At 42.7% G+C, this 288,358-nt stretch overlaps 1 protein-coding gene across 3 annotated transcripts; it reads right to left on the minus strand.

Annotated features, from left to right (window-relative positions):
* Nucleotides 1-4,445: 4,445 nt before the first annotated feature.
* On the minus strand, nt 4,446-193,489 carry ELFN1 (extracellular leucine rich repeat and fibronectin type III domain containing 1). 3 transcript variants are annotated; one of them, XM_066576317.1, is made up of 4 exons: nt 193,466-193,489; nt 132,285-132,380; nt 82,321-82,399; nt 4,446-8,445 (listed from the first exon to the last, which is right to left on the minus strand). In XM_066576317.1, the coding sequence occupies exon 4, from the start codon at nt 8,048-8,050 to the stop codon at nt 5,627-5,629; it is 2,424 nt and encodes an 807-aa protein (XP_066432414.1). In that variant the 5' UTR covers nt 8,051-8,445; nt 82,321-82,399; nt 132,285-132,380; nt 193,466-193,489; the 3' UTR covers nt 4,446-5,626. The 3 variants fall into 3 exon arrangements, with proteins under 3 accessions (XP_066432414.1, XP_066432411.1, XP_066432412.1); XM_066576314.1 differs by lacking the exon at nt 193,466-193,489 and adding an exon at nt 152,276-152,611; XM_066576315.1 differs by lacking the exon at nt 193,466-193,489 and adding an exon at nt 152,181-152,223.
* Between the last annotated feature and the right edge of the window lie 94,869 nt (nt 193,490-288,358).

Raw genomic sequence — 288,358 nt, forward strand, 5'->3', positions numbered from 1 at the left:
TGGTACTTTAAGGCATCAGAGAAGAAAAGACAGAGGAGGAGGATTAAGGCTGGGTTCACACAGTGCGGATTTGCCGCGGATTGCCGTTGCATATCCACACTGCGGCAAAACCGCTGCGTTTGCAGTGCAATGCAGCACAAATGAGATCTGCAAAAAAGCTGTTCTCACAGGACGGATTTTTTCTGTACAGCCGCAGTGTGGAAATGCAACTGCGGCGCGGTTTTAAAAGATGCAGCATGTTCATTCTACGGTCTTTTCCGCAGCGCTTTTTTGCCCATAGACCTCTATGGACGCAGCCAAAACTGCACCAAATACGCAGCAAAAAGTTAAAAAGCGCTGCGGAAAAAACTGCTTGCGGATTTTTCCGCACGAAAATCCGCAGAAAAATCTGCAAGCCCAAATTAACATTTGAAGTGGTTTTGTCACAGAAGCAGTTCTTCTGCGGCAAAACCACAACGGAAAAACCGTGGCAAATCCGCCCTGTGTGAACCCAGCCTATGGATGCATATGCTGCTGCCTCAGAAAGAAGAGCAAGTAACAATATAAGGGCTTCTACCCACTAGCGTTTTTTTTAACGCTACGACATCGCTGCGTTTTTTTCAATGGGACTTTCTAATGTTAAAATCGCATCGCACAAAAATCGGAAAAGCACAAACTCGCTATTTTTGTGCAATGCGATTTTAACATTAGAAAGTCCTATTGAAAAAAAAGCAGCGATATCGCAGCGTTAAAAAAAAACGCTAGTGGGTAGGAGCCCTAATAAAGAAATAATGGCTGGCGGCTGTGGAGCCTAATATTTGGTTGTGCAGACAGCAGGAGGTAGTATTACTATGGGGGCATAGAGAGGGCACTATTACTTTGCAGAGGAGCAAAGGGAAATTATTACTTTCTGGGCACAAAGAGGACACTATTACCATATGTGGGATGCTTATTACTATAGGTGGTGCACAAAGTGTGTATTATTACTTTGCACAGATAAGGGTACTTTGACTGTGAGACACAAAGCAAGCATTATTTTGTGGGAGGCTCATAAGAGTAATTTTTCCTGTATAGGATCACAAAGGAGGTAGTTGCCACTATCTGGAGGCAAAATGGGGTATTATTACTGTGTGGGAGCACTATTATTTTATCGTGTACAAAAGGAGGCACTAATGGTGTGTGAAAGGCATATATTTCTATGTAATATGAATGTACTATATAAATAAAGGTGATTATTGTGAAATACAGGAAAAACATACAAACTCCATGCAGATGTTGTCCTTGCTCAGATTTGAAGCTAGGGCCTCAGCCTAGCAAGGCAGCAGTGCTAGCCACTGGACCACCCCCACTAATGTTACACAATAATTTTTAGGGGTATTGGTGAAGTCCTGGTTTGTTTTGAAATAATTTGGACCGAACAGACATTTTTGCTGAAATTTGGCGATCTGGCTGAGAGCAGCACTGAGCATAGCAGCAGGATGAGGAGTTTACATGCCGAGACTGATTGTGGCTGGAATAAATCTTCTTAGCGATCTGGGCTGGTTGGAGAAGAAAAGGTGAAAGCATGTGCCTCCAATCTATAGAGATGTCACTTGAGTCACTGGAGGTAACTGCACTGTAATCACTATTAGTGCTATCTGACTGCATTGGTGACTGCATTATAGAGATGCTCTACCATACATAGAGCTGAGCTACTATAACTTAGCCTGCTATTTGATAAAAGTTGTCTTACAGGTGTGCAGTCTACAATGTATTTGCACCATGGCCCTTTGCTACACCTTTGGAAACCATGGCCCTTTGTATACACCTTTGGAAACAAGGCTTTGCATGTTGCCTTTTTACATGCAAGATCCTTTCCTAACCAAAGTAGGCTTTGGCTATAATTTGGGCCTGAGGGTACTCATGGACTAGACCTATGAAACATAGTATTAGAGTAGGAGTAAGAGATACATTAGCAATTTCTGGCTTGGAGGTTTCTAGGCACTAATAGAGAACAATTGGCATGCCTTCTTACTCCGAGACTGCCCAGGGCATGTGTTTTCTGCATAGCAATGGGATTGTTCATTATTTCTTACATTTTTTATTGAGTCATGGAGTGAAGGACCCTGGGGGCAAAGTAAGTGGCTTTCTGAAGGAGCAGCTCATACTTGATGCTAATATCATTGGTACAATGCAGTGAATGCTAGATGCCTATACATCAATTACATGGTTGGTTTACCATATGCCTAATAGCATTTCCTTCAAGAGAATGATAGATAATGGTGGTAGGTTTACAAGCATGGGCTGAATCTCAATGTCTTGCTGAACCAATGATGCCCTTGTTTGTAGAATGGCCATGAGGTGTAATACCCAGAACTGAACGGGAACAACTGGGTCATTTCTTATGACAGACCCAACCATCATAAATAATGCATTTTTACCTATTATCCATCCTTATAAGCTTCATAAGCCACATTTTTGGACATGCTCCAACTTTACTACATCTAGGTGCCTTCAATGGGAGCTTACTGCCTAAAACACAAGAAATGCCCCTGTGTATAGTGTAGTACATAAAGCAAACACTACTGTATTCTCACATTTATTTTCCGTATTACTGATAAATAAAGTTAATTAGGTACCTTTATGGGTAATACAAGAATATTTTGTGGGAATCAAATGTGATAGACATGCTTTGTCATTTCTTGTTTTCATTAGTTTTGGCTTCTGTACGCTTTAACTAACATTAAAGGAATTGTGCGTCTTTACACCATTGATGACCCATCCTCAGGAGATACACACGGACAGCCACCATGAGAACAACTCATCGGCCGGGGTCCTGAACAGGAGACCCCTACCAATCAGCTATTGATGACCTATTGTGAAGCCTCAATTTAGATTCTTCTATGGTACCCATTCTTAACCTCCTGCACTACCCATCTGAATATCATGTAGATACCCATGAATAGTGTTGAGCAAACTGAACCAGTTGAACCCTGTTTCAGGTCGAACATTGCTAAACCTTGGGTGGTTCATCCTAGACTAACCCACTAAAAGGTGGTGGTGATCCTGTGTCTCAGTGGTTAGCTCTATTGCCTTGCAGTGCTGGGGTCCTAAGCTCAAATCTGAGCAAATACAATATCTGCATAGAGTTTGTGTATTCTCCCTGTGTTTCATAATAACCACCCTTTTTTTTATAGCATACCTATAATATTTACATGGCTTGATATTTTCTGTCTCCACTGGGACTCACAATCTATATTCACTATTAGTATGTTTTCTCAAACACAGCAAGAACATAAAACTCCATGCAGAGTTTGTCCTTGGTCAGATTTGACCCCAGGATCCCAACACTACAAAATATTAGTACAAACCACTGAGCCATCATGCTGCTGCTGCTTCCCCCTCAATAAATGTATACATTGTATAAATAAAGATGATACTTTTTATGAGGAATAAACCCACACAAACGAAGAACATAAAAACTCCATTCAGATGTTGTCCATGGTCAGATTTGAACCTAGGACCCCTGCACTGCCAGACAACAGTGCTAACTATTAAACGACAACACTTCTTCCCTCTTTTCCTCCTTCTTCCTTTAACTCTTCCGGAGGAGGAAGAGAAAGAAGAAGAAGGAGGATAATGGCTCAGTAGTTAGGTTCATTTCTGCCCAAAGGCAACATCTGCATGGAGTTTATATGTCTGTTTGTGTGAGTTTGCGCCCACACTCCAAAAACAAACCAACGGGTGAATAAAAATTGCGAGCACCAATGGGATAGTAAATATCAAGTGATGTAAAGCTCTATGTAATATGAATGTACTATATAAATAAAGGTGATTATTATGAAATACAGGAAAAACATACAAACTCTATGCAGATGTTGTTCTTGCTCAGATTTGAAGCTAGGGCCTCAGCCTAGCAAGGCAGCAGTGCTAGCCACTGGACCACCCCCACTAATGTTACACAATAATTTTTAGGGGTATTGGTGAAGTTCTGGTTTGTTTTGGAATAATTTGGACCAAACATACATTTTTGCTGAAATTTGGCGATCTGGCTGAACCAAAGTTTTCGAAAGTTGGTGCAACACTACCCATGAAGTTGTATGGATTCTTGAAACTCTTTTGTTAGAACCTTTCCAGAGTGGGGAACTGGTTTAGTATAATGGTGGTACATCAGCGAATGGTCACAAATTAGAGATGAGCGAACATACTCGGTAAGGGCGATTTCGCAATTGAGCACCGCGATTTTCGAGTACTTCACTACTCGGGTGCGCCGGGGGTGAGCGGGGGGTTGCAGAGGGGAGTGGGGGGGAGAGGGAGAGAGAGAGGGCTCCCCCCTGTTCCCCGCTGCTACCCCCCGCTCCGCCACGCCTCCCCCTGCCCCCCGGAGCACCCGAGTACTTTTCACCCGAGTAGTGAAGTACTCGAAAATCGCGGTGCTCGATTGCGAAATCGCCCTTACCGAGTATGTTCGCTCATCTCTAGTCACAATGTGATTTCTTATGAAAATAATATATTTATCTAATCATCGTCAATAAACGACACACAAGACTGGAGATTTTTGTAAGAGTGTCATCTTTTCTATTTCTCATTGCAGTTTACCTCTTTCGGAAAAAACAATCATTCAGTGAAGAAAGAAAGAAACCGACCCCCAAAAAAGCAACAAACGTAGAATTCTTTTTTTTTTTAAACAAAATAAAGTGAAATAATAGAAAACGACCTCTTCTAAAACCCATGATTAAAACCTGATACAAACATGGTATTATTTTTTTTAACCCTTTAGCAGGTCCTGGAAAGACGAGCAAGGCCTTGCAATTGTGTGTTGTACCGGCTGCCAAAGGGTTAAGCTCTAGGTGTATATATATATCTATATATAGATTTATTTCTCATATTTAATTTCTCTCTCTCTCTTTACAGCAAACGTTGCAAATATAGAAATTTGTATCTGTACAGTGTAATAGTGATCACAGTTTTGAATGCAGCTGTAGGTGTTTAAATGGGAGCCTTCTTGTAGGCAAAGTCTGCACTGGAAGACTCAGTTGAAATACAAATTAACATTAAGGAAAGGAGTTTTACTGTCTTATTCCAGTTCTTGTTGCTGTTTTTTTTTTTTTTTTTTTCGTTTCATTTTTGTCCTGCAGTGATGAAGGGATAGAACAAAATTTCACACGAGTCAAACCACGCAAGTCAGAATATGAGATAACATGCGATAATGCGTTACAGAGTTCCGACCGCTCCTACTATCTCACACGGCTCTTATTTTTGCTTGATTTTTTTTCTCTTCTTTTGTTATAAAAAGTAATTCCTCTTCACAGTTTTAGCGTATATTTTTTGTTTTTGTTTTCTGATTTGGTGCGTATGCTCATGTTTTTGACTTGATTCGTTATTTAGGTTTTTAAGCCATTGTATTGTTTTTTTTCCGCTAGATTAGATATAATAGTTTTGTTTTTTGTTTTTTTTTTCCATTCGTAAAGACAGTTTTGAATAAAAAGTAGCTGCTGCTAGTTGGAGTTTGGTCCTGTTAACCTCTTTACCGCTAAAGAGACCTACAGAGTCTGTGTACCGTGTACCCACAATGCTCTGCTGGGCACTCTTTCTAGGACAGGGTTAAGGTTTACGAAAGAAAGAGTTAAGTCACGAGTAGCTGGAGGCAAAAGGAAGAGGTGAGGACTCAGGACTTGTGCTGGGCAGAGACGCCCTTCCAGTAGTCTAGGATGTCATGGAGATCCTCATCTTTGGCAAACTGGACCTTTTTGCGCAGGGCATGACCGGCTGCCATATACTCTTCCTCTTTGTGGCGTTTGCGGTGCAGTTTGAAACGTTCCCAGATGCTGTGGGAGGGTTTGCACGTGTACTCGGGACTGGAGGTGTAGCTCAAATTGTGGTAGTGAGGTGAAAGTTGGGAATAAGCCAGTTCCCTTGGACGCGGTCGAGTTAAAGGTTCCAGTATGGAGGTTTTGCGACCTACTATGTTTTCATGCTGAGACATAGGCTGCTGTTGCTGCTGCTGCTGTTGCTCACCTTGATGTGAGCCCGGATAGGAATGCCGGTGCTCCGTATACTGACGGATTTTTTCAGCTTCCGCTCTTAAGATTGCAGCAGCGGGGGTCACAGTGAGGATGGTATCAGCAGTTGGAGAAGTCTTCTCTATATACTTTGCTTCCGATTTATGTGCAGACCCTTCGGAACGAAATGACCTTGGACTGCGGATAGACCCACTGGAAGATGTGCTAGAGCGTTTTGGAGGTGCTTCCATGCTGTGATGCCTCTGTAAGGGATGGGTGTAGCTTTCCTTATATACTGGAGAAAGAAAACCATGTTTGCTGGGAATCTGTTCAGATATCAAGACCAACTGAGGCTCTGCTGTGGAGACAGCTCCCGACTTTACGCCTTGGAATGATGTTGTCTCTGACTTCAAGGCATCTATACAATTATTTATAATCTGGTTGACCTTGTCTACCTCCTTAGCAATGGTGGATATCTCTGCCACTGAACTCTGAGTGTCCGGTGGCATGGACAGTTCACAGTCTCTTCTCTCAGATTGTTCACCAGTTCGCACCTCCATGTAATTCCCCTTCGTGGCTTTAGGGGTTTCACTGGTTTCTATCAGTTTGTACTGTTCCACTTCCCCCACTGACGGCAAATAGGGGATGCGGGACATTGATTCTGGACCCATCATCTGTCCTTGAGACAGCTGACTTATACTAGGTGTCTCCATTTCAGGACCATATTTAAGTTCAATGATTGTTTTCTTCATACTACCACCTGCTTTTTTGTGCTTTTCCTCTTTTTGGCGCTTTTTGCGCAGGCAGTAGTATACAATACCCAATATTATTACCATACCAAACAGGCAGCCAAGAATAGTCATAATATAGTGAGTGGCGGTGGATGGGGTAGGCACATGTTCTTGTTTGGTATGGCTGCGAGTGTAAAAGGCTATGCAGGTGTGGTTGAACCTGAGAGAATTACGAATAGAGGCGACACAGTAAGTGTAATTTGTGTTGGGTTTCAACCCATCCAATTTTATGGATTCTTTCTCTGCCTTCAGGTTTCGAATGTCAGTAAAGAAGCTATTATTGTACTGGACCAAGATGTACATCTTGCTGTAAGGGTATGGTATTTCGGCCACTAGAACTGCATCTGAATGGGTTTCTGTGTTTAGGTTCACACTTAGGCTGACTTTGGAATTGGCAGGAGGGGTATAGACATTAATAAGGGGTGTAGTCCCATCACCGGAGAAACAGTCTTCATCAGAACAAGGGCTTTCAGGTGGGCCAGTGGTGGCTTGGTACCTCGGAGACATCAAATATGGCATCATTGTATAAGACCCATCTGTGCAGAGAGATGACAGCATGCCAAGTGCATTACGATAACTGGATCGACCCTGACCCAGCAAGAAATAACCTGTATAGTCAGGTGGAGAATCGCACTGCATGCGGTCAAAAGTACGAGTCATGTTGGTGAATATATCCAACCACTTTAGGAAGCCCAGAAGCTCACATGAGCAATAGAAAGGATTACTGTACAACTCACAAACAGTCAGTTTACTGAGGCCCACAAAAGTATTACTGTCCAGCCTCTGGATTCGGTTCATAGATAAGTCAATGTTCATAATGTTTGGGCACTCCCAAAAGGCATTAGGAGTCACAGTTTCAATTAGGTTTGCCTGGAGGTAGAGATACTCCAACTTTCCCAGTCCCCTAAGAATTCCCTCAGTCAGATTTCGTAATCTGTTGTAACCAAGCTGGAGCGCTTGCAAATTGAACTGACCAGCAAAAGCTCCATCTTCTATATAGGACACCTCGTTCTTAGTGAGGTTGAGGTACGTTAAGTTGCCGAATCGGCTAAGTGAAGAGTAGTGAATGCTCTTTATTTTATTCTCATTGAGCCTCAGGTCCACTATGGTGCTATTAATCTGCGATGGTATATTCTCATAAGGTGGCTGGTTCTGACTGCAGATAGCAAGCCAAACAAAACCCTTGTCACCTTCGATCAGCCAGCAGTCTGCCTGTACTTTACCGGTGTATAAAAGTGCAAACAGAACAAACATCCATAAACAGAGAGCTGGCATTACAAATCCTCTGTGCCTAGCCATGGTAAATGATGCCCCAGCGTGGAGACTCCTTGGTACACTCTAGTATTTGAGAATACAGTAACTTATAATGTGAAGGACGAGCCTCCTTTTTTCACTTTTCTCCTCATCAGTACAGCATTGAGTGCAGATCCCAAGTCTTTGCCAGAGGAAGACCATCGACGAGTAGTTGCACAGTCTATTCTGCAAGAACGTTGGAAGAAAATTCCTTGTGCATATTGAGTGCTAAATTTGGAGTCCTTGACGATAAAGACACATTCGCTGGTCAAGCTGGTCTCCAAAGATAACACATTTATTGTCTGCAGTTCAATCCCATCCTGATTCTGCATCACATTTCACCAACTTCTTGTCTGGGGTCTTTTGAGGAGTTGATGTTTTTGTAGAATTCATGAGTCTCTCTGTAAACAAAAAAAACACATATTAATACAAAAATATTTTGTCACATTGAGGGTGCGTTCACACGAACGTATATCGGCTCGGTTTTCACGCCGAGCCGATATACGTTGTCCTCGTGTGCAGAGGGGGGAGGCTGGAAGAGCCTCAGAGCAGGACTGAGCTCCCGCCCCCTCTCTGCCTCCTCTCCGCCCCTCTGCACTATTTGCAATGAGAGGAGGCGGAACGGGGGCGGGGCTAAGTTCCGGGAATTAGCCCCGCCCCCGTTCCGCCTCTTCCCATTGCAAATAGTGCAGAGGGGTGGAGAGGAGGCAGAGAGGGGGCGGGAGCTCAGTTTCTGCTCCTGGGCTCTTCCAGCCTCCCCCCTCTGCACACGAGGACAACGTATATCTGCTCGGCGTGAAAACCGAGCCGATATACGTTCGTGGGAACGCACCCTCAGAAAAACATTTTTGTTAGAGGGTTCTCATAGAAGAACCTGATCACAGTGCGTACTCATGCTGGGGCCACCACTGATAAGTTATTCTATTTCCCTGCAGTGCCCGCAGGGGAAATGAAGCATTGCATGGTGCCCACTAAATTCATTTAACAGAAAGGCCCCCATACACACGAGGGAAAAGTTGTCTGAACCTGCTGATGTAACCAGGACTGTCTGACTATCATATGTATGAGGGCCTCCCGAATTTCACACCAAATTCCGCATCAAAAGCCACATCAAAATTCACTCCAAATGTTGTGGAATTTGACATAGATTTTGCACTACGGATCTACTGCAGAACATCCACTGTGGACACTCCATGGCCAATCCACCCTATGTGGACACTCCATGGCCAATCCACCCTATGTGGACATGCCCTAAAAAAGACATACTCTTCTTGTCCAATCCCATGCAACTCCTGTTCTGATGCTGCTGCAGCGATGACATCACTAACACCAGGGACGTGTGACCTCTGCAGCTAATCATCAGCTTACTTTGATCAGAGACTGACTGCAGTGATCACCGTTGTCAGAACATCATCTGTACTATTACATGAAGAAGGAAACCAGGTGCTGGTGGGCACAGGGCTGTGGAGGACCAGGTGAAGGGAATATGTCCTCTTGGCCATTACCTTTGCCCAAAAATGTTATGCCTGAATAAATATTTTAATTGCCCGTAACGACCCCTGACTGATGACATAGCATGTCAGTCGGCTCTCATTTAAAGACCTTTTACACCAGGCAATTGTTAGGTAATGAAAGATGACTCGAATGATCATTCACAACTTATAATTGTTCATGTACCTATTGGTTTCCACTTTGATCAGCTGTTCATTCCTTGCTTACATTAGGGGTTGTGCTAGCAATAAACAAAACTTTTATGTCTACCTAAAATATGTGATTGGTCCACAAACAAATGAACTATTGTTTGTCATTGGACTGCTTCTCCTATTTACACTGGGCAGTTATAGATCATTCAGCTAATAATCACTCCATGCAATAGGCCCGTAAAGGGGTATTCCTATCTTGGCATAGTACAGCTTGCTACACTGTTTCCGTGACTCTCATTCACGTCATTGAGAGCTACAGAAACAGCGCTGGACTGAGGAAAACAAGAAAAGCTCAGATGTGAAGACCCCGTTAACATATAATCTAGTAGATAATCGTGGTGGGCCGTATTAGCTTCACAGGTTTGCACACATATTCCGTCTATGCTTGGATAAACTATGAATGAGGCACTGCATTTGTGATATTTTGTTGTAAAACTACGTTTGAGAATAAATTATGCAATTGTCTAAAAGTAATAAAGCAATGCTATTAATGTGCCAATTAGCTGGGGAAATGACAAATGCAAAAAGAAAATGGAAGGCATACTCTAGCAAATCCAATTCGGTTTCGATGATGGATGGCAGGAACGATACAGGAAATCTGAAATTGTATATTCAGATTTAGGCTGGCTTCACATGACTGTATTTGCGCATGGAAGTCACTGGGGATGCGCAAATGTGCCACAATACGCTAGCAGATGTGAAAAGTACTGTGGAATTGTGCAGGGTAAGGAACACAACTTGAACTCATTAGAGTAATTTTGGCAGTGAGGATTGGTGCACATTTCTGTGCATGTGCAGAAAGTACAGTAAAATACACTGATGTGCGCACAAAAAAAGCAACACTTGTTCCATAAAAACACAGCGCGAAAATGCACATATGCTCCTGTGAATCTGGCCTATGTAGCATAACAAGTTGTCCAGGATTAAAAAAAGAATTTTCATTTTTTTTCCCCCAAAATAGCGCCACTCTTGTTCATTGGTTGTATCTGGTATTGCATACTCATTCAAATACATTGGTCTAAGGCTTTACACACGAGTGTATATCGGCCGCTGTTTTCACAGCCAGCCGATATACTCTACCATCTGATGCATTGGATTCCAATGCATCAGTTCAGATGGGCGTATTCCCGCGGCGTAAAAGCGCCCAGCTGGACAATATAGCATCTGGCGCTTTTATGCTGGGCAGCAAAGATAGTCGTGGAACTATCTTTCTGCCCGGAATACGTCGGCTGCTGCATAGACTCCTATGGGAGCCAATGACAGCGGCCGGAGAAGGGCGGTGGGAGGGAGTTTAGCAGCGTGCCTCCGCCCCTTGTCAGCTGTTTGCAATTGGACGGGCAGAGACGGGGGTGAGGCTAGTTGTTAAGCTAGTGCCGGCAAGGGAGAGGGAAGGGGGAGACAGTATAGTAGAGCTAAACCGTCTCCCCCCGCCCGACAGCATTGCAGATTTGTGCACCTGTTCATTCGTTTTTACGTCACCAGTGGGCGAACATAAAAACGCTGACACCCGTGTGAAAGAGCCCTAAACCAGTGTTCCCCAACTCCAGTCCTCAGGGACCGCCAACAGGTGATGTTTTCAGGATTTCCCCAGTGTTGCACAGGTGATGGAATTATCGTCAGTCCTCAGACATTGCCACAGGTGTTCTTACCATAGGATATCCTGAAAACATGACCTGTTGGTGGTCCCTGAGGACTGGAGTTTGGAAACAGTTGGGAAACAGTCCTGGAAACTCCTCTATGAAATGACTATTTAAGCAACTGTGCAATCTATTCAGAAACATCTCATAGTTTAATTTCATTCACATGGAAAGTATTGCAATTTCATCTACAGTATTAGCGGCTACGGTCTCCTGTGGGAAGTGTAGCACCTGGCACATTAAAATAAAATGACATTATACAGCATGTAGTTAATGAATAGTGAGCTGCGTGACCTTGACTGGGACCTAGGAGTCCCCTAAATGAGTTTAATCCCTAACATTGCAAAATTGAGTTAGGCGGCTCGCCTCTGTCTTCATGCTGTTATATCTGGTTTTCTCCCTCACCCAAAATGACTTTTTCTTGCCATAGAAAGTAGTGTAATAAACACATTTTATCAGGACCAGAGTTTAATTTCAACTCATTAGAGCAAGCAATTTGACGGTTATTTGCACTCCAAAGTGTGAATGAAATGCTGGCATTAAGGAAGAAGAGACATGAGAAAGCTAATCTCACAGTTTACTGCAAGACTGCGACACGTCTGGGGACCGGAGACTTGGTTTTAGATGCAAGCATATTTCTTTCATGTTTCTGTTTTTCTGATACATAAATACTCACAGGAGAGATTCGACTAGTGCGGGAACACAGCCAGCAGCGGACGTACATTACTTCTCATGTCATCGCGGGCCGCTACAATCTAATCTGCTATATTGTATCCAGCTAGGCTAGATTTGTTCGGACTCTGGAGGAAATTGGAGGTACATTATTTCTAGGGTGCCCTATGATGGTTTTGAGCACACATAGTAGTTAATAGAACAGAGTGCAGGAGACCCTTTGGTTCTGAAAGACAAGCACATTTTACAGGTCACATGCCATAACTGAGTATATTACGGCTCCATGAGGATTTTGATACAGAATTACAAATGACTTAATTCTGCAAATCCACTTGCATGTTGCGGTGCATCCTGTGGCCAAATTCCTGCCCATGTGAAAGGTTTCATAGATGTATTGGAACAATAAATGGTTGCAAAAGTCTTCATACCCCTGCACTTATGTCTTGGCGAGGAAGTAATTCCAGGACATAAGCTTACGTCCTATGAATGGCAGGGGCTCAGCTTCTGAGCCTGCGCAATCCGTAGCGCAAGCCAGCTGTGACTGATAGCCGGACTCCCAATGCAACTGTGGGAATCAGTGAGAATTCTGATCCCTGCTGTTAACCCCTTACAAGTCATAACCAATGTTGATCGCAGCATGTAAAGGGTTCACAGAGGGAGGGGACTCCCTCTGTAACATCATTTGCCCCCTGCTATGTAATCACAGAGGGCCAATGGTGTCCAGGTTTGCCATGACCTATAATCGCTATTATAAGAGATATACATTGCAGTACAGAAGTACAGGTCACATGGTATAACTGAGTATATTACGACTCCATGCAATGTACTGAGTCCTGCAATATACCTTTCACTGAGGCAAAAAGAGGTCTATTTCTTAAAGTAAGTGCCCTTCACAGTATAGACGCAATTAAAACTAAATTTTATGAGCACTGTTAAAATTAGGGCTGGAGATAAACCCAGAAACGAAGTTCTTTTTACCTGCAGTTAGGAGAGTACAGAGAGCAGAAACTTATGACTTCAGACATGCAGGCAACACACATACAATAAAACAACTATAACTGATTCTTATTTCGGAGGTCCAATGGTGAGGATTCTTGAGAGCAATTCAGAGCCCGATATTATATAAACCAGTTTCTTTCTAAATGGTGGCGGTGAAGTTGGTCAAAGATTTAGGGTTCTGACTTAAATTAACGAATCAGTATGTGAATATTGTGTAAGGGGATTGCATTATCATAACGACCATAGGTTCAAGTCCCCTACAAGAACATAAAAGATGTAGAAAAGAAAAGAAAAAACACGTAAAAGATAGAAAAAGAAAAAGAAACTTTTTTACACACTTTACCCTCTGCTTAAATTTTATTTTTAAGGAAGCTATATGTTTGGTATTGTTGCATACATAACAAGCCATACAATAAAGAGAAAAAGAGAATAAAGAGAAAAAGGAAAAGAATAGCTGTGCTCAGTGGAAACAATTGGAATGGCTCACAGTAAAAGCAAACATCTCTGTAAAAGATGTTCCCTGGAATATCAGTTTGAAATAGGATATCACTTACTAGTTTGGGGGTATTCCTTCATGAATCCCCCTGCTTGTATAACAGCGGTGAAATAGAGACTTTTCTTCAGACCCGAGAATATTCCAAAAGTTTGGTTTATTTCAATAAGGGTACAGTTTGCAGGTGAAAGCAAAGCAACACATTTCAGCCTAGGATCGACCTTTTTCAAGCCATGCAATAAATTGAAGAAAAAAAGGTGAACCCAGGAAGCTGCAGACCTGTGAGCCTGACTTTTATATTGGGAAAGATCTTTGAACAAATTATCGAACAGCATGTATCCAAGTACTTGGATGAGAATGGAGTAATTAACCAGAGCCAGCAGGGGTTTGTAAAGGCCCATTTACACTGGACGATTATCGCTAAAAAATCGCTAATCAGCGATCGTTTTAGCGATAATCGGTGCATGTAAATGTACGCCCATCGTCTGCTTTTTCGCTGATCATTAAAATCATTTACAACATAAAAATCGTCACTCACTTTTATCAGTAGTTCTCCATGGGGAGTGCTGATAGCATTTTTTCCCTGTGGAGAACAAAGGATCTGAGTGCAGATAATAGCCTTGGGCTATTAGCTGCTTTCAGTGAAGGCTTCATTTGCATACATAATTAGTATTTAAGTAGTTGAGTCATTTTTATGCAAAATGATCGCTCAAAGCTGTCACTTAAACTATCATTTGAGCGATCTTTGAGCGATTATCTGCTTGTGTAAATGGGCTTTAACAAACAAGTTATGCCAGATTAATTTAATTTCCTTCTATGACAGAATCACCGATGACCAAAAAATGGCCAAATATGGGATTGACAAGGCAACTGTTAGGTGGATTCACAACTGGCTGAGTGATCATACTCAAAGAGTGGTCATAAATGATTGGACATCCAAGTGGAAGAATCTATCAAATGGGATACCAAAAGGCTCTGTCCTAGGCCCAGTGTTGGTCAACATTGTTATAAATGATCTAAATGAGGGGAAACTGATCAAGTTTGCAACCGACACAAAGCTAGGAGGGATAGGTAACTCTAGGGAAGAGAGGGAGAGTATTCAAAAAGATCTAGAAAAGCTTGAACAGTGGGCGGCGACTAACAGAATGGTATTTAACAAGGAGAAATGCAAAGTCCTGCATCTAGGCAAGAAAAATGAAAAAAGCACATACAGAATGGGGGGAATTGGGCTAAGATGCAGCACTTGTGAATAAGACTTGGGTATACTAATAGATCATAGACTGAACATGAGTCAACAGTATGATACAGTAGCAAACGAGGGAATTTTGGGATGTCCCTTCCAACTCTACCATTCTATGATTCTCTGAACCTACTTTTTATCCTGAATGGCAAAGAATGTAAAAAAAGCTAAAAAATGGAGCAAAAATATTTTTGTTAATTTCAACTCAAAAAATTCCAGTAAAAGTGATTAAAACAACCATATGTACCCCAAAATGCTACCACTATATACTACAAATTGTCATGCAAAAAACATGCTTTCACAAAGTGGAAAACCCTAAAAAAATATATATAATTTTGGTATTGTTGTATGCTGTAATTTAACGCTGTTAAAAAAAGCTGCACATTTTGTGTGGATTTGATGCGGAATTGAAAATAGCTTAATTTTGCGTTCAATTCTAAATCAGATTCCACACAGGCACATGCAGATTTTGGGGCAGGTTTTCGCAGCAGCAGCTTCAGCTGTGTGTTGCAGTGCGTCTTGCAGTGAAGTTCCAGCCTGTGTGAAAGGTCTATTAGGATGCTATTATACAAGCGCCGCTACGCTCACAGCACCTCTTGTCCTTTAATATATTTATATCTCCCTATTGTGAATCCCCCTGCAGTTAGGACATTTGCTTAAAAAAGGAAGCAATTTCTGATCCCCGAAACGCGTTGCATGTGAAGTATGACTTGTGACGTTTTTACCAGTATCCCTTTTCTTGTCTGTGTATGCCCATTTGTTTTATGGCATAAAAGTCTCCTGAAGTTACTCCAATGTCCAGCTGGCTATACCTTATATAGTGACCCTAGATTTGGACCGGCAGTGTGGAAGTGTGTCGGTTGATTCAGTTCTCCCTTTTTTATAATCCCGCTTTATTTACTATACTTATTCATCTTTGGAGCGTTGTCTTGAACATTTATTGCTGTTAACGCTCCTGTAACAGCGCTAATTAACAGGATGAACTAGCACTGGCAAAATGCGAGCACTAGTGGCAGCCACTACACTCCTGTAATAGTAAAAAAAAATTTTAAAAAAAGAGCACTCGACACTTATAAAAAGTTGTTTTCATTGCCCACGGATACCAGCAAGTAAAGGATTTGGCTTCTTAATTGGCTCCAAATCGAAAATTCATATGCAGCAGGTGGGGAGTTAAAAACAGGTCCTTTCTCCGATCCGTTCATTGTTTTGCCATTTGAAACAAAATGGAAGAGTCACCCAAGCAAAGTAAGAGAGAAATTAAAATGATGAATTACAAATTATAAATGTTTAATCAGGCGTACACAATGAGGGGCGATTTATATATATTTTTTTATCGCTAAAAGGCACCAAATGTTAAACTGAGCGCCGGCGATCCATTTGCCTGCAATAATTCAAGCAGACAGCTCTAAGATGGCACAGAAAACATTTATTAATGATTAAATTTACCCGAAATGGCTCGGTGTACATTCATCAACTGTCATGTACTGAGAGGAGGGCAGGAATCGAGATTCCAAACACGCTATGAATAATATCTTTCTGAATAATGTTACGCTCTAGGGTCTCTTTAAATGGTCACATGGTTCAGAAAAAATTGCACTGGAGAAGAAACTGAGATGGTTCAGGACTAGAGATGAGCGAGCACCAAAATGCTCGGGTCCTCGTTATTTGAGTCGAGCTTTTTGTAAAATTCGAGAGATCTATTTGAGTAACGAGCCCCACTGACTTTAATGGGAGACTCAAACATTTTTGTATGTGACCCGCCGGTTGCCGAGCTTTTTTTTGGGGGGAAGGGGCCAAAACCGGGGCGGGGTCGAACATGGCGTGATGCTCGCTCGAGTAGCAAGCACCATCGAGTATGCTAATACTTGAATGAGCATCAAGCTCGGCAGAGTACGTTCGCTCAACTCTATTCAGGAAGACAATATATGTAGCACCCAGTATAGCCTCATTGAGTGACTCCATCTTACCTATTTGCCCAACTCTATGTTAATCACGGCTAGACAGAGGGATCATGGCACACGGTACTCCTGCAGTCCACGAGTGAAGCGGCTTAGGAACTGCTTTGTGTTACCGGCTAAGTCAGAGAGAAAAAAATGTGGAGTCTACAGCTACATTAAGAAGTAATGCTTTGAGGTTCTCTTCAAACTGATGTTCACAGTTTCTTTGGTTTCCTTCACTCTTAGGCTCTCTTCACATCCTGCTAGAGGATCCATTGGGTCTAAAAAGTCTCCCCTGGCTAGGGTTTTCAGCTTTGTCACCAAAAATACCATCCAAGATAAAAGGGTGTGTGGTTTAGAGGGGGTTGCTAGTGCGCTACTTATTACACATATCACACTGGGTAACACAATTTTCATTGACTTAGATATTACATTTTTTTTCTAACTTTTGGATTCTGAAACCAAAAATGACCGCAGTTTTTCTTTATCACATCAACTTTTTAAGATACAGGATCCCCTCCATGTTTCTCAAAAACCATACAAAATGTACATATAATGGAAAATCAGAAAATTACCTGAATATAATGTTTATTTAAAATTATCTTGTCCATACAAAGGATATATTGTTTTTGTATGTCAAATTGTGTTAATAGTAGCAGTTTAGGTAAAAATTTACGCTTATAGCCTTTCCTGTAGTGTTCAATCTGTGGTCAGTCTTGCCTGATGGTCCAACAAAAGTCGGCCATCATAATCTGCATCCCATCTACCCTGATACCGTCCCTCCATGACCTTCAAATCTTGGTGGAATCGTTCACCTTGCTCATCACTGACCGCACCAAGGTTTTCTGGGAAACAATCAAGATGGCTATCCTACCACCCCAGGCCACTGTGGAGTATGCAGAGCTGTGTGTTTTCAGCAACACATCTGCTCCACACATGAGCGCAGTGGCCCGGCAACCAGCTGATCTGTGAGGTTCTCAGGTAGCAGACCACTGCCGATCAACAATTGATGACCTGTTCTGAGCAAGGGCCATAGAGGCAGACCGTATGGCTGCTATGGGGTTCAAGGAGAGAGGGAGCCCAATGATGTTTGGTTCCACCCACTTTCTCCTTGGTGATTGGAAGCGGTGCAAGACTTAACTCTCCAGAAGAAATTAATTGCTCAAAAACAATGGGGTTGGGAAATGTCTTAAGAGTCATAGAATACCTTAACAAGGGGCCCATTTCTATCTTTGCTATGGGGCACCTTTTCTTATATGTACACCACTGATCCTGAGGATAGGTCATCAATAGATCAAAGGTGAAAAACCTCTTTAAAGTAGTTGTAAAAAGTTATAAAGTTATCCTCTATCCACAACATAAGGGATAACTTTATGATCGGTGGGGGTCACCTTAAAGAGGTTGCGCCAAACACACCATAAAGCGGTTGTGTCAAGTTATAAAGTCATCTCTTATTCACAGGATAGGGATAACTTTATGATAAGTGGGGTCTGACCACTGCAACCCCACCAATCTCGAAAATAGGGGACCTAAAGATTCATGCATGAATGAAGCAGCAGTTGCACCTTTGCGCCACATGTCCACAGCATGCAAAACTGCCACTTAAAGGGGTTGTCCCGCGCCGAAACGGGTTTTTTTTTTTTCAACCCCCCCCCCGTTCGGCGCGAGACAACCCCGATGCAGGGACCTAAAGAAAGCTTACCGGAGCGCTTACCTTAATCCCCGCGCTCCGGTGACTTCTATACTTACCGGTGAAGATGGCCGCCGGAATCCTCTTCCTCCGTGGACCGCAGCTCTTCTGTGCGGTCCATTGCCGATTCCAGCCTCCTGATTGGCTGGAATCGGCACGTGACGGGGCGGAGCTACACGGAGCCGGCATTCTGCACGAGCGGCTCCATTGAAGAGAGCAGAAGACCAGGACTGCGCAAGCGCGGCTAATTTGGCCATCGGAGGGCGAAAATTAGTCGGCTCCATGGGAACGAGGACGCTAGCAACGGAGCAGGTAAGTAAAAAACTTTTTATAACTTCTGTATGGCTCATAATTAATGCACAATGTATATTACAAAGTGCATTATTATGGCCATACAGAAGTGTATAGACCCACTTGCTGCCGCGGGACAACCCCTTTAATTCATGCGGTGACCTTCAAAACTCCATTCTCGAGATCAGTGGGGGTCTGACTGTTAGGAAAGAGGATAACTTTATAACGTAGCAAAACTCCTTTAAGGTTGCTCTACCTGATTCGGAGCATGGGTATCCAAGCCCTAGTGCCTGAATGGTCAGTCTATCCACGACGTGAGTTAAATTCGTCCTCTTTCTGATATTGTTACACTTGTAGCTATAGTTTTAATGAAATAAAACGAAACATTTGTAATCATCGTGCTCAGATCATCTTCATATAATCGTAATGGCGCTATAATGGACAGCTGCGATACATTTATAATAAAGTGATAAAGCAATAGTCATCAGCATGCCGTTATTGTGATAAAGCCATATTAATGATATTAGAACTGTCTCTCACATCTCTAGAAGAACATATTTCTGAAAAGAAAGCTCTAAATATTTTGACAATGCCGACTTCATTTCAGACCTGCCTGCAGAATGTAATGGATTTTTTATGAAGCTTTGGCAGTGCACGGAATAATATTAAATTCTTGGTTGCTTGCTGTATAAAAATTCTATTTTTAATTCATATTTCCTATGTATGTCACTATATTATTACATGCAAATAGTTTTCTCGCAGTCTTCTAGTGATTTCAAAAAGAACATTTTCTTTAAAGTGCAAAAATATGTGGTTTATAAAAATTTATCTTGACGTAAAACTATTTGCCTTCTTAAAAGGCTGCTGTCCAAAATGATGTTCATATAGGGGTTAGAGCTTCATTTTCCTAATGCAAATCTATAAATCCCCTGCCTAGCGTGAAAGGGATATATTTTGCCTTCAGCCACCACTAGAGGGAGTAACAGTGTATACCGTTTATGTTACGATATACTACCCTTGACACGCCAGCCCAGGTGCCCTAGATCTCACTCACAACCCCTGTCCCTGCCTACTTGCCTCCACTCCTGGCTAACCCCAGGCATCACTAGGGACCGAAAAAGAGACGCTGGCGTACCTGGATGGAAAGGGTGGAATGCCGACAGAAAAGGCAGATGTTCGACACATCGCGGATCGGATTGACAGATTACTGGGAGGGGCTGGTGAGGATCCAGCGGTCATGGTGCACATTGGCACCAATGAACGAGTTAGAGGTCATTGGAGGGCCCTCAAAAATGATTTCAGGGACTTAGGGTCCAAGCTCAGAGCGAGGACCTCCAGGGTAGTTTTCTTGGAAATACTACCTGTACCTAAAGCCACACTAGAAAGGCAGCAGGATCTTAGGGAGGTAAACAAGTGGCTCCGGAGTTGGTGTAAGAAGGAGGGATTTGGGTTCCTGGAGAACTGGGCTGACTTTGCTGTCGGCTACAGGCTCTACCGTAGGGACGGGCTGCATCTTAATGGGGAGGGTGCAGCTGTGCTGGGGGATAAGATGGCTAGAAGGCTGGAGGAGTGTTTAAACTAGGGACTGGGGGGGAGGGTAAAATGAGAAATAGTGGGGTAGCCAGTGTAACTAGTGAACCGGGTCCAAGTAAAGGGAATGGGGGTCGAGCAGGGGGTGGGGTTAGTACAGTTAGAACTGATAGAACAGCCATAAGTATGAATAGCAACAAAACTAATTTAAAAAACAAAAAAAATGATATAAATTGTATGACCACGAATGCAAGAAGTCTGATTGGTAAAGTGGGCGAGCTTGAAGCGAGAATGACCGATGAAAACTATGATATAGTCGGAATTACGGAAACATGGCTTGATGATAAGTGCGATTGGGCGGTGAATTTGCAGGGGTACAATCTCTTCAGAAGAGACCGAAGGAACCAGAAAGGGGGAGGGGTATGTCTGTACGTCAAAACGAACTTGAAGCCGAGGCTACGGGAGGATATAGGGGTAGGAGACGAACAGGTGGAATCTCTGTGGGTAGAAATACAGGGAGGAAGAAATAACAAAATCCTGATAGGGGTCTTCTATTGACCACCAAAAGCAACAGAAGAAACTGAAAACCTACTACTTAGGCAGATAGAAGAGGTGTCAAAGTGAAACGAAGTAATTATCATGGGGGACTTTAATTATCATGGGGGACTTTAATTACCCAGATATAACATGGGAGAAGGAAACCTGCAAATCTCACAGGGGTGACAAATTCTTGAGAGTAATTAAAGACAATTACCTGAACCAACTTGTGCAGGAACCAGCAAGAGGGAGGGCCATTCTGGACCTAGTACTAACCAACAAACCGGAACGTATAAAGGGGGTGCAGGTTGAGGGACACTTGGGGAACAGTGACCACAATATAATCAACTTCCAGCTGTCAATCAATAGGAAGCCTTATCAGGGAGTGACAAAGAAACTATACTTTAGTAAAGCAAAATTTGATGAGCTTAGAACTACTATCGGTAACTAATTGGGACAACATCCTCAAAAATATCAGTACGGAGGACAAATGGGAAAAGTTCAAAAGGATCCTATTCACCTCATGTGAGCAGTTCATTCCATTTAAAAATAAAAGAAACTCAGCTAAAAGGAAACCAATGTGGCTCGACAAGACGGTAAGAGGGGCAATAAACGAAAAAAAGAAAGCGTTCAAACTACTAAAGCAACAAGGCAGCGAAAAAGCGCTAAAATCATACAGGGAAAAAAACAAAATATGCAAAGATACGATCAAAACTGCCAAGGAGGAAGCAGAAAGACGGATCGCCAAAGAGAGCAAAAACAACCCGAAGCTATTTTTCAACTACATTAACAGCAAAAGGATTTGCTGGGAGAGCGCTGGCCCTTTAAAAAACAATGCAGGAGAAATCATTGATGATGGCGAAGGGAAAGCAAATCTACTAAACAGTTTTTTCTCAAGTGTATTCACAAAAGAAAAGGAAATGCCACACGAGATGCAGGGGAATAAAAAGAACCCCTCACAAAATATCTCATACCTAACGCAGGAGGAGGTGCGGAAGCGTCTAAAGAAAACTAAAATTGATAAATCGCCGGGCCCAGATGGATTACACCCAAGGATATTAAGGGAACTAAGTGACGAGATAGCTAGGCCGCTATACCTAATATTTCTAGACACTATCAAGACCGGTGTAGTACCATTGGATTGGCGCATTGCTAACGTGGTTCCAATTTACAAAAAAGGGAGCAAAAGTGAGCCTGGTAACTACAGGCCACTAAGTCTCACTTCAGTAACGGGAAAACTTTTCGAGGGGATTCTGAGAGATGCCATCGATGAGTACCTCAAGGAGATTAAGGGAATAACTCCTCACCAGCACGGATTCATGAAGGGTCGCTCATGTCAGACAAATCTGATCAGTTTCTACGATGAAGTAAGCTCTAAGCTGGACCTGGGAGAATCTATTGATCTTGTATATCTGGACTTCTCTAAAGCCTTTGACACCGTGCCACATAATGGGCTAATATACAAAATGAGGCAGCTCGGACTGGGCGAAAACGTGTGTAAGTGGGTAAAAAATTGGCTCAATGATAGAAAGCAGAGGGTGGTAATAAATGGTTCGTACTCTGATTGGACCACAGTCGCTAGCGGGGTGCCACAGGGTTCAGTATTAGGCCCCACTCTGTTCAACATATTTATCAATGACCTGATAGAGGGGCTGCACAGCAAAATATCAATATTTGCAGATGACACAAAATTATACAATATAATTAATGCAACGGAGGACAATGTGCGGCTACAAACGGACCTGGATAAGCTGGGGGCTTGGGCAGGAAAATGGCAAATGAAGTTCAATGTTGAAAAATGTAAGACTATGCACATGGGCAGGAGAAACGGATGTCACCAATATTCAATTAATGGAGTACCACTGGGGAAAAGTGATATGGAAAAGGATCTGGGGGTATTAGTGGATAATAGACTGAACTGGAGTAACCAATGCCAGTCAGCTGCTGCAAAGGCAAATAGAGTCTTGGGGTGCATTAAAAGAGGTATAGGGGCAAAGGACGAGAACATTATCCTTCCATTATATAAGGCACTTGTCAGACCTCACATGGAATACTGCGTACAATTCTGGACACCGGTACTCAGGAAAGATGTTACAGTGCTTGAGGGGGTTCAAAGAAGGGCAACTAAACTAATACATGGAACGACGGGACTGGAATACCCTGAGAGGCTGTCCAAATTGGGACTATTTACTCTAGAAAAAAGAAGGTTAAGAGGCGACCAAATAACTATGTATAAGTACATGAGGGGACAACACATGGATCTCTTCCGCGATCTGTTTACACCCAGGACCACGACGGTAACAAGAGGACATCCGCTACGATTAGAGGATAGTAGGTTTCATCACCAACATAGAAGGGGATTCTTTACTGTAAGAGCGGTTAGACTGTGGAACTCTCTACCGGAGGAAGTGGTGATGGCAAAATCCATAGAGGAGTTTAAAAGGGGACTTGATGTCTTTCTGGAGAAGAAGGATATTACAGGATATAATTATTAGGTCAAGTGTCAATCCTGGTATATAGGCAGGTAGGAACTATTAGGGGTTGATCCAGGGAACAGTCTGATTGCCATTAGGGAGTCGGGAAGGAATTTTTCCCCCAAAAGGGCTAATTGGCTTGTGGCCTTGGGGTTTTTTGCCTTCCTCTGGATCAACACAGTAGGATAGACAGGCTGGACTAGATGGACATTGTCTTCATTCAGCCTTACATACTATGTTACTATGTTAATTAACCAACACGAACAATAATAAGCAGAACTGAGGCAGATGGAAACACCTGGCGGATAATAGCAAAGTATAGCAGACAAGATGACAGAGACCAACCGAGGCAGACTAGCTAGCACACTGAGGGAAACCAATAACTGGCAGTGATTGCCAGTCTCTGCCCGACCTTTAAATAAAAGGCTCCGCCCAGAGGCGGAGAGAGGGAGACAGTGAACTCCCAACAGAACATAATAAAAGGGAGCTCCTGCACAGCAGCTGCACTCACAGGTGCGCGCGCGGCGCCGCGCGCCACCACCAATGTGCCGCCCATGCCAGCCAGGCACCCGCGCCCCCGGCAGCCGGACAGCAAGCCGCGGGACCCCGCACACCACCGCCCCGGAAGGACCAGAAACCGCTGCATGGTAACATTTTGCTTCTAAGCTCCCCCTACTGGTGACAGCCTGAATTTTATAATTTGCCACTATGTCTACAAAGGGGATTTGGTGCATCAGAGAAATGGAGATTTATCCACTACAAAGATATATTTAAAGAAAAAAAACTGCACAGAATGGTTTTCCTAAAAACGACATGGCTTTAAAGGGGTTGTCTGGGCTAGTTTCAACTATAGACCTATCATCTGGATAGGTCATCAGTAGTTGATGGACAGGGATCCATCCATCAGCTGATTGTCTATCACACTGTTCAGTGCAGTGGGTCAGATATTGTCATCAGTGGACAGGGGACAAAGTACAGGTGCCAGCTTCACTCCTATTGAAATCAATGGGGAGCTGTGCTGCTACTGCACTTCCGGCTCCTGTTACGGACATCCTGAGCAGGGAGTGCAGCAGAAACAAGGCTCTCCTATTGATTTCAACGGGAGTGAAACTGGCACCGACACTTCCTCGCCTATCTGCTAATGACAATATCTGTCCCACCACACTGGAGTGTCGACTGGATGATCAGCTGATGGACAGGGATCCCAAGTGGTGGACCCCCGTCCATCAACAACTGATGACCTGTCTGGAGGATGTGATTAGTTAAAATGATCCTACACAGCCCCTTAAAACTGGTGGTGATTATAAGGGTTGTGCCAAGTTTTAAAGTTATTCCCTATCCTGTGGATAGGGGATAATTTATGATCAGTTGGGATCCGATCGCTGGGATTCCGGACAATCTTGAGAACAGAGGTCCCAAAGGTCCCCACATGAATGAAGTGACAATCACATATGCGCACGGCAACTCTACTCATTTTAATTACAGCACCTGAGATAGCCAACTGCTCAGCAATTTCTGGATCTCCCATTGAAATGAATGAGCAGCAGTGCACTTGCATGACCACTGCTTCATTCATGTGGGGACCTTCAGGACCCCCGTTCTCAAGATCGGTGGGGGTTCCAGTGGTCTGACTCCCACTGATCATTGAATTATCCCTTATCATGTGGATAGGGGCTGACTTTATAACTTCGCACAAACCCTTTAATTTTGAGGCTTCTCAACACATTTTCACTATTGGAATCCGCTAAGATGGCTCAAATTTGTTTCCAATGTTTTGCATCTTGCACATAGTTGCAAGCTATAGATAGCATAGGGTGTTTTCATAAAACATGGCCACTTTCCGAAGCCTGGAAGTGGTAGTCAGTGACAAAGTAAAGTAAGATCTTTTTCAAGAATTAATGGGTTTTCCAGGACTAGGATATTGATCTGTTTATAGCTCCTCTGTTCACAATCCTCACCAACACACCTCGAGCGAAAGAGGTAAAGCCGCTTGCAAAGAACTGTTGTTCAAGGTACAAATAAATCATTTGCCAGTCTTTGGTCTGAGTCATTTGCCCAGACGCCCTGGTGCACCACTTATGGCTGAGCCCACTAGAGCCGTCCACTCACCAACCCAGCGCGGCCAAATCTAGGACTTGACCTGTATGTGGCTCCGATACCTATGAGAGGATGGCCCAATGTCCATCAGAGAAGGTAAACCCACTGCCGAGCCTTCCCGACCCAGTGAGCCTGAGATTGCTGTGGTCTGCACTTCCTGATCTCACTTCACTGTAGCAGATTGATCCTACCAAAGATCTTATGGTGGTTTCTTGGTGTTAGGGGTTTTTCAGCATTTGTGGTTTATATCATGACGAACTAGGCCTGCTGTGAGCACTCTGTGACAGAGATTGGGCACATTTCTAAAAGTTGTTTTATTTTATTACATAGTTAATAATTATAGAATTTAATAAAAATCAATTTACATACGTTTTCTTGAGAGACGGTTACATTTATCTATTTTTTTATCTTTCATGTCTAAAATGTTATTTGCTTTCGTAGCAGCTCCTTGACATTGATTACTACCGTCTAGCTTATTTGTAACTATTACCCAAGTCTCTCACCTATTCTTAAGCCTATAAATACATTTATTTGAATGGAACTTGCATACTGAGTCTGATACTAGTCATCCAAATGATTAACTTCACTGAGATTATTAGTCTGTGGTTGTTGGATATTTCCAGTCTAATGTTTGCACTGGAATGACTTTTAAGATTGCATAGGTGAGAGATAAGGTCACATTTATAAAACATCCCATGCTGACTGCTATAAATTCAGCTTCAGTACATAGCCAATGAATCTTAATCCATAGATTAGGAGAAGTAATTAAATTGACAACGGAATGTTTATAATTTAGTTTTAAGGGGTAAAACCACGTTTAAGCCAAGATTCTGAGATGTAATCTCTTTAAATTGAAGTTAAAGATTAATACTTGCATTTTCTGTATAAAATATGCTGAGAAGTGCTTGCAGTTGTGGAAATTTCTTAGGATTTTTGCTAATAGGATGAACGTTTTTGCATTGGGCACAGGAGCTTCAAGCTACGCCTCTGGATAACAACAATGGGAATATAGTATTCACTAAACCGGAGTATCTAGCTTATTGGCTCTGTAAAAGGGAATGTATCATGTATATTTTTTTACTAATCAAGGCCGCCTGCAGGCGGCCGGGTCGGATACCGCTGCGAGAATTCTCACAGCAGGATGCAGACCCGTGCCCCTGCAGAGGCCTGCAGCTTACCCACTCCTAGCATCTCTGAAGCTCTGTGATGTGCCAGCTGCCGTCAAGCCGGCGCATGCGCAAAGTGGAGCTGGCGGGTGTTTACTGACATTTCTGTGCGGGCCTCGCACAGAAATAGAACATGCTGCGATTTGTTTTCCGCGTGTCATTTCACGCGGACAAATCACGGCCGTCTGCATAGGATTGCGTTTTCTAATGCAATCTTATGGCAGCGGCACCGGGCGGAAATTCTGCAAGAAATCCCGCCGCAGAATTTCCGCCCATGTGCAGGGGGCCTAAAACCAGATACTGACGTACATTTTTATTTTCTAATCCGTTTTTATTTTCTGATTGTAGATGTTTTAATCTATTGTCTATACTTGACTATGGAGGTGGCCATCTTGCCTGAGCTGTCATTATTAGCATTTAGAGATGTGCTTTACAGCAGCATCATGAACCATAGGAACCTGTACACTGCAATGACTCATTGACTTCAATGGGAAATTGTTGTGGGTATGGTTTGTGACATGTGCAGGGCAGGGGAGGAGGTAAGATGTGACCATCACCTACTGTGAATGGTGGATCCTGTGTCATCTATAATTAAGTATCACCTTCCATAGTAATCCTGTCTGTGATAATAATGAGATGATTACTGGGAAGTGATCTCTACAGAACAGGAAGTGTCAGCCTATTATTAGGCTTAGTGGTCAGTGTGAAAACTGCAGGATTTCAGTATTTTTTTAACATAGATCGTGACATGGAAAGTAAAAAAAGACACCAATTTAAAAAAAATATATGTTTAAAGCAAAAACATGATTTATACAATAGGTAATTTTTGGATTACACATTCCCTTTTCCAAATGACCTGACAGTTACGTGATTGACATGAGTCTGGCTTCTGGCTTCTGCCTTCTGAAACCCATGGAAACCAGTTCATACTATGGAAGCTATGGTGGGTCATACAATTTATGTGAAATATAATACAACATGGTCCCCATTCAAATGGGTGACCACATTAAACTGTACATAACCAAGCTGAATGCACTATTGGCTCTCCGCACTTGCTAAGAGTGAACATACCGTAGAGGCAGCCCATGTAGCTGCTATTGGACCATTGGAGGTAGGGTGCCCAGCCCATTTTGCCAGAATCGATTCTTTTAATGTGTAGTGAACACCTGTGTATTGATTCCCTCTCTACAGACCCTACAATGCAAAGTTCTCCTATCTTAGGTTGTGATAATGTTAGGCCTCTAACACAGATTTGGTAAAGAAAAGGATCGCATGTTGGAAACCCAATTATAGTCACTGGGTGCACTGGCTGCATTCATACCTGTCATGTTCCATATCTGGCACTTCAGCTCCTATGCTGGAGCAGAGCAACAGAAATATACAGCACATATATAAATAAAGTCTTAACCAGCACCAAAAACGGGGCCTTTATACATATGCACCTGGTCTTGGTAATAGAATAGAGTCCCGAAAGGGTCCCCTTCCCAGTGACGTCCATATACCTTAATAGGACTTGTAATCGGAACTTGTCTGTAGTTAAATCCAAAGTGGCTGCATAAATTATGGGAAGTACAGAACCTTTTGGACATTTATGACACAATAGGAGGGTTGGAGTGGGATGTGGCTGTACATTACCATGGATATTTAAAGGGAACCTGTCATCATCTTTGCGCTTAATAAGCTATGTTATGGGATTGAAAGGTGAGGGAATGGGCAGTCCATGGAGCTGTGTATCATACTCACTGGGCGCCCACGTGAAGTTGCACACAGTGCGACTCTTTTTCGGCCGGCTATGTGCACCCGATCTCCCATAGAGATGAATGGGAGAGCCTGAGTACACAGCCGGCTGAAAAGAGCCAGGCAGTGTGTGCAACTTTGTGTGGACACCGCACAGGAACAAGTAGCTCTCCGGACCCTCTATTCCTTCACCTTTGAGCTCCACAATATAGTTTATGGGCCTCAAAGGAGATGACAGGTCCTTTTAATGTCACTGAATTGGGACGATCTACAATACCAGACTCGGCCCATAAACAAAGGTGGCTCTCTTTTTTTCATCTCACCCACCAAATTATGTAGACAGAACTGGCTAGAATATTATTCAGAATGGGCTGAATATTTTAACAACTTACTTCCACTTTTCTTTACCTTCCACATGATGAATAAGAACTTTTGATGAATGTCCCCATGTGCCTCCTCAATAAAATGGAAGTATTCAAGGTTTGTAAATTAAAGTGCAATAATGTTTCATTCCTCACGTCGAACACCTATAAAGCTCAGGCTTCCTTCTGAGGCGAACATGTGAAATATTCCACTAACATGTTGATATATTTGTAGCAGTGTGTTGCTCATTCCAGTGATAAAATGTTGTTTAATATCTGGATGACATGCCAAGTACATTTTGCTTGCAAGATCTATGGGAAGGAAAAGGCATCCTATGTGCAGATTTATAAAGCCTCGCTATAAGGGTAAGGGAAGAATTGATTTGCTAACTTACTCCTGTACACTCTCTACGAGCGCTGTCTTTAATAATTGCATCTTAGGTTTGCTTGTTGCAGTTGATATATCTTTCCATGCAGGTGTGCATAATCAAAATGCTAATGAACATGCAAATTAAGCAAACTGAAATGCATATATTATAATAATGATATTTGCAACAGACACTATTGAAATGCTGCCGTTAGCAGAATTTTGTAGGGAAAAAAAAACAGATCTAAAAGTTTTTGTGTTTTTTCATTCTGTTTGAAATGCAGATCTTAAAGGAACAGATACGCTGTGCTATGCCAAAGGCAGGCCAGAAGGGGTGGAGTGTAACACAAAAACACCAATTAATTATTTTGTCATGCACAGCCTAGTCAGGCTCTGAACAAGGTAAAATGCATGGTATCAGTTGGAAATGAAGTGTTTATCTAAAAGGCATTTGCTGGAGGCTGCCATTTTTGTGGTTGAAGCCTATATTTTGTAATGAAGGAAGAGTCATCTTGTGTTGTTGGGTCAGTTGTTGGTGTTACAATAAGCAGGAATTTTTTAAGCCCAGCCTCCTTTGGTAAGGAACTCCTCATTGGCTGGCCTCTTTTTAAATATTCTTGGCTTCTACACTATGATGCTGGTTATAGCAGTAACAATGAGTGCTTGTGTGTTTGTCGTGACGACAATACGCCTTTTTGCTGACCTCGCTAATGGGCTTTAAACCGGCGCATACATCTTTTTAAGGCGATGGCTTGGCTGCAGAGGCGTAACTTGAAGCTCCCGGGCCCCGATGCAAAACCTGTAACAGGGCCCCCAACTATAATGCTTTACTTATAGTACTGGGTTCCCTTTATGGAGAAGAGAGGCCTTATGGGGCCCCTAAGGCTACTGGGCTCGGGTGCAACCTCATCCCCTGCATCCTCTATAGTCACGCCCCTGCTTGGCTGACTACTGACAGCCAGGCTCCTGATCTTACTGCCAGGAGTGGAGAAACCTCAAATCCTGCAGTGCAATCGCAAGGTACCAATGGGTTCCCATAGCAAGCCTGACAAAGGCCTATGTGTTTGTCATGTAACTCAGCTTACTAGGCCCCACCTCTGGCAAAGTGTAATACGCTGCTGTCATAGGCTAAGTAGAATGCAATACATAAGTAATGCAGTGTACTATCCTCACAATCAAACAATTACATCTTCAAGTCCCCTTTAGGGACTGAAAAATAGTGTAAAAAAAGTTAAACAAAGTTTAATTTAAAGAACAAGATTTCAGTTTTCAAAAAATTAAAATTTTCCCCTCAAAAACCCTTTTAAATGAACAAAATGCACCAAAAAATGTTTAAAAAAGCAATATATAATAGGTATTACCATGATTATAACAGCCCAGGCAAGGAAAAGATTTTGTTATTTATCATGTATGGTAAACGCTGTAAAAATAATTTTAAAACGTAATGACAAAATTGCTATTTTTCTTCTGTTCGTCTCTCTCTAAAAATCATAAAAAAAGCAATCCAAAGGTCATGCATACCTCAAGATGGTACCAATAGAAAACTACATCTCTGAAGCCCTCAAATAGCTCTGCTGCCAGAAAAATAAAAGTGCTATGAGTCTTAGGCCTCATTCAGATGAACATGTTTATGTACATAGATATGTGCGCACAAAACCGCGCATCTTCGTACGTGCAAAAACATGCATGAATGAAGCTCTGTGCAGCATTGCCTTCGATTTTCGGGGTAGGATTTTAAATATAAGCCCATCCCTGAAAATCATTCTTAGCATGTGTAAAAAAAAAATATATATATATACTCACCTCTCTGCCGCTTCTGGGGCTCAGGCACGTCTAGCTGCTTGATCTCTCTGCACTGCTCTGGAGCTCTTTCAGCAGGCTGGGATTTAAAATCCCAGCCTGCTGAAAGTGCTGTGTCTGATTGGCTAAACCTTCAGCCAATCACAGGCAGTGCTCAGCCATTTATTGAATGACAGCTGAGCACTGCCTGTGATTGGTCACAGTGCTCAGCCAATCACAGGCAGTGCTCGGCCATTCATTGAATTCAATGAATAGCCGAGCGCTGCGTTGGCCCCATTGAAAGCAATGGGAGAACATCATGATCCTCTGCCACAGCTGTGACAGCTGTGGCAGGGGATTCTTTACTCCCTGTAGGGAGTTGCCTTGTCACTGAACACTGTGACAGTGCTGTCACAGTGTTCAGTGACAAGGGGACTCCCCGTGGGGAATATTTACACTCACCACGGACCTATGCAGTGCACGCATGTCCTATGTTTTGTAGGTGCGCGTGTTTGCACCCCTGTAAAACACAGACATGTGAACACATCATAGTAAAACACAGGGTTCCAATAGACGCGCAGTTTTGTGTGCACCTATTCGTCTGAATGAGACCTTAGAATGTGGTTATGCAGATTCAGTTGTTTTTTTTAAAACATGATTTTATTGTGCAAAAGAAGTTAAAAAAAATCTCTATATCGCAGTAATCGTGCTGATCCAGATAAGAAAGTTATGTTGTTTTTACCCAATGGTGAACGCTATGAAAACAAAAGCCCAAAACAATGGTGGAATTTCTGGACATTTTCTTCATCTTCCCACCAAAAAATGATAACAGTTGTACAACACACATTATATTTACCCCGGAATGGTTCCATTACAATATACAACTTGTCCCACAAAAAACAACCCTCATAGAGCAATTGCAATGCGTTGATGAAAATTGCTTGGTCCTTAATGCACAAAATAAGCTGGTCACGGAGGGGCACAGGGGTTTTATCATGATTAAAAACTTAAACACTAAAATGAAAACTTAGATCACATTCCCCTGTCCTCCGACCCCCGAAGTAGAGCTGAGCAGCTTACACTGCTACGGCTTTCATTGGAAGCAAATGATTGCTATGGCCAATCAAAGGCTGCAGCATCACATCTCTAAACTCCTGGCATCATGGCACCCAGGATATGAGTGCTGATGTCAGGAGTGCTGACGGTAACAGAAGTCACAGTGCTCATGTGATTTCGCCCGGCTGTCTACCCAGAAGCCGGCGCCGAGGCAATGTGAACTTCTCAGCTCTGCCTTGGGACTCAGAGGAGAGGTGAGTATGATCTATTTTTCTATTTTATAACAAACCCAACTGCTGGAAAAGTTTTTCAATCATGATAAAACCCTTTAAGTGCCTAGATTGGAACTTAAGGATACAATTTTTTTGGGGGGGGGTTTCAACTTTAGCACAATAAACCCTCTTTTTTGGAAAATCTTTTTTTTTTTACATTGTTGCATTCAAAGACCCAAATCTTTTTTTTTAATATTCCATGGGTAGAGCTGTGTAAAGGCTTGTTTTTTTGCATGACACGCTATAGTTTATATTGTTACTATTTCGGAGTACATATGACTTTTTTTGATTAATTTTATCACTTTTATTTTTTTTCGAGGCAAAATGAAGAAAAAAAGTATTTGAGCTGTTTTTTTTTCTATAGCATTTGCTGTATGGGATAAAAAGTGTGTCCAAGTAATTGTACGTGTCATTACGGATGCCGCAATACAAAATGTGTTTTTTTATCACTTTTTTTTTAAATAGGAAAAAGTGGACAAAAAAGTTTTTTTGTTTTTCTTTCGTATGTGGATTTTATTACCTTTTTCTATGTGCCTTTAGTGGACAAGAACCTGCAGTACTTATGTGCTACAGTGTATTATCTTTATTTATTCACATTAGCCATGGCAGACCTAAAGGCCTTTGACTGGTTGCCATTGCAACCCATTGGTCCTCTGCAATTGGATAGCTTTACAGATGGACCTCCCTTCCTCTGTTAACTCTGTACATACAGTGATCAACATTGATCACAGCGTGTAAAGGATTATTGGTGGGGATTCTCCCTAATTCCCACCATTGCAACTGGACCCTGGGCTGTAAGTCAAAGGCAGCTTCTGTTACAGATAGTGCCATCCATACACTGTACATGTATTGCATTTCAAGGGGACCGCTTAATACCCATGACATACATGGGGCAGAAAGAGGTTAAACTCAGTATTCCTTGTTTAGATCTAGTATGTTATTTTAGTTTAGCTTGTTCTTCTCAGTGTAGTCTTGTTTGTATGGTTATGTGTAATCTAATGTTTACTTCCTAGCCCTGTGTTTTTTTGTCTGCTCCTTCCATGATTGTTTTGCTAGTATTGCCTCATATTCAGCTTTTCTTTCTTTGTCTTTCTTGTCTTGGGCTTCTAGAACCCTCTCATTGTTTGTCAGGGAGAGTGTTTTAGATAAGGTCTGATGGTTAGTTTTGGACAGTGGTGTACGGTGTTAGGGGCAGTGTGAAGGTTAGATTATGGAAAGACTAAGGGAGAGCTAGCATTAACAGCCATTTACATGGGAAGATTATTACACAAAATGCATTCAAATGAATCAAAATGCACGATAATTATTACGTCTATAAAAGCCATCCCTTACTATTCATATGCTATTTAACCAGCATAAAAATTATTGCTGCTTCAATCACTTCTTGCTGCATTTAAACGTTTCCCCACTCAGCTCTTCACATAGAATAAACGGGAAGTCCGCGGTGATCTGCCTGTCTAAACGCTCGGAAGCCCACGGAAATCTTTCTTAGCATTTGCTTGGCTTCAGAGAAGAGGACTCTTCTGTATGATGTTTACGATTGTCCTAATAGGGCATATAGATATGGGTTTGTCCTCATCAGCCCACCCCTCCGAGGAAAAAATTTGGGAATCGCTTTATTAGCTATTGATGAAATTACTTTAAAGTGGTTCTCCAGGATTTGAGTATAATATTAATGGCTTTTCCATTGGCTTGATGTAGGATTGGTTTTGAATAGCAGAGTTCCCGGAGGTCGGACTTCCTGAGAATAGGCCATCGATACTGCAGTCCTGGAAAATACTGCAAAATACTATGAGTGTTGTAATATTATAGAATATTCCTAGCTACGTTTGTGAATGTTATATTGAGCTCTGGGTGTAAGGATAGTGCCAGGATTTAGTCTTTATGCTTGTAAGATGCCTATTTATGGAACATTGGCAGCCGTCTGCCGCGCTTCAACATGTAACTGATTGTTTTTACCTCAGTGAAAAATGTTAGCTTGGAAAAGTTCTCCTTTCCTCTGTGGAAAGGTGAAATGAATGACACAATATGATAGAACTGCATTTTTCAACCAGCATTTAAAGCGCCTTTAAAAAGTAATAGTTTTGTGCATGGTATTGATTCATTTCAGAGGCCCCGATTTATCAAGTTGTGCCAAGCTAAGGGAGCTGACGCTATTTGCATGAATTTGGGAGCACAAGGAGCAATCTGAAAAGTTGTGGCTAAGAAATAAGACATACGATAAAGCACAATAGACAGAAGTTGTTTGCTTTGTATTTTTTCCAGAAGGCCACCTCATTAGAAGACCATTTAATTGAGAAGATCACGTGACCTTGATCAGATTTTTAATTCCCTTGCAATAATCTTATCATACCATGTTCCCACAACATCACTACTTCCCGATACGCTCATCCGACTAGTCTTAGTTATGAGCACTTTATATTGTACCTACCATGTTGCTTAATCCTTTGGCACTGTACCTGTCTGGTTTTGATCAGCTTAGCTGACCGAGAGTGCTGCCATTACTATTAGCAACGACCTACTTCTTAAAGAGAACCTGTAACTTTAGAACAGCACCATAAACTAAGTTACCGTGTTGTTCGGGGAGACGATGGATAGCTGAGGGATGTATGCATTTTTTATATTCACCCCCTCTCCCATTCCTGCGAAGTCTACTGGTGAAGTCCACGCTCGGTCTGAAAATGTGCCTCTTTTCAGGCCGCTGTGTGCATGCTATTCTGTTCCAAGATGACCGATTCTCTTTAGCCAAATATGGCTAAGATGGAAACACCAGCTTGAACACCATGGATAAAGGTGGCCAGATTACAGAAACAACCAAGCTAGTTGTTCCGCGCTGCTTCTGTAACTCCTATTCATTTCTATGGGAATTACAGAAATAACATAGAACAAGTAGTTCAGCTTTTCACATCTTGGCCACTAAGGGGTGAAATGGGTTAGGAACCCCTGTTCTGGCAATAGGTGTGGGTCTCAGAAGTGGTACCCCAATCTATCAGACATTTATGGCATATCCTGAGGATATACTAAAAATATATGAAATAGGGGTAGCCATTTAAGCTCTTCTTATCCAACCTGTGCAGTTGTACATGGCCAAGTAGATAGGAAGGCCACCTTCCTATTCTCTATTATACTGCATGTAATGGCCTAAGCTAACGAATTTCAAAGGTCAAAATTATTGCTGGATTGTCGGAAACATAAGGGGGTGCTCTACTGGAGACCAAGAGATCCGTGTACTGTTCATTTATAGAGGTTTTATGCTATATATGTACACAAAATATAGTACTAGACAACCATCCAGAGCACCATATGCCTAGACCATATCTTCCAACATTTCAATTCCAATTCATGGGACAGTTTTATTCCCTATCCACACTCCACCTAAAGATGCTCACAAACCCTCCCATAAATGTTCACTTTTGGGCATAGTTGCATAAATACCACTTTTTAAGTCTGTTTAATTGGATGGTAGGGATGTATGCCTAAACAAACTGCTGGGAAAAGGTGTGCTATAGATGAAGTTTGAGGTCCGGTTTAGTTTTTTTCTGAATATTAAGGTCCTTTTAGACAGGTTGATTCTCAACCCAATGAACAAGCATAGTTAATCAGGGCATGTTTAGGTTTCTTTTACATGGGCCATGAATCATTGGTATGATTGTTTATTTTTGTAGAGCTGTCATTGGTCGATTTTGCAACAAACAACAATATTGGTAGCACTTCCCGTCAGTTGTAAACATGGAGCTATGTCCATAAGAGTCACAGCGCCGTTGACTAAATAGAGGACAAAAACCCAAAGAACTGGAAAGCAAATATCCGAAGATGAGCTTGTAAAAACATCTTTTATAGGTTTATTCAAGAAGCTTCCAGATGTACTCAACTGCAACATTTCGGGTGTAAGCTTATTCCTATGAAATGCATTTTTGCAAGGTTATCTTCAATGGGTGCTGCTGTCCACTTTTTTTTGTATTGATCAACTTAACATCTCCTTGTTCCCACAGGAAGATATAAAGCCAACCAACGAGCATTTATATGCTTGCCAAAAAGCCACGATTGAGAAGCTTGTTCGTCAGCTGAACGTTGTCCCTTTTACGTGGCCAGATGGTCAGGTGGGCATTCATGTTTGATGATCAGATTGTGTAAAAAGGGCCTTTAGCAAAAGAAAAAAAATAGATAACGCGTCTAACAGAAAATAGAAAAATTATTTAAGATGCTCCATAATTGGGATATTATCAAAGATTGAAGTAAAGAAAACAAAGGAGTTTTGTCCAGATAACTAGGATGTTGTGTTCCAAGACTGATTTACAAAACATATGTGGAATAACTTCGACATATTTTTCCCTGGGAGATTTCTTAAGGGCATATTGAAATAGGAAGAAAAAAAATTTCAACATCTCTCGGGGGGGATCGAGTTTATCGTTAATAATCGACTGCTAAAAGGGTAACATCTGTTTTGGACAAATTGTAATGAGATTTAATCCCCAGGTGGGGAATACCATGTAGTAATGAATGAATCGCTCTGCATCTGAATAGTTTTAATTTTTGTTTTGGCAGAAAGAGCAGCCTTTTTTCACATCAGACATCTTTTAGCCGGCTCACTTTGTTTAATGATTGCTATTAATTTTCAGAGTGGCAGATGGATTTGAGTCTAGTTAAGTTTGGAAAGAAAATGTTAGCCCTAGGAAGTTATGATACTGATGTGTGTATGATCCCCTTTAGACTTTTCTCAGTAGGAACTCATCAAGTCATGAAAACATCTTGCCTTAACCGCTCTTAATCAGCACGATGTATGTACACAACAAGTACTTGGCGGCTTAATTATGGCCTGTTTTATTATAGTATAGGTGAACATAAACTCAGAAATAAATCTAAAGATCAATTAAAGGCTAAGAACTATTTTATGGAGCTTGGATCCATTTCATTTGGTTCCAGCTTATAATAGACAGTGAGGGCCTCCTTAGAACAGATGTCTATCATAGACAATCCCTTTTTGGTTTGAAGGGTCTACCAGTGATGCCCTAATCACAGGTTGCCTTGCTGTAGAAACATTAACCATTTAGTAGTAATGTATAGGACATCCTGGAAGTAAGTGTTTAATATCACTGCACTGCCTCTACAGGGTAAATGAAGTATTACATGGGACCCATCAAACAAATGAGAGAAGCCATTTCTAAAATAGTATGAGGATCCTAAATGGAAGATCCCCCCCTCCTCTATTAGTGTTTATTCCCTAATATAATAGTTAAAATGACTACATGACAGATATAGCATTAATATAAATCCAGTTTTTGACTATATTTTAGCATCTACCAACTGTGCAGTTTGGATGTTTTGTATGGTCACGCTTACATTTTTAAAATTATGGTTAACAAAGCAGTAAAAATATGGAAATATGTAATTTGAAGGGAATTCCTTATTAGGACAACCATTGTCCATAGTAGTGCATATGAACTGCACTTATAAGATTCCATGCTTGGGACCACCTCGATTAGCTAGAGTAGAGAGACACTCCAATAAACAACTCTGGAGGACTGAATGTGACCATGTTGCCCATTCATTTAGTAATGGTTGATCAACAGAGATTTCAACTTCCAAACCCATGATCGATTGCCATCAGGTTCCCATTTTGAAAAGGTGTTGTCCAGATAGGACAAGCCCTTCAAGTCCTCATAAGCCTCACTGATTCTTCTGTGCCAGGAGGTCCGTGGAACTTCGTGAGCTGACCATGTGATACAAAGTGGTTGCTAGTGAGAGGTTGGCTAACAACTGCTGTAAAAGGGTTGATAGGCAGTGTCAGACCAAACCCAAAGATTGATGGACTATGTGAAGAGGAAGAGCAACTTGGGCAATTAATATTAAAGGGGTAATCCCACAAAAGCAAGTTATTACATTTCCATAGGTTAAGTGAAAACCTGCTAATCAGTGGGGATTTGACCACTAGGACCCCCCCACTATCCTGGTAACCGGATGCTACTGTGTCTTGCAGTGAAAGGAGCAGCATTCGCACGTGCGCATTACCGCTCAATAGGACAGCAAAAGATAGCGAGTGCTTGAACTTAACAATCTCTGGTGGTCCCATTGAAATGAATGGACTGCTGTGGTGCACGCTTCAGGAAGTGCGGGAACCCAGTCTTAGGATCAGTGGAGGTACCAGCATTGGAGGATAACTTGTTTTTGTGGGATAAACACTTCAATTAATTTTTTCAGAACTTTTCAAGTTTCATTTCCCCTTAAGCATATTGTAAGGTATAAGCAAAACTGCCTACAGGAGAAATGGCTGCTTACAAGTCAGTCCTATTATACCAGCTAAAACAAGACCCCCTTGAAATACCATTATATCTTAAGTAATATCCATAATCACCTTTAATCTCTTCCTTCATATGGCCAGTGCACCGTAAGGAAAGATTATAATGTCTGGACATATGTTATCACCGACGTATTACAAAAATATATGGCTGCAGGCAAAGACCTGCAGTAAAGAACAGTAGAGAACAAGTAAGATGTCGTCTTTTTGGCTCTAAGAGCCCACACTATGGACATTTTCATTCACGAATCTATAAAAGTAGCATGTAAAATATCTTTTTATTCCCAGTAGAATTGATTTTCATTAGGATTGTATTATTTTATATTAGGAGCTTGGCTATATGAGGGCTCAGCGCGTGCAATCCTAAAGTGCTTAAAGTTGTATTATTATTGGAAAGGGTAATGGCAGCCATTCCTTACAATATCTTTCAGTACTAATTCATCAATAGCAATCTGCAGCAGCACTCAAGCGCCCATACGTCCAATTTATTACAGTGCATTTATTATATACATACATCAATAATACTGCACACTAGCATTGCGGTTTAATAAAGTGCTGACTGTAACACTTTGACTGCACAAATGGAAAATACTCACCTGAAATAATACAGAGAGCATGCAGCTTTTTTATGCCCAACCTCTAAATAACATCTAGGATGCTTCTACTCAAATGATGTCCTCAAATGATACGGCTCTATAACTGTAATTATATTAATAGCTATTAATTGGCACTTGTAGTCATGACTGATTACTGCAGCATTAAATGAATGCACCATGTTATTTTAAGCCTCTCCACTCCACCAGAGTCACTCAATGTTTCAAAGGGCTCACGAACATGGCTAGATCAGAGCCAAGCCATAATAGGGTACCTAAAGTCTTCTATAAGGTCCTACTGTATGCCTGTATACAAAGGCATACATAACTGGTGGGTACTATAGGACCACTGGAGAGAGGGAACCCTGCCCTGGTTAGTCCCATCCCTTTTGCTACTGGGTGGTAAAAACATTCCCTCCCCAGAGGAAATACAGTGTTAACAAATAAGTGGAATTGGCCCAAGGGTCAAGGATAAGTGGCAAAGCCTGGCACCATAATATGGGGTCCATTTTGGCTTTTTTTTAAGTCCCCTTTCCTTTTATGTTTGCGACTGTCTGCATGCCTCTATCGGTCAATTGTTTATCATCCATTTTATACAGGCATAAAATCCTGATTAAAATTGGCACGTGTAAACAGGCAGTTGTTCATCTATGAATGAATTCCTGTTTACCTTGAATGGAGGTGAACGACTAGAAGAGATCTCCAGCATGCTCTGTCTCCAATCAGTGAGCGATTACCGCTCCTATGTGAAAGCACAGAAGCAACAACCGTTAGGATGACTGTCAGACGTTTAATCAACTGACAGTTGTCCAATGTAGAGGTACCCTAAGTCTTAGGCTGCCTGCACACGGTATAGACGGATCCCGCATGCGAAATCTGGACCTGGCAGAACTGGTGTCCACGCGTACCTGTCTTTCTTTCTCTTTATTTGTATCTTTCTTTATCTTTATCTGTTTAGCTAACTTAAATGAATTCTTAAGTCTCAAGGTCCAGATGAATTACATCCTAGGATACTAAAGGAAGCAGCAGAGGTAATTGCTGAACCACTAGCCATAATCTTTGAATATTCCTGGAGAACAGGAAAAGTCCCAGAAAATTGGAAAAAGGCAGATGTTGTCCCTATCTTCAAAAAAGGGAAAAGGTGGATTCAGAAAACTACAGGCCTGTGAGACTAACTTCTACATCGGGTAAGATCTTTGAACAAATTATTAAACAGCATGCATGCAAGTACTTGGATAAAAATGGAGTAATTTACCACAGCCAGCATGGGTTTGTAACAAGCAAGTCATGCCAGACAAATCTAATTTCCTTCTATGACAGAATCACCGACTGGGTGGATCAGGGAAATGCGGTGGATATAGTATATCTTGACCTTAGTAAAGCATTTGACAAATATCTAATACCATACTTATTGAAAAAATGATGAAATATGGGATTGACAAGGCAGCTGTTAGGTGGATTCACAACTGGCTGAGTGATCATACTCAAAGAGTGGTCATAAATGGCTGCACATCCAAGTGGAAGAATGTATCAAGTGGGGTACCACAAGGCTCTGTCCTAGGCCCAGTGTTGGTCAACATTTTTATAAATGATCTGGATGAGGGAATTGATAGCAAACTGATCAAATTTGCCAGCGAGACAAAGCTAGGAGGGATAGCTAACACTAGAGAAGAGAGAGAGTATTCAAAAAGGTCTAGAAAAGCTTGAACAGTGGGCGGCAACTAACAGAATAGTATTTAACAAGGAGGAATGCAAAGTCCTACATCTGGGCGAGAAAGATGAAAAAAGCACATACAGAATGGGAGGAATTGGGCTAAGATGCAGCACTTGTGAATAAGACTTGGGTATACTAATAGATCATAGACTGAACATGACACAACAATGTGATGCAGCAGCCAAAAAGGCAAACACAATTCTGGGATGTATTAAGAGAAGCATAGAGTCTATTTCATGTGAGGTAATTATCCCCCTCTACTCTTACTTAGTCAGACCTCATCTGGAATACTGTTTCCAGTTCTGGGCACCCCACTTTAAAAAAGACATCAACAAACTGGAGCAAATTCAGAGAAGAGTTACCAAGATGGTGAGCAATCCGCAAATCATGTCCTATGAGGAACGGTTAAAGGATCTGGAAATGTTTAGCTTGCAAAAAAGAAGGCTGAGAGGAAACTTAATAGCTGTCTACAAATATCTGAAGGGTTGTCACAGTGCAGAGGGGTCAGCCCTATTCTCATTTGCACAAGGAAAGACTAGAAGCAATGGGATGAAATTGAAAGAGAAGAGACACAAATTGAATACTAGAAAAAAACTTTCTGACAGTGAGGGTGATCAATGAGTGGGACAGGTTGCCACGGGGGGTGGTGAGTTCTCCTTCAATGGAAGTTTTCAAACTAAGGGCGCCCACCCACTGGCGATTTTTTTTTCTTTGCGTTTTGCGTTTTTTCTCAAGAGCAATTAGAATTGAATGTACTCCTGTCCACTGGCGGTTTTTTTTGCGTTGCGTTGCGTTTTTTAACATAGGAACTGTCAGTTGCATATGTGTCCTTATTTTTCTCCTAATGCACCCATGAAAGTCAATGGAAATTAATGGAAAAGCCGCGAAAACGCGGCAAAAAACGCCGCGAAAAACGCGGGAAAAACGCCGCGAAAACGCTGCGTTTTTCACGCACGAAAATCGCAAACGCCAGTGGGTGGGCGCCCTCACTGTTAGAAAGTTTTTTCTAATATCTAATCTGTGTCTCCTCCCTTTCAGTTTCTTCCCATTGCTTCCAGTCTTTCCTTGTGAAAATGAGAATAGGGCTGATCCCTCTGTACTGTGACAGCCCTTCAGATATTTGTAGACAGCTATTAAGTCTCCTCTCAGCCTTCTTTTTGGCAAGGTAAACATTCGCAGATCCTTTAACCGTTTCTCATAGGACATGATTTGCAGACCGCTCACCATCTTGGTAACTCTTCTCTGACGTGCTCCAGTTTGTCTATGTCTTTTTTAAAGTGGGGTGCCAAGAACTGGACACAGTATTCCAGATGAGGTCTGACTAAGGAAGAGTAGAGGGGGATAATTACCTCACATGATCTAGACTCTCTGCTTCTCATAATACATCCCAGAATTGTGTTTGCCTTTTTGGCTGCTGCATCACATTGTTGACTCATGTTCAGTCTGTGAACTATTCGTATGCCCAAGTCTTTTTCACATATGCTGCTGCTTAGCCCAATTCCTCCCATTTTGCATGTGCTTTTTTCATTTTTCTTTCCCTGATGAAGGACTTTGCATTTCTCCTTGTTAAATACCATTCTGTTAGTTGCCGCCCACTGTTCAAGTGCTTCTAGATCTTTTTGAATACTCTCTCTCTCTCTTCCTTAGTGTTAGCTGTCCCTCCTAGTTTTGTGTCGTCGGCAAACTTTTCACGCACGAAAATCGCAAACGCCAGTGGGTGGGCGCCCTAAGGCTGGACAAATATCTGCCTGGAATGATTTAGTGATCCTGCATTGAGCAGGGTGTTGGACCAGATGACCCTGGGGGTCCCTTCCAACTCTACCATTCTATGATTCTGCTGCGCATGGTCCGCACGACTTGCTGTCGGACATACACAGTTGAGATTTTTTTTTTAACTCCTGCTTTTGACCGGGTCATCGCCTAGCATCATTTGCGGAAGGGCCGCGAGTTGGACGGCTTCCATTAACTTCAGTGGAAGCCGTACACAAGGAATTTGCTCAAAAAAGAAATGTTCTGTGATTTTTCCTCCGCATGGACGGTCTTTGCTACGGAACCCGGAAGCGGATGCCTGCCCCAGATTACACAATGTAAATCAGGCCGTGTGTGCAGGTGGCCTTAGTAGGACATCCGTCAGTAAGGCTGGACTGACGGCCTAGTTTTTAGACCTGATCTCTCCTCTCCTACATTTTTTATCAGCTACTTTATGGTAGCTAATAAATGGTAAGCTTCACTCAACAATAGTAAGTTTCACTGTAATAAAGCTTCACTGTGGTAAGCTTCACTAGCTGATAAATGGTAAGCTTCACTAAACAATGGTAAGCTTCACTAAACAATGGTAAGCTTCACTGTGGTCATAAATTAGCTGAAGAGAAGATGCAGGAAAGGAGAAGGCAGAGAGAAACTAAGCGATCAGTTTGGCCTCACTGGCGCATCTCCTATCAAGACTTAGACTGCAGTTTGTATATGCTGTAATATGTAGAAATTGCAGCATACAAAACGGTGCAAACATTTTAATCAAACCCTTTGGCAAAAATGATTGTCAGCCTAAAATTTACATTTAAGTGAAAAAAAACTGCCCTCAAAAGGTGTCCATTACCTTTAGTTATAGCACATGATTTGCACTGCCCTCCACTGTCATCCCATTCACAAGTTTACAATTCTCAATGCAGAGCTAACTGGTCAACTTATCTGTAGTCGAGCCCGGAAATGGTTTGTGAAGGGGTGAGTGGTTTTGCTTGTCGACTGTTTCCAAAAAAAACCAGCTGAATTGTGCATGCAGCTCTGAAGTATTACAGAGGCTATAACTCAGAATCAGTGCAAGAGCCCAAGTGATCACAGAGACGTTTCAGCAGATATTTCTTCCATGGAAGGGAAGTCCCTATTACAGAAGAAGTATGTGATGCTAAACACGCCGGCTACGCTGCATTGATTCCATGCATATTTCTTACTGCAAAGCCTGTACAAAAAATCTGTATGCAAGTATGAAAGCCAGGAAACCTGAGACCAAAACAATGTATGTTATCAGAATGATGAGGTCACCCAGCAGTCTCAGCGTATATGCTCTATATGTTACCTGATATGCCAGGGGCAAGATGTCTATGATGTAATTTGGCTAGTTATATCACCTCTGCGACCGTCCTTATAAACACAAGCTTTCCCTTCTAATAAAGTCTACGGCAGAGAAGCGGGGATGGATTACAGCGCATAAAACACAGAAAGATGGGATGAATTCATTATAATTAAAATGCTCAGACTCTGAGGAAATGAAAGGAGCCTGCCACAGGCCTTTAATAAATCAGCCCGCATAGATTTAATCAAGAATGGAAGAATTCTTTTGCATGCGGGATGAGAAAATTAAATAGTCCCTGATATTTAAATGGATTGTAATTTATGGATATTTCACATTGATGGGATGCAAAAGCTTGTAAGATCATACCAGAAATGGCGCTTCTCGAATGACAACAACATTGATTGTGAGGAGGGACATTAGTCTATATGTAACAGGGAAGCATTATCCATCATATAAACATGGTCGCACATGGAGAGATCATCTTATATTCACAGCACATATGACTTGATTAGATCGATCGATAGATAGATAATTATGAGATAGGTAGATAGATAGGTATGAGATATATAGATAGATAGATAGATAGATAGATAGATATGAGATAGATAGATAGAGATAGATATGGAGATAGATAGATAGATATAGATAGATACATAGCTATGAGATAGATAGATAGATGTGAGATAGATAGATATGAGATAGATACATAGAATAGATAGATATGAGATAGATAGATAGATAATTAGATAGATATGAGATAGATAGATAATTAGATAGATAGATAGAGATAGATAGATGCGGTAGATAGATAGATAGATAGATAGATAGATAGATAGATGCGGTAGATAGACACAAACAATCCCATATTTGTAATGAGTCAGAGAATCTTCTGGACATTTGCTTTGGAGACAAAATTTTTCATCCTCTGTGATCCTTTTGTTTTATCCAGATAACTGGTGATGGACAGACAGGCAAATCAGACGGATAGACCAAAGTTCTTAAGCTGGTCATAGACAATCTCATATTTATAATGAGCGTCAGACAATCCCTTAACATCTACCATGGGGACAAGATTTTAAACTCTCTAATCCTATTGTTTTATCCGGATAAGTGGTGGCAGATGTGTCTGGTGAAAATGTATCCTGTTTTTACCATGGACATGAAATACTTGTTTGGCATGTTCAAAATGTTCATTTAGGATAGACAGACAGATATATAGTGTACAGGACTGTACACTACATAATAAAATGTGGATTCTGATGGAATGAATGTAAATGTCATTTTAAGACTGTTGATTTATTGTTGGTCAAACATACTTTGTCTGAAGAAACTCAACCTAGGATAGAGGTATGAGTCAGGTAGCCAGGCGATAGGTAGCCTGTAATAAGTAAATAGGTCCTCTGCACGGGTTGGTTGGTAGGAGTTAGTATAAAAGAGAGGGGTTTGGTAGTCTAGAGAGTTCTGGTGGTTCTCAGGAGAAAGAAGAGGATGTAGTGCTAGCAAGAAGGAACAGGAGCTGAGAGAAGCAATGGGAAGGAGAAAAAAAGTACTCAAGGTTGTGTAATATCTTCAGAGAAAGTAAAAGGAGCTAAAGTAAAAGAGGAGTTTCAGCAAGCTAGAGAAGAGGGACAGAATCAGAAGAATCAGCAAGGACCTAAAGTAACTGTAATGCACTAGAAGAGAAAGAATAGAAGAAACAGAACAGAGAGAGAAAAGCAGGAGGGCAAAGCATAGAGGACAGAAAGGATTCCCATGCTAATTTACTGTTAAAGAGACCATCAGTGTTCAGATAGGATGTCTGCACTTCATGCCTGCACTTGTTCAAATTGATGTAACTGAATTGCTTAAGTAAAATCCACCTCAAAGTAAACTAATTCTGATTGGATTGAAGAATCTGGAAAGTCATTTTCAGTTTCATATTTTCACCATTTATTATGCCTCATGGAGTCTCTTCCCACCACCAAACATCTGCACTGAAGTACCACACTACACTTCTGGGGAAAGAAACATTTTATTTTATTTTTCCCATTTTTGTATTATTATTTTGTCCAGCACAGGCCTCGGCCTGTATACAGGCTGGCGTCACAAATTTGGCAGGTACAGTGTTTCCCTGAAAATAAGATATACCCCGATAATAAGCCCTACCCTGATTTGGGGGGCCGGGGGAAGGTGTGTGTCTTGAAATACAAGCCACATCCCAAAAATAATCCCTAGCTACACTACATGAAAAAAAGCTATACTTACATAGCAGGCGCCGTTCGGGTCCCTACCACTCGGCAGGCTTCCGTGCAATCCTCAATGCCGACGGAGCATCTCTTGTTGGCGACAGGGCTTGAATACCCCGCCTCTCGCAAGCCATTGCTCTGAATGGTTCAGGAGCGCCGTCTCAGCCAATCAGAGCTGGTTCATTGAGCACCAGCTTTGATTGGGTATAAGACAGGGTCTTAATTTTGGGGAAACATTGTAGCACCAAACAGCCTAAAAGTAAAATTAGTTTGTTTGCCAACTTTGCACCACCTTCTGCTAGTGAGGAAAAGCAACATAGCCACCGTTACCAATATCATTGTTGCCCACCACACCATGGTCTTGCTGGTTGCAGATAGATAGATAGACTGTCTTAAATTAAGCTTGTCATAGACAACCCCATATCTATAAAGATAGTCAAACCGTCCCTTGACATCTGCCATGGCAGTAAGATTTATACCTTTCTGCTCTTATTGATGTATCCAGATAAGTGGAGGCAGATGTGTCTGGCCAACACTTACCTTGCTTTTACCTTTCACATAAAATAATTGTTTGGTTTGTTTAGTATGATTATCTGAGGCAGTTACTGAAATAAAATTAGCTGTTTCTTATCAATTTTTATGTGCGCAACATGAATATGACAGTCAAAATGCAAAATTGGCTCTATTTTTTGTAATCTGCAATAATTGTTTACATCATGAAATGCATGCCTATAGTAATAGGCCTATGGTTAATATCTTCAAAACAAGTGCCAATAAAATGTTTTCATGGTCATATTCGTGTTCAACACACTGAAATACTACAGATTAGGACCTTTTTACACTGACAGAGGATCACTCAAAGTCGCTCAAACGATAGTCTATAGTAGCTAAGTAGCTACTTAAGAGCTATGCAGGCGGAGACGGACATGGCTGCTATTGCTTGGGCAACAATACAGCTGTTTTGCATAAGCAAACAGCTGTATTGTTCTCTGGGATTACAGCTCGCCTCCCGATGTGAACTACCAGCGGGACATGGGCTGTATGAATCTTAGCAGCGCTGCCGACTGTGATAACAGTCTGCACTGTTGATAACAGTTCGTGGTCAATTCAAGAAAACTAAAATTGATCGAGGAACGAATCCTGTACGAAAACTGTACCATGTCTGTGCATTTAGACCCAACGATTCTCACTCAAAAGACGGCTTTGAGCGATTTTTGAGTGAGAATCATTGAGTCTAAATGGACTTTAAGTCAATAACAATTTACTGGTGTTGACCAGTGTAATGAGATATATAGATGGATAGACATGAGCTACAAGTACTGTGCAAAAGTTTTAGGTAGATATGGGAAAAATGTTGCAAAGTAAGAATGCTTTCAAAAATAGAAGTGTTAATAGTTTATTTTTGTCAATGAACAAAAGAGAAATCTGTATTTGGGATGACCGCCCTTTGCCTTCAAAGTAGCTTCAATTCGTCTTGGTATATTTGTTGACAGTCAGGGATTTTATAGGATTATAGTCAAGTGTATTATTAGCCAATTATACCAAACAGGTGATAATGATCATCATTTTCATATATAGGTTGAAATACAGTCATTAACTGAAACAGAAACAGCTGTGTAGGAGGCTTAAAACTGGATAAGGAACAGCAAAACTCTGCTACTAAGGTGAGGTTGTGGAAGACAGTTTCATGTCACAGGTCATACAGCATGGCAAGACTGAGCACACTTACAAGACACAAGCTAGTTATACTGCATCAGCAAGGTCTCTCCCAGGCAAAGATTTCAAAGCAGACTGAGGTTTCAAGATGTGCTTCTCAAGCTCCTTTAAAGAAGCACAAAGAAACAGTGCACATTGAGGACTATAGAGACAGTGGTCCGGTTTAGGAAACAGTGCAGCAAATGAAATTCACATCATGATTAATTCTGTTCAAAATTGGAAGATGTCCAACAGTGCCATCAGCTCAGAACTGAAGGAAAACCAGGTACACACATCTACTGCTTGGAGAAGTCTGGCCAGAATTGGTCTTCATGGAAGAATTGTGGTCAAAAAACCATACCTTCCATATAGAGACAAGGCCAAGTGACTCAACTATACAAAAAAACATAGAAACTGGGGTGCAGAAAAATGGCAGCAAGTGCTCTGGACTGATGTGTCATTAGGAACTATCTTCAGTGTAAAGAAGAACAAGGAGTCCTGGAAGTGATGATATGGCTTCCACAAAGGCCTGATCTCAACATCATCGAGTCAGTCTGGGATTACATAAAACAGAGAAACTTGAGCAAGCTGACATCCACAGGCGATCTGTGCTTAGTTCTCCAAGATGTTTGGAACAAACTCACTGTCGAGGTTTTTCAAAAATTATGTGCAAGTGTACCTAGAAGAATTGATGCTGTTTTGAAGACAAAGGGTGGTCTGGTCACACCAAATATTGGTTTGTTCATTCACTATGCATTTTGGTAATTGACAAAAATAAACTATTAACATTTCTATTTTTGAAAGCATTCTTGCTTTGCAGCATTTTCCCCTCACCTGCCTAAAACTTCGACACAGTATGATAGATAGATAGATAGATAGATAGATAGATAGATAGATAGATAGATAGATATGAGATAGATAGATATGAGATAGATATGAGATAGATATGATATAGATATGAGATAGATATGATATAGATAGATATGAGATAGATACGATATATAGATAGATAGATAGATATGAGATAGATATGAGATAGATAGATAGATAGATATGAGATAGATACGATACATAGATAGATAGATAGATACGATATATAGATAGATACGATAGATAGATATGATATATAGATAGATATCTTGCTATATGTAGAATTCTCTCCAGGTTTTTCACCCTTGACTTATATACAATTTCATGTTATCTGGTATTTTAGAAAGGTCTGCGTCATATAAAGACATGAAACAGTAAGTAATGCTAGTGAATATGGAATATAAAGGTTGTGAGTGTCTCCCGGCCACAGGATAGGCTCCTGCGCTGTATTAAAAATGGATTACCATGCAGTAGATTGTCACACAGGAAACTCATTTAGTAAGATTTACGGTGGACGCGCACTTCATAATTTTACTATCAGATACTACAAGGGTGCCCATTATAGATGGATAAAATAGCATGCTACTTTTTAAAAAGCTCCCCCACATAGACTTGCTGTCTGACTTTCCAATTTGCACCATGAGTAGGTACAGACTGAACATTGTTTTATTTCTTAAAGGGTGTACAAGTTTACAAAAAAGGTCTGTTTTATTTAAGAAAGGAGCGGCACCCTTGTCCATAGTCTGTGTCAGATATTGTACTTGATTCTCATTCAAGTAAATGGTGTTGAACTGTCATACCAGACCCAGTCTGAGGACAAGGAGGGCGCTGTTTCTTAAAACAAAAAAAAACAACTAAAAAACAATACCATTTACTGTATTCTAATCCTAGTGTTTAACTGCACAAGTTTTCTCCCATGGTGTCATTAGCACCATTAGGACAATTAGGCTGTTGCTCTTCTTCCCCTCTGTTGCAACTATCTATCACCGTCCCTTTAAAAGGAAAACTCATGTCTAATTTGATAACAAATAACGTGTATCTATGTTAAAGGGGTTATCCCAAGATTGAAAGTTATCCTCTATCCACAGGATAGGAGATAACTTTCAGATCAGTGGATGTCCAATCACTGTAACTGGCCCTGAGGTCCTCACATAAATGGAACAGTGGTCATGCATGAGTACCACTACTCCATTCATTTCAGTGGGGGTGCTGGACATAGCTGAATTCAAGCAATTGCCAATCTCTGGTGCTTCCATTGAAAGGACTGCAGTGGCAGCATGTAGAAGCAACCACTGCTCTATTCATGCAGCGACCTTCTGGACCCTTATTCTTAGAATCAGTTGGGGTCCTAGTGGTCAGACCTCCACTGATCTGAACATCATCCCCTATCCTGTGGCACAACTCCTTTAGGGCTTCCAAATTTTCTGACCTTCTAGGATACAACAGAGTCATAACTGGTCAGTAATTGTGTAGCAAATCTGTCTATACTAAATTCTAACTATTCTATTCCATTTTATGGTTGTGAGAACTGTGCTTTTGAGAAGGAGAGGGATCCTTGTGATACTAGAGACGGAAATAAGAGGGTGCCATGCTAGAGTGGTGTAGTTGGTTGCTTGATCACTTGCTGAGTGTTTTTTCTTGTGGCCTGTTTCACTTTGTCATGTTGGAGAAGTCATGAATTTGGACCTCTCGTAAGGCCATGTGAATGGCATACTAAGACCTTCCATGGAAAGCAATCAGGTTTCCTCATGCATCCGATACCTGTTCCTGTCTGAAGGCCCTTTTACACGCAAAGATAAATTGCTCAAACTGCCAAAAGATTGAAAGATTTAAGGCTCTTTTACATGCAGCGAATATCGCTTAAAATTTGTTCAAACGGAAAAAAAATGATTGATAACTGTTACATATAAACGCGGGCAGTCGTGCACTATTCGTTCAATTATCGTTAGCCGAGGTTTATAGGTTGGCATAAAATCCATTCTTTGATCGCTGGAAATTCTTTTAGTTTGAATGCAGTTCATTCAATGTTTCCAGCAGCTAAGTAAATCCTTTGCTTTGCATACTAATGAGTGCAATGTTTAATCAGCCACAAGGAGAACAATGGAATGTGCTGGACAGATGTTTGCTCAGATGGGTGAAGTGTTTATGCAATAACAATTGCCTGAACACAGGCCCAGCTGAGCAAACAACTTGTGGAGGAAACCACAGATGATGATTTAGCTAATGGAGTGATAATCTGTGTGTGTAATTTTATGCAAAACCATCGCTAAATCTTTCGGCGGTTTGAGTGATTATCTTTGCATGTAAAAGGGCCTTTGGCTTTGCATAGAATTACAAGCACAGATAATCACTCCATTAGCTAATTAATCATCTGTGTTTTCCTCCAAGAGTTGTTTGCTCAGCTGGGTGTGTGTGTTAAGGCGATTGTTATTGCATAAATGCTTTGCTCAGCTGAGCAAACATCTGGCTGGCACATTCCATTGTTCTCCTCCTGGCTCCTCTGAGTAAACACCGCACTAGCTGAATATTCAAAACAAAACAAAACCCGTGGCTGGCAACTGGAAACTTTAAAGGAACTGTATTTAAACTGAAAGTATTTCCAGCAATCAAATGATGGATTTTATGTCAGCCTAAATATCTTGGCTAACGATAATTGAACGAATAGTGCACGACTGCCCGCGTTTACATGTAACAATTACCAATCATTTTCAGCCGTTTGAACAAATTTTGATTGATAATCATTGTGTGTAAAAGGGCCTTAACATTTATCTAGCTCCTGCAGCAAACAAAGAGACTGAGAAACTAAAGCTTCATATTATTGCTGCTCTGCTGGTTAAAAATAGTTTTATGGCACTCCATCATATGGAACCATCGTGAACTCTTTGCCAATGTGACTAAAGACAACGATGACGTGTGCCCTTGGGTTCTGTCTCAGTCTGCCTGTGGTATCTGGGTTCTCTTGCTCCCGCTCTGGCAACAGAGGTAAAAGCTGAGTCCGATGACTCCCAGTGACTTATTCCCTGAGAGGGAGTCTGCTTTTACATTTGCCCCAGGTTCTGGATGTCGGAGGGGTTGCCACTGGCATTGGATGGAAGAGATGGACTGTGTATAAACTTACAATTCTGGAAGTTACATCAAGGTTTCCATCACTTTTGGCAGCAAGTATAGCGCAGAACTATAAACAGTGTAACTACTCGGAGCCATGTGTTTTTTTACTATTTCGGGTAACTGGCGCTGTCTGCTTATGAGAGGAAAGATTGTCAGTTTAAATAGGAAATAAATTACACTTAATAAGTTACGATCATCATTCACACGTTTATTGCTTATTTAATGTCTTACAAGCAACAAGCTGCTTCAGCTGATGTCTGCAGGAAAGTACCTTCTTACAACTACAGAATCAGCATGATGGGTATTAATTATATTATAACTTGGACGTAATCAATAAGAGGATTGATGAGGATGATATGTATATGGATAAGTAGACAGAATATATATATATATATATATATATATATATATATATATATACACACACACGCACACATACATTATATATATATATATATATATATATATATATATATACAGAACATACAATATATACTTACAAGTAACTTTGCAATCACTAGCTCATCTATGTAAATCAGCATACATGCATTGTGGGTACAATTTAAACAATCCATATCTACCATAGCTATCACATAATGTATCTCTATCAGTGCTATAGAGTTGAATGCAGTGGCAGCACACATGCTTGGCAGTTGTTCCACTCAAGCAGGAGACTCGGGGAACCCCTGTCCTTGTGATCAATGTGGTTTCCAGTGCTCAAACACCCACCAGACATTTTTCACCTATCCTGTGAATTGGTGATAGTTTTCAGTCTTATGCCAACTCTTTTAAAGGGGCAGTTCCACCAAAAGAAGGTATCCCCTATCAATATGATCCTGTTCCCTTCCCTTTTATCAGGTGTGGTCTCCAGACATGTGATGTCCTGTATGTTGTTAGGTGGGTGACATCTGACAGCATATTCCTTTTATGTCGTATCCGTGTCTGACGCTCTTTCCTTTTTTCGGTCTATAGACACTAGAACTAGCTCCTGTTCATCTATGCATGCATGATGTTCTAAGTGGGGTTTCCCTCTGTCTGAGAGGTGAGCAGACTTTAGGTGTCAGCAGTGACTTGTTCAATGTACATCTGAAGGTGTTGTCTACACTAGGTGTGAGCAAGGTCCCTTTCTGTACATGTCTGAAGATGTGAACAAGGTCCTGTTCAGTGTATGTCTGTAGGTGTGAACTACACTAGGTGTGAGCTTGTCTGTTCAGTATGCATTATGTGTTTTTTTCCTTGTTTAGTGCTTCTGCAAATTACCATCTAGGGTGACTTAGTTGACCTTGAGGGACAGCCCTATGCTGGAACCTATTTGGATGATAACCCCGCTTGTAGGTTGGATTCCCTTTCCTTTGTTGTAGTTGTTTTGTTAGTGTAGGGACTCACAAGATATCAATAACCCTTGATGTAGGCTTGTGAGCTTACATGTTTTGGCCAAAATACAAACTAATTCCTTATACATACTTGTTACCAACTTCATCTGCCTATGTGTATTAGTTCATTGGTAAGTATTTGGCCTCTGGTATTGGTGTATGGTCTGATGTCACTGTAGGGGTTTGTATGCACGTCTGGTTTATGTTTGCTTATGTTGGTGTCCAGTCATGAATGCATGTCCCAGCTCCCCTTTCTCTTCCTTCCAGTCCTTATTCAGCCTGTGGGAACAATAACCTACATGGATGTAACACAGTCCTATTGCAGTGAATGGAGCAGCAGCGTGCAGGTCTAACTGCCATTCCACTCACTCAAGTAACTTCAGGACTCCCATTCTCATCATCCATGGGGGTGCAGGCATTGGATCCCAACAAATTAGATAGTGGGACATACCTTTTAATCAAGTAAATTAGCTCTAAGGTGAGGTGGAACCCATTCTGAGGTTCTAGGATTCTTTGCTGCTATTACTTCAATTCTACATTCAGTTTTTAGCGCATTTCATCAGGGGTGTATACAGAAATGATAGGGTCTAGAGATGAGCGAACGTACTTGGTAAGGGCGATTTCGCAATCGAGCACCGCGATTTTCGAGTACTTCACTACTCGGGTGAAAAGTACTCGGGTGCGCTGTGGGGCGGGGGGTTGCAGAGGGGAGTGGGGGGTAGCAGCGGGGAACAGGGGGGAGCCCTCTCTTTCTCCCTCTCCCCCCCACTCCCCGCTCACCCACAGCGCACCCGAGTACTTTTCACCCGAGTAGTGAAGTACTCGAAAATCGCGGTGCTCGATTGCGAAATCGCCCTTACCGAGTACGTTCGCTCATCTCTAATAGGGTCCCAAAAGCCATATTTCTGTGCTGATTACTCTCATGATATTAAAAATAGAAAGCTTGAAGCTCTCTCTTTTTTAACACTTATCTCTAAATTCTCTTTTTACTGTGATTGAGCTAAATGATAAAAAACTGTCTCTCTGCATCCACCACCAGATGGAGATAACTGCAGAGGAATTCATACAGCTGCTGTTGTACTGTATACAGTGAGCTCCATCTAGTGGCAGCTGCAGGTACAGAGAATTTTATCAAAAAGTAAAGTACATAGGCACAGTAGCAGCTTGGTCTTTCTCTTTGGCAGGAATATTACCGCATACAATGGATTTTTACAAGGTAAAGTAGCATTTTTAACACTCACCATTTTTCACCCCAACGTAAAAAGCGCACACATTTATTTTTGTTCGCCGCTTGGTAAGGACTATTGTAAGATTTGCCTCAGTTGTTCCAGCAGCAGATTTCTGACTTGATGCAAATAAAAATAGCTTGTAAGGATTTGATCTGTGATCCGGCCCTCCGGGCATTTCTTTTATTTCCTTTGCATCGTATATAATAACTTTTGTAGTGGGAATAGTGTATAAATCTCTTGCTTCATGTTAGTGATACAATGTATGATGCGTGTAAGCAGAGTAGAAACAGAAGTGGAAATGCTTGGGCTCCAGAGCAAACAAGGCACGCACCTGTCATGTGCCATTTATAAACTTGGTATTTACTTATGTGCCTGAGGGGCCTCTGTGACCCTTCAGGTACTCTTGCCAGATGTGACTGCACCCTTTAGGGCACATTTACATCTAAAGATGATCGCTCAAAAATCGGTCAAACGGCAGTTTGAGTAACAGTTTTGAGCAATCATTTTGCATAAGCTCTTAAGTAGCTAACTAGCTACTGAAGAGTTTATTAGCGTGTAAATGAAGGCGGCCACTGTATGCAGAAGACAGCGGGAGCTTTTATATTTACCTAAATAAGCTATAGACCATAAGTATACAGTCAGGAGGACAAGTCATCATCTCCTCTATTATAACTGTGTGACAGGAGCTGTGTGATCATCAGTAACTGTAACAGGAGAGTCTGTGTTCCTGACTAGGCTGTTTCTGTGGTAGATCCATGTAATAGCATCACACAGACTGAGAAATTGACTAGTTTCAGACAGTATAACCCTAAAAGCATCTGACTATAATGGGTCAGTGTGTTATCCATGTTTATTCAGATGTGAATACGGACAGCTTGCAGACAGAGCAAGATTAGGGACCCGAAAACTTCCCTTTGACACTTAACAAATACATAATACAATATCTATCTTGTACGTCTATATTATACTATAGAGATGAATTCACTCTTCTGCTGGCTGTGATTAGAAACGGCTGGTTGTCTAACAAACCACTAAACAGCTTAGTTGAATTCTGTAATATTCAGTCAGTAAGGAATGCAGGAAAAAAATTGAGCTGTGAAACCTGCAGAATTGTGAGTTCAGCTCATATCCCCAACCATCAACAAATATCAAGATCTAGTTCAGCAACAGGTCGTAAGTGAGTCCAGCCTCATAAGAAAACAGACAAAGTGTACACTGATAGTGATTTAAGGGATTAGCAGGCCTGCTAAGAGTGCAGTGAGACAATGAAGGCTCAAACGACTGGGACAAAGCGTAAACAGGACCTTATTTTTTATTGCGCCTAGGAACTTTGAGATAATCTTATTGGAACTACCACTTATTACGGCGGAAGTCTGCAGGAAACGGATAGTGTATCATCAATAATAGTCATATACGTAATGTTACAACAGACTGTTCTAAAATTCTGTATTGAAGTGTGAATCATTTTATCACAACTGTGCGAACATAACACAATCCACATTCTATATGAAGAATATAATGTTCTCTCTTATGCATAGCATCATTGTGTTTAGTCTTAATTAGATGTACTTAGGATTAATTGTGCTACTCTGATAGTTTTCCTGTGCTCAAACTGTTTTCTAAATTGCATATCCATATTCCTGAATAGTTTATTTGCTAGAATAAAAGTTTCTATTTTTTTAACTCCTTTGCCTGCCTAGTATCCTGTAACCTGTGTCGCTCAGCAACTCCCGCAACAGTAAAAGTCCACAAAAAATCCCTATTGCTGCAGGGTTTGCTGCGGATTACCTGTGGAAAAGCACTTAAATAATAATCTAAAAAGAGAAACCTTTTACTCATTTTCTCCCTGCTCAGTACAGCCTTGCCCGCTTAACTATCAGTTTCTCCTGACCTCCAGCAACGACCTGTTGTATAGACTTGTGACTGCAGCAGCAGTCCCATGGGTTGAGAGGTCATCACTGGAGGCCAGAAAAGATTGGAGAAAAATACTGCAGTTAAGTATCCACATTTCTTTTGGCCCAGGTCGGCAACAGTAATGGGAACATACCCTATAGAGCCCTGTAAAGAAAGTGTTCAGTGCAGAATTCTGCATCTACAAACAATGTATTCCCATTTTAAGAAAGTGAGCTATTGTGGTACTCCAATGGTTAAGTCGACTTATAATCATGCAAATCAGAAATTACATCTGTATGCTCTTATATCAATGCCAAGAACCAGAGATCTTTCTTCCTGGGAGCGTCTGACAGAATTACTCACTTTCTGCCTGAAAAGGTAAATCCGCTGCTCAAAAAAATAAAAAACCTCTGAGTCATCCTGTCAGGTCCTATCTGCGTTACATTCTGTAATTGGCCTTTTGTTCTGTGTACTGCATAAAGCCTCGTGCCCGTACTGGTATGTGTTGTTCGCCACCGACTGAGACAGCTGCGAACTGCAGGGTATACGTTGCGCAGTTCAGAGCCCAAGATGGCTGCTGTAACGTCAGGGAGCGGCTCCCGTGGGAACCATGTGTCAGAAGAAATTTCCAGGTACATAATGTGAAACATGAATAGTTTCAGGGAAAACTGCCTGTCTGCTGATACCAGAACCGTTCTTGTGATTAATCTTCTTGTGCAGTTTTTGTATCGCAGCCAAACAACGCATTCATGGCCGGACGCAATAGATTTCAGAGCTGCATGTAAAAAACATGAAAAATAATCAATGAAAAACTGATCTGACGCTAATTGGCCAAACACTAGAAACAATGGGGGAATGATTAGATGGGAGCACTTACTTTGCTAGGCTATAATATTTGTATGAAAATGCTGTTTTTTCACCTACGTGGAGTTGATTTCTCAAAAATCTTACTGTGGATGTGTCTTTGGGCCACATTGAAAGTAGAAGAGTTGTCTTGGGTCGCACATTAAATACACAAACACTAACAAAAGCTGATAAGCGAAAAAAAAGAAAGAGGTCCAACCATAGCTTTTGTGATATCCATCACAACAGATAAGCCAAGAAGTCCTTACCCACAGTCTTCCAAACAATCTAAACAATCCCTCATCATCCTCCACAGCTCTACAAACAACCCCTATAGTCCTCCATTGTACCCCCAAACAACCCCCATCATCCTCTATTGTGACCCCATACAACCTCCTTCGTCTTTCATTGTGCCCCCAAACAACCCCCATTTCTCCATTGTGCCTCCATACAACCCCCTTCATCCTCCATTGTGCCTCCATACAACCCCCTTTGTCCTCCATTGTGCCCCCAAACAACCCCCTGCATCCTCCATTGTGCCCCCAAACAACCCCCATCGTCCTTCACAGTCCTCCAAACAACCCCCATCATCTTCTAATAACTCCCTTCAGGCCATGTGGACTTCAGACTGGAGTCAGTATCTGCTTCTGCATACAAGCCTGGACACAGAAAACTGTCCAGACTCACATGCAGTTCGTGGCCACGGGCCCGTTTGTAACACCAGGAAGGGACACACAATTTAGGCTAGCTAAGATGAGACCACCGGCTCTTGTCCTCACCTCCATATGGATAGGAGTGCTTATGGTTTGGGAGGACAGGAAGTAGAATTGCCATGGCATGCTGCCACCAGAGTGACTGAGGGAGTCAGCGAGTCACAGAGCTGCAAGTATCGCCAAGAGTGGAAGCTCACAGAACCGCTGCAGCCTCACCTCCTCCAGATAGCCACATTCATAGCCATTCTGTGGGTTGGCTAGACACCCCTGTTTTACAAAAACATAATTTTTTATATCAGGGGCTCCTTTGAACATTTCACAGTACATATATAGAAACTACATACAAAGTTGACCAATTTAGTAAACCTACAGTGGCATAGAAATTTTTTTTAAAAAGCACCACAGACAAAATAAAAAAAAAAAAAAAAAGGTTTAACCTAAAAATTTGATTTAACCCCTTCACCCCTGAGCCATTTTTGTTGCAATAGAAGCAAAGGGTTGGCCATGCTCAAGTAAGGCCGCCAGCAGACGGGCGGCGAGGATCCAGCGGCGAGGATTCTCGCTGCGGGACCCGACCCGAACGCCTGCAGGGACCAGCGCGTACTCACCCCCCCCCCCCCCCCCCCGCTGGCTCCGGCTGTTTGATGTGCTGGCTTGCCTGCTTGCATGCACAGACCGGAGCCGGCGGCGGGTGAGTGACATTTCTGTGCGAGCCCCGCACAGAAATAGAGCATGTTGCGTTTTGTTTGCTGCGTGATATTTCGCGTGGCCAAATCATGGCCGTCTGCATAGGATTGCGTTTCTTAACGCGATCCTATGTAGGCTTCCAGCGGCGGAAATTCCGCGGGAAATCCTGACACGGAATTTCTGCTCGTGTGCAGGTGGCCAAAAGAATGCAAAATCAGAATATTTGTTTTTAATTTGGGTTTTTATTTATTGTTGGGGGGTGGGGGTTGTATTTTTGAAAGGAAACCTGTCATCAACTTTTTTTTTAATTTTTATATGTAAACTGGAAAAGGAAGAGGTTTGAACTTTTTAAATTTTTGGTATCAATCTTATTTTATTAAGTACATCTCAAATTAACAGCGCAGGTTACAAAACTGTAGGTTGAAACAAAATAAAATGGGACACGCAGGTCCCTATCAGAAGTTATAAATTTAATTATTTGTTAATACATTCTAATATTTAAATGTGTTTTATTAAACTTGCCTGTTTACTTCTTTTGTTAATCCCTATAGGGGGCAATATACTGCAATACTTTAACACCTTACATTGTAATTTTACCAGCAGCCATGGGCAGAACTTAATAAACTAAAATACATTATAGACCTTAGAGCCCTCCAAAGCTTTGGGCTGGTCATATGAACCCTTTGCATCGCACGTGGGCCAATGGGGGTGCGTTGGGGGTTCCTGAGACCACTTCATTACAACCCAGTCACAGGTCATTAAGGGGTTAAACCACATGCAGATATGTTCAGATAACAGTATATACCCAATGGTCTGCCATCCTCATCAGACCTAATCCTCTGTCATTGTATTGTGATTGGATTAACACATTTAAATAAACCTGGTAAGAAGATTTTGGAGATGTGAGGGGATTGCCTGGCAGAGCTGAAGCTTTCTAGAGAATGGAACAGTTAACCTCTTTAATACTGGCATGAATTGAGCAAAAATGAGCACCTGGCTATAGAAAATAAAAGCGAATGTCAACTCTGGTCAAGAAGCTATTCAGTGTAGCCGGATACATGAGGAATCTGGCAAATCAGCCATGCTAATAGGGAGAAAGTATTGGCTGTCCCTTATTGAACACATTGGGTTTATTTATCAACAGAGGTAATTTTTCATGCAACTTTTCGGGTGTTTTTTTCCCCCTCTCTTGCAAAAAAAAGGAACCAAATTTATCACATTGCTGCATGATATTGATAAATATGTTGTACCTTTAAAAATGTCTAGAGACGTGCTTACACTTTTTATGCCAACCAGCTACTGGAGTGAGATTGTACAAAAATTTAAAGGGAATCTGTCCGCTTAACCAAGCTGTCCAAACTGCAGACATCAAGTTATAGGACAGGAGGAGCCGAGCGGATTGATATGTCGTTTTATGGGAAATTATTTAGTGTAACTTGTATTTTATTCTGAGTTTAGAGGTCCAGTGGGCGGTCCTATCAGTGATTGACAGCTACCCCAGTATGTGCAGTCATGCACAGATAGCTGTTAATCATGAATAGGACCGCCCATTGGACTCTTAAGCTCAGAATGAGTAGCTATATAAATGAATATAATACCAGTTATACTAAATCTGTCCCCATAAAACTATATCTCAGTCTGCTCAGCTCTTCCTGCTCTATAACATCATGCCTGTGGTTTGAACTGACACATTCCCTTTAAAAAGTCTCAAATGATAAATCTTTCTAAAAACGTCACACCCTTCCAACCCTACCCCTCTTTTAAGCTTAGATCAATAGTGTTACATCTGAATCCTGATTAGAGTGCTGTATTTCTGATGCAGAGCTCTAAATCTACTGCATACTGCAGATATACAGTAGATTTAACCCCTTAGTGACCACTTTATTGCCTTTTTACACCCTGGCTTGCTGGGCTTTAATCCCCAGGGACATAAAAATATGTTTCCTGCGGGGATTAAAATCCTGCAAGCTATGGACGTGACTGCTCCATGCTGCGGGCACCTGGAGGTACCCAACAAACTGAAGCTGTCATACCGGGCCACGGGACACCTCTCCCGGTCACATGATCGCCGGCATTTACCGAATGCCGGTGATTATATGAAACTCCATGAAAAGTAAATACAAGTTAAAGATTCAGTTGCCCTGATGGATCAGATCCATCAGGACAGCTGAAAGTACTCACTTCCTTCCTCTGTGATGTCCCACTGCGTTCTGGCCTCCCGGTCCCGACGGCGGTCATACGTCGGGCGCGTGCACAGAAGGGTGTGCGTGGCCTGGGACAGTTAAAATCTCTCTGGCTCCCAGGTAACGTGTAGCCAGGAGCAGAGAGATGTCACCGGGAGCTGCTGTATGCGGTTCCCGGTTACATGATTGCAGCTATCCAATAGATACCAGCAATCATGTAAAGTAAAAAGGAGTAAAAAAAAGTTAAAAAAAGAAAAAAAGAGTTTAAGTTTCTTCTCCCCTCATGGATCATATCCGTGAAGGCAGATGAAATTACGTATCTAAGGCCCCCGGATTTATCCACAGACCTCACCATGGCTTCTGCGCATGCGGCAAAAGCTGCGGATTGCCAGGGTAATTTAAAATCTCCCTGCTCCTGGCTAGCAAACGTAGCCAAGAGCCTGGAGATTTCATGGGGGCTGCGGTACGTGGTACACAGGCCCAGGTCACGTGATCAACATTCTCCAATAGAAAACGGTGATCACGTAAAAGTAAAAAAACGTTAAAGTTTCACCTCCCATCATAGATTCGATCTGTAAGGGGAGGTGAAATTACTTACCTAAGGCCTCCCGCGATGTCCCTTGATGGGATCTTTATCCGCGGACCTTAGCGCATGCGCCCATTGGCAAAATGGTGGCCACAAGCGCAGAAACTGGGGAGGGTCTCGGGAAATTTAAAATCTCCTTGCTCCTGGCTACTAAAGGTAGCTGAGAGCCTGGAGCAGTGACCGAGGGCAGCGTGTGCGGTCCCCGGTCAAGGGATCGCCGTTATTCAATGGATAATGGTGATCACGTAGAAGTTAAAACACAGTTGAAGTTTAATACTCCTTTTGGTTAGAGCCTCGTTGTGCATAGTATTAGAGCCACATTGGGTATGTTTCTGAACACGGGATAAACAGGGGGATCCATTTTGGGATGAAATTCATATACATTCATATGTGTGCTGTACAAAAAAACCCTGTTTTTAAAATGACACTCAAAAATGAAAATCGTAATCTTTTCCTTCTCCTTTGCTCAGATTCATTCAAAAACTCATCATCAATGATTAATAAATATATGGTCCCCCCAAAATTTCTTAATGGCAGTGGCCTCTTTCAGCAAGATGATGAGCCTTACACACTGCAAAAATTGTTCAAGAATGGTTGGAGGAACATGACAAAGAATTCAGGGTGATGACGTCCTCCAAAATTCAACCCATGGAAGCCACACCTCACAATTTACAAGACCTAAAGGTTCTGCTACTACGTAATGTCTTGGCACCAGATAGCACAGCACACCTTCGAGGTCTTGTGGAGTCCATGTCTGGACGGATTAGAGCTATTTTGGCGGCACAAGGGGGACCTACACAATATTAAGCAGGTAACTTAAATCCCAGAGGTGCACCACTCACCTCTGGGACTAGTACAGTCAGTAAAATAAGGATTTCCTTGTACTAGTTCGCTGATACTATCAAGCCAAAAAAAAACCCCATGTGAATACATCTTTAGCTTGGTTATCTTCAGAACTCCCATAGAATGTATGCACATATGTAAGAGGGTTTTGGACTCTGTAATCTGTGACATGTTCTATATGTTGGTAATAGTTCCTTTAATTTGATATAACTTCAGCTTGCCAAGTGGACTAGGAATGATGCTGAAGGACTGCACATTCTCGCAAGAACAGGCGAGTTTAGAATTTTTACAAAAACTCTACCAAACAGAAAGCGGGATCTGTGATGCTGTGTCTTCTCGGCTGGCCAGAAGGGAGAGGCCACACTCCCAAGGACTGTCGTATGTCACCAGACCCGACTTAGCTTACAGATGTACTACTCAATAAACCCTATGATATAAGGTCAGTGCAATAAAACCAAAACAATGTCCGAGGTGTTAATCTGAGACTGTTTTGCATGAATCAGGCCTAAGGAGGCAATCCATGTACAACTCTGGTGGCATCTAGAATCTCACCTCTATTCGACATGAGAGATATGCTGCATTGGTTTTTCCCATGCATTCTTTACCCTGCTAGTTCCGTTTTTTTCTTTTCAGAATGAAATAACGATTTTGACCATAAGGGTGTATTGTAAGACACGAGGCGTGCTGGTAAGCACAAGAGGTGCTGCAGTGAATAGAGTCCCATCAGAATCGCAGGACAAAGCCGTGCTGCGGGCAACAAATAAAAGAACATGCTACATGTCCCGCCTGGATCTTTTTGATGCGGCTGAGAATAGTTGTAAAACATCGGTTTTGACTGACAAAAAGCCTCTTTTCAGAAGCTTGGAATGATGAACTGCTAGAAAAATGTCACTGCTCCTTTTCTGGAGGGAGGTGATGTGACTCGGAGAACACCATTCTGAAGTCAGGAGACAAACAAAGAAGCTCTTCAAGTTGCCTATTGCTATTGCTCTCAGGAGGTCCAATAAAGTTTTTTTTCTGGTTCTTTGAATGCTGGAGAACAAAGGTCCATGGCCTTAGACTTTACTACAGACAGGTAACATTTACTGAGCTCTCCATGTGCTGCTTTATTGCCCTTTGATATTCTGGCTTGACTCATAATACAAATAAACCTGTATGAGTCATGTAAACAGGGACTGAAGAGGAAACTCCTGGCTTTTCATCCAATACACAGTACATGATATTGCTCATAAAGGGCTTTTAGAAAGTATTTGTTACTGAAGCCGGATTATAGGGTAGACATAAAGGGCAAATGTACCAGGCGCTCCACAACCATGGGATCTAATAGGTCTATCTATCTATCTATGTCATATCTATCTATCTATCTATCTATCTATCTATCTATCTATGTCATATCTATCTATCTATCTATCTATCTATCTATCTATCTATCTATCTATCTATCTATCTATCACATATCTATCATCTATCTATCTCATATCTATCTATCTATCTATCTAATCTATGATATCTATCTATCTATCTATCTCATATCTATCTATCTATCTATCTATCTATCTATCTATCTATCTATCTCATATCTATCTATCTATCTATCTATCTATCTATCTATCTATCTCATATCTATCTATCTATCTATCTATCTATCTATCTAATCTATGATATCTATCTATCTATCTATCTATCTATCTATCTATCTATCTATCTATCTATCTATCTCATATCTATCTATCTATCTATCTATCTCATATCTATCTATCTATCTATCTATCTACTGTATCTATCTATCTATCTATCTCATATCTATCTATCTAAATGTGTGCTGTAAATATTGTCAAAAACATCAAACACCTAGAAGGAGTTGTCGCAATTAAATGAAACTGTCTATGTGTGATTGTAACATTAATAACAAGCGAGTGATTACAATATCAAAGCAAAAAGAGAATTTATTGTGGAAAACTGAACACTTGAAGGGAGGCTCTAGTACCCCGTTGTACCGCCTCTAGCTTGGATGTAAGATGTGATACAGGCGGGCATAGAGGCTCTAGTACCCTGTTGTACCGCCTCTAGCTTGGATGTAAGATGTGATACAGGCGGGCATGGAGGCTCTAGTACCCTGTTGTACCGCCTCTAGCTTGGATGTAAGATGTGATCCGGGCAGGCATGGAGGCTCTAGTACCCTGTTGGGCTGCTTGTAGCTTGGATGCAAGATGGGGTACGGGCGGCCATGGAGGCTCTAGTACCCTCTTGTACCACCTCTAGCTTTGATGTAAGATGTGATCCAGGCAGTAAATGGAGACTCTAGTACCCTGTTGGGCCGCCTCTAGCTTGGATGTAAGATGGGGTACGGGTAGCCATGGAGGCTCTAGTACCCTGTTGTATTGCCTCTAGCTTGGAAACAAGATGTGATACGGGTGGCCATGGAGGCTCTAGTACCCTGCTGGGCCGCCTCTACTTGGATGTAAGATGTACTACGGGCGGCCATGGAGGCTCTAGTACCCTGTTGTACTGCCTCTAGTATGGATACCAGATGTGATACAGGAGGGCATGAAGGCTCTAGTACCCTGTTGGGCTGTCTCTAGCTTGGATGTAAGATGTGATACAGGCAAGCATGGAGGCGCTAGTACTCGGTTGTACCGCCTCTAGCTTAGATATAGGATGTAATATGGGTGGGCATGGAGGCATGCAGGTTCGCTATGGTATTCTACAGCATATTACTCCACATTTGCTGTAACTGAGCCTCTAGATCATGCAAACTCATAGACTGTCAGAGCTGGAGTCTATAATGGTCCCATATATGTACTATCGGAGACCAGGCAGGCCACGGACGTTTGGCAATGTTGTGGAGGCATTCCTGTGACACCCTTGCTTTGTGCAGTTAAGCATTATCCTGCTGGAAAATGTCTCTTGGAAGCCGCCATGAGGGGAACACATGTGGCTGCAAGATGTCCTGAACATATCGCTGAACTGTCATTGTCTGCCATACAACTACTAGGTGTGAACGACTGTTGTATGTGATGGCTCCCTCAGACTATCACACCAATAGTGGAGGTAATGTGCCACTCTACAGCAAAGACAGGATTCAGGTGCACACCCCTAGTTCTTCAGATACGAACACAGCCTTTGTCTGTGCCAAAACTAAATCTGGATTTGCTGCTGAAGACAACGCAGTTCCACTCCATAACAATCCAATTTAATTATTCAAGACACCACTGCAAATGGGGGCAACTGTGGGTGGGAGTCAAAGGCAATACACGTACTGGGCACTGTGAGATCAAATGTCCTAGAGCCAAGTGCCTGGGAATGGTTCCGACAGACACAGAGGCCTATCATGATGGTGCTACCTGCCTCTGGATGGCGGACAACAAAGCAGATGAAGCTGCTTGTGCTTGTTGGACAATCAGATGATCCTCTACTGGTGATCTGGCAGAACGGCCCAGGTGGCCGGCAATTCATTGATATAACTATTCATTGTATAAGCAAGCGGGGTTCACTTGCCAGTGGATTGTCAACTTTCAGACTGGAGTGGGCACCAACCATGTAGAAACACTGTTGAGACGTGGACTTTCTTTTATAATCTGGCGCCTACCAGCATTTATTCACAGCATCAACGTAAACATAGTCCATATGACATCCTTTAGCAAATCATAAAGTCCATATAAGCACCCCACTTGAATGTGAGGTTAGGGTTGTCGTCCCTGTCAACCTCGAGTCCATATAAGCACCCCACCTGGGTGTGAGTCAAGGGTTGTCGTCCCTGTCTGACTCCTGCCTTTACTGCTCTGCACTGTACCTTGGGCTAGCAGCCCTTCTATCTCCATTAAGCTGTCTCTCTGGCTCTCTCAACCAACATCTCCCTGACTTGGGTATGAGTCCAGGGTTGTCGTTCCAGTCAGACTTGTGCCTTTGCTTGACCACCAGCCTGCAGCACCTCAGGCCTGCTGCGCTGTGTCTCTCCCTCATGCTTCAGGCAGGAACTGGCTTATATGCAACCAATTCCTGCTACACCCATCAGGTGTTAACCCTCTCTTTTCCTGGTATCAGACTGCCTATTTAACACCCTCTATAGGCCATTCTGATACTACCCTGCTACAATTTATATAACTGTTTCTTGCATTCTAATATTGCGCCCTCTCTCGAACTCTGTTGACTAGGTGAAATTTCTTTGATTGCGGCATAGAGGTGTCTAGTGGTCAACAAGCTCCACACAAGCAGAAAAAGAGGTCACTACATACAAGGAGCCTCCGAGAGCCTTTTTATAGGCGAACCACTTTTAGGACCTCAGGTAGCAAGACCATTCATCTAATCACGGTACAACTCTAATCATCTGCATAACTGTCTGAGATGTAACCGCATGCCTAGTTTTGCAGCAAAACAACAACTGCTTCTACTTGCTTGATTTTTTTTTGTCAAAAAGTCTATCTATCTATCTATCTCCTATTATCTTGTGATAATGGTGCTTGTCAGCGGTGGGATATATTATGCAGCAAATGAACAATCAGTTAATTGAAATTGATGAGTTAGAAGCAGAAAAATGGGCACTGACAAATGCCAAATTGTGATGAAGGAAGGATAACCAGTGAACTGATGACAGGGTTACAGATGTCCAAAGCTCATCTATGTGTTTGGAGAGTGAAGGCTAGCCTGTCTGGTTTAATCTCACAGAAGAGTTACTGTAGGACAAAATGTAAAAAAGCTATTGTTGACTAATAGAAAGGTTTTTAGAACACACAGTATCCACCACCGTAAGAGCCTAGAATGGGCATCAGAACTGCCCCATGGAGCAATGGATGAAGATGGACTAGTTGGATGAATTTCTTTTTCTCTTACATTACATGGATGACCGGGTGCGTGTGCGCAATGATGGGGAAATGATAGCACCGGGATTATTCAGTATGGGAAAGAGACAATCCTGCAGAGGCGTTGTGATGCTCAATCAATGTTCTGTGGGGAAACCACGGGCCTGCCATTCAGGTAGATGTTACTTGCACTACCTAACAGACATGTACTACCTACCTAAATATTGTACAGACTCAGTACCCCTCTTTATGGCAGCAGTATTCCCTAATGGTGAGCCTTCCACACTGCAAAAAGTGTTCAAGAATGGTTGGAGGAACATCACAAAAAGTTCAGGGTGATGACATGTTCTCCAAATTCCTTCAAAATTCAGTCCATGGCAGCCACACCTCACAACTTACAGGAACTAAAGGATCTGCTACTAATGTCTTGGCACCAGATACCACAGCACACCTTCAAGGTCTTGTTGAGTCCATGTGTCACGTCCAACCTGGACGCGCTGGATCTATCACTCGCAGATGTCTAACAAATACAAAATAAATAAAAACAAAACAAGAAAGGAACCAAAATATGGAAAACATTGTGCGTATACAACCAAGCTCTGGGAAAGGGCCTGCCTGAAAGCAGGTCGATCGCCCGATAAGGACTGCCCTGACCGCGTGCCTTAGTCCTTAGTCAACCCTACTTGGGAAATGGAAACAACACAAGAAAACCAAAACTATAAATGAAAACAAATGCAATGCTTAGCTTGAGATGCAGTAAGTAAGTGAGCAATCCAGGAGATGCCAACCCAGTCAGATAGAGACTGAAATCAACCGCAGTTCAGCCCAGTCTCAGGCCAGGCTAAATAGCCCTTGTAATTACCCACTAAGAACGTCACACCTAATACCATAACCACTGAGCGAGAAGATGTAGAAACATCTCGAAAACCAGTACCAAACTTATCAGCAAGGCAGCAATCCCAGAAGCGCCGCAACAGTACCTCCCCTTTCAGTAGGGGACCCAGGACCCTGAGGACCAGGTCGATTCGGATTTAATCTGCGAAAATTTTTCCCAAGCCAGTCCACATGGACATCTGCCGCTGTTACCCATGTCCTCTCATCCGGACCATAACCATGCCAATGCACTAAATATTGTAGTGTTCTAACCAGACAATAGTCCATTATGTGACTTATCTCAAAATGAATATCCCCATCAACCACATCCACGGCTGTCGGAGATGAATCATTTTCTAAATCAACAAACTTCTTTAACAGAGACTTATGAAACACATTAGTTATTCTCATCAAACTAGGAATCTCCAAACGAAATGACACAGGGTTAATTTTTTCGATGATTATGAAAGGGCCGATAAAATGTGGACCTAACTTAACCCTTTCCAATCCACTGTCTGACGTCTGAAGACATTTTGATTGAAGACCGTACAGCTTCGATGTCGGAAGACGTCCGGCAGGGTAATCTTACTGTATATTACTGGCTGCTCTGTTGTCGGGGGCCTCTCCAGCATGTCCCATACAGCAGTACTAGCTCTAGCCAGCAGATGGCGTCATTGTATAATGGCAGAAAGAGAAAACCCCCTAGGAAACCCTGAATCCAAAATTGGATTGCAAAGGGTTAAGAGACTGTTGTTTGATTTTTATGTTCTTGGTTAACAACCACACCAAGTCCTCCACCAAGAAATTAGTCCCCTCAGAACGTCTATTATCTACCACCCACTTGAAATTTGAAGATTCTTCTGAATATCTCCCCACATCGCCTCGATGGTAGAGGAGAACTTATTCTCCTCTGGTACCTCCAACACCTCCTTACAAAAGGGACCAAAACAAGAATAGAACCCATAATTAGAAGAGAAAGGCGACGTCCCTGGAGATTCCAATGATCTATTGTTAAGTGCGAATTCAGCTAAAGGCAAAAACCTTGACCAATCCTCCTGATGCTCAAAGACATAACACCGCAAGTATTGCTCCAGACTCTGGTTACCCAACCGAGAGTAAACAAAACGCCAGAGTCTGGAAGCAAACTGGGCTGCACGATTGGAGACGATATATGCTGGTAAATCGTGCAATCTCACGATATGAGTAATGAACAATCTGGACAAGGTTTTAGCATTGGGAAGCCCGGGAAGAGGCACAAAATGACACATCTTGCTAAAACAATCAACCACAACCCAGATAACTATATTATCCTCTGAAAGCAGCAAATCCGTATTGAAGTCCATAGACAAATGAGTCCAAGGTTTCACAGGTATTGCCAAAAGCCTCAACCTCCCGGCAGGGGAACTACAAGGTGATTTAGTACTGGCACAAACCTCACAGTACAAGACAAAGCTGAATTAATCGTGTCGCAAAGACAGCCACCAAAAAATTCTTGTGAGTAACTCCAGGCTCCAGGCTACCTAGTTTTACGGCTGAGACCTACGGCGAGGACAATTCTGCACAAAATGTCCTGTCTGCAGAAAAAGCACTGTCCTCTTACCTGACCCCTCTTATCTCTACCAGCTTTGCCAGCCAATTAACCCAGTTGCATGGGTTCCTCCCCCTCAGAAGGTAAAAAAGCAGATGTAGAGGAAAGCTCATTAGGCCTTTCTCTAAACCATCTACCTACTCTGATGGCTAATGACATCAAGACATTGGGGAACCGAATAAAGCACCAACAAATCTTTACTTCTATCAGTGAGACCACAGTAGAACTGGCTTCGCAAAGCAGGGTCATTCCATTGAGTCTCGGTCACCCAACAGCAGAACTCGGCACAGAAATCCTTAATGGAACAGTCTCCCTGATGCAAAGCTCTGAGCTTTCCCTCTGCCAGCGACACCCTATTGGGGTCATCATAGATTAAACCTAGGGCGTTGAAGAAATGATCCCAGAGGACAAAGGTTCTTAGGAGGGAGGCAAGAAAAAAGCCCATGCCTGTAGAGCCCCTTGCAGGCTGGAAATGATGATGCCAACCCTCTATAACTCATCACCAGAGGACACAGGGCGTAACCTGAAATACGGCCTGAAAGATTCTCTAAAGCACACAGATTTCTGTTTGTCTCCAGAAAAACGATCAGGAAGCTTGAGTTTAGGCTTCTTACCTGAAGTCCCCAGGGTTGGTTGCTGCTGTTTTACTTCAGCAACTTCAAGTGCCAGCGCCCTCAGACGGTTTGACAAAACCTCAATGGGATTCATATTAGATAAGTGAAAGTATCCCACTGAGTAAGTATGGCGGTTGATTATGTCACGTCCAACCTGGACTCGCTGGATCTGTCATTCGCAGATCTCCACAAATGCAAAATTAATAAAGACAAAACAAGAAAGGAACCTAATTATGGAAAACACTGTCCCTATACAGCGTGCCTTGGCCCCTAGTTGACTCTAAATAAATGAAAACACACGCAGTATTTAGCTTGAGATGCAGCAAGTAACTGAGCAATCCAGAAGCAGGCTTCTAACTGCCAGTCCAGTCAAATAGAGACTGAAATCAACCACAGTTCCGACCAATCTCAGGCCAGGCTAAATAGCCCTAGTAATTACCCACAAGAAATTCATAAAAAAGTACATACAATTATCCTAATTGCCACGATTTTACTTTCGATTTCAGATGCAGATTCCTGCCTCCAACAGTGGGATTTGGCGCACCCCTTCATTGTGATGGGTGATGAGGTGCACTAAACACGTTAAAATGGAGCAGACAGCACTCGAAAATCGCGGATATCGAGCGCATGTCTGTGAGACCCTATTGAAATTAAAAGGAGTGTTATACCGGGATTACCACTGCGTTTTGAATGCCACAGTAATCACGGTAAAAATGCATGTGTGAGAGTGGCTTAACTGTTCTTTTAATTTGATATATCTTCAGATTGCCAAGTGGACTAGTAGTGGCGGTGAAGGACTGCAAGTTCCCACAAGAACAGGTGGGTTTAAGATTTCTATAAAAGTTTTGCCGAACAGAAAGCGGGATCAGTAATGCTGTGTCTTCTTGGCTGGGCAGGAGAGAGAAGCCACCTTCCAAGGACTGCCGTATGTCACCAAACCAGACTTAGGAGTAACTCTGCAAAGTGCTGGGACACTACCTGCTTAGGTGCTGTCGATATTTGCTTCTGCTGAAACTCCTAAAATCAGGTTCAGACTCTGGACTCTCGAAGTAGAGTACATATAAGCGATTCTGCACTGTTTACCTGGGAAACTTGTTACTGGATGCATCACCGAAAGCTGTAACCAGCTGAAAGTTGTTTCCAAAACTTGTCACTGAGCTTCTAAGTAGCCGAATAAGTTGAATAAAATTGAAATAAACAATGTGGCCTAGACCTGTATCAGTACCTCCATATCAGACTGACATCCTTGAGGGTATAATGGACATTGCTAATGTACAGCTGTGGCATTAGGCCATTTAAAAATTACATACAATGTGCTTAGTTAGTAGCCAGATGGCCAGGAATTGCTTCTGGCATGTGCATGGTGATGCCCGTTACAACAGTGGGAATAATACTGCTGAATTGCTGCGATAAAACACTGGCCAAGTTTTTATATTAAGGCTGTGGCCTGGATTTACTTTCATATGTCTTGCCACCCATCTTGTGGAGGAAAGATGGCGATACCAAGACGTAACTATTTTCCCAGAATTTTACTGTTTTCTATGCAGTTTCTGAATGGTAATCAATCCTACAGATCATGTTATGTGTAAATAATGTTGTGGTTCGAAGTGTCAAACTTCAGCTCAATGCTATTACTTTGCTCTATAGATACACTCCCCTTGACCAACTGGTAAATATCAATATATCAGTAAGTATATGGGCGCTTTTTGTAATTTTTTTTACCCCTTGACCAACTGGATTCATGAAAAATCCATAGAGTTACATAGTCCCTTACAACAAAACAAAACAGATTTGCAATTTTGATTAGCTGTAGAATTTTACTGTTATCTATCCAGTTTCCTAATCTCTGTCCACTTCAGGTACGGTTTTTATAATATGTAAGAATTTGCTCTGAATTGTTGAGTGCTGCAACAAGCTCATCCTCTGCAAACAAAGCTCAATTCTACGATGAGATTGTCATCTGGTTCCCTTTCTCATACTGATATATTATGTTAATGCTGTTCATTAATCGTTTTGTACACTGGACCTGCAGTATGTCACTAAATGTTGCCGGCTTTAAAATAGCAACTGTAAGTACTCGCTGCTGAGGAAAATCAATTTCCAGAGAAATAGTGAAACACATAGTAAATCTGAATTTCAAAAATCCAGGAGAGAATGCCATGTATGTATAGTAGGTGGGTAGATGGGCCAGATGGGAGTTCCTGAGAATCATAGAATGGTAGAGTTGGAAGGGACCCCCAGGGTCATCGGGTCCAACCCCCTGCTCAGTGCAGGGATCACTAAATCATCCCAGGCATATGTTTGTCCAGCCCCTGTTTTGAAGACTTCCATTAAAGAATTCATCACCTCCCGTGGAACCCTGTTCCACTCATTGATCACCCTCACTGTCAGAAAGTTTTTTTCTAATATCTAATCTATGTCTCCTCCCTTTCAGTTTCATCCCACTGCTTCTAGTCTCTACAAATGAGAATAGGGCTGATCCCTCTGCACTGTGACAGCCCTTCAGATATTTGTAGACTGCTATTAAGTCTCCTTTCAGCCTTCTTTCCTGCAAGCTAAACATTCCCAGATCCTTTAACCGTTCTTCATAGGACATGATTTGCAGATCGCTCACCATCTTGGTAACTCTTCTCTGAACTTGCTCCAGTTTGTCTAAATCTTTTTTAAAGTGGGGTCTCCAGAACTGGACACAGTATTCAAGATGAGGTCTGATGAAGGAAGAGTAGAGGGGGATAATTACCTCACGTGATCTAGACTCTGTGCTTCTCTTAATACATCCCAGAATTGTGTTTGCCTTTTAATTTTTATCATTTAGACTTGAAGTCCCTCATAATCCCAGGAAGTACCTTAAACAGGAAAGTGCATTGTGGGAAATAATGGAAGAATTCTCAGTGGTAGGGGTCCTGGTGGTTGAGGTCTTCCCTTGTTAGACTTCATGCTCCAAGCTTCTCTCTCAAACCACCAGTTGGTCAAGGGGATGTATATATCGAGCTTGTACTAACTCAGTACTGAATTTTGACCCTTGTACCACAAGATTGTCTATATACAACATTACTAATGAATTGCTCTATCGATTGATAATAATCCTTGCACATTGGATGACATCAAGACACTAAGGTACATTATATCAGACGAATGTGGATCTACCTTGCCACATACTGGTTTAACTTGGGGAACCCCAGTTTTCAACCTTGACTCCACTAAGCATGATATGGTCTTTGCTGTGCGGTCCCCAAGCTGTTTGCAAAAATAGTCCCAGTAATGTGGCTGCTGATGCAACACTGGGACGAGGCATGGTATCTGATGGTGTGAACAAGTTTGTAACTAAGGAATTGACTATGGTCAAGGCTGGTGGAACAAGTGCAATAACGAGGTCTAGGAAGATGGTCAGGGAAGGCAGCAAGAACTAGTGAAGTCCAGTATACGGAGCTGAGGTCAAGGAGCACAGAAGCCCAAACTTTCAGGAATACAGACAAAGGTTAGGACCAGAATACACGAACAGGGGATTTGTCAGAATGACTATAAGAAGCAGATTACTTAGTCATCCTCCATATGAGGGTTTATAGACATGTTTTTCTAGTCTTATTCAGCCATGATAATCATGGCCGTATAGGGGGACAAAACAATACCACTGATGTCTATGGGAGTTCAGTGGTATCGTTTTCACTGCAGGTATTCCTCAGCTGTGAATACCACAGCTGAGAAAATATAGGACCTACCCTATGTTTCCACCTCTTTTTTCAAACTCCTGCACTCTGGTGTGGAGTTTGAACTGCCAGCAAGGGAGAGAAAATCTCCCTCATTCAGACGTAATTACGCTCCTTACTGCCAAGCGTAGTTGCACATACGGCAGTGTGTTTTCAGCCTGAGGAGGAAGCCTAATATAGCTGGACCTGGATGGGGATTGGTAAGAGACATGTTAGAGGCATGCACACTGGCCCTTTAAGGGAAGTGGCAGGAGCGTGTGCATGCCCTATGAGAAGACTGGAGGGTAGGAAACCTACAGCAACCATAAAAATTAAGCTGCTTTCAGATGCTGCTTGACACCACAACACTCCTAACTAACCATAACAGTAGGTCGTGGTGCCCCCATCCCATTTTTATGACTTGTGTACATGGCTTTGAGTGATACACACATTATAGAATATGTGCTCGGTGACATGATGTGGCCTGATGCCTTCTCAGTAAGTATGAACATTTTTTTCCTGGGAAATCCGAAGCAGGATCTACAAAAAGTGAACATCCAAAGCCACTAGCAGGCCCTCCTCCTGAAGTTGTCTCTCCTTAATGGGCACAACCTCGCACTTGTAATTTTGGAGATAGTACAAAAACCGCACTTATGGCATCACAGTACACAATATGGCTTGCAAAACCGAAATCTTCTCTAACTTCCATTTATTTTGAAGAAATCAACATAAATCCGCTGTTCTGTCCGCCCCTCCTTATAGCTAGCGATATGTATAATACCAGGAACATGAAAAGTACACTGATTAAAACTCAGCATAAATTGACCAGGAAAACAGCTGACAGTCGGATTTATGGTGATTGATGAATATCCTTAAGTATAATGTTCCTGCTTGTGATTTAGCAGTGCTGTTAACAGTAATTTAAGTGTATTACTATTAGACACTTTCAACTGTCTCAGCGTCAAGTCTTGAGATGCCACTGACCCTCGTGTCTTCTGTGAAGATTGACCATACTTTAAGATCATTTAAGGCTCCGAGTCTTTATTTTGAGTGATATAATGGGATACGGTTCTATAATGAAGCCATCAGAGATCTTGCACTAGAATCTTTATTAGTAAACTGTTAATTAGCAAAATCTCCATATTTTATCATTATGATACTTTTAGGTGCAAAATTCAGAAAAATTTCTTAACCCTTTCCATGTCCGACATTGAGATTTTCCTGCATAGCTCCCATGTTGGGCAAAGTCCGACACGTTTCTAAGGCTATGCAGAAGAGAGGTCCGTCATCAGAGTTCTCTTCTGCATATATATTACAGTACTAGCTGGTATAGTCAGCTTCACCCAAGTTAATTTTATACAGGTATTTATGTATTGTTTGGAAAATGTTATGAAGTCGTGGTTACTTTAGAGGAAATGAGGAATAAAATATGTATACACATAGAGGAACGTTAGATTCTTCTCAGGCTGCATGTACAGAACTCTCTCTGCAGAATGTGCCACTCCTTCCACTCTCCTCACTTAGGACCTAAAGAATGCTTGCACGACATTGAGAAGTTACATTACATAGGGATGCACTTACGTTTGCAAGTAGCATTGAATAATCGAGTTGTGACCTGTTACTTTTCATATGTAGGACCTATAGAATGCTCGTGCCAAATTTCACGCTTATATGACACCAGGAAGTTACATGAAATGGGGGGGAGGGGGTGCACTTACTTTTTCAATTAGTATTTAATAATCGAGTTGTGATCCCTTTAGTTTTCCTATTTAGGACTTTACTTATCCTATTTAGGACTTATAGAATGGTCGAGCCAAATTTCACGCTTGTACGACATTGGGAAGTTACTTTACATAGGGGTGCGCTAACTTTTTCAATTAGCATTGAATAAATGAATTGCAACCCTTTTACTTTTCCTGCCAAATTTCATGTTTGTACGACATCGAGAAGTTAGAAAATTAGATTTGGTACATTACACAAGGGCGCCAATATTTTTGCATTTGGTATTGAATAATCGAGTTCTGACCCCTTTACTTTTCCTATTTAGGTCCTAAAGAATGGTCATGCCAAATTTCATGTTTGTATGATACCGGGAAGTTAGAGAATTAGTGGTGAGTCAGTCAGTCAGTGAGGGCTTTCATCTTTATATACAGTATCTAGATACAGGACAGAGGTCCAATGTCGCACCTCTCTCCTGCATACTATTTTAAATATATATATATATATCATGTATATATATGTATGTATGTATGTGCCACCATAACTCATGAACGCCTACAGCAATTTCAACCAAACTTGGTACAAATGTAGCTCATCCCATTCGGACAAATTTTGGGGGGATAAGACAGCCCCAGTACCCCTGGGGGGGAAGAGAGGAAATGCCGGAATGGCACTTGAGCAGATACTTTTTATTGCACAGGCTTAACACAGATGACCTCCTCCTCCTCAAATACTAATATATTACACAGACCTCCTGCTCCTCAGATAATAACTTGTTACGAAGACAACCTCCTCCTCTGCTCCAACTACCATACAGCTTCCCACCAGCACTGAGCCACTATGTACCACACAGAAATGAGCCCAGCACCCACTCTTATGAAAGCTGTCCAAAAGGAAATCTGTGTTGCCCATAGCAACCAATCTCAGCGCAGCTTTCGTTTTACCTCAGCAGTTTAACAAGTGAAAGCTGAGCTGTGATTGGTTGCTGTTGGCAACAAAAATTACAGGTGAAGTTGGTGAGTTTTTGATTTTTAATTACGCCAGTATTACACAGACCTCCTGCTCCTCAGATAATAATATCTTACACAGACAACTTCCTCCTCCTCAAACACTAATATCACACAGATGACCTCTTCCTAATATACCAATATATTACACAGACGACCTCCTCCTCATGCAGTATGATATTACACAGACTCCTCCTCATATACTAATATATTACACAGATGACCTCTTCCTCCACATTAACTACTATATTAAATCAATATATATATATATATATATATATACAGGGCGTAGCTAAAGGCTCATAGTATACATACATATGTAATATACATAATAACTCAAGTTTAATTTTCAAAAAATTGCTAATAAAATAATCAGGCGTTAATCCAACTTAAAATAAATAAAAGCTGGGGAGTGTGTGGGTGGCCGGGAAATTGGATTGGAAGGCGTGAATATACTATACGTTGATAGTGCGTCTTTCTTTATTTTCCGTAAGTTCCATAGCATTACATTGTCAATTAGATCTGCTAACAATGATCTGATGGTATTGTAGTAATATGATGATGATGGAATAATAAAACTAGGAAGGTTCAACAACATATTGTGAGGAAGAGAACAATGTAGTTAAAAGACACAATGAAATGATCAAACGCTTATTTTTTTCATAAGCAGTATACTTTTGAAATGCATATAATAAAAGATGTTTCTGTTCCAGTCCCTGTCACTATTCTAGAGCATTTTGTCACCATGGCGGGGACGAGGAGTAGGCGACTGTCTAGACTGCCATCTCTCCATAGATGAGGGGTGCAATTTTATTGGTAAAATTTTTATTTTCTAGATTAACATTCTGTGTGTTTGCGGTAATAGGCTGAACTAGATTGATATATATCTTTTTTCAGCCTTACATACTATCTTGCTATGTGTCTATGTTTCTAACACTTAACTTTCTATACAATGAGAACGTGTCCTTGGGAGTGGACATCATGTTGTGCATTGCTCACTACTCCTTGCTCCCATCTGGTACTCCTCTGCTTTGGGCACTGGCACTGCAGTTCCAATGCTGACCATGTTAGGACATGTTAGTATTCATTGGCACTAGGATGTGCTGCAGTGCCGCACAGGGTTCAGATCTGGCAGTCTCTTTTAATTATGGGGTCATATCTTGCAGGCAATAAAAAATGTACAACATGACCCCCAGCTAACATATTATTTATAATACTGGTGTCTTCTTTTGTGACAAAGGGTCCTTTGGGCCTCATCAGGCTTCAGGCCCAGGTATGACTGCTACTTCTGCACCCACTATAGCTATGTCCCAGGTCAAAGATGTTTCAGCAGCAAACGATACAGTCTTTGGGAGAAATTGCCACGGTGGTCTGGCGAAATGGAGAAGAAACATAAGTGATTCACCAGATTAAATATTTACTCTGCTGGGATCTGTTACATTTAAAATGTGTTTACATTTCTTTCATTAGATTGTAAGGTGGTTTTTAATTGATTCTAGGTTTTGCGAGGGGAGGTGGGTGCAATTTGTCTAACCTGCCAAGTGCACCTAATCACCCTGTTTGAGCCAAGCATCTCTGCAAACCGATATTCCTTATAGTGACTGGCCAGTGCTTGACCACATATTGTATATGACTGTGGAATAACCATCACCTGTGGTCAGTAGATGTCTATGGGAGTCACCTGACACCTGTCATGTCAGGAAGGGGAGAGGAACAACAGAAAGATTGGAAATGCATGAAATAGTGTTGAGGAATTAGAAATGTAAGTACACTGCAATGTTTGCTACTTTTATATTTTGAAGGGGTTGTTCAGAAATGGTATATAATGGCTGCTGTCAGCGTAGGCAGTGAATACTTGTCGTAGGTCAAGAAAATTCAAGTGCAGACTTGGGTGGCATTGTGGGTGGAGCCTAATACTAGTCTGACAGAAGAATTCATGTGCAGCCTGGGGCAAAGCCTAATGCCACATCGTTCAGAGCTGTGTAGTGTTGAGCTCTGCCCCTTACCCCTCCAGTTTGCACATGAATTCTCCTTATTTTCCACAACCTGCACTGACAGCAGACATTTTACTCTATCGCTAGACAACCCCTTTTAGGTGAGTCTGGAAGGAGGTAGTGTTTCTCTTTGTGGAGAGTACCACAAGGATGTAGGGAGTAATATAAGACATGCAGGGCCCCCTGGGGAAAAAAACTATGCAAATGAGTAATAGAACAATGTCTCTACAGTGCCACCTATTGGAGATACCTATCCTATGTGTCAATATATGACCTTTTAGAAGATTTTGCAACATAATTAGGAATAGTTTTAATTATAACCCTAGTCATATTGCAAGGCATTTTAAAAAGTCAAATATTGACTCAAATGATAGCTACTTTCCAATAGGTGGCACTATGGAGACATTGTTCCATTACTCATTTCCAAAGGTGGCGTTGTGGAGGAATTATTCCATTACTACATTTTAAAAGGGTTGTCTATTTGCTGACGAGTTTTTAATTATATGTGCAAATGTGTAAGATAACAAAAGCCTGGGGTTCTTACCTGTTCACTAACCCAGTGATCCAGCACTGCAGCCCCGTGGTCCTATCGGTCTTTGTCGTAGCTGTTCCACAACAAAGACTGAAAGGACCGCAGGGCTACCATGCTGGATCGCCAGAGGAAAGGACGAGTAAGTACTCCTGCTTTTGTTATTTTAATATATTTGTACTTAAAAAGTCATCTAGCAATCGGACAACCCCTTTGAGGTTAAATGCAAAGATTTTCAAACCTCTTTAATGATATTATTTGATGCATCTGCCATTTTCTTTCAATAGTATTGAAATCCAATTATAATACAGCCTATTACTGCAGTTCATTGAAGAATGATTGACTGGTGAATGGAGGACAGATACAAAAATCTTGTAGGGATATACTGGGTCTTAGTGCTTGAGGAGACACAAAAGGTCCCTGTGCTATATAAATGGCACATGGTAGGTGGGGATCCTGTCACCTATTTTGTATTGGGGCCCAAACTTCAAGTTGCACCTCTGAAAATCCCTGGGTAGTTATTGGAATGCATTCACAACTTAAATGGGGGTGTCTGGTCTCGTTTCAACTGACAACTTATCCTCTGGATAGGTCATTAGTAGTTTATGGATGGGAGTCTGCCACTCAGGTCCCTGTCCATCAGCTGATCGTCTGGCCTGTTGTCCAGTGTAGTCATCAGTAGACAAGGGAAGAGGTGCAGGCACTGGCTTCACTCCCACTGAAATCAAATGGGAGAGTTGCACTGCTACTGCCCTTCCTGCTCCTGTTATTGGCATCCAGTCCTGCGTAGAAAATGCAGCTTTTCCATTGATTTCATTGGGAGTAAATTGAGTTCCCAAACTTCCTCCCGTTGCAGCAGTTCTGGGATCACATCCTTTCTAAATAATCTGATACAGGTTTTGTATGTGTTTCTCTATTTTCTGGCTCTGATGGGAGTGGTATTAGGTGAGACATACTTGGCCTCACCTGTGGGTAATTTGTTGGGACTGTTTAGGCTGGCCTGGTGTTTAGCTTCAGTGCTGTTTAATTTCAGTCTTCCTCTGACTGTGATAGAAGTCAGAGCTTAGAGCTGGATCTCTGGTTTGCCTGGATTATCTCAAAGCTAAGTACTGTGCTTGTTATTATTTTCGTCTTGTTTTCTGTGTTCTTTGCCTATCCCATGTAGGGGAAACCAGTGGCCTAGGTACATGGTCAGGTTCGTCCTTGTCAGGGTGGGTTATCAATGTATAGGCAGGTCTCTTCCCTGGGTAAGATTCTTTAGGGACCGTGTTTTCTTTGTTGTGGTTGTCTTTACTGGTTACCACTGTTTGGTGTGCAGTTGCATGAGGATTTCAGGTTACAGATCCAGCGCATCCTGCTTGGACGTGTCCCCTCCCCTAACCGCTGATGACAAAGTCAGGCCCACTGCATTGGACAGTAGGCCGGACAATCAGTTGATGGACGGGGATCCTGAGCGGTGGACCCCGTCCATCAACTATTGATGACCTATCCATATGATAGGTCATCAGTTGAAATGAGTCTAGGCAACCCCTTTAAGCTTTGCATTTGGAAATAACATACTACAAAACTATTGTAGTTTATGTAATCACTTGGTATACAAGTCTAGTATTTTAGGATAATTAATGCTAGGACTGAACCCACAAATCGAAGACTTAAAATTCATATCTCATTTGGACAAGAGCAACAGTATTAATATTGGCTCAGCCACCTGCCCCTCTGTTCCCCTCGGAGATGTCACCGCTGCTAAATTACTTCCATTTGATGTGTTTGCCGGAGAAATCTCTGTAAACATGGTTAATCCATTTTAAAACAAACTCAGACTGAAAGCTCGTCTTTGGGGCAGATATTTCTTTCTACTTGTGTGTGGAATAGTCTGGATGTAGTTGTGCTGATAAGACCTGATTGATGCTGCTGACCTTTCATTGCTTAACACCGACAGAAAAAAAGTTGGAAATGGCTGAAAATTACAAGTAATGTCTCTATTCATCCTACTAATGATAAACAACTATCAACAGCGTACAGCCGCGGGACTGTAGGAAATGCATGGAAGCAACCAGACTAGACCAGTATATAAAAGTAAATATGTAGTTGGTTTACAGGGAAACTCAGTTTCCTGATGTAACTAGTCAATACCAATAGTCCTCCAGAGAATAATGAGGTCTCTTTGAATATTTTTGCCTAGTAACTGGGTCAATAATAAGCAGTTAAACGGGTATTTTGGTGATGGGTCATTTTTTTCAGTTTCTATCCATCCAGTGGATGGGTGAAAAGATCGGTGGGGGTCTGACCATGGGACCCCCACCCATCCCAACGATTGGGGACTCGTGCTGCTCTATTTCACATTTCAACATCCATTCTATTATTTCTGTAGTGTAGGGGGAAATGGTCACACATGCCCAGCATCTGCTCCATCCCTCGCAATGGGGCAGACAAATAGCCAAACTATTTATGTCAAGCCATTGAAATGAATAGAGCATCGCCGCCCTTGGCCTATTTCCACTTGGAGATAAGAGGCAATTTGTGATGAGGATGGATGTCGAAGGAGGGAACTAAATTGTCCTAAGAAAATTAAATACAGATCAAATAGAAACCAAGATGAAACTTAGAACATGCAAAGTGTCTTGTTTTAAGCAATCATGGCAAAATGGGGCACTATGAATACTTCTGAAAGCGGTTTTCCATGCCAAAATTACCGATGACCGATCCTTAGAATTGGTTATCAATAGTAGATCAGCTTGTGAAAAGCTATTATGGAAACCTGGAATATTCAGAACCAGGGGCGTTACTAAAGGCTTAGGGGCCCTGATGCAAAACGTGAGCTGGGCCCCCCCCTCTATCTGTATCTGTACCCGTACCCATACCCAAACCATGCTGCACAGAGACATAACTTGAAGCTTCTGGGCCCCAATGGAAAACCTGTAACAGAAACCCCAACTACAATACTTTATTCATAGTACTGGGCTCCCTATATGGAGAAGAGAGGCCTTATGGGCCCCCTAAGGCTCCTGGGCCCGGGTGCAACCGCATCCCCTGCACCCTCTATAGTTACGCCCCTGTTCAGAACACATTTCATAGTGCAGTGGCCCCATTAGAGAGCTGCAATACCAACCTGGTCCACTGCGCTCATTAGCTGAGCGAGTCATCATTACTTTTAACCTGGAAAATCCCTTTAAGCCCCCAGTAGCCATACTCCACTGTACAGATATCTTAATGGTTAGTATTACAAAGTGCCACCACCAGCCAAGAATTAAAGTTTTTTGCTTTTTTGTCTTACATGCGGTACTATGATTTCAGTTTCTCATAGAAACAGTACTAGGAACACCTAGGAACTGCATCTTGGACATCTAGGAACAGCGAAAGTGCTTGTATGACCCCATGGTTAATGTACTAGTTTTTAGGTAAGGTAGTTTGAGATGTGGTAGATGTGCAGCCACCTGCAGTACTGCTGCCTCAATATTTGAACCCAGAGTATGCAAGTATTATGCAATATATAATATTGAATACTTACAATTTGAGTACCAGAATCCAATTTCTTAATTCTTTGCAGCAAACTGTTGCTCTGGTTGCAGCGTTCTCCAGCTTCAGAGCTAAGGAAAAAAGTAAGGTTCTGTTATTTAGCGCTTAATCCCAATACGCATATCAGTATGTTTACTGTATTTCTTCTGATTCTGCAAGACAAAATCTGAAATATAAGTACTATTATTTGCATCCCTACAACTCCCTACATACCATGATCAACATTGATTGCAGCATGTAAGGGCTTAACAGTGAGGATTAGTGTTCTTACTAGAGATGAGCGAACGTGCTCGTTTAGAGCAATTACCCGATCGAGCATCGCTTTTTTCGAGTAACTGCCTAATCGGGCAAAAAGATTCGGGGGGTGCCAGGGGTGAGCGAGGGGTTGCGGGGGAAGTGTGGGGGAAAGAGAGAGAGAGAGCTCCCCCTGTTCCCCCCTGTTCCACCCCGCCGGCCCCTGCCCCCTGGCGCCCCCCAAATCTTTTTGCCCGAGTAGGCAGTTACTCGAAAAAAGCGATGCTTGATCGAGTAATTGTCCTAAACGAGCGCGTTCACTCATCTCTAGTTCTCACCTATCCTCGACTTTGCAGCAGGTTGCCAGCTGTCAGTCACAGCCAGCTCCCACTGTGGATGATGCAGGCTCAACTCCTGATCCCACGTCATCTACATGCCGTAAATATATAGTATTTTACCGACTTAATGCAGTTTAAAAAGGTCTTCCTTTTTCTCTACTCCTGTCCAACACTCCATGTTGCAGTGAATGGGCATGAGCTGCAATATCAGACTCAGTCAATGGTCAATAGTGGTCAGATTCTAGAAAAAAAATCATAACCATGTGAGAACTGTATGTTTTAGGACAAATACAGTTTTACAATCCCTTCTGACCCAAGAGTGCATGTGCTCTGGATGGGGAGAGGGAGTAAGCTGCTGCCAATCTCCTGTGGTGGTGGCTTGTCTCTCCCAAAACACATTGATCAGGGATATTGAAATCCAACTGTCCGTTCCTTCTCTTCCCCAACATCTGCCATCAAATGGACTTAACTGAGATTAATATAATGTGTGTGGCCAACTTAAGAAATAGACAGTATCGACTTGCCTTGAGAGTAGTGTTGAGTGAAAGGAAACAGTCAAATCCTGTTTTGCGTTGAACTTGGCTAAAAGTTTGGTTTGGCGAGAACCTGAACCTCGGGCGATTCATCTTGGCTGAACCCCTCCTCCTCCCACCTTCTTCTTTAGAGGTATTGGTGAAGTTCCAGTTCAGTTTAAAATAATTTGAATTGAACCAAACTTTTTGCCAAAACTTTCCACAAACCAGCCGAACTGAATTTTCGAAAAATTCGCTCATCACCAATTGAGAGTAATATTCCCTGCTAGTTTGACTGTCAATTGAAAACAAAAAGGAGATTTTTTGAAAAGGCGGCCATAACTTCCTTGAATAAGTCTACTCATTCCATAATGGTTGAGACTAGACTCCTATAAACCCTTATAATGTGTATAGTTGATCGGTAAGTGCAGTAGCGTGTACCATGGAATCACCACATGGTCTTCCTATTCAACCGTCCTAAAGCTCACTGTACGTAATCACCCATCTTGTTAAATGACATTGCTAGCTTTTCTAACAGATGGAATTGCTTCATTCTGTCTTATTAACTCTGTCTTGTATTTATGTTAATGAAATAAAGGAATATGAGGTTTCCAGACGTTTAAACTTCTTATGAGGCTGATTTGCATAATGGAAGTGCCTTAGCCTTTGAAATAAAATAGCCTGCAATATTGGTTCTTCTTTTCATTCCTGCTTCCCTTTTTCGTAGCCTGATCTGATGGGTGGGGATTTTTTGCTGATCATGTCTTGCAAGGAATTGAATGGGATCAAAGAGGTTTACATAGTGCTAGCTTCTGGGAATACTATGGAGAAGCAGAATCTCATTAATAGTTGTCTCCATTCTTCATCTACATGAGTCTCTGTGTAGAGCTCCATACATACTTTGTACAATATTAAAGGGGTTATTCTGGACTTAAATGCTGATGAACTATCATAGGGATAGGTTATCAATATCAGGTCGGTCCAGTTTGACTTCTGGTACCCACGCCGATCATCTGTTTTAAGTGGCTGCAATGTTCACACGAGCGTTACAGGGTCTTTATTGTACTGTATACTAGGCACAATGCCATACATTCTGTAGTGTTTGTGCCTAGTATTACAGCTCTACCCTATTCACTTGTCAACCATGAAAGGGGTTTTCTTATTGGAGAAAGTGATGGCATATCGCAAGGTCATGTCTTCAGTTTCTGATCATTGGTCACTTTTGGATAAATGGGGCTGCAATACTGTTCCTTGCAATGCTGGTGAAATTAAAAGATGATGCCATTGTCTAAAACTATGCAATTGCTTTCTTTGGTGGAAAAACCTCTTTAAAGGTTCATTCACAACACCATTGGGGTTTCTATTTTCATGCTCCATTATGGAAGCAGGAATATGAATCGCCCTGGCCAAATGGATTTGTCTTAAGACAAAATCAAAAGGTGCCGAATGGACCCCATTGCTTATAATAGTGTCTGGCATAATCCTGGATGAAATAGAACAGCATACTGTCATATTTCATCCTAGATGTTAACCCTTTCCAATCCACTGTCTGACGTCTGAAGACATTTTGATTAAAGGCTGTACAGCTCCGATGTCGGAAGACGTCCATCAGGGTATTCTTATTGTATATTGTCGGTCGCTCTGTTATCGGGCCATCTCTCCAGCATGTCCCATAGCGCAGTACTGGCTCAAGCCAGCAGATGGTGCCATTGTATAATGGCAGAAAGAAAAAGCCGCCTAGGAAACCCTGAATTCAAAATTGGATTGCAAAGCGTTAATGGAATTCCACAACAAAGTCTCCAACAGTGATGTGAACATGTCTTAAGGGATGAACCCAGTCAAGGGTAACAAAGAGATGTCAATGGAAGCCATAACAAGTTCCAAGTCTTTCTTTCCTAATAAGAGAATTTGTATGTATGATTCAGCTTTTGACTTGCGCTATACCTCCCAATATTGAATTCCCAAAAAGCCCTGCCCTATTATGCCCATAGAATGCCTTTTTATGTAACTTTGGACAAGCCTCAAATCATTTCGAGACCCCAAATGACAAGTATGGGAAATGTTCTTCTTCTTTCTACTCCTCAATTTAATGCCTATATCTATATCATCAAAATGAAAGCAGATCAAATTGTGATCATCAGTACATCATATATTTACTGTAGCTTTTCTAATACATTCAGAAGGCTGGTAGCAAAAGTATTTTTTTAGTTCGCTCTATTGTTTCCCAAGCGTTCTTCCCATTGAGATTGTTATGGTGTGAAAACATTAACTGCTGTTTATACAGCATGGGGCTAGTTTGCGAAGAAATTCCCCGTTTTCATTAGTTAGATTGCAGCCCGAAAGGTTAAGCACACAATGAGATCTAAGAGAAGAAAAACACTCGCTTTATCTCAGCATCTCAAGGCATTCAGTACCAGAAATTATGATTTTTAAACGTCCCTTTGTGCATGATTGGCTGGAGATAAATGTATTCTCTAGATGACAGAATGGACGCATTTGACACCAGAGAGACGGCAAATTTGGGTTTTTTTTTTTGCTTAATCTTTAAATCATGTATTTTTTATACAATAGAAATACTTATTTGATAGGAAAACTGTTGCCGTCTCCGCCAAGTACAAAGCTGTTTTTCAGAAACCCCCACAATTCATAAAGTTGGAATTCTCAGTCTGTTGTATTGTAGAATCCAATAAGATGAAAATTTAATAATCAAAATATGCAGACGGATCTCGCCACGGTTTGTTTTTTGAATAATTTACTTCCATTTTAAACAAACATATGAAGATAAGACTCTCGGCATATCCACTGCCTACCAGTTAATACATCTAATACCATGCATTAGTATCATCTACACCTGTATTATGCAAGCTGAGAAACCCAAATAAAATGTATAGGAGCTGTGATACAAGGCATCGTGGTTAAAAACCTTTGCACTAATCTGACTTTGTAAATTATGGAACAGCTTTCGACTACTGAAACTTCATCAGATGGATCTTCTAAAAAGGGATTGCATTTTTTTAAAATTCTGGATCATGCTTTAGGGTGGATGGATTTTTTATTCTCTTAAGAGCTGCTCTTTCTTCTGCTCATTGTGGCAACCTGCTGAGTAATGTGTTTTGCATGACCCGCCCATGAGGAACTGGCTTAACTTTCTAGCTTAGCTAGCTGTGGCTTAACTTTTTCTATGGTGCTATAATGTATTAACCTTTTCCAATCCAATTTGTATTCTGGTTTTCCTAGGGGGCTTACTCTTTTTCTGCTGTAATACAATGGCGCTATATGCTGGCTAAAGCCAGTACTGCATGAAGTGACACGCTGGATAGGCTCCGACAGCAGAGAGGCTGGTAATATACAGTAAGAGAACCCCGACGGACGTCTTTTAACATCGGAGCTATACAGCCTTAAATAATAATGTCTTTAGAGGTCAGACAGTGCTGAAAACTAAATGTGATTCATATTGGTCTATGAAATGGCAGTATAATAAATCTGAACAGTGTCAATAGATATTTCCATACAACGCCATTACCAAAACACTATATAGTGTCAATATGCTAGTCATCCACATTCCTAATAAAGTAGTATCAAACAATGGCCATTAAAGGGGTTGTCCCGCGCCGAAACGGGGTTTTTTTTTTTTTAAACCCCCCCCCCCCGTTCGGCGCGAGACAACCCCGATGCAGGGGTTAAAAAAACCACCCGCACAGCGCTTACCTGAATCCCGGCGGTCCGGCGTCTTCATACTCACCTGCTGAAGATGGCCGCCGGGATCCTCTGTCTTCATGGACCGCAGGGCTTCTGTGCGGTCCATTGCCGATTCCAGCCTCCTGATTGGCTGGAATCGGCACGTGACGGGGCGGAGCTACACGGAGCCACACGGAGCCCCATAGAGAAGAGGAGAAGACCCGGACTGCGCAAGCGTGGCTAATTTGGCCATCGGAGGGCGAAAATTAGTCGGCACCATGGAGACGAGGACGCCAGCAACGGAGCAGGTAAGTATAAAACTTTTTATAACTTCTGTATGGCTCATAATTAATGCACAATGTACATTACAAAGTGCATTATTATGGCCATACAGAAGTGTATAGACCCACTTGCTGCCTTGGGACAACCCCTTTAATATACCAGTACAGCACTGAAATGCGTTGCCTCAATAAAGATCCTTCTGGACACATGGGTCCTTCTCCTGTCCAGTCCTGTTCTATCTATAGTCTATCCATTTACTGATCTACGTACGGAGGCTTTGCCATTCCAGATGGGAAGCTGCTGCTTTACCGGAAGGCTTCTATATGTGGTGTGTTGTTGCACAGCTGTCCCAGGTACCATTTTTCCTATTGGATTAGCATTGTTATCCCTTGATCCTTCCTGTTCTACACTATGGATCGCTTTTTTTTCTATTTGCATCACTTTGATCTTGACCAGGTGTCAACATAGATAGTAGGGGGCTTCTGCAAGAAGCATATGGCCGTTACTTTGCTATCCACATGTTAAGAAAGTGAGTCTAAGCTGTTCATTGTAGAAGACCCCACTTGACTCCATGAAATCCGTCACTGGTGTGCCAGTTTCTCTGGGGGATCACAATTTAGTAATTTTGAATCATGGGAATAATTAGTGCACTCCATTTTAAGGTGGTTATATACGCCATTGCCTATAGTGCCTTAGGGCACACATATGTGACTTCTGAGCAGGGGGGGTAAAATGGACTTAAATCCCACAAGGAAGCAGAAAATCCCCTTTTGGCTCCTTTCCCATACTAGCTGCACACACGTTGACGGTGATAGTTACACCAGTGGTTAAAGCATTGCAAATATAATAGGTAGGCAGAATAAATTGCATAACCTCTCATGGAATCAGACTCCAGTAAGGAAGCATTTCTTTCTATCTCTAAAGTCAATAGCTGAGGTTTATTCATTCTCTGTGTCAGCACGGAGGAATCATCATTGTATTTAGTGTACAATAACATGACATCTAGAAAGCAGCCAATAAAAACTGTATTTTTTTTAACACATTCCACCAGAAAATCAACTTTGTTTCCTGAAAAATAGCCTCATGAATGATATTAATGGCTGTACCTGGGAGATGTAGCTATCAGGGTATATCCGGCTAAATGGGGTCTGATTCTTTAGTCTACAGCAGCAGCCAAGAAGAAGAGATTCAGACAGAAAACAATGCCGCATACAACAGCGCGGGCTGAATTTTAATTTCGCAAATGGTAGAATAAAGTCTGTGATACAGAGCTGAGCGGAGAGATTGTGCGCACATACAATACACAATACTGGCTGACTGTGTGTACCGCACAATCAATATTAAACATATTGAGCAATGACAGTATCACCAGGAATTATTAGAAGATGTTAGTGTGGATAGGAGGAGACGTGATACTTGTTACACTCTTTATTTCTTTTTGTAAATGTAATAGTATAGCGTGAATAGTGAAGGTTTTCCTTGTAACCGGCGCCAAATCCGTGTATTTGTCATAATGGGCAAAGCGATTCATTGAATGACTAACTTGCCAAATTTAATTCATCTCCCTTCTGGGAAATAGCCCCTCTGTAATCATGATGTCTGCTTTCCTCTTCTATTGACAACACGTTTCTGTATTATTTTTTTGAAGAGCTCAGTACAGCTGACCAATTTGAAGCCCTACTGACCGCAAATGTATGATATGGTAGACTATGAAAGATGCAGGTGATGTTATTTTCATCCAGGCAAAGATTCACCTGCCCTACATTTGCAAAAAAGGTCCAAAAGAGTCCTGACCTTAACCCTATGGAGATGACCTGAAGAGACCTTTGAATGAAAGGCACCCCAGAAATATTGATAAACCCAAACACATTTGTAGAGAGGAATGGTCCAATATTCCACCTCAGTGTTATGCAAAATGAATTTGCAGCTACAGGAATCATTTGGTGGAGATCATAAAATGGTAGACTTGGAAGGAACCTCCAGGGTCATCTGGTCCAACCCCCTGCTCAGTGCAGGATTCACTAAATCATCCCAGACAGAGATTTGTCCAGCCTTTGTTTGAACACTTCCATTGAATGAGAACTCACCAACTCCCATGGTAACCTGTTTCATTCGTTGATCACCCTTACTGTTAGAAAGTTTTTTCTAATATCTAATCTGTGTCTCCTCCCTTTCAGTTTCTTCCCATTGCTTCTAGTCTTTCCTTGTGAAAATGAGAATAGGGCTGATCCCTCTGCACTGTGACAGCCCTTCAGATATTTATAGACAGCTATTAAGTCTCCTCTCAGCCTTCTTTTTGGCAAGGTAAACATTCCCAGATGCTTTAATCGTTCCTCATAGGACATGATTTGCAGATAGCTCACCATCTTGGTAACTCTTCTCTGATGTGCTCCAGTTTGTCTGTCTTTTTTAAAGTGGGGTGCCAAGAACTGGACACAGTATTCTAGATGAGGTCTTACTAAGGAAGAGTAGAGGGGGATAATTACCTCACATGATCTAGACTCTCTGCTTCTCTTAATACATCCCAGAATCGTGTTTGCCTTTTTGGCTGCTGCATCAGATTGTTGACTCATGTTCAGTCTGTGAACTATTCGTATGCCCAAGTCTTTTTCACATATGCTGCTGCTTAGCCCAATTCCTCCCATTTTGCATGTGCTTTTTTCATTTTTCTTTCCCTGATGAAGGACTTTGCATTTCTCCTTGTTAAATACCATTCTGTTAGTTGCCGCCCACTGTTCAAGTGCTTCTAGATCTTTTTGAATACTCTCTCTCTCTTCCTTAGTGTTAGCTGTCCTTCCTAGCTTTATGTCGTCGGCAAACTTGATCAGTTTTCCCTCAATTCCCTCCTCCAGATCATTTATAAAAATGTTGAACAACACTGGGCCTAGCACAGAGCCTTGAGGTACCCCATTTGATACATTCTTCCACAGCCATTTATGACCACTCTTTGAGTATAATCACTCAACCAGTTGTGAATCCACCTAACTGTTGCTTTGTCAGTCCCATATTTGGTCATTTTTTCAATAAGTATGGTATATAGATACTTTGTCAAATGCTTTACGAAAGTCAAGATATACTTTAAAAACAGCACTTCCCTGATCAACCCAGTTGGTGATACTGTCATAGAAGGAAACTCGATTTGTCTGGAAATGATTGCTGCTAAAGGAGGATCTACAGGATATTAAAGGGATTTGGTCATCAGAATTTCTAATCATAAGCTGCCACCAAAGGCACATGTAACACACCCTGGATATACATCTGTAAAAAAGAGAAGCATGTTTCTCATAGCAAAACCTTACATTTATATTCTGACACCTTGCATGCTAATTGACTCACTTCGAATCACAGTGGTGAGCTGCTAGAGCCCCAAGTCGCGGCATCCTGTTTTTATTCATGCCTTCTCCACAGATTGTTGCCTCTCCTTGCCGCCAACATTAGAGCAAGTCGCGGTAAAATCCCACGCTTGCACTGTGCAGCTCTCTGCCGGAGGTGAAGACTTCAACTTCAGTGGACATGTCCATGTCTGACTGGAGTAGAGGGCCGCACAGCACAAGCATGGGATTTCACCTCAACTTGCACTGTCAGCAGCATGGGGAGACAGCCAAGCTATGGTTGTGTTAGATTACCAATGCACTATGCCTGCTCTCTGATTGGCCAGAGCTTCTCGCATGATCAACAGGTAGAAAATTACTGCAGCTAACTTGGACGGCCAAAAATAGGGTCCAATATCAGTGGATTGTAGGGACATCAGAGAAGAACAAATGCAGGTAATGCTCCACCTCCTGACCTGGGACAGGTTTGTTGTAGAAGAAACCACACTATACATCGCCCAAATCATCTCCTGCATAACAGCTTTGCAAGAGAGACTTTGGGCACTATAGGGTTTTCTCAGTAACGATACCGCATGATCTGCTGACTACATCTCCCACGGTCAGATATAAACATCTTGTGGGAGACAAGAACGCCAGCAACATTGGAAGCACCCATTAAAACATGGCTCCTGTAGTAGTGCAGCTCCCTTCTGTACCACTACCTGTTCATGCAAATGTAAAGGAGATTGTGAGGCAGTGCATCTGGTGTATTTTCTGTATTGTTGTTTAATGTTCTTTTTTAATTTGTTTGTAAAGTGTAAGATGGACACAAACTGACTCTCAGTGGCCAATAGCTTGAATTGCTTTATTGTTAGAAGGAGGATCACATAGGCCACATGGGCACACTCATATAAGGAAACATGCGCTCAGCATCATTTGTCACCTAAGAGTAGCAAGAGGAGCCTGTAACAGTGCCTGTTATGTAGAGACTTCCGCTACCATTTGGAAAGTGGGAGGCCCTGGGTAATGGACAAAGAGAGGCCCTCACGCCCCATTTACACCCAAAGATGATCGCTCAAAATTCATACAAAAGATAGGATAATTGACAGTTTCAGCTATCATTTTGCATAAGCTGCTAATGGACTCTAATGCCCATTAGCAGCTTTATTAGCTTCATTTGCATCTAAATAAGCCTCCATGCACTGTATGCGGAGAACAGCAGGTGGTCTGTTATCTGCATGCAGCTCTTTTGTTCTGCCGCTTGACTGGAGCTGAATACAATGTTATCAGCGCTCCTGTGGAGAAACACAGCGTGCGGTCTCTGCTATCAGCTCTCCATTCAAACTATGGATTTTAGGCCTTGTTCACAGGGACTACAAAATCTCGCTACAAAATCATTGCTATGTTTTGTAGTCTGAAAGAACCCATTGGAAACCATGGGCTTCACATACGTGCGTTTTGTAGCAATGATTTTGAAGCAAGATTTTGTAGCACGTGTGAACGAGGCCTTAAGCTCAACTAAAAATCATCGTTTGTCTGAAAAGTAAACAAGGATAGCATTTACACGCAACGAATATCACTTAAAAGAACAGTTTGAGCAAATTTTGAGTGATAATTGCTTGCATGTAAATGGGGCTTTAGTCAAGCATGTTCAATGCTGAAAAGACATAATAATCCCATTATTCAGCAATTCATAAAGGCTGCTAGTGTGTCTTGTCTGTTCCTCGTTACCGGTGGTCCTCCTCACATCTGTGTGCGGACCACCACTCTCTTAGTTGTCATCGGGAGACAATCGTAAGTTTTCCAAAGAATTGTACTCTGTTCTTTTTGTTACCGGAGAACTATCATTACCAGTCGGTTAATCAACCGCAGCCTTAGGCAGTTTCAAGAAAATGCACCTCTAATAACGTGGAGGACTGTTACAGATGATTGAGAGGGACTGCCTGTTTGTTCCTGCCCTATTGCTTATATTAATAAACCGTTGCAGCATTATGGCCGATGCAGCCACTGTGGTATCTCACTAGCCTCTGTTCATCTCTAACCAGACCTATTTTTGTAAATATAGATCCGTTGCCGAGACAGATATATTGATCCTAGAGTTGACAGCCCTGCGAGGAGAGGAGTCCTTCTTCACTGTTGGTGATGCCCACCACCATCCAGGAAACACTACAAGTTGAAGGTAAGCCTCTATCCTCGGACCTGCTGGAGGGCTCGGATCACACTCAGGGACCCCTCCTTTCATGAACGTGCCCAATAGATTAATAGAAGGGACAATTACTGTATAGCAAAAAAAAGGGGAGTCACTGGCCTTGATCACCTGGGCACCCAGAGTTTGTACTGCTGATTCCACGTTTGGTGCCCAATTCTATTGAAAGGAAGCAGCACAGTGTGTTACTCCATTATTGAGTTTTATTGATTAGACTGTGTTATTTTTGCAACTCTCTGGTGATGTTATATAAGTGAAGCCAGTGGTTGGTGGTGATGTATGGCAAGGCAGGGACAGACAGAGGCGGAAACTGAAACTTTACGGATGGTTTTCTGCTCCGTAGGAGGGCGTTAATGCTCCGAATCTTGCATAATAAATTTAACCAGAAGCCCTCAATAACATGATGCATCACTCAAAAGTCTCACCAAATATAGCATCTTCGGGATGGCAAGGTACTCGACAGACACTGGCATCAATACATCTCAGTCTTTGGATTTTACACTATCATCATCATATTTCCAAAGGTTTGCAGCATAAGATTATCCTTGCAGCCTCACAAACTATGCGTGCATCTGCCCTTAATACAGATTCTCTCTCTTTCATTGATCTATCCGTCTTCATCCGTAACACTGTTTACTTTATTTCAGGAGGTCCGCAGCACACTCTAACATCACGGCCTCAATGCACAGTCTGCACAAAATGCAAAGCATCTCACTTACATGCAAATTTGGACTCTGCCTACTCAAGAACTTCACGCATCGTAGGTACAAAAGGTACATCAAATACAGCCGCACTGACAGTGGCACATCTCTTCCATATCTAGCATGGCTTCTATATGAAGGGTCCTGTCAGATCGGTACTTACACAACCACAATGTAACTTTCCCTGGTAATTAACCCCTGCATTTAAGGGTGCATTCACACGGACGTATATCGGCTCGGTTTTCACACCGAGCCGATATACGTTGTCCTCATGCTCGGGGGGGGGGGGGGGGGATGGAAGAGCCAGGAGCAGGAACTGAGCTCCCGCCCCCTCTCTGCCTCCTCTCCACCCCTCTGCACTATTTGCAATGGGGAGAGGCGGGATGGGGGCGGGGCTAATTCTCGGACCATAGCCCCGCTCCCGTCCCGCCTCCTCTCATTGCAAATAGTGCAGAGGGGCGGAGAGGAGGCAGAGAGGGGGCGGGAGCTCAGTTCCTGCTTCTGACTCTTCCATCCTCCCCCCCTGCAGAGAGAGACAACGTATATCGGCTCGGCGTAAAAACCGAGCTGATATACGTTCGTGGGAATGCACCCTTAGAGTGCTATGATAATACAGGATATAGACATTAAGTGACCAAGCGGGGTTGTTGATCCGGGTCTTGAAGTTAGGTAGAACTCAAATGTTGATCCAGGGATTATTCTGACTGCCATTATGGAGTCGGAAAGGAATTTTTTTCTCTAAATGAGCTAAATTGGCATCTGCCTCGTTGTGGGTTTTTGCCTTTCTCTGGATCAACAAGTGGGGTGGGGTAGAAACAGGCTGAACTAGATGGACATTGTCTTCATTCAGCCTAACATGCTATGTTACTATGTATTACTATCCCACATATCAACATAATTAACCTCGCATTGCCAGCACACCATATTAACCTACTGCATACACAAAACTAGCAGTCACTTAACCCCACATAAGCAGTACGCATATCACCTAGTCACGTACGTCCATAATAGTCCAATTGTTTGTCAATTTGAGACCGGTCTCATACGTCTGACAGCTTTAGTTGTTTGGGACCAAGTGGCTTTTGCCCCTGGTCATCAGTATTTTTCATCTAGCGTGTGTTGCTCCCCAACAAGAGGACAGCGTTCCGATCACCAGTCTTTCATGGCTGCTGCCACGTACTCTGCCCGTCTGCTGTTGGCCCTCTAGAAGCCCAGGGCCTTCAAGAGTGTGCTGCTCGGTAGAACACACTACTGCTCCCTCCTCTCGGCCTGCAGTGACGCTGGTCTGAGGATTACATACCGCTTATGATGACAACGTTTCGCAGGCTGAAGGCTTCACACCAGTGTATCATCTTTTGTGAGAATGTTCGCACAAGCCAACAAATTTTCTCATGTGGCTTTCCATGGACCCCCTTATATTAGGACCTTACAAAATTGGTATTAGGGCACTGTACCATTATTTGGCAATTTTATACATAAAATGCAAAATCTGTTTGATTGTGATTGATAAAGCTACAGTTCTGGTCCGACTTGAGTGAAGTTTTGCATGAGTGTTCTTTGGCACCAGGTGACGAATACTGGCGTAATTAAAAATCAAAAACTCACCAACTTCCCCTGTAATTTTTGTTGCTCATTGCAACCAATCACAGCTCAGCTTTCATTTCTTATACTGCTGTGGTAAAATGAAAGCTGTGGTGTTATTGGTTGCTACGGGCAACACAGATTTTGTTTCGGACAGCTTTTATGTTGCCAATAGCAACCAATTATAGCTCAGCTTTCATTTCTTATTCAGTTATTATGTAGAAGGAGAAAATAACTTTGAAAGCCCAATTTTCAATAACCAATACTGGGTATACCAGCTAGTTTATGATAAATCATAGGAAGAAAGGGTTCAATGGAAGGTCGTGCACATGGCATCAACCAATCTAATACTGTCCCTATGCAGTATAGGGTCAGAACGGTGATCTAGAGGACCCAACAGATAGTCCTGGAACTATGTTTTGGGCCGGAATATGTCTGCCGCTGCATGGGCTCCTATGAGAGCCCATAGTAGCAGCCGTAGGTGGGAGGGAGTTTGCTCTCCTCCCCCCGTGCAGGCTCACCCCCTATCTCCTCCCTGCTCATTCTGTACAATGAAAGGTGAAGAGGCGGGGGTAAGCGCCGTCCCATCCCACCTCCTCCCATTGATGGCTATGGACAAGGGGGCGTGGGCGGAGCTAAGCTACCGCCCTCTACCTGCCCCTTATCCATAGCCATCAATAAGAGGAGAGGGGCGGGTCACCGCTTAGCTCTGCTCTGCCCCACCCCTTCCATTATACAGAACGAGCGGGGAGGAGACAAGAGGTGAGCCTGCGATGGGGAGGAAGGGGAAATGGGCGACGGCATGGTGAGCTTGGTGCATATGCATCGTGCCCCATGCCGTGTGAATGGCGCACAAACGTTTACGAGCTTCTACGCCCCAGATGGAAGTATATATTGGCTAGCTGGGAAAACTCCGGCCAATATGCGCTCATGTGAAAGAAGCCTTAATTAGGAGAGTGTTGTTGAAAGGAGAGGGAGGGGAGGGGGGTGTTTGGAGGGGGGTGGTTAGGGATTGGAGGATTAGGGATATAGTAATTAGGAGAGAAAAAGGCTATAAAAGAGGGTTTTTTTAGGCAAGAGCGCCATTTTAGGAAAATAGTCCCACCCACCTTCCCTTTTTTGAGGGTTTAGGAGTTTAGCAGTTGGTTGAAAGGTTTTAAGGGAATATATTATAATTAGGGGTTATGATGCAAATGTTTTGGTGTGGCAGCCTGTGGAGGGTGAGGGTGTCCTTGGAGGCGGGGGTTTTGTAGTTGGGGGAGGGAGTTTTGGTGAGTATGGCCTCACCTTAAGACTTCCCCATCCCCCTTTTTATTTCTTGATGGTTGGGTCTGGTGGTGTGAGAAGGCTAGGGAAGGGATCCCGGGTGGCCTGGATCAATTTTGATTTTCTAGCCTTCCATGGGGGAAGGCTAGTGGTGCCTCCGAGCTGCGTTATGGTTGGAGGCAAGGTTCGGTTTTTATGTTGCAAGCACCAAACTTTGTTTTCCATAGCTCCAAGGACCTCCTTTCCCTATATATATATATATATATATATATATATATATATATATATACAGTATCAAACTGTTATTTGTTAATTAATAGAGATGAGCGACTATACTCGCTAAAGGCAATTGCTCGAGCGAGCATTGCCTTTAGCGAGTATCTCCCCGCTCGAGACTGAAGGTTCGTGTGACGGCACGGGGGAGCGGTGAGTAGCGACACTCAGCAGGAGGGAGAGGGGGGGGGGGGGGGGAGAGAGGGAGAGAGAGAGATCTCCCCTCCGTTCTGCCCCGTTCTCCCCCGCAGCTCCCTGCCCGCTGCCCGCTGCCGAAACCTTCAGTCTCGAGCGGGCAGGTACTCGCTAAAGGCAATGCTCACTCGAGCAATTGCCTTTAGCGAGTATACTCACTCATCTCTATTAATTAATGTTTAATAAAATGCCTGCTGTGGTCATAATATCCAAAGATTAAAAGGTCTCCATGTGTTATTGGGAAGGTCTCAATAAGGTTTGGGAGGGGTCACAGCGAATGTGACTCTAGCATACCCGGGTCATGATAGCACTCGTCCTCCCGTTCTGGTCTCCCTTACTGGAGGGGTTGTATATGAGCGTTCTGTTCAGTATTCAGTGTGTATAATACACAAGGTCTTACAAAGCTCCAGCATCTCTCCTTAATAACTAACCCGGCACGATCCAAATCATGGACAATTTGGTTGCTGTGTCATACGGACTATAACAATAGGGATAATAATAGATTGATTAAGAAGCCATCCTCTTTCTCCCCGGGAGAGCGCGGTTTTTCCGCTAGCACCACATCTATCCCTGAGACACATTTTCTCCCAGCTTGCTGACTTGGTCAGATTTTCTCTCATTTTTCCTCTCCAGCTACAGCCTAAGCTTCGTTTTTATTTTTCTCCTCCTTACTGGGGAGCAGAGGTCTCGCCTGCTGTGCGTGTCACGGACGTGAGGATAGACGTTTAGCTTTATTTGTTTTAAGATGTGCGTTCTGCAACTTAATGAGCCACGAGCGGCCGTATGTCGCAGTATGTAGTGGGGCTGCCTCCAATGCAGAACGCTCTATTCTATCACCATAATTATGACAGGCTCCATGATAACAATTCCATGCTATTGAGCCTTGGAGTGTATGCAAACGTTGTTACGCGCTATTCTTCAGGCTCACTGCCTCCTGTCTGACAAATGACAAAGATTTATATTTGCAAATGCAGAACATTCTTTTTCCTTATCAATCCTATTGTGATTATTTTTTTTTGGAAACTTTCAAGGACAAGCGCGGTCACAAACATATCGGAATTCTCAGCGTCTTATACAAATGCTTCTTAATTTAAAGGGATTGTCTCATGAAGACATATGGCCGCTATGTAATAGTATATTTCCAAAGCAACTTTTTGCCCCGGGTATCAAGACCCGAGTGCATGATAAGGCTTATAATGGTCACTGCTGCAATTGGGCCCCTAATTTAGGAGTCTCACCGGTCCCCCTCTCCACATAAAAGCTCACTGCAACATTACATTACTACTGTCTTTCATGACGCAGTGGGTTTATCCTGACTCCTCTTCCCCTGCTCTCTGTGTAAGGAGAAGAGTAGTAAAATGACGTAGCAGTCACAAAATAACAGTGCGGACCCGACAGTCTGTACTAACTGCCTCAGAAATTATTAATCTGGGAGGCACAGAGCGGGCACTATTATTTTGTGGAAGCACAAAGAGGAATTATTATGTTTGGGGCTGAAATGGGGCACTACTGCTTTATTAGGGCGCCAAAGGGACTTATTATTTTGGGCTTATAAAGAGGGATGATTACTACAGGGGTCACAAAGTGGGTACTATTACTGTGCAGATACACAGAGAAGGGAACTACTACTGTGGGGCACAAATGGAGCACTATTCCTTCGTGGGGTGTACAAAGGGGGAAGGAACACAAAAGGGCAAGCTATCATTTTGTGTAGGCACAAAGCAGGTCACTATTAGGCCAGGCTCACATGAGCGGGTCAGAATCTGCATGCAGATATATGCAGCAGAAGACCCGCGAATGATCTCAGAAGCGAATTGTGTTTGGTTGCGTGTGGTTTTCTGTGTGGATGTATGGCGTATAACAGCGTATCGTCTGCATGGAAGAACGAACGCAAGTGGGGAATGACATCAGAAAGTTATCGTACCCCTCAGGCGACATTCTCTTGTGCTGTCATTGTGAGAGCTGTTGTGAGAGCCTTCAGAACGGGATACTGCCCTCTTCTCTCAGCTGGTTTTATACTACTTTTTTTGGAAGTAGTATAAACCATTTAAAAAAACAAGACTCTGTCCTGCATTGTCTGCCCACAAATTCCTGCTTTCTTTATACCATTTGTATCTGGTGTCCTAGTAACTTGCGTACGAATCCGCGCCCATACGCAATGTTAATCTGCACTGAGGATTGAAAGCATCCTTAGAGATCAATGGAGCTCATACTCGTGGAATCCGTGGTAAAATAGAACATGCTGCTATTTTTCTTCTGCTCGTGGAATCCGCAATTCCTACCCGCAAGTGTGACCGAAACGGCGAAAGTCCATGCCTTTCAATGCCTGCATATTACCACGTATCATACACATGGATGGCGATCACGGAATTCGAAATTTAAATCCGCTTCTGTGAGACCAGCCTTACTGTGCAGAGCAAAGGAGAGGACTGTTACTGCGGGGCACAAGGGAGGCATTATTGTTTTGCGGTGGGCATAATGGGAGAATTATTACTGTTTGAGGGCACTATTATCTTGCAAGGCCCTTGTACTGTGTATGGCATTCTCCATTTACTCGCATACGATTAAGTTACAATACCCCTGACAGCTCATGGACGGGGGAGAAACTGTTTCTGGAAGAAAGCAGCCATGAATGTTTAATGTCACCCACACCCTTTCACAAATAAGTGTAATACGTGCGAAGGCTGTGGGCCATGCAAGGATGGAAAATCACTTTGTTGCTATAGACAATGCAATTAAATGCAGTTATCCCAAGAAGAGACTTTAATTACAGTTCATTAAGGCTGTTCCCTCATGGTGCCTGAATTGCGGTTTTACCACCTTTCTATGCGATTTGATGTGCATCTTCATTGCACATCAAAAACACAGTTAAAAACTGCCTGTATTTCGCCATGAAGCGCCACGGATTCGCAATGCAGTTTTCAGCTGATCAGCTTCTACAGGTAAAATGTAGTAAACTGCATGCGGTTTTGTGACAATATCTTTTTATGTGCAATTAACATGCACATCAAACACACTTAGAAAGCGCCAAAGAAATGCAGGCAAACCGTCATTCAGAAGTCAAGTGGCAACATAGTCTAAAAACTGTCACACAAGCGTATGCGTATTTGTGGGCGCATTTGCAAAATTGTGGTTGCGTTTCTGCAGAATTGACCTTGCGTATTTTTGCACATGAGTGTGTATTTTACTGAACTTATGACGCGCACAAAAACAATTGAGGCATGCAAAAAAAAAAAGACGAAACAAGGCCATTGAAATGGCTAATTTGTGTAATGAGTTCAAGACGTGTTCTTTTCTTGTGCAAATATGGAGAAAAATAAAGCATGCTACTGTTTTTTTTTTTTTGCGACGCAATTGTACACGCAAAACACGCGTTTATGCATGAACCCATGGGTTCTATTTTCTGCGTATTGCACGCGCAAAAATGCCCATGTGACACAGGCCTTAGCCCTGTTGTCATACAGATTAAGTCCCAATGTCCACGGGCGGGTCAAATTCTGTATGGGAAATCCAGCCCTGCCTGCGGCCGGTGAGCCCTGCGAACCTGTATTATTCCGGCTGTGGCATCCATGTGGAACTCTCCACTTTGGGTTCGCTGTACTCTGCATGATCCTCACGGCTTACCATCAGACATGCGCAGTACAGGTGTTTTTGTTAAATCTCCCATTTTCCCGCGGGACCCGCGGCCTGTCCATTGACTTCAATAGTTGCTATCTGTGCGGGAACCTCACAAAAAAGGAGCATGATGCGATTTGCTTTCCGGACCAAAAGGTCTGCAAAACAAATCCGCATGCTTTAATCCATTTGCGGACGCCCATGCTTCCCTATGGGTGACTTGATTTGCAGATCTCCTGCGCGGATTCCGCAAATTAAATTCACCCTTGCACATTGGACCTAAGGCAAGTTTATATGGTGATTGTAAGTAAAACCAGTTAAAAAAAAACTAAGTGAGTGTAATTATGCCCATAGAGGCCTACAATCACAAAACAGTTATGCTCTGCCCTTCGTTTAACCCTTGGTATGCCAGCAAACCTATGCAAAGCACCATATGGTGCAACAAGCTAGTTTGAGACGTTAAGGCTCCCAGTCCAATTTCAATCACCAGACTTGGCTACATCTGTCTCTTTGAATTTGGTTCCAAATGGCCAACGCTCTAATCCTAAATCCTTTAATACAAGTACAGCATACGCTGGAATATTTCCTCGCTGGGTGTAAATAACCCTTTCTCTGATGTGGGAATGTTCTTTCAGGCTGCGCACCGGCATAAATCACAAGATAAATTGCTCTGCTATTTCTCTAGTCTTTTTTTAATGTGGTTGTGAGCGATCTCTCTTGGAGAACGTGTGGTGGGTTTACAAGCAGACTATGCTTCTGGAATATGATGCTCTCTCATTGGAAAATGCATTCTCCAATACACTTCTCAGCAGAATGAAGAACTTTGGGGAATCTTTTTTTTTTTTTTGACCAGTAATTCATAAAGTTCGGGGGAGGGAAGTCTCCTCGGAGTTTATCTATAAAAATGTGCCCAGCAGTGCTTAAAACTGAAGGATTCAGCAGAAACAACCCCCGTGGAGCACAAAGCTATTTTTGCTCTTTTTCTTCTTCGCAGCCGGGGTTGGATTGTTTGGGATCATATTACTATGTACTTTCTATCCTTAAAACTCGGTAAGGTAGAAAACAAAATTTCTACTAATCAGACGGAAAACTTGCAAAAGAAGTTGCTTAGAACATCCTCCAAGGTTTGAGCATTTAGGCGATTATGTTGGTCAAACGTCCACCATTGACTATAATCGATTCATTATAGTTGGGCATTGGTATGCAGCCCTGTTAGCAAAGACATTACACTCATTGAAAAAAAAATCACTCAGAGAGAAATTTCCAATTGCAGCAAAACTCAAGATGTGTCAGGCAGATATGTAAATGATTACAGTTGGGGTTTGGTTAGACACTGGGTCTTGGCCGTAAAAATGCTTCCCCTGTTGCCCTATAAAAAGATTCTCAGAGGTTACCTTTGTGTAATGCATCTCTTGTTGAAAGATCGTTGACCACTAGACATGCCTCTACGGCCCACTCAAAGATAGTTTGCCCAGTTAACAGACTTGGAGAGGGGTGCATCACTGGAATTAGAGAAGCAGGATCATTGTTTCAATAAATTGGCAGCCCACTAGGCCAACTGACCAAGCTCTTAGGAGGTGTTGGGATCATTGGTTACGTGAGGGCATACACACAAGGAGACCGGGCCTTGTGGTGAGCGACTCAGTCCTGCCTTTTATGTAGAGTGGCACACTGCCTCCACTGCTGATGTGATGGTCTTGGGGGTCATTGCATACAGCAATCAGTCACCCCTAGTAGTGATCGAGGGACAATGACAGCTCAGCGATATGTGCCGGAAATCCTGCAGTCACATGTGTTGCCTCTTGTGGCGGGGCTTCCAACAGGATAATGCTTGTCCACACACAGCAAGGGTTCCACAGGAATGACTCTGCCAGATTGTCTACTTCCTAAGTAGATTTATTGAGCATTTATGGGACCAGCTGGGATGCCAGTTTCGGCAGCCTAAGCGTGTGCAGTATCTAGAGGCTCAGTTGCAACATCTGTAGACAAATGTGTCGCAGGATAACACACAAAGCCTGTATGCATCCCTGGCCAATCATATTCCATCATGTGTTCAGGTTAGATGTAGCCAAACTGGGTACTAGAGCCTCCGTGGCCCAATGTGGCACTAGAGGGTAATCACTTACATATATCATCATTACAATCACACATATGAAGTTTCATCCAATTCTAACGACTCCTCCCTGGTGCATTTTTTTGTCAATGAGTGTACATTGCAGTTGCAAACAAGGTTGGTCTTAGTGCTATATGAACTATGCGACCACGCAGTCCAGGAAGGTGAGTATACTTACCTTTCCTGCTGTTTCCTCACTGTGACTATAAAAGCCACCGATGAACACACCTGGTGGAGTACTTGGTACACGCATAGAATAAGACGTCTAGTTCTCTCATTCTATACGCATGCTGAGAGAATGGCGAGAAGGTAAGAATAATACCTTCCTGAACTCATCGTGTCAGCGTCTATGCATCCATAAGTTTAACGTATGGGACTCAAAGGAGCTGACAGTGTCCCTTTAACGGATTAAGTGTCATGTTAATGTTTGCTACATCTGTACACTGAGTATTGTTATGCAGAGATAAATCCTCCCATGATACCTTTCTCCTTCTGTGTTTTGCATTGACTACACACAAATAATTCTACTCTTCATGAAAAGTTATTTTGGCCAGTTTTAATTTTTAATGAATGGCTGGAATTCAGTCTGGAGAGTAATTAACTGTACGGCAGGTTACTCACAATGGGCAAGTTTATGAAACCTGGTTCTGTGAAATTATTGTAATAGATCATTTAATTGTGAGTGGACAGGGAACATGCAGAAGAAAACTCCTGTTACATGTGCTATTTTTGAAAACGTTTTAACTGTTTCATTTCTATTCTGTTTACAGAGATGCAATTATAATATTCTACCCCATACCATCAGAAACTACTTGGCATGGTTCTAATGTTGTTTTTTAGGGGTGACTCCTTATGTATATGGCCTTTGGACAACAACATGTCCTTCCTCTATCTCCACCATCAGCTTGATAAGTAGATTGACACCCTGATCCTTTTACACACCAACGAGTCCAATAAACATCACGTGCATAATTGCTTAAATTACTTTATAATTAAATGAACCCTTCATCTGCTCAAACTATACATGAATCTTAAAGGGTTTTTTGGGACTTTAATACTGATGGTTTATCCTTAGAGTTCGATGATTGGTGATGGTCCAATGCCAAACCCAAGCACTGATCAAGTGAATGGAGCTAAGCTACAATACCAGGCATGGCCACTACAAAATGTATGGTGCTGTGCCTGTTAAATATTGAAGAGCCGCAGTGGTTGAACTGTAAGGTAAGACACCATTGACACTCCAACGTTATTTATTTGCATCATATCATTTTGATTATTATGTATGTTTCTGTGCCTGTATCTTTAAAAGGGGACACAAAAATCGCCTACACAAGCCACGTTTTACAACAAGAGAAAAGCATTGCATCCATTTACTGACACAAACTTTGAGTTATTAAAGCAATATAATATGGCATGGGAGTGAATACTATTCAGCCCACGGAGGTACAGAGTTATGAGCTGCAGCCGCAGTTTTGTCCAACAGTATTATCCCGTTCTAGGAGTTGCAGACATCTTCAGCTCTGGCAACAAAGGCGTCCCAAGAGTTGTTGGCAAGCAGCCCTAATTACCCAGTGTGCTACTAATGGCAGATAAGATCTCTGCCAAGGCCCCTCCATGGTCCCTTCCTGATTCCTGGTTACCTCTATAGACCAAGCACCATGGTCCCTTCGATTAGTTGATTATTGGGAGTAGGGAGACTGACCCTCACAAATCTGATATCGCTAGGCTATCTTAAAGGGAACCTGCACTTTCACCTTCGGAGCGCTTTTGCTCCACTAGCCATTTCCGACTCCTTCCAGCAGCTGAAGACGGCCCCATATAGTACTTAAATAGTACTATATGGGGCTGCTTTCAGCTGCCGAAAGAAGCCGAAAATGGCCGACAGAGCCAAAGCACTCTAAAGGTGAAAGTGCAAGTACTTTTTAAGAATAGACCATCACTATTAAAGTCCTTTAAAACCCCTTTAATGTAACCTGAAGTGAAATACCCACAACGGCATTAACCAAAGTACATCAAAGAGTGGCAGCAATAAGTCAGGTGGATCATGGATGCAAGGAAGGAACTCTACCCTCGTTAGGCCAAATTCCCATATATTCATCCCTCCATTTTTTCCATAAAGTCAGAAATTGCTGCCATAAGTGATGCCATAGTTTTCTATGAGACAATTCATGGCATTCAGCATATCCGTTTTGATGCGTGGGACAGAAAATTGTTGCATGCACTGCTTTTCTGTCCGGCTATATCCAGACATTGGACAGATGCAAAATGTGCACCAAAATGTCATCAGTTCTGTCCAGCTCCGACATGAAAACACTGGCTGGACACAACTGATAGATGGGAACCTAGCCTTAGGCTTTATTAGCATTCAGCTCGTGATTCAGAAGGTTCAGAATAGACAGTGTTTTAGGCATCATCCATACAAGAGTATGTTGGAAACGGTGCTACTGTGCCAGAGGGACAAGAACATGACGAAAAAATAGACTCTAAGCTGCAGGTTGAATATTATTTTGCAATGATTCATCTGTCTATCATTGGCGAGTGCCACTGCATCTATCACTGCAGTCTATGGAGGTGCGCTCGTATTCTTCATTTGCAATTTATTTTAAATAAATGTGGCACGGAAAAGGTCAACATGAAATGGAGGTAGAAAGAATCATATTACATTGTCCTAAATGACTGCGGTCTGGAAGGAAATCCCCGCACAAGGATGATCAAGTGAAAGCAGAAAGCTAAAATCTTATAAAAATACAGTCAGTACAATTGAACATTTGGCAAGTAATTCATCCCATTAAATCAGAAATTCGCTGAAACTATTACATGTCCCTTTACAGTACGGAAATCAATAGATGTATGTAAAGTGGATGTCAGCGGAATATCGCATTTTCATAATATTTTCTCAGCATTAATGTACTGAAAATGGTCTGACTGCTTCATTCAGATGCAGGGGCATTCATACAATAGAAGAAGACCATGCTGCTGCTATAGAGCCCTCGGAATGAATGGGTCCAGCCTTGGTTAGGGGTGGCTTGTGCCGAATGGTCATGGAGAAAGCAGGGAGAGGGAAACAAACACCTTTTCCTTCTATCGTGGGGGTAAAACCCAACACCATATAATGAAGTGCCTATTTTGGTTGTTGATATGGGGGCCCTACAACTTCAATGTATGCTCAGAGGCTTAGCTCAAAGGGGTTCAATGGTCGCAGTCGCACCTGGCCATAGAGCCTGAAGAGGTCCAATTATAAGGCAAGACTTTTTGACTATGCAGCATTTCCTTCTGGACCTTCTTGCTCCTCATTCCACTCAACATTCCACTCCAGGACATCTTGTAGCTCTCCTACTAGGTCTTCTGCCATTGCTTCTCATGCACACACTGACTCCTTAAACTTCTAGCACGTGCCAATACACTTTCTGTCTAGCCAATGCCAAATCATAGGCTGCTTAAGGACCCTTCTTCCATCGCCTGAGCAATAAAGATTATCTGGTCCCAGTATTCTGCAAAGGTGTATTGTGTCCTGCTTCATTTGGCATCGACCTGGCCAGTTATTCGACCACCTTTTTTATCTTGTTTATGACAGAATTTCGCGTGACCTGTGTCCATCTGACTTTGTTTTATGCCCACTGTTTTGGTTTTGTGAATTGGTGTCTACAGTCCATCTACCTGTCAACTGTTGCCAGTAGTGACTTTTCCAAGGGTATTGACTTGGTGCATAGCTGTGGGAAAGTCAATAACTCCTTGTGGGGCTTAAAGGAACACTTTCACCATGGGACAGCACCATAAATTAAGTTCTGGTGCTGTTCTTAGTTGCGTTTGGGAGCCTTTCGATGCATTTTTTATACTCACTTGGTTCCTGTTGTTCCCCCATGAAGTCTGCACTAGACTCTTTTCAGGCTGCTCAGGGACTTTAAGGGGAGGACACCATGGGAACGGGGGAGTGAGTATAAAAAACACATCGTCGGCTCCCCATCACCACCGGGAACAGCAGCATAACTCAGTTTATGGTGCTGTTCCATCATGGATGGGGGACCCCGCCCTGGGTAGTTCCCCCTTGTATCTACATAATAGAAAGATGAGTAGTAGGTGTATAGACTGAAAAACAAGTCATTTCCTTTTGATATTAAATGACAGGTTGCGCTTTCCCTTTCAGCCATTTACATATAATTTCTGCGCTTGTAAATCATGCAGGAACCGAACCTAACATATTGAATGATTCTAAAGGAACCGCAGTGCAGATAAATATTTATGAGTGTTTGCAATTGTACTGGAGACTGTGTGCAGTCATTAAGTCATGGATTCCATCTCTTTCAGCATTCAGCTGATGATTGCAATGACTTGGTTTTTCCAATACATATTAAAACTGCAGAAAATCACGACACTGTTTGAGCTATGTAGCTAGCAGAGATTTATATGTTAAAGCAGTGACCTCCAACTTGTGGCTCTCCAGCTGTTGTATAGCTACAACTTCCAGCATGTCATGGGTTAGAGAATATTGGGTAAAAAGGACATGGAACTTAGTAGACAGTATGGAATATTGCCAGGCCACTGCAATCAGGCACAGAGCTGATTTCCGCCAGAAGTAGACAGCTCCATTCTTTTTGCAGTGGCCCAGCTTAGTATTGCAGGTTGAATTCCCATTGAAATGAATGGGCAGAAATCCGCTAAGTGCTCAATTGTAATTGGGTATATCCCCTTTCCAGAGATATGTTATAGTTGTGCAAATGTGTTTTAAGATGGGAAGGGACCCTGAGGTACCGGAAGCGAAAATAGCAGCGATGCCATAGTGATTGGAGCAGTTGGAGGGAGTCTTGGATGACAGCAGCTGTGTTCACTGTGCGCTCCTTGTTGTGTTGTGCCAAAGAAGCCAGAATCGGTCACCTCTCCAGCTGCAAGGTAGCCGTGAAGTATCAGATTGTGGAACTTTACCAGAAAAGTGCATCTGGGCTCATTAGGGCTTCCAGCATCTCCTACACCTTCCGGACCTAACTGGGATACTGAACCTGCTCCTGTATTGGCTAAATAAAGGAGGTTCCATTCAACTGGCTATATGCTCCAGCACGCTTTACTGAACTTTGAAAAAAACATTGATATTTAGCTAGATAAAGCTCATTCTAGTTTAGCACTATGTGAAATAGACAAGAATTTCTTGCCATCTTGGCTTGAGCCAAACACAAAAAGTGTGACCAGGGGTTCTGTGTTTGCCTACCACCAACCAACCGGACCTGGGTCCTCGTAGAGCAGAGATCCTTCTCCCTATGTCTACGACAGAGGTAAGCTCTCAGCCCTAAGACCTCTGAAATATTATCCCCTGGGAAGGAAGGCAGCTTAAACGTGCCAAACCTGTTACTACACAAGTGCAGTGGCCCAGTGAAGAACTATTTGGCAGGGGTCCCGAGAAGAGGACGAGCACCAATCTGCTATTGATGGTCATCAATAGCTTATAACTGGACAACCTCTTTACTGATTAAGGCCAGGCTCACATGAGAGGATTTCAAGTGCAGAATCCACGATCGTCGTCCGCGTTGAGGACTCACGGTAAACCGTGGGCTACGGGACATGAATTGCGTATTCCGCTAGCAGAGAAAAGATCATAGCATGCTCTATTTTGCTGCAAATTCTGCACAGACGGCCTCCTTTGAAGTCAATGAAGGCCATTTGACCCGCAGCCCAAACGCAATTAACATTGTATATGGGCTGCGGGTAACAGTCATCAATAAACGATAGCGCGGGTCACTGGCGTAACTATATGGGATGCAGGGGATGCGGTTGCACCCGGGCCCAGGAGCCTTAGGGGGCCTCTCTTCTCTATATAGGGAGCCCAGTACTATTAATAAAGAATTATAGTGGGAGCCCTGTTACAGGTTTTGCATTGGGGCCCAGGAGCTTCAAGTTACGCCTCTGGCGCGGGTAATACAAGCATTAAAAGAAAAACTGTACTGCACATGACCGACGGCAAGCCGCCACTGTCATCCGCAATACAGCAAAATAAGGTTGCCAACCAGGCTCACAGCTGGAATCCACTGCGGGCCTCCTGCATGCAGAATCCAGTCCGCCTGTGTGAGATAGGCAGTGTGGTGTGTTAGCTTACCATATTATACTCCATTGAATCATACCTCCCAACAGGTCCCATTTTCACAAGACAACTTGCCTATCGGGACCCTTCAGAAGCGGGGCTTATGGTAATTTGCATAGAAAGGGTTGTCTCACTTTTATTTATTGCAGTTTGCCTGTCAAATGCATTTCCAATAGGAATCTAAAAAATGGAGTTCCCCCTCTAAGTATACACTGTAGTTCCTAAGCTGTCATTTTGTGCTTGCAATGAATACTTGGATGTTCAGCGTAGGTATAAAGCTGTTCACTGGGTATTACTAAATAAAATGGATGAAGACCAGATGCTGTTGGGCCCTCTCAGCCCCCAGAGCAGGGCCATTATGAAGCTGAAGAGCTAATTCTCAGTATTAATGCACAGCCAGAAACCACGATGAAGCAATATTTTGACTTGTCACCATAATCTCTTCTACACAGGACGTGTCAAACGGATCAAGTACATTGTAAATATTTCGTTTCATGATTTATTAAACCATTATTTCTTTTATCTAGGGCTTTTTAGGCATGTAGTATTAACATTTAGGCTGGGGGTACAGAGCAACATATGTCATCTGCAGTCCTGGAGTTTGCATGGCTTGTGGTTTCAGGTAAATTTCCTCTTGTTTCTGAAAATGACTTGAGATCGTGCACCCCTTGAACCCCTCAATAAGGTGTTTTCAAAAGAACTAGAACTAAAAATGTTGTTCTCTATATCACAGGTACCAGAATATTAAAAAAATATATATATTTTATTATTGATTATATTTGATTGATTTTAAAAATTTTCTAAAGCACAAGAAACATCATAATTGGCATAATTTTTGGTAACTCTACTGTTTGTCCTCGGAAGAGAAGGTCCGTGCTTGAGTGTTGTGTTCACCTAACAGAATTTCTCCTTGTAAAATTTCTGTCCTTGCTTTTAAATCAAATGGAGACATTCTGGTGGGCAAATTGGTGAACCCAATTTTTACTCCCATTGACTTTGATGGTAGTCAGAATTGGCCGTCCCAGTTCACAATGATTTTTGTGATATTGTTCCGATACCGACACAAACCGAATACTCTACTCATCGCTTATCACCAGTATGCACAGATAGTACTGTTTCCCTGTCTCTTACCGTAAATTGTGTAATTACAAATTGTACTTCCTCCTTGTCTCCTTCTCTGTATATGTATTCACTCATAGGACTGCCTTCATGTAAATGATGTCAGCAGAGATTGTACTATCATCATGTTTCTCAGTGTAAATAATGTAAGTCCAGATAGTATTACCTCCCAGTCTCTCTCTATAAGTGATGTAGGTCCAGATAGTATTACCTTCCTGTCTCTCCTCGTAAGTGATGTAGGTCGAGACAGTATTACCACCCTGTCACTCCTTGTAAGTGATGTAGATCCAGATAGTATTATCTCCCTGTCTCTCCTTGTAAGTGATGTAGGTCCAGATAGTATTACCTCCCTGTCTCTCCTTGTAAACGATGTAGGTCCAGATAGTATTACCTCCCTGTCTCTATTTGTAAGTGATGTAGGTCCAGATAGTACTACCTACCTGTCTCTCCTTGTAAGTGATGTGGATCCAGAAAGTATTACCTCCCTGTCTCTCCTTGTAGGTGATGTGGATCCAGAAAGTATTACCTCTTTGTCTCTCCTTTTAAGTGATGTGGATCCAGATAGTACTACCTCCCTGTATCTCCTTGTAAGTGATGTAGGTCCAGATAGTACTACCTCCCTGTCTCTATTTGTAAGTGATGTAGGTCCAGATAGTACTACCTACCTGTCTCTCCTTGTAAGTGATGTGGATCCAGAAAGTATTACCTCCCTGTCTCTCATTGTAAGTGATGTGGATCCAGAAAGTATTACCTCTTTGTCTCTCCTTGTAAGTGATGTGGATCCAGATAGTACTACCTCCCTGTATCTCCTTGTAAGTGATGTAGGTCCAGATAGTACTACCTCCCTGTCTCTCCTTGTAAGTGATGTAGGTCCAGATAGTACTACCTCCCTGTCTCTCCTTGTAAGTGATGTAGGTCCAGATAGAGACAGAGAAGCAGTACTGTCTGGAAGCAATGTAGATACTGATAGTGCTTGTTCCCCGGTCTTTACTTGAGTGGTGAGTGATATTGCACCTGTCCACTCTTTTGAATAAGATATGATTCGGCCTCATTATTTACAACCTAAAATGTTATATGAGATATATATATATATATATATATATATATATATATATATATATATATATATTACACAGCACAGTATTACATTATTTACAACCTAAAATGTTATATGATATATATATATATATATATTAATTACACAGCACAGTATTACAACACAGTGTTAGAAGATAGTAATTAGTTAGATATCTGAAATGTAATGTATCTGGTTTCTACACCAATAGTTATTTGTATAAACAAATATATTTTATATTTTAATCAATGTTTGACTTTTTACCTTGTCCTTGAAAATCATTCTCTCTCTTAGACACAGGAAAAGCCCAAATCATGCAGTAAGTATAATCAAGCATCCTGTCCTCCCAGTAACTTCTCTTATCTTAGGCTGGTTAGCTTGTTATTAGCTCTTGCTCATCCATTTCTGCTATTAGGATGTCTTATGTAAAAGTCAATCTTGCTCAATTTTAAAATCCGTGTCATCTTTCTGTTCCATTAAATTGTCAGTTTTGCATCCAACATCTTAAATCTCCCACATTTTGGACGTCTCGCTCTGGACAGATATTAAGCTAATCTCCACACTTATAGCTAGAATCTTCACCTTCTATTATATTGCCTAGAAACACTTCCTTAATTTGCCTTTTCTCCGACTGCATTGCAGTTTTAGGCTGTTCCTCCCCATTGGCAATTTTCCTTGTTGGATGGATCCATTTTTATCTACAGCATGTTGTAAATCTCCATATGGGTACATAAGGCCAAGTGTCTAATCTATGCTAATGGAATGAGAAAAACATATAGGAAAGAATGGATCTATCACTGGCAATTAAAGGAATGGTGGAGGGTCCAAGATGCCAAAGTTACAAGGAAGAGCTGCCATGGTTAATCCATATACGATGCGCTCCATTTAACCCTTTACCAACTGTCTACAACCGAGGAACAGTCTCAGTCTTATCGCTATCTGGAATCTCAACCTTTTATGCATTTGGACATGTTTTTTTTTTTACAATTTCTATTATAGTTATCCATAATATAATTTTTTTTCCCAAATAAGTGCCTTGTTTAATCTAAACTCTTTATACTAACAACCCAATGAGAATTGCTTTTTACCAACAATAAGGTGCAGTTACTACTGACCCCCAACTGCTTCACTATGGGCACTATAATTCTGTGTTCTGCTATCGTTGCCTACAGGTATCTGAATGTAAGGGTTCATTTACATGGGCATATTGTCTGTCCGTGTGCTGTTTGGATTTTTTAGTGACTGACTAGGGCTGCTTTCATATCTGCGTCGGGGTACCAATTTCCTGCTCATTCGGGGAGCAGAGAGAAGGGGAATCACCTGGCTGACCGGGTCTGTCTTATGAGAACTCCTTTGCCTATAATGGGATTTGTTCGGTTTTGGCTCAGCTGTCTGGCATTTTACCAGAAGAAGAAGTGCTGCATGTTGTGTCAGGTCTGCGACGGAAACCTCCCAACGGAGGTTCTAGCGCAGATGTGGACACGGGACGTAGGACAACACACAGCCCTATTCAAGTAAATTGGCGTATTCAAACAAGTATTTTATATGCAGATCAATGTTATGCATAACGCGAACAAGAATCGCAACGAAGACCAAAATCGCCCATGAAAGTCTGTTGGAGCCTAATACATCTTACCGGGAGACAGGGAAAGCAAAAAAGTTACATCAATTGGGCCTTCTTGCTTTTGTTTTTTACACGGGCAAAAAACAGGTGACACACAGATGGCATATAGACATAAAAATGCACATATGCAACAAAAACACATGCAAAATGCACATACACATGCAGTGAAATAAGTGGCACACGGCTATGTGAACCAGCCCTTAGGCCACTCACACAGCCATTGCGTTCCGAAAGCGATGCCTGAAATCGCTGCATTTTACCACGATCCCGAGCTGTGTTCTTGTACAACATTTTGTCAGCGCTTTTAAATGCATTCCATCATTGTGATGGGTGATGGGGGGCTTTAAAAATGCAAAAACAATGATAGATTAAACAGACAGCGCTCAAGCGCAGGTCTGAGAAGCCCCACTAAAATCAATGGGAGCGTTGTACAATAGTTAGCGAGGCACTCGGGACGCCCCACCAATCACTGTAAAAAGCAGTGCGTGTGTGCGTGGCCTTAGGCCTCATGTCCACGGGGAAAATAAGGTCCGCGGACATGAGGGTTGAAATTAGAATAAACTCACCTGCTGTGGACCATGCGTGTCTTCCCTTCTTCGCGGCCGGATCTTCTTTCTTGGGCCCGGCGGATGTGCTCGGCACCCCGGCTGTGTGCCGTGCGCATGTGCTGGGCACATCCGCCGGGCCCAAGAAAGAAGATCCGGCCGCGAAGAAGGGAAGACACGCATGGTCCACAGCAGGTGAGTTTATTCTGATTTTAGGTCTCCTGCGGATCCGGACGGCTTCCATAGGCTTCAATAGAAGCCTGCGGGAGCCGTCTGCACGGGAGACACGCACGAAAATGGAGCATGTCCATTTATTTTCCCGCACGTGGATCCGCGCCTGACGGGAAAAATGACATCTGCAGGTATTTAAGTACCTGCTGGTGTCTAATGCATCCCTATGCGGGAAAAACGCTGCGGATTTAAAATAAACATTTCCCAGTGGACATGAGGCCTTAGGCTAACTACACATGGGCGAGGGTGATATCGCCCCCCCTATCCATGGGAAATCCCCGAGGATATGAGGCGTTTTCATGTGAAAACAATGGGTGATGCGAAGGAACGCACAAAATAGGACATACCGCGATTTGATTCCTGTATCACTGTGCCATGTGGGAAAAACAATTGCTCATGTGTATAATATTTGTACATCTCACAATGCATAAATCTTGCGCGGTCTTCTCGCCTGTGTGAAGCCAGCCCTAGGGTTGTATTTTGATCATATTAAGATAATTTGCAATAGGTTTATCAGAAGTATCACTTACCAATTATGAAGGAAGGAGGAAGATCAAGCTGGAGGGTTTAATGATATGAATTGAATTTGTACCAGAATGGTGAATCGTGACAATTACCAATTACGACAAATGCTGTTCATACGCCCCATTCGGGCATTTGGACATCATGCAAAGAAGTGTCCTCTTCAGCCATTTTCGGGGAACTCAGCATGACCCTGTATTACATGGTTGTCCATTCATTTAAATGGGTGCCATAAAATGCTCAATTTCCCCTCCAGTGGCGCAGTATGAGGAATATGCAGCCATGGTAGGATCCTAGCAATCACCGCTGATTGTCAGTTTTAGCTGTTGGACCCATGGCGATCAGCTGATTGCTAGCAGGTCTTCAGTTATGGTGCACTGTTACAGCTTGTTTACAGCACTAAGTCCCGGGCAGCACCTGCACAGGTACCGCCCAGCAATTGTCAGGAAAATTTGAGTGCTAGCTGCTGCCACTAGCACTAATGTAATAGTGCGCTTAGAGAAGCAGTTGTAAAAACAGAATAACTAAAGGCCCATTTATACGCAACGATTATCGCTCAAAATTCGCTCAAACTATGGCTTTTGAGTGATAATTGTTGGGTGTACATGTTACCATTGTTTACTCTTTGGTGAGCATAAAATGCATCATTCGGCTGGAGAGAGATATTAGGGACCACACGCTGTGTTCTCCACAGGAGCACTGATTACATTGTTTTCAGCTGAAAGCCCCATCACAGAACAAAGGGGCTGTATGCAGATAACAGACTACCTGCATGTAAATGAGCCACCAGCTCCTGGAGGCTCATTTACATGCAAATTAAGGTAATAAGTTACTAATGGAAATTAGTGCCAATTAGCAGCTTATGAAAAACCTTCGCTAAAACTCATTCTCCGTATCTTTTGAATGAATTTTGAGCGACCATCTTTGCGTGTTAATGGACCGTTAGGGTTCCTATGTCCTCCATTCTGATCAGTTAATAGACCCCTGTCTAGATATAGGGTTGGGTTCACATACTGTAGACATGGTGAAATTTTTTCATTGTTTTCAGAAACTGCTACAAAATCAAATTGTACAATTTTGGAAAACTGCGACTAAAAAGGCAATTCGTCTGTAATATAATAACCCAGCTTTAGGGCTTTTTCACACGATCGTGAACGTTTTTACGTTCGCACTTCTGTGCCGTAAATTTGCATGAATGGACGATTATCCGCAATCAAGTCCCGGGCTTAATTAGCATTTTCTCATCCATTCACATATTTTTTAGTGCAAAAATACCCACTGTATTGCACCCCGGAAAGCCCTTACTTGGCATAAATCCTCGGAATACCTTCAAATGCCTACATAGAGGCACTTGTAAGCTTTTCGCAGTGTTGGACGGTGCTAAAATGCTTCCCCCTCCCTTTTTCTCTCCAGCTCCCATAGGAGTTTATGGGAGCCGGCGCCGTATATCAGTCAAAAGATAGAACCAGAACTATCTTTTTCCCCACCGTATAATCACCGGCGCGTATTTCGGTCGCGTATGTTCCATTTTTTCCAATGTTTTTACGTGCCGTATATTTGCTGGTGTGAATGAATGCATTGGAAACCAATGCCTCAGATATATAGGTCGGGTGTGAAAACACGGCGTATATACACTTGTGTGAAACAAGCCTTCTACTTTAGATGTTGCATTTTTCCAACCCTAAGTCTATATATTGATAATGTTGGAATTCTTACCATCCAATGAACCATGCAGCGATTCTGCACATCCTTCTAATAATACCCACACAGTCCTGCTAGGAATTAATCATCCCTAACACTGCCTACCTGCTTTAACTGATATCCTACATGCCCTTCATGTGACCAGAAACAAAAGTGTGGTTTCACAGTCTTGTTGCACTAATTAAGTTCTGCAGAGCCTTAAGTCTATGGGACATTTGCACGCACGTTACGAAGCAAAAGGTTGATTTCTATTATTCCATCCAAACTCTGTTTCTGCAGCTTGACGTGAATTTAATGAAGCGTGAGTTTCAGCAGGGATTGAGTTAGTTCAGAGTATTACAAAAAGGACAAACTATATGAGGAAAGCATTCCCATTTACTTCATCAGTAAAATGTCACGCAGGAGGGAGAGACTGCTCGGCAAACCTCACATATGAAGCGACATACCAAGAGACACAGATTTGTGTGGCATTTTTAATTCGCCCTTGTGGGGCCACATATTTGGAAAGAGCACATTTGCATTTTAAGGATTGATATGAAAAATGAATACACATTAATCTTGCTAAGTCCCTGCAGAAAAAAAAGCACTTATCTGTTTTTGCATTGAGTTTTCCTTCTAATGCATTTAAAAAGCCTCATACTTGGTTTGTAGGCTGTCCTGTATTCAAATTTCTGGCTGTAGGGAGGGACATGACTGAGCTGCATATAGGCCATATGATGAAGGAACACAATGTCACTGTCCTGAGAAGAGGCCAGAGTACTCACCTTCAAACAGCTTGGGGAGTGGACCCCACCGATCAAATATTGATGACCTATCCTGAGGACAAATCATAATATTTTAGCCCCAGAAAACTCCTTTAAAAATGCACAACGTCAAGATGAGCTGACAAACTCCTACAATTTCCTACATTTGAGAAACTTAGCTCTGCTACATCTGTACATGTTTCCATCATAGTCATTGACTAGACATTTTCTAAAGTATTTTCCTTGACTCAACAAGCTAGAAACATAAAAGACTAAGCACTAACCATCTAATATGCTTCCAGAGAAATAGCAGGAAGAACAAGCAGATGCCAGAACCAGACAACTGCATCGGAGCCGTAGGACCGTCCCTCTGTCCCCGCCATGCACCCTCACCAAGTGTTCGTTCTTTCCAGCTTTGCATTCTCAGCATCTGTCCCGCTGCATTTAGTCCATAAATTCTCTTTCCTCTTGCACAGTACATAAAAAATCAATCTAATTATACAGGGAACATTAATTACAGCTGAAAGACCATTGAAAAGGATTGATTTTAAGGAAAGGAGTGCTGGTGCCTGGCTCCCGCTACCGAGCAACTGAATCATCAGCTTTAATGGGGCTGGGGTAAGAAGCCAAATTCATCATGGAGATGATACTGTATGCGTTCGATGGCGTTGGGGATAGAGGATGATATTTCCATTTCGTACCTAGTACAAGCAGAGGAATTGCTTCCGGGGTGCAGGGGTAAGCAGTTAAGGTACAGTAGCACCTTATGTCCAAGACCCCTCTGCCACCATCATTAAATGTCACATAGAGTATAGGGGCCTTGTTACAGATTTTGCATTGGGGTCCAGGAGCTTCAAGTAACACCCTTAGGGCTCCTTCACATGGGCGTATCTGCGCATGTAAAATTTACGTGCACAATATGCAGAGAATAGAACCCATTGATGTCAACAGGTTGGTACGTATTTCCTCAAGAAATGCACATGCAAAAAACAGGACCTGCTCTATTTTTGTGTGCAGTTGAGCGCCAAAGATCCCCATAGAAGTCTATGGGAGGCACCCAATGCACGTATAGGTGTACTGCACAATTCCATTAAAAAAATCACATCTGGAATTAATTAGGCTAAATAGCCATATAAGACGACAAAGTGTCAGCTCTACGTACAAAATATGCTTTATTTCCTATATAAACAGGACATCCCACAGCGCAGAAGACGCGTGTCTACCGACAGGCATTGCACAGGTGCAAAGTATTGCAGAGGAACCACTTACACACCTACCATGTATTGGGGGAGTGGCTGCACCTGTGCAATGCTCCTCCATATAGCAATTTGTCTGTCTGTATGCTGGGGGATGTGGTTCTACACCTGTACGTGTATATTGTATCAGTAAATCAGTAAGTACCCTGTTTCCCTGAAAATAAGACATACCCTGCAAATAAGACATAGCAGTATGGCCCAGCTAAGTAAATAAGTACTGAGCTGGGCATACCTAATGGTAAACTGCACTGGCTATATGGCTATCTGCTATATGCCATTGTTGACCAAAAGTTGCATTCATAGCGTTGGTATATCTATTGGGGGCCAGAGATTAAAGGGCTCACTATGGTCCCTGAAAGAGTCCAACAACCCCTCCAACAATAAGGGGGGTTTCCAAAAATAAAAAGATAGAAGCCCCCGGTTGAAAAATAATTCATTTTTAAGGCCTCTATCATTTTTTGCTATTCCAATGTTTGAAGACATGCTATGCCTAATGAAGTCATGTGATCACAGAATGGACAAAATATCACCCATCCCTGATTTGCTGTCATGGTCATGCGATGCAACGTTTATACGGATAACATGCCATTGCAATAATAATGTGTGGTCAAATGGCAATCCTATCATGTCATGAACCTGAGAGTCCTGATAATTCATCTTCTCATTGGCTTTAATACATATATAAAGAAGTGGCATGGTCAAAATGGAGTCCTCTGTGCTGTATTGTTAGAATCCATTTGTCATGCTCCACCCCTGAGGCCCTGCACAGTGCTTAAAGGGGTTGTCCAGTAAGTTTTTTTTTCCTAAACCCTTGCAATATTTTAGAGGGCTTTTCTGGGACTAAATTATTGATCGTATGGGTCCACTGCTTGGGATTCCCATGGATCAGCTCATTGGAGAGGCCTCTTCTCAAGCATGCGATGTCACATAGCCAAAGAGCAGCTCAATGCCATTAAAGTGAATGGGATTGTGCTGCTATACTTGACACAGCTTTTAAACAATGTACCACACTGTACCTGGAATGGATTAAATCACCCGAGTAGCGCTGTCACTTCAATCAGCTGATTGTCGGAGAACCCTGCAGATCTGATATAGATGCCCTATTTTGAGGATAGCTCAATAGTTTAGTCCTGGAAATCCCCTTTAAAGATAAAGTACCCAATGCTCATTCGGTCAAGGTTCCCTGCTGCTCCAGTCCCTATTAGTCTCTGTTCACTTCAATCACTGGCCCCAGCAGTACTAAAGCAGAGGACCGGTGGGGATCGAAGCAGCAGGGGCCTTAATGAGGGTGTTTTCTGTGCATTTACTATTGATGGCCTATCCTCAGGATGGGTCATCAACGGATGACACTTGAGATCCCAGCCAATCAGCTGATTGCCTGGCTGCTGTTAGTCTTCTAGGGCAAGACATCTGCATTGGTTGTTTGGGCTGGAAGTGTAATGAGTGACTTTGCTCCCAATGGAATTAAAGGGAGCAATGCCTTCCATCAACTTTCCGCCTCCTCATTGCGGTCAGAGACGGAAGTATAATACGAAGCATTGCTCTCATTAATTTCAGTGGGAGTGAAGTTGTCCATTACACTTCTGGCCCTGACCACCATTGTGGACATCCGGCCCCCGCTGTACTGACCACAGCCAGAGAGTTAGCTGACTGTCAGGGATCCTGAATAGTGGATCCCCATTGATCAACTATTGATGACCAATCCTGGGGATAGGTGATCAATAGTAAATGCCTGGAATGCCCCTTTAAAAGAGTGAGTAAAGGTTGCTTTATCGTTTTAACACATTGCAAGGGTTTAGAAAAAAATTCACTAGACAGGAGTTTTCCTTTAATGAGTAATTTTTTTCATTATTTGTCTTGTAAGCAAGGGCGGAAAAGAAAATTGGATTTTTCAATACTCTAGAAAAAACATTTGCAGCGGAGAACTTTTATTTAAAGAAACCTTGTTTATTGGTCTTTCGCTATTAAAAAATCTATGGTCTATTGACAAGCAAAACTCTCTCCACCTCTACGCTGGAGTCAGTCCAAGATTTGCTACAAGAATGGGCTTTGTTTGGTAAAATATACATTTTTCTTTTTTTTTGGAACAACATGCTGAAAATAAATGACTTTTGTGCCAAGTGCTGGCCTGCGATTACTTTCATAAACCTATATTACAGTTTAGTGTGGGCTTACGGACCGGCGCTCTGAGCTCACACTTGATGCAATTTACCTGGCACAAAGAGAGTCATTTACTAACAAGTCAAGCAGAAATTCCCTCCTGGTGGGAAAAACTGATATGAAATGCAAATGGTTCACATAATAGATTGACCACCTACATGGAGAGAACAAAATGTCTAATGTGTTTGAAGATGGCAGTGCACAAATAACATACATCATGACTATACCCAATGCTGTAAAACAGTGTTCCCCAACTCCAGTCCTCAGGGACCGCCAACAGGTCATGTTTTCAGGATTTCCTCAGTGTTGCACAGGTGATGTAATTATTGTCGGTGCCTCAGACATTGTCACAGGTGTTCTTACCATAGGATATCCTGAAAACATGACCTGTTGGTGGTCCCTGAGGACTGGAGTTGGGGACCCCTGCTGTAAAACATACTGATGAGCTAAAACAGGCATCATGCACGAGGATCCATTACCAAACTGTCAGTATCTGCTAGGAACTTATGAACATTTTTGTCATGGTTTCTTTAAGAGTCCTCAAGAAAAAGTTGTGCCATGCTCCATCCTATTGGAGGAGTTCTTGTACAGGGTGGGGCACTGAAAAGTAGGCTGGTACCACAGTCTTATGAAAACCGTCTAAAAGAATATATGTCTTTAAAAACTGGCCAAAAAACCAATCACAGCGCAGCTTTCATTTTACCTCAGCAGTATAAGAAATGAAAGGTGCACTGTGATTGGTTGCTATGGCCAACACAGATTTTCTTTTAGACAGCTTTCATAAGACTGTGGTGCTGGTCTACTTTTCCGTAGCCTACTCGGTAAAAGCACCCACAGGATCCTTGAGACATTGTATCCTCTCCGAGAACCAATGCTTTTAGTAGAGAATAAGGTGTCTATGGGACCATAATACAGGCCCGTAGGGATTCCTGTGCCATCACATTCCTCCTTTCAAATCTACACCAATTACAACCAACCATCCTTTTCTCTTTAATGGCATTGTCTTTTGCTTATTTTTGGATTTCTTTTCACCAGCTTTGTCGGCTTGGAGCTTTCTCTCCCAACTCCTGTAATACATGCAAGCTCGGCCCAGTCAAGCATACGCATGCGATGAGAAGAAAAAGCTGTTAACAGACACCTCTGGCAGTGGCAGGGGAGGATGTAGAAGGCCAGACCGTGGAGGGGTAGGTGGCAATAATGGCTGCGGCTCCTTTGCTCCCGCTTACAAACGGCAGCTGCTTACAGTGTAAAAATAAGATCTTAGTTTTGGCAAGCTGGTGGACACCCGTAAGGTCGGGCAGGGTAAGATGGTGGTTTTTCAAGTTCATGACGCCAGTCCGTATACATGCTGAAACCTGTGCCGGACAAAAAGTAAAAGGGAAAAATGAAATAAAAGGGAAATTGTCTTTTCTCCCTGAAGTGTAGTGTGGTACCTCAGTGCAGATGTTTCAATGGTGGGAAGGGACTCCAGGGCAGGTTGAACAGTAAAACAATAGAATGTTTTATTTGCAGAGAGAGATCTTCACTTAGTGCAGCTTGCATTACATTTCCTAGAGGCAGATGATTATAATGAAATACAAAGATCACTTTTTCATACATTTAGGAGATAATGATTGGAATACACCTCTGTCCACATTGATTTATACTGTAGCCTTGCTCTCTGGTTTTGACTATAAAGACTTTCTTCACTCTCTCTCTTTCTGCCTTTCTGTGCTTTCAACATAAACTGGCTTTTGTACTCATACTTTTTCCTCCTTCCCACCACACCGGTCTCTCTGTTCTTGCTTCTTTCTTAGGCTTACTCCTTCTATAGACTCTCACTCTTCTCTCCCCTAAGCTCCACCCCCTCTCCTTTTATCTGTGTACTGTAGACCAACCCATGAAGAAGGCTTATCCTCCAATCACAGGCTCTCTCTCTATTCCTGATACCTGACTAACCACTTCCCCCAAGCCATTGCTAGGTGATAGAAGACCCAATGAGAATAGGGGACCTGTCAGTAAATAGGGCAAATAGGAGAATTGAAAAGCAGAATTTGAGTGCAAAACATAACTTTTAGCACTTAAAGCCATACACACATTTAGCTATGAAGTGACCACATAGGTTCTGTAGTGTACCTAATCCAGGACACTACACGGACTGGCCATTGAATCTACTGGGAAAAATCCTCATGGGCCAGTTGGGTCCTGGGGATGGCTCAGGGACAGAAATTTTTTTTTATTTGGCTGCAGAGGTTAAAAAAAACACACACATAGTCACTTGTGTCTCTCCTTCCGGCTCCCGGCCTCTGTAGTCCATGGATCCCAAACTGACTTCCACATACATTGATAGCATGATCGCTATGTCCAGTCCAACTGTGAGACCAAGGACTGAACATAGCGATCAGGTGATTTCTCTGCTTGGAAGTCAGTGTGGGACCTGTATCACCTGTGGGGGCACCATAACTGTGTAGGGGGCACTAAGGCCTCATGTCCACGGGGAAAATCGGGCCCGCTACGGATTCTACATGTAGAATCTGCAGCGGGTCCCTCCTGCCCCGCGGACATGAGCGCTGAAAATACAAATAAATGACAATAAACTCACCTCCCATCCGCTCCGTTTCTTCTCTTCGCGGCGGCGTCATCTTCTCTCGTCGCGGCCGGATCTTCATTCTTCGGCTTGGCGGATGTGCACGATGACGTCGGTGACGTGCCCCGCGCATGCGCCGGGCCGAAGCAAAATGATCCGGCCGCGGCTGAGAGAGGATGGCGCGGCGCCGAAGAGAAGAACTGGAGCGGGTAAGTAAAATGTGATTTTTGTGTCCCGCGGATCCGGACGGCTTCCATAGGCTTCAATAGAAGCCCGCGGGAGCCGTCCCCGCGGGAGACCCGCATGAAAATGGAGCATGGTCCAGATTTTTTCATGCTCCATTTTTTTTTAAATCACTTTTATTGACGATCCGCGGGTATTTATCTACCCGCGGGTGGTCAATGCATCCCTATGGGGTGCGGATCCGCGCGCGGGAGAAGAGTTAAAATCCTCTGCGGATTTTAATTCTTCTTTTCCCCGTGGACATGAGGCCTAAAGGTTTCAGTGTGTGGAGGCTACAGGAAACACAAAAAAGGGATAGTAGTGCTATACGGGTCACATGGCATTATTACTATCTAGGGCACTATGCATGGGGAGATTGTGCCGAAGGCACATGGCTGGAAAATTGAGGAGTCAAAGATGTATGTGTGTCAAATTCTGCAGAGACAAGTTGTGACCAGGAGAAGTCATGATGGCTGTCTGAGCCAGATGGAGAAAAGAGTGATTACTGGAGGTAACTGTACTGTAATCACTTTTATGGTCACTTTTATGGTCTAAAGAGCGCCTGTGTACTGGCACTGTGAACTGGTGTCTTCCACTGTATGGTCACTGTATGGCCATTACCGCGAGAGCCCAGCTTCCAGTCATCATAGAGCCCTCGCTATGATTATGCGGGCATGAGACCAATGGCATAAATATCCATCATGGAGGCTTAAGACAAGCCAGTTTATGATGTTCGTTTCTGTAGTGGAGGCTTAACAGTTTAAAAATAGGTAGTACATTCATGAATATCTCCAATTCCAACATATTCTGTACTTCTTAGAAAATCTGCTGCAGCAAGCTACGAATGCTGCATAGGCTTCTGCCCTCCTACAGTCAACATTAACCATGCCTACTTGTGTTTTCCCCACTTACTGCTGGTTTGGCTCCAGCTACAGTACGGGGCCACTTTTGGGAACAAAAGTAGTCCTGGAAAAAAAATTACAATCTGCCCCTGGGCAGCACCTTACTGTACCCCTTAAGAACAAAAACATCAAACAGTTGAAATCATTATTTTTCCCAACATCTTCAACTGGGAGAGTCAGGAGGCCCCTATATAAATTAGATGATTGGCTGGTCCCATTTAAATCATTGGGCTGTGTCAATTTATACCTAATGTATTTGTCCAGCCTTCGATAACTTGTAGAGGGGCTTTACTGCAGCCCATAACTGATTCAGTTTTCGCCTGCACTTTTGCTTTACTTTTCCAAAGTAATAGATGATGACAGTAAGTGAAGATAATTGGCGCTGGTGCTATGATCCAGACACCAGGATGTGTCGGAGGGAGATAATAAAAACAGTTCATTGGGATAGCAAATTTACAACCCGTTTCGGAATGGGAGCCATCTCTTTGTTAAAAAATGCGAAACGCGTTGTAAATTCATTATCTCAATTAAGAGTTTTTATTAGCCCCCTTGGATACATTATTGGATATGAATCTCGGCAGCAGTTGTATACAGCTCTCCACTGACTTCTTCAGCTGCAATCAAGGTTCTTACCGACCCGAGTGGTGATATTTGGGATTGGGATGCAGGCAGCTGATACATTAAAAACCTAACCTAGAGTTGTGGATACTAAAATAATGCAACTGCTTAATTGTATACATCTTAAAGGAGCCCCACTGTACTTGGATGACTGATAGTTTTGCATTCATGGGATTACTGTGATGCTGAACTCTAGGATTTGCCTGACTATTAGATTCCTACAGTAACTTTAGAACTTTAAAACTTGATATTTTCAGTCTTTTCAAGCACATTTTGTGTCTATTATGACCCAACGTGTAAATCTAATATTGAATATTCACATTTCATTAACAATGGCGATTATCTGAATATTTAATATATATTCGAAATAGTGAAAGATTGGCAGTAGATAAGAAGAACCGTAATTAGGTGTATTAGAGTTAGCTCAAAATTATCAAAATGGATAGGAACAAAAGACTTATGTGGAAGGCAATCTCGTGGGTGATGGAAGCATTGAAATCACAACATCAATCAGATCCTCCCACTTAAAAGGCCTGCGGAAAAGAGTCCCAGCGCTGGGCTTCCCACATAACTTCATGCAGTGCAAGACGCGGGTACCGATAAAATCCCATTGTTAAATATGAAATATGCTGCGTACTTACATTTCAGAGAAAGGAAATCATAGCAAAGGTTAAAGCTAAGTACCAGCATGGTGCATCATGTATTAGATGTGTATGAAATTATAGATAATTTGAAGAACATCTAGTGTAGAAGTTGAAAATTATCGAAATTACTATAGCCTACACTAAGCCTCATGTACACAGCTGAAGAATGAACATGAGCCTGTTTGGTAACACATGAAGTCCATATGTTACCTATACTGCAGAGCCATAGACACTATGTGCCACCAAGTGGTGCCTCTGTATGGCTGTATACATGGCCGACCTTAGCTACATGCGACCTGCGTGGTTGCAAAAGCCACAAGCTTGTATATGGGGAAGGGGGATCACAGGCCATATAGGATGGGGCCAAGAGTCGCCCTTGGATCTGCTCAGGCAGATGATCTTTGTGGCAGTGCCTGGTGGAGCTACATGAATCATCCTCCTGGCTCTTGCTCTTTCCCTATGATGTTCCATCAGTGTCCACACAACATGATTGTTTAGTTCTGCTACTGTATTTATGTTATCAGCTTGGTTCTGGGGCTGTATTTATGTTATGAGCTTGGTTATGGGCTGTAATTTATATTATGAGCTGGTTCTGGTATTGTATCAATATAGTGTTTGGTTCTGGTGTTGTATTATTTATGTTATGAGCTTCTGGTACAGTATTCACTGAGTTATTCTGGTGTGGGTATGCTGCTATCTGGCTGCTTTCTGCACAAGCCGAATATAGGCAGGCTGCCTTTTCTTATGACAGGGGTGCACCAAAAAATAATTCTGCACAGAGCACCATCTAATGTAAGGTTAATACTGGTTGCATAATACAGGGATATTCTTCCGTAGAAGCAATATAGTATATATAGTCCTAGAGAGATATAGTATGAGCACATAGTCGAGTGCTGTATTATGGTTTGTTGTAATATGCCAAGGTACATGAGCCCTTAACCAGTGGGAGATCTCACAAATATTCCAATGTGGTTCTCAGCGCCCATTATCCGCAAATGTCCATAAAAACGAATGACCTGTTTGGGCAAATACGTTGCAAAATTCATTGCAGAAATCCAAGGCTGACCCTTGGATTTTTGCAATGCATTTGTAGTTTGACATATGAATTAATTAGTTTTGTCATGAATTCTGATTTGCTGATTTGTAGTTTGACATGATGCACATCAGTACGCGGCTTTAACCCCATTCAAAAGGGCTAATCCGCATGTCGCCAACCGTCCGACATTTTGTATGTAGAATCCACATATCAATTTTTATGCCTCGTTATGAGGATTTGAAATCCGTACCGTAGGAACTAAGATGCAAATTCCCATTGAAAACAATGGGAGATGGAATACAGTTTTCATATGGATTTTTAGCACAGAATACAGGCTGAAATCTGAGCGAAATTTCCACCATGTGAACATGACCTAATGGACCCCCCAGTGCTCCCTAAGGATGTCCGGCAATACATTTAGGCCGCTTTTACACGGGCGATTTTTTATTTATTTTTTTTCATCAGATTTTTGTGAGCCAAAACCAAGAGTGGATCATACAGAGAGAAAGTGTAATGGAAAGATTTGCATTTCTTCCGTATTTTGGACCCACTCCTGGTTTTGGCTCACAAATAGAGATGAGCGAGCATACTCGCTAAGGACAATTACTCGATCGAGCATTGTCCTTAGCAAGTAGCTCCCCGCTCGGCAGAGAAGGTTCAGTTGCCGACGCGGGGTGAGAGGTGAGTTGCGGCAGTGAGCAGGAGGGAGCGGGAGGGGGGGGAAGAGATCTCCCCTCCGTTCCTCCCCGCTCCCCGCCGGCAGCCGAATCGTTGCTCCCAAGCGGGCAGGTACTTGCTAAGGGCAATGCTCGATCGAGTAATTGCCTTTAGCGAGTATGTTCGCTCATCTCTACTCACAAACAAATGATGAAAAAATTGCCCGTGTGAAGGAGGCCTTACTCTGTATGAAAGTGTCTCAAAGGATCATAAAAGTGGTTGTTCAACTTGCTTCAAGAAGGAGAATACAGATCCATGTTATGAATCTTTATTTTCCTCACACAAGTCAATGGAGTCTCATTATGGATCCATATTTTTACACTACCCCATCTCATGCTGACATCAGTTTACTCTCACACCCCAGAAACATAATGATTGATAAACTAGCCCTGCTATGAGTATGTTCAGGGTAAGCTATAGATTTGAGCGTCCCGGGATACTTTTCTGCATCGCCATAAACTGTAATTCTGTGCTTCTGCTCATTATTTCCAGCAGCGACAAGCTACGATCAGAGAGACTATTTATTTAGTACAAGCAATCCAGACTAGAGATGAGCGAGCACACTCGTTAAGGACAATTACTCGAGCGAATATTGTCCTTAGCGAGTACCTGCCTGCTCGGAAGAAAAGATTCGGGTGCTGGCAAGGGTGAGCGGTGAGTTACGGGAGTGAGCAGGGGGGAGAGAGGGAGAGATCTCCCCTCCGTTCCCCCCTGCTCTCCCCCGTCGCTCCCCACCCCGCGCCGGCACCCGAATCTTTTCTTCCGTGCGGGCAGGTACTCGCTAAGGACAATATTCGCTCGAGTAATTGTTCTTAGCGAGTATGCTCGCTCATCTCTAGTCCAGACCCGATGGGGCTCCCCTGTCCCTAATAACATCAGATATTCTCTGTGGCATACTTAATACTAACACCTGATACACTTCAGCTGGTATTTCCCTTTATTCATCCTGCAAACGTCAAAGATGTCATATTTCCTGACCCCATGTTCCAGTTCATCCCAGAGAAGCTCAGTAGGGTTCACGCTGGACTTTGTGCAGACCAGTCCAATCATAGAACATCCATATCCTCAAACCAATGTAAAACAGTGTTGGATTTGTTTTAATGTTTCTTGCCACTATAACCAACGGACCGAGACCATGCCATGTAAAACAACCCAGACCATAACAGAACCTCTGCCGTACTTAACTGTTGGCACAACACTCAGGTAAAAGGCATTCCCCAGGCATCCTCTACACCCGGGTACCTCCATCTCATCTAAAGATGGAATAGCATGAGTCGTCACTCCATAGAGACTTCTTCCACTTCTCAACTGACCTGAGATCACCTGACTAAATAGGGTTTTCTAAAGTTGACAATCCCTTTAACATTCAGGGCCCTTGCACATCAAACACTGATGCCATTGTGCACAAAACATTAAAAATTGCTAAGGCCAGGTTCCTATGTACCCTGCCATCTGACATTATTTCCTTCCCAATATCGGGATCAGTGGTAGTTTCAGCAGTTGGACCCCCAGCAATATCCACTGGATAGGCGATAACCCAATTGGAATACTCCTTTAACTTAATAGCAGCAAATGAGGCTGAACTGTATTACCACACACAGCTATCCATAGCTACCATCCCTCCAAAGTTGCAATTAAAAGTCCACTCCAGTGAAAACACATTTTTCCATGGCTGCCCCCCTCACTTGATTGCCTGTCACACTCTAGAGATCTCCTCAATATATTGCAGCCACTTCGAGTGCAGCCTCCTAACTAATGCTTGTCAGGTGGCATATTGACATTGAGCTTTTTTTGGTTTCACTTTCGCATCAAACCCATGATGCATCAGCACAGCATTAACCATTTCTGCCTGCTGGGGACATCATTACCTTCTATATTCAGCTAAATAATCTACAGACCATAGGTATGCAGTCCGGAGAATGAGCTGTGATCTCCTCTATTATAACTATGCGACAGGAGCCTCTAATTACCATAAGCAACTGTGACAGGAGTATATGTGCCCCCCTCTAGGTAGTTACTGTGGAAGGATTCATGTAATAGCTTCACACAGACCGAGAAACTGACTTGTTTCATACCACATAAGCCAAAGTAAATCTAAACTGGTCAGGATTGAGATCACATAACCACGCGAGGAGAAAAAGGCCAGGAGTTTCAGATAAAATGAATAACTAACCAAGATAACAGTAGCACACGTGTATTATATCTAAACACACATATAGAATTCTATACCTATATAATATATATAGGTATATATATATATTGGTTCTAGCTACATAATGAATGAAAGAAATCACTGGAGTGGCTCTTTAAAGGATCTGCCTGAGACTAAAAATAATAATTCTACCTTTTTTTCTACTTTATTTTTCCAGAGAGATCACCCCCCTGTCCATAGGCTAACTCTGGTATTGCACTACACCTCTATTCCCTTGAATGGACTTAAGCTGCAGTACCAGGCACAACCTGTGAATACAAGGGGCGCTATTTCTGTAACAATCCACACACTTCTTTGCTGAATGAATAAACACACTGATTATTATCAACAGGCTACATCGCCTTGATTAGCATTTCAGATATAAAGAATAACACCTACAATAAAACTGCATTTTTACAAATAGCCTCCATAAATTTGACACACGCAAACAAAGCATTTCCCCTAAGCAGACATGTTTTATGTTTAATCAGTTATATGTGGAAATGGCGCTATACCAAGTTAATCTTTACAGAGTGAATCTTTATATTCCTATAAAGCGAACGGCAGCCATTAATTTAAATATCTCGGCTACTAAAATAGACAGGTAGAAAAAAAAAAGTTTCTTTTTATAGATTCTGTTTGCGGTTTCTACAATTCATGTTTAAAACCTCTAAAAAGTAAATTTTATAGTATGCCAGTCCATTAAAACGCTATTTCAATCTGCCAGGAATGTTTTACTGTAACCCATTTGCTAAGGTTAAAAAGACGTTCTAATTGAAATTTGCGATCCGGTCTACTGTCATAGACTCTAGTACAGAGAAAAACTCTCTAATGAAGCACTGGAATATAATGGACTCTGCTGTATTGTGCTCCGTAGAGACACGATGGATAGGTAGAGAGAACACTGTGGTGGCCACGTAGGATGACCAAAAACCCCGGCTCAGGACCAACTGGGGGAACAACGGTACAAAAGACCAAACAGCAAATGCTATACTGGAATTTCCCCCTCCAGTCACTGGACAAAGTTTTGGGACTAGAAGCTCACTGTAACAATTTTCCTGGATCATGTGATGATATTATAGGGACACACATAGAGATGAGGAGGCCTGATATTAACCCTCTCCAATCCACTGTCTGACGTCTGAAGACATTATGATTTAAGGCTGTACAGCTCCGATGTTGGAAGACGTCCGACGGGGTTCTCTTACTGTATATTGCGAGCCTCTCTGCTGTCGGAGTCTATCCAACATGTCACCTCATGCAGTACTGGCTGTAACCAGCAGAAAGCGCCGTTGTATACTGGCGAAAAAGAGTAAGCCCCCTAGGAAAACCAGGATACAAATTGGATTGGAAAGGGTTAAAATAGGAAACACCTTCTACTGATAGTTAAAGTGGACCTCTCAGCTCCGCTGACATGATTCTTCTTGTAAATACTTGTATTCCTCCTAAAATAACAATTCTGGAGCATCTAGTTTTTAGCACTCTGCATTGTGCAATTTCTCTATTATTCTTCCTGGCAATGTATAATAAGTTGACAACTTGGTTACCCCTTGCCTTTTACAATGAACTGGAGTCGGCAGAGAGTAGCTTGAGTGATCACACCAATCCTGTCCTTGTCACGGTGGTTGCTACTCTGCCCAGAAATGGCGGCTCGTGCAGTTAGCAGATTGCAAAAGGGCCCTCGTTGGGGCAACCGGAAGTTAGGGTATGTCTGATGTGTCTCAGTGCAGTGACATCTGACCCAATCTGGCCAAAAAGGCAACAGAGCGTGGTAGTAAAGGGACAAACCAGGACATACTGCAATCAGGACAGGCAGTAATCAGGCAAGATGTACTCAGAAAACTCAGAATTTAAGAAAGTGGGGTTAAGGGAACATTCACATGGGGTGGAAATGCTGCAGATTTTCCTCAGTGGAAAATTCTGTTGCAAATTCTACAGCATTTCCGTATCTAAAACAAAGTCAAACTCTGCACAGTGTTTCTCTACTAATTATTTGCGCTATCAGTGCAGCCTTTAACCCGGTACCTGGCAGCCTCTACTGAGGGTAGTGCCGCTGGTCAGGGGATGTGGAACTGGCATTACCTGACTAGAGGCGCTGTGCTCACTACAGCTGCCTGGTGAAAGGCTGTGTTGATAATATGAAGAATTGGGAGGTAAGGGGAGCACTGTATCTGCCGAAATCAGCTGCAAATACGAAACTGATTTTGACTCCGTTTCAGATGCGGAAATGCTGCAGATTTTGCATTGGAATTTTCCACTGCGGAAATTCCGCCCCGTGTGAACATACCCCAGGCAAGGGTCAAAACTGGGCAGCAAGCTGAATTCTGGAGCACCTTTACTTTGAACACTACAAAAAAAAAACACTTTTGTACAGCGCTCCACTAGAATGGAATATAGTTTCCAGATGAACTTAGAAATGAGACAAAATCTGGCGAGCTTACCCGATGTCTGGTGGGTTCACTAGGGAAACCTCCACCAGCACCTTGAAATCCCGGTCAGTTGGACAATCTGCAGGTATCCTCAGAAAACCATCCGTATCCTGCTAAACCAGGAGAGCCGCGGAGATGTATATGCCGATGTCATCCATAGAAAAATAATTTAAAAAGCCCTCTGCGATAATTTTAATGATCATTTCTCTAACTGGTGGTTTTACCCATTCCCGTCTACAGAGGAGTTACAATGGGGTTATTATGCTATTATCTAAATATGAGAGTGGCTCTCTCATGCTGCCATTTTTTATTTTTTAGAGATCAAAGGTTTTAGCTGGGCGGTGACGTCACCATGTCTATGCAGAACGCATGCCTAGCTCCATCCTTGGATTAGCATTACACTGCATTCCAGGGCATGCATTAAGTGCATACCCTCCCATCCTGGCCTGGTAACCCGGTAAAGGTGACGTCAGCACTTCAGCTGAACAGCTGGCAGCAACCACCAATGTAAGTGTATTTGAATTATATAAATATATGTGATGATATGTTGTACCTTTATGCTTGAAAAAGTTGAGTGAGTGCGTCGAAACGCGTTGCACATATAGACTTTGTATGGTTATGTCTTTTGAAATAAATGGAGTAATGTCCACATAATTATTGGGTCCTTTGACTGTCCAAACGAGCACAGAGGGATTTTTCAATTTTTACTCTATGGATGACTTTGAACACTAGGAGCCTTTTGCTCAGGCAGGGAAGAGCCAGGAAAGGCTGGGGACAGGAAAGCTGGGTGTGCAGGCTGAGCGCATGCCTCCTGAAGGCAAAAGAGGCATCTGGAAGAACGAGGCAGCGTCTGCTATGCAGAAGACCTGGGGGATGCTGGCGAATGCCGGGACAAGAGGGAAGATGAGAGGAGGCTCCGCCGGCTGCAGTCGATGGGCGTAACACTTGCTCAATAACCTGGGGTTATTCACCCCTACTTTAAAAACATGGAGTAGCATGGCAACTTTTACTGCATCTTCTACAGAAGTGTGCATACAGCTTATAAACTCTACCACACTGTATATAACAGAGATCAAACTCTGCTCTTGTCTCCTAGTTCTCAGCGACATATGTCAGTTATCAGCCTCAGATTGGATGAGTTTCGGATGGTTAAAGCATATAGAAAGATCTTACTTATTTCCATCTTCTACCCCTTCTAATGGCTGCCTTAATAAGGGGACATTTGGCTATGATGTCGAGAGTTTAAAAACTTTAATTGCAAATAAATGATTGAAAAATTGTACCTGAGTCCGTTTTATGGATGTGCGGTAAACTGTTGGAAGAGAAGTGAACTTTCACAAGAATTTTGCAAGTTGTGGTGACATTTTCCGTTTTCTTTGCTGAAACGACATGAAAAGCATCAATGAAGTTTTTCCATAAATGTATCTACAGAAATAATTTTAGCAGTTCTTGCCTACAGCTTTCTCACTAATCTTTATTTCTCATTAAAACAATAATCCCCCTTTTGAAGCCACTTTTCAGTCAGTACAAAAATGGCAATCCTCTAATATGTATTGTTCTATCGCTTAGAACTTGAATCCCTCCCATTTGCACTGCAGAACCATTAGGAGAATGGTAGCCTGTATCCTATTATTGGACCATAGACATACACTAATAAAATAGGCTTTGTTGAGAAGTAGAGAAAAAGCTAAAACGCTTTTCTCATTTCCTGCAGGTTATTATTAGGACCAGTAGAGTACATAGAAAGTAGGACCCACAGCAAACATCTATACAGGCCCCCTAATTATGGTGCCAGGTTCTGCCACCCAAACCAGAAGAGTCTGATATTTATAACCCCATCCAAAATTTTCCCATGATCTCCATCCCCTTGTTTTCTAATAATGCAACTTCTCTGAGAGAAGTCCAACACAGGTTCTTGTCAGGCAATATCAAAGGGGATAGGACCAAATGGGCCCCGTCTCCAAGAGCCCAATCATAATAGCCTAAAGGTTTAAGTCTATGGTGTATACACGCTGAGAGCTCTTTCCCATGAGTGTACTTCAGCTGTCCGCTTTCACGGCCGGAATCCAATGCATCAGATCACATGGGCGTATTCCTGAGATATAAAAGCGCCCGGCCGGCCAATATAGCGCCACGTGTTTTTATATCGGGCCCAAAACATAGTCCTGGAACTATCTTTTGGGCCGGAATACATCGGCTGCTGCATGGCATCCTATGGGAGCCCATGACAGCGGCCGGAGTTGGGAGAGAGTTTAGCAGCATGGCTGCTAAACTCTCGCCCTCTGCTCTCCTCCCCCCGTGCAGGCTCACCTCTGCTCTCCTCCCCACTGGCTCTTTGCAATGGGAGGAGGTGGAGGCGGAGCTAAGCTCCCACCCTCTCCCTGCCCCTTATTCATAGCCATCAATGAGAGTAGGCAGGACGGGCCGATGCTTAGCCCCGCCCCCTCCCATTGTAAAGAACGAGCAGGAAGGAGAGCAGAGGTGAGCCTGCGATGGGGAGGGAGGTCAAAGGGGCGACGGCATGGTAGTCTCAGCATATATGCGGCGGGCCCCATGCGGTCTGAATGGGCGCACAAACGTTTGATTTGTGCACCCGTTCACCAGTTTTATCTCTCCCAACGTAGCGTATATTGGCCGGCCATGAAAACGGCCTGCCGATATACGCTTGTGGAAAGCAGCCCTTAAAGGAGTTTTCTAGAAGTAAAAAAAATATATAATGGGCAGGGAACGGGTGCAGTAAAAAATAAGCCATATTCACCTCCTTAAATGGCTTCCCAGTCCATCACAGAAGTCAGTTCCCCGCAGCTCCACTCCCAGAAGACACTGCAGCAGTCACATGCCATGCATCGTGTACGTGACCACTTAAGGACCGGTTGCACACAAAGATAATCGCTCAAAATTTGTCAGAAACTGACAGCTTTGAGCGATCATTTTGCATTAGCTACTAATAATATTAATTAGCTGCTAATGTCTATTAGCAGCTAATTAACACCATTTGCATGTTAATCAGCTGCCAGGAGATGTATTTACAGAACAGCAGGTGGTCTGTTCTTTAAATACATGTCCATTGTTCTGCTGTGGGGCTGCCAGCTAATAACTATGTTATCAGGGCTCCTCACAGAGAACTCAGCATGCCTTCCCTTTTATCAGGGATGATGGCTTTTGTGCTGAGCTGAACTCAGTGAAGGATGAAGAGTGCATGGTAAGTGCATGATGGGTACACATTTACACACCAAGATGATCACTCAAAAGTTTGGACGAATTTTGATTGATAATTGTTGTGTGTAAATAAGCCTTTAAGGCCCATTTAGACACAATGATTTTTGCTAAAAAATCTCTCAAAGCCATCTTTTGAGCGATAATCGTTGTGTCTAACTGCACGGACATCAAGCAGTTTTCGTTAAGCCGTCGCTGATCTTTCAGCATACTGAAAGATCAGCGATCAGTTATCAGGAATTGACAGCGGGATACAACTGGCACTATTGTTTAAGCTGTATCCCGCTCCCTGAAGATGGGCTGCGTATGAAGAATAGAGCAGTCCAGCTGTGTTCTTCATACCCCGCTCGGAGCGCTCAGCTGTATATCAGCCGGGCGCTCTGAGCAGAGAACAGTTGGATTGTTTGAGCGATCACCTTGCGCTAAAAGCACACAATGATTATTGCTCAATAAAACGTTGTGTCTAAACAAGCCCTTAGTCAATCCCAGGCTTCAGCCTTCACATGCCATTTATGGCGGTATCACTGGCCAAGTCTGTGATTAGCTGAGCAGTCTTATGTACAATGAATGGTACGTGACTGCCGCCCAGTACAGGGTATGAATACTTATGTCAATGCAAAATGTTAGTTTTTCATTTTTTGAAAAATTTACAAAGATTTCTGACATTCTGTTTTCACTTTATCATTATGAGGTATTGATTGCAGAATGATGGGGAGAAAAATCGACTTTTTTTTTCATTTGCATGAACATAAAATGAAAAAAAAGTGGGTTTTCTCATACATTACCACGGAGAGTTTACCAAGAATGGTGTGATTGAGGGAAAAGGTACAGCAAAAGGAGATCCTGTGCACATAAACAACTTGTTGATGTAAGGAATCAGAGGAGGGATGTCAAGTATGAGGGTGCATTCACACGAATGTATATCGGCTTGGTTTTCACGCCGAGCCGATATACGTCGTCCTCATGTGCAGGAGGGGGAGGCTGGAAGAGCCAGGAGCAGGAACTGAGCTCCCGCCCCCTCTCTGCCTCCTCTCCGCCCCTCTGCACTATTTGCAATGGGGAGAGGCGGGGCGGGGGCGGGGCTCATTCTCAGAACTTAGCCCTGCCTCCTTTCATTGCAAATTGTGCAGAGGGGTGGAGAGGAGGCAGAGAGGGGGCGGGAGCTCAGTTCCTGCTCCTGGCTCTTCCATCCTCCCCCCCTGTACATGAGGACGACGTATATCGGCTCGGCATGAAAACCGAGCCAATATACGTTCGTGTGAATGCAGCCTTACTCTGATGAACAGGCGGTTCAAAGTCCAGCAAGTTGCAGTCAAATGCAACACTGTGGTCCAACAAACGTGTCAGAACACACATTTCACTGCTCCTTACTACCGTAGTACAAATTACCTATAACAGCAGACGACTAGTTCCAATGCCAATACTGTCTAAGAGAAATAGAAAGGCAAGACTCCATTGGGCGAAAGAGCACAAAAATGGAATCACTGAGCAGACAAAAAATATTGCCTAATCACATGAATCTAGATTTCTGTTGCACCATACTGATCGGAGGGTCAGAATGAATCAATGAACCCTCTCTGTAAAGTGTCAACAATTCAGTCTGGTGGAGTGCGGTAATGATGTGCGGAATGTTTTCTTGCCCCTCCTGGGTTCTGCAATTCTTGTTGAAGGATGCTACCATAACTTGCTACTGTTCTGAAGGCCAAAGGAGGTTGAACGTGCTACTAGATGGTTGTCCCTAAAATGGCCATTCAGTGTACATGAATATATACTTTCACCATATACTCATGACTTCTAGAAGCTGTTGGCGGATGAGTTCAATTGTTGGATTAGATTTGGAGGTCTCCTTCAGTTATTTTGATGCACAATAGTTGAGATGTTATTTTTTAACTATATTTGGTTGATAAAGCAGAGATGTCAAATGGATAAACCTCAATCTCCGAGGCTTGCTTTTTCTTCCCTTTTCTTCCTTTTTCTCCTTGAAATATATTCGTATTATCTAAGAACCTGCAGATTGTCAGAGATGCTTCTGTGGATTTATCATATCCACCTTTAGATTTATTTCCATTTTCATTACTGATATATATTTCATTTGAAACCTTCCTCACAGCTGGGAACATATTTAGTTCCTGAGGATTATGGGCATTAAATTTCCCAGGTTTTCAGATTTGTAAGAGATCAGAATTTTGAAGTTGGCCCTAAAATCCTTATACATTTGCAGTGGATATGTCAAAACACTCTATTATTCATGTGCCAGGTTCAGACCAGGTTACACCTATCAGAAATAGTATTTTTCTTTGTAATAGAGTTATTCTATTCCCGGTGTCAATGCCGGTTGCATCACACTGGTTGCTCTTTTAACCAGAAAAAGGGCAGTTGAACTCCCAACCAGTTAATGGAATATTCTGGGCCAAACTGAAACACCCTGTTATGCCTTGTGTAGGGTCAGCAGGGGTGCAAGACACAGAGGGAACCCCGGTTATGCTCAGTCCTTGCACTACACATAATACAGTGCATTCATTTTGCCTAGATGGTTCCTTTAACTACTTTAATGCATCTGAAGGTAGAAATATAAAGAAGACCTGCCAGATTTTACTCTCATTTCCTTGTCTGCAGGCTCTTGGTAAATATTAGAGACCTCCTCAGTCACCATAAAATCCTTGTAGTATAAAAGAGTTAATAGAATACAGGGAGGAGGGGGATGCAGCTGCAGTATTTCTCTGTGTAAATTGAACTTGTTGGCACTCCTTGAATGTCTTTTTTAGTATTTGTTTTGCCCATGAATAAGAATTCTGGAGCACCTTTTTTTAAGAACTCTGGGGTAAATTTACTAAGCCCAGCATTTCGGACACCTGGCCACTTATTGTATCGAGTGCATCCTGGCATCTCCGTGCGCCTTCTTAGAAATGCATGCCAGATCCCACTTTTTGTAGATTTTTGGTATAATTTATGCCAGCTACATAAATTGGTCAGTCTGAGGTGGCCACACACCATTCAGACAAGCCCCACCAACTTTTTAGGAAAGTGCCAGGGTGGGTGCAGAAAGAAAAGTACCAAATTCTACGCAAAATCTTGCAACTTTTGTAATCCAGAAATTGGTGTAAAATGTTTTGTAAATGTGCCATTCTGACATGCCTGTTATTCTTCTGTGAAAGATGGGAATATAAAAACTTGGTAACTGGGTGTTATCAATTAGGCCTGATTCACGTGGCTACAAAGTCGCGTGATTTTGTAGCGCTACAAAAACACATGTATGTGTAGCCCATGGTTTCCAATGGGCTCTATCAGGCTACAAAACATCTCTCATGTGAATGAACCCATCGGAAACCATGGGCTTCACATACATGCGTTTTTTAGCGCTACAAAGTCGCGCAACTTTGTAGCCCGTGTGAATAAGTCCTTAGAGGTGTGTCTCTGCCCCTACCCCCCATACTGTCCAATTAGAACTAATAGCGTCAGACTATGTAGGGACACACCCATTTAATGAAGAAAACTGTAACGCCCCCACCTTTCAATTTTTAATTCTGAGTAATTGCTTAATAATGTGTGTCACTAGATCTCCCCCTTCTCCCTGCTGTCGCTAGAGTTAATACATCTCTCTCCTCCACCTGCTATAGACTTTATATATTTTAAGTTCATTCGTTTCAGTCTCCCTCAGTTTGCCTGACTGACAGATTCTGCAAAGCTTATAGTCTTCCAACTGTGCAGTGATGGAAACATCAAAAATTAGCAATTAAACATTTTTTATAACACCCAATCGCAAAAATAATTTTGTTAAAATACATGGATTTATAAAAAAATGTCACAAAGTGTCCATAGTTTTTAAATTGCACACCTTTGCCTCCACTAGGGGGGCTTAAGAGATTACTGCATATTATTTTTAATATTGAATTAAATTATAAGTGCATAATCACATGACCAATGAGATATCCGCAGCATCACCATGTGCACTGTTGGCATCAGTGTTCATATCCTGGGAGTCATGATAGCAGGAGTTTGGGGTCGTGACACTGCGGACATCTGATTGGCTGCAGCGGTCACATGCTTCCGCCATCTGACAACCTGGAAGTTACCACCAAAAAACAGTCTGTGACTTCAGCTGCGTCCTCAGACTCCAGGAGAGGTGAGTATACCCTTGTTTTTTTATTTCATGCAGGGCCCAGCTGAGGGATGGGGTTTTGTCCTAATTACAAAACCCCTTTAAGTCCCTGACAATCATCCCATGGTAAAGGATCCTTAGTAGAGATGAGCGAGCAGGCTCGGTTAAGACAGTTACTCGAGCGAGCATTGCTCTTTTCGAGTAACTGTATACTCGTCCGAGAAAATGAGGGGGGGCAGTGAGGGTGAGCAGGGGGGAGAGAGAGAGAGATCTCCCCCCTGCTCACCCCTTCAACCCCCTGCTGCCCCCCCCCCCCCCAAATTTGCTTGGACAAGTATGTAGTTACTCGAGAAGAGCGATGCTCGCTCGAGTAACTGCCTTACCCGCGCGTGCTCGCTCATCTCTAATGCTTAGACAAACGTGTCTAAAGATGTGCCAAATGTATTATTCAGCATGAGCCACTGTGATAAATATGGCACATTTTTAGACTGTTTACACTGTCTTACTATTAGACAGGATTAGTAAATCTGACTCAATGTTTGTTTTGAGCACTTGTAACATAGTGATAGTAAACTAATAAAACTTGACCTAAAGGTGTTTTTAGACGGAACGATTATCGCTCAAATAAGATAGGCCGCCTGCAGACGGCCGGGTCGGATCTCGCTGCGAGAATTCTCACAGCGGGACCCGACCCGAGCCCCTGCAGAGACCATCGCAGCACTCATCTCTCCCGCGGCTCCTGCTCTTCGATGTGCCGGCTATCCAGCGCACGCGCAGAGCGGAGCCGTCGGCCGGGGAGTGACATTTCTGTGCGAGGCTCTGCGAGCCCTACATAGAAATAGAGCATGCCGAGATTTGTTTTCCGCGCGTGATTTCACGCAGACAAATCATGGCCGTCTGCCTAGGATTGCTTAAAATTCATTGCTGGCACGTTCACTAATCGTTCAGTTTAAGCAGCGCTCATTGAGTCCTTCTCAGTCACTTATCCAGCGCATGTGAAAGACTGAACAATTCTTGTTTGAACGAGCCAAGGATGTATCTGCCTGTATAAACAGGCTGCCTGTGAGCCAACGAGCTAGCGATGACGTCACTCGTGTGTTCAAACGATAATCGGCTTGTCTAAAAGGACCCTAACTCAATTACTGCTCCTAATAGCCAACAGTCTATGAAGCTTGTGCTTTATCATCATATTCTAACAACAAGACAAAGTTTTAAGGCACATCAATTAGTAGAGGAATAGATAAAAAAAAGTCATCCCACCACCAAAAGTTTCCTTTGAAAGAGTCACACCTGTCCCATTCATTTCAGTAAAGTTGAGCTGCAATACCACACATAACCCATGGCCAGGTGAGGCGCTGTCTATGGAAGTAAAAAGCGGCGTCGTTCTAATTCTGTGCAACCTCTTTTAAAAAATCAGGTTTATAAACTGCTATCAGACATAAAACTCTTCTGCCTCTCATCTATGCCATCTCAACTTTTACATACCTAAATATCACTGCACAGTAAGAGAAGTGAAGCTAATCATATCCTAATTAATTTTAATGATGGCAAATGCAGATAGCAGTTTACCAAGGGACCAGATAGGAAACAAGGTACGAAACATCAAGAGGACATCTGGCAAACTATCAATTTGTTCAGAATCCCAATTATACTTAACTACTAAGTAACAGGGCTGAGAACTACATATATAGGGAGTATAAATGAGAAGATAAAGTGACGCCTCTAGAAGACCACCCCTGATCTAGGCCAGATGAGAATGAGATTTCAGGGCACTTACATACTAAGTATTTTTGCCCTCATTTTTGAGAATACAGGTGTCTACAGGGATTGCTGGAACCAGATTCTCTCCCCATTCATAGTGACTAACAGAGGTGTAGCTAGGCTTTCCGTCCCCCAGGGCAAAGAATCAGTTTGGCACAACCCCACCCATCCTCAAAACTTTAGTCTTCATTTCCAGGTGCAATCTCTTTTTTTAAGGCCGCCTGAAGACGGGCGGAAATTCCGTGGCGGGATTCCCCACGGAATTTCCGCCCGTACATGCCTGCATAGGATTGCATTACAACACGCAATCCTATGCAGATGGCCGAGGTTTGTCTGCGCGAAATCCAGTGCAGAAAACAAGTTGCGGCATGCTCTAATTCAGAAACGTCATTCTCCGGCCGCCGACTCCGCTCTGCGCATGCGCCGGCTGCCCAGTAGCCGGCACATAAAAGAGCCGGAGCTGCGGGAGCGGGTGAGTTCCGCGCTGCTCTCTGCAGATGCTTGGGTTGGGTCCGGCTGCGAGAATTTTCGCAGCTGGATCCGACCCGGCCGTCTGCAGGCGGCCTAAGAGATTAGGTTTATAAGCTGGTAACAGACGGAAAACTCTTCTGCCTCTCATCTATACCATCTCAACTTTTACATACCTAAATATCCGACATATCAGCCAGCTGTAAATTCAATATTTCTGACGCTACTTTAAATAGCTGTAGCTCCAATTTTATAAGGGCTATAGACAAGTTTTAAGTGTCATTTTAAAGCAGCAGTTTGTCCAAAAATTTTCCTGTAGAGCCAGCTCTGTTCTGGGTAAACTGTAGTTGGGTTAAATTACTAGGCTGGTGCCCCCCTTATTCAGTCTTGACTGCACCTGGGGCACATGCCCCACCAGCTCTCCTCTAGCTATACCCTTGGGACTAATCATTATGTATATCCATATATATCTAATATAGCTCACAGGATAAGATCAAGAATGGTGGAGGCCTCTGTGCAAAACGTGTATAGGAGGGGGGCTTTCAGGTTTGGGAAGCAGAAAAATTGAGTAATTTGCATAAAGGGAGAAATGCATCATCGTGATAATTGTTTATGCTACTTTTTTAGCATTTTTTTACCTTGTGCAGTTTAACCTGATACAGGCCTAGCACTATAAATAAAGGGTGCAGGGTCCTGGGATTTAATCCTGTGTCATTGTAAAAATATGGCGCAGGATTAAAGCTCCTGCTCCTATAATCTAGCAGGAGCAGGTTGGGTCCTCAGTTCACTGTGAAAGCCAAAGACTTGAAGACTCAGAGTTTTTTTTACTGCCTCTGTCTTCTTTTTTGCAGGCTACATACCACTTAACGAATGCTATGCAGAGAATAGAGAAAGTAGAAGTGCCATTTCTGATATTTGACCAGGCAATCAACCCCTTGGCATGACAGAGCTGCTGGGCCTTAGCATGACCAGATCCGCTATAGGGACTATTGTTACTATAGGGGAATGTTTTCCCCTGTAGCTTGAGCTCCTATGGATGCAGCTCCTATGAATGTCCCAGTTACAGTGGAAAACTGCGAAATACAGAAAAAAATTATAATGTGAATGTCCCCCAGAGATTTTATATGATGTAATGGGGATATAGATGTTAAAAATAGTTACAAAAAGAAGTTAAAAAACTATAGAAAAATATTAAATAAAAAAAAAGAAAACAACCCACCACTCACGTCAACCTAAATAGTTGCCATATCCACCCTGTACTCCAAGACTATACAAATTATATATGGAAACATCCAAAATAAAATGGAGAACCTATTCCTGTACTTTATTTTAGCACAAATATACTAATTTTAAAATTAAAAACTATAAATTTTTAGAAAAAATTTTTTTTTTGTACACAATACAGACTTATGCACATGGGCGTATATCATCTGAGTTTTCACGCCCTGCCTATATACTCTGCCTCTCTGATGCATTAGCTTACAATGCATCAGTGCACAGGGGCATATTTCCACGACGTAAAAGCATCCGACCGGTGGCAGCTGCATAGATTCCTATGGGAACCTATGCTAGCTGCCGGAGAAGGGAGGAGGGAGGGAGTTTAGCAGCGTGACTGCTAAACTTCCTCTCCCTTGTCTTCTCCTCTCAGCCCTTTGCCGCTGTTTGCAATGGGAGGGGGTGGGACAGGGGCAGAGCTAAGTCTCTCCCCTCCCATTGCTGGCTGCAGTCAAGGGGTGGGAGCTTAGCTCCGCCCCCACCCCCTCCCATTGCAAACAGCCAGAGGGGAGGAGAGAGGAGGTGACCCGACGAGGGGGGGGGAAGGGGGAATGTCGACCCAGGCCCCCTTGGCCCTGGCGTCTATGCGGGACGTGCCTGTAAATCGCATACGGCCATGTAAATGGGGCTTGACTCTAATAAAACAAAAAGTGAAAAAAGGTATTAAAAAATAGCCCCACATGGCATGAAAAAACACAGCAAAAATATCTTTGGTAGCTCAAGAACAAGAAATAGTGCCATAAAACCACCACCAAATTGCCTGGTCTCTTAGGCCTGAAACATCCTGGTCTTTAAAGGCTTAAATAGTGACAAATTCTTATCAAACCCACATCCTTCTCTAGACACTGAAATGTGGAGTGAGAGGGGTAACATTAGCAGTTTATGCTAGAATTCATGTGTAACACCTGGAATAAATGTGCCCTACAGTCCTTTCACTGCTGTTTTTGCCCCTCAGGGCAAGTCAGACAAGCTTTTTTTTGTGCCCGCGCCTTTATGCGCAAAAAAAGTGCATCTGATAGAATCATTGGTTTCCTATGTAGTGTTCACATGTCCATCTTTTACAGGTGCAAAATACTTGCACCTGCAAAAGATAGGACATCCATGCCTGGGAAGGTCCGTGCTGTGTGGAAGAGTCCCCCCACAGTGTTCAGTGATGACGAGTCTGCAGCAGGGATGAAGAAATCGCCTGCCACAGCTGTCATAGCTGTGACAGCTGTGGCAAAGAACCGCAATGCCATCCCATTGCTTTCAATGGGGCCGAAGGCTACTGCCGCCAGCACCATTTAAAGCATGAGATGCAGGCAACCCCTGCAGTAATTTTCGGGGAAGGGCTTGAAATATAGTTGAATTCAATTAATGGCTGAGCACTGTCTCTGATTGGCTGAGTGCTGTGACCAAGCATATATCATAGTCTATGACTGCTCATAACAGGCTTATATTTCAGTTTCTGAAACATGGACAGCTAAAGATGTGCCAAATTTATTTACAGATGCATTTTCTTGCAACATATATTTAGGCTGTAAACTGGTCGGTCTAAGTGAATCTTCCCCACTGAGTTCAATAGTTGTACTGCATAATCTTGCTTTCTAAGGGCTCATTCACACGAGTGTGTGTTTTGCGCACGCATAATACGTTCATATGCATGGAATTTGAAGCGGAAAAACAGTGCGCACCTAAACAAGATAGGACATAGCTGCGCGTTTTGCAGGAGATTCCATTGACTCCTACGGGAGCAGGAGTTAATGGAAACTCCTGCGCTGCCAATAGCCTCCCCGCTGCTTACAGCAAGATATTTAAAAGATACTCCTCGTCAGAAACACCTTTTAAATGTCCTGCTGTTAACCCCTTAGCCCCAGCGGGGATGAGGGGACTCCCAGGGGGTTCCGTTAATCCCCGCGGGGAGTCCCCTCATCACTGAACACTGTGACAGCACTGTCACAGTGTTTAGTGACGAAGGGACTGCAGCGGGGACGAAAGAATCAATGAACGGCTGAGCACTGCTTCTGATTGGTAACAGCTCTTAGCCAATCAGAGGCAGCGCTTTCTGGAGGCAGGGATTTTTCAATCCCCGGCTACCAGAATACAGAAGAAGACTGCCGGGAATGAGGAGAAGATTCGAACAGTGCTTCTAGGTTACCAGGCGATCAGCTACTGATGACCTATACGAAGGATGGTCATCAAGACAAGTAACCTTGAAAACACCTTTAAGGTGGTTTAACCCCTTGAGTGGCGGGTTTCCTACCACCCTGTCGTGCCCACCAGGGCAGGTTTTTTAAAATGGTCTAATCATTGAATTTCAACTAATTTTGCAGTTGCGTCTCCCAAGAGCCATAACTTTTTCATTTTTCCATTGACATGACCATCTAAGGGCTTGTTTTTTGCGGGACAAGTTGTGATTTTTTAAACAGGGGGGAGGAAAAAAAGAAATGGGGAAAAAAGAAAAAAAGGGGCCATGTCATTAAGGGGTTAAATAATGTATTAACTTTCTTCTCTGGGTGATTACGATGCATGGATACCACATGTGTGATTGTATTTTTGATTTTTTACAAAGTAAAGGGAGACAAGTGTTTTTATTATTTTTTTTATAATTTTTTAACTTTTTTTTTTTTAATTTATTTATTTATTTTTTGTCCCTTTAGGGGACTTCCACAGGGACCCATCAGGACCCCCTGATCACATTCCGGGGGTCCGATGGTGACAGCCCTTTACATGCTGCAGTGACAGCCCTTTACATGCTGCAGTCACATAGACTGCAGCATGTAAAGGGTTAACACAGCAGAGATCGGAGGTTTTCTCTGATCTCTGCTGTAAGAGCTGGTACCTAGCTGTCCTCTGACAGCCAAGCACCAGCTCTCCCTGCCACAGAGACCATCGGCTTGCTTCTGACAAGCCGATGGTCTCTATGGCAACCTGTAAACAAAGCAGGAGATTGCCGGCAGATCGGCAATATCTTCTGCTGGTTTTTCAAAGCCCTTGCTTTGTTCTCTGTGGGTCTGTGCAGGCAGAGCACACTGTCACAGCTTGTGGCATTGTGCTCTGCAGCTCCCATAGTGATACATAGCCCGGAAATCTTCCGGGCTATATCGCTATGGGCAGTGGAGCTCGTCATGGAAAATTTCCAGGCGTGCCACTCAAGGGGTTAAGGGATTGGATGGTGGAGGTCTATAAATGGTGGAGACATTGCCCCTTTTGCATATGTTATAAGCTGGCATTGATTCCTCTCAATAGAAGCTGGGTCTCATGACAATGAGTAATGAGGCAGTATTCATAACAAACCATAATTTTTACAACATGCTCATTTTCTATGTGTTGTCTCACATAGCCCATCCTTGTGAACATATATGTACAGCAATATGTGGATAGGGTGTATACAGTGGCTAGTGTAAATTATGCTTTTCGGCTATTCAAATGGATGGAAAGACTGGAGAGACTATACCATCCCCTGACCCACTCACCCCCTAGGTGTCTCCACATACTGTTTGGGTGCATCATAGGCCTCTCACAGACTAAGCCAGAAACCTACTGTACACTAATGAGGGGTAAACACCCCAAAACAGCTGTCTGTGTATGGTTCTCTGGCTTCCTATTACCAATCATTGTTAAGAATTGCAGGAATGCTGCCATCCAATAGGTGGCGCTGCAGAGGTATTTTTCCATCTTCCTTATTTGAACATAATATAAAACGCAGTTGGAACCAGTCTAACCACCTTTGCAACAAGACAAAACCCTTGCTCATTCACAGTTTTATACTATAGAAAGAAAAAAAAAGCAATAAATCTGTTGACAGCTGCTTGCTGATGGTTTCCAGTTAAAAAAAATTATACTATTTTCTTCACACTGTAAAGAATTAAATGAACTTCAGAGCTGCTATATTCTATAGTGCCAATACTAATCAAAGATGGAGCTTCACTCTCCGACATTGAATGACTGGCACTGCAGCAGATGAAGTGTTGATCAAAGGGACTGGTAGATAAATAGAGTTATTGGGCAGTTGGGTATCGCTGGCTTTTACTAACTTTGTAATTGGGTGGATTACACCTTGGGTTGAGTTCAGCAGAACAGCAAACTAAGCTGGAATACAACTGGATGTGTGTCTAATTTTATTTCCTGGCAGCTGGTAAGGGTACAGCCTGTTTTGCCAATGTCCTGCTCATCTGTGGTTCTGGATCACTGTAACTTGGCAGAGAACCTGCGCGCTGGTCCCTCCATTATCTCTAATAGTGCTGCCAACATGTATTTTTCTTAATTTGTTGTATCAATTTTACAACCTTTCCTATGACAATAATCTTATACTGGGCTAAGTAATTTACAATCCTCCTGCCAAGTCAGCTGCCCACGGGAGAGTAGAGGGAAGGGTTGTTAGTTACTTACAGAATGTAATAAAACACAAATGAGATAAAATAGCTAACCGATTCCTATTGCATTCCGAGTGCGGTCCCACACACAAGTACCTTCGGAAATTGCAGGGAAAGTAAGGCAATTTGCAATATAACATTACTATGGTTATTTCATAGACCCGCTGTCTGGGAAAATGACAAAATAGAGCATTACACTTTGTGCTTTGTGCTGACTAAAAGCATTCGGGAGCCGTATGAGTGGCAGAAACAGCAAGATTAAAATGCTGGGAGTCCTGGGAAAGTGATTCTCTGGTGAGGGTCTCTCCGCAGGTGTGGGGACTACTTAGCTGTATTTGGTTTTGAAAAGTGGTTGGCATTGACTATGATACAGTATACAAAGTATATTCGCCAGCTTCCTGGAGAGAGATTATGGGGTCAGGTAAAAGAAAAAGAGATTTTATGGAGGGGTGAATGTGGCGCAACCTTCAATTGGGAAAGAATACTTTAAAAAAAGATCTATGATTATTATTAAAACCAGCTTGTATACACGTTTCGAGGTTTGGGAACCTCTTCCTCAGTACTTGCTGAGGTTACACATCTACAGATACACAGTTAGCATCTTTAGACGTGTAACTCTGTTTTTCTTAAGAAGTAGAGGACAGAAGAACTGGGCCTGTCTAAGTTTTTTGTGGATAGTAAAAAAGAATGGCATGCAGAAGTAAAATAATGGGCACATGGACCGCATACAGATGTGAAAAACATCTGTTTTTTGCAAATGCAACACATTTTTATGCTACTCTTTGTTGGATTTCCAATACCCTTATAAGCCTCCAGCACGCCAGCAATGAATTAACATGGATAGTACTAGAGATGAGCGAGTATACTCGCTAAGGCACATTACTTGAGCGAGTAGTGCCTTAGCCGAGTATCTCCTCGCTCGTCTCTAAAGATTCGGGGGCTGGCGCGGGTGACAGGTGAGTTGCGGTGGGGAGCGGGGGGAGAGAGGGAGAGAGAGATCTCCCCTCCGTTCCTCCCCGCTCTCCCCCACCGCTCCCCGCCGGCCCCCGAATCTTTAGAGACAAGCGGGGAGATACTTAGCTAAGGCACTACTCGCTCGAGTAATGTGCCTTAGCGAGTATACTCGCTCATCTCTAGATAGTACACATCCACATTAGAGCCTATGGTGCTAAGCAGATTGACATTTTTTTTCACGCAGACTGAAGTACTACTATTCCTGTCCGGATCACAGGCAAGCAATAGGACATGCTAATCAATGTCTACATACTGTGTCTGTTGTGAGTTGTGCCTGAGCCTCTTGGACACAACTTGCACACATTAGAAGTGTGCACCCAGCCATATTCTATGTACTATCTATCCAAGCTAGAGTGAGTGGACCTATTCTGATTAGTAGTGGACCGGAGAAAGTACTTGGCAGCATTACATGTAGGCTAGATCCACACTTGCATACAAAATCTTGTCCATGTTGCATCCAGAAAAAACTGATGTTTTGCCATGAGTATGCGGTTTGCGTATCCATTTTTTTTTACTTCCGTATGTCATCCGTTTTTCATGTCCACAAAAATAAAACTTGAAACAGGCCCAATTCTTTATTTCTGCATCTCGTAAGAAAAAAGGAGGGCGGATGGGCTGCATCTGAATGCTGTCCGTTTTTATTTTTTTCTAATCTCTGAATGAGCAAGTCTCGTCCACAAATCACATTAGAATACTGCGTCTCATGGGTTTTTCAAGCAATCTATGCGTCCGTGTAAAACGAAAACTGATGAGTCTCTTGCCAAATTAATTGATAAGGGCTGTGTGACATCTGAGTCCAGTCCATTTTTTACTCAAATAGCACACAGACAGAAAAATGCTAGTGTGCCAGAGGACATGGGCTGCTGAACCAATGGCATCAGGAGGGGTGGACTAGGCTAACATAAGTTGGCGGGGAGGTGGGTAAGAGATTGTTATAGCCAATAACCCAGACCAGGAGGATTATGTTAATTTTCCTATGAGGCCTCCACCTCTGCCATTTATCTTCTGAACTTCTAAACTTTATAATATCATTATAATAGCCATGCCTGAATGGGGAAAGCAAAAACTAAGATTAAACTTGCGATCATTAAATGGGTTGTCTTGTCTAAAAGAACACTTTCAAATTGCTTAGTTGCAAATTCTGCATTCCATTTCCTCATTCAGACCTTAGTCTACTAGCCAGAGTGGCTACAAAAATAGTCTTTCACTTTGGTGTACCCGGTTTTGTCAGCCTCAGGGCTTATTCATACGAGCGTATATCGACTGCTGTTTTTGCGGCCGGCCGATATACGCTACCATCTGATGCATTGGATTCCAATGCATCAGATCACACAGGCGTATTTCTGCAGCGTAAAAGCGCCCGGCCGGTTATCATAGTGCTGGGCGATTTTATGTTGGGCAGGTAAGATAGTCCTGGAACTATCTTTCTGTCCGGAACACGTTGGCCGCTGCATGGGCTCCTATGGGAGCCAATGACAGCGGCCGGAGAAGGGAGGTGGGAGGGAGTTTAGCAGCGTGACTGCTAAACTCTCTCCCTCTTCTCTCCTTCTCTCCAGCTGTTTGTAATGGGAGTGGGCGTCCCTTCCGATTGCTGGCTGTGGACAAGGGAGGGGAAGGGGCGTCCCGCCCCCTTTCATTGCAGTCAGCTGGAGTGGAGGAGAGAGGTAGAGAGTTGGCGAGGGGGAGGGAAAGGGGAGATGGCTTAGCAGAGCTAAACTGTCTGCCCCTGCCCAACGGCATTGCGACCTCTGCGTATATGCGTCGGGCCTGTGCCGACTGAACGGACGCACAAATGTTAGATTTGTGCACCTGTTCACACGTTTTTACGGCGCCAGCGGGCACATGTATAAAAGCTTACGGCCACGTGAAAGAGACCTCACCTTGACCTAGCTGCACAACTGTAGAGAGGGTTTTGTAAGTAAATGTACAGAATAGACTGATAAGGACTATTGCAAAAATGTTAAAAATTGTCTAGTTTATATATTAAAAGAAAAAAAATTGCATACTATTTAAGGGTTTGGTCAGACGAGCGTTTTTTTCTTCTTGCGCGCCTATGAGTGCAAAACAAATGTGCTCCATGGATGTGCAAAAAGCGTGTGACGGAAGGTCCGTGCTGTTTTTTACATGTGTGTGGAGCAGCTGTACTTGTAGAAGTGCAGCTGCTCCATGAAGGTCCCCTCATCACTGAACACTGTGACAGCACTGTCAGTGATAAGGGGACTGCAGCGGGGACAAAAGAATCCCCTGCCACAGCTGTCACAGCTGTGTCAGAGGACCACGATGCTATCCTATTGCTTTCATTGGGACCAATGCTACTGCCGCCCCATTCATAGCAATGGGAGCGGATTGCTATCCCCCACTGTGGCTGTGACAGCTGCAGCAGGGGATTTCTTGGATGTGAAACCCCTGGATGCTATCACATCCAGGGGCTTCACCTTGTTCTCAACGTGTTTGGCTGCCTCATCGCCGGCCACATTGAAGACATAGGGGGAAGATGCGCTCTTCTGCCACAGTTGTGGAAGAGGAGCATGATGCCATCCCATTGCTTTCAATGGGGCCAGCGCTGCTGCCGCCCCATTGAAAGCAGTGGGATGAAGGCAACCCCCCGCAGCAATGATTTTCGGGGAAGGGCTTGAAATATAAGCCCTTTCCTGAAAATCATCCCAAGCTGTAGATGGGGCCGGCAGCAATGGGATAGCATCGGGGTCCTCTACCACAGCTGGGCAGGGGATTCTTTCATCCCCACTGCAGTTCTCTCAGCACTGAACACTGTGACAGTGCTGTGACAGTGTTTAGCAATGAGGGGACTTTCGTGGAGCAGCTGCTCCAGTGAACGGGCAAAGTTTCATGAGCTGCGCATACGAAACTTTGCCTGTTCACATGTTTTCCACTCATGCAAGCTGCGGGGTTTTTTTTTCGTGCACATAGGTGCGCAAAAAAACATGCTTGTCTGAATGAGGCCTAAGAGGGCCAATTACTACAGCACTCACACTCTCTTATGTATGCTTTATGTTGCTTTTATTTGTAATGCTCCTGCTCCTCCTCTGCTTGGAAAGTGTAGGTACTCTTTAAGAAGAGGGAGATAGGGCCTACCAAACATGGGCCCTCCCTTCAAGTTTTAGACTATAAGAGCCTCATAGCAAATACAGGAGCTAGCACAGCATTGGGAACAATGTCTTCTATTTTTCGGAGTGTAAAGTTAGAGGGATCTTTTTTTCCCCCCGATATCACACTGTGATTAAATACTGGAAGGACGGAATGACTAGAGAGGACAGTGGGTGGAATTTTCCATTACCGTTAAATAGAGCAGTGAATCTCTTTCGAAAACCATGGTACTGGTTTCAAATAATAGCGAGAACTTTCTATCAAATCCTCCAATGGTCCATTCACTTCCAAATAAAACAAATTTTTAGACCAACGCTTCGCGGTATTCAATATGCTCATTTTCGGTTTAAGTGTTTCCAAGACAACCCTTTATATCTCAATGCTTTCTTCTTTGTGGCGCTGCAAATGTTAAAGAAACAGTGACAAAGAATAACCGAACCTCGAATGTGTTACAGCTAAATCAATTTAAATATCCTAAAGCACTGATATTTCTGGCCCACCAGAGGTGATGAACATGGATCGTAACGAAGCCTGTTTGCGCCTTAATGAACAACTAATTTTTTGCTTTTTTCATTGGGGTATTCCTAAAGCCATACCTTTTTAATTTTTCAGTCAACATAGCCGTATGAGGGCTTGTTTTTTGCGGGACAAGTTGTATTTTTTAATGATATCATTTTTGGGTACATATAATGGGAGCATATAATTGTATATCTTATATTAAAAAAAATTTAAGGCGTATATCTTACATAAAAAATTTTTTTTAGGGGTATTGGGGAAAAAATAAATTCTGCTATTTGTTTTTTGTATTTCATTTTTTGGCATTCAGTGTGCAAAATAAATAATGTGATAATAACATTCTCTGGGTGCTCAGCTGTTGGATAACAGCCTGGCAGCTGCTCTAACAGCAGGTACTGAAGAAACCACAGATCCCCGCTGTTTAATGTTTTACATGCCGCTGTCAGTGAGACCTGCAACATGTAAAACGCTGACAGGGAGAGGGTTTCCATTAAAGGGAATGTTGACTCATGCAGACAAATAAACGTTTAGAGAAATTCATCCGTTGAAGGGAATGAGGCTGAGCTGCAATACCAGATACAACCTCCTCTCTTTTTTTGACACAAAATCCTTCCTCTCCAATTCTATGGCAAATTCACATTCCATTACTTTTAATGGGTATATGCACCATTGTTTATGCTGTGTGGATTGTTTTTGCACGCGTATTTCAAGTCTTCAAAAAAGAAGTGACATGGTACTTCTTGATATTGGTTTTGTGCAGAATCCATGTTGGGCATTCCCCATGCAGATTTTCCCACTGAAAAGGGTTAAATTCTCCTGTGGATTTGTGGCCATACATTTCCATAGGGGTTGACAGCCAGCTTTTCACAGACTCTATATAGCATATAAATCTTCATAGTACACTTGCCCCTCCACTTTCTGCCCTGCTTTTACAGGTAAGTACGTCGGAAGTTCCATTATGGTCTGGGGAGGATTTACGTGGCATGGTCTCAGTCCGTTGGTTATAGTGACATAAACCATGAACATGGAGGTGGACCCTGACATTCTACACAATAATGTGTTGCCGACAATGTGGTAATACTCTAGAAATGGTCAGTAATACTTCCCACAAGACAACGTGCCTCGTCACAAACCCAACACTGTTTTACGTTGGTTTGGGAATATGGATGTGTAGCGAGCGGGGATCAGTTTTGGTTCACGGTAGCTTTAAATTCTAATTCCTATCCGCTCTGGGTTGGAATAAGGCGTGATGATGGTTGGAGTTTGAGACATCAGTCTGCAGCCAGCCAGAGTGACGGGCAGCTGGGTAGCTGCACCCACACAGGGTCATGCTACAAAGTGTTTCATTGTTGAGGATTGTAGTCCCTTACCCTGGAGGGTGGTGTAGCATGTGGCACAGTGCAGACGTTCCTTAGTGAGAAGGAACTCCGGGAGTCAGGGTAAGGGTGAAAAAGGTAAAACTCACTTTTTTTGAAACTCCAGATGAAACACGGTTACATCGAAAGTAGTCCCAATTACTGTTCACAGACATCCGGAGTTGGGTGACTGGAGAGACTGTCTTCAGACCAATGCATTGTATCTAATAGTGAAGATACTGTTCTCTATATCATGCATTCCATCTGGCACTTTCTTTCAGACGTGGGGAAAGGATATCTCTGTCTTTCTATCCAATTTTCTTTCAATCTTCTTTTTCTTCTCTATCTTTTTTTACTTATGCTAACCTTTCTTAGGCTTTTCGGCACCCTTCCTTCTCACTGCATTAATAACTAAACTCTTTCTCTCTCTGTCTTCTCCTCTTCTCAATAACATTTCCTCTAGCCTGAACTTTCTAGAACGGGGAGGAGCCATTTATAGCCTCTAGGTCCTCCCAGCTCCCATATAATTAAAGTGGTATACACACATTCCAATAAAGCTTTAAACATAATTTAAATAAACATAAATATTTTAATTAACTATGTACATTCTCTATGTAATGACAAGTCCAGACCAGTACAGATGTACCACGATTAGACTAGCCTGCACAGAGTCCTGACCTGAACCCTACTGAACATCTTTGGTACAAGGTGGAACTTTGGGTCAGGAAATATTACCAGCTTCTATCTTCTTTGAAAGAACTGGCCAGATATTTGCAGGATGATTGGAGGGAAATACCAGCTGGAGTGTATCAGATGTCATTAGGGCCAAAGGAGCCACACTAAGTATTATCATATGGAAATAAATACTACTTTTGATTCTTAATCAGGAGACCAATTACTTTTGGTAGGATAGTGTCATGGACCAGTTGATGTGCGCTAGAACAGAACTGCAGTCACTTCATGTGTACTAGTAAGGTGACTCAGTGACATCACTTACTAAATAGAGTTCAGCGACATAAGATCCAACTGTTAAGTACATTAGAACGTAATACACGACATAAGTCATTATACAGTCATAAAACAGTTATTACAACACTACGTTTTGGGTTTGGGCTGTAGACATGTACAGCTACAAGGTGCCCCGAGCTGGATAACTTAATAAGATTAAAAAAGATCCCCTTCCAGGAACCCTCTCAGGCATCCTGGATATTATATAACCCATGACATCGCCGGTGTTTATATTGCCTCTAAAATATTCATGCTGTAATAAAATTTGCCCAGAAGCGACAAGTCACCGTGGAGATGTTTTCGTGGATGTTTATTAAAACTATTTAGCAAAATGCGACTTTTACATATTCTACATTTTGCCCCCTAAAGATAATCCTGTCAGGGGGCTAAATAATGGCTACTTCAAATTGAAGGGGTCCTATAGGTTTAGGAAGGTGGGTCTGCAACGCTACCCTTATTCCATGGCCCGTGCCTGGTATTGGGCTTCAGCACTTTTCAAGTAAATGGCGCGGAGTTGCAATATCAGTAGCCTCAACTGTATGGGGGAGGGGGGGGGGGCAATTCCAGACACTGACTTTGTCCCTTTCATCAGATTTCATGCGCCTAGACAGGAGTCTTGTGCTGTTATCTGAAGGGGTATTTACATCTTATTATATCACTAGAATATGCTGTAACGTTATGACTGGGGGAGGATACAGTCTTTAGGACTGTTACGATCTCAAGAACTAAGTGACCAAAGTCTGTTCTGCTTTTTTCCTGCACCCCTATGTTTTTATCCAAGTTATTTACTGTGCAGTAAGAGGAAGTATTTTATCCTATGCCCATACAAGCAAAATGCGAGTACGTGTATACACAGACAGCTCAGGCAGGCTTCTTGAGATGTTTATATGCTTGTATAGTTGCAACCAAATTTAACCCATGAACCCCTTAACCCCTTAAGGACCAGGCTGTCTTGTACCTAAAGGACCAGACACTTTTTAGGGTTTTTACCCATGTGGTGGTTTTACTGCCCTATCTTTATTCCTTCAGCTACCAAAATTATTTTTGCTGCATTTTTTTCCCGTGACATATAGGGCTATTTTTTAAAATATATTTTTCACTGCTTTTTTTTCGTTTTTTCGTTTTATTGGGGGTAAAAGGCTAAAAAAGGATTTTTTTAAACATTTATAGTTATTTTTTTTTTATTAGTATATTTACGCTAAAATAAAGTATGAGAATGGGTTACTCATTTTTTTTGGATGCTTTGATATATAATATGTATGGTTTCGGATTACAGGGCGCATACGGCGACAGTGTAGTTGGCATCAGCTTTGGTTCTTTTTTTTTAACGAATATATTTTTATTTTACGCTGTAATTTTTTTTTAAACTTATATATGTAGCTATTTTTAGTCCCCAATTATGTCATATAAGACCTCTGGGGGGTCACTCACATGGTCTTTTTTTTATTACACACTTTTCCACTTTAGTTGGGGCATTCATAGGAGCGCCAGTTACATGGAAAACATCCCCCTGTTGTGACAATAGTCACTGGCAGAGCTGATCAGGGTCTGCGAAGACCCTGCAGCTCTGCTGTAACAGGGAGTACCCAGTAGTCACGTGATCGCTTTCACACTTCCACTTTCACTTCTTAGTACATAGCGCTCTTAGCACTATGTACCCAGGAAATGAGAAAGCGGAAGTAGTTAAAAAACGCTTGTCCCTTCTCCTCCAGATTCTCAGCTGTGACTGTCAGCTGAGAACCCAACCGTCTGCTTGATTGTAGAAGCAGAGGCTTTAATCCTGCACAGTATTTTTGCTATCAGCCGGGATTAAAACCCAGGACCAAGCTTCGTGTATTTACATTGCTTTGTCCTTAACGGGTTAAGGACATGTCTTAGATGGGCAATAGGGTGCCTTCACACTTGCGATCACGATAATCACTGCATTTTTTTAACGCAAATGTCAATAGGACTTTTTAAAGTTTAAAACGCATTGCACAAAAATTGCAAGTGTGAAGGCGCCCTTAGGATGCAACATTTTTCTGAGGGATTTTCATCTCCACTTTTCAAAATCTATAACTCTTTATTTTTCAATTGACATAGCCATATGAGGGCTTGTTTTTTGCATATCGTGCTGTAGTTTTTAATGGCACTACTTTGGGGTACATACAGCTTTTTTTAATCACTTACAGGGCTCATGCCCACGGCCGTGATGGACTCTGCCAGGGGAATATCGCAGCGGAGTCCATCACAGCACCCCCTCCAAACCCCCATACTTACCTCTCCGGATCCTCCGTACGCATCCAACATGGAGGGCTGTTGCAGTACACACGCCAGCGGTGAGTGTGGCCGCGTATTCATGTGATACTTCCGCTGTGCTACAGCGGAAGTATAGTGTGACAGCTGGCGTCCATTGACTACAATAGAAGCCGGCAGCGCGTATTTCCGTGGCATCTAGAACATGCTGCGGTTTCAATGGAACCTAATAGTTGCAGGGCAATGCCGCGGATTTCTGCCACGGCAGAAATCTAGCCATGGACATTAGCCTTTATTGTGCTTTTTGGCGGGAAGCAAAACAGACAAAATAAGCATTTTGCCCCTGTTTTTTCACGTTTTTCGCCATGAATAATAAATAGTGTGTTCAATTTATTGTACAGGTCGTAGCGGAAACAATAATAATTATGCCAAATATGTAGGTTAAAAATAAATAAATTAATTAAAAAAAAAATATATATATATATATATATAAAGATGAAAGCCCTCACTCACTCATTCACTGACTCACTACTAATTCTCCAACTTCCCGATGTCGTAGAAACATGAAATTTGGCACGAGCATAGATTATCTCCAAAATAGGAAAAGTAAAGGGGTCCAAACTCGATTATTCAATTCCAGCGCAAAAGAACTAGCGTCCAAATGAGTATATACTGACAGGAATAAAACTGACTGTCGTATGTATTGAAAGGCTGTAAAGTACAAAAGGAAGTGGACATAGACTGCTGCGATGGAGTATGCCTTTAAGTATAACAAGGGGCTGCAACCTTCAGTCTGGGTAGGAAATTTGAATAAAAAGGGGCGTTACCTTTTAGGGTAAAAATGAGGAGAGTGTCTGAGGTGGCACATTCTGTGTAGTGGCATTTTCACATACAGTCTGAGATAAATCTCTCTCCTTTCTGCCTATACACTGAGAGGAATCTATCTGATCTGTGTGTTATGAGCAGCGTGTGTGAGGTGGCACATTCTGTGTAGTTTTCCGTGTGAACACCAGATAAACACCAGTACCAAATTGACTTGGGCGAAGCCGGGTATATCAGCTAGTGTATAATACAAAGGGGGTTTTCTTTTTTTTTTTTAATACACTATTTTAATTTTTTAATTAAACATTTTTTTTATGTCCCTGTAGAAAACTTAAATCGTGAAAGCTCTGATCACTCTGATAATGCATTGCAATTCTTCTAAGTGTTGCAGCGATTCAAAATAAGCACACTTTTTTTCGCCTGTTTGACTCATGTCTAAGAGAGGGGTCATGTCGAGCTGTGCGTGCCCACAGTATGTTGACTGACAGCTCCTCTCCCTACTTCTGTACAGGAAGAAACCTGTCAGTCAACATACTGTGACTCAAGAGCTTTTTTCTACAGGTCATTATGATTACGACAGACACCATATTTATATAGGTTTTATCATATTTGACAATATTTGCACTACATGGACACTTTTTTGTGCAAAAAGATTTTTTTTTGTACAAAAAGATTTTTTTGCGGTATCACATTCCAAGACCATAGCATTTTTAATTTTCTGTAGACTAAGCTGTAAAAGGGCTTGTGATTTGCAGGATGACTTGTAGTTTTTATTGGTTGTATTTTAAGGTATGTATGACTTTATGATTATTATTTTGATTTGTAAGAAACAAGATAAACAGGAAATTGATATTTTGATATGTTTTTCTTTTACACAAAATGTCAGCAATGTTTGCAGCATCTATGGAGTTAAACAGCATAGAAGAGTGATTAGATGAGCAAGTCCTCATCTTATTAATCCTTTTCTGGGACAAAGACCCCAATATGTGACCATCAGAGAGTAATAGAAGAATCACAGATTCTGCTCTGGCTGTTTATCCCTCACTGCCTACCTCTACTCTGCATACAGACTGAAATGACAGCTGTAAGTTCAGTATTCCTGCTCCCACTTCAAACGGCTGTAGCTCTAGTTCTTTTGGTCTTACTGTCAAGAATGTTGGCTTTAAAATTAGATCAAAAGTGTGTTAGTAGCACCGACAGAAGCAAAGTGACAACCGTTTGCATTAAAATGAGCTCTGTTCATCTAAAACTGTAATGTCTTTTACCTTTTGAATAAACAGAGCTCGAGGTCTTCAGCAGAGAAGGTTAAACGAACACTAAACAGAGAAAAAGCGCAAAAAAACACCTTAATATCCTCCTATCATTTGATTATCTCAGATTACAATTACAACTGATAAATATAAGTGTGTGTCCCAGAAAATCAGGCATCTCCTTCCTCCTCTGCACTATTCTGAGTAGAGCTGAAAAACAAGTGGCTGCAGCAGGAGCCTCCCCCCTCTGTCTGCAGTAGGACAAAAAGATAATTAGCCCCTGTCCTGTGGTGAAGCCACACCCCTCAGAAAGTCTCCAGCTAAAAATGGAACAGATCGGTTGGATATTAACCCCCTCAATACTTTGCATGAGTTCTAGAAGACTTTCGGGAACATGTGAAATTCTGCAGACTAGCAAACAGTGGGACTAAATTATCTCCCAAGTACTTTTATAATTTATTTCTAGCTTTAGTTTTAGATAGATAGATATGAGATAGATAGATAGATAGATAGATAGATAGATAGATAGATACTAGATTGATAAAAAAACATGTCTTCACTCAAACATTATTTTGAAATGGGGTTATCTTCATGTAGACCTATAGGAGACCCATTATTGTGCTAAAACCTAGGCCCACCACAGGATCTTCTTGTACTCTGTAAAGTCAGTCCAATATGGAAGCAATTAAACAGGGCATCTGGTGGGCTCAGACAATCTGGCATATATTATTCCAGCTATACCAATAGAAGACATATTATGAAAGGCTTTGGTTGAATATTCCTTTTAAAAACTATAACCCTCACTTAGTTTACCATATAATATTCAACAAATGAGACTTACCCGGGCAGCATACTATCTGAAAAGCTCCTTCCTACGATCAATCTTTGCTTGCTCTACTCATCAAGTCTAATGTTCTTCTGACAGTCTTGTGATTAAGACATGGAAAACATATGTAAAGTACGTCTGACTTCTACAGAAGTATATTAAGGAGTAAAGCAGCTCAGGAATAGTGTTCAAGAGCGGACATTAACTTTAAAGGAGCTGTCCGAGATATTGTCTGATATCACTGGGCTCAGCAGTGTAGGCATGAGAACACTGAGGTCAGTGATTGACCGCAGTGGTCATGTGTGTATACGGACGTGTCACTATTTCAGCCATGTAAACAAAGTCTGGCGGTGAGGACCAGAGCAGAACACTGCAGCGGCGAGGGGGTCGAACCAGTTATTAGACCTTTTTTATTATTTGAACACATTCGAGACTCTTATTATTGCCCGGATACATTCTCAACTTGATTACTGCAAGTCGCTACTGATCAGTCTTCCCTTGATAAAAAATCTCCCCTTTCCAATTCATCCTGAATGCGGCAGCCAGGCTTATCTTTCTCTCTAAATGCTAAACTGATATTTGCACCCTGTGCCAGTCACAGCATTAGTTGCCCGTCCACTGTATAAAACAATATAAATTCAGCCCTCTCAGCCATTAAGCTCTTCACAGTGCTGCATCTTCATGTATCTCCTCGCTCATCTCTGTCTACCACCCTACCTGATGCTCTTCACTTTGCTAATGACGTTACACTAAAGGCCCATTTACACGCAAAGACAATCTTTCAAATGATTGAAAGATTGACAGTTTTAACTATCTTTTTGCATAAACTGCTAATAGACACTAATGTGCACTTGCAGTTTATTACCTTCATTTGTGTGTAAATGAGCCGCCAGCAGCTGTTTGCAAATCCCAGCATGTGGTCTGGACTTTGGACTCAGTTGCAGTGCTTTCACATGGGCTGCCAAGGGCTGTCAGCTGAATACAATGTAACCAGCTGCTCCTGTGGAGAACACAGTGTGTGGTCTCTGCTATCGCTCTCCGGCTAAACAATGGATTTTAAGCTCACCTAAAAATCATCGTTCGGCCAAAGAGTGAAAGATGGAATCGTTTACAAGCAACGATTATCGCTCAAAAACCATTGTTTAAACGAATTTTGAGCGATAATCATTGTGTGTAAATGGGGCTCAAGTTTGTCTTTAATCTGGTGCTTCCCCTCCGGTCTCCAAGATGTTTCCTGAGCTTCACCAGTTCCCCGGATAATCAGGTTCATCCCCAAAGTAACCTAAAAACACATCTTTCTAGGGAGGCCTACCACATTCTCTAGTCTAACTCTACTACAATTACACCACTTCTACATTCCTCCTCAGAACCTGATCCCATCATCCCACCGTATCCTCCACACCCCATTACACTTCATATCTGTATATACACAGGTATCGCCTGGTAACTGCCTAATACAGCTTCATGAATACTACCCTATTTATATAAAAGATATATTGTGCAGAACAAGCACTATTGCTCTTTGTGTCACTGCTGTTACCTCATATCTTGTATGTAATGTGTAACTTTGTCAATGTGCCTTCTGATTTGTAAAGTCTGAAATGTCAACCTGGGAGGGGCCTTCACAGTGATACTTGAGAAGCGGGTTGTGATAAAATGGGAAGGGCATTCAAAATGGGTGTGGCTTATCTAAAGGGTGGGGTCAAATATATTCAGATATTACTATATCTTTATCAAATCCCAGATTAAACCCTGAATTGCTTTCAGACCCCCTAGCTTAATTCAGACCGTAGACCAAATCTCTTAAATATACTCCGGTCCTAGAGTAGGCCCCTCAATTATAGTCAAATTCCAGACCCCTATATGAATTTCAGACCCAGGATCAGACCCCGAACTTTATTCTGACCCCAGATAAGACCAATAATAATATTTAGTCCACAGACCAGACTATATACTCATTCTCCTCATTCCTGTCTCTTCTACTCTGGGCACCGCTGCACTGGGTCCTGATGTTGTCTAGCTTATGGATGTTGCGTGTACCTCCACATACTACATCCAGATGCTGGATAGAGCCAAAACCTGTTGCAGTGGTGCCCAGAACTCAACAAGAGCTGTGAGTGAGGGGAGTAAATGTACAAGACGATATTTATTAGGTTAATGCTATAGAAAATGGCAGATATTTAATTTTCGCTATGCCTGTGCACTTTTTATAGCCTCCATCCCAACCATATATAACAGGGTGACTGGATGAGGGAAGCTGAAAATAGAGTGACTCTCTCTAAAACCGTGTGAGTTGACCTGTCTGGTAACGTGCTAAGGAAAATGTTGGCGGTATATAAATACATATTATCATTATTATCATTTTGCTAGGCAAAAACGCTTGATCACCTATCCTCAGGGTAGGTCATCAAAAGTTAATTGTTGGAGACCTGCTGCTCGGGAGGCGATGAGTTGACCACCAGCTATCAGTGCAGTGGGCTGGACATGCATCATAAGTGACAGCAGAGGAAGTTCGCTAGCTGGTTTCACATCCATTGAATTCATTGAGAACTGAAGCCAACTATTAAACGTCTGGCACTTCCACCTCCGATACCAAGTTGGGAAGCGGAAGTGTAATATCCGTTTCATCTCATATTGATTTCAATGGGAGTGAAACCCGCTAGGGCACTTCCACTGCTGTCCCCTATGATGCACATCTGGCCTGCTGCACTGACAGTGGGCCGGATGATCAGCTCATTGCCAAGGGTCCTGAGTAGGGGGTGATTAACTGTTGATGACCTATCCTGAGAATTGGTCATCGATAGCTTTTGCCTGGAAAGGCCTTTTGACACATTTGCTTGCCCTCAGAAATTTTTCAATATGTGGGACAACCACTTTAAGACTGTCCATAAACAGACTGATACCAGTCTTCAAACTGCCTACTTACCGCTAGAGAGATCTACTGATGGAAGAACATGAGCAGTGAGTACCATGCTTTTCTATCTGCCCTTCATATACCGTATGGCTCAATTTTTGCTCTGTTACGGACTGTACTTTCTGATTCATCCAGAATTGGTTGTAAATGTCAGGTCTCTCATACAGTGTGACACCACACAGAAGTTGTCATTGAGGATGGATTTCCTTTACTACCACAAGTCACCTCCAAGTATTCTGTTTGGCAGGTCTTCGAGTCATACAGGACATTTCCTATCCTGAAGGGCAGCAGCAATGTGATATGAGAGTGAAACAGACATGGATGTATGGTACAAGCTGCCCTTTGGGCTCTCCAAGGAACACATGCCAAGACTCACCAGTGATCTTGACAAAGTCTCCCTAGGGATCTTCAATACTGAATAAGCATCTGTACGTGTTTAACTTCTATACCATTTCGTGCCTACAGTGAGGGTGATTGCTCATGTCACTCTTGGCTTGAGCCTCTCCTGACATTATTGCTAACGGGCAAGTAAATCTCAAATTTAGTATTTTCACATCAACATTAAAACTGGAGACATTGCATTCGAGGAAGTAGAGGGGTCATAACAGATCCTTGTCCATCAACATTTTTCAGGCGTTCTGCATGTGACAAATATACCTGACGGCATGGAAAAGTCTTTGGCCTCTTGTGGTGTTGTGAATTTCATGCTAATGACACAGGAAGCTCATTAAGATATCAAAATGAGTGAATGTAAAGGGATTGGCCAGGATTCTAAAAACAGCACCACACATATCTACAGGTTGTGTCTAGTATTGCAGGTCAGCCGCATTCATTTCAATAGAGCTGAGATGCAATACCAGACACAACCCATGTACAGGTGTGGCGCTGTTTCTGGAAAAAAGCAGCCATGTTTTTTGTAATTCTGGTCAATGCCTTTAAATAATTGGAGGAGACCAATACAAAGTGTTGAGAACACAGGAACTTCATTAAGATGGTGCCCTGCTTGGATTCATACCCAAGACTTCAGTGTTGCATGATGCACCATGCTGATATAGAAAAGCCTACTGAGTTGCCATAAATATGGCTACTTTCACACTGCGTTTTCATGATTTATTGAGTTGAGTTTAAAATCTCAGAGACATTCTAATTAGCTTGACACTTACCCATGCTCTCACCTGGCAATTCAGCGCCACATCCTCGCTGTCCTACTGATCTTTATTGGGTATGACTACCGCGTGACCACTGTAGCCAACCAGAGGCTGAGTATTCATGAGCAGATATGCCAAGAGAATGGCCTTTTACAGCTGTGGCTTCTGATTGGCTGCAGTGGTCAGGTGACAGTCATTCAACTACAAAGACCAGGGGCTGCAGAGCAGGATTGCTGGGTCTGAGGATGGGTGACTACAGATATTTTTTATTATTATAACAGAGTTGGATATATTTTTGTAAAGTTGTTACAACACCTGGACATTCCCTTTAACTCCTAAATCCCCTTTTAGACTATGCTATGGAAGTTGAGTAAAAGTAAGAGCAAGGCTCCATTCACAACTGTGTTTGGGCTCCATTAGGGTTCTCCATTTTTTTGTTTAGTTTTTGGATCAAAGGAAGGGAATTTAAGCAGATTCGTATTTTCCCCATTGAAATCAATGATGGAATTAATAAAAATGAAATGTTTTTGTTTGAATCCGTCCCATTTCCATTTTTTTTTCTATCATTGATTTCAATGGGAAAAAAGCAGATCCATTTAAATTCAAAATATCTTAAATTTCTCTGTTCCAAAAGCCGAACAGGGGAATGGAAAGCCCTAATGGAGCCCAAAGGCAGATGTCAATGTGGCCTAATGGGGAAGATTTTGCTATTTTTGGGGGGCACCAATGAATTAAAACCCCCGTTTTAAGTATCCAGTAGATGGACCACCCCTTTGACCACATAAATAAGGTCATTTTTTTGTATATTGATACTTTTATTCACAATTTTGACCTAACTAGATTAGAACGTTTCACTAAGTACCAGAGGGATTCAATGTAACACAAAAATACTAATCTAAAACTATTTAGAGAGAAGACCTGAGCGCCGCTAATGTGCCTCGCAGACTCCGATTCTGCATCAGCTCAGCTTTAATTGGTTTACAATCCCAACCATGCTCCTTTTTAGTTTTCTCTTTTTTTTCAAGGACCCAATTTGCCTGACGGTTTTGTTTGAAGTTTTGCAGGTCCTTCACTTATTTTATTCACAACGTGTTCTTGTAAAAAGGAACATAACTGGGATGCTATTAATTTGTTCTCTAGTGATTTTCTCAAAGGATTCTGGGATCACTGTCATATCGCCATCCGGTCCCAAAGTGTATAAACTGCTTATGCTGGAGGATTAACAGAGGGGAAAAAATGGTATTTTTGGGTGTTTTGTTACATTTATGTCTTGTTGGCTGTGGATTTATTCAGGATTAGTATGTCGTTCTGCATAATATTTCTGTAGAACAAGTTATTATGAAAAGTGCTTGTCAAGAAACAAAAATGTTTAATTTTAATGGTCTGTATGTTATTTGGGGGCGGCTGGGAACAAATTCTTGGCGGAGATGGAGCTCATGCTGGGAGAAATGGAAATCTTGTTACTGATATGATATTAGAAATAAGGATCTACTCTTTTCATGGAAACAGCACCACCCTTTTCCATAGGCTATGCCTGGTAATGCAGCTGAGTCTTATTCAGAGGAATCGGGAAGAGGCGCAATACCAGGCACAGCCTATGAACAAGAATGGCGCTGTTTCTTGAAAAAAAAATCAGGGGCATAGTTACTTAGACCGATGTTTCAGTCTAGTACAATAAATAATTTAGGCGAAAATCATAGTAAATCGGACAGGCCTCCGTACTGCCATGCCCCCTAATGCCAAGCTTTATCTACTATTAGAATTTTTTTTTTTAGCCCTTTAAATCATGTTTCTATTTAAAGTGATTACTGTCATTTCTATGAGATGATGGTTTTTAGCAGCCCAAATTGTGCTTTTATGGTTTTCAGTGCAGAATATTGATATTTGTAGTATTGATTTGGTTTGATATGGTTTGCTTCTGTGAACCATTAGCACTACTGGCTCAATAGTTTTAATCTGGTCCGCTAAACTCTCATATCACTGGAACTAAAAGAAGTTGATTACAAGTTTATTTAGAAGTTTGGGGTGGCTGCATACGAGCGTGTTTGCTCACGCAAAGTATGTGCGGGCACTGCCCAGAGAATGGAACCCATTTTTGTCAATGGGTTCACCCACACTTTTGCACGCAACAAAAAAACCTCATAATATGCTCTGTTTTTGTATGCATTTGCGCACAGAAGGCACCAGAGGAGTCTAAGGGGTGCGCAAATGTGCACCCAATCCGTGTGAAATAGTGCCATGGACTGCACAATTGTGGGAAAATCGAAAACACTGGGGACTAATTAGGCTGCATGTTTTTGTTTTTTTTAATTATGGTGTGGGGATGTACAAAAAGTATAGTAAAATGAGCTAAAACGTGCGTAATAGCACGACCTTCACAGAGCAAAAAGTCGTGCTATTGCGAGTGTTTTTGCGCATACGCCCATGTGAAGCCGCTCTTAGGGTGCCTTTACACAGGACAAATCCATGCTCTTACACAGTAATGATCATCAGTAATGAATGGAGTTGAGCGGGCCGGGGATGGTTCCAGCCTGTCCGCCTCCATTCACAGTAGGCAGTTCATAAGTAACCGACTGCCTATTTACACGGTCCAATCTGTCATTTTGTTTTCTGCATGGAGAACCTGAACATCTAATGAGCAGCGAATGAATTCTCATTCGTCATTCAGATGGGGCACGCATTTACACCCAATGAAAACCATTCAGATTCTTGCTGGATAGCGGAAATGTGAAAGATTATAGGCCCTTGTAAAACGTGCTTAAGAAGTTTTCTATTGTCTAAAGCTAAATTTAGATTGTGAGTCCCATTGGACAAAACTTTATGTCAAGTGACGTACAGCACTGCGGAATATGTATGTGCTATATAAATGACTAATTTAGGGAATTTCTTTAGCATCAGTCCTTAAAGGAGCACTGCAGGCAAAACTAATACACTGTATTATGCTTCATCTGTTCTTAAAACTCTGTTGATAATAACGCTGGCTGGACAATAAATGGCAGAACTTAAAGGGGTATTTCGGTTACACAAAGTTGCTGACACATGAATGATAATGAAAAGTTATTAAAGTTTGCAATGCGGTTCTGCTCTGGATTTTGTGTTTTTAACTCTTATCTGAAATACTGTTCATGAGGACAGCAGTGTGCTAGGACCTAGACCAGAAGCCAAATAAGCAACCTGAATAAACCAAGGCCAGGCAGATACAAACAGAAATGAGTAAACAATCCAGAGACTAGGAAATAAAACTGACTAAACAACCATAGGAACAAGACCACAGTGGCAAGAGCCACGTACTAAAACTAAACAAGGAATACTGGATTGAATGCATGTTGATACTGCTATAACCATCAACCACACTGCAGAAGCCGGGGATACTTAAAGAGACACTAGCCAATGAGGAGCTCCTTCCTAAACAAGGTTGGTGGAGCACTGAGGTGCAATGTTCCAATTCAATGAACCAGCTGTAGGAACAGTTGCATTTTAGCTACCACAACAACAGGTTAGAAGGCAGGAGATGATGATCCAGCAGGAGAATTACTGCTGGTTATAACTGTTGTACTGATTTCCCACCTGTGTTTGAGGAGCAGGAAAGGGAAATCCTTGTGGCTGAATAGCTCTGTGTTAGGATGGAACCGAACCCCATTGACAATAATGGGTCAGTTCATCTTCTGCTCAGCCCAGCTTTTAGCTGGAAGAAAAGACACTGTGCCGGATCTAGGACAGAACCTCTGACAGGAAGTTCCAGCGCAGATGTAAAACCACTGCTTCTCTGTTATTTCTAATCAAAATGTATGAATAAATTGACAACTGGGTGTTACCATTTGCCTTGTTAAATGGCTGAGCCCCTACACAGTATAACATTGTCCAATCAGTGGTGCCAGTGTCAAAATATGTAGGGACTCAGCTATTTGACAAGGGGAATGGTTATGCCCATTTGTCAAGTTATGAAAGAACTAGCTTGTTGCCCGCGACTTCGTCCACATGGAATTTGTATCTTTTTATCTAATCTGCATTTTGCTGTATATTGAAACGTAAAAAGTTGAAATAGTGAAAAGAATGTAACTGCAAGATGCTGTCAGCACAGTTCTGTACATTACGTTTTGGTCTTGTCATCTTTTGCTAGGATATAAAGCTTTTATGGGCAGTATACACGTGAGCACGCCCCATACGCTTGTCCATGAGAAAAACATGTTTTTTCTAAATGTACACCTGCTACCCTTAGTGTTTGCCCTGGAGCCTTCTTGATCATCATCACAAATGATATTTTTAGAGGGAATTGCAGCCTTTTGAATTGAAAACGCAAATCGGTTGGTATTTTCGGAATGCGTAGATTTAAAACACTTTCTCCTTTTGCTATTCCAGTCATAATAATGGCTCTTACAATATTTTGCCCCAGGTGTGTAATTTGTAATTGTGTGCTGTTGCATAGTTTTGGCGCATTAGTAGGACCGGAAGACCAACTTTTAACCTCAGCTTATGGGAAGGCACTCCTGACAATTCCAGAGCGTTAAGGAACTCTACAGGGCATTAGGTGACTTGTTCAGTGTCCATTACATCATCCACTGACAGATACTCTACAATTTCTCCTTCGACTTGTGAAATAATTTTTTCATTCATCTGACCTACAGTTTCATTAGTTGGTGCCAAATTGCCCTTTGACACAACCATTCTTTATTTCCCATAATAGGTTGCAGTGGAGAATGAACCTTGCAAAATCTGTCTTTTTGCGTCGTACAGCCCAGCTTTCATTTCTTACACTGCTGAGGTAAAAAGAAAGCTGGGCTGTGGTTGGTTGCTATTTGTTATACTGCTGAGGTAAAATGAACGCTGCGCTATGATTGGTTGCTATTGGCAACACAGATTTTCTTTAAAATCTCAATCCATGTTATGGTGTCTTTCGTTCAAGTTTTAATTCTGGGCAACGCCGGGTATCCCTGCTAGCTTAATAATCGCATACGTGCGGCAACGACGTCTGCAGTCACGTGTCTGCCCATTTCAGGAGGCCTAGCTTATGATGTGCTCCTCCTTCCCCTCTGCTCTGCTGCACTTAATAATTGCATACGTGCGGCAACAACGTCCGCCCTATTTTATCTGCTCATTTGGGGAGGCCTAGATTATGATGTGCACCACTTCCCCACCGCCACACTTAATACTCGCATACCTGCGGCAACGACATCTGCCCTCAGGTGTCTGCTTGTTTATGTAGGCATAGCCTATGATGTGCACACTCTTCCCTTCCTCTCCACCGCATGGCGCGTCATCAGCTAGAGATCTCTATAAATCGTAGCCTATGTCCTTCCTCAAGATGAACGCTATCTCCCTGCCAAATGTCATCAAAATCGCTTCCACGGTTTAGCCGTGAAGAGCTAACAAACAGACAGACAGTTACTATCATATTTATAATATTAGTATGGATTCCTAGTAAGAATAACAGGGGGACATGACAACACAGTGCTTTGAGAAAAGATGAAACAGAATTAGAGTTTTATGGGAAATCCACATATTTACTAAAATAGAGAAGCCAGGAGTGGTTACGGGTCGTCTTTAAACAAACATTCCTGGAGTGATGCTGCAGCTGCATCCCCCTCCTCCCTGTATTCTATTTACTGTGGTAGGAGGATTTGTTTTGGTGTCTGAGGAGGTTTTAAATAATTTACTAAGTGCCTGCAGACATGAAATGGGGAACTACAGGCTGCTGGAAGGTGAGGAAGATGCTGCGTTTCCTGTGAAGATCTGTTGCAAACTTTTATGTATTCACTCATTTCGGTAAATAATTATAGCAGTAGTTACTCTTCTACGGAGACAATCCTGAGGCGTCTGTGATGTCCATGCAAATAATTTGGCACGCAGCTTACATAAAGAGGCTTCTGAATAATTTGGCGAACTCAGCAGGCTTACATGGATGTCCAAGTTTTGTTCTTTAGCATTTGTCCCTTTTTGGTCTCTATCAACTTGTAAGTTCATTTCCATATCATTACCCAGCAGTCTGTGTTGCAACAGAGACTCTGTACATAAAGTATAATCTTGTAACTCTTCTTTTATCTTACTGAGGCATCTAAAAGTGCTTGCAAGCCATTTTATTTCTTCACTTTGTAAAGAGCTCCGGTTTCTTAGTTTCCTATTGAAGAACGGAGATTCTCAGTTATTTCCTATTATAATTAATGCTTCTTGTGTTGAGCTCTTGTAACTGTTGTCTCTATTATACTCCATCTATTATTATGTGAAAGAAAAAGGTTAAACGAAAGATGTGAACTTTGATCCCCGCGAATAAGCAGCTGTGAGAAGCTCTATAAAATGTTCATCATGCCAATGCAAGGAAGGGTAACACAAAGGCGACTGGCTGATCTTGGCCGGTTGTACTAGTTCTTTGCATTATTCCTTCAATGAATAGGGATGCACAATTTATTAGAGTCTTATGAGCAGGTCAGACCAGTTCACATACACTTAGATCATTTATATGTAACTGGATATAATGTAGAACCATAAGCCTGACCTTCATTGCAGGGGTCAGCGAATGCAAGTCTCTGGGCATACGGGTCATGTTGCCTAAATCACTGGCATGGCTGAACTTCAACCCAGAGCTCTGATACACTATAATGGGTCATGCACCTTTGTCACTTGGGCATAGTCAGGGCAGGTTCTCAGCCTCTAGATGTAAATGTGAATGCCTCCATTAGCTTCAGCAAGCAGAGATCTTGATAACTCTGAGCAATTGCTACACAATTTTACAAAAATTGGCAGAACTTTTCATTATACAATGATAAAGCTGTTACGATCGTGTGGGCAACCTAAGAACGGGAGCCCACACGATCGCACCCAAAATGGGAAAGAGAATAGATGGGATGGACGTACACAGGTAGCACAAGGGTCACACAGGATTCACAAAGGTTTCAGGCAACTGACCCTGTGCTACACGGGAGGATGGCATGGCCCTACCTTAGCGGGGAACATTGCCCCAATAAGGGCAGCCCAGCGGTCTTCGGATCTGGGACCTAGCTGAACCTAGGAGCCACGCCACAGAACAGGAGACATACACATGCCACATGACAGAAACAGAACCACAGGATACACAGCATACAGCAGCCACAATGCAACCACTAGTAACAGATGATAAGCTGAATATAAATACCAGGTATTAGTTGACATGTTGTACAAGATGTTGAAAGCTAGCGGGCCACTTCACGGCTCCTGGTTATACCGCTAGTCCCTACACTAACCAGGAGTCCAGCAGAACTGGACAGAGTTCACACAGAAAGCTGCAACAGGACAGGACACAGATAGCAGGTCATACAGCAAGCTAACACAAAACTGACAGAATTTAAACGTACAAACGGACATGAACCAGCAAGACAGAAATCACTCAGCAAAGCTTGCAACAGGACAGAACAGAGCACTGGACACACAGCCAGCTGCATCAGGAACAGGACAGAGTACAGGGCACACAGCAAGACAGACTCCACTCAGGTCACATACACACAGATGAAACTCACAGCAAGTCTATGTGTCCTCATACCAGGGGGAATAGACAGTCAACTACACAAGCTGACATAGGGAACCGTGTCAAGTTACACCAACTGACACACAGAACAGACAGTCAACTACACAAGCTGACATAAGGAACAGTGTCCAGTTACACCAACGGACACACAGAACAGACAGTCAACTACACAAGGTGACCTAGGGGAACAAACTGAACATGACTGAAAACAAGTTACAGGACACAGAAGTAACATGAGTGCTCACCCTAGGGTCCAGCCAGACTGACCAGGAGCTGGGTTTATATATGAGCACAGATCCAGGGGATTGGCTAGCAGGAGGTACCACACCCAGCCAGCTCAATTAACCCTCAACCACCTGACTGTGCTGCTAGGAGTACATAGTACCACAGATCCCAGCAGCACACGTAACAGTACCTCCCCTTTAAAAAGGGGCCTCCGGACCCTTTAAGCATAACATCAAAAATTATGCAACTCCTCCAAAAGACACAGACGCAGTACAGGACTTATCACTACGGCCTAGTACTGCCAAACATGTCACCCAGGATAGGCGTAGCACAGGACTTATCCATACGGGCCTAATGCAAACAGACAAACACCTGTGAAGGAGGGGGCAAACGTAACACAAACCATGCACGTAGCCGGAGGGGTAGACATGGCAAGCCACCCTGCTGACATAGCGTGCACAGGACTTATCCATACGGGCCTAGTGCGAACGCCAGCCAGTCAGCAGGAGGAGGGGAAAAGCTCAGGTAACTACAATACAGGGGTCTACAGCAAATTATGTCCGCTGGGTGCACCACAACGCAGGACAGACACCAAGACAAGAATACAGACTGCATAACGCAGGACGGGTAACAAACAGAGCTGGAACTCAGATAAAACAGGGAAACAGACCGGACAGGCCCTAACATCCGCCTACCAACGGACTAGGGGACAGAATACGGATCAGGACGTCCGCCCACCAACGGACGGGTAGAAATACAGGAAACGGAATCAGGCGTCCACAACCAATGGACGGGTGGCTCAGACAGACAGGGCCCTACATCTGCCTACCAACGGACTAGGGGTCAGGATACGGATCAGGTGTCCGCCCACCAACGGACGGGTAGACATACAGAAACAGGACTCAGGCGTCCACAACCAATGGACGGGTGGATCAGGCAGACAGGAAACAGACTGTCAGAAACAGATGCAAGAAACAAAACGGAGCTTACATGCATACCAAGAACATAGCCAACATACTACATGGAACAGAATCAGAACATAGTGCATATCATACAACATACCATAATCAACATAGGAACATATAACATAACAACATACAACATACCACATAATAACATACTAGTTGCACAACATACAACATACTAACATATGAACATATAACATAATGCCCCCCCCCAGTTACGAAAGGGCAATGTTCCCCGCTTAGGTAGGGCCATGCCATTCTCCCGTGTAGCACAGGGACAGTCTGCTTGAAACCTGTGTGAATCCCGTGTGACCCTGGTGCTACCTGTGTGCGTCCATCCTATTCTCTCTCCCTTTTAGGGTGCGATCGTGTGGGCTCTCGTTCTTAGGTGCCCACACGATCGTAACAAAAGCTTTATTTTCCCTTTTCAAAAACAATGCCACTTGTGTCCACGGGTTGTATCTGGTATTGCAGCACAGCCCTATTTAAGTGAATGGGGATAACCTGCACTACTAGACACAGTCCATGGAGTGAAGTGGTGCTGTTTTGGGGAAAGCTGGCGCATTTTTTCAGATTTTATCCAACCCCTTCCCTTAACGCTACAGGACATACAGTTACGTCTTTTAGTGTCGGGTATGTATGAAGGGAGATTGTGCGGTGATCTCTCTTTATACATCGCGGCTGCCGGTTTTTTTACAGCTGGCACCCGCTCACAACAGCTCCAATAAGCCACGCTGTTCATTGGAGCTGTTAACCTTTTAAATGCCGTCGTTAATTCTGACGGCGGCATTTAAATTCCCTGGTTGGTGTTTCAGGGTCCTGTACTGCCCCCCATGATGTGATCGTGGGTGTCATGGCAGCTGGGGTCTTCTGAAAAGCCCCAGGGCTGTCATAGCAGAAAGCCTATCAAGACATGCCCTTGGGGTGGCTTGATAGAATGCCTGTCCGATTGCAGTATGATCTAATGCTCTGGCATTACATTATACTGCAAGCGCGATCAAAGCATCTCAAGTTCATGTTCCCTCTGGGGACTAAAAAAAAAAAAAAGAGTAAAAATAAGTTTAAAAAGGTTTTACTAGTTATTAAAAAAGGTAATAAAACCTTTGGCCCTATTTATAATAAAACAAAAATACATATTATCAAAGTAATGCATTATTTACGCCGCAGGGTGAACAGCATCCGAAAAAAAAAGAACACCAGAATTGTGTTTTTTTTAAATCACTCCATCTCCAAGCAAAAATGTAATAAAAAGTGATCAAAAAGTCGTATGTACCCCAGAATGGTACCAAGGGAAACTACAGGACGTCCTGCAAAATCCGAGACTTCGCACAACTATGTCGACAAAAAAATAAAAAAGTTATGGCTGTCAGAAGATGGTAAATAGTACCATGGTAAATAGTACCATGGTAAATAGTACCAATGAAAAATAGAACTTGTCCTCCAAAAAACAAGCCCTCATGTACCTACGTCAATGAATAAATAGAGGAGTTATTATTTTTTAAAAGGGGAAAATGCTGGCGATCATGTGACCGGGAGGCAGGAATGGGGGGGGGGCGGTTTGGGATGACAGCTCCTGGTTGTCGGCTACCTCTGGAAGCCAGGAGCATGGAGCTGTAACATCCACAGCTTGAAGAGTTTTAATCCCCACAGGGGACATGTTTTTAAGTCCCTGGGGATTAAAGCCCAGCAAGCCAGAACGACAAAAGGCAACGGGGGGGTCACTAAGGGGTTAAAGAAGTTGTGCCATGAAAATAACTTATCACCTATTCACAGAACACGTGTCTGATTGGTGGGCATGTGATGGCTGGGACCTCCACCGATTATGAGAATGCAGGTCTCAAGTATCCCCTTATGAAGTGAGCGATAGCTGAGCGCTCGTACTTGGCTAGATTTAGCAGTCCCAAAGAAATGAATGCAACGCTAGTGCACTACATGGGTGGGCATGAAATGGGATTGGATGGCTATAAAAGGGCTGTGTCCTTTAAAGGGTACATGGAAAAAAGGCAGAGACCACCAGTGAGCGTCGAACCATCATTCAAGCAAAAGCAGTAAGAGGTGAACTGGGTTACGCTACCAATGACTAACCGGAGCGGCTATTCCGATTGTGAGAGCTGCACTGCATGCTCACGGCCTTAACGGACAAAGACTGTTCCTATGTTACCACTGTTATTAAAGATATTAGCATGCAGCGGCCGTAAGATTTATTCAAATGAGGACCTCGCCAGGAGGCAATACCAGAGTCCAGCAGTCTGGACACAAGTAAGAACCAACTGCACCTATCCCGAGCTTTCAAGACCTCATTCCTGCCAACCCCTGTGGGTCTAAAATATGATATGTGACCCCTGAGGCCAGTGATCAGCTGTAGCGGTCATATGGGTGTACTTGGCATCATTACTACATGACAAGTAAGCATTGAGCGATAGAAACCATCACAGAATTGATACTGGAATGGTGCTGGGCAGGGGCGTAACTATAGGGGATGCAGGGGATGCAGTTGCACCCGGACCCAGGAGCCTTAGGGGGCTCATAAGACCTCTCTTCTCCATATAGGGAGCCCAGTAGTATGAATAAAGCATTATAGTTGGGAGCCCTGTTACAGGTTTTGCATTGGGGACCAGGAGCTTCAAGTTACACCTCTGGTGCTGGGTCTCACAGGCACAAAATTGTTGCTTTGCTATTTTAGAACATTTCTTATAGGTACTAGCATTTATTATATTCTTGGACAACCCCTTTAATGTTTTTGAATGGGTATCCTACAGGAAAGGGTCTGAATTCTCCACTAAATACTAAATATCTGATGTATAATACTTATAGGCATAACTTGAAGATGCTGGGCCCCAATACAATATCTATAACTGGGCTGCCAACTGTATTGCTCATTAATAGAGACCTTATGGGCCCCCTCAGGCCACCATACCCTCTGCACCCACTATAGTCATGTATAGTGATATCCATGTACTACAAACTCCCAATGTCGAAAAATTCTAAGTGAGCGAGGTCACACTGTCCTCATTGATTTGAGTCTCTTGAACATTGGATAAGGATAGAGAGCTTTCAATAGTCCCGCAGTATAACCTGTAGAGAATGTAATGAAAAGCAACATATTTTACGCAAAGGAAGCCAATTTATCTGTTATTTTACAATAATAATATATTCTACCTGATATCCCTGCAAAGCCTGGCCTGCTATAACAGTGTTGAATTTGCAACTGCATTGTCAGCTAAGCGCACACTGTCTATGCAGCAGAGCCAAACGAGTTCAGCCAAGCATGCTATCTATCAACTTTCATATTTTTAATGGCCACCATAAAGCAATGTTAATGTTTGAGTATCTTTTTCTGCTGCTTGTTACATTCCTCCATATGCTATATGGCTATAGTGGTATGATAATAAATTTGCAAGTGATTCCCTGTTCTGGGACTCGGGTAGCATAACGTCCTTGTCTACCCATACCTTGTTCTGGATTTGACTTCAAGGTTATGGACACTTTTAGGGGCATTTTTTTCACTTAAATGCATATATTTTGGGCTGAAAATAATTTTTGCAATGGGGTTTGATCAAAAATGTTGCAGTTTTATCTTCTGCAGTTTCTACATATCACTGTGTATAGAAACTGCAGTCTAAGTTACAGTAGGGAATCTGTCAGTGAAACTAGACTGACAGCTTAGTTTTCAGTCCTTATCTCTCCTCTCCTGCATTGTATCTACTAATTTATGACCACAACAAAGATAGACACAGTTGTGGTCATAAACTAGCTGATGGGAAAATGCAGGAAAGGAGAGAGCAGAGGGCAACCAAGCCATCACTCCAGCCTCACTGCAGTTTCACGCGGCGCTATTCCGCTGCTATTAGCTTTTACTGAACCTAATAGCTCAATGTTCACCCTGCGGAATTCCGCAGCACAAAAGAAATCGTGGCATGTTCTAGATGCTGCGGAAAAACGCGCGTCCGGCTTCCATTGTAGTCAATGGAAACCGTCTGTCACACGATACTTTCTCTGTGAGCACAGTGTAAGTATCGCGTGATTATGCGTCATTGCCCACTGCTGGCCGTGTCATCGTCCGGACGGGACTCGCCTGGCAGATCCGGAGAGGTGAGTAAGGGTCTTTGGGGGGCGCCATGTCGAACTCCGCTGCGATATTCTGCTGGCAGAATCCAACACGGCCATGGGCATGATGCCTATAAGGTGTAGCCCTTAAAGCTGGGGTGCTCAACCTTTTTGGGTCTCTGGGACACATTGGAAGAAGACAGCTTGTCTTGGGCAAACCATTAAATACACAAATGGTAATAAAAAAAAGGTCTGTTCCTCTAAACAACCCTCATCATTCTCCACACTCCTCCAAACAATCCCCATCGTCTTCTAATAACTCAGGCCATGTGGACTCCAGACTGGAGTCAGTATCTCTTTCTGCATACAAGCCTGGACACAGAAACCTGTCCAGACTCACATGCAGTTCATTTCTGACACCAGGGTTCTCACCTTGATACTGGATAGGAGCGGTCATAACTTTGCACATTCCGCATTCTGTACCCGGAGTGACTGAGCCAGACAGTCACAGAGCTGCAAGTGCCACCCACTGCCTCGTTATATATATCAGCCTGCAGTCTCGCCTTCTTCACATTCAGTCTGTGCTGGTCTCCCTTCCCCTCCGAATCCAGTTGCAGAATTTTTCAAGTAAGTTTGTTGGGTTGGGCCGCAGTCATAACCATCCTGGGCCGCATGCAGTTCGCAGGCCACAGTTTTGATACCGCTGCTTTAAAGCAATATCCTTACACACCTCCTGTACTTCTTATCCCTAACTATTCGGGTTGGGCTACATAGAGATGTTTTGTAGTGTGTGACAATTAAAGTTTACAAAAATTTTTACAGTTGCACGCATTTTTTTTTTTTACTACACCTGTAAGTCCTATAAATGGAGAGACTTGCATGCATATACTATGCCTCTTACTCCTATACTCATTTCTGGAGAGCCAAATGGATCAAGAGACTTTATTCTCCTGATATATAAGGGACCAACAAGATAATGAGGACCCTTGTCGTAGGCTTGTGGGTTTAAGTGTCTTGGCCAAAATAGAAACAAATATCTCGTACGTATCTATTCCATCTGTTTATGTGTGCAGGTATGCTAGGTAGGTGTTTTGTGGCATTTGTCAGTCATTGTGTATTTCTGCACAGTTTGCAATTCATTTTGCCTAGTGTTCCATGTGTGCATTTGCGTAGTATTTCAGTATTTTATGAAACCAGTGTGTCCCAGTAAGACGTGACACTTAGTACTTGTCCTAACATATGGGGGACCCAGACAAGACTACACAGTGCACCCTTAGTACTTGTCCTAACATATGGGGGACCCAGACAAGACTACACAGTGCACCCTTAGTACTTGTCCTAACATATGGGGGACCCAGACAAGACTACACAGTACACCCTTAGTACTTGTCCTAATATATAGGGACACAGACATGGCTACACAGTGCACCCTTAGTACTTGTCCTAATATATAGGGGACCCAAACATGGCTACACAGTGCACCCTTAGTACTTGTCCTAATATATAGAGGACCCAGACATGGCTACACAGTGCACCCTTAGTACTTGTCCTAATATATGGGACCCAAACATTGCTACACAGTGTACCCTTAATACTTGTCCTAATGTATAAGAGATCAGACATGATTACACAGTGCCCCCGTAGTCCGTGTTCTAATAGATAGGGGACCCAAACATGACTACTTAGTGCACCTTTAGTACTTGTCCTAATATATAGGTGACCCAGACATGGTTACACAGCGCACCCTTAATACTTGTCCTCATATATAGGGGACCCAGACATGGCTACACAGTGCATTCTTAGTACTTGTCCTAATGTATAGGTGACCCAGACATGGTTACACAGCACACCCTTAATACTTGTCCTCATATATAGGGGACCCAGACATGGCTACACAGTGCATTCTTAGTACTTGTCCTAATATATAGGGGCCCAGACATGGTTACACAGTGCACCCTTAGAACGTCTTCTAACATATAGGGGACCCAGAGATGGTTACACAGTGTACCCTTAGTACTTATCCTAACATATGGGGAACCAAGACACAACTACACAGTGCATCCTTAGTACTTGTCCAAATATATAGATAACCTAGACATGGCTACATAGTGCACCCTTAGTACTTGTCCTAATATATAGGGACCCAGACATGGCTCCACAGTGCACCCTTCGTACTTGTCCAAAGATATAGGGGACCCAGAAGTGGCTACACAGTGCATCCTTAGTACTTGTCCTAATATATAGGAGACCAGACATGATTACACAGTGCCCCTTAGTCCTTGTTCTAATATATAGGGGACCCAGACATGACTACACAGTGCACCCTTAGTACTTGTCCTAATATATAGGGGACGCAGACATGGCTACACAGTGCACCCTTAGTACTTGTCCTAATATATAGGGAACCCAGACATGGCTACATAGTGCACCCTTAGTACTTGTCCTAATATATAGGAACCCAGACATGGCTCCACAGTGCACCCTTCGTACTTGTCCAAATATATAAGGGACCCAGAAGTGGCTACACAGTGCATCCTTAGTACTTGTCCTAATATATAGGAGACCAGACATGATTACACAGTGCCCCTTAGTCCTTGTTCTAATATATAGGGGACCAAGACATGACTACACAGTGTACCCTTAGTACTTGTCCTAATATATAGGGGACCCAGACATGGTTACACAGTGTACCCTTAGTACTTATCCTAACATATGGGGGACCCAGACACGACTACACAGTGCACCCTTAGTACTTGCCCTAATGTATAGGTAAGCTAGACATGGCTACACAGTGTGCTCTTAGTTCTTGTACTAATATATAGGGCCCCAGACATAGCTACACAGTGCACCCTTAGTACTTGTCCTCATATATAGGGGACCCAGACATGGATACACAGTGCATCCTTAGTACTAGTGCTAATATATAGGAGACCTGACATGACTACACAGTGCACCCTTAGTACTTGCCCTAATATATAGGAGACCAGACATGACTAAACAGTGCACCCTTAGTACTTGTCCTAATATATAGGGGGCCCACACATGGCTACACAGTGTACCCTTAGTACTTGTCCTAATATATAGCAGACCAGACATGGCTACACAGTGCACCCTTAGTACTTGTCCTAATATATAGGGGACCCAGACATGACTATGCAGTGCACCCTTTCTTACTTGTCCTGATATATAGGAGACCAGACATGACTACACAGTGCTGCCTAAGGCCCATTTACATTGGACGAGTGTCGGGCAAACGATGCCCGACACTCGTACCTGTATCCCCCGTAGCAGCCCAAAAGATGAGCAATGACGATCATCGCTCATCGTGCAGTTTAAACAGGTGCCGTTCCATAGCGAACGGTGCCTGTGTTATGTGAATGGAAAGGGGCGGGAGAGCGTAAGAAGAGAAATCTTGTGAAGCATAGTACAACGTCTCGTTACTTTCTAGTGTAGCCTGGCACTATGAACAAAGAGACGTCTACAGTGCAAGGAAAATGGACCCTAGAGACTTAGTCTTCCGGTTCTCCAGTCTAGGTCACCAGTTACTAACTCACTCATCCTCCCGAGTTTTCTCAACATCATCCTGTGCCTGCCGCATCCCCATATAGTATATATTTCCAGGTGAATAACCCTTTAATCATATTGATTAATTGTTGCTGAACGGCATATTTTTAATGTTTCAACATCGATTTTGTTGGAAGTGCCAATAAAATAAATGTATGTTTAAATTTATCGACAATTTGCATTTTTATTCCTGTGAGTACCGGTAGTTGTCATAGGGGCCCCAAGTACACCGCTCTGCCCATAATGCAGTTAAGATGGCACTGCCTAGTGGCACTGTTGGCTATAGTAGAATGGCGCCACTAGACTTAACAGAGCAGCTTTGACCTTACCTGACGGGTCACTCAATGTTTCAAACTCAAATGTTATGATTTTACGGCGGCGGTGAGGATGTCCCAAATCTAATGACACCAAAATCATCCACGAAAGGTCACGCAAAGGGGTCAAAGTGTGGTGCAAGAAAAGCCTGTAGGCTTCTTAATATTAGATGTTCTCTCCTCTGATGGATCCAAGTGTCACATTTGAGTCCATAATAAGGCACAGTGTTGACCACCAGCACCCCTTATAGGCCTATGCACCCCACAGACTGTATACAAACCACCTCTTTGTTGTGTAGCATCATGAAATTCTTGGAAAATCTTCTGGCACAGACCTATAAGAGTGTTTTTGTAAATACAGCTAAAAGGAACAGATATCATTACAGCTACGATTTTTCCCTGATGGGATTTTGAGCAATTATGAAACATGTTTGCATTATCCAAAATAGCGCACACACGTTTAGTGTATATTAATCCCGCTAATGGTCAGACTATGTGATTCTGGAATAATTGCTGAGTCAGCACTGTCTACAGATCTATTCTCCAGCGACAACATCAGCATTCTGTCCCTCCGCCAACTGCATTTAAGTGGCTGTTCTCTAGATTTATTGTTTAACACTTTTTCTTCCAGCGGACCGTTGCAGAGAATGAGGGACAGTCATACACTGTACAATATCACTGCAGAGGCTTCTTGTCTTCTGCTGCCCTACTGAACCACAGGAAGAGATATGATTGAAGTCGCTAACGAATCTTAGCACCTTGATAAGCACGTCCACCGATTGATCCTTCTCTCTGTAATCTGATCCTTCAGCAAGGAGCAGACCATCATTGTGTTTCATTTAGATCCGGCATTAGATATCAGTGTGTGTAGGAGTCTGATAAAGCATTAGGGTCAGCTTTCTGGAAGGGGTTTGTACAAATCTGAAGAAGCTGGCAGACACACTGCCTATAATATTTCTGGAGATTTTATATTGATCTCTAGACCCTTTGTAGCTCATTAGATTGTCATGTAGGTTGGTAGACATCGGCTTACAGATCTCCTACTTCAATTACAGCCATGATGCCCGTGGAAGTTCACTCTCAGCTGGGTTGGATTCGATACTATTAGTGAATTTGGTACTTACTGTATGAGAAGATCCTTTGACTACTATGGGACTTGCCCTAAGGCTGGGTTCACATGGGCGACAGAATCGTGCGATTTTCTCGGGATGTGACAGTGCTACAAATCGCATTTATGTGAAGCCCATGCTTTCCTTCATGGGTTTCTTCACATTAGCAATGTTTTGTAGCCTGCGACATTGCGAGAAAAAAAAATTGTGGGTTGCTAAATATTAGCACAATTTGTGATGTTTTGTAGCCCATGTTTTTCTATGGAGCCTTCCTTTCTGTTGCAACGCGTTTTCGTGCAATGCAATTTTACAGTAGGAAATCCCTAAAAAAGCCCTAAAATAAGCTGCTGTTCACTCCGCCGCATCTTCTCTGCAGCTCCCTGGCACTTGCTTGTAGTTTTCTCTCAGCACTTCCTGGTCAGGGGTTCAAATTTCCTGCCTCCAGGAAGTGCTGGCTGTGATTTGCTCTTGAGCACTGTGGCTCAGCCAATCAGAGCCAGCGCTCGATAAACCAATCACAGCCATCCACTGAATGGCTGTGATTGGCTTTGATGAATCAATCACAGATATTCATTGAATAGGTTGATTGAGCGCTGGCTCTGATTGGTTGAGCCTCGGCTTGAGAACCAATCACAGCCAGCGCTTCCTGGAGGCAGGGAATTTGAACCCCTGACCAGGAAGTGCTGATGAAAAACTACAAGCAAGTGCCAGGGAACTGCAGAGAAGATGCGGCAGAGGGAACAGCAACTGTTACATGATGTATTAGTTTTTTTTCTATGCAGCTAGTGCTTATTTTCGAGGCAGGCCAATCTACACAATGTCACCAGAGGAAGAAGAATCTGGCCAGCTTGCGGTGAGGTGACCCAAGGACTGCAGAAGCCAGGAGAAGATCGTCGAGGAGAAGGTGCGGTAAGTAGACTGTCTGGGGAGGAATAGCTAAGTATTGATTTTTTTTTTTTGAATAACAGAACCCCTTTAAAGTAATACCAGTGGTAGTTATATTATGGGACGTTCGGCCCATGTAAATAGGCAGTCAGTCATCTATGAATGAGTGCTTGTTTACTGTGATTGGAGGCTGGCATCCAGAAGAAATCTCTGGCCTGCTCTGCCTCCGTTCACTGATCGATTTTCACTCCTATGTGAAAGCACAGGACAGACACTTGTTCCATCTAAAAGGACTTTTATTGCTACTCCTTTATGCATAGTAATGTCAATTTACAAGTTAGAGATCAACATCTACAAGATATTAATCGGGAAAGATGCTAGTGCAAGTCCAACGGTGACAATCTTTTTCAATGCAAGCAATTCATTCTAGCACCAAAACAGCACCCCATGGGATACTTCCATTTTAACCACAAATCTAGATGCATAAACAAGACTTACAGAATATATCCAAGTGCACCCATGAAAGTATGAAACAAACTTATATCTCTAATTGCTTGTTGCCCACCATTTCGATGACATTCTGTCTTCCAGCGGTAACCAGTAAGGGACATCCTAATCAAAGCATTTTTCTACAACTGGCCACGTACATGGAGTACGGTAGCTGTTTGTCAAAAACTCTCCTAACCCCCAAGGGAGTAACTATAGTGGGTGTAGGGAGTGCAGTGGTATCGCAGGGGAAGAAATATATATATATATATATATATATATATATATATATAGTTAGGTTGTGATGCTGGAATCTACAGTACTATGGGTTTCCAGGAGCACAGCTTCACAGGTGGAGGATAATTGAGCTGGCTGGGTGTGGAGTTTCTCCAGCCAGCCAATCCACATTGGTCTGCTGCATATATATACCAGCTTCTTTGGCTAGAGGATGCTGGTCATTTTACTCAGTTTTATTCATTCTGTTCTATTCCCACTCAGAGCTAGTTGTTATGCATGCTGGTCTGAAGTGTTTCTCTCTCCATCCCTGAGGACGGTCTGGACAGCGTTGTACCAGTATGCGGACCCACTCTATCTTCCCCTTTGACAAGTGCTGCCTTCAGACATCTGATGTCACATGTGGTCAGATGGGTGATTCCTGATACTGTATCCTTTTATGTCAGCACGGTGGCTAACTCTCTTTCCCCTTAGTGTGAGGACACTTGGACTAGCTATGGTTTACTAGCTCTTTGCATGTGAGTTCTGAGTGGGATTTCTGTTCTTTGTGGTTTGCATTACCTGAGTTGTGTGTGTGAACAACACCATGTTCTGTTGGGTCTTTGCAGGTGGCTAGACAGGTGATGTATGAACAGTCCTGTTCTGTATGGTATGCATTATCTGGTGTGTTGGAGTGAACAGCAACCTGTTCTGAGTGTCTGTGCAGTTGGCCAGAAATGAGGTGCATGAACAGTTGTGTTCTGTGTGTGTGAACAGTGTAGTGTCCTGTGTTTTGTGCTTCTCTTTAGGTACCTAAGCAGGGATAGCCAGGTCTCAGATGAAGACAGTGGAACCGTCCTTATTAGGGCACCTACCCTGCTTTTAGGCAGGGGTGCCCCATTTCCCCTGATTAGTAAGGGACAGGTTTTCTTCCATATTTGCCTGGAGTGGTGTAATTAGTATTTGCAAATACAATGTGAGTGTGTTTGCGGTTTTATTAGGACACCATCTTGCATCAGTGCTAAGGCATGGGGCTTTAGTGCGCCCAGCAGACCTAATATATATATATATATATAAGGACCTGGTTAATTTAAGAGATTACCGACCATATATGGGACATTGGAAGACCTCATCATTTTCCAGCTCTCACCTGATCCCCATGTTTGGCTTTATAATAAAAAAAAAACAAAACAACCTATCAAATATACACATAAAATAAAAAAAATGCTGTTGCATAAAGTCTCATAAAAATACAGCTGACTTATGTTTGTTTGCAAATAACCCCTATCGGCTTCTCAATCTAAAATGTACTTTAATTCATGCATGAACATATATATAGTCAATTACTGTAGCGGCCGGATTTCTCATTTACATTACAAATCTCGAGACGCTGACGTTAGTATAAAATGTACAAGCCGCAGCATGTTGCATTTAAGACATGTAAATTGTCTCTGCTGTGGAATTATCTTCACAACAGAATTCATTAGGACGCGGTGAACAATATGTACATATGCATATCCTCTTATACATAGCTGTATTATTAGCACAGCTTTGCTGTATTTACAGATGAGCTCCTCTGGTATTTTTAAATGCCATATTCCAAGACATCATAGTCTGTGGTAGTCAGTATTGTTCACTTTGTTTTACCTGGGCTTAGACCAAACCATTTTGACTCCAGTTTTGCTATCATATTGTTGGTCACTGATGCTTTTCAAACATAAACTGATGACAGGCTTTTCCATTGTTTGGATCTCCAGCTACCAGTTGCAATCTGTAGGGGAACTGCCAGATCGACCCAGGATCCGTAACTTGCAGATTTCACACAAATGCACACCAAACTCTGTCAAACAATACAGACAACCGCAATTCAGAAAATATTGTCCCTAAATTACATAACCCAGGGAAAGGACCTGCTCAAGCACAGGTAACCCGCCCTCAGAAGGGTGAACCCGCCCACGTACCTTGGCTACTAGTTGAACCTACGTAGGTGAGATAGGAGAAAACCAACAAACAAGATGAAAAGATAAATCACTGTATTTAGCTTTAGACGACTAACAAGACCTCCAGCTCTGACTACACCCTAAAGCCAGGGAGATACTAAGACACTGATTGTCTGTGGCATGGGTCTGGCAATAGAACCTAATAGCTGTGGTATAACGCAGCGGATTTCTGCCGCATGAAACGTGACAAAAATCTGTCCGTGGGCATTAGGCCATAGAAGATAATGATTGCAGTATAGATGAACTGGTAGAGGGCCGAAATGGTTCAGAAGAGTAGCATCAAATGTGTACTTACATATTCATCTAACATTACCTTTTCAACAGTATAGCTGCACAGGATGATAATATATTATACTAAGACCTGGTATTAGTGTATCTTGATGCCACCAGCAATTGCTGATGGAGTCAAGATTGACAGGGGGGGAACGCCCCCTGTAGGTGAATGGCTGCACAGCGTCTTGTGCACTAGGTCCTGCAAGGGCAGTAAAGAAAGGATAGAAAAGGGAAAAATCGGCCGCTGTGCCTCCAGCCCCAGCTGCAAGTAGGTCCCCCTGGCACGGCCCAGAGGCCGGAAGCCCCCTGTCAGTGGGCACGTTTTTCGGTATATGGATAGCACGGAGCTTGCTGGTGCCGGCCGCAACAGAGCTCGCAGGCAGCAGCCTTAACGGAGCTCTCAGAGGGCGGCCACAGCGGAACTCACAGGCGGCGGGCGCAAGGTACCTCTGAGCCACCAGGTGGCAGTGGGGGAGCACGAGCTACACATCTCACAGTCCCTGCGGCGGTGAGTGTGCCCAATTTCAGTGGCTAAGCGCCGGGTACGGAGATGACAGTGAGGGAGCTGGGGCCACTGAGCTGACAGGGACCCCGGCAGACAGTTACATATTACTGTTTCATTTACACACTGCTTTTTAGTGCCCTTCCCAGACCAACTTTTCAAGGCTGATGTGCAGCCAATCAGGTACAGGGGGCGTCACCCCCCTTTCAATCTTGACTCCATCAGGAGTTCCTGGTGGCGTCAAGATACACTAATACCCTAAGTCCTAGTCTGAATGAATAAATATAAGCATATAGACAGGGGTAAACTTTAAGCTCCTGGACCCCAAAGCAAAACCTGTAACAGGTCACCCAATTATAATGCTTTATTCATAGTACTGGGCTCCCTATAAGGAGAAGAGAGGAATTATGGGCCCCCTAAGGCTCCTGGGCCCGAGTGCAACCACAACCCCTGCATCCCCTATAGTTATGCCTCTGCATACAGACATATAAAGCAAAAGGTCATGAAGGGTTTCACAAAGTTATGAGATATGCATTACAGGCAACAGAGGAGGGAATCTAAGAGCGTAGACAAGATAAACGTATAGGGCCCAAATGCTAACACTGGGTCTGACACTTAGAAATGCTCCAGAAGATCCCATTTGGCTAATTTCTTAGCTACTTTATGTACCAGATTACCCAGATCATTTTTTAGAGGTTTGGCACATAGGATAGCTGGGGCAGGTGCCAATCTTCTATAAGTGTATATTCACATGTAGCGTAAATGCTTCCCCAGCGGTTTTAGCATTTACAGTGCAAGCTATATGGCTTCTGAAAAAATCCATGCGGAATTTGACATGCAGGACGGATTTTAAAGGTCGGTTGTTTGTTGCAGATTTTCATCATGGAATTTACCATGTTCAATAAGCAAGGTGAATAGCATGGCCAGTCCACAGCACAATAATCTATGGAAATCTGCAATAAACACGGAAACATTTGTTGTAGATTCATTGTGGATTATATCATGGAGTCATGGAAAAATGTATGTAAATTTTGCCCCATGTGTCTCTAGCCTAAGGGCGCCCACCCACTGGCGTTTGCTATTTTCATGCGTGAAAAACGCAGCGTTTTCGGCGCGTTTTTCGCGGCGTTTTCGCGGCTTTTTCGCGCCTTTTCCATTAATTTCCATTGACATTCATGGGTGCATTAGGAGAAAAATAAGGACACATATGCAACTGACAGTTCCTATGTTAAAAATCGCACCGCAAAAAAAAACGCCAGTGGACAGGAGTACATTCAATTCTAATTGCTCTTGAGAAAAAACGCAAAACGCAAAGAAAAAAAAATCGCCAGTGGGTGGGCGCCCTAAAGGTGTGTTACATGGAACAAAAGTAAATGATATCATTCAGTTTAACCCCTTGAGTGGCGGGTTTCTTACCACCCTGTCGTGCCCACCAGGGCAGGTTTTTTAAAATGGTCTAATCATTGAATTTCAACTAATTTTGCAGTTGCGTCTCAAGAGCCATAACTTTTTTATTTTTCCATTGACATGGCCATATAAGGGCTTGTTTTTTGCGGGACAAGTTGTGATTTTTTAAACGGGGAGGAAAAAAAGAAATGGGGAAAAAAGAAAAAAAGGGGCCATTAAGGGGTTAAATAATGTATTAACTTCCTTCCTCTGGGTCATTACGACGCATGGATACCACATGTGTGATTTTATTTTTGATTTTTTACAAAGTAAAGGGAGACAAGTGTTTTTTGTTTTTTTTTAATAATTTTTTTACTTTTTTTTTATTTTTTTGTCCCTTTAGGGGACTTCCACAGAACCCATCAGGACCCCCTGATCACATTCCGGGGGTCCGATGGTGACAGCCCTTTACATGCTGCAGTGACAGCCCTTTACATGCTGCAGTCACATAGACTGCAGCATGTAAAGGGTTAACACAGCAGAGATCGGAGGTTTTCTCTGATCTCTGCTGTAAGAGCTAGTACCTAGCTGTCCTCTGACAGCTTACAACCAGCTCTACCTGCCACAGAGACCATCCGCTTGCTTCTGACAAGCCGATGGTCTCTATGGCAACCTGTAAACAAAGCAGGACATTGCCGACATGTCGGCAATACCTTCTGCTGGTTTTTCAAAGCCCTTGCTTTGTTCTCTGTGGGTCTGTGCAGGCAGAGCACACTGTCACAGCTTGTGGCATTGTGCTCTGCAGCTCCCATAGTGATACATAGCCCGGAAATCTTCCGGGCTGTATCGCTATGAGCAGTGGAGCTCGTCCCGGAAAATTTCCGGGCGTGCCACTCAAGGGGTTAAATGTGAGCCAATGACTAAATGGTAAACGAAAATTGTGCGCCTCTCATTCGTCATTCAATTTCAGCCGGCATACAAATCATCGTTGGCTTCTTGTTACGTTTAAACACTGATCGTTCATAGGAATGTGAAATACCAAACGAGAAGTTCCCGATTCCCAACAATGATTGGCCTGTTTAAACAGGCTGCACAAGCACAAACGATCTGGTGATGATTTTACCAGCTCATTCACTTGGACAAACGAGACTCATGAGGTTCTCGTTTGGTGTAAAAGGGCCATTATACACAGTTAGCTGTCAAAAGACAATCTGTCCCATAAGAGGTCACTATTAATAAAAATGGTACATGGTGGTGGCCCATTTGGCACTTGGGCCCAAGAGCTTCACATTATAGTTCTGAGCTGAAGAAGTAGTCATTTGGATCATTGGAGATTTGGACAATAAAAAAAAACTGAGGTAGGGTTCTTGCAGATACTTGGGTTGGGGATAGGAATGGTTTTGGCACACAGGAAGGATTGGTAGGGTTGTTGGAAGGCACATAAGGCTAGGTAGGCAGTTGCCCAATACTCATTGAATATATGATAAACAGTACAATAACCAGTTATCACCACAATGCTAACAATAAACAATACAGAATAACCCTCTTATGTACTTTGACTGCTCTTATCATGATGTACAAAATATATAGGAGACCCTAGAAAATTCCAGGTTATTCATGCCCTAACTAGTCAATGAGATTTACATTCCTGCCATGGGTAATCCCTTATCACTGCTGTAAGTCATTTACCCCTAGGCACATCGCCTTCCCGTACAGTACTACTTTCTCCCTCTCTTGCCTATATTATACAGCAAATCTCTCTATAAACAAGCAATTGCTTGTATCATTTTCATTAACTGTAGTGTCGGAAATAATAATAGTACAAAAAAAAAAGTACTTATGGTAATAATGGCGTTATTAAAACATTTCCCACTGTTAAAAATCGAAAATAAAGGAAAGCCTCCTCTGGTATTTTATGGTAATATAGAACGCTATTAGGAACCGTTAATACATAATTGTTTTCTATGGAGTGGGGGAGAAAAAAAATTGCTTTCGCTAACTGAAGTAATTATCATTAAAATCTTTTTTTAATACCAGCATAGATTTTTTGTAGAAGATATGAAGTTCCGTTTTTGTGTGCGCCGTAGCTTGGCGCGTTGTCTAGATTGACCTGTGAACGCCTGTACTCTGGATAGTTGGTCCTTTGAAGCAATGAATATTTTCATATTCATTGTATGAAATATTTATTCATAGCTGAGTGCAAGGATGTGTTGAGCTCAACACGGGCTATTATTCTCCAGTAATGAAATGATGTCAGAGCGCACCAATGGTCCCTCTCTTGTAACACCCAACAAGGTGCGCACAATTAGCCAAACAATGCTCAACACTCTCTAACAGGCGATGGCATAAAAAGGCTCTTACAATGTGGTTAATGTAAGTATAATCAGAAAATAAATTCCTCTATGACATGTTGTAAAGCATTTGTTAGAAAGAATGAATGGAGCAGATTTCTACCAAGGGTCAATAGTATACATTCTCTGCTACTATCGAGTTTTTTTAGTAGACATCAAGGACAACTCCAACCAAGTATGAAAATGGTGGTTTGTATACAGTGAATCCCCAGCTGCCTCCCATGCCATGTTTTACATATAAGTGGCTATACACATTAGACAGGACTAAGTTGATGGTTAATAAATGGGTGAACCTTGTTTCCTCAAGGCAGCCATACACATTTTAGTCCATAAAACTGACAATACATGTTCAATGATATTAGACGAAGGATGAACAATGTTTTTGGCAATGGTCTTTTAAGAAAAGATCGTTCATGGATGAAACATCTTTTGGAAAGACCCCAAGTCGTCTGATCTAACCTATTTCGGCGGAACTCTTATATATGTATGGGCCTCCCAATTTTTCCTTGACAGAGGAGAAAGAATGAACAGACATGTTACATTTCAATATGTGACACTTTGTCTGCTCTGGAGATAAACCACCCCTACGGCTGTTTGGCTGTGGCTTTCTCCAGTCTCCCCATGCAAAACACAGGAATGCTTGGTCAAGCGCTCATGTGTATGATAGAGTTGGGGGAAGTAGCTGTCAGCCAAACAAATATTCGGCCAATGGTAACTGAAGGCATAATGGCACTTTTAGAAAGAAATATCTTTAGTAGTGAGGAGCGAAATTTTCAAAAGTTCGGTTCAGCCGGTTTGTCAAAGTTTTGCAAAATGTTCGGTCCAGTTTAATTCAAAATGAACCGGAAGTTGACCAAAACCACTACAAATGATATGATACTGTATGATAATGTATGATACTGTCTAAGTGCCATAAAAGCCCTGTCTAATAAAGTGTTATATAAGGTTTTATGACTGATAGACAGTGTTATACACCAGTGATAAGGACTGGTGTTGAGCAAACCGAACCAGTAGAACTTTGCTAAAAACTTAGTTTAGCTTTGTGCCAAACTGCACTTTTAACACACGTTGACCCAAAACAGTGTTCTACTGGTTCAGTTAGTTCAACACTAATCTTTAGCCTATTGACTAAAATTCCAAATGTAGCTTACTTTGTTCTACATGGCTGTTAAATTTCACTGACCAAACAATCGTTTTGGTTGTATTCAGCCATTTACATCTACTTTAGTCTAATGTGCATGGACACCTTAAGACTGGGAAGCTGAAAGAAAGGGTCTGTGGGCCCTCACTCTTTATAGATGCTTTAGGAGCTCTCTTGATAAAACTGTGTTAAACCTAGTGCAATGGCAATTTCTGGCATACAGTAAATCATAGTAAATAACTTGGGCCATGAGAGACCATAGCCCTTTTGAAAAGCCCTACCCACTTCCCCCAAAACTTGCAAGGTTGGTGTCAGGATGAAAACCACAAATTTTTGCTCAAATGTGGTGCCCAAATTTGAGACTTTTTTCTGCGCACGATTCTGGTGTAAATGCCTACATTTTCGCCCTCTGTCCCAGATAAAACACTGTCCTACCAAGATCAAATAGCCACAATATATTTTTGTCTGCAGAGGCAATATTCTTAGACAACTACCTTACTCCCTCCATGCCAGGTCTTCACGTACAAGGAAAACAGTTTACAGTATGAAGACAATACAGTAGAGAACACAACAGAAGGATCTCATCTTCTCAGACTCTCATGAGCCATTTTAAATGGAACGATTATTGTTCAAATAATCCTTGAATCATGTGAGAATGAACAATAATCATTCAGTGTGAACATGACCAACCATTGAATGATGAACGATAATTGGTTCACTTATCGTTCATTTTCTGCAGGCATAAAAATCATTGTACATTGTTTGCCAGTTGTTGCGTGTAAAAGGCGATCATCCAGTCATTCGCAAACCATTCACAAGCATTTTCGGATTCTCCTGACAGACCAAAAATAGACTGAATGAGCTGAATGAAAAAAATGACCAAAAAGATGTAAACGGTTATCTGCACATATAAACGGACGTCATTTGAAAGCAAATGACTCGTTCTCTTGTTCCAACAATTAACTGCTCCATATAAAAGACTATTATTTGGATGGAAGATGGACAAGAGTGGCAGATTGTACTGAACCTTCATTCTTCCCTTTGAACAGAAGTCTATGAGTTCCACAGGATGCTAATTATATCAATCATTGTCTGCATATAATTGAGGTCTACATTTTATGTCATTTTTTTCCATTTCCGTAAATATAAGCTAACATCCAATGCACATATTGAGTAAATTACTTAATGGTAGTTAATAGCAGCAAAACTTTATTTTCCCTTAGGGAACCTTATTTCTGCCATTCAGGATAATGGAAGCTAAGAAAAGACCAGTCTTTAACCCTGCATTATCTAAAACTCAATTCCAAAATTCAAAATTCACCAATTTACAGGTTTTGAAAAATACATTCAATATCCAAGTTCTGTAGTATGGTTCAATAAAACGTTTTATTAGTCATTCATTCATATATCATATGTATGAATGTGACTGAAGAGTGAATGAGTTGCATATTGCAATGAGTTGTATCAAATCAATATCATAGTCCTCAGGCATTTCTCAAACCAATAAGGAAAAGAAAACAATTATTGATTGCCTTGACTAGAGATTTATTAAAAAACAGGTTTTCTTTTCTTAACAGAGTATTTGTCACATATGATTGGATTAGTCGGTGCAACTGAAAACGATTATTTTAGTAATTAAGCCCAAGATCAAATAGGAGGATGGATAACCGGGATATCTATGGTTGAACGTAGGTGACTGGAACAGACAACCATAAATTATGATAATGGTGACAAGGAATTGCTTGCACCCTCCAAACTAGACCAGCCACTCAAGCAGGGCACAGGCTCTGAAAAGGGTGAACTGAACTCACTACTGGAGAGAAGCAAGATGACCATGTAACACCACCACAGAATGCCAAACCACCGAGTACAGAGCTCTGAACTTCTTAAAACTCAACTGCAGCACACAGAACTTCCGAAAAAAGTTTGGAACCATGTTAGCCAGCAGAGCAAAATGTGATTGTTCACAGCAAGAGAAACCAACTAATCCTGTAGATATGATACCTTTTAACGGCTAACAAAAATACATGATGTTATATCAAGCTTTCGAACCTCTCAGGGTCCTTCCTCAGGCATAATGAAATAGATGCGAAGAGGCATGCATATATATACACATATACTTATGACAACGCACATGTTATCAGAGGACTTTTTAAGTATGTTTTTATTTCTCTACCTATCCTGTTGCACTATCCTTTTAAGTCCAAATTAATCACATCCATGTCTGCGCCTTGTCTTAAGTATATATATAGATATATATATATATATATATATATATATATATATATACACACACACACACACATGTGCCTCTTCGGATCTATTTCATTATGCCTGAGCCTGAGGAAGGACACTGAGAGGTTCAAAAGCTTGCTATAACATCATGTATTTTTGTTAGACTTTAAAAGGTATCATATCTACAAGATTACTTGGTTTCTCTGGCTGGTAACAATCACAAAGAACTTCTGAGCACAGGTCCACTAAACTCTGATCCACAGTACACTGGCCAGAACAGAGGGAACATAACCGACATCCTTTACACAAAGGAGTTGGTTTAAATATCATCCTAGAGAAATTTATAGGCTGACTGGGCTGAAAGCCAGCCCAACCAGCCGATCAGCATTGGAATCCAAGGAAGATGTCAATCCCTCCGTGTCCAGCTCTAAATGAGACTGTACATGCCCTGCCTGGTCTAGGGATGATGTGACATCAACCTGAACCAGCACCGCAATCAGGAAGTCATGGCGCTGTTAGCACCATGACAGTATGATTACCACTATGTAGAGATAAATAGTGAGCACTACAACTGGTAACCAAAAGTCTGTGGAACACACGGACGCAGCAAATTTAAACATGACTTTAACCCTTTCCAATCCAATTTCTATCCTGGTTTTCCTAGGGGGCTTACTCTTTTTATGACGTTATACAATGGCGCTATATGCTGGCTAAAGCCAGTACTGCATGAGCTGACACGTTGGATAGGCTCCGACAACAGAGAGGCTGGCAATATACAGTAAGAACCCCCCCGAATGACATCTTCCAACATCGGAGCTGTACAGCCTTAAATCATAATGTCTTCAGAGGTCAGACAGTGGATTGGAAAGGGTTAATGCATTATGCTAACTTACTGTGCCACAATAAGTTTACCTTTTATACTTTATAATGGGTTTTGTTGTTTTAAGATAAGAGAATGAGAGGAATGCAGCAGCTGCTGCACATGTACGACTAGTTGCTCCATTCCACCACTACACTACAGAAATGGGATAATACATATTTAAATGTAAAACGGGAGGGATATAGATCGCCCATTCTTGAGATCCAGTGAATGGGTGAAAACCTGAAAAAATAACCTGCAACCAGAATACTCCTTTAAAGGGTTATTCTCATCTCAGGAATCCTATTTCAATGTGTTAGAAATCACAGAACAATGCACTCACCCTTAAGATGTTTATTTCCAAAATGCTCCGTTCTTCGGATATTGCAGATATTGATTCCTCTGCCCTCTGGTTGTTTCCTGCTCACTGCCAGGGAAACAGAGCACCTCTTTGATGGAAAGAAATAGTAGAGCACAATGGTAGCTGGTGACCGGACTGAAAGCTAGTGCGAATGCACTCCTAATATCCCGGCCACCAGATTCGGATGAAAGAGGTGCGCAAGCACCGGACTCCTTTACTATTTCTTTAATTAGAAGAGGTGCTCTGTTTCCCTGACAGTGAGCAGGGAACAACCAGAGAGCAGAGGAATCAATATCTGAAATATCTGGAGAATGGAGCATTTTGGAAATAAACATCTAATGGGAAAGTGCAATGCTTTGCAATTTTGAACACATTGAAATAGGATTCCCAAGATGGGAATACATCTTTAAGATAAGATAACTTTTTGTGATACCTTGTCACAGATACGTTAAACTCTCCTATATCTCTACAAACATGCAATAAATCAGGATGATAGTTGTTGACTCTCATTACTGTGCAAAACGGAGGGAATAATCTCTCAAGTCTTCCAGCACAATGGAAATTGATAGCTTTTGGGAGTTTTTATGAAGATACATCATGTAAGATATGATTAGCATCTGCTATATCAAGTTAACTCTTGGCACCAGATATAATCTCTAAAATACTTAAATGTAATATTCTCTTACCTTAAAATGGAAGGGGAAATAGTATTAAAGTCTTTTCAATTTGTAGCCAACAGGAGATGCTCCATGGATGAAATGCAGTGCCACCTAGTTAAAAAAACAAACTAGCATTAACAAGCTGGCAATAGTCAATGACTGAATAGAAATATAAACAATTGCATTATATACCCAATGTGAATGTCTTTCTAGGGCTGTACAGTAGGTAACAGATCGACCAGTACACATAAACCAACATCTCTGATTAAGAAAAAGGATGTTATGTCATATTACTGTCCAAGCAGAATTAAACCACGCCCACTTATGATGACATCACATCTCTTTCTCTTACAAGAACCTAGAAACCGCAGAAGATTGGGTGCCATCTTTATTTCGTCTATGCATACATAATCAAAGTGCTAATGACCACTTGTCCGTCAGTCCGTGTGTGCTGTGTGAGTTACATGCAGAGCCTGGCAGCACCTATGATGATGTCACCATCATGTAATCAGTTACCGGCTCAAAGCTCCATCCCCTGATCACATGACAGTGATGTCATCACAGGTCCTTTATCTTCCTTGTGCATTGAATGAGGGATTATGGGCGGAGTACATCACCCATAAACCTCTGTGGTTGCAGTTGCTACGAATACATCAGAACTCACTCTGTAAGGGCTCAGTCACACGGGCGTTTATTGCCGCGATTTGCGCATGCGCATGCGTCCGGCGATTTTTTAAAACCATTGCTTTGCAATGGTATCGGACACATGAGCACTTTTTATGCGCTCGTCCGATAAATTAGAGAACAGAAATCGCAGATCGCACCTATCTGCGATCTGCGATTCCTGTTCTCTTCTCTATATGCGCTCAATGGGGCCGGCGGCAGCAGCGCCGACCCCATTGAGAACATATAGAAGACAAATCATTCTTCTCTGCCACAGCTGTAACAGCTGTGGCAGAGAAGAACGATGTTTTCCCATTGAATTCAATGGAGCGGCAATACAGCCGCTCCATTGAAAGCAATGGGCTGCCGGCGTGCGCGGGGTTAATTGTCGGGAAGGGGTTAAATATATAACCCCTCCCCTGCAATGCATCCTGAAAAGTGAAAAAATAAAAAAAAAGGATGTACTCACCTGCTCCCGGCAGCCTGAGATCCCTGCGGCCGTCCTGCAGTGGGTGTGAAGGGGGTGTGACTCAGGCTTGCCCCTGATTGGCTCAGCCTGAGCCAATCAGAGGCTGATCTCAGTCACACCCATTCATGAATTCATGAATGGGTGTGACTGAGACTTGCTTCTGATTGGCTCAGCGCTGAGCCAATCAGGGGCAAGCCTGAGTCACACCCCCTTCACACCCACTGTAGGCCGGCCGCCGGGATCTCCAGCTGCCGGGAGCAGGTAAGTACATACATTTTTTTTATTTTTTCACTTTTCAGGATGCATTGCAGGGGAGGGGTTATATATTTAACCCCTTCCCGACAATTCATCCCACACTCGCCCGCAGCGCTTGCATTCAATAGAGCCGCTGTATTGCTGTCTCCATTGAATGCAATGCGCTGGACAGCTCCGGCCCGTTTCTAATGAAACGCGGCTAGGAGCAGATTTTCGGGCGATTTTTGGGCCGATTTTCCGGCGCCGGTCACGCGATTTGCGCATGCGCATCCATCATGCGATGCGCAAATTGCGTGAAAAAACGCCCGTGTGACTAAGGCCTAAGTTTGTACCTGGTTGTGAGACAGCTGCACACCTGTGTGGTGACTCCAATAAATGACACCTCACAAATTTACATATACATAGCTCATGTGCTGACAGGACCTGTGATGATGTCACTGTCATGTGATCAGTCACATGGTCTCTGAGCTGAATATGGGATTATGGGCGTACTACATCCCCCACAAAACCCCGTTGCCTCCGTTGCTATGGATATAGCAGTACTCTGTTGTCAGTTTGTAGCTGGTTGTGAGACAGCTGGACACCTGTGTGGAGACTCCAATAAATGACACCTCACAAATGTCCACATAGATAGCTGTCGGTGAATACTAACCAACAGCATTAAAGCATAGTCCTTCATCACTATCTTCATAACTCCTAAACATGATATCATGTCATCTCAAGTGCTAATGCCGCCAACACCAGTCCAGCCTTCATCTAATCGTCAACCGTTGTCCGGTGTTGGAACAAACCATTGTTGTCATGCAAACATGTCACCACAGAGGGTTCAACGCCGCTATGAAGCTAATGCAGCTTACATGACAAAGCAACAAGCCACCATTTCACCTCAGCCACCAGCTGAAGTTTGTAAATCTCAGCAGATATGCGAAAGCTACGAGCAAACATGTCTCCTCAGTGAGCTGCTGAAGTTTGTAAATCACATGCAGCTCATATGCGAAAGCAGAGCTGTGTGTGTGTGTGATGTGCATGTAGCAGAGCTGTGTGTGTGATGTGCATCTAGCAGAGCTGTGTGGCGCATTGCGCCACCAGAAACACTGGTACTATAATTTCCTAATTATTACTAGTCTTCTACTATACAACTGTAAAAGTGTTTAACAGGGAGGGGGTTGATCGGGCAAATAGCTTGACAATCGGCAAGGGGTTACAGCCAAGCCAAACCTAGATATGACTCTGGTTGTAGAGCATATTTACTCAATATATTCAGACTTTTGTTAGGTGGAAAATAAAAAACAATTGAAATGTGTAAACTTTATAAATATTCCAAATTCCAGAAGTTTGGAAATACCTCATGTTTAAATAACAAATCTTAAGAAAGGATGATCTGGTGCTCGTAGAGTAAAGTACAGACAGCTTTAGGAAGGTGTACTTACTGCTGTGGGAGGTCTCTCTCATGGAGACCCCCCTAAAAAGCCCTACTCAGGCAATAATAGAGTCTTTGTCTTCTAATGCGAAAAACTTTGAATGTTTCAAATGGAGCACAGGCGACAAAGGAAAAAGAGGAGTCCAAGGATGTAGCATGCAACGTGTTTTGGAGCTGGGAACGCTCCTTATCCAGCAAATCCTGAGTGTTCTCTGTTGCTGTGACACATCTCAGCTACATCCTTGGCTAGCTCACCTTTCCAAAGATAAGCAGTCCCATTTTTCTAATTTTCTCCAAATTGCAAACATCAATTATCATATTTGAAAACATTAGTTAAAAAGGGCAAATCTAGCCGCAGTGTTATTTCTTCCTAAAAACAAAAAAAAGGAATTTGACGGCAGCCCGGATCCATCTATTTTAATTTGTGTTATAGCTGGCCAGATATGTTTCCCTCTTTTCGATAGACTCTACAGCCCCAGGTGCTCTCCTCTCAAAGTTATTGGCCAAAAAACGTCAGAACTTCGTTGGATGTATCTTTGAACTTTATTCTGAAAGCCTGTAGAGCCGACCAGCAGAGTAAAAGCATATTACTGCAGCAGGTGAGGATATCACACCTGATGTTATACCGAGCAAGAAAATTTGATTTTAGCCAAGTCTCAAAGCTCCAAATGTACAGCGGGAACATTAATTATTTTCTAGAACACACTTTCGAAAGAAGCCTATTGCTTCGTGCCATTGGCCCACATTAGTCTAGGCACTGAAAAAGCTGCTGAGAGTTCAGGCGGCTGGAGAGGTACGGTGAGATCCTATATTGAAGGCCTTTAATGTGTGTGCCCTGCAGGCTCCGATAAGCATACTGTATTTCATCCATCCATAATTATAAATTGTGTTCTTATAATTACTGACACAGTCAGTGAACAGAGAAGGAGCAAAGATTGTATTCATCCCTTTCACTTTTCCGAACAGGAGTAATTAAAGCTGAGATCAGCAGTCGGAGCTATTGGCAAGAACTCTGATTATCATTTGTGTTCAAGTCAATCTCTAGGCAATATTAAAACCTATCTGTGAGGTGTGGGCAGAGGCATCTTTTACCTTTTGGTCTCTTGGTGAGCGGCAATTACACATTTGTTGTTTGCATGATGACAGTGGTAAGAAGTTTTCTTCAGGCTTATGCCTTCCTATTTGTCATATACCAGTAATTACTTCCTGACTAATTTGTGGGTAAGGCAGCTCTACTATGGGCTTTCTATGTGCCAGATTACTAATATTTGAGCTATAGTATCCTCTGTGCTAGGCCACTTCTTCCCCAATCACTCCTTTCCTAGCTCTCTTATGTACTGGACCACTGCTTCTTGACCCTTGCTATCTTTCAGACCACTTCATCTTCAGCAGTCTTACCTGGTAGACCACCCTTTTCCTAGTTTTCCTATGTGCCAAGATCACAGATTTCTAGGTTGTCCTATGTGCCAGACCTGTCATCCACTGTTACTTACTGGATCACCCATGGCAAGTTTTCCTCATTCCCAGACCACTGCCTTCCCTGCTTTTCTATGTGCACAACCACTGATTATCTGGCTCTCCTATGTGCTACACCACTGCTTACCAAGCTCTGCTATGTGCCATACCGCTGCCTACTCAGCCCTCCCATATGCCACACCACTCCCTACTCAGATCTCCTGTGTGCAAGAACACCAATTTCCCAGTTGTCCTATGTGTCAGATTGCTCATCCACCTCCCTTACTTACCGGACCCTTACTTACCCTTGGCTAGTTCTCCTATGTGATAGATTATTGTTGTTCCATCTTTCCTATGTGTATGATCATTGCTTACTCAGCTCTTCTATGTGCCACACAACTGCATACCTTTCTCTCCTATGCCTCCAACCATTGCTTACTCATCTTCCAAACCCTGAAACAGCTGTATGTACATGGAGTGTGGCTTTGCTTTTAATTCCCGGTCATTGTAACAAGGCTTGTATAAAAAGTCTGACTTTGGCTTGAAGGAATGCTGCCTTTCAATAGGTGGCACTATGGAGGATTTATTTCATCTCCCTTATTTGCATATTACCCAGAGAAGCGTGCATGGCCATTTGAGTCTCCTCACTTAGTTTATAGTATAGTTGTTCTCCCTAAGGAGAAAAGATAGAGTTTCTGACCCCCGTCCCAGGCCTCTCACTAGTAAAGCCAGACTCCTACTGTACACTGATGAAGGGCAAAACCCCTGAAACAGCTGTCTGTACATGAAGTCTGGCTTTGCTTTTAATTCCCGGTCATTGTAACAAGGCTTGTATAAAAAGCCTGACTTTGGCTTGAAGGAATGCTGCCTTTCAATAGGTGGCACTGTGGAGGATTTATTCCATCTCCCTTATTTGCATCTTCCATATGTGTCACACAACTGCTTTCCCATCTCTCATACATATTAGACCATTGCTTAACCAACCCCTCTATGTGCCATACCACTGCTTACCCAGCTCTCTCATGTACCAGACCATTTCTTGACCAGCTTTCCTATAATACCATCAGCCATCTACAGTTCCCCTATGTGTCACACCACTGATATTCCACTAGGGGAGCTCAACTAGTAGTTGTTAGCACTGCTGTGATGAAGTGCTGGGGTCTTAGGTTCAATACTGACCATGGACAACATTTCCATGTGTTTGCATGGTTATACACTTGGTACTCCTCTGTATTTGCTGTTGGTTTTATTTTCTACTGGGCAAATGATGGCTGCATCTGTATTTTAATTACCATCCATAGACTATAAGAGGCATATTTTTCACCCAAAGCAGACAAAAGTAGGGCATGCTACATTTTTGCGTTTCCTAAAATATGATCATGTAAATAGACACATAGATTTAAATTAGCTCATATTATAGTCTGCAAAACATGGAACAAATACGGGTTAAATACGCTCTTGTGAAAATGGCCTTAAAGAGAATGTGTCATCCGAAAATGATCAATTGTATAATTTAAGTTTTTCTATTGAACGTATTTTTCTATTTTTGGCATTGTTTTTTTAACATTTTCACTGTTGCACTCTATATTTAAATAAACCTCTACTATCTTGCACTTTACACATTGACCACTAAGCCTAATAAGGGTGGTTTCACATCTGCGTTGGAACCTTTGATTGGAGGTTCTGTTGGAGATTCGGCAGAAAATATCGAAAAAAAAGGATTGCATGCAGCACTTTTTCTTCCGGCAGAAAAACGGGCGGAAAGTGAATTTACTCCATTATAGTCAATGGGGTCCGTTTGACGCTGTTCGGCTCCATCATATGACAAATCCATTCAGTCAAGGGATTCCCCTTATCTGCTCTCCAAATGCAGAAGCAAACTATAAACCTCAATGCAGATTTAAACCCCCCCCCCTAATAGCCTGACACTTCCTGTTCTGTAGAGAAAACTTTTCAGCAATCATCTCATCATCATCACAAGCAGAATAACACCTATAGAGAAATAACAAAGGATCCACCATTCATAATACATGATGGTCATAGCTCACTTTCTCTTCTCCCTTTCACAGGTCACAGAGTATGCCCATAATGCTCTCCCATAGAAGTCAACAGATCAGCTCCTGTCGATTGTGTCTATGGCCCATGAGCTTTGCTGTAAAGCATATCTTTAAATACTGTTGACTGCAGTTTAGGCAAGATGGTGATAGCCATATACAGGCAACAGAATACAACATTCTACCATTGGAAAATAAAAACAGATTAAAACACGGAAAACATTTGATTGTCTAGTTTGAACTAGTAAATAAATATTGGAGATACATTCCCTTTAATATTTGGTAATATGATGATATCTCTGAACATTAAACCTGTCACATATCAGCTGCTCAGGTTATCAGCCTTGCAAGAGTTAAGAACTGAGATGCAATGTAGATCTAGTACACTGGCAGGAAGGTAGGCATCTGGAACAATGCTGGATGCCGCTGTGAGATTCCCACTTGCCAAGCAGACGGGCACCACTGCACGGTATCTTACTTTATTGGAAAATTACCTGGGGCTGTCCCCATATTGTGCCGCTGTGAAGCTGTTCTCACTTCTCCTTAGTAGCAATTGATGGCATCCCTAAACTGGAAGGGCGAACAGCTGAATTATAAACTGGCATTAACTAGAAGCAGCTGAGGGGAAGCTATGACTGCGGAAATGTCACAAAGCACCAACTGTGCCCTGTTGTGGGAAAGCTGCATCTCCTGGCGTCTCTCAATCATGTTGATACAACCGATAAAACTAGATTATTTACCAGTGCAAGGCAGCATATGAAGCATAAACTGGCATTACCAGGATCTCTGCTGAAAGCTGGCACTACAAGCGCCAACAAAGTGTGCACCAAGCCAGATCTCAGCAAGCAGAAGTAACAAAGTAACACAATGTAACTGCAGATTTTTTAAGACATTAGTTCTTGCATAAGGAAGAACCTTACTTTGCAAGGTACAAAAATACAGCGGCAGACATATCATATGTGCAACCTGTGCAGCTGCCCAATAGGTAAAGGGGCTCCTTCCACCTTAGGGTGCCTTCAGACTTGCAATAAAATCATGCATTTTTTTGAGCAATACGAGAATGAGTGAAAACGCAGAATTCTGAAGCAAATAGAATATTCTATCTCTTTGGGTTTGCAATTTTTTTTTAGCCCATTATTCTTCTTTTTATCGCAAAGAGCATTAAGCTGAAATATTCTGTCCAAACCGCATGCTGTAGAGCTGGAGGAGCTGAGCAGACTGATACATAGTTTAAAGGGGAAAGATTCAATACAACTTGTAGTTTATTCATTTATATATTTGCTCCTTCTGAATTGGAGTCCAGTGGGCGGTCCTATCAGTGACTGATAGCTATTACTGTATGCACAATCATACACAGATAGGTGACAGTCACTGATAGAGGTCCAGTGGGCGGTCCTATCTGTGATTGGTAGTTATCTGTAAAGGACTGTGCATACAGAAATAACTGTCAATCACACATAGGACCGCCCACTGGACCTCTGTCAGTGACTGTCACCTATCTGTGTATGACTGTGCATGCAGTAGTAGCTATCAATCACTCATAGGACCGCCCACTGGAAATTTGAGCTCAGAGTGTGCATGGATTAAAATGAATAATTGAAACGTTATATTGAATCTTTTCCCATAAAACTACATGTCAATCTGCTCAGCTCCTCCTGCTCTATCACATGTTGCCTGCAGAATGGACTGCATTTTCTGATGGACTGATGGAAACAACTCATCAACCAAAGAGTCAGAAGAGATCATCAACCAAAGGGTCAGAGTAGATCATCAACCAAAGGGTCAGAGTAGGCTGTCAAGAATTATTCTGAAGGACAAGCACTGCACAGTCAAGCAAAGTGCAGCCAAATATAACATTGGTGCCCCAACTAATGTGTTCAAACGTACAACTTGTCCTTCCTTAGAATGGATGGACTACAACAGCAGACGAATAGTTCCATTGCCACTTCTGTATAAGAGAAATAGAAAAGAGCATAAAAGTTGGATCTCTAAGCAGTGGGAAAACCTCAGCTGGTTAGATGAATCCAGATTCCTGTTGCATCGTGCTGATGGGAAGGTCAGAATTTGGAGCAAGCAGCATGAATCGATGACCCCTTCCTGTCAGATATCAACAGTTCAGGATGGTGGAGGCGCAGTACTGGTGGGGGAAATGTTTTCTTTGCATACTATGTGTCCTCTGATATCTGTGCCACAAGGCATTGCTGAGGTTCTGAAGGCCAAAAGAGATGCAACGGACTACTGGATGAGTCTATAATAGAGTCTCCCGTCAGTGTATATCCCACCTCTTGACAAGGGCCATATAATTAGCTTCACCTGTCAACAGTTTCAACATTATGTCATATCAGCCTATAATAAATTAAATACCAATAACAGTGATAATAATAATCATCATCATCGTCAGTTTGCCAATTAACATCAGTCAGCACTCAGTATAAATGTATCTGCCGTATCCTCATATCTATGTATATATGAAAGAAGCTCAACTTATCTTCCAGAGTTGATTCTTTTTCTCATTGCCAAATTCTTTTTCCAAAGTAAAATCATTTTCCGTAGTGTAAAAATAAGATTTTAGAAGAACAACTGTAATGTAAAGTAATAGCCCCATCGAAAGTAATGGTTTATGTCTGTTCTCAGAAGGCATATTTATTTCTTTTAATGGAAGCTTCACATTTTTATAAATATGTTTTTATATATATAGTTGGTATTTGCTTTGATGTATTTCCTCACACAAAGAAAAGAAGGCATAAAACAAAATCAGCAGCGCACTGCCTCGTGGTACGAAAGGGAAAAATAGTTAATATTATTTCACGAAAGAATGGGAAAAGAAAGCTTGAAGATATTTTTTCTACATCTTAGGTATATTAGGCACTTGCTAAGAAAATATCTTCTGACCTGTGGGTTTGGTGAGGAGGTGCCTTCAATTGAAAAAAATATAAATATTGCAAAACTATATTTTTACGCAAATGAGATAGTAATAGTTTTATTTGACCTGCAAAATGTTTGAGGTTCGTGCAAAAGTTGGCTGTTTTTGGAGTGTTGAAGGGAGGGAGATATATGTTCTATATTTGCTATTCACGCATTGGCCAGAACGTAGAGATGAGCGAACGTACTTGTTAAGGGCGATTTCGCAATCGAGCATCGCTATTTTCGAGTATCTTACTACTCGGGTGAAATGATGGGAAGTTTCTTATTGAAATCAATGGAAAACACTTCCTATCCTCTATTGCGCGTGAAATTCGTGTGGAAGGATCCGAATTTCACAGAAGCGATGCGAGGCATTTTGCCTGAAAATGGCCTTGAATCTGCAGGTAACACGCATGTTGATGAGCAAGATATGTGTAAAACTAGCCTTAGGAGAAACGTTATCCCTTCTGACTAGAGATGAGCGAACGTACTCGTTAAGGGCGATTTCGCAATCGAGCATCGCTATTTTCGAGTACCTGGCTACTCGGGTGAAAAGATTCGGGGGGCGCCGGGGGTGAGCAGGGGGTTGCAGAGGGGAGTGTGGGGGAGAGAGAGAGAGAGCTCCACCACGCCACTCCCCACCCCCCGGCGACCCCCGAATCTTTTCACCCGAGTAGCCAGGTACTCGAAAATCGCGGTGCTCAATTGCGAAATCGCCCTTAACAAGTACGTTCGCTCATCTCTAGTCAGAAGGGGTAACGTTTCTCCTAAGGCTAGTTTTACACATATCTTGCTCATCAACATGCGTGTTACCCATAGATTCAAGACCATTTTCAGGCAAAAATGCCTCGCATCGCTTTTGTGAAATTCAGATCCTTCCACATGAGTTTCACGCGCAATTGAGGATCAGAAGTGTTTTCCATTGATTTCAATGGAGACTGCCCATTATACTCGCATGCACATCACACAGCATGTGAGAGCCATGTGATTTATTTAAGGGCCCATTGAATCCAATGGGTGATCCGTTTCAAGGGACATGAAAAAATAGGACGTGCCACAATTTTTTTCCCCTTGCAGGAAAAACATTGCTCATGTGTATGACTCCATTCAAAAGAAGGGAGTTCATATTTGCACACGTTTTGTGCGTCTCGCAAAGCAAAAAACTGACGCAGGATTCTTGCCTGCGTGAAACCAGCCTTAAGAGCCACTTGTACATGGGATGACTATTGCGCAAGTTTGCTGCTTCCAGCGATACTCAGGCGATAATTGCCCCATGTAAAGGTACCTTTATGTGTCTTCACATTACTGACTGCAAACAAAACTTGTGTGTAGTCTGATTCTACACTACTTTGTTACTCCACTCTCTTTACTCCGTCTACTTACTAATCCACAGACAGCAGAAGAGACAGATAATAAGATGAAAGACTGCAGGATCTGACTACACCGGGTTTGTTTGTAGTCTGTAACTATGCCGACACATAACTGTGCATCAAAGCTGTAAACACAAAGCAAGATATTTTTCATCCATACTACTTGCAGAGTTGTGTCCGTTATTATTTCAGATGCACTAGACCGAAAAAAACATGGTTGTAAAAGTATGCACAAGGTGGACGTACTTTTGCAACCACTCTTTTATTGCTTTAAGTAATATTACCTTACAAAAACTAGGATGAATGCCAAAATATTCCCCGTTAACAAGAAGAAAAAACTTATTTTCAGTCTTCTTACCTTACGTGACACTATGGCAGCCTATCTTAGACATCATCAATTAGATTTTAAAGGCTTTTGGGCAGTGCTGTGCACATAGTCAGCACAGTGCAAAGTAAATTATTCGCAATGATTCCCATAGCTATTAGAAGCCTAAGAAGAGAGAAATGCAATGTAATAATGAATATATTTTGCAGCCCTGTCATGCCTCTCGCCCACTGGCATAGATCCACAGCCATACATCAAAAAGCAATGAAAAGTTTGACACCTGCAGATGAAGGCTGAACCTAAAGAAAGTGCCGAAGGGGCATTAATACGCAGAGAGAGAGACATTTGGGATCTGCTCCAGGTGCATTGGCTACAGCCACGAGAAATTTTTAAGTAGAGATTGTCAATGGAGGTTGAGTCTGTGCCCTGCAATACAGAGACGAATTGTTGAGCCGCATGCTAAAGACAAGGGGTCTAGATTGAGAGTTATTATAGAAAAACATGAATTCCAGGATCCCTGTGCCCTTTCATCAAACTTTCCGATTCTCACATTAGGAAAAAGAATACATTGCTCTCTGTGATATTACGAAGCTTACGTAAGTCCCTGAGAAATAAGTAGCAAGGCGTCTTAGTACTGTCACGTGACGCATAAGAGAAGCTATGAGAAATGGACCCCTAGGAGTTTTTCAATCACGGGCTCAGTGGATTGCAGCATCAGAGCAGATTTGAAAGAATGAGCCACAAAAAATCAAACAGTTATGTTAAGATAAAGATTTCAGACAGCAATAAGACAGTTGTCTGGTACGACCTGCCCGCAATGTAGAAGCACCCTCTAAATGCCAGCTGTGCCACTATCATCTGTCAGACGGAGGGATCGATGTGTGCATTGTCGCGCATTGTTCACGGACACATATCTATTTGACACACTGAACATCATTGTATTTGCAGCCATCGTTTCCCACATTCATTTTCATAGGAGCCTCTTTTATTAGGTCAACCACCAGCAGAGTGCTCTCCTAACCGGCAATAATGCTCCAAGGCCAAGTTCACATATCATGGATTTACCAACATGTGTTTAGTGGAGGATCTGTGGTAGAAATTCGAGGCTGATGCTTAGACTTCTGCTGTGGATATACGGCGGGTGTGACAGTGGATCCAGACGAGGATTAGTCCCATTCAGTGAGGTACATCCATGTGGGACTAAACCGTGTGGAGTCAATGAGTAGAATGTACATGGTCATTCTTCTCACAGATCATTTTATTCCACAGGGCAGACAAGAATCTATGCTGGTATTATCCAAGCAGGCAGATTGATAGATAAATTAGATTTTTCCACCCCCCCTCGGTTAAACTGGATTGACACGTGTTCTGTTTTAGCCATATTATGTAAGGGTAGATGGATAGGCGGACATGTGCTCATCCCTGGACTACAGTGATGGGATTAGAGTAAGGGGGGTGTAGGTTTAATTAGGGTACGTTCACACATACTAGAAATGCTCTGGATTTTCGCAGTTGAAAATTCCATTGCAAAAATCATTGGTGCGGATTTTGACTCGAATTCAGCTGTCAATCTGCAGCAGATCTTGACTTGCCGCTCCTCTTACCTCGCAATCAGAAGCCCCTCACTGCAAATAGATAGAGCAGCCTTCACCTGACAACTGCTACTAAGAGCTGCGGCCACCGGTCAAGTGATGCGCCCACTTCCACTTCCGCATCACCTGACTGGCAGCCGTGGCGCTTAGTAGTGGTTTCTTGGTGAGGGCTGCTCTGTGTGCTGCAGTGAGTGATTGCAAGGTGAGAAGGAGCAGTAGGCCAAAATCAACTGATTTCGGCCTCGTGAGAGGAGCAGCTGATTTTGCCATGGAATCTTCCGCTGCAGGAAATCTGCAGCATTTTTGCTAGATGTGAACATACTCTTTTGCTTACCTCTTACTTATCCTATTCACACTGGAAGGATATTTTCATAGCTACATAGACAGACAAATCACAGAAAAAGTACATATCAATTCAAAAATCACTGTCAGCGGCCATGCTTACTGATATACTGATACAATATACCCATGCAGGTATAGAACCACATCCCCGCAGCATGCAGACAGGCACATTGCTATATGGAGGAGCATTGCACAGGTGCAGAATGCTGATGAACAAGCACTCACACTTATCACATATTGAGGGCAATGACTGCTTAGCAGTATATACTTGCACATACAAAGGGTGCCAGACCAACTGATACGTGTGGTGGACCACAGCATATTAATTGCACCACATTTGATTCATCCAAGTGTAAGTATGATTTGTTTGTGATGTTAGTCAAAAAAACGAGGACCCTTGACGTTGGGTTGTGAGCTTGTATACTTTGGCAAAAATATTAACCAACACCTCATATTTAGTAGTATTTATTGGTATTTTTGCGGCAAGCAGTCTGGTTTTAATTGCTAGGGGAGCCTGGGGTGCAGTGCCAATGTGGTTCTCTCTTGAGGTGCAGGGCTACTTGCCGAACTGATTCACTCAGAGACCATTATGGGATTTAGAAACAGAAGTGAAGTAAATAATAATAAAATGTAACTAAGATTGTTAGACATCATCTAGTGATCAAAGCATAACTTGGGCCCTAATACAAAATCTGTAAAGGGCCTGACTAGCATGTACCATTTTCAGGGTGGGTCTCCTCATATGGACCCCTTGAGCCTTAAAGGGGACTTTGTGTGCCTATGACCTCCTATAGCTACACCGCCCCCTAGCACTCCTGTTATTGACATCCTGTCTGTGTATTCCTCGAGAACCCCTTAAATAAGAATTCTAGAAATTGAAATGACTTGAATATGCAATGCCACAACACAAAACGTCCTGCAACGTTATTTTATTGGCTTTCGGCAGAAACTGGGTCATGATTTAAATGAAGGCTGTGGATAGCCGGCTGGAGGAACAAGGCTTATATAATCCAACATGTATTAGTTCAGTGCAGATAAAGTGGTATGGACAGATCTAATTTGTGGCTCAGGAATGATGTAAGCTAGTTACGGCTAAGCCTGTTCGTCATGTGACGCGGCTCTAAACAAACAGTCACGATTATTTGCTTTCCCTCTCTTGTACGTGTCTATTCTCTTTATGCTGCTTTTTCTTGCTTAATGTTAATGTTTAATGCTTTAAGGTTACGATCTCGCATCTGACATAAATTGTAATTAAATTAAAAGGCAAATGAGAAGCCAAAGACAGATTAAAATGATGGGCCTCCGGCATAAGGGAACCGAGGTGAAGTCAATGAGAGGGAAGTCAGGAAGAGAAAATTGGAGACAATAGCTGACTATTGAGACGTATGGCGTTCTGCGGCCCGGGACAGCTTTTTAATAAGTACTAGTACAAATAGGCTGTAAACTATAGCAGACAATGAGCTCCTCGGAGAGCAACTTCATGGATCAATCAAAGCTAATTTCTTATATTGGTTATGGCACATTCGATTATAATCTCCTCAGAAGTGACATGTCTTAATACAGCGTCACATTAACTGTAATCTAATGTCTAATACTGCTTTATACACTGAAGAGTCACTCGTATGTAGGTCTCTGCTAGAATGGCTCTTTAAAAGTTAGACGCTCAAAGACAATACATTGAAAGACACAGCTGAATTGTCTAGCTCAGGTAACCTGTTTCCCACAGTAGAAGGTACCAAAGTTCTGGTCAGGCCTAGGAAGAGGAAGTCTTATGTTGGAGTGGTGTGTTGTCCAGTGAGGAGTTCTACAGCAATTTGGACACCGGTCATCAGCTGCAGTGTTCTGAGGCAACTGCAAGGGCTATGTTGCAGGGAGAGTCAGACACTTATTGCGTGGGGAGTTTACACTGAAGGAAAGACAGTCATGAATCACAGCAGCAATCCATGAGAATGTCTGGCCATGTAACAGAGAGTCAGGTACTGATCAAAGTCATCATGAGTTTATCAAATCAAGGGCACCTGGTGTAAGGAGCAACTAGATCAAGGGAAATAGAGAGACTGATACTGAGGACTCTTGTCCTGTCAAGCCAAACCTCATTAGAGATATTGCCCTGTCCTAATGCTGACATAGTTCGGAGACTGTTAACTTTAATCCGCATGTATATATATATATATAGTTAAAATTTGCAGCCGCTGTCGTACCACCTTTGGTGGCCGCAGCTCGTACTTTGCCTCCTCCTGCGGGCAGAAATTCAATCCTAACATCTGTTCTGTCTATCAGTCCAAACTGCCCCAGTTAATACTCCGCCGTTAGTGGAAATTCGCTGCTGTATTTATACTCACCTTAGAGATGAGCGAGTATACTCGCTAAGGCTAACTACTCGAGCGAGTAGTGCCTTAGTCGAGTACCTGCCTGCTTGTGTCTAAAGACTCGGGTGCCGGCGGCGGGCGGGGAGCGGCAGGGGAGAGCGGGGAGGAACGGAGGGCAGATCCCTCTCTCCCTCTCTCCCCACTCCCCCCTGTTCACCGCCGCAACTCACCTGTCACCCGCGCCGGCAGCCGAATCTTTAGACACGAGCGGGCAGATAGTCGACTAAGGCACTACTCGCTCGAGTAGTTAGCCTTAGCGAGTATACTCACTCATCTCTAACTCACCTGCATCACTCCTCCCGCTCCAAGCATTTGCAGTCAATGCTGCTGCTTCCCAGCTTGCTTCTGGGTAGACTGATCACGTGCCAAATACGTTTTTACGTCATCTAGTCCTGGCCTCACTAGCACTGAGGTCCAGGACTGGCTGTAGCATTTACCAGGCGACCAGTGGTACGTATTGAAGAGGCCAAAAGTGCGAGGACCAATGCAGGTTTTTGTTTTAGTGGCCACAAAGGGCATTTGTAAAATTAAATAGGACCATAAAGGGCACTATTACTAAATGGGACTTTATTAAATAAGTCTACGACGTTCATTATTACTAAATGGCACCAAGTGGGACATTATTATTAAATGGAGCCATGAGGGGCATTACTACTAAATGAAGCCAAGTAAGGCATTATTATTAAAAAGGCCATGAGGTGCATTATTATTAAATTGGGGCCAAGTTGGGCATTATTATTAAACAAAGCCATAATAGGCATTTTTATTAAGTGGGGCCATGAGGGGTATTATTACTAAACAGAGTCATATGGGGCTTTCTTATTAAATGGGGTCATTAGAGGTGTTATTGCTAAATAGGGCCAAATCGGGTATTATTATTAAATGAGGCTGACGCTTTATTCACATGAGTGTATATCGGTCGCTGTTTTCACGGCCGTCTGATATATGCTACCATCTGATGCATTGGATTCCAATGCATCAGATCGTAGACAGGCAATATTCTTCCGCATAAAAGCGCCCGGCCGGCCAAGATAGCGCATAGCTTTTACACCAGCCAGGAAAGATAGTTCAGGAACTATCTTTCCCGGACGGAATATGGTCGCTGCCATAGACTCCTATGGCAGTTGCCGGAGAAGGAACGTGGGAGGGAGTTTAGCAGCTTTCCTCTTTCCTCCTTCTCTCCACCCCTTGCTGGCTGTTTGCAATGGGAGGGAGCGAGTTGGGGCGGAGCCAGTTTCAAGTTGTGGCTGGAGGAAATCTTCATGGTCATCTTAGCTTAAATTAAAAAAACAAAAACAGATGTAATCAATCAGAGAAGATGCCAGCTGTGATCACTGGAGGTAACTGCACTGTAATCACTATCACTGTGTAGCTCTGGTATCTGACTATTATATAGTGACTGCATTATTTAGAGGTATCCTAGAACAGAGCTGCTGTATCTAAACCCGATGCATTATAGATATGCTGCTTCTAATATTTTTTAGGGGTAGGGGGCAAGTCTAAGTTTTGCTATAATGCCCCATGATTTCTATATATGTCCCTGACACCAACTAACTAATTAGCTTTCTGTCTGCACTACAAATGTGCGTGATGCTAGCAGATAATGAGGGATAATAGAGGAGGAATAGCCAAGAAAAAATAAAACAGGACTTAAGGTAGAAATGACTTGACTGAAAGCCTGAAGACGGAACTAACTTTAAAATAAGTCTTCAAGGGCTCTCCATTTATTAAACAGATGTTCCTGTACAAATATAGCCCACACTGTAAACCTAATGCCTAATTCTTTGTAATCTCATTAACCATCAGTTTAGTTGAGGTGATTTGTGCTTCTGTTATTTAATGCTACGTTCATATAATAGGAAATGCGTAAATGTTTACATCCACGATGGTCACTTATCTTCTCTGCTTCTTGTTTCAAGTAGCCTTCTGATTTACATACCAAAGAGCTGCTATGGTCCTTCAGTGGTATTAGTAGGAATAACTCCTGTTAAGATGGTTTTAAAGCTATTGAAGGGGACTGGCGTCACAATTTATGGATTTAAAGACACAAGCCAACAGTTCTCTATCGCTGTATTTCCTTGCACATACAATTACACACTTGTCTGCTTTTGGTGTTACGAGTCAATGAGCATTTACAATAAAGGACTATGTATCTGAATACTATCATAATGAATTTAAGGGACAATGATGAATGATGCCTTGAAGAACCCTTGCCTCGGGCACCAAGAGAGCTCATCCTACCCTTTGGGCATAGACATTGGATTTTATTTGGCTGATTCCAATAATTTTAACATGATCTGCTAGCAATATAATGGCATACCAAATCTTTCAAAGAGAATACTCTAGGTTGGAGTTTAACCTTTCGATTCTTTATTTCTGCCACATATAGTGCCAGCTTTGTCCATGGACTGTGCCATGTATTGCAGTTTAACCTCCTTAAAGTGATTGAGGTTGAGCTACAATACCAGACGTATTTATGGACAAGAATAGCGCTGTTTTTGGAAGAAAGCAGACATATTTTTTGAATTTCATAAAAGTTCTGACCAACATATTTGATGTGTATGAATAAGACAGGAAACAAGGAGAAGGGTGTGCACCCTGTGAATTATAAGAACAATATGTTATTGCTCTCAGTGAGCGAGACAAAGTAATAACGTAGCTATGGTAACTTTTAATGACTATCAAAAAGAAATTATTTTACAGCAAGCTTTCGTGGCTACTTGACCTCCTCGTCTAAACCTGACAAAAAGGCTAAGGCACCTCGAAAGCTTGCTGTAACATCATTTATTTTGTCACCCATTTTACCGACCTCGGAAGGATGGAAGGCTGAGTCAACCTTGAGCCGGCTACCCGAACCATTCGGGGATTGAACTCGCAACCTTCAGAGCGTAATAAATAGTTAATAAAAGTGTGTGTAGAAATCTTGTGGTGCTGGGCATGGACAATGGTCAAACAAACACTATCCTTTATTGATTGAGTTTAGACATCCAAACAAGTAATGCACTTCATGACCCATACCAGATATAACATCAGACTTAAGCTTCTTTCACACAAGCGCATATTGGCTGGTGTTTTCACGACCGGCCAATATACGCTTCCATCTGAGGCGTAGAAGCTTGTGAACGGGCGCACAAATCAAACGTCTGTATGCCCATTCACAAAGCATGGGGCCCGGTGTATATGCACCAAGCTCACCAAGCCGTTGCCAGTTTGCCCTCCCTCCCCTTCGCAGGCTCACCTCTCATCTCCTCCTAGCTCGCTCTTTGTAATGAGAGGGGGCGGGGTGGAGCCAAGCAGCGGCCAGCCCTGCCTCCTCCCATTGATGGCTGTGGACAAGGGGCGGGGAGAGGGTGGTAGCTTAGCCATCAATGTGACAGCCATCAATGTGGGGGGCGGGCCGCCGCTTAGCTGCATCCCACCCCGCCCCGTTCCATTACACAGAACGAACGGGGAGGAGAAGAGAGGTCAGCCTGCAGGGGGCAGGGAGAGCAGAGGGAGGGAGTTTAGCAGCCACGCTGCTAAACTCCCTCCCACCTATGGTCGCTGCTATGGGCTCCCATAAGAGCCCATGCAGCGGCAGATGTATTCAAGCCCAAAATATAGTTCCAGGACTATCTTTTGGGCCCGACATAAAAACGCTTGGCGCTATATTGGCCTTTCCAGGCACTTTTATGTCTCTGTAATACGCCCATGTGATCTGCTGCATTGGAATCCAATGCATCAGATCACAGCGTATATTGGCTGGCCATGAAAAAGGCCGGCCAATATGCGATTGTGTTAAAGAAGCCTTAAGGTCCTTTTGCACAAGACTATTGTGGGGCACTTAAGCACCTTATAATCATCCCAGTGATTATTGCTCCTGTGCTTTCACACAGAAGCAATGATTGCTCAGAGAATGGAGACGGAGCGGGCTGTATATAGCTTCCAGCCGCCCACCTCCCTTCACAGTAATCGGACAGTTGTTCATACATGGCCGATAGTCTTTTGATTTTTATGCCTGCATAAAATGAACAATAAATGAATGAATTCATTCATCGTTCAGTCGCTGGCAGCGTTTACATTGAATGATTATCATTCAGATTCACACAATCCAGCGAGAATATATACAATAATCGTTCCGTGTAAAAGGGCCCTTATCTATCAGTACCTTCATATATACATTGAAGTAGACACATTCCCGTCATTCACCATCTGTGAGAATTCATGCAAGTTGGTTCAAACTCTGTCCATTGCTAGATATCTGGAACGGTCCAGTTCTCCATGTTTGGCTTACGACTGGCGATCAATCTACCAGCCGTATGAATGAATTTTAAAATAATAACCTTAGTGATCATTTTGATTAAAAAAGATATTTAAAGAGATTTTTATCTACTATATAAAATCAATTAGCAAAAGTGGCTACAAAAATAATACATTAAAATTGCTAGAATTAATTACCCTGATGGTAAAGAGGATCGATCCAATCAAATAAAATGTTATAATTGTCTAAAACTTAGCAAGAAAATAATTTGTTAGGGGGCATTCACATATCGTTGATTTGCTGCAAATTTGTGCAGATTTTGGTGCAGATCTGCAGCAGGTTTCACCTCTTCAATTTTAATTCAAAATCCGCAACAAAGTCTGCACCAAATCAGCTACAGTGCACATGTCAAACAGAAGGCCCACGGGCCGAATCCGGCCCACCACCTCATTTTGTGTGGCCCACCGGCCGTGCAACAACCAAATAGGCCGTCCACTCAAACAGCCCGCAACTCCTGTCCGGCGGTGGTGCAGAGTCTGTGACCGCTGACCTGTTCCCTGCCATGTCCGTGTGTGCCATCCTGTACGCCGTGCGGATGCCAAGGGGAGAGGCTAGCGGTTACAGGCTCAGGAGCGGCTGGCACCGGACCAGAGCTACAGGCTGGGTGAGTGAAATGTCTGTAGGAATGCTTGCCGGCTAGGAGCCAATTACTACTGAGGCTGATGTGGGAGTCACTATTACTACTGGGGCCACTATGGAGGTCATTGTTACTACTTGGGCCAAAATTACTACAAGTACTACTATGGAAGTCACTGCTACTACTGGGGCCACTATGAGGGGTCACTGTTACTAATGGGGTCACAATGGGGGTCACTATTACCAGTAGAGCCACTAAGGTGGTCACTATTACTACTGGGGTCACTATGAGGGATCACTATCACTACTGAGACCATAATGGGGGACCCTATTACTACTGGGGCCACTATGGGGGCCACTCTTATTATTGGAGCTGCTCTGATTACTATGGCCACTTACTACTGGGGCCACTATGGGGGGTCACTATTACTACTGGGGTCACTATTACTACTGCGGTCACTATGGGGGTCACTAATACTACTGGGGTCACTATTACTACTGGGGTCACTATTACTACTGCGGTCACTATGGGGGTCACTATTACTACTGGGGTCACTATTACTACTGGGGCCACTATGGGGGTCACTATTACTACTGGGGTCACTATTACTACTGCGGTCACTATGGGGGTCACTATTACTAAACTATCTTACAATTACAATCGGCCTTTTGAAGGTACCCATAAGGCTGATGTGTCCCTTGATGAAAATGAGTTTGACACCCCTGAGCTACAGTATGTGTGAATGCAGCCTAAGGTAAACTACAAGCTATTACAACTATTTTCCATCAACAACAATTTATTTGATTATGAGTAATTAGACTGTAGTTCACCCTAATGAGGCATTTTATTGCTATGTTTTAGATAGTTGTAATATTTTAATTGATTGTAATAAGCCTCTGCAAAGTCAGGTTTCTATCGGTGATTAATTCTAGCTATTTTAATGTATTATTTTTGTAGCCACTTTAGCTAATTAATTTAATATAAAAGATTAAAATATATTTTTTAAAAATCAAAATGATTACTAAATTTTGAAAATGTATGCACATGGCTAATAGATGAATCACAAGTCTCCAATGTCACAAATTATACGGAAAACTGGACAATCCTAGATATCTAGTAACAGACAGCATTCGAACTGCCCACTATGGATTCTGACAGGTGGTGAATGGCGGGAATTTGTTTATTTAAATGTGTGATACCAAGTACGGGCATCAAAGGTGTTGCTTGTTAGGATATTCTCAATAAAGGATAGCATTTGCTTATATATATATATATATATATATATATATATATATATATATATATATATATATATATATATATATATATACACATATACACATATACACATATACATACACACACTACAGTTGGTCCCCTACTTGCGAACAGGTTCCGTTCCAGGAACCTGTTCGCAAGTCCGTTTGTTCGCAAGTCCGAACAAATGTTTGTATGGAGCGGGATCGCGGGTGGATCCCGCTCTATACAACATCGGGTGCTGTTCTTACAGCGGACAACTGCCGGCTGCAGTTCCGACGAGCCGCGCCGCTTGTCTGAACTGTTAACACTTTAAATACCCGGCGTTCAGGGGGCCCATACAGTGTCCTGCGATAAGATCTCGGGACACAGTGCGGTTGCTAGGCAGCCTTGGGCCTTCTGAAATGCCCCAGGGCTGCCTATGCAGAGTGCCCATCAAGTGCACGGCTTGATAGGCACTCTGCATAGGCAGCCCTGGGGCCCTTCAGAAGGCCCCAGGCTGCCTAGCAACCGCACAGTGTCCCGCGATCTGACTGGACAGGCTTCTATCAGGCTTGATAGAAGCCTGTCCGGTGCCTGCACAGTATGATGTAATGCCATAGCATTACATCATACTGTGCAGAACAGATTGTTCACATCCTGCGAAGTTCGTAAATTGAATGTTCGTAAGACGGGGAAAATCTGTATACGGACAAAAGTATTTGGACACTGCAGAAAATCACCAAATGTGCAAATACTGAGTTTGCTGAAGGGTATGCTGGGAAGGGCATGGGTAAGATAAAAAGCTGCTCATTTTGTATTAAAGGGGTTGTCCCGCGAAAGCAAGTGGGGGTATACACTTCTGTATGGCCATATTAATGCACTTTGTAATGTACATTGTGCATTAATTATGAGCCATACAGAAGTTATAAGAAGTTTTTCACTTACCTGCTCCGTTGCTAGCATCCTCGTTCCCATGGAGCCGACTAATTTTCGGCGTCTAATGGCCAAATTAGCCGCGCTTGCGCAGTCCGGGTCTTCTTCTTTTATCAATGGAGCCTCTCGTGCAGGATGCCGGCTCCGTGTAGCTCCGCCCCGTCACGTGCCGATTCCAGCCAATCAGGAGGCTGGAATCGGCAATGGACCGCACAGAAGCCCTGCGGTCCACCGAGTGAGAAGATCCCCGCGGCCATCTTCATCAGGTAAGTAAGAAGTCACCGGAGCGCGGGGATTCAGGTAAGCGCTCTCCGGTGTTCTTTTTTAACCCCTGCATCGGGGTTGTCTCGCGCCGAACGGGGGGGGGGGGGGGGGGGGGGGGGTTGAAAAAACAAAAACCCGTTTCGGCGCGGGACAACCCCTTTAACTATTCATTCATCTGACCGAGCACTTGTGGGACGAACTGTAGCTACGGGTACGACACCGCTACTCACGCCCATCCTCACAACAATCTCTTCTCACAGCCTTGCAAGGGGAATTGCGAGCTGTTCCTGCCTAGACTTACAGAGAACCTGTGGAATGTTTGCCTCGACGTGCTGCCAGTGCAATACAGGCAAAAGGAGGGCCGACACGTCACTAAATAGGATAATAAAGCACTTTTTCTGAAAAACATGCAGTGCCCAAATACTTTTGTCCATATAGTGTGTGAGTGTGTGTATATATATATATGTATATATCACTGTCCATATCCAGCGTCGCAAGATTTTCAGACACTTTTACAAGATATTTCCTTAATCTATTTTATGATTATACAGTGTACTGAGCTACACCTGAACAGATAGCCTAGAATAGTGGTTCCCAACCACTGACTTTGAAGCCTCATCGTGACCCTTTTCTGCGTAGCTCGCCGTGGCAGTCCTAAGTTATGCCCCTATGTACTGGCAACTAACACTATGCAGTAATCTCCAGCTGCCAAACAGTACTAATTTGGATGACATATTACACTGAAATATTTATCCACAAAATGTTTGCAATTTCACAATTTTGTGATTCTACACATTTTGGCTAGGGCTACAAGGTGACTTTGGACACCATATATGTTATGCAGCCAAGGACTGCACTATGGTCTTGCTACATCACATTCTGCTATGAGGTGCATTCTTACTGTGAACTGCTGCCCCTAAGACCCAACAATCACAAAAGATCTATCAGTATTCGATTTCTTGGGATTGTAGGGTCATAGCAACTTACGACTACATTCACTTATATTAGGACAAAATATAACAGAGCCATAATTTGATCTTTCCTTGCATAATGTGTGTCATACTCAAAGTTGGCATGTTACAGTACTAGCCTTCGAAAATTTCTCTCCTCCATTTCTGTATAGAATGTGGCTCTCACCTATCGCTTATGTGGCTCACAAGGTACAAAAGGTTTGGGAACTGTGGTTTAGGATATTAATCAACAACACGTGACTTTCCAGCTGTTGCAAAGAGCTCCCAACATGTCCTGACTAGTGTTGAGCAAACTTTTCAATGAACTTCAGCAAAAAGTTCCGTTTGGGCCGAATTAGTTCAAACTGAATCAAAACTTCACCAATTCCCCTAAAACTGGTGTATAACCATCAAAGACCTTCTTTTTTCGCATGTCAATAAATATTTGATATATAAATAAATAAAGATGATTATTATGAGAAAGAAACCGTACAAACGCAGGGAGAATATACAAACTCCATGCAGATGTCATCCTTGGTCATATTTGAACCTAAGACCCTAGCATGATGGCTCAGCAGTTAGCACTGTTGCCTTGCATTGCTGGAGTCTTAGGTTCAAATCTGACCAAGTACAATACCTGCATTGAGTTTATATGTTCTCCCTGTGCTTTTGTGGGTTTCTTTTTCCTAATAATCACCTTTGTGAATATAGTGCATACATTTATTCAGATGAAGGGGAAGGGATAATTGTATTGGGTTCAGCTGAGATGAAGCACCCAAGGTTTGGTTTTGAGCCAAACTGAACTTTTAGCAAAGTACAACTAGAAACAGAGATCAACTGTTTCGGTTCTCTCAACACTTGTCCTGACATCTGCAGGCTCTGGGAATTGTAGTTTTGCAACAGTGATCTCAAGCATGTGACATAGTTGTATGACCATGTCTGAAGGTAATATATTGGGCAAATATATTGACTTTCTGCAGTAAGTGACTTTTTCATGGTTTGGTGGAAACTACAGTAGCGGGTCAGAGAAATCGGTTTAGTTCCCTCATTGTTTTCCTTGTAGTCCTCTAGCTTAAGTGCACAGATTCCCACTTTAAAGCCTTTATTAAATCCCTTTCTTTATAGCATTTTGTGAAAATCGCTGTTAAATTTGTTGTATTACTTGTCCGAAATTGATTTTGCCACAAACTTCACAAAGTGCCCAAATTACACGTCAATAAACATAGACCTTGAAAACCCCCAAATGCTACTTTCTGAATAAGATGATGAAAACATGAAGTATTCTGTAAACTACCCATAAATCAATTACATATGTACAGTATTAAGAAAACAGGACTAAATACAGTCTGATGTTTTAATGCCACTGGGAAATTGGATAAGCCTCGAAAATGTTCTACTCCTTTGAAATCGAATGTTTCTACATCACAAAGAGGGCGCCAGGAACATTGCAATCTCGGCATTGCATGAAATGAATGATGGATGAAAAATGAGAAATACCTCTTAGTGCGTGCCACACTCATACATATATACAACACTTGTTCCTTGGGGGAAAACGGCCGACAAATGTTGAATAAGCTACAAAGAAAAAAGCAAACAAGCCAGAATCTATGTTACACAAGAGTTAAGCAGAATGAAAAACAAATAATTGAACAGATCAGGTACCGGCGCTGTAAGCTCTGACAGTGAATATGCAAGTCTTATCCTCTGGCAGAAGACTGGATATGGCTCAGTCTGTCATATTTGGTGCCCAAGCCAACACATATAAAACCCAGAGCCTGCTGGTTCATGTCAGGCAAGCTTATGTACTAGTGGATCTCCCTGAACGTGTCATTATAGTCAATGAATACAATACAGCTAAACACAACTCAGTTGGATGGAAGCCATATGGTTCTTATATAAGCCTCCAAATGTTCCTCCAGTTATCATGAAATCCGCGGCTATGAAATGGAACCATCCATCAAATACTCTCTGTTCCAAAGCTGTCCAAGTGTGGTCCTCGCCGTCTTTGTGACAGCAGAGGTTTTGTTACTTGGAAAGAAAGCACTTGAAAATCTGTATTGAAAACTATCGGGTGAAATGAAAGAAGAGTCAGGCATGTGGTGTTGAGGATGAGATAAATCGCAGCAGAAGAAATGCAAAAACTATCAGATGCTGGCAAAGCACATAAAAAAAAAACACGATAATTAAAGCTGTTCGTTCTGCACAATTTTTTATTGTTAGAGGGGTCTTCTGAACATAAACTGATCACAGGGGGTCCCACTTTTGGGACTGCTGGGTTTGGCAGGGAGACTTGGCAATAAAGACAGCCATACACATCAGATTAACATTGGCCGAACCCAACTATTGGCATTGGCATTATCAGCTAACTAATTAACTAAAGGGTGTCCATACTTTCCCCCTTAAATTTCATAATGGCTATGCCTGGTATAACAGCCCATTCCCATTTACTTGAATGGGACTCAGTAGCTCTTATACAATGTGATTGATGAACGTGACATTACAGGCCTGAGAAGAGGCTGTGATACTCAGTCTCTTCTATCAACTAATCGGCAGGTTTTCCAAGCAGCAGACCTCTTATGATCTGACATTGATGACCTGTCCTGAGATAAGGTCATCCATATTTTAGCCCCCTAAAACTCCTTTAACTACAATTTACTACAATACTATAAATCGAGTTATCACCATGCGTCAGTCATGTCAACGGTTACCACATTTGTATAGGGTGGACAATTAGGGCTTGAGTGACTTAGTATGCAAGTCATGATTTATTTAATATTTGTTCATATCATCTATTTGTATTCAGGGTCATGGTAAGCTAAAAAGCCACCACTGAAGCATTAAGGCCGGCTGCACATGGCCGTGACAGGCTCCGCCGCGGAATTCCGCAGCGGAGCCCGTCACGGCGCCCCCCAGTGACCCCATACTTACCTGCGCATCCGGCGTCCTGGGTCCCGCACGACGGTTTGGCAGTGACACACGGCGGCGGTAGGCAGAGAGGCGATTTCACGCTATCTTTCGCTGTGCTACAGCTACAGCATGAACGGACGGCTTCCATTGACTGCAATGGAAGCCGTCCGCGCGTACACCCGTGGCAAATAGAGCATGCCGCGGGTGAGGTTCGGTGATTTCATGGTGCGGAATTCCGCACCGTAAGCATTGAGCTATTAGGTTCAATAGAACCTAATAGCTGCGGCAACAAACCGTCCGTGGGAAGGAGGCCTAAGTATTCATTTGAATGTGTATATAAATGATGTCTAAAACTCAAAAAAGAGGGAAACAAGTGACCCAAAAGGTACATTTTCCAGTAAGCTGGGCTTTCAAGTGTTGAAAACTTGCCCTTTCCTGTGGATCTGTTGGTGGTATAGCGACGTAAGATTCAGTAAATGATGCAGCAGATGGAGTAACCAAGGTATTTATTGAAACACACAAGAAAATAGAAATGGATAATGATTAGATAATGATAATCATTTAGCAATTTGACTTTTAGTTTTCAATATCTTGAATCTAGCTAAGGCTAACTAGATCCTACTATATCACTTAATGCACAAACGAAATAACAGTAATACTTGAAAAGCAATATCAATAACACTTTGTAAATATCAGTCCTGTTGCACAGAAATACAGATCATGTAGTCCTTCTTTAGGAGTTAACACTCTAATACAGTCTATGAAACTGATGGATTACAGTAAACACTTACAATGTTTCTTTTACACAAGTCTGTGCCCCTGTATTGCTATCTAAGTTTCTCATGGGTGGTGCAAGCACTAGACTTTTGCTAAATAGTCCTAGTCCCTTTGGTGTAGTGCCTTCCAATGCAACAAGCGTCCCTAACATTGTGCACACCTACTGTTCAGTTTGAGGCCAGCCTCACTTACAGTTTATCATGTGGAAGTCATAGCCATTACTGGTCCAGGCTTCTTCAGGGTTTAGAGCATGGCTCTATCACAGTTCGCCTTGGTTCTTGTCACAATCCAAATATCCCCTCTAGGTTGGAAGAACATAGCACAGCTACTCCTCTCTTGTAGCTTCAGTCAGTGGGCACAGCAGGTCTCTCAGTCCCTCTCTGTCTTAAGCTCTATTCCTCTGTCATCCCAGTGCACCTTCTCCTCTCAACAGCAGCTTCTCCTCTTCACACACAGCTCCCCTGCAGCACCTCAGCTCACTGACATAGTCCCTGCGCTTTCTTGTGATATAGCAAACATTGTCCCTTATATAGCCAGGGGTTCAGTCTCCAAAAGATTCCCAGTGCTCAATTCTGCTTTACCAAAATTGCACACTGTGAACTTGGTGCAATTTTTGGCACATCTCACTGTCCATCACCATAGCAACAGTTTAACCCTTTAGGGTAGCCCCTTATGCATCAGCCATGTGATGTATTCTATATATCACAGCTACGGTATCTTAAATAAGTAGAGAATAATACAAAAGACCACATTGTTGTAGAATTGGGCTACTCATAAGCCGGGTCACTAGGTCCCATTCACAGCTATGTTGTTGGCTCTGACCCATTAAATTGCAGAATATATTTTTTCTATTGCTAGAAATTGAAGTACAAAATAAAGCTAATTAAGTGCACAGCTCCACATCAATGGGTAATAGTTTTAATAAAACCCTTGAACAGGGGCCTGTTTACTAAAATGAAAAACTCATTAAATTTTTATGTAATTTAATGATAAATTAAATTAAGGCAGATGGGTTATGGGACTCAGGTTCACAGAAACACAATAGGCCTCTTAACCATATGCAGATATCAATGTCCCCCATATTGTGAACGCAGTTGGGTAACGCTATTCACGGTCCATCTAATAATTGTATTGTAAACATAATATCAAGACGCTTGTCCAGCCAGCTATTGAACCGGAGCTTGTTTGTCTATCTGACTGTTTTCAATTAAATTAATGCTTCTCACTTGCTTTATTGTAATTGAAACAAAGCTCAGGAACTGCGAAGCTGCCACAATCACTCTCAGTACTTTATCAGTCAAACAATATTTTTTATGCATAATTCATTGTCTGCAAGGAGCCTTCTGCTATGTATAATAGACGTATTACTCATACTGCACTTCTTCAGTACCATTACTACTGGGCGGATGTCTAATTGTAATCGAACTGCTTAATTGATAGCCATTGTAAACATCTTTTCTCTTGATAATGCTATATAGTATTTCTCATCATTTCTATTCCAAGTACCCCCTACAGAGAAGTACTCCTAAGGGTATGACCTTGCACTGTGCTGCACCCATTAAAAGCCCAGCATAAGGACTGTGTAAGTACCCCATGTAGACAAGGCATCTACTGTTGTAAGGGGGTGTAGTGTACGACTGTTTTTAGAGATTTATGTTAATGTTGTTTTATCCTGTGACTGTACCTTTAAGAGAGGGGCAGAAATGGAGTAGCTGGGTATGGCAGGAAAGTTGTAGAAAAGGAGTGAACAAGTAGAGGGATCGTGCCGCAAGAGGAGACTTTCCTGGAGACAACACTTTGTGCCTGCAATACTAGTCCTCTGGAATGTGGGCCCCCAAAACAAACTCTGGGAGTGAAAACCATGTAAATGGTGATATTAGTTACCACCACCAACTAGAACAGGTCCTCAGTTTCTTAACCTCTGTGCAATTACCCCATTCTAACGGGCTAAAATACTAATTTATCCCATGTGAGCAGGCCAGGAGACAATTTTATCCTGGTGTTACTTGGCTGTTGGAAATATAACTCTTTTGTTCTGCTGTTACGGCCGTCCCTCCTGGTTTCATCACTTACCCAGGAACCCTCTGGTAATCACTTTCACTGAGACTACTTTCACTCACAGCCCTCACCGGAACCAGTATGGCTCAAATCTGGCCATGAGTCCCTGATGGTCCTGTTGCCAATAAAGGACGATAAGGGGACCATGGTTAGCCTAATGGAAATTAATCTTCCAGTCCCTGCCTCTCGTGATGACGCCCAACTTTCTGCCTGTGGCCCGGTTACACTGTTCTCCCCTGAGTTTAATCTACCCCAAGTTGAAAGCCTAGGGTATATAGAATACTATAATATTTTTTGATATAACACAACTATCGGCCACATTTCTTAATTAAATGCTCCAAGCAAAGTAGTTGCACTGTACTATGCCCAGTGCAGGGTTGAAGGGATGGAATCACCAAAGATATTATATCTAAGTCTTGATCTGCCTCCTGGATCTTTGCATGAAAGGGGTTTTCCAGGGGTAATATGAATGTCGAAATAGTGGCTAAAGTTGCCTTGTAAGTGCTGATATACCTGCCCATCACCTTTTCTGAAATTTTGACAGCCTTTTACCTTTTCCAGCTGCACCCATCCCTCTCAGCTATTATTTACATTAGGCACTTCTGCCAAGCAGAGAAGAAAATTAGACATTGTGGTTAATTGTAAACTCATACTGAGTATGCAGTGCTTCAATGAAATCTCAATCTCCTGTGATGTACATCTCTGTTGATGTTGCTCACTCACGGACAGAAGCAGAAGACAACTGAGTGGATGTGACATCAGTGGAAGATGCAAAAAGCTGGCTTAATGCACCACATGGCCAGTCATAAAAATGGGTGATCGCGGCAAGTAAAAACTTAGGCATCTATTATAGTTTCAAAATCTGAGATGTTTTTAGAAATGGAGATTAGTGAATAGAATCCTGGAAAACCCCATTTAAAGCCCCTTTACATGGCCCCATTATCAGGTATGAACGTTTGTTTTTGAAGATAGGTCATCAATATTCAACTTCCATAAAACACCTTTAAATTTTGATATCCCTTCAATAATCAGTGTAGCTCCATCTTTGGGTTCAAAAAGACCACTAATCTTCTCGTACATAAGGGGTGACTGCAAGCAGAATTGTTGGGCAACTGTGCAGAGAACAAGCCATAGAGGGTGTCTTCTATTTGGCACCCTTGAAAGGTATCAGCAAATATACCAACATCTCAGGCAATCCTGAAAAAAGATCTTTGATGTGCCAAGTGAGTTTATGGAGCCTGTGGCATGCTGTGCCCTTATTGCTCCATATTATCAAGCCCCTAGGAATGCACGCACCCAGGCTAGGATGCATACACATGCCAGCACCGACAGGGACAAGTGGACAATACAAAACATATTCACACCATACAGCAGCCAATATGCAAACACTAGTAGCAGATGTTAATGCTATAAATGCCAGGTATTTGTTGACATTTTGGCCAAAATACAGAAGCCAGCGGGCCACGTTACAGCTCCTACCTATACCGCTACTACCTACACTAACCAGGATTCCAGCTACATAACCAAACAAAACCAAAAACACAAACCTTTCTTGCAGCCACCACACATAGAACCTGCTCCCAACACATGCAGAGAGAGAGAATGAGAACAGAGAAAGCTGACTACACCTGGGAAGACAGCTTTATGTGTACTGACACAGAGTCATTGGCTGACTAGAGACACACACACGCCCAGCCAGCACAATCCCCCACACCTGAGCAGGAAAACTCCAGAGCACCTGCAGAACCAAAGGTCTCAGGAGACAGATGTGACACATATGAAGGTACATTAGGGACCTTTACACTTCTATGGATCAACAACTCAGAACTTGCATGAAATTAGAATATGGTTGTGTGCATTGTGTGCATGAGATCTAAAATTCAACAGAGCTTTGCAAGTAAGTAATAAAGAAAACAAAGCTAAGTCTTGCAGTTCTACACCACCTTGAGGGCCACTGCCCATAGACCAAGTCTCTGCTACAAGGATAACCCACCCTAATTTATAATTCTTGTCAAGGACTGCAAATTTCACCTTGTATGGCACACAATTTTTGCCAGGCTCTATTTTCTCTCTTGCATTTTTTATTTTCTGAACCATTTATTTTATATCCATGTTAAAATTTCATTGGCGCTGAACCACAAACCATATAAAATGCACTATTACTTCTCTACTTTCCTGTCAGTACCCACTGATTTACAGCGGCTCTGGATGATTGTTTCACAGAAAAAAATACAGTTTAATCCTGTGTTCTGAAAAGCACTAAAGAGCTTTTGGTAATGACAAAGTTTATTTATTTCTTTATTTCGCAGTAGTAAAACTGAAGGTTATCATGTTTGTGTCTAGTCTACGCATATCGTATTGTACCAACCAGCAATACATAAAGGCGTGGAGGTGATGTATCCAAGGTACTTTGGGAACCCATTGCTAATGGTACCAGCTGTTCTAGACATTACGCATGACATGAAATGTTACCCCAAAAGACTCAATATGTTTATAGCAGTTCTGATGTTCTGCACACTAGAGGATGTCCCACCATTACGTATCATCCCTCTCAAACAGGTCAAGGCAGATCACCACCCTTCTTAGCTGACATTACAAAGACCACCATCTTTGCTAGCTACCATTATTTTAGAAGGCCTACCATCAATTTTAGCTACCATTATATGGACTATTATCATTGTTAGCTAACAGTATTTTAGATGGACCTCTATCATTGTTAGCTACCATTAGATGAACCGTGATAAGTGTTAGCTATCAATAAATGGACCACCCGATTTTTAAGTGACCCCAATCCCTGTTAATTGCCATTAGACAGACCGCCATCCTTGTTACCTACTATTTGATAGACCATCAACCATGTTAGCTACCATTAGATAGACCACCATCCTTGTTAGCTACTATTTGATTAACCACCAACCATGTTAGCTACCATAAGATGGACCACCATCCTTGTTAGCTACTATTTGATTGACCACCAACAACGTTAGCTACCAATAGATGGACCACCATCCTTGTTAGCTATTATTCAATGGACCGCTATCTATTTTAGTTATTATTAGTTGGACCATTATCCATATTAGCTTTTATTAGAAGGATCACCATCCTTGTTAGCTACCATTAGGTGGACCACCATTCTTGTCAGTTATCCTTAGACAGACAACTATAATTGATAGCTGCTAGGCTGCTAGCAGATGAACCACCATCCATGCTACTGAAAAGAAAAAGGGCTGCAAGCAAGTAACACCAGCACTCTTGTGCTGGTGTTACTTGCTTGCAGCCCTTTTTCTTTTCAGTTGTGTGCTTTTCTCTGCAAGTCATACACATTGTGTACCTCATTAACAGGTTTCCTCATGGAGTAGTGCCACTATTTTTTGGTTGTTCCACCATCGATGCTAGCTACCATTAGATGAATGATCTTCGTTCTTAACCACTATTAGACAAAATACTATCCTAGTTAGCTACCATTATTATGGACGGACTACCACCCTAGCTAGCTACCATTATTTTAAACAGATCACAATCCTTGTTAGCTACCATTATGATATCTATAGGAACAATAAATCCTGCACAGATTTCCACAATCCATGTTATAAATGATCTCTAGCCTTTTTTTCCCCCCGTGGCCTCATAGCAGCTACAGAGGTTACATCATTGGTATCCAGGGGCGTAACTAAAAGCTCAGGGGCCCTGATGTAAAAGGTGAGCTGGGCCCCCCCCCCCTCTATCTGTATCTGTACCCATACCCATACCTAAACCATGCTGCACAGAGGCATAACTAGAAGCTTCTGGGCCCCAATGCAAAATCTGTAACAGGGCCCCCAACTATAATGCTTTATTCATAGTACTGGGCTCCCTATATGGAGAAGAGAGACCTTATGGGCCCCATAAGGCTCCTGGGCCCGGGTGCAACCGCATCCTCTGCACCCTCTGTAGTTACGCCCCTGTTGGTATCCATATTATTCTGTTTCCCGATTTCCCACATACCGTAGTTGCAAAGCTTGGATAGATGAATGCCAGTGTCCAGGGAATAGTGGAAGTCAGAGAAATGTATGAAAACTGGATCTTAAAAAATTTGGGGTACTGATACTGAAGTCTAAAAAAATAAAACCGTCATCTGATTGACTATGTAGGACAGTTCCTGCACTATTTCTCTACACTAATTTGCATACGTAACAATTCTAATTATTAGCCAGTCGGTAGGGGTCTACCGGCATCTTTCAAATCTAGCATCAGGGAGTTCAGTGTGCAGTCACACTATTATTTCCTAGTATTATACATTTCTTAACCGAGGCTGGAATGCTATTAGTTTGGGGCAGCATAAAATCTAAACCCGGCCCTGCAGATGTACAGTGGGAAGCGAGAGAAAATGAACTTGGAAGTCAACTTTGTAATACAAGTCCTGTTGCGGCAGTCATTTACAATGATGAAATGACTTTAGCACCTTAGGGGGAATTCGGCAACTCTCTTTTTTATTCTGAAACTAATAAAAGGTTTTATTCAGCAAGACAGAGGGATAGAGAAAAACGCTCCGGTAATGGAATAATTCCGATTTTAGGAGGCAAGACGTCTTTGAAGTTGAAGGAGGCATTGATTAGGGGAAAGAGCAGGACTTATTAGTAAGTGGAGTTACTGAGGCTTATGGTATCGACATTCTCACTTGGTAGGTTTGAGCCCCTACTGCTCCGTCAGTGGAACTGATGTTCTACAAAAATATGCAAATGAGAAAGAGGGAAAACTATTAGAAGCTGTTAGCCGAGCCTGCTCGATAACTTCTCCCGCTGGACGGTAATGTATTGCAATGAGCTTACAGAGTCCAGAAGGACTTTCAGCAGCTCATTACAAAAAGTGAACCACAAACACAACAACTCAGCACCCTCAGCACCCCGATCAGTAGGATTTTATACAGGATATCTGTGAAGTAATGCAGACACACAGCAGGAGCCTGATAAATGAGATGCTCTCACTTCCTTTGAAGCAGGCATGACTTTCTATACATCACTTTAAAGACAGCCTCAGGTATTACCCAGAATGCCCTGCACCAATTAAAATGTGAATTTCTGCTTTATTTCGTATTGAGGTGGAAGATAGGAATTGATATTTTTCCAATTCTGATGTAGTTCACTATTCTTAGGGCTCCTTTACATAGATGTATGTGTATTTCAGTCATGTAAATATGCAGAGTATTCATGCAACTGAAATACACATATTCCCTGCGTATTGCCATTTTTTTAATAAGGGTATATAATTATGCACAAAAAAAAAAAAGCAAGAAAACGTGCATCAATTTCAATAATACGCTCCAAAATAGGACATGCTGTGGTTTTTACACCGGGAGAAAGAACATGTGACCAGCTTCATTGCCGGTCATGTGTTCTTTCTTCTGCGCTGCAGAGAGACGTCTGTCTTGAGGTACGGCCGTCTTCTTCCTGCAGTAAGGGCTCAGTCACACGGGCACATCGGCGCCTGTGTACAGGTGCCGATGCGCCCGTGTGACTGAGCCCTTAAAGAGATTCATTTACTGGGTATTACGCTTGTAAAAATTACTCGAGTAATAAACTGTGTTAGGGCGGATTCAGGCGATCGTGGTTTTGCGACGTGATTATCATGGGACAAAATGAAACCACTGATTTCAATAGAATTTCAGTGGTTTCATTTTCACCAGCTCTTCACTTGGCCGTTAATACTATGGCTAAGAATAGATAGGACCTCCGCTATATCCCCCGCATGTAGTGAATACTACATGTGGGAAGAATCGGACGGCACCTTCCTTCCCGCGTTTTTTTCCCCCAAACTCCAAAGTTTGAAAATCCAGCGAAGGGGAAGAAATTTCCCTCTTGAAGGTGCGACTATGCTCCATGCCAGTAAGCATAGTTGCTCCTACGCTTGTCTGAAACCACCCTTAGGGCAGTTTCAGACTGCCAGAAGTGCAAATACACTCACCGCTATGGAGCGTAGTTGTGCCAGAACGAGGTGCTTCTTCGGCTGTTAAAGCTCTGCACCGTAGTCCGGTCCGAAACAATTGTTATGTTATGAATGATTTAAGTAATTTGTGTGCCCCCATTGAGAGAATCCATACTTTCTGTTGATGTTGAGTATTGTTTTTATATAATAAAAAAATATCTGCCGCCTTCGTCCTTTCACCACCACACCTGTAATAGGTGCATCTTCCTCCGGTGCCAAAAGGTGATTTCTGGGGGTTTCTAAAGTCAGCCTGCCGAGGTCAGTTCCTTAATGGCCAGCAGTAATGGGACATGATACGGAGATTATATTTGTCTAATCATCTATAGAATAATCAAGATTTTCCAGAACTGAGCATTAACTGGAAAGGGGCTTCTTATGTGGCAAACCTATTGTGTTCATATATTACATAGACAAGCTGATAATTGCATCAAAGTCTCATTGGTGGAGGGGCAACTGCTGGAATTCCAACATTGCCTAGGAAGGGTCCACAGTAATTTTGGCGTCTGTCTAAAACAATGCCTAAGGCTATGTGAAGAATTGCAACACAGTCCTGTTACGTGTGCTGCTGGGATCTGTAGGGTTAAATGAGCTGGCTGGGTGTGATAATCTCCAGCAGCCAATTCCCTTTAGTCTTCAGCCCATATAAACCCAGCTCTTGGTCAGTCTGTGTCTAGAGTTCAAGGTGAGCAGTCATGAATCCTTGTCTGTTGAAGTTTGCTGTGTGATGTGGGTCTTGCTGGTTCATGTCACTGTTCACATACTAACATCCTCAGAACAGGACTATCCACACGTAACAAGTCCTCTTCAAGTGCATAGGCTTTGTTGAGATTTTTGACTTGACTGATCAAAGCGTGCATGTTTATGGAGTAATCAGGGAGATAACTCATTCCATGCATGTGTATGGCTTAAAGCAGTAAAACCTATATATATATATATATATATATATATATATATATATATATATATATATATATATATATATATATACTCGAGACACGTGCGTGAAATTGCTAAACCCAGCATATCAGGTCACAGGTTGGAAAGAAAGTATAATGAGAGTGTTTGTATTTCCATACAGTATGTATCAGAGCTGAACTTGTTGTTTGAGCCTTCCCTTAATAACTCATACGTAATACTTGATAAATTTATTAGCGATCGTATAGAAGACTGAATCTAATACATTGAAACCACAAAGATTTGCGTCACATGTCAAAGCGATCTCTGTAGTATCTGTACGTACTACTGTACACGTGGGCTGGCTGTATATACAATGGAGATCAAGATGATTTAATGGAAGTAGAGCTATTAGATTTATTGACACAGATTAGTTTCCTAGAATTGCTCTTCTTAGACGTTACAATCTCTTTTTCCTCTTCAGTACAGCAACAAATCCAACTCACTCAGTCAGGAACTTATTCTGCAAATCCAGAAACTCTAATATAATACTTCCATGAATTTCCCTGTGGAGTCTGTCATAGTCAAAGCTACAAAGTGTGACCTTTTCTGACAGCTCTTCTACTGCTTTGATAAATGTTTCCCTCTGGCACTTTGCTGTATTCTTAACTGTGTCCAAAAATTAAAATGTGTACTGTATTACTTTCATAGACTTTATACTGTAACTTTCTTTGCTATACATGTATTTGTGAGTTGCAAAGATATTTAGTGCCTACTTTAACCATTTCCAATCCAATTTGTATCCTGGTTTTCCTAGGGGGCTTACTCTTTTTCTGCCATTATACAATGGTGCTATCTGCTGGTTAAAGCCAGTACTGCATGAGGTAACACGGATTATCTCCGACAGCAGAGAGGCTGGCATTATATAGTAAGAGGACCCTGACGGACGTCTTCCAACATCAGAGCTGTACAGCCTTAACCCATTTAGGACCAGCCACTGTATATATACGGCGGCTGGTCCTGGGCTTAGAGGACCGCCGATAGTAAAAATACGGAGCTCTAAGCCTCCTACCCTCTGCAATCAGTCAGAGGCAGGAACGGGTTATCAGCTGTTAGTGACAGCTGATAACCCAGAGCAGATGGCAGGAGGGGTTTTTAACCCTTCCTGCCTTCTGCTTCCCCGATATACAGTGCTCAATGAGCACTGTATGGGCAAAGTGAAAGTAAGAAGTACTTTCACTACGGGAGCCTCGGGGGGTCATGTGACCTCCCGGGATTCCCTGCTACTGCAGAGCTGGAGGGTCAGACTAGACCCTGGCAGCTCTGCAGGTGACTAATGTCACCACAGGGGTTGCTTTCCCCTATAATTAGGGCTCCTATGGACACCCCAACTATAGTGGGAAAGTGTCAAATAAAGTTAAAAAAAAAAAAGTGAATGTCCCCCAGAAGTCTTATATGATGTCATGGGGGACATAGATAGTAAAAAACATAATTACATACATAAGTAAAAAAAATAACAGAATAAAACAACAATACATACATAAGAAAGAGAATAACACAAAGCAGACGCCAACAAAAACCATCGCCGTATGCGCCCTGTAAACCAAAACCATACATACTATATATCAAAACGTCCGAAATAAATAGAGGAACCCATTTCTATACTTTATTTTAGTGTAAATATCAAAAATAATTTAAAAAAAAACTATAAATATTACAAAAATCATTTTTTTAAGCATTTTACCCCCAATAAAACTAAAAAACGGGGGAAAAAGTCAGTGAAAAAGATATTTAAAAAATAGTCCTATATGTCACGGAAAAAAAAACGCAGCAAAAATAATTTTGGTAGCTAAAGGAAAAAAAAATGGAGCAGTAAAACCGCCACATGGGTAAAATCCCTAAAAAGTGTCTGGTCCTTAAAGGGGTTGTCTCGCGAAATCAAGTGGGGGTATACACTTCTGTATGGCCATATTAATGCACTTTGTAATATACATCGTGCATTAAATATGAGCCATACAGAAGTTATTCACTTACCTGCTCCGTTGCTAGCGTCCTCGTCTCCATGGTTCCGTCTAAATTCGCTGGCAGCTTGCTTTTTTAGACGCGCTTGCGCAGTCCGTTCTTCTCCTTTCAGCACGAGCTGTTTCAGTGTGCTCCCCGCTACAGCTCTTCTGTGCATGCGCAGACGAGCTGTCACTGCTCGGGAGCGCGCTGGAGCGGCCATTCTGTACCATCCTCTGTTAGAGGAAGGTGCAGAGCTGCCGAGCTGTCTGTAGAAGCCGCCCAGCTGTCCCGCCGTCCAGCTGTCCCGCCGTCCTGGTAAGTGATGGGCCGGGGGGGCTGCCGCTGCGCCGGGGGCGGGCTGCGCCAGGGGGGGCTGCCGCTGCGCTGGGGGGGGCTGCCGCTGCGCTGGTAACTACAGGCCGGTAAGTCTCACTTCAGTAACGGGAAAAATATTCGAGGGGTTTCTGAGAGACGCCATCAAAGAGTACCTCAAGGAGAACAATGGAATAACTCCTCACCAGCATGGATTCATGAAGGGTCGATCATGTCAGACCACTCCGATCAGCTTCTACGATGAAGTAAGCTCTAGGCTGGACCTGGGAGAGTCTATTGATCTCATATATCTGGACTTCTCTAAAGCATTTGACACCGTGCCACATAATAGGCTAATATACAAAATGAGGCAGCTCGGATTGGGTGAAAACGTGTGTATCTGGCGGGGTGTCACAGGGTTCAGTATTGGGCCCCATTCTGTTCAACATATTTATCAACGACCTGATAGAGGGGCTGCACAGTAAAATATCAATATTTGCAGATGACATAAAATTATACAATATAATCAATGCAATGGAGGACAATGTATGGCTACAAACTGACATAGATAAGCTGGGGGCTTGGGCAGAAAAATGGAAAATGAAGTTCAATGTTGAAAAATGTAAGGTTATGCACATGGGCAGGAGAAACGGATGTCACCAATATACACTAAATGGGGTACTGCTAGGGAAAAGTGATATGGAAAAAGACCTGGGGGTACTAGTGCATTGTAGACTAAACTGGAGTAACCAATGCCAGTCAGCTGCTGCAAAAGCTAATAAATAGAGATGAGCGAGCACCAAAATGCTCGGGTGCTCGTTACTCGGGACGAAATTTTCGCGATGCTCGAGGGTTCGTTTCGAGTAACGAACCCCATTGAAGTCAATGGGCGACCCGAGCATTTTTGTATATCACCGATGCTCGCTAAGGTTTTCATTTGTGAAAATCGGGGCAATTCAAGAAAGTGATGGGATCGACACAGCAACGGATAGGGCAGGCGAGGGGCTACATGTTGGGCTGCATCTCAAGTTCACAGGTCTCACTATTAAGCCACAATAGCGGCAAGAGTGCCCCCCCCCCCCCCCCCGCACTGTCAGCATAAAGATCGTTCTCCTCTGCCATAGCTGTAATAGCTGTGGCAGAGAAGAACGATGTTAGCCCATTGAATTCAATGGAGCCGGCAATACAGCAGGTTCCACTGAAAGCAATGGGCTGCCGGCGTGCACGGGATGAATTGTTGGGAAGGGCTTAAATATAGAAGCCCTTCCCTGCAATTCATCCAGAAATGTGTAAAAATAAAAATATATACCGTATATACCGGCGTATAAGGCGACGGGGCGTATAAGACGACCCCCCAACTGTCACCTTATACGCCGGGAATACAGCGGAGCAAAGAATAAAAATCATTATTCACTTCCCCTGGCGTTCTGCGGCGCTGCTGCAGGATGTCGCTCCCTCCTGGTCCCCGGCAGAGCATTGCTTTCTGGACGCAGGGCTTGAAATCCCTGCGTCCAGAAATAGCAGCTCCGGCATCAACAGCACTTTCCCTGAACTATGTCAGAATGCATCTGTGGCGAGCCGCGGGCGGGCAGATTTTAATACTTGGGTCACACCTAATCTCGCCAGCCACTCTCTGCAGGGGGGTGGTATAGGGCTTGAACGTCGCAGGGGGAAGTTGTAATGCCTTCCCTGTCTTTCTATTGGCCAGAAAAGCGCGCAAATTTCTCAGGGAAGAAAATGAAAGTGACTCGAACATCGCGTGGTGCTCGTCACGAGTAACGAGCATCTCGAACACCCTAATACTCGAAGGAGTATCAAGCTCGGACGAGTATGCTCGCTCATCTCTACTAATAAAGTCTTGGGGTGCATTAAAAGAGGTATAGGGTCGAGGGGCGAGAACATTATCCTCCCACTATATAAGGCACTTGTCAGCCCTCACATGGAATACTGCGCACAGTTCTGGTCATCAGAGCTCTGGAAAGATGTTACAGTGCTTGAGGGGGTTCAAAGAAGGGCAACTAAACTAATAAACGTAATGAAGGGACTGGCATACCCAGAGAGGCTATCAAAACTGGGATTATTTACTCTAGAAAAAAGACGGCTAAGGGGCGACCAAATAACTATGTATAAATACATAAGGGGACAATACAAGGATCTCTCCCATGATCTGTTTATACCCAGGACTGCGACGGTAAAGAGAGGGCACTCGTCTAGAGGAAAGCAGGTTTTATCACCAACATAGAAAAGGGTTCTTTACTGTAAGAGCAGTTAGTCTGTGGAACTCTCTCCCTGAGGATGTGGTGATGGCAAAATCCATAGAGGAGTTTAAAAGGGGACTTGATGTCTTTCTGGAGCGGAAGGATATTACAGGATATAAATCTTAGGTTAATTGTTAATCCGGGTATACAGGCAGGTAGGAACTATTAAGGTTGATCCAGGGAACAGTCTGATTGCCATTAGGGAGTCAGGAAGGAATTTTTCCCTCAAAAGGGCTAATTGGCTCTTGCTGTTGGGGTTTTTTGCCTTTCCCTGGATCAACAACACAGGAGGATAAACAGGCTGGACTAGATGGACACTGTCTTCATTCGGCCTTACATACTATGTTACTATGTAATCCCTAATAATAATGATATGACTCTTCTGACTTTGTTCCAGTCTACACAGCAAAGTTGAAGATGACAATAAATGACCGAAGAGAGGTATGTACATACTTCTACTACCCAGTCTTATCTAGGCTTACAAAGTGCAGCAGAGCTATGATGTGTCAAACAACCCGAGTTTCTAATAAAAATAAGCTAAAGGGTCAATTACAAGGGACGATTATCATGCAAAATTTGATCAAATAAACGAAAATGCACGATTATAATTATGTCTAAATGCAAAGGCATCGTACAGCTACTAGCTTACTTTTTATTAGTCGCTCACTTTCAACCAACATAAAAATCATTGCTGATATTGCTGAACTCAAGAAAAATAAAGCAGTTTTTACTTTTACATGGAATGAGTGAGCTGTGTCATCGCCCCCCCCCCCCCCACGTAGACATTGCCACACAGTTTAAATAACAGAGCTGAAGATGACAGCAAAAGGCTATACAAACCTGTATATACAGTGGTGCTACCCTGTCTTATCTAGGCTTCCAACAGTACAGTACAGCTGGCATCTATTATTAAGCCAAATTCTCTAAGGATGAAAGATGACTTGACTTATAGCCCTTTTACATGGGAAGACAGTTGGCTAAACAACTATACGAGCACTGATGTCACCGATAAGGTCGTCAGCACTCGTGTAGAGCATTTACCCAGGCAGAGTTTGACGCTGGATAGCGGGCTTTTTGCAAAGTGCTTTACCTACTATATGAGACACTAAATGGGGAGCGTGTACACAGAACGATAGGCCATGTTATATGTTGATGTTATATTAAAGTATGTGGACAACCTTGGGACAAATGTATCCTGCAAAGACCTTAGAAGGGAGACATTTTAATGTTGACTATTTAATGAACTGGGAGTCCAAGCCAGATATACGATTGTAATTGTAGAGTTGTCGTACACAATCTTATTCTGTCTGTGTTATTAAGTCTGCTGCTTGAATTCGGCTATCCAACATAAAATGCTTAATCTCGGAATCTGGAAGGGAAGGGGAAAAAACAAGTAACAAACACCTAATAAGAACAAGATTCCAAGTTGTATATTATGAGTTACGGCCTGTGAAGTATGACATTAGGAAGGTAGAGTGGTTCGTCTGTACTGTTAGAAGGAGGTCAGGAAGAAATAGTCATATATAAACTTTTAAAAAGTGAGGTGGAATATTAGGATACGAAATACAGAAAGAAGACATTTTAAAGGGGCTATCCAGCCCTGCAGAATTGATGGCCTATCCTCAGGACAGTCCATCAATATCTGATTGGTGTGGTTCTGCCACTCAGGATCTGAGTCAATCAGCTAACTGAAAGAGTTGCAGTGCTCCTGTGAATGCCAAAGCCCCTTCAATATTTACATTTCAGCATAATTGTGTTTGTACTGAGAACACCATATTACTTATAACAGAACACTATATTATTTGTGATTGTTCCCAGCAAGAGAAACCAAGTAATTTTGTAGATAGGAAACTTTTAATGGCTAACAAAAATACATGATGTTATAGCAAGCTTTCGAACCTACGCAGGGTTCTTCCTCAGGCTTTAATGAAATAGATCTGAAGAGGCATGCATATTTATACACACATACTTATGACAAGGCACAGACATGGGTGTGATTAATTTGCACTTAAAAGAATACCACAACAAAAATACAAACATCTATAAATAGTCATTAGTCACTGATACAAATGTGAAGGTTTATGGTCCCTGAATTAGTGTTAGGGGGTCACCAGGTCAGCAGAGTTTTTATTTATAGCAGCTGTTCACTTCAATGGGACTAGCCTATAGTACAAAGAATGGCCGCTGTCAATAACAGTCTTTTCCAGTACAATTGAACATCGAACACTGAAGAGGCCGTGCCGCAGCTTCTTCAATCATCTGATCGGCAGCGATCTTGAGCAGTGGACCCCCACTGATCAGATATTGATGGCTCATCCAAGAGATGGGTCATCAATTACACAAGGCTGAATAACCCCAGTTAATTTCTTCTCTTACTATTCCACTGTGCAGGTCAGGATTGAACTCTTCAGTGCCCACAGTAACTACCGGCCTACTGAAACCAATGATCAATCTGGATCTGTCAGTGGATATATCTCTGTCCTCTAATGATATTGATATATGAGAAAGGTGCTTCTTGCTAATTAAGAGTCCGATCCTCATTGACATTGATTTTATTGCCATAGTAGCCAGATAGCTGTTTATAGAACAAACTAATAGATAAGCCTCGGTATGGGCTGGCAGTTCTTTGCATTGGATACAAAGTCTTCACATAGTTGCTTCCATGAAGCAAACATTCTCATAAATCAAAGGAGGAAAACTTTAACATAATGTAAAAATGGTATTCTTTCTATTGCTATAGCAAATCTAAAAATTAAGCCTCCTCGTCTCTTGCTGTGCTTTGTATGCCCTGAAACATAAAGCAATTGAGTCATCCGCATCAAACTCGGCGAGATCATGTAATTGTGATCAATACGTCTTAAGGCTCCTGAGGCTGTTTAAGTTTAGGCGTCCAAGAAAGTTGCACAGATTGTATGTTTCAGCAAATCTCAATTAACCCCCTCCTACGTCTTGAAAATTGTTCGAAAACTTATTTAAAAGGACATTGGGATGACATAATACAAAGGAGAAATAAATGAAACGCGGCATGAGTCATATGGTATTATTTACTTATTAAAATGGTTAAATGTGCATATTCTCTATAACTATTATTACAATTATTTTATATAAGGTTAATAGAACTTTCTGTACTGAAGGTATTTGTGCATGTATGTCCCTATACAAGGGTCCAAAATCTAATTTCTGTACTACTGGCACCACTAGAAGATAAGTGCCCCGGGCCATAGTTATATGGACTGCAGTGAGCCAGTGACTTGTTTCAATCTGTGTCAGTATATCAAAGGAAGTCTGTCAGCAGTTTTGCCAATACAAAATTGCTGACGGTGCTAGTTAGAGGTGGTGGAGCAGGGTGTAATTATACCTGTGACCAGGAGATCACTATAGCTGTCAATCAGAGCTGTGGAGCAGCTTAATGGACAGAGCAGAGGACATGTCAGAGAGAAGGTCCGTACTCATGCTACTTGTGGTGGTCTTCCACAGGAAATGAAACCTCCCTTTTTGCAATGCTGCTCCTAATAAAATCATGGTCACATGTTTGATTTCACCCCTCTCCACCACCCCTAACTACCATAGCTATACTTCCTATAAATTAATGGTGGCATCTATTGACACTTGTGAGACAGCTTTCTCTTCTAGAGGAGAGTTATGGTCATTCGTATACCATTTTTCTCAGTTGGCATTGCCTGGCCTATAAGACGCCTTAAGCAAGCTATGGCGATTTCCACAAAAGGAAGCAGTACCCTGAGAGAGAATATAGTTTAGATGGAATTATATAAAGTCATAACTCTATAGGGCATAGACTGGGAAACTTGATTTTTTGTCATTTGGCTGACTGTAGCACCTCCCTTCCACAGTGCCATAGTGGAATACATGGAATGACATGGTGGAATATATTAGGGGTCTTCCCAACCAATGGCTGGAACAGTGGTGGACTGACCACTGGGGCAGTAAGGCAGTATCCAAGGAGCTGCAGACCGTAAGCTCAGGCATAACATAAGGTTTCTGGGCATGAATGCAGAACCTACTGTGCCATTTATAGTGCTGTTATATTCTTATGTAGCAAAGGAACATTTGAGCTCCCTTAAGCAACTACTATAGCTAAGCCTAAATTGAGGATCCTCCAAAACCCCCCCACCATAGATACACAATATTAATGCTAGTCAAGGGCATTGTGATACCATGGCTCATGTGTATTACACATATAGTCTTTGGTTAGAGGATCCTGACCACTTAAACCTGGAATCCCAATTTATTCTCATTGCATCCTTGCTGAGGAGAAAAATGTGGAACTGTAGCTTCCCAACTGTTTGCAGCTGTAGGTACATTTGTGCACCGGTGGCACCTTGGATGTCTTCTTGCCAACAATTTTAGTTTTTGTGGAGTGGTTGGACTGCCCATAGACAAAGTTTTTAAAGGGGGGAGTAATAATTATACCATTCAGTCTGGTCCAGAGGTGCCAGCATGTCCACTACTGGCCCAATTGTGACAGCAGGTCAAATGGTATAAAGCTTCCTCCACCTTCCCCACATTGGTGACTTCATCGTAGGAGGAAGCTATTCGACTCATTCAATAATTAAAAGGGACCGGTCAGCAGCATAAACCATCATAAACTAACTTATGGTGCTGTTAGGGCAGGTGACAGGAAGCGGGGGCTGTGTTTTTCATACTCATCCAATTCCTGATGCCCGCCAAAAATCTGACTCGTTATTAGTCATACTATGGCCGATGTTGTCCATGTGAGCAGGACTGGCCAGTCAGAGTAGAATGTAGTATCTTAGGGCTTTGAGAGAGAAACGTGACACGCGGGAATATGCGTGCAGGAAATTCCCATGCATACAACGCAGTGAAAAGAACCCATTGATTTCAATGGGTTAATTCTCACATTTTTTTTGTGCAAGTTGTTTTCACGGGCGCAAAAAAAATAGGACCTGCCCTATCTTGTGCGTGTTTGTACACCCTAGAGCCCCATAGAGGCAAATACGCTCAGTATTTGTGCAGGTTCGAGCACTTAATACACTCAATCACTATGCTAAAAAATTGTGTAACGTATTGCATATCACATTCGTCTGTCGAAGCCCTTAGACTACTAATGCGCAATGTACATCAGGTAGTCAAAGAAGCAGTGCGGACATGTTTGTTGAGGATCAGAGTATTGCATTAAGTTCATTTGTATCAAAATTGGAGTAGGATTTCCTACTGTCAAAGTTGCATCGATTCCCACGAAAACCACTTTTTTGTGCGAATCACAAAACGCTATCCTGTTTTTTGCAGGTGCGAATTTTATTTGCTTGTAAAAAATGGACATGTGACCGCTTTCATTGGAATGCATTGGTTCTAATAGAGCCGTTTTTTTTTCCGCCCCTATACATGCGGGGAAAAAAGCTCGTCTGACTGAGCCCTAACCCTAATTTTTGGTTTTGACTATTGAGCTAAAAATGTTGCAAACCTCAGTACCCCACAGGTTGATATGCAGGAGCCATCTTAGCCCTCTCCTTATATACCCTATGAAGAATGCATTACAGCAGAGGTATACTGAATAAAACAAAAACATTCCCAGGCCTTAAGTAAATGTACTGTGGGATTTTGTGTCTGCACGCTTAGCGCTGACATTTCCTGATTCACATGCCTGAATGCATAGCTCATTCTTAATCTGCTTGAAACTAAGGAAAGTCTCATGTTGGACACTTAGAGGATGTTGCATTTAAATGATGTGAAATTGCCCCTGTGTATCTAGGGGAGCCGGCAGTATTGGATGTGACAGCAATGACACTGTTCTATGGGAAACAGAGAAAGGGTCTCTGGGTAAATGTCAGCTTTGTGAATCTCCATCACACTCTATTTCCTTGCGGGCCCGCTTCATGTCACTCCTACTGCTCTCTTTTCCACTCTCTTTTATCCTTTCTGTGCTCCTGACTTTTACCAGCAGCTTCTGCCATGTTGGTTCCGAAGGATACACAAATAATGCCATGAATGTTGCACTCTGGGATATTTCAGGAGCAGCGGACACGATAGGAAATATGATAAATTCTAGTTTATTCTGCTTTCTGCTTTGTTGGATGTCAGATTAAACACTTTAACACTATATATGTATACATATAAACTTGTTGTTGTTGTTAGCCGTTTAGGCGTTCACGACCCTCGGCGATTCTAAAGGTGAGCTCCCCCCATGTTTTTCGGTTTTGCACTGCGTCTTTCAGTTGCGTGATATCCATGCCAGTATCAGCTCTGACAGTATCAGCCATCGTGTCCTTTGGCAGCCGGGTCTTTTTTGCCACTGATTTGTCCAAACATTATAGATTTTTCTAGCGACTCTGCTTGCATTACATGGCCAAAATCCGTGAGCCTGAGTCTCTTCATCATGTCCTCCAGTGATATATCAGGTCTTATACGATTCAGGACTTCTCTGTTTGTTACTCTCCCGGTCCAGGGCATACGCAACAGTGTATCCCCTCGGGGATGAAGGAAACTCCTGCCAGAAGTCTGCGGTATTCTCCATATCTTTTCAATGGGGCTAGCGCTGCTGCCGCTGGCCCCATTGAAAAGACTGGCGATATCCCAGTCTCATTCCTTCGTCTTTCTTGCGCTGCGAGGCGAGTTTTTTCACTTGCTCTTGCAGCACAAGATAGAAAATATCGCTAGTGGGTGTCCACCCTTAAAGGGCTACTTGAGCAAAAACACATTTTTCCATCCTTGCCGCCCTTAGGGCACCCACACACGACCATAGGTGTTTTTACGTGCGCCCGCCGGTGCTGTAAAAATGCATGAACAGGTGCACAAATCTAATGTTTGTGCTCCCATTCAGACGGCCCAGGCCTGGCGCATATAAGCCGACGCTGCAATGCTATTGGGCGGTAAGAGACAGCTTAGCTCTGCTAAGCTGTCTCCCCCTTCCCTCCCCCTCACCAGCTCACCTCCTCTCCCCTCCGGCTGTTTGCAATGGAAGGGGGCGGAGCTAAGTTCCTCCCCCTCTCCACCCCTTGTTTGCAACCCCTCTGCCACCTCCTCCCACTGCAAACAGCCGGAGGGGAGGAGAGAGTAGGAGAGAAGGGGGAGGGAGTTTAGCAGTCACGCTGCTAAACTCCCTTCTACCTCCCTTCTCCGGCCGTTGTCATTGGCTCCCATTGAAGTCTATGAAGCAGCTGACGTATTCCGCGCAGAAAAATAGTTCCAGGACTATCTTTGCTGCTCAGCGTAAATGTGCCCAGCACTATGTTGGCCGTCCGGGCATTTTTACGCTGCAGGAATACGCCTGTGTGATCTGATGTATTGGAATCCAATGCATCAGATGGTAGCATATATCAGCCAATCGTGAAAACAGTGGTCAATATACACTTGTGTAAATAAGCCCTTACACTGATTGTCTGTCACACTCTGGAAGTATCCTTTCAGTATTCTAGCCACTTCAATACCGTGCAGATTCTTGCCTAATGGTTATCAGTCACCATCTCGATGGTGAAAATGTTGTCTTCACTTTCAAATCCTTCCTATGATGCTTCAGCCCCGCATTAGCTAGAGGCTATACCATTCCTGCCTGCTAGCTGAAGTTTAATCATTACCTTCTATATTATTCTAAATAATCTACAGACCATAAGTATACACTTAAGAGGATGAGCTGTGATCTCCTCTATTATAACTGTGTGACAAGAGCCTCTAGTCATTATCAGTGTCTGGTCCCCCTATAGCCAATTTCTGTTGTAGGGTCCATGCAATAGCAGCACACAGACTGAGAAATTGACTAGAAACTGAATACATAAAGCCAAATAAATCTAAACTAGTCAGAATTGAGATCACATGACCATCTGAGTAGAAAGAGGCCAGGAGTTTTAGATAGAAAGGAATAACTACCAAGGTAACACTAGCTCACTTATATATACTGGGGGGCTAGCTGCATCATGAATAAGAAAGTAAAATTCATATTGTGTTCCCTGTTGTTCTACAGTTAAATAGGCATGTAATACTAATTAGTGGCTTAGCCCGACTGCAGACGGCCAGGTCGGATCCCGCTGTGAGAATTCTCACAGCGGGACCCGACCTGAGCCCCTGCAGGGACCAGTGCGGTGTTCACCTCTCCCGCGGCTCTGGCTCTTTGATGTGCAGGCTACCGACCAGCCGGTGCATGTGCAGAGTGGAGCTGACGGCCCACGAGTGACATTTCTGTGTGGGCCTCTGCGAGACCCGCACAGAAACAAAAGTATGCCACAATTTGTTTTCCACGTGTGATTTCACGTGGACAAATTTCACCCGTCTGCCTAGGATTGCGTTTTCTAAGGCAATCCTATGGCAGCTTTCACGGGTGGAAATTCTGCGGGAAATCCCGCCGGGGGCCTTACTCACCTTTCAGGCTCCCGAGACTCTGTCAGGCACACTGCCCTATAATTAAGGAAGGGGGTGGGGGTTTTGTGTTGGCCCTCTCCTGAGTACTATAAGGGCGAAGTCACACGAACGTATATCGGCTCGGTTTTTACACCGAGCCGATATACGTTGTCCTTATATGCAGGGGGGGGGGGGATGGAAGAGCCAGGAGCAGGAACTGAGCTCCCGCCCCTTCTCTGCCTCCTCTCCGCCCCTCTGCACTATTTGCAATGGGAAGAGGCGGGGCGGGGGTGGGGCTAAGTTCTGAGAATAAGCCCCGCCCCGCCTCTCCCCATTGCAAATAGTACAGAGGGGCGGAGAGGAGGCAGAGAGAGGGCGGGAGCTCAGTTCCTGCTCCTGGCTCTTCCACCCTCCCCCCCCCCTGCACATGAGGACAGCGTATATCGGCTCGGCGTGAAAACCGAGCCGATATACGTTCGTGTGAATGCACCCTAAGGGAGACCAAGATTTTTTAGTCAAACAGTTGTGTCTTATGGTTCACAAAAAGGGAAAACATTGAGAGAAATTTTGTTAGACCAGCATTTTATGTACTGGTTTAGGAGCAACCTGAAGTGATGTGCGCCAATACACATTCAGCGTATGTCTGGCTAGCCTGTGTACCAGTCTGTGACATTTATGCTAGCTATGAGCTGGTGCAAATTTCCACTCTGATTTAAACCAGATTTTGGATACTTGCAATGAATTCAATAACAATATAAAACGTAATTAGTTATCACAATGCAGCAATAGTATAAAAACGTATACAAACTTAACAAGCAGGACTGGAAATATTTAATACAGCGAAATTGTATAGGATGGAAGCTAATGCTATAAAGCTGTATACATATATTCCATGTTTGCTTTAATTTCGCCATGTTTACCTGTTCCCTAGCAACGTCACTTAAAAGCCATTTAAACAATATATAGGAAAGGTTAGTGAAAGCAATCCCCTCCGCATAGAAAAAAACCCTGATTCTTCGCACACAATAGCGCAGTGCTTTCCTTTTGATTAAAAATTGCTGCTTTCTCAAGTTTCATGTTTAAAAAAATCTTAGACATGGTAATGTTCTACTTTAGGAAATAAGTGTTAAATAATCCACCTATTATGTAATTATTTTACAATACACTATGTAAAGTTAAGAAAGGCAGCACATTTCTAATGCTTCAGGCTCATTCTTCCGCAGAATTCACTCAGTCGCAGGAGAAAATTAAAATTATAAGAAAAGGGCTTTTAAAATCTAAATATGTTCAAGACACAACAATATCTTATGCCAATATCTGGCCCCAAGTCATTGTATTTGCACACATAATACCAACCAATTACCAGGCAGCCAAAACACTTCCTTTAGTCTAGAGGAGTATGGCTAATTCTATGTTTCTAGTCACTGAGGTTTCACAGGACTTCAACTCCTTAATGACGCAGCCCTTTTCATTTTTGGTTTTTCCTCCCCGCTTTTAAGAAAACATAACTATTTTATTGACCCATCAATGTAGTTATTAGTGATGAGCGCGCATACTTGCTAAGGGCAATTGCTGGAGCGAGCATTGCCCTTAGCGAGTACCTGCCCGCTTGAGAGAAAAGGTTCGGCTGCCGGCGGTGGGCAGGGAGCGGCGGGGGAGAACGGGGAGGAACGGAGGGGAGATCTCTCTCTCCCTCCCCCCCCCCCCGCTCCCCCTGCTCACTGCCGCAACTCACCGCTCCCCCGCACCGGCATCCGAACCTTTTCTCCCGAGCGGGCAGGAACTCGCTAAGGGCAATGCTCGCCCGAGCAATTGCCCTTAGTGAGTATGCTCGCTCATCTCTAGTAGTTATCTAAAAGCTTGTTTTTTGGGGATGAGTTGTATTTTTCAGTGGTACCATATTATGTACTGAAAAACTTTAAAAAAGTGGAGTGAAATGGGAAAAAAAAAATAAATCGCAATTTCACCATCTTTTGGGGGGGGGGGGGGGGGTCTTATTTCTACGATGTACACACAGCAGCACAAATGACATTATATAACTTTATTCTATGGGTACAAATACTATGATACCAAATGTACCTTTTTAAAAAATATATATTTGTAAAAAAATAAAATTATTTTCTGCCGCCATCTTATGACTGACAACTTTTTAATTTTTCCACAGTCATAGTTGTGTAAGAACGTCTTGTAGTTTATATTGGTACCATTCTGGAGTATATATGACATTTCGATAGCTTTTTATTAAATTTATTTTTGGTGACAGGGTGACCAAAAAAGTGCAATTCTGATGTGGTTTTTTTTTGTGTGACTACATTCACTGAGAGAGGTAAATAATAATGCCTTACTTTGATAGATTGGACTTTTATGGACAAAGCAATACCAAATATGTTTTTGGAGCTTTTTATTTCGATATTTTTTCATTATAAATATGATATATATTTTTTTACTTTTATTACATTTTATTTTAATATTTAATAAAACTTTTTAAAACTCATTTAAAAATTTTTTTAGCCCCGATAAGGGAACATGAACTTGCGATGGTTCAATCACTCCTGCAGTATGATGTAATGTATAGTATTACATCATACCACAAACTTACAGGCAGCCTATCAAGCCAAGTTACACAATGGCAGCCGCATTAATGTTTGCATAGTCATAATGGCTCATTCATATAGGACGTAGCTACAGTATCCTGCACAGCCAACACTCATATTTAAGGTGCTATGCTTGTGGTTGCCTTTAACTCTCCTAAACTACACAAGTCCCATGACATCACTAATCAAATATTACTGGCCTATCCTAAGGTCCTTGAACTTTAAGCTTTACCTAACACTTTGTCAAAACTCATAAGCTGACCGTACCCATGAAACTTTGATCGCTCACAGTGAATTGTCCACTATACTCATGTCAGACTAAACTGTCTCATAAGTGACATGGTTTTAAAAAAAAAATGAAAAAAGAGACACTGGGTCGGCGCAAAGTGCCAAGTGGTCAGACATACTTGGGTGATCCTGCCGTACACTTCAATTTGTTAGCCGGCATCTTCCAACATGATGCATTAGCAGACTATAATCTGCCACCTGCCATCACAAATGATCAAAAAGGGTTTCTATTTAAAGAATACTCACCCAATATAGCTAAAACAGGCCATTGCAGGTGACTTTAATGTCATGTGTATGGGCAGCTATTGTATCCTACCACAAGTAATTGCACACCTGAGCAAAAACCAAAAATAGTGTTTATTTTCATATGTTAATACTTAGTGGGGCTTATTGGCCCTAATCACATCAAATACTCACTGTGGTATATTTTATACTAACGTCTGATACACTACAGCTGGTATTTTCCTCCATTCATCCTGCAAATGTTTGGTGAGTAGATGCATTTTCCCATCTACAATGGTGCAAGGAGTGTAGTCATTGGACAGTTGACCAATGGAAGAATGTTCTATGGAGTGATGAATAGTGATAAATCACACTAATAGAAAGTATGCCACAGTAAGTATCCAATGTCAAAGGAGCCCCACTAAGTATTAACATATGGAGATAAATACTACTTTGGATTCTTGCTCAAGTGTCCAATTAATTTTGGTAGGATAGTGTACATACTGTGGGCCTGTAGGGCAGTGCGTGATGTGGGGATTCCAAGAACATCGAAAAGAGAATCCTAGTATCATGCTTTACTGCTTCAGGCCCAAAGTATAAGACTATAACAGTGATAAAAAAAAAATGCCACCATCAATCCAAACCATAGCAGTAACCGCACTGCCAAAGACCCCTAACAATACAATACAAACAATAACTAGCTCAAATTGACCACAAAGAACAAGATAAGCCATTTTATATCTCATAATCTCAAAAATGGTCTAAACATCAGCAGGTGGATCAAAGATGGGCTTCCGAGTGTTGGACTGCCTCTATGACAAGTCCTAATAGGTCAGCCGGAAAAAAAGTTTGTCTTCGCGAGACAACACCATTAACCCTTTGCAATCCAATTTTGGATTCAGGGTTTCCTAGGGGATTTTCTCTTTCTGCTATTATACAATGGCGCCTCCTGCTGGCGAGAGCCAGTACCGCAGTATTGGACATGCCACCGACAACAGAGCGGCCAGTAATTTACAGTAAGAATACCCTGCCGGACGTCTTCTGACATCAAAAGCTGTACAGCCTTCAATCATAATGTCTTTAGATGTCAGACAGTGGATTGGAAAGGGTTAAAGGTCAACTATCCCATATTACAAAAAAGAGACAAACAAATATACTTTAATAACAAAAAATAAAGTTAAAGCTGTATAACCTGCATTTACTAAAAAAATGCTTAATTGTGTCTAGGTTTTAATGGGTTAAAATACCCAGGTAATGACGAGGTTAAGCCAAATAAGTATTTTTTTAACTGTTGAGATTTCCTATTACACACTTCACCGCACCCGTCTGCACAATGGAAAAATATATGCTATAAAGCAGGTGCTGTGAACAGTAATGAATGTCCAGCCGGTGTGAGCCGTAGGAGGCTTCCTTAATACAGTACATTGTCTCACTGAAACAGAAACCCTGCAACAGTTTCCACAAGGTTCAGTGTAGACAGTAATTGAATTCTATTTCTGCTGATGGGCAAGCGAGACAAATAATCAACTCACTGAGTTTTATCCAGCAACAGTTGGGACTTGTCCTTTATTTTAAAGGTAATTTAACACACAAAAGTCTAGCCTCAACAAATAACTCTCTTAAAGGGGTTGAACAATCCCTACATAACAATAAGCTGATCACAAAGTATGCCCCTCCCAGCAATCTGGTGTAACCTATTGGGTAAACTGGAGGTAAGTGTTCAATGTTTCTGCAGCACCACCACAGGTGAGGTTAAGAATTACACAGTGCCCATTCAAATCATTAGGTTGCTTGTGTAATTCAGGACAGGTCCTCCAGGGCAAGAGACACTCTTTTTATAGGCTCTTCACTCTGGCGAAGAGATGAGGATTCTGAACAGAAGACCCTCCCTGCCCTCTAATAATGTTGAATTACCTAATACGGTATATAAAAATCAGATTTCCAAATTACACAAACCCTTTGTAGGAAGATTCTGAAATTCTGAAGCTTGAGCATTATGGTTTATAAACATCAAATTAAGTCTATTCAATTATAAAGTGTGGAATAGTTCACATATAAAGGGGTCATCTCGAAAAGGGAAATTATTTCCATATGCCATAGCAGGACATGTCATAGAGGTGGAGCACCATTCGAGACCCCATCTATGACCAAGAGTAAAGACCTGCTGATCTTTATAATATTCTTGAGATCATGAGCTTTAAAGATGCTTATCTTGCCCTTTGTGGTCATTTTTATATATATGATGTACTGTTAGGGGCCTTTGTGGGTGTTCTATTAGGAAATATAAATATGATAAAGAAGAGGTCACCCACTCTAGCCTCCTAAGTTAATGTAGTGGTAGAGTGACCAATTTGTGTATTACATGGTCTGCTATTCATTCAAATGAAAATATTGTAATACTACTTTTAGAATGTATTGGCCTCTGTTGGAAAAATGTGTGTGCATTATGGCTGCTTGCTAGAGGGGTATTCTATTTCACAGCATAGCCACAGGATATGCCATGAAAGTCTGAACGATGAGGGTGCTTCATATGGAACCCGCACCTATCTTGAGTTTTGGCCCACACCGACCCCAACTCTGGTGAATAGAGTGGTTGGGGGTGGTCTAGACCTACAAAAGCAACCAAGTTCACTTTGCTAAACTGTTTCCACAACTCCCATAGAAGCCAATGGGAGTTATGTGAACAACAAATACAGAGGGTGAGCTTCTATGGGAATTATGGAAACAGCATAGCAAGGCCCATTGGCTGTTTCTGCAAGTCCTGACCACCCCTGGTCATCACATTCAGCCAGGAAAGGGACAGTATGGGGAAAAATTAGAGATAGGTTAGAGGCAGGTGTGGCTCCCAGAGTTGTGAACAGCATCTATCATACTTTTTTAATTTAAATTGTATTCAATTTTTACAATAAAATACAAAAAAAGCACACAAATTCTGGTATACTGGGCAAATTCACAGACATACAAAAAAAATGCAATACAGACCAAAGGTACGTAAAATGACATATTTGCATCAGATATAGCCAGTAAATCTCAATAGAATATCTATTACTATAGATTATGTAGAGGGGGTGGGAGGTGGAATAAAAAAAGGTAGGGAGAGGAATAATGGGAAAAACAAATAAAATGAGCAATAAGCAAGAACAGGAACAATCCCTGCCTGAAGAAATATTAATAATTTCACATTACATATAGAATGATGACCGCGCAATATTCAGTATTCAAAATAACAGCACAATACCTCAAAAAGAAAATCAACAGGAAAGAAAAAGGAGCGAATCGGAAGTACTTTGCCCAAGTATGTTTAAATGATGATGCATTGCCTATGCGTTTGGCAATTAAGTGCTCCATAAAACAGACTTGGAATGTACTATTTGTAATAATTCAGAAATACTGGGAATCCCACTGTCTTTCCACCTCTTAGCTATAAATGACCTTGAAATTGAAAAACATGAGAAATAATAGTAATATTTTTTATAGCCGGGTACTCTAGCCCTAAAAAGATAGTAAAGCTACATTTAGTCCCCACGCAAAAGTAAAGACAATAATCTTCCTGATTGTATCTTATTTGGGGGTCCAGGGGCTTTAATTAATATCACAAGGCGACCATGTATGAAGAAGAGAAACTATTTGACATCTCCATTGCCAACACATATTTGAGATGTCTGGATACATTTTTGAGAGATGGCATGGAGTCAGGTAAAACCTGTAAAGAAGCTTTCTTTTTACCTCAATGTGATTTGCTCACTGTGAAGTTTTGTCACTAAGGGTATCAACTGAAATCCATTGATCAACTGAAAAGAAAGAATCCAACTGCAATTCCCACTTAGACCTGAAAGAAAATGGTCAGACAGGCAGATATGGATCCGCCTTACACACACCGGTTTGGCTGTGGGCTAACTGAGATAGCAGCACCTGGGGAACCCTGATTTTCATGCTCAGACCCTCCAAGTGGAATACCAGTTTTGTTGAGGGATTTCCAGGCCATTACACACTTAGACTGGTACCGCACTGGGTCAAGGCTTGGTACCTGTCCGTCTGAACAGGGTCATAGTGAAAGGACTGGCTTGAGTCAGGGTTGGCAGCACAAGTGCGTAAATGAGGACAATGTGTAGGTCAGGGCAGGTAGCCGGCAGTAGTAGAGTCCAGAATACAGAGCTGAGGTCAGAAAGCCCGAAGTCACGATAGTCAGTACACAGTCAAGGGTCAGAATCAGAACAGGCAAACAGGCTTTTTCACAAATGGCAGAATAAGATCAGTTGCTTATGCTTAGGCATCCACTCTTAGGGGTGGATGCCTAATATAGCAGGTACAAGAGTGTGATTGGAGAGGGACAGATTAGGAGATCATGTTCTGGTCCCTTAATGGGAGGAACAGGAGCGAGCTCTATAGGCAGAAGCCTAGGAGCTAGCTGAGGAGAGCATGGATGACAGCGATGCCTTACCGCAGCCCCGGGAGTAGGTGACTAAAATATAGGTGAAGAGGACTGCAGCAGAATGTCAGAGTAAACCTTTGAGATACCTCTTGTAGTTTTTCGGGAAATTATGAAAAAACATTCATAGTGAATATGTGGATGGACAGTGGTGCAGTCTAATGAGACAAAAAAAATGTTTCAAATGCAAATATTTATAAAAATCCTTTAAGGGATATGCAAAGAAAGAGTTAGATAATTAGCATCTATTAGTGGATATGTTACGAAAGTCTCCGATGGGAATACCCCTTGAACAGGAATGTGCATGAATAATTTGACTAGCAATGTTCCAACATGGTGGAAGCCTACTGAACTGACAATTTCTGCTAGATTGTTATTGGATTTAAATCTCAATTAATTAATATATTGCAAGAAATGGCGTTTTTGGAGCAAGTTTCATACGCACTGAATCTACGTATTTATGATCTTCAGCCACTTATCATCGAGTTTTGCTCCCTTAGAAAAAAATAAATAAATCTGTACTTCAATATTTATCATCCATGTACAGAGGCTGCAGCTAAAGTTAGGGTCTTTGTTCTCAGCACTATGGCCAAATCATACCTTATACAATATACACATAAATGACATTGTTATGTACAGGAGAATAGGTTTTAGGGGCAAATAGTATTAAAGGGGTTGTCCCGCGAAAGCAAGTGGGGTTCAGCACTTCTGTATGGCCATATTTATGCACTTTGTAATGTACATCGTGCATTAATTATGAGCCATACAGAAGTTATTCACTTACCTGTTCTGTTGCTGGCATCCCCGTTGCCATGGTGCCGTCTAATTTCAGCGTCTAATCGCCCGATTAGACGCGCTTGCGCAGTCCGGTCTTCTCCCTGGTGAATGGGGCCGCTCGTGCCGGAGAGCTGGTCCTCGTAGCTCCGCCCCGTCACGTGTGCCGATTCCAGCCAATCAGGAGGCTGGAATCGGCAATGGACCGCACAGAGCCCACGGTGCACCATGGGAGAAGACCCGCGGTGCATCGTGGGTGAAGATCCCGGCGGCCATCTTAGTAAGGTAAAGAAGAAGTCGCCGCAGCGCGGGGATTCGGGTAAGTACTAAACGGGTTTTTTTTTTAACACATGTATTGGGTTTGTCTCGCGCCGAACGGGGGGCCTATTGAAAAAAAAAACAACCCGTTTCGGCGCGGGACAACCCCTTTAAATGAACAAAGCACCTTACAAAAGAAGCATAAACAATTGAGTAAAACAATTTTTCCCCTTTCTGACCACTTTCCTTAAGATCTTCAAATTGAATCAATATCCTCACCAATTTTAAATAGTAAGAAACTGCTATATCCCTCAAGACAAGAAAGAAAAATTAAGAAATAAAACGGATTTCAGCTTTGTCTTGGTATTGTAATGTATTAGGCTGTCTATAATCTATACACCAGTGTTCACGGCTAGTGTTGAGTGAACAGAACCAGCAGAACCCTGTTTCGAGTTGAACTTTGTTACACGTTTTGTTTAGCATGAACAGGAACTGAGCTTGTAACAAAGTTCTACCCGAAAGAGGTTTTATACTGGTTGGTTTGCTTTGCACTAGTCCTGAACACTGTTGTATAACGCTGCCTAAGAGCCATAAATGTAACACTCTGAGTATTATAAAGGGCCTTTATGGCTCTTAGACAGTGTTATGCACCAGTTTTAGAGGTTTGGTGAACTTTTGGTTCTATTCGAAGGAATTTGGACTGAGTATAACTTTTTTCAAAAGTTTTTCAAACCAGGTGAACTGAACTTTTCAAAAGTTTGCTTATGACTAGCACAGACCTTCAGAAGCCCTGTTCTCGTGATCAGTGGGTGTACCAGTTGTTGGACCCCCACTAATTAGAAAGTAATCCCCTATCTTGGTACAACCCTTTTAATTTATCCCTTGAGTTGTTTAAAGAGAATGTGCCATCAGACCTATTGTGTAAATCAGTAATTTTTACCATATTTGTTGCCACAATCAATATTAAAAAAATAGTTAACTCTGCAATTCTCACATTGACTATTAAGCCTAATAATAGTCTGAAAAATCTTTTCAGTAGTCATCTAATTAACATTACAGATAGGATTACAATGACACTACTATATACTCTCATTGTAAAAAAAATCACCTAGAAAGAGTTGTCGGAATCGAATGAAACTTTACGTGTGTGATTGTAACGTTGATGTAAGTGATTACATATCAGAGAAAAAGGAGAATTTATTGTGGCAAACTGAACACTTGAAGGGAGGCTCCAGTACCCTGTTGTACCACCTCTACCTTGGATACAAGAGGTCATATGGGCAGGCATGGAGGCTCTAGTACCCTGTTGTACCACCTCTACCTTGGATACAAGAGGTCATATGGGCAGGCATGGAGGCTCTAGTACCCTGTTGTACCGCCTCTACCTTGGATACAAGAGGTCATATGGGCAGGTATGGAGGCTCTAGTACCCTGTTGTACCGCCTCTAGCTGGGATACAAGATGTGATACAGGTGGGCATGGAGGCTCTAGTACCCTTTTGTACCGCCTCTAGCTTGGATACAAGATGTGATACGGGTGAGTATGGAGGCTCTAGTACCCTGTTGTACCGCCTCTAGCTTGGATACAAGATGTGATACGGGTGGGTATGGAGGCTCCAGTACCCGGTTGTACTGCCACTAGCTTGGATACAAAATGTGATATGAGTGTACATGGAGGCATACAGGTTCTTTATGGTATCCTGCAGCATATCAGTCCTCATGTGCTGTAACTGAGCCTCCAGATTTTGCAAGCTATCTAATTTGGCATCGCAGATGTCCTCACATATGTGCTATTGGTGATAAATCTAGTGACTAGACAAGTCCTGGAAGTGTGACAATGTTGTGGAGGCATTTCTGTGACCCCCTTGTGTGTGCGGCTGAGCAATATTCTGCTGAAAAATGCCTCTTGGAAGCCACCATGAGAGGAACACGTGTAGCAGGATGACCTGAACATATCACTAAGCTGTCATTGTCCATCATAGCACTACTAAGGGGGCCGACTGTCGTATGCGATGTCTCCCAGACCGTGACACCAGCAGGGGGGCAGTGTGCTGCTCCACAGCAAAGGCAGGATTGAGGCGCTCATCACTAGGTCTCCAGACACAACCATTGTCAGCAGCCCAAACTAAACCTGCATTCATCGCTGAAGACAACCCGGTTCCACTTCGCAGTAGTCCAGTTTCATTGTTCACACCATCACTGCACAGAGGTGACAGTGGGTGTCATAGGGAGTACATGTAATGGACCCCGTGAGACCAAATTTCCTTCATCCAAGTGACTAGAAATGGTTCGGACAGACACAGGAACCTGTAATTATGGTGACACCTGTCTCTGGGTGGCGGACAATGAACAATCAAATCATACTCTCCACTGGAGGTCTGTGGTGGACGTTCTGAGCCTGGAGACCTTGAATGCTGGTCCCAACACCTCCTAACAGTCTGGTTAGAATGGTCTAGGTGGCAAGAAAATTTTTGATGCAACCATCCAGCTTCTTGCATTCTAATAATGCGTCCCCTCTCAAGCTGTTAACTGAACAAAAACTTTTCTCTGCGTTGTAGAGGCGTCTAGTGGTCAACAAGCTCTACACAAGCAGAAGAAGAGGTCACTACATACAAGGAGCCTCTGAAAGACTTTTATAGGACAAGAGTAGAACCACTTCTAGGGTCTCAGGTGACAGGACCATTCATCTAATCACCACAACTCTCATCATATCTTCCTGAGATGCAACTGCATGCCACGTTTTGCAGCAAAACAACAACCCATTCTAGGGGCTGGATGTTTTTTGCAAAAAGGAATCTTTACACAAAAATGATAAAAATGATAAAATATACAGCTGTCTCACCACAATAACGTATTATTTTAGAGATATTTTACAGTCTGTATGTTCTCCGCAGTTTCTGTAACAGATTACTTATTTTATAAACCTACGCAAAACACATTACTACGTTATTAAAATTATAAACACATTACTGAACAGTATAATGGCCACTTCTGAAACAAACAATTTTAATACAGGCCGCTGAGGTATCAAATAAACACGAAAAATGAGAGAAAAAATAAGATACTCATTTGAGCATATTTTTGGTATATTTCTGGTGGTAAAAATTAAAATAGCCACTTCAGCCAACACCACTGCCGCTATACAGAAAACCAACAGGAAAATAATTTCAGTTTATTAACACTATCTTATATGGAAGCACATTTCAAACAACATTCTTCTTGCAAACTAGTGTCTTCCATAACATTATTACTAGTGTTGAGAGAACCAAACCAGTAGAACCCAGTCAAACTTTGCTGAAAATTCAGTTTGATATCAACTCGAACTGAGCTTTTAACAAAGTTCTACCCAAAACAGAGTTCTACTGGTTCAGTTCGCTCCACACTTTTGGCATAGGGATTTTGGTGAACTTCTGGTTCAGTTCGAACTAATTCAGACCAAACCAAAAGTTCAGCTAATCGCCAGGGCCGAACTTTTCAAAATTTGTCTATCACTAATTATTACATCTAGTCACTGCCATACCCAACACCAGCACACTCCTCTCTGTCTGCCACCACCATTCCCATAATCAGCTTCGCTACAATGGTCCTATGCTTACCACAGTTCTCCATATTTCCTTCATTACCCTGTGATACTAAACACTGATCACTAATATCATGACTTGGTTGAATAGATCACTTTTTCCTGCAAGATCATCACCCTGCTCCCTTACTCTCCCACCATTCCTATGACCCAATTGGAAACACATTGTTTTCTAATCTCACCTTTTTCTGATTTCTTTATGACCCTGTCACATAGACTATTTTGACTGTACTGATTACAGTGATATGTTTGCTGTTTGGATCTGTTTGGAGAAACTTGCATTTTATCAGTAGCAGCACATGCATAGTGGTCTACTTGAAGTAGTCCTGGATATTCATGAGCTGCAGGCTATCTACACCCATCCCACCCTCGATCCATCAAATGACTGTTCTCTGTATATTATTGTGCATATAGAGAGAGCTGCCAATCATTGGCTGGAGGGCAGGGTGGGTGTGGCTAGCTGCAGCTCATGAATATGCAGGACTAGTTCTGTGTCTGTATGCTACTAATAAAATGCATGTTTCTGCAAAGCTACTCCACAGATCCATAAAACTGCAATCAGTGTGACAGACACTACCTTATGGAGCTCTCAGTGAGGACTACAAAAGAATGGCGACAGATTCCCTTTAACCCCCCTGGACTCACGTGCAGGGCCTCACAACTAGCCCGCAGAATCCTACTATACACTGATGAGGAGCAAGAAACCTGAAACAGTGGTAGTATATGAGTATTCTGCATTAGCTCACACCCCTAGTCATGTTGCAAGGCCTGCTAAACAAGTTGGATAGTGTCACATAGGGTAGGTACCTTTCAAGAGGTGGTACTGTAGAGCATTATTCCATCACTCAATTCCATAGCTTTTTCCCAAGGAGCATTGTATAGCCTATAATATTCCCTACACCCTTGTGGTGCTGTCTGCAAGGAGACACGTTACCCTGTCCGGACATACTCAAGTATGAAATCACACATATTCTTCTCTCTACCATAAACCGAGGCTTAATACATAGTAGCAGGGTTGATGTCAACATCAAAAACATCAAAAGGACAAAAGCAAACACTGCTATCATTACCTTTTTTTACTTTGGCTCTGTTAGCAAATACTACAAAGTTGTACTTCACTTGTGCCAGTTACAAAAGTCTTCAATTAAGGGCCTGTAGTGGTCTTGAGAAGTCTACAGCATAAGAACCTTCTCAGATTAGACTTCAAATCCAGAATGCAAACTACAAAATAAAACAAGACAAAAAAAGGCATAATCACATCGGAGTATTAGTACATCAAACTCTTCTCTAGCCTTAAGGATGTCATAATCATTGTTCTCTACAGAAGGCCGCTAACAGGAAAAGATCAGGGCAATAGGGATTAAGCAACTGTATAAAGGGCAGTCAGACAGTAATGAAGAATACAATATTAGCTTTAATAACATGAGACATCAAAACAGCTAATCAGACACCAAGCAGATGGATCTGACAAAGGGAGAAACATCAGAGGACTAAGTCAGGAGGTGGACTGCCAAGACATAAAGGATAAATCAAAGGGCTGGAAAAGATTTGAGATAAGTATTAGTAGGGAATCACTTCAAAACACTGAATTATACATCTGAGAATCGTGTTTCTGATTCTGGACAGATGTCAGAAGAGAGCGTACACTGATGCCGTATTTCAGACCCAAGTCAACTATATACCTCTATGGTGAAACTCAAATGTCTTCATCAAAAGAAAGGGTGATAAAGGAAATTGTGACATCTGCCAGGAGCATGCCAAGAAACCTGTCAAATATTTCACTTATTTCAAGACAAACATGTATGAAAACTATAAGATACTCACTAAAATACCATCTAATGGAAACTCAAGTTAAAATATTTCTGTCCAGGGCAGAGTTATAAGGGGTTAGAGAGGTAGCAGTTACACGACGGTCCCGGTGCCCAAGGAGGCCCAAAGGTTCCTCCGCTACATAGAATTATAAATGCCACTTGGCAGGTGCGAAGCTGTTACAGATTTTGCATTGGGGATCAGGAATGCCAAGTTACGCTTCTAGGGATTCTGCATTCAAAGTTTTTCTCATCAACAAAACTTCTTTTACGATTAAGAAGATCAGATTGACCTTCTGGAGCCATTATCAATCAGCTGTTATCATTGGAGGAATTGCTATCAGGCAGAGGCATAACTTGAAGCTCCTGGGCCCCAATGCAAAACCTGTAACAGGGCCCACAACTATAATGCTTTATTCATACTACTGGGCTCCCTATATGGAGAAGAGAGGCCTTATGGGCCCCCCAAGGCTCCTGGGCCCGGGTGCAACCGCATCCCCTGCATCCCCTATAGTTACGCCCCTGCTCAGGCTATACACATATGGGCACCTACATATTAGGTGGTCAGACTGGGACCATTTCAGCAGGTTTTCACCCACACTACTAGAGCAGGTGTAGGGGTCTTCCTTCCTCTTATGTGTAGTTTTGGCGGTTATGCCGTAAACCTGTTTAGTAGTGTTCAGCAAACCGAAACAGTTGAACGCTGTTATGGGTCAAACTTTGTAAAAGCTCAGTTTGATGTAAACCCCATGCCTTCAGCAGTTCCTCTCAGCCAACTGTCTAAAATTTCTTCATCTTCTGTTATAAAAGGTTTTATGGCTCTTAGACAGTGTTATACACCAGTCTTTGGGGTACTGAGGAAAGTTTGGGTTCAGTTTGAACTAATTCGTATCAAACTGAAATTTTTGCCCAACTGCGGCAAACCGGCCAAACCAAACTTTTGAAAACTTCGCTCATCATTACTGTACAGTAATGTTTGACAGTAACTGTTTTAATGTGTTAATTATAGTTGATTTGTCCCATCGGACTGTAGTGTGAATGGGTCTTGGCCCCAGGATAGTGATCACAAAAAAGTTTTTTAATAACTGGTCACTACACTAGGGTAAGTAGAATGTGTGTGTATGTGTGGTGTTAGTGGGGGATAATGGAGCTGGTAGGCCCAGCTCCCTGGGAGAAACAAGAATGAGGGGTATGCAGCAAGAGACTTTGGGGCAAAAGAGGATTGTTTTTGGTGACGTGAGTGTAATGCCGGAAGAGATGAAAGGTTGGGCATGGTGAGAAAGTCTGCTGGAGTGACTGTAGCTCTTCTACAGCTTTCCGGTTATACAAAAGAGGAGTCTCTGACCATTGCAACCTAGCCAGACTGCCAAGAAAAGGGGTACCCTCTTCTGTCATGGACGTAGACAAGGTACACTGTTGTGTGTTGAGAGCGACACCAGGTCTGAAGTGTTTGCTATGAAGCTGTTTCCAGATCCCAGAGGACCGTAAGATTGTAGAGATAGATATAAAAAAAAACAATTACATTTACGCCTGATACCTGCTTGTTGGAGTAAAAGCTATTTGAATTTCTGCAATTCTTGTTTTAGCTCTTGCCTTACGAACTGAGTCTCATTCCGACAGAAGTGGTACTTCCTTCTATTATGCCTATATGATCTAACAGGCCATACAGAAATGGGTTGTCCTACTGAAGGACATTTCAGACTGGGGAGAGGTTGCTTGTAGAGGTCTTTAATGGGATAGCTTGCCCTTTGAACGTTACATTGGGGTGAAGAATCAGTAACTTTAAGCTAAGATAAAGACTCTTCAAGACAGATAGGCACCACGTCTTTGAGAAGACTACATCTGTATCTAAAACAAATTTCCTCTGACAGCTTTTTAGTTCCACTACATATTTTGGGTAACGGCCATCTTCTATACATGACCACCCCCAGAAGACCACTTTTCAAAGAAATTTTGGGTGATCGTCTCAAAAACGTTTCACTCTATAACTCTGTATCAAATACCTATAGTTGCATTCTATAAAAGTAAACTATACAAAATAGTTCAAAAACATTACTTCTTATACTAATAGTTTAGACTTAGTCTAATTTTCTATTTAGATTAATTTGTCTTACGACTTGGAATGCGTTCCCTATGACTGTTGCATCAGGAGAATTTATTGCTTCTTGACTGTAAGTGTATTAAGAGCTGAATAATAATTACTGTCATTACTAGTACATATCCACAAAACACTAACAAAACCATAAAGGTAATTTTCTAAATGATGTTGAATACCGCTGTAAAATGTGTTGGCTTTCCTATATAAAATATAATACAATAACAGCACTCAGCTCTGCTATTATGAGGATTTTAGTTCTATAATGAGCAGTTCAGCTTGGGGGGGGATTGACAAATGTTTACAGATTTCAACAAAATCAAAGTTGAACTTTAGCGAAAGCCAAAAGCCAGTTTATTGCCTTTATAATTGGAGAAAGTTGGAAAAAGTTGTCATTATTCTGTATGTGGGCTGCTGCTACCTGGAAGATTTTGCTCTCTTATGCATTGCCTGCTGTTGCTTTACATAGTGCACATTATATTCTTCAGTAATATATTACTAAATGGACAACCTCTCCTGGATATACACGCCAAAGCCTTAGCTATAGCTATTGGGCTCGGATAAAATGTGGTACAGACACTTAGACAAAATATTTGGTGGGGGCTCCTTCCCCAATAAGTGTCCTGGAAATTTGTATCTTAGGGCTCTTGCCCCCAATGCAATATCTGTAACAGCCCCCCTCAACCATGTCCCATTTATAATATTGGTGTTTTCTTGTGTGACAGAGGGGCCTATTTGGGTACCAGGGCCTGGTGCAACTGCTATCTTTGAACACCCTATAGCTAAGCACTTGGTGTCATCTAATGCATGGTTTGAATCATACATTGAATCATCAAAGCAATGTACCCAATGTTTGCCATTGAGGAAGACAAAGGTTGGCTGTGGAGTATATAAACATGCATGATTCCTTGTTCCCTAAAGGTAAGCAAAAGTGGAGGTGCCTTGCAACTACTTTTCCCCAATGGCATATGAACACTTGACTACTAGATTTCTCCTGGCTGGCTGTGTAGTGGCTCATAACATGCTTTCCTGGCCCCTCCATAGTGTCATACATGTATGTCTTATGTAGATGCTCTGTGCAAAACTGTCTTGTCATTCTGTTATGTGTATTGCACAGCTGCAGCAAATGAGAGGTTAAAGGGGTTGTCCCGCGCCGAAACGGTTTTTTTCTTTATTCAATAGGCCCCCCCGTTCGGCGCGAGACAAACCCAATGCATGTGTAAAAAAAAAAAAAAACGTTTAGTACTTACCCGAATCCCCGCGCTGCGGCGACTTCTTCGTTACCTTACTAAGATGGCCGCCGGGATCTTCACCCACGATGCACCGTGGGTCTTCTCCCATGGTGCACCGTGGGCTCTGCGCGGTCCATTGCCGATTCCAGCCTCCTGATTGGCTGGAATCGGCACACGTGACGGGGCGGAGCTACGAGGACCAGCTCTCTCCGGCACGAGCGGCCCCATTCACCAGGGAGAAGACCGGACTGCGCAAGCGCGTCTAATCGGGCGATTAGAAGCTGAAATTAGACGGCACCATGGAGACGAGGACGCTAGCAACGGAACAGGTAAGTGAATAACTTCTGTATGGCTCATATTTAATGCACGATGTACATTACAAAGTGCATTAATATGGCCATACAGAAGTGTATAACCCCACTTGCTTTCGCGGGACAACCCCTTTAATATCTGCAAAGTGTGAGTTGACTGTCTGTAAATGTATGTCACGTGGTATGAGGGAGGCTATAAATGTGAGTGACTGAGAGCGGGAAAGGGAGTGAGAGTTAGGAGTCCAGGTTGTCCATCTTCTGGAGCTGAGACAGAAAGTACAGAGCTGCATGGGGGTACCTTCAACCCTCATGTAGTGAAGACGGAAGAGGAGGAGAGGATCTACCAAGTGTGTGTGTTATATTAATGACTGTCCATTCAACAGCTATCATGCTAAACCTTAGGAATAAAGGGGATACAAACAGTGCAGCTTTAACCATGGGACAAGCAGTGCAGCTGCAAGGAACCTCCCTGAGGCATGTAATGTGGCCTAGATGCAGTTACAGGGTTTTTTGGGGGCACATAAAAATTCAATGGGCTTAAAATATTATGAACTAAAGAAAAAATGAATATTCACCAATTTTGACAACTGCCTGCCCAGCACTGCATTGCCCCGGTATCCATCACTCGGAACCTGGAACCATGAACCTTGTTCATAAGACTGCTCAGCCAATCACAGGCTTCAATTGTGATTCTTCCATGGCTGCTGAATGTGCACATGCATAAAGAATGGCACATGACTACCTGCTGCTTCTTCCAGGTTCCAAGTGGCGGGTATCAGGGCTGAAGTGCTGAACAGGGAGACACTGAATTAGGTGAGTATTCATTTTTTCTTTATTTAACACTATTTTAAACCCATAGAATTTGTTTTTTTTCTGTCTTGGAAAACCCTTTAATGGTTTCTGCTCACGTCTTGAGCTTTCAGCACAGGACCACTGAGGTATACTGAAACTGCTCAATGGTTCCATGCTGACAGCCGAAGTCAGCATTGATCTATGCTGGATCAAAGCCTCTACAGCCCCCTTTGGGCATTCATGCTGCGAGGAAGTGAGCAGAACAGGCAAATATGACTCCAAGAGAGCATACAAATTGCCAGAATGGGAATGGGGCATTATAACGGATGGAGGGTGTGCCGACAAGTGTGCAGACCAACAGGGCAATATAGGAGTAATGTGGCCAGCTGGCTTGTGGCAGGCTCCCTACTAATCTCATGCTGACATGTGGGAGTGAAGGTGGGGGTCTTGTGGCAGATCCCCATGCACCGTGGTGGCAAATGAAAAGAGGACTGGCTTAGAAGGTGGTAAGAGAATGCCAGGGCATGCATGTGTTCTGCTGGGAGTGTTGGAAAAGTACTTGAACAAACTGGAATATGGAGGCAATTACTGTTTGGGCTCTCCCTATAATCTGGGCCTGCAAGGGATCCTGCTCGTTAAGTGGGCTCACCAACCAACTGATGATTTTACTCTATGCTGTGTAGCATAACTATATACAATAGGTGCATCTACAGTGGTATAGTTCATGAGTAACCAAAATCAAATATAACCCCAATTCCAAAAAAAGTTGGGATGATGTGTAAAATGTAAATAATAGAAAAAAAAGAATGCAATGATTTGGACATTTCATACGCACAATGGAATATAGAACACATCTCTTCCATTTCATTGGAAAAAAAATAACTTATTCAGAAATTGATGGCAGCAACACACCTCAAAAAAGTTGGGACAGGGTTAACAAAAGGCTGGAAAAGTAAATGGTACTAATGAAAAGAGGGTAAATTTTCTACTAAGTCACATGAATGTGATGAATGTGCATAAAAAGAGCAGGTTGGAGAGGCAGAGTCTCCCTGAAGCAAAGATGGTCAGAAGTTCACCAATCTAAAAAAACTGCATCTAAAAATTGTGGAACAATTTCAGAAAAATGTTTCTCAATGTAAAATTGTGAAGACTTTGAATATCCCACCATCTACAGTACATGATATTATGGAAAGGTTCAGAGAATCTGGAGAAATTCATGTGCACAATGAACAAGGCTGATGGTCAATATTGGATGCTCAAGATCGACAGGCCCTCAGGCGTCACTGCATTAAAAACAGGCATGATTCTGTAATGCAAATCACTGCTTAGGCTCAGAAATGCTTTCAGAAATCATCGTCTGTGAACACAGTTCACTATGCAATCCACAAATGTAAGTTAAAGCTGTATCATGCAAAGAAGAAGCCATGTATCAACGCAATCCTGAAACGCCGGCATCTTCTCTGGGCCAAAGCCAATTTAAAATGGACTGAGGCAAAATGCAAAACTGTTCTGTGGTCGGATGAATTAAAATTTGAAATTCTTTTTGGAAACCACAGACATCGTGTTCTGCCAACCCAAGAGAAGAGTTACCATCAAGCTTGTTATCAGTACACAGTTCAAAACCTGCATTTCTGATGGTATGGGGTTGCAATAGTGCTTATGGCATGGGCAGCTTACACATTGTGAAAGGCACAAACAATGCTGATCAGTATATAATGGTTTTAGAACATCTGCTGCCATCAAGACAATGTCTCTTTCAGAGAAGGCCTTGCATATTTCAGTAAGACAATGCTTAACCACATACTGCATCCATTACAACAGCATGACTTCGCAGAAGAAGAGTCTGGGTGCTGAACTGGCTGTCTGCAGTCCAGACCTTTCACCAATAGAAAACATTTGCGCAATATGAAATGTAAAATCTGACAAAGACGACGCAGAACTGCTGAGCAGCTAGAATCCTACATCAGACAAGAATGGGACAACATTCCTCTACCAGAACTCCAGCAATTGGTGTCCTCACTTTCCAGACGTTTACTGACTGTTGTAAAACGATACTTTGGTCACATTGGTAGTGTAGGAAAAAACAAAAAACATATATCCAAGTGCTCAAAGGTGTAGGAGGAATAAACACAAAACTGAAGTGATTGAGATAACTAAAATCCCAAATTACTGCGCAATAGGTGATGAAACTCACTCAACCCCCATACATCTGGGGTGGCTTATGAGATATCAATATCCATTTGTTCAAAGCAGAAGCTATAGTCATTTGTCAGGAAAACCCAAATTTATTCCATACGACATGGCAGGGAGAAAAGTGCAAGTCCTGCACTGAAACGCATTGCACCTGTTTCTGTAACGCCTACAGCTTCTGCTTTGAACAAATGGATATTGATATCTGATGAGCCATCCCAGACATAGAGGGGGTTGAGTGAGTTTCACCACCCCCTGTGGAGTAAGTATTGATTTTAATCATCTCATCCACTCCAATTTTGTGTTTATTCCTCCTACACCTTGGAGCACTTGAATATATACGTTTTTTTCTCTTGTTCTTCTGCACTAACATCTGCATAGATGTTTGTGTGGGTTGCTAAAAACGTTCATACAAACTCCATGCAGATGTTGTCCTTGGTCAGAATTGAGCCTAGGACCCCATTGCTAACCACTGAGCCATATTTATTTTTATGAAGAAGGAGAAGGAAGACTTTTATGGCTCTTAGACAGTTTTATTCACCAGTTTTAGGACTATTGTCGTAGTTCCGGTTTGGTTGGAACTAATTTGGACTGAACCAAAGTTTTTAAAAGTTCACTCAACACTAATCCTTACTAAAATGCTGAGGAGACAGCAAAATGTCATCTCCTTTTGACAAATACTTTCAATATACAAATACGGTGTTCACTATACCGCAGAAAGTAATAACAGTAGGTATTTACTACAGTCAGGCTGCTCATCCATCTACAGCAGACAGATCATCTTTGTATCAAGTGGGATGCATCTATGCGTTCCTGATGTCATATTGTTACTGACTGGTGTCATTTGATGCAAGAAGGCTGAAATGATGCAAAAGCAGTATTAGAGAATGGAAACAATAGTATCCTCAGACCCACAGTTCCATATACAGTAGCATATGTCCAAGGCTTAGCATTCACTATGAAATATTCTCCATTTTTTGTCTTGATATAGAGGATCAATGAATCCTGCTTGTCAGCTGCCAACAGTTCAGGCTGGTGGAGGTGGAGAAATGGTGTGGGAAATGTTTTCTCGGGACACCCTAGGTCCAGTATTCCTGCAGCTTTGAACACCTACTGGAATCTAAGTCACACCTAATAGTTAAAGTCCTGAAGACCAAAGAGGTCCAACACACTACTGGATGGACATCTCTAATAAGGTGTTCATTCAGTGCACAGACTATTGTTGTATTTTTCTCTTCACCCTTTGGATTTCAACATGAAACAGGCACATTAACAGGTGTTGATGGGGAAGGGGGTGGTGGGATATATTCCTGGGTGTCAAAGTCTAGGAATTTACCATAGATACAAGTCTAGGGCAGTGAACTGAATCTTTACTATGAATGAATGAAAGCCTACCTACAACTCGGGACCATGCATGGTCATTAGAGATGAGCGAACGTACTCATCCGAGCTTGATGCTCGTTCGAGTATTAGCGTGTTCGAGATGCTCGTTACTAGAGGCGAGTACCACGCGATGTTCGAGTTATTTTCACTTTCATCTCTGAGACGTTAGCACGCTTTTCTGGCCAATAGAAAGACAGGGAAGGCATTACAACTTCCCCCTGCGACGTTCAAGCCCTATACCACCCCCCTGCAGTGAGTGGCTGGCGAGATCAGGCGTCACCCGAGTATATAAATCGGCCCCTCCCGCGGCTCGCCACAGATGCATTCTGACAGAGATCAGGGAAAGTGCTGCTGATGCCGGAGCTGCTATAGGGAGAGCGTTAGGAGTGATTTTAGGCTTCAAGAACCCCAACGGTCCTTCTTAGGGCCACATCTGACCGTGTGCAGTACTGTTGAGGCTGCATTTAGCAGTGTTGCACATTTTTATTTTTTTTTGTATATCGGCCGTGCAGAGCATTGCGTCCTCAGTCTGCAGTCATTGTACAGAGTATAGGGCCAGTACTGGTGAGGCAGGGAAAGAGATATCCAGGCTATATAGGCAGTGGGCTTTTTCAAAACAATTGGGGAAAAATACTATTTTTGGGCTGCCTGTGACCGTCTTCAGTTTACTGCGTGTCTGCTGGGGGTAGTAGTCCTAATTAATACGCAGCTAAGCGTTACAGCAGGCTTGCGCAAAATTGTTTCCTGGGTCTGCTGTCTCTGTTACATCACCGCGTTCATCCCGCCAGAGGGAAACAGTATACATAATATTATACGCTGCCTACAGTATCTGTCTGCTGGGGGTAGTAGTCCTAATTAATACACAGCTAAGCGTTTCAGCAGGCTTGCGCAAAATTGTTTCCTGGGTCTGCTGTCTCTGTTACATCACCGCCGTCATCCCGCCAGAGGGAAACAGTATACATAATATTATACGCTGCCTACAGTATCTGTCTGCTGTATCAGCTGAGCATTTAAAAAAAATAGAAGCAAAATACTTAAGGCCTACTACTGGCCTTTGGCCACTTGACTGCTTCTGCGCTGTGAATTCCACTAGCTCAGTCATACGCACCTACGTCTCACTACAGGCGTGCGCAAAATTGTTTCCTGGCTCTGCTGTGCGTTCAGGGTGTGGGCACAGGCCGAGCTCCTGATCCAGGTGTATCCCAGCCGACTGCTGCGGGATTAGGAGAGAGGCACGTTTCTGGCGTCCCCACATTCATCTTACAATTAATGGGTCCACGCGGTAGACCTTTATTAGAAAATGAGCAGTGTGAGCAGGTCCTGTCGTGGATGGCAGAAAGTGCATCCAGCAATCTATCGACCAGCCAGAATTCTGCGCCGTCCACTGCTGCAACTCTGAATCCTCTGGCTGCTGCTCCTCCTTCCTCCCAGCCTCCTCACTCCATGAAAATGACACATTCTGAGGAGCAGGCAGACTCCCAGGAACTGTTCCCGGGCCCCTGCCCAGAATGGCCAGCAAAGATTCCTCTCCCACCGGAGGAGTTTGTCGTGACCGATGCCCAACCTTTGGAAAGTTCCCGGGGTCCGGGGGATGAGGCTGGGGACTTCCGGCAACTGTCTCAAGAGCTTTCAGTGGGTGAGGAGGACGATGACAATGAGACACAGTTGTCTATCACTCAGGTAGTAGTAATTGGAGTAGGTCCAAGGGAGGAGCGCACAGAGGATTCGGAGGAAGAGCAGCAGGACGATGAGGTGACTGACCCCACCTGGTTTGCTACGCCTACTGAGGACAGGTCTTCAGAAGGGGAGGCAAGTGCAGCAGCAGGGCAGGTTGGAAGAGGCAGTGCGGTGGCCAGGGGTAGAGGCAGGGCCAGACCGAATAATCCACCAACTGTTTCCCAAAGCGCCCCCTCGCGCCATGCCACCCTGCAGAGGCCGAGGTGCTCAAAGGTCTGGCAGTTTTTCACTGAGAGTGCAGACGGCCGATGAACAGTGGTGTGCAACCTTTGTCGCGCCAATATCAGCCAGAGAGCCACCACCACCAGCATGCGCAGACAAATGATGGCCAAGCACCCCGCAAGGTGGGACGAAGGCCGTTCACCGCCTCCGGTTTGCACCCCTGCCTCTCCCCCTGTGCCCCAACCTGCCACTGAGATCCAACCCCCCTCTCAGGACACAGGCACTACCGTCTCCTGGCCTGCACCCACACCCTCAACTCCGCTGACCTCGGCCCCATCCACCAATGTCTCTCAGCGCACCATCCAGCCGTCGCTAGCGCAAGTGTTGGAGCGCAAGCGCAAGTACGCCGCCACGCACCCGCACGCTCAAGCATTAAACGTGCACATAGCCAAATTCATCAGCCTGGAGATGCTGCCGTATAGGGTTGTGGAAACGGAGGCTTTCAAAGGTATGATGGTGGCCGCGGCCCCGCGCTACTCAGTTCCCAGTCGCCACTACTTTTCCCGATGTGCCGTCCCAGCCCTGCACGACCACGTCTCCCGCAACATTGTACGCGCCCTCACCAACGCGGTTACTGCCAAGTTCCACTTAACAATGGACACGTGGACAAGCACAGGCGGGCAGGGCCACTATATCTCCTTGACGGCACATTGGGTGAATTTAGTGGAGGCTGGGACAGAGTCAGAGCCTGGGACCGCTCACGTCCTACCCACCCCCAGAATTGCGGGCCCCAGCTCGGTGGTGGTATCTGCGGCGGTGTATGCTTCCTCCACTAAACCACCCTCCTCCTCCTCCTCCTACGCAACCTCTGTCTCGCAATCAAGATGTGTCAGCAGCAGCACGTCGCCAGCAGTCGGTGTCACGCGGCACGGCAGCACAGCGGTGGGCAAGCTACTCAGCTTAGGAGAGAAGAGGCACACGGCCCACGAACTGCTGCAGGGTCTGACAGAGCAGACCGAGCGCTGGCTTGCGCCGCTGAGCCTCCAACCGGGCATGGTCGTGTGTGACAACGGCCGTAACCTGGTGGCGGCTCTGCAGCTCGGCAGCCTCACGCATGTGCCATGCCTGGCCCACGTCTTTAATTTGGTGGTTCAGCGCTTTCTGAAAAGCTACCCACGCTTGTCAGACCTGCTCGGCAAGGTGCGCCGACTCTGCGCACATTTCCGCAAGTCCCACACGGACGCTGCCACCCTGCGCACCCTGCAACATCACTTTAAGCTGCCAGTGCACCGACTGCTGTGTGACGTGCCCACACGGTGGAACTCTACGCTCCACATGTTCGCCAGGCTCTATGAGCAGCGTAGAGCTATAGTGGAATACCAACTCCAACATGGGCGGCGCAGTGGGAGTCAGCCTCCTCAATTCTTTACAGAAGAGTGGGCCTGGTTGGCAGACATCTGCCAGGTCCTTGGAAACTTTGAGGAGTCTACCCAGATGGTGAGCGGCGATGCTGCAATCATTAGCGTCACCATTCCTCTGCTATGCCTCTTGAGAAGTTCCCTGAAAAGCATAAAGGCAGACGCTTTGCGCTCGAAAAGAGAGGCGGGGGAAGACAGTATGTCGCTGGATAGTCAGAGCACCCTCCTGTCTATATCTCAGCGCGTTGAGGAGGAGGAGGAGGAGGGGGAAGAGACAGCTTGGCCCACTGGTGAGGGTACCCATGCTGCTTGCCTGTCATCCTTTCAGCGTGTATGGCCTGAGGAGGAGGATCCTGAAAGTGATCTTCCTAGTGAGGACAGCCATGTGTTGCGTACAGGTACCCTGGCACACATGGCTGACTTCATGTTAGGATGCCTTTCTCGTGATCCTCGCGTTACACGCATTCTGGCCACTACGGATTACTGGGTGTACACACTGCTCGACCCACGGTATAAGGAGAACCTTTCCACTCTCATACCCGAAGAGGAAAGGGGTTCGAGAGTGATGCTATACCACAGGACCCTGGTGGACAAGCTGATGGTAAAATTCCCATCCGACAGCGCTAGTGGCAGAAGGCGCAGTTCCGAGGGCCAGGTAGCAGGGGAGGCGCAGAGATCAGGCAGCATGTACAGCACAGGCAGGGGAACACTCTCTAAGGCCTTTGAAAGCTTTCTGGCTCCCCAGCAAGACTGTGTCACCGCTCCCCAGTCAAGGCTGAGTCGGCGGGAGCACTATAAAAGGATGGTGAGGGAATACGTAGCCGATCGCACGACCGTCCTCCGTGACGCCTCTGCCCCCTACAACTACTGGGTGTCAAAGCTGGACACGTGGCCTGAACTCGCGCTCTATGCCCTGGAGGGGCTTGCTTGTCCTGCGGCTAGCGTCTTGTCAGAGAGGGTGTTTAGTGCGGCTGGGGGAATCATCACGGATAAGCATACCCGCCTGTCAACCGACAGTGCCGACAGGCTTACACTCATAAAGATGAGCAAAGCCTGGATTTCCCCAGACTTTTCTTCTCCACCAGCGGACAGCAGCGATACCTAAACAATACGTAGGCTGCACCCGCGGATGGAAGCATCGTTCTCTATCACCATCAAAAACGGGGCCCTTTTAGCTTCATCAATCTGTGTATTATATTCATCCTCCTCCTCCTGCTCCTCCTCCTGAAACCTCACGTAATCACGCCGAATGGGCAATTTTTCTTATGCCCACAAGGCTCAGTCATATAATTTTTGTAAACAATTTTTATATGTTTCAATGCTCATTAAAGCGTTGAAACTTGCACCTGAACCAATTTTTATTTTAACTGGGCTGCCTCCAGGCCTAGTTACAAATTAAGCCACATTAACCAAAGTGATTAATGGGTTTCACCTGCCCTCTTGGTTGGGCATGGGCAATTTTTCTGAGGTACATTAGTACTGTTGGTACACCAATTTTTTGGGGCCCTCGCCTACAGTGTAATCCAATTAATTTTTTGCCCACCTGCATTAAAGCTGACGTTACATCAGCTGTGCTGGGCACTGCAATGGGATATATTTATGTACCGCCGGTGGGTTCCAGGGAGCCACCCATGCTGTGGGTCCACAGGGAGTTGTAACTGCATGTGTCTACTTCTAAAGAACCCCAGTCTGACTGGGGCATGCAGTGTGGGCCGAAGCCCACCTGCATTAAACCTGACTTTACCTCAGCTGTGATGGGCAATGCAATGGGATATATTTATGTACCGCCGGTGGGTTCCAGGGAGCCACGCATGCTGTCGGTCCACACGGAGTTGTAACTGCATGTGTCCACTTCTAAAGAACCCCAGTCTGAGTGGGGCATGCAGTGTGGGCCGAAGCCCACCTGCATTAAACATGGCATTTCCTCAGCTGTGCTGGGCACTGCAATGGGATATATTTATTTACCCCCGGAGGGTTCCAGGGAGCCACCCATGCTGTGGGTCCACAGGGAGTTGTAACTGCATGTGTCTGCTTCTAAAGAACCCAAGTCTGACTGGGGCATGCAGTGTGGGCCGAAGCCCACCTGCATTAAACCTGACTTTACCTCAGCTGTGATGGGCAATGCAATGGGATATATTTATGTACCGCCGGTGGGTTCCAGGGAGCCACCCATGCTATCGGTCCACACGGAGTTGTAACTGCATGTGTCCACTTCTAAAGAACCCCAGTCTGACTGGGGCATGCAGTGTGGGCCGAAGCCCACCTGCATTAAACATGACATTACCTCAGCTGTGCTGGGCACTGCAATGGGATATATTTATGTACCGCCGGTGGCTTCCTGGCACCCACCCATGCTGTCGGTCCACAGGGACTTCACAATAGGGAGTTGTACCTGCCTGTGTCTATGAATTAAAAACCCCGGTCAGATTGGGGCATGCAGTGTGGGCCGAAGCCCACCTGCATTTAATCTGACGTTAGCTCTGCTGTCCAGGGCACTGCAATGGGATACATTTATGTACAGCCGGTGGGTTCCAGGGAGCCACCCATGCTGTGGGTGCACACGGAATTCCCATTGCGGAGTTGTACCTGCCTGTGACTATTTATAAAAAAACGCGGTCTGACTGGGGCATGCAGACACCTTGACAGAATGAATAGTGTGTGGCACATAGGTTCCCCATTGCTATGCCCACGTGTGCAGCTCCTGATGGAGGTGGCACAGGATTGGATTTCTCATTGCTTCTGTACAGCATTGTGGGCTATCGCCCCGCCCCTTTTAAAGAGGGTCGCTGCCTAGCCGTGCCAACCTTCTGCAGTGTGTGCCTGCGGTTCCTCCTCATGGCAGACGCACTTATAAATAGACATGAGGGTGGTGTGGCATGAGGGCAGCTGAAGGCTGCGGAGGGACACTTTGGTGTGTGCTGTGGACACTGGGTCGTGCGGGGGGGGGGGAGGGGGGGGGGTTGGGCAGCATGTAACCCAGGAGAAGTGGCAGCGGAGTGTCATGCAGGCAGTGATTGTGCTTTGTTGGATGTAGTGTGGTGCTTAGCTAAGGTATGCATTGCTAATGAGGGCTTTTCAGATGTAAAAATTGTTGGGAGGGGGGGGGCACTCTTGCCGCTATTGTGGCTTAATATTGGACCTGGGAACTTGATATGCAGCCCAACATGTAGCCCCTCGCCTGCCCTATCCGTTGCTGTGTCGTTCCCATCACTTTCTTGAATTGCCCAGATTTTCATAAATGGAAACCTTAGCAAGCATCGGCGATATACAAAAATGCTTGGGTCGCCCATTGACTTCAATGGGGTTCGTTACTCGAAACGAACCCTCGAGCATCGCGAAAATTTCGTCCCGAGTAACGAGCACCCGAGCATTTTGGTGCTCGCTCATCTCTAATGGTCATCTATCTTCAGAAAATCAGGGCATGGGCAACCTTTTTTCTTTATTTTGAATCCCACTAACCATACTTTTAGGAAATGCTAGAAAAGTTTTTGCTAATTTCGCGCTTCATCTTCTATATTATAGGTAAACACTGTTGGACGCATTCATTGAGAAGCGTCATTTTTTCTGACTATTCTGCATTGGCAAAAATTGTGCAATTTCTTCAGATACCCCTGAAATTTACTAATTCAGTACATGGGTATCTATTAATATCATCCCAGTACTATATTTTAGAGTATGAGCAATATTGTAAAACTTGTCATATAAGAGGGCTTAGACTGTCCAGCCTTTAATGTGTTCTTATATGTGATATACTACAGATGTATCTACTCCTAACTTCTCACAAATTTGGTTAAAGGTGTGTTCCTATCTCGGCTTCTCATGGCCGAGATGGGAAAACCCAGCTGCTCTGTTCCAACCACTTGCAAGAAAGAGCCGAATGCTTTTAGCTATAGAGACAGTGTAGCACAGTGCACTACGCTGCTTCTGTAACTTGCCAAGCTGACTGGAATGGGGGCTATGTAGTTAATGTGGCTTCCATTTACTTCATTGAGATCTACAGAAACAGTGCTGCAATAAGTGCTAACCTCTTTCTGTAGGCTCCAGTAGCCATGGTAGCTTTTTCCCATCTTGGCTATGAAAAGCCGAGATGGGAATATCCTTCGAAGAACTCTAATGACACTAATTCAATACGTTATCACTACATGCTAGCAAAATCCTCAACAGGTTTCAATTTACACTGTAACTACTAGGTGGCCACATACAAATGCACATACTGTAGGATATACATCTACTGAGAGAGTATCACAAAATCAAGCTTTTTCTCAAAGCTGATCATCTTGCCCCACTCATCTCGGAATATGACAAGCCAAGAGAAAAGATAAGTAAAGACATATCTGCAAATGCCATAATCAAGCATAACATTGCGTTTTGAAGACTCAAGTGTTCATTCCACCTTAAAGGACATGTACAAAAAAAGGAAGGCTGTACATGGGTTGTGTCTGGCCTTGTAGATCAGCTCTTTGGTAGTAAATGAGATGAGCTGCAATACCGCAACCAACCTGTAGACAGGTGTGGTGCTGTTTCAGAAAGAAAGCAGCCATGGTTTTCTAACCCTATACAACCCACTAAACAGAACTTCATTCTACTGCTGGAATATATGAATGGATTCGAGAATATCTATTTGTTGAAGAACGTACAGGAAAAAATATTTTAATGTATACAAAAAAGGACAAAGAAGAATTTTCCGCAACAAAGACTTTTAATAGAATCTGGTGGAGAAATGTACGGCTGTTCCAGCCTAGACACTATGAATATTTTCAGAAATCTCCGCTCCCATGAATGTGCTTATAAAATGTGTAATCTCTATAGTTTACATCTGGATAGCAGCTATAAGCTTCCAACAATATAACCAGTATCTCTACATAAGGACAAATATGGATTTTCAATTAAAGTGCATTTCAAGAGTCACCTTGATTTCTCCTTGTGTCAAGTGGGTAACAATTAAAATGCTTTCTTAGTGAAGTACCTTGTTTTTCAAAAGTGGACACCAGTAATGTTTCTTATTACAGCACTATAAAAGCTGTCATCCAGCTTTCCAAAGCTCATGAAGGGCAAATATGCCTCATGCACATGGCAGTATAATTAAACTGTGCTATGCAAACCCATAATACGGCATCCATAGACTGCAATGGGGCCGTACGGTTCCTGTCTGTGACTCTATAGTAATGCTGGATGGGCACTAAACAGCAGAACTTGATTTCACCTTTGCAGTTGCCTTTCCTGGGTACTAACTGAATCTCCCAGTACTCAGATACCTCAGTAGAGCTGAATAGTATAACCACTGGACAGTTGTAAGAATAATAAATATGAACAAAGTATCAACACAATAGAAAATACAAATACCAAACTGGGGATCTCACCCCTACAAGGTGAAATGTAATCGTATCCAGATGATGAAAATGACAATGGAGGCTGATGGAGATTGTATGGAATAGAAATAACCAGAGAAATCCTATCCCTAACACTAGCTATCCCTACATCTTTCTCTGACACTGACTCTAACACCAGACACCACTGTCCCTAAATATCCCTTAGTTATCCTTACTGGTGACCCTGTCTGAATTACTGTCCCAGAAAACAAGAAGGCATTAGGAGCCAGAAAACAAACCAAACAAGCTGAACGATGAACCAAGGCGAGGCATACACAGACAAGGAATGCACAAGCAAAAAACAGAAGCTAAGAAATGAGACTGGACTAGACAACCATAGGAGCAAGACCACATTGACAAGAACAAATTAGACTAAAACAAGGTACTAGAACTTAAACAAGGAATACTGGATTTGACAACACATAGTTAGTGATATCACCAGCAAACATACTGTAGAAGCCATGGATAATTTAAGGAATGCTAGCTAATGAGGAGCTCCTCCTTAAATGAGGCTGGCTAAGCATTGAGGTCAGCTGTTTCACTCCTTTGAATCACCTGTGTACTGATAGTGCCAATGAATAAATTAGAAAGCAGCAAATGACAATACAGCAGAAGAAGTAACAGTAACGGTGCAAATTTTGTGCAAAATCAATAAGAGGGTTTTTTTTTCATAGATTCATACAAAAAAATTGTAGCATGTAGGGGAAAAATACTGCCCCTAGAGGTACCTTATGGTATTACACAGAGGTTCATTACAGTGCTAGGATATAATGGCCCCTTGCCGGGCATCCTTTGCCATGTCTAGTGTATAATTTCATAAGTACCAAGAGTTACCAATAGATAAGAAAAGCTGCACAGAGCAACTTGACAAAACAAGACAACCCTTTTGTATGTGTTAAAAAGCCATTAGTATTTCTCCTTTATAGAAATTAAAAGGATATTCCCGCTAGAACCATTTATTTACTGGATAAGTGAGAAATGTTAGACTGGTGGAAGCCTAATTTCTTGGACCCTATCGATGCTTAGAATGGGGCATCCCATTCTTCTCCACCGCCACCTGTATTACCAATGAAGAGGAGTTTGTATGGAGCAGCGTTACAGCATCAAGCTGCTTTATACAACCTCTATAGGAAAACAGACAAGCGCTCTCATGTTTGTACGGGTGGAAGGAGCAGTGGGGTAAGACTTCTATCAATCCAGGGAACAGGGGTCCCATGTCCCTCTCTTCTGTCACTGCACCCAACTGCATTGAATCCACATTGAATTCGCAGTGTTGGCCAAAGCCAAGCGCTTAGCTATCTCTGGCAGCTCCACTGAAAATGATTGGAATGGCACTGTGCATGTGCAGCCATCACTCCATTCAATCTCCTCATCACTGCAGGGGGTGCAGTAAGTCCACAGTGAAAAGGAAGGGAGAAATGGGACCCTCATCCTCTAGATCGGTGGGGTCTCAACGATAAGACTCCCATCGATCACACTTTCTGGCAGAACCCCTTTAATTACAGTAATTAAAATCTCACTGCAAGGAACCTTGAAAGAAAATGATTACAACATTATTTGGGCTGGCAAAAAAAGGTGTGGGAATCCGGACACATGGATAAAATTTTTCCTTTGCTTTATTTCCATATCAAGCTTGCATAGTCAGGTACATGGTTTCACAGGTACATGGTTTTACAAGTACTTGTAAAACCATGTACCTGTGAAACCATGTACCTGACTATGCAAGCTTGATATGGAAATAAAGCAAAGGAAAAATTTTATCCATGTGTCCGGATTCCCACACCTTTTTTTGCTAATGAACAAGCCACAGGACCGAATGGCTCAACGGATCTAAGGTTGTTTTTCCTTTGGGCAGACAAACTACAAGCACCGCAAAGCTCTTCTATAGGTGAGATAATTTTTTCATTATTTGGGCTGACTGTATTTCGCAAGGAGACATTTTAAAGATGTTGCACATGATTACATAAGACATGCTTGCTTTTTTCCGAAAACAGTGCCACAGTTGTCCACAGTTTATGTCTTGTATTGCTGTGATGGGATTGGACTGCAATACCACACACAACCTATGGAAATTGTGGTGCTGTTTTTTGAAGAAAGTAGCCATGTTTTTTCTAATCCCCTACATCATCTTGAAGTATTTCTGTTCGCAGTATTCACATTTCTCCATACCTCACTCTATTTAATATTGCTCATTTCATTGGCTAACCTTTGGCTCTACTAAAGGACATTAACATCGTACTTTATGCAAATGAAAATCACTGCAGCAGCCGCTTTGCTACGGGTGTGATTTTCATTCAAATTACTGAACGACTACTACACATTAAGGCCGAGGTCAGACGAGCGTGTGTTTTGTGCGCTCATAATGCACACTCCTAAAAGAAACAATGGGTTCCAATAGAAGCATTCATATGCATGGAATTTAAAGCAAAAAACAGCTTGTTTTGACATAGGTGTGCATTTTGCAGGAGTTTCCATTGACTCCTATGGGAGCAGGAAACCCCTGCGCAGGGAATAGCTTCCCTGAAGCTTACAGCAGGGCATTTAAAAGGTGCTTCTGGCCAGAAGCACCATTTAAATGTCTCACTGTTAAGCCCTTAGTCCCGGCAGGGATGAGGGGACTCCCCGAGGGTTCTGTTAATCCCTATGGGGAGTCCCCTCATCACTGAACACTGTGACAGCACTGCCACAGTGTTGAGTGATGAGGGTACTGCAGCGGGGACGAAAGATTCCCCTGCCACAGCTGTCACAGATGTGACAGAGGACCGCGATGCACCCCTGCACATCCAGAGGTTTCACCTTGTTGTCAATAGACTGGTGGCAGCAGCGCCGACTCAATTAAAGACATAAGGAGAAGAGGTGCTGTCACAGCTGTGGCAAAGGAGCGTGATGCCATCCTATTGCTTTCAATGTGGCTGGTGCTGCTGCTGCCCCATTGAAAACCGTGGGATGAAGGCAACCCCTGTAGCGATGATTTTTGGGAAAGGGCTTGAAATATAAGCCCTTCCCTGAAAATCATCCCTAGCTGTAGAAAAAAACATTAACTCGCCTAGAAGAGCTGTTTGACTCTTCTCCCTGTCCCCGGTATTCTTCTTCTGTATTCTGGTGGCTGGGGATTGAAAAATCCCCATTTACAGAAAGCTCTGCCTCTGATTTGCTGAGCGCTGTGACCAATCAGAGATAATGCTCAGCCATTGAATGACAGCTGAGCGCTGCCTTTGATTGTTCACAGCGCTCAGCGAATCAGAGGCAGCACTTTCTGGAGGCAGGGATTTTTCAATCTCCGGCCACCAGAATACAGAAGAAGACAGATGTGGAAAAGTACCAGACAGTGTTTCTAGGTGAGTTAATGTTTTTTTTGTTTATTTTTCTACAACTAGCAATGATTTTCAGGGAAGGGCTTATATTTCAAGCCTTTTCCTAAAAATCATTGCTGCAGGGGTTGCCTTCATCATATTTTTTTTTAATGGGGTGCCAGCAGCACTGTTCCCATTGAAAGCAATGGGATGGAATTGCGCTCCTCAGCCACAACTGTCACAGCTGTGGCAGGGGATTCTTTCCTCCCTGCTGCAGTCCCCTCATCACTGTACACTGTGCTGACACAGTGTTCAGTGATGACGGGACCTTTTGTGGAGCAGCTGCTTCAGTGAACGGGCAAAGTTTCATGCGCAAACTTTGCCCATTCACGTGTTTTCCGCTCATGCGAGCAGAAGGTTTTTTTTGCGCACACAGGCATGCAAAAAACGACACTCATCTGAATGAGGCCGAAAGCTGAGGTCAGACTGGCGTGTTTTTTTGCGCGCCTATGTGCACGGAAAAAAATGCGCAGCTCTCATAAGCCGAAAACGCATGAACGGGCAAAGTTTCATATGCACAGCGCATTAAACTTTGCCTGTTCACTGGAGCAGCTGATCCACAAAGGTCCCCTCATCACTGAACACTGTGACAGCACTGTCACAGTGTTCAGTGACAAAGGGACTCCCCTCGGTGATTAAGAAATCCCCTGCCACAGCTGTCACAGCAGAGGCAGAGAAGCGTGGTGCTATACCATTGCTTTCAATGGGGCTGGCACTGCTGCCGCCCCATCGGCAGCATTGGGCTAAAGGCAACCCCCGCTTCGGTTTTCAGGGAAGGGCTTGAAATATAAGCCCTACTCGAAAATAACCCCAAGTTGCTGAAAAAAAAATAATTAAAAAAAATACATTATCTAAAAGCACTGTCCGGCTCTGGCGCTTGTTCTCTCCCGGTCACTGCTCTTCATTTCTTCTCGCCGGGGATTGAAAAATCCTCGCCTACTGGAAGCTCTGCCTCTGATTTGCTGAGTGGGAGGACCAATCACAGCCATTCAATGATGAGTGCCAGACTATAGCAAACCATGGAGGGGCGTGGCTAGGGGCGGGACTAGAGAGTCAGGTCCCACTAGCTATGCCCCTTCTCTTTGCCCCCTCTGCTCCAGTGAATGGGCAAAGTTACATGTGCTGTGCAGCGTGTTTTTTTGCGTGCATATAGGTACGCAAAAAACACACTCGTCTGACTGCGCACTAAATGATGCAAATATTTTCAAAGGCGACAGAATAATTTATTGATATGTACATTTAAATGGCTCACGCGGTTTGGTTCTTCCTGTATTTTATGTCTATGGGGTATTAACATTAGGGGACAATATAAACATTGATGCGCCTGTTTTCCGCAGCAGGGTGCTATGCTAACATCTCCTTGAGTTTCAGATAGAAAGTGAATTTTCCAGCAACTTACTCTGGACACAAATGTATCTGGTGTATCAGATTGTAATTCTATGGCAAAGGGAGTCTGTTTTCTAATGTGATTTCTGCAACGCACTTGACTGAGCAGATTTGCTACTGCTCCATGTGCCCAGTGATCACAAATCAATCCCTGGCTGGTTACGTGTGGCGGTAATATGATGACATTTTAGCACCTACATTAAGACCACAACACCGGAGCTTTCCCTTATCTTAGCAAACCAAAGTGAGATCAGGATAAGGTTCTATGGTTAATAGTCCAGCAGAATCACAAAGGCGATAATGTTGTGGTCAACACATGGATGGAGGAGGCAAGGCTTAACATGCCAACACACCAAGGCACAATATGTCATGGTTAGGTGGCTTCACGATGCAGATTAAGGGCTCAGTCAAATTAGCTATTTTTTCAGTGATGTATAGGTCCGTGAAAACGAAACACAAAATGCATGTATATAAAAAACACGTGACCGAAGCAGCAGACGCGCTTTTTATTCGCACTTGTTGTGCAGTCACACGATCCTAAAATTCGCACATATAGGGCGGCCCCATTTAAAGCAATGGGAGCAGATCGCAAACCCCTGCTGCAGCTATCACAGCCGCAGCAGGGGATTCCAGGGATTTTCTAGATACTAGAAAACATAATTATTACATCACGTAGAAGCAGTGTCCGGGGCTCCACTACATCTTCTCCCCGGGTCCCCAACACTGTTCAGAAGCAGTGCTTCCACAGCAGGCAGGGGTTTTTCAATCCCCGGTCAGAAGAAAATGAAGAACAGTGCGACGGACCTGGGGAGAAAATGCGCTGGAACCGGACACCGCTTCTAGGTGATGTATTATTTATTTTATTTTTCTCCAGCATCTAGGGCTTATTGAAGGGCTTTAACAGTAGGATTTCCTACTGTCACAGTTGCATTGATTCGCACGAAAACCGCGTTATTGTGTGAATCGCAAAATGCTTTGTAAGGCCTCATGTCCAAGGCACGCGTGGATACCGTGCAGGGAATCCTGCCTGGAATCCAGCATTGCCTGTGGCCAGTGAGCCCTGCTTACCTACATTTCCCTGGCAGCAGCGTCCGCGTGGATCCCTCCGCTTCCAGGCTCGCTGTACTGCGCATGGTCCTCACAGTTCGCCGTCAAACATGCGCAGTACAGTCCAATTTGCCTAAAAGTCTAAAGCAGTAAAATATCATGTTATTTATGCCGCATTTTTGTCTCCACTCCTTCCAAAAAAATAGGGCAAAAATGAGCTGCAGCAGCACTTATGTCACACTGGCTGCTTGCTGCCTGTAAATAAAACAATCACAGTAGAGACCCAGAGCGGCAGCGGTGGTCACATGGGGAGTGGGCAGTGGTGAGTATAAGTTCTTTATACACTGCGGGATATGTCTGTTAAAAATGTTTTATCTCAGACAACCCCTTTAAAAAATGTTAAAATAATAAAACATACCGGTAACAAAAATTCCCAAAATTTGCTATTAGTGTAATCATACTGACCAACAGAATAAAGGTAACTTGTCATTTTTACTACACGGTAAATGCTGTGTGGTGAAAAACAGAACTCAAAAAACACAATGGCAGAATTGTGAGGGGGTTTTCCTACCCCACACTACTTAAACATTTTTAAAGTTTCTCAGATAAAATATAAAGGCTCAGTCACACGGGCGTTTTGATGCGCAATTTTTGTGCACATAACTAATGTGTTCAAAAATTTGCGTGACCAAAGCAGGCGGCACGCAGCAAAAAACGCACCTAGCAGTGTTTTTCCACTCAAAAAGTACGCTGCCCACTATCCCCCGCTGCGGTTGTGACAGAAATCACGTGGTAGGTGTCCAGAGCCGAAATGCAACTTTGAGAGGAGGAAAACCTACTGTCAAAGCCCTTATATAAGCCCTAGCTGCAGAAAAATAAATAATACATCACCTAGAAGCGCTGTCTGGCTCCGGCGCGTCTTCTCCCTGGTTTTCTTCATTTCTTCTGGCCGGGGATTGAAAATTCCCCACCTCCTGGAAGCGCTGACTTTGATTGGCTGAACGCTATGACCAATCACAACTATTCATTGACTGAATGGCTGTGATTGGTCACAGTGCTATTCATGCACTAAAAAAATCGCTCGTATGACCTAGCCCTAAGTTTGGTATCATAGTGATCGTATTGACCCATAGAATAAAGTTATCATGTCATTTTTGTTGCAGGTTGTGCGCTGTAGAAGCAAGATGCAGCGAAAGGTGACGGAATTTCATTTTATTTTTTTCATTCCTCTCTACTTAATTTTTTTTTTAACGTTTTTCAGTACATTATATGGTACATGAAAGTACCATTGTATAAAACAACTCGTCCCGCAAAAAACAAGCCATCAGACAGCAACATCAATGGATAAATAAAGGAGTTACGATTTTTTAAAACAAGGAGAAAACGAAAATGGAAAAACAAAAAAAAAAGGTTCGTCACTAAGGGGTTAACTCTATGTCCAAGCAGGGGATTTGGAGCATCTGTATCAGAAAATCAAAGATCTCACCACTGTAAAAATATATCGAGAAATGAATTAGCATTATACTGTGGATCAAAAACTGACATGATGATAGCGAAGGAGATTCAACGTAAGATGCTGAGAAAATGAGTCAAAGTAATTCAGAGGCCAGTAGTATATATGGCCAAGCATGGGTCGATCATCACTGGAGTATGCAAATGTGAGTAATGTTCTCCTACGGGACAGCAGGAGTCAACAGACAGCTATAAACCGCAAATTGAACGCAGACACCAACTAAAACTCAACAAGTAGATGTAGTGAAGCTGTCACATCACTGATGGCTTAGTCCTTGAGGACTCCTCAAACTTCCATTCTGTGACAGTATATTCATTATTTCTGCCATATGTTCCACACATGTCCCGCTACATAAATAAATTGGACTGCGTTGAGTTAATGTATTATGTGTGCGCAAAGCTCCGCTCTCATGAATACAGATCATTCATAAGGGTATGTAGAATGACAGGAGGAGTACTTACAGGGTAATGCATGGCAAGAAAAATCAGGGTCTTAAAGAGAATGGGTGAAGGCTGATGACAGACAGAAATGACAATTTTTCTGCACCACTTGCACATATGTCAATTTGAAGAAAAGCATAACCTTTAAGGAAGAAACAAAAGACATCTCCCTCAAGGAAATAAGGTGAAAAAACTAATAGTGTAAACTCCAAAAATTGTGAAAGTAGGACCTTAGCAAATGACAATATAGATAACCGTCAGGACAGCATTTATTCTAGATAGTTTGTAGACCGTCCCAGGTCTTCATTATCTATCTATCTCCTATCTCTCTCTCGCTCTCCTATCTCTCTCTCTCTCTATCTATCTATCTATCTATCCCATATCTATCTATCCATCTATCTCATATTTTCTATCTATCTATCTATCTCATATCTATCTATCTATCTCATATCTATCTATCTCATATCTATCTATCTATCTATCTCATATCAATCTATCTATCTCATATCTATCTATCTATCTATTTCATATCTATCTATCTCATATCCATCTATCTATCTCATATCTATCTATCTCCTATCTATCTATCTATCTATCTCCTATCTATCTATCTATCTCATATCCATCTATCTCATATCTATCTATCTCATATCTATCTATCTATCTCATATCTATCTATCTATCTATCTATCTATCTCATATCTATCTATCTATCTATCTCATATCTATCTATCTATCTATCTATCTATCTCATATCTATCTATCTATCTATCTATCTATCTCATATCAATCTATCTATCTCATATCTATCTATCTCATATCTATCTATCTATCTCATATCAATCTATCTATCTGATATCTATCTATCTATCTATCTATCTATCTATCTCATATCTATCTATCTATCTATCTATCTATCTATCTATCTCATATCAATCTATCTATCTCATATCTATCTATCTATCTATCTATCTATCTATCTATCTATCTCATATCTATCTATCTATCTATCTATCTATCTATCTATCTCATATCTATCTATCTATCTATCTATCTATCTATCTCATATCTATCTATCTCATATCAATCTATCTATCTCATATCAATCTATCTATCTCATATCAATCTATCTGTCTCATATCTATCTATCTATCTATCTATCTATCTCATATCTATTTATCTATCTATCTCATATTAATCTATGTATCTGTAAACAGGTTTAATGAGTGGTAAGTCGCTAGTTGATTAATGGTTGATCAAAAGTTGTCTGGAGTTAAATTACATTAGTTTGTATCTGAATGACTTGCCAACAAATTTGTATGGAGATTCCCTCTATGAATGATATGTCGGCAAACAACTAATGAACAACCACTGCTCTGTGTCAAAGCGAACTAAAACTACCGTTCACTGTACACTTCAGTGGCTTTTCTGAGCGACTATCTGAATGATAGTCGCTCCATATAAAGGCACCTTCACTTTTCAAAAAGAGGTTCTGCCGCAGCAATAATCTACACCCCACTATCAAGGATAAAGAATATTAGGAGCCACCTCGAAGTTCCAAAATTTTATCTTGTATTCTAATCTTGTATTTTCTAGCAGCAGGTGGCATTACTCCACACACACATATATATATATATATATAGTAAGTAACTTGATAGAAAGACTAACTTCTACTTTCCATTAATTCCCTTATGAACTCCTAAAAAAGAATCAATATATTTTTCTATCGCTGCCTCTATCCTAGATGGACAAAATAAATAATCCTTCACTGCTGAAGCGTAGATGCTACGCACTGCAAAACATAAGATTTCCGCATCAGTGCCCCCTCGATAGGCTGCCTAGTCCAACCAACCAACCAAGTAGTATACCAACAATCTTCCCCCAAGACACTCATCTGCAAAGGAGAAGCTTGTCTGGAAATAGGAGAAGATGGTAACAGATCTAATAGTTAGATAGTGCAAACATGCAGTCTATGAATGCGCCACATTTCTCAGTATAGTGTGTGTTTGAGAATAAGTTTGGTGCATCTTTAGACACTTTTATGTAATTTTATACCACTTATAATTTAGCTTAGTTTACACCAAACATTTGGTGCATATTGTCACATTTAAGCCACGCTCTTTCTCCTGCAAACCACCCCTTTATTGCTAAGTCAGGCGCCCTTTCAAGCACGGTGCAGCAGATGTCTTTTTAGTGCACGTGCTTCATAAAAAGGTCTAGAAACTTGATGTAGGAAAGATGCAGAGAGAAAATGGGTGGAATGTCCCTCAAAAATAAACGTTCAGGGCTCAAAAGGCTGATAGAAGAATAGACCTGGAAATGTCTACGGAAGTGCTGCCAATGCAGCAATACACCCCATTTGAAGAGGGTGGGAGGGCTACTGATAGTGGAGATGTAAGAAAACTCTCTGGTCACAGTGCAAACGCCCCAATTGAAACAAACTGTATAAATCCGACATCTATTATTTTATTAGGTATTGGCCCAGTGATTCAAGATGCGCTTCGGAGTAAACTCTGTCTGCACTTCTCTACTGGTACACCGCCAGGAGAACCCTCCTGATCAAAGTGGTATACCCTACGTATATATCTATATTCCACAACACTACTGCTCGATTCACAACCTGATTGGTTGTTGCGGTTGGCTGATTCACAGTGATTGGTTGTTTGGGTTGGCTGATTCACAGTGATTGGTTGTTTGGGTTGGCTGATTCACAGTGATTGGTTGTTTGGGTTGAATCGAGCAGAAGTGTTGTGGAATATAAATATATGCATACCCTACCAGCACAGTTGAGGAAGGGGTTTGTTTACCCCAAATATTGTCTTCTATAGCTGGGTCAATACCTAGAGAAGTCGGATTTATAGATCCTGTCTTCCAGTTTTGCTTCAATCAAGGAGTTTACGCCATGACCGGAGGTTTTGGTGTAATGACACCCTAATGTGCAATATTCGACCAGCTTAAGGGCCTGCTCACACATTGAGGAAATGCTGTGGATTTTCCATGGCTGAATAAGCTGCAGGAAATTGCATCATCAACAGATTGCAGAGTAAACTAACCTGTGATGCGGATTTTAAGTCCAAAGCATATCAAATTATGCTGCGGATTTCCACAGTGGATTTTACCCCTACAAATGAGGATGTGAAATCCACCGGACATCCGCACGAAACTCTGTGGCGTATTCCGCACCCTTTGGTGTGTATTTTGTCAATGAGGATTCACTGCAGATCCAATCATTCTGTAGGTTTAAAGGGGTTGTCCATGACCTTTATCTGGCACTGCAGCTTTGCCACCTTCAAGTTGATGAGGCCTAGCTGTGATACCAAACACAGTTATGGACAAGAGTGGCGCTGTTCCTGGAAAAAAAGACAGAGCTTTGCATAATCTGTTTAAATGACCCATCTTTGTGTAGTTGCCAACTCATAGGGGCACAATTATTAATGTCATATGAAGGTAGAAGTAAGGTGTGTGCCCGCAAAACTGTGACAAATATATTAAGAAGTGCAAGCCTCTTAATACATTTGCCATACCTGGCAGCATCTTCGTCTGCCAGACTGAAACCTACGCCATCTACGAGTTGGAGTAGGTTTCAGCCATAATTTATGCCAGTTTGTGGTCAAAATTATAGTGATTCTGATGAGTTGTGCACTGCCACAACCCCATTTTTCTCTAGCACTGCCCACTTAAGAAAAGGCTGACCTAAGAAGTCAAAAAGTTGCAAATTATGGCATACTTTTGTACACCAAAGATCAAGCCATAATAAATATGTCTTAGGGTTCTTTTGCATGTATAGATAATCCATAGATAAGCAGCAAGGTCATCACTCGTCTATTTTTCCTTTCCACATGCCAATTCAGACTCTAGTAGGGGGTGAACGATAGTTTATACAATTACTTGTGCCCCATGATCGATTGGTGGCATCTTCACTCAACCTAATGATTGGTCAAAAGGATATTCATGGAAAATGTTTAACCGATTGTTGGGCTAACTCGCCAGGGAAAAATCCTTTACACATACGCGTAGATATGAGCAACTTCAGGGACTGTTGAAAACATTTTGATGGAACAGTGCGGTTGCAAGGAATAAATGTTTTATTTGTACATTTATGGCTTTTGCTCTATATAATCTTGAAATTGTCAGTTGTCTGCAATCTGAAAGAACTTCAGTACTATTTGACGTAGCAGAAAAATACAGAGTTCCCAGAGCATTTCTGTGGGTTGCAGCACGAAGAATACATGATTAAATCTCACTTTCTTGAGTTCTAAATTCGAGTGCTACTTTATTATCACCAAACGTTCCTACTCAAATTCTTACTATTTTCCCCAACAACTGCATACCGACCTGTTGGGGAAGACATTTGTGTGCACTAGACTGGTAGGGCAACAGTGCGCCCCTGCTGCTTACCCCACTCACTTTCTGCTGGGGCTGTGGTCAAGCGTCACAGTCATCCACACTCTACATGCCACTCCTCTGCTTGCCCCCAGCCTTCTGCCTGTAGGGCTTGCGCGTGCTAACGCCCTTCCTCTCAAAGGGCTAGTTAGGGGGGATGCCTAAACAATTGGTCTCATTCTGCCATTTATGACAAAGCTCCTCTGTGTTTGTTCTGGTTCGGACCCTTGCCTGTGTACTGACTAATCTGACTTCTGTGTTCCCTGACCTTGGCTCTGTATACCAGGACTATCTGTGTATGTATTAGCTCGAGGACCCCATAGCAAAGCCGGCATCCTGCTTGAAGGGGTTAAGCATGATAAATAGGGCTCTGCAGGTCCTGCCACCTCAGTTAGCCTAAAACCAAATTGGTGTATGGCAAGGTGGATCCACATCTGCCTACCTAACAGGCAGCTTTCGGTAGCCGCCATAAGAGTGTTATGACAAGTAAAGAATAGAGTTCACTGCTTTCCAAGATTAGGATCTGCTTATCCAGATTTAGAAATGACGCCACTCTGCTCCATGTGGCGTGTCTGATATACCCCATTCCCATGCCTTGTCAGTGGATGTGTGGGGGATACTTTCAGGTTGTAGGCTTTAGCTGGCAATGTACCATGAGAGAATGGTCATCTGAAATGGCTGACTTTTGCCATTGTGGGCAACCATTGGATGTAAAATTAATGCAAATTATCATTCACGATGCCAATGGCAGATTTTTATATTCGACAAAATAGGTAGCGCACCATGTAGTGCTAATCCAGTCGTCACACTGTCACCGACTCATCAACGTAAAGACCACGAGCAAATGAACAGCACACACTGGGGATTCAATGCAACAAAAACTTTGAAATTTGTTGAAGAAGCTTCTGATGTGACAATTGAGCTTGAGGTTGAGGCAATGTTTTGGACATGAGAGCCTTTTATTCAACCAGGCGAGTAAGGAGTCTGGACCAAGAGTCTCTGCGGGAACAAGGATGTTCCTGTGGCGACACTTTGTCCAAGACTCCATACTCTGCTGACTTAGTAGAGGGCTTTCATGTCCAAAACATTGCCTCAAGCTCAGTTGTCACATCAAAAACTTCTTCAATAAACTCTTAAGCTTTTGTTGCATCAAATTCCCTGCATGTCGATTTACTTGTGTTCTCAATTGCAGACTATAGTTTGCCAATGATATATTTCGACCTGTTGGAAAGTTTTGGCCACCACCAAAATTGCAAATCTACGGTATGATCGGCTAAATCCAGGCAATCATGCCACGCTGTGGAAGTCGGTTAAACAAAGATTAAAGTGGTGTAATACTCACCTCTTTTGGTACCGCCCATCTAGCGGAGGGTACCTGGCCACCTCCCTCAAGACCTGGGAGAAACTGGAAGCAGTCATGCGCCATTCATTATTAGAGATGAGGGAGTATACTCGCTAAGGCACATTACTCGAGCGAGTAGTGCCTTAGCCGAGTATCTCCCCGCTCGTCTCTAAAGATTCGGCTGCCGGCGCGGGTGACAGGTGAGTTGAGGCAGGGAGCAGGGGGGAGCGGGGGGGAGAGGGAGAGAGTGATCTCCCCTCCGTTCCTCCCCGCTCTCCCCTGCCGCTCCCCACCCCCTGCTGGCCCCCAAATCTTTAGAGACGAGCGGGGAGATACTTGGCTAAGGCACTACTCGCTCGAGTAATGTGCCTTAGCGAGTATGCTCGCTCATCTCTATTCATTATGCATGTGACTGTGACAAGCTTTTTCCATGCTCGGCAGTAAAGGGGCTCTAGCGCTGAACAGGTAATACTTTAAAGAAGTGAGTATTAAGTTTCTTTATTTTAATCTGGCCATAGATTTGGGACTGGTTTTGATCTTGACTGTATCTGGTCTGATCATTCCTACTATGAATGATCCCACAGATGATCGATCAGACGATCCCAGATGTATGACAAGTAAGGATGAGCGAGTATACTCGCTAAAGCACTACTCGCTTGAGTAATGTGCTTTATCCGAGTATCGCTGTGCTCGTCCCTGAAGATTCGGGAGCCGCCGCAGCTGACAAGTGATTCGCGGCGGGGAGCAGGGGAGAGCGGGCGGGAGAGAGGGAGAGAGAGATCTCCCCTCCGTTCCTCCCCGCTCTCCCCCGCAGCTCCCCGCTCCGCAGCGGTCCCCGAATCTTTAGGGACGAGCAGAAAGATACTCGTCTAAAGCACATTACTCGAGTGAGTAGTGCTTTAGCGAGTATACTCGCTCATCCCTAATGACAAGCTCTAGAGAATAAGAATGTGAAATATGTAGATGGAAATCATTAAAGTCGAATGGGGATCTCCTGCGGCATTGTTTAGGAATATGATGGTGTCAAGCAGCAGCTGAAAAGGCCCTCATTTTTTTCGTTGATTTGGCACCATCATCTTCTTTTAGCTAATTGGTCATTAAAATTCTGCATTAGTATATAAAGACAAGCTTTCATCTTCTTATCATTGAAGATGTAGGGACTTGCCATTCATCTTTTTCTTCATCTTATGTTATCGAAGTAGTAGTTTAGGTGTAATACCGATTGCGGACAAATAAAATAAAACCTTATACAATTTTTGTTGAAAAGTGTCTCTTTAAATCATAGTGTTAAATCTGAGAAATAAAACCATCAGACCTTTTAATATACATAAAAGAGGACCTTTCAACAAGCCAAAGCTGCCTCAGATGTGGCAATAAATCACAATAATTCTTCCCTTACATCGCCGCGGAGCCGATTATGGAGAAGAGAGAGCAATGCATAAATATATATGCTAAAATCACAGACGAATGAGGGGAAAAGTGAGGATAAAAATCAACCATCGCTGAGACAAAGCTGATATCATAACAGATATCAGCATGAGGGGGCGGATGTCAAAGCAATGGAATAAACACCAATCATTCCTCAAAAGATGGCTGCTCTAACTCTGTTTAGTATCAAATTGCTGCTTTTGATGTCACATTGAGTTATAGACTGATTTATGGATGATGGGAAGGCTCGTTTTTTTTATTTTTTTCCAGCTTACCTTTTTGTATTGCTGTAAATCCTATCAGAATTTATGAAACCAGCAATATAAAATACAGAATAATCGTTTCATCATGGAGACGAATCAAGGTGGAATATTGCAGGAAGCTGGAAATAGATCTTTTGAGGGGATTAGAAAAAAGATCTGATG

The sequence above is a fragment of the Eleutherodactylus coqui genome, chromosome 8 (genome assembly GCF_035609145.1).
Source record: "Eleutherodactylus coqui strain aEleCoq1 chromosome 8, aEleCoq1.hap1, whole genome shotgun sequence".
Taxonomy (NCBI): Eukaryota; Metazoa; Chordata; class Amphibia; order Anura; family Eleutherodactylidae; genus Eleutherodactylus; species Eleutherodactylus coqui.

Excerpts from the sequence above, each read along its gene's own strand:
- ELFN1 (XM_066576317.1), bottom strand. The coding sequence starts at position 8,050 with ATGGCTAGGCACAGAGGATTTGTAATGCCAGCTCTCTGTTTATGGATG.